Source organism: Melopsittacus undulatus, chromosome 15 (genome assembly GCF_012275295.1).
Source record: "Melopsittacus undulatus isolate bMelUnd1 chromosome 15, bMelUnd1.mat.Z, whole genome shotgun sequence".
NCBI classification, from domain to species: Eukaryota; Metazoa; Chordata; class Aves; order Psittaciformes; family Psittaculidae; genus Melopsittacus; species Melopsittacus undulatus.
In genome coordinates this window covers 5,672,510-5,957,409 of record NC_047541.1, presented here as the reverse complement: position 1 = coordinate 5,957,409, position 284,900 = coordinate 5,672,510, and the positions used below count along the sequence as shown (strand labels likewise).

The following is a 284,900-nucleotide window of genomic DNA, read 5'->3' as shown; positions in this document are numbered from 1 at the left end:
TCCCAGAGCGGGTGCTGCCTGTCAAGGTTGCATCTGCATTTTAGATTCTCTGCTTGATACCAAAAATGCCCCCAACAACCCTAAATATCCCAGGAAAGTGCCACCAGCTCAATACCTATTTATAGAGCTGGGGTTTTGGCAATGTGGGGGCCAGAATGTGTGCTGGATTTGGGTTATGGCCATTGCCAGGTGGGAACTGAAAGGTACATGGGAGAATTAAGGAATTAAGGTTTCGGTTTGAGATTTGCCCAAATAGAGCTTTTCTAACCTCTTTCTTCTGAGCCCATCGAACATCTCAGTTAATGAGAAATGATTCCTTAAGGATAACAATGTTCCTTTTTGTCTTGGGTGGATTCAGAGCTTCCTGGGGTGGGTTTCGGAGCACAAGCTGTAGTGGATGGTCCCAGGACAGGCATCCCTGTCATGAGCTGCCCATAGAGGATGCAGCCCTGGGATACCCCAAATGCCTCCTTGCAGCTGGTTTCCCAAAGCACTTGTGAAGCAAAGGGTGAATTTGCTTCATGTTGGCTGTTTGGGTATCGATTACAAGGAAATGCAGGCCAGGAATCTTGCCTTCCTCATAGAATCAACCAGGTTGGAAAAGACCTTGGAGATCAAGGTGAACCTTTATCCCAAGTCCAACCATGTCCTCATCTGGAGCAAAGTGATGCTTTGGCTCTTTCAGAGGTCAAAGTTATTGTGAACAGTGTAAATTTACTCCTATTAAAAGAAGACCCTTCCTGGGCATGTTTCCTTCCTAAAGCTGCAGGAGGTGGGATACTTTCAGCAGGATAATGTGGGAATATGGCTGAGTTAAAAGCTCTGAAAAACTTGTGGCTTATCCATGCAGGGAAGCAAAGGAATGAAGATTAATGGCTAAAAGCCACAGAAAGTTTGTCCTTGTGGCTCCCATCCCTCTCCTGGTAAAAGAACCCCCTTAGGAGCATGATGGATATAGCTTTGTGCATGGAAAATGTCATTCCAGCTCCTTGGTGTTGCTTTTTATGGCGTTAATGTGAGATAAGAGGTGTGTGGAAAGGGATGTTCTTCCCATCTCTGAGTAGTCTGCACCTGACTGCAACAAGTGATGGGAGAAACCTGGTGAAGAAGAACAACAGGGGAGGAGATGCTGGGGTTTGGGGCTGGGTTTGGATGTGAGGAGTGTGGTGAGGCTGAATCCTGTGTTCAGCTCTGGGACAAGAGAGACATTGAGGTGCTGGGTGCTCTTCCATCCTGGTTGATGCCATGATTCCATGTGTGCAGGTGGGTGTTTGTGGCTGCATCCTCCATCCAGGAATCGTGTCTGGATGTGAAGTGTCTCTTTTCCAACCATTCCCTGAGATGATGAGTTTAATGCAAAAGGGAATCTTGAGGGAAGGGAATTGATGTGTCCTGGGGGACTGGGGATAGCAAGAGGATGCCCAGACTGATGAGCACTAAGGCGAGGAGCAGGGTGAAGCCCTGCAATGGGAGATGAAGGATGAAGGAGTTTGTGACCGTGGGATCCAAAAGGTTTTGGTGGGTTAATAGCTGGGAGTCCAAAGTATTGGCCTAAAAGTATTCTTGGAACACAAAAGAAGGGACTTTTATCACTGATTTAGTGGGGAAAGAGAGAGTTTGGAGCAAAATGAAGCATTTGAGTCTGTCTTGAAACATTAAAATACCGCTTCTGATTTATTTTTAACAAAGCTGCAGTGAATGCAAAATAAGAAATGTCTTTTTTTTAATTTAGAAAACATCAAAAATAAGTGCTGTTTCTTTTTGGAAACTTCTTCTTTGCAACCCTTGTTCTTTTGGCACTGCAGCAAACTGGAGCCCTTGCTGGAAAATGCTGTGATTTTGGGGGTGGCTGTGGGAAGGGGAGACGTGGCAGAGAGGTGGGAAGCAGCGTCTGATGCTCTGTGTGGGGATGCTTGGGGCTTGGGAACGTGACAAAGGGGGAAACCAGGGATTGGAGGGGAACTGTGACAGCCTGGAAGGGGAGGGTTGTGCTACAGAGCCTGAGGAAGAACTTTCTGGCCTTGGGAATGGGATGGTATCAGGCAGGGGGTCTGCAGGAGCAGTGCTCAGCATCCTTTTGGGCTCGGTGGGCCTGACGAAGGGAATCAAATCCAGCTCTGGTTGGGATGCACAGAGAAGATGCTGCTTGGTTTCAGAGATTTGGTGTGAAAACCACCCACTCTTGCTAAAACCCTTCCTTCGCTCCCTGCTTTGCCTCTCTTGGCAGTAGGCAAAGCTGCTGGTTGCTTCTGGGAAGGGGAGCAGAGCCCACAGAGGGGCAGGGGTGAGCCAAGGAGCTGAAACTGCCCCAACAGCCAGCTTGAAGCTGGGGACAGATTTCCAAGTCCCTCCATCCCTCATACCTGCCCCCTACATCCCTGGTACCTGCTCCCTCCATCACTGGGTACCTGCTGCCTCCGTCCCTGGCACCTTCTGCCTCCAACCCTGGCACGTGCTTCCTCCAACCCTGGTATCTGCTGCCTCCATCCCTGGTACCTGCTGCTTCCATCCCTGGGTACCTGCTGCCTGCATCCCTGGGTACCTGCTGCCTGCATCCCTGGGTACCTGCTCCCTCCATCCCTGGTACCTGCTGCCTCCATCCCTGGTACCTGCTCCCTCCATCCCTGGGTACCTGCTGCCTCCATCCCTGGTACCTGATTCCTGCATCCCTGGGTACCTGCTGCCTCCAACCCTGGTACCTGCTGCCTCCATCCCTGGGTACCTGCTGCCTCCATCCCTGGTACCTGATTCCTGCATCCCTGGGTACCTGCTGCCTCCATCCCTGGGTACCTGCTGCCTCCATCCCTGATACCTGCTGCCTGCATCCCTGGGTACCTGCTCCATCCATCCCTAGTACCTGCTGCCTGCATCTCTGGGTACCTGCTGCCTGCATCCCTGGGTACCTGCTGCTGCCATCCCTGGGTACCTGCTGCCTCCATCCCTGGTACCTGCTCCCTCCATCCCTGGGTACCTGCTCCCTCCATCCCAGCTACCACTGGGAGGGATGCTCAGGGGGTCGATGCCTACATTTAACTCCCTGGTTGCAGAGTGAGCCCTGCAGAAGAGCAAGTGAGCGTGTGTCACTCAGCATCTTGAACCAATGGGTGCCTGGTAGGAGGTCTGCTTCCCCCAGTGCACGCACGGAGCCTGGTGCTCCTTCTGCTAGTTGTGTGTGTGTGTGTGTGTATGTGTGCAAGGAAAAATCCAAGCCACTGACTGCCTGCTCCCGTCTGTCTCTCTCCAGCTCACTAACTCAGTCTCCCTCCCTCTGCAAACATTGGATTTAAACCTGCTCAGAATTCAGCGCAGACGAAAGCAGCAGCGGCAGCCGCAAGCAGCAAGCAAATCCTTTAGCCTAACCGCAGCTCCAAGATGTACCATCCTGCCTGCTGGATCGTCTTCACGGCCACAACTGCCCTCCTCTTCATCCCAGGTAGTGCATAGAGCTTTGTCTCCAGGGGATGGGAAGGTTTCGGCTCGCAGGGTGGGAATACAGAGCGCGTGGGGGACCCGGACTTCATGCCCATTGCGCACGAACGCACACATGCAGGCAGGCAGCGAGTTGCTCTGCAGCAGGGGAATTGCCAAGTGCTTGCAGGGAGTGGGGCTTGTGCCTGTGCCCCATGGCAAGGCTGTCCCCATAGGCACGCACCCGAGTGGTGCTGGTGTCTGCAGTGGGGGCTGGCTGGGATCTGGCAGCCCCCAGCATGAGCATCATCCATCCATCCCCTCGGGCAACCTCCTGCTGTAAATGATGGGCTCAGGGAGCTTTCCCCCTTCAAAGTTGTGCCCCTCCTATGCCTTCCCTCTTGCTGTGCTATTCCCTGCGCTCCCCCCTCATCCCTGCTTCCAAACTCGAGTGCCTGCCCCTCGCTCCCTTTGCCAAGTGAAAATGAACCCCTCAATCTGGTACCCGAGGGGGGACCACGTTGGGCTGCAGCGAAGGTGCCGCAACCTCCGTGAGCTGCAGGTTGCTCCCGAAATGGGCTTCAGCCTCATCCCCGTGGCGTGAGGGGGGGATGCTGAGGTTGGTGGGGCAGCGAGCACATCCCTGTGCTGCATCCATGGGGAAGGAGCTGGGGGTGGACCATGGAGCTGAAAAGTCCCTGGCATTTTTTGGCTGCTGCTGATGATGTGTGCACTTTTAGCAGCTGAAAAGATTCCGGAGCACAGATGGAGTCTGGGGGTTGAGGCTCAGAGCAGATTTTAACCCAATGTAGGGGATTTTTGTGACTGTCAGTGGGAATTGTGTTGGGCTCCGGAGGGCACGGCTGTAATTCCAGCAGCTTTCCATGGTTTGGTTACAGCGCTCTGCTGGGCAGGGCTGGTGTGTGTGGGAAGAAGGATGAGGTTGGTGCAGGAGGGTTAGCTGTGTTAGCTGGCTCTTTCCACAGATGTGATGAGCATGAGGGGACTCAGGCTATATCTTGCTTATGGAGCCCCATGCCATGGGATCATCCACATCCCATGGCAGCAAAGAGCCCTGGAATGGGGCTGGGTACCACTGATGCTCTGTGGGATATGATGTGTGTTATCCTGAGGTGTGTTGGCTGGTTAAGGACCTCCAACAACAGTGTCTCCAGCTCTTCAGCAGTGCCTTCAACCAAAATGGTGCATGTCTGGTTGAGCACATGAGTATCATAAGGATGATGGAGCTGTGTGAGCACCCTGACGTTCCCAAATGCAATGGGGTTTATTGGGAATGTTATCCTGAGCTTCACCAAAGCTGTGCTGAGCAGTGTTGGCTCCTTCACCCTCTCACTGGACAGGGTTCCTCTGGGTTGAGATTGCAAAGAACTGGATGCGAGGGCGAATGAGAGCATGTGTGACACTTGATTTGCTGTCATCAGGATGCCCTTAAGCTGCAGGAGCTGGCAGCGATGTAGCACGGAGCATTTGTGGGTTGCTGGTGCCCAGCTGCAGTTCCTTTGGGATGTGGCTGGGCTAGCTCTGACATCCGTGTGTGCCAGAGATGGAAAAGGTCCATGTGCTTAAGCCCCCAGTAACTTGGGAGAGGTTTCTTGATCCACACTTAAGCAGTTGTAGCTTTCCCCTCTTATTTCTATTAAGCAGCAATATCTGCTTTGGCTTTTGAACGTCCCCTGAGCCAAACCAGCCCAGGACTTTGCCCAGCCGGGCTCAGCCTTTAATCCACCAAGCTGAAAGCTGCTGCCTGCATTAGAGGAAGGGAGATATTCCAACGTGCCGAAGGCTGCTTGGTGCTTTGCCTTCCTGCTCCCACACCAACCCTTTTCTGCCTTAAAGGATGGGATCTGAACACCTCCTGTGCTGTTATTTGGGCTTGCAGAGGTGGGATGTTTCCCTATCGCATCTGGCCACAGCACTGATTTTGGTCAGGGCTTCACTCTTGAGTCACATTGGCTGTGACTGGTGGGAGCTGGTGCAGAGGGAATTGGAATGGTCCCTGCCAACCCCCTGATCCCACACCTTACAACAGTGGGGTTTCCTGGGAGGCTGTTTGGTAGTTACAAGTGTATTCCCACGTGTTTGATGCAGGTGACGCTCCCCTGGGATACACAGAGGCTGTTTGTGAAGCCTGAACTCTTCCCCTCTCCGTTTTTATCCCAATCCTGCGGGATTTTCACAGGGGGTTAGAGTGAGAAGGGAACCTGCTTTTAGAAGGTGTAATTAGAGTGAAGGGAAACATCACAACTTGAAGGCTCCTGCAGAAAATAACATCGCAAAGTTATTATTAGCTGTAATAGCTTATTTGCCAGGGTTTTTTTTCCCCTCTTTCTCTTGCTCCCACCTCTGTTCTTCCCCCCTCCCTTTTACTTTTGTTAGGAAAGATGCGTTTTTCCCATTGGGGCTTGTGTCCTCTCATTACCGAATTACTCCAGTGGAATCTTAAAGACACACAAGGTTAATGCAATAATGAAACCCTGACCCTTCTGGTCAGAGGCAGTGTCTTACTCTGCAGCTTTTTCTTCCTTTGCAAGACAAGTTTGCATGGAAAAGGATTGTGAAGGCTTTTAATGCTGTTGTCATCTGGTGCCTTGGGGGAGGCGGGTTCCTGGACATCACTTGCTCTCTGAGGTGGGTTTTTCCTGATGGGAAGGATGCTGAGGGGTTTTAATGAGGCCAGCGCTGCAGGATGGAGACGTGGGATGGGGAATTGAATTGTCAAGGTGTTGGGAAATGCTTTGAACTGCTGGGCATTTTGGTGCTGCTGCATTGGGATGTATTGGGGTGGGCTGGGATGCACTTGGAGAATGAATTTTGGGGTGGGAGGGAGTCTCTTAGGCTAATGTGTGGTTGTGGTGTGACAGGATGGCTCTACAGGTGGTGAAAATCAATGCACATCAGCTTCCTCAGACATTTAGATTGCTGCCTTGGGGAAATGACTTGTCATGGCAGCAGCTTCTTTCTCTTAGGCTGAGATAGATGGTCCCAGTTTCCACTGCTCCTGGGCATCTGGGTCAAGGTAGAGCTTCATAGAGTTGCCCCAGTGCTCTTCTATGGAAGACTGCTTTTTGCATCCCCCATAGATTGGCTTTGCATCCCTTCCATATCCATATCCATATCCATATCCATATCCATATCCAGCTATTGCAGGAGTTAAAACCCCTCATGTTGCTGCAGGAGCACAGTTCTCCTGCTGCCACCACTGCCTGCGACATGGCCATCGCCTCTCTCCGGCAGGGAATGTCGGACTGGGAGAAGAAGGCTGCTGATCCCTGTGACCAAGCCCAAGAATAAGTACCTGGAGCACATTAACTCTGCTTTAGTGTCATTTCAATATGAGCAAGAGGGATTCAAAAGGGTTTTCTGTGCTCTTCCAAAGGCTGGGGATAGTAGTAGGTAAGATGTTGCAAGCATAGATCCTCCATCAGTCAGAGATGCTGGGGGAGAGGTCCCAGCAGGATGGGGAGCTACCTGGGAATCTGCTTGGTCTTCCTCTGCCTAAGGCTTGGGCTCTGGTTTCCCTTTTGGAGGTTGATTCCTTCATCCCTGGAGCACGGAAGAAGCTGGTGTTGGCTGCTTAGAAGGGGGCTTTATTTCTGCTGGGGAGAAGCAGCACTTGCTCTCATTTCCAGATGATGTAGGGAGGGAATGTGATGGGAGAACGGGCACACACAGCTTTTGCTCCGTGCAAATCCTAAGTTTTCCCTCTTAGGATACCCAGGAGAATCCTTTTGCTGCAGTCAGGTGGGGATAGAGGAAAACCGATAGGTTCTTTGTAACCCTGTGGTCATCCTGAGCTCTGCAGCCTTATCCTTTTACCCTTCCCAGTTAGGCAAAGCCGGACACTGGTCCCTCTCCCTCCTTGCCTTGTGCTCCGAGCATCCCTTGAGATGCTCCCAGCTGCAGGATGGGGAATGATCTCAGCTGTCACACTTCTTCTTTGTTTAAACTTAAAACTAATAACAGCTCTGCTGTGAATCTCTGCACCTCCCAGTCATCTCTCCCAAATCCCTAATGAAGGCATGGTACTTATAATTACCAGTGCTGCAACAGCACAGAGGTGGCTTTGACACTTGCTGCTCAGTGGGTGGGTTTTTCCAGGGAACTCCTCTTCGTTTCATGCTTAGAGGAAAGAAACACGAAACACTTTCTTGCCTGCTGCTTAAAAGCTCTGGGGCTGTATTATCACCCTCAAAGGGTGACCAAGCAAGGTGGCTTGCTAGGGATAAAGAGGTGGGAATGGCATGGGATGCGTTGCCCTTGTGAGCTGATGGTACCATGAGCCTGGTGGGGAGGACCTCGGAGCTGATGGCTCTTCCTCTAGTCCTGGCTTAGGGTTAGAGAGCTTGGGGTGGTTTGGGGCATTGGTTTGAGCTGTATGGAGGTTGTGTGCTGCTGGCAGGGCCAGAGAAGAGTGTTTTGCAATGGAGGTGTCAGTTCATCTGAAGCAGGGCCATTGCTCCTCACCCTGTCCTTGGGGCACCACTGAGTCTGGCTCCATCCTCCTGGCACCTACCTTTGAGATCTCGTGTGCTGGAGCTGTCTCCATGGGCTGAGCTTCCCAGATGGACACAGCCTTGGGTGAGCTGCAGAGACCCTTCGGTGCATCTGTGTTGAGAGCAGCCTCCTTGGGAGGCTTTGGGGAAGTTGGCCCCGTTGCCTGTGCAGCAGAGTCATGTGCAATCCGAACACGTGTGAGAGGAGGCAGGGAAGGGGGAAAAGGGTTATTTTTGGATTTCCTTTTCTGTGGATTCAGCGCTAGGGAAAAGTGCTGGATTGACAGCTCTGGAGGCTGAAGTGGGCTGGGAAGTGTGGGGAAAGGGTAGCCCAGCAACCCTTCCCTTCAAGTGAGCTCCATGTTTCGGCATGGGATGCTGCCAATGGACAACAAAGTCATGGGGGGTGTGTGTTGTGATGACCAGAACTGTGCACTGATGGGGTTTTATACATGGGATACAAGTTTCCCAGAGGGAAACTGGAGTTACCTGTGCTTGATGTGGCTTCATCCTTTATGGATGCAGTGTTCAAGGCCAGGTTGGACAGGGCTTGGAGCAACCTGGTCTAGTGTGAGATGTCCCTGTCCATGGCAGGGGGTTGGAACTGGATGAGCTTCAGGTCCTTTCCAAACCAAACCATTCTATGATTCTGTGATCCTTTATGGCTCACCCCATAGTCATGGCTTCTTGTTTGAGGACCAGTTGAAGCTGTAGCAGGAGGGCTTGGGCTTCCTTCTGGTGCAACAGGACCATTGCTATTTCCCCTAACTAAATAGCCCAGGCACATTTCTCCCCATGCTCCTTGCAGAACACGGAAGAAGAGGTCTTCACATGGGACTTTGGTCCCTTAGAGCATCTCCACACTGGTGAGACCGGGGGGAACCAGGCTTGCTTCACCCCACAGTGTGCTCTCCAAGCATCCTCCTGCTGTGTGCCTGCCAGCCCATCACCTCCTCTCACCCAACTGTTTACTTCTGGCTTTTGTTCCCTGGACTTGTTGCTATGCACGAGGCGTGTGGAAGGAGCTCTGGTGAATATAGGCCACACTTTGATTGTTCAGCAAGCTGGAAAATGATGCTGATAATTTTTGACAGAAGGGAAGGAGGGGGATGGAGATCTCTGGGCTTTCAAATCTGCTCTGTCATAAGCAGGATCTTGCAAGGGCCTTCTGATGACTTCTCTGTCCCAAAGGAAACGGCGTTTGCATAGCAAGAAGAGGTTAGAGGGAACGTTTCTCTCTTTGCAAGGACAAAGCAGCACTTCTGTCACCAAGCACCTTGTGCAGAGCTCCTGTCACAGTGCATAAGCAAAACACACTTGGTGCTGGCCAGTAATTGAATGGGAAGCATCCAAAAACCTGGATGCTGCTAAAAAAGCCCCATCCCTGGTAAAAAACACAACCAGGATGTGTCTTTCACTGTGCAGCTGCTGGCATTGGTTCTGGCAATGCGTTGCCTGCAGCTCAGGGAACATGGGCATTAAAGCCACCTTGTGCAGAGTGTCCTGAAACTGGCTGGAAATGAGTCCCCATAGGCTTATCCCAAACAGATGGCTACACTTGGGGCCATATACAGTCATAGAATCCCAGCCTGGTTTGGGTTGGAAGGGACCTTAAAGCTCATCCATTCCCAGTTCCTTGCCATGGAGACCTTGGATGCTCCCACCATGCCAGGTCAGTGATGCAGATGATCTCTGCTGGCATCAGCTGTAGGGTCCCCACTGGATCCACCCATTTCTTTATTGTATTTCATGGCATTGGCTAATTTCCACTGTGATTTTTGGTGTTTATTTTCATGCCATCACTCCTAATGAGCCTAATGACATTTAGTCTCCATGGCGGCGCATCTTAATGTGGTCACTGAAATGTCAGTGCGAGGCAGCCACCTCCTATCTACCCATGACAAGAGGTACCACACACAAAGGGGCTCTGTCCCTGCTTGTCCCTCTTCCTCCTTATCTCCAGCCTTCCAGGGACAGGCCAGGACGTTTGGCAAAGCCACCCTCCTGCCATCCCCTCCTCTGCTGGCACCAGAGGAGTGAAACGCAACCAGCCAGTGCGATATCATTAGTCAGATGTCAAAACCTCTCAGCAAAGTTAGCTTTGACTGGCAGGAACCTGTCAGATGGGTCCTGCTGTCCATAGAATCATGGAATGGTTTGGGTTGGAAGGGACCTTTAATGCTCATCCAGTTCCATGGCCACGGGCAGGGACACCTTCCATAGAGCATCTTGCTCCAAGCCCCTGTGTCCAGCACTGCCAGGGATGGGGCAGCCACAGCTTCTCTGGGCACCCTGTGCCAGTGCTCAGCACCCTCACAGGGAAGAACTTCCTTGTATCCATCCTGAATTTCCCCTGTTTCAGTCTGAACCCATCACCCCTTGTCCTATTGCTACAGTCCCTGATGAAGAGTCCTTCTCCAGCATCCTTGTCTACTTTGCTACCTCTCCTTTCCATGGTTCCAACCTCCTATAGCCAGGTGGGAGAAGTCTGTGGAGTCTTCCAGCTTGCAAAGCATGGCACAACATCTCCTCACCCTCACTGGAACCAGGTTAATGCCACAGGGCAAAGCAGTGTGGCCATTCATGAGTCCCTTTGCTGAAATGCCGTGGGCATCCCAGGGCTGGAAATGGGACAATGGACTTGGTAATGGGATAGAAGGTCCATGAGCTGAAGGAGGACATAGGCAGTAGTTGAGGTGGTCAAATGCTGCAGTGTGAATTGGAGAGGGCTCTGGTGTGAAGCTGGGGTTGTCAGGAGCAGCCTGAAAACCTATGGAGCAATGCTTGGGCTTGGATGTGATCTCTGGGGAGATGACAATTCCTCTGCGTTGTGTTGCATTGAGTTCTCACAAGATGTTGAACCTTAGAAGCCTGAGCCGTTTTGCTTAAGAATGAGTGCTTTTTTCTGCAATCTGGGCCCAAAATGCAGTTGAATTTGATCTGTTCTCCTTTGATCTGTTCCTCCCTCTCCATTCTGTGTACCAGGAATGGATGAAGATTAAAGTGTGCAGCTTCTGAGCAAACTAGGTTGCTCATCACTGCATGATACCCAATTACCTGCTGATACCTCAGGAGTGAGAAGGTATTGATCCTGCTTGGATTTGAACTTGGTGAACCAAAGAGTCAGGTTGTTTCAAATCCATTGCTTAGGACATGCCATTTCCTTCAGGAATCAAAGCATGCTGCAGGTTGTGCTTCTGTGCCCCATGGGCCTCAGAGCTGATGGGAGGTGGGTCTGTTGTCTCTGCCATAGGAAATGACCACTAAGTGATAAATAACAGCATCTGTACTCTCCACAGTGCAGAAGGGATGTAGATGTAACGTTCTTTGTGATGTACAGGAGGGATAGATCTCCATTTACCTGCAAATGAGTCCCCACAAGCTGATTTTCCCTTTATGTGGGGGGTTTTCTGTGCCCTCCCTGCACATCATCTCTTTGTGAGCACTCAGAAGTGCCTTTGATAGCATCCCCCATGTGCCTGCCTCCTATCCAGTGCTGCCTGTCATGTTCCCAACCCGAAACAGCCCCTCAGTTCAAAACAATCCCAAAACCTCTTCCAAGATTACCTGGTGAGACGAGGCCTGAGGGACTGGATTGAAACGTTTATTACTGAAGCTTGGTGGTATCAGGTGTTACTCTTGTCTTGTGGCTGTTTCTAGTAGATCTTAACACAGAGAAGAGAAATGTTGTCCCTGTTTTTGCAGACAGGGAAGCCAAGGAATGAAGAGGGAAAATGACTTGCCCGAGGTATGTGCAGAGACACGTGTTAAAAGACGTGTCCTTGTTGTAGCTCCGTATCTGAAGTGGAGGATTCTGCACTTGTTATCATGTGAAACACGAGTTTTGGCTTCCTCCTTTGAGAAACACAGGAGAAAGACTGGCAGATCAATACATGGGCTCCTAAAAGGCTGGATGGGGCTTGGAGCAGCCTGCTCTAGGGGAAGGTGTCCCTGCCTGTGACAGGGGATTGGAGCTGCATGAGCTTTAAGGTCCCTTCCAACCCAAACCAGGATGGGATTCTAAGATCCCTGTACTGGGCTGACATAGAGCTGGAGCATCACAATGCTCTGAGGGTTGTGCTTATGTGACCACTGGAGCAACTGATGCTGTGGTTAGCATCGTCACCAGGAGAGGCTGTACCATGATTCAGGCAGTGATGTCTGGAGGTAGGAAGATGGGAAGTCGTGATTAGCAAGGGAATTAGTCTGGCTCTGTGAGTCGAGGGGCATCCTCTGCTCATCTTGAAGCTGTCAGGAGTGCAGTGTGTGCTTGATCCCCTTGTCTTTCTCTGCCTGGCTTCACCCAAGGCCTGAGAGATGACCTCTGAGTGGAAACCAGGAGATGAGCAGAAAGGAAATTCTCAAGCACGCTCTTCACTCAAGCCTTGGGCTCCAAATGGAAATGCTCTTTGTAATCTAATGGAGAGCACATGAGAAACCCGGAGAAGGCCTTTAGACGAGGGATATAGGGACAGGACAAGGGGGAATAGCTTTAACCTGCCAGAGGGGAGATTGAGATGAGCTCCTAGGCAGTTTGAACTGGATGAGCTTTAAGATCCCTTCCAACCCAAACCATTCCATGGTTCTATGCCTCTGCTCTGTGCACCACAGTATCCAAGAGCTGCTCTGAGGTTGTGAGTCGATGCCTTTGCCAGGATTCTTTATCTTTATAAAGTAGCAATGAGTGGACAGTATAATATATTTCACTTTTAATAAGGTATTGCCAGTAGCACACACTCCACAGAGCAATTAGTGTCAGAAGCAGCTAAGCAATGGTGGGGAGCTATAATTTGGCTGTTTACTGGGTTGGAGGATTTATGGGCAGGCATTGGGGAAAGCTGCGGTAGCGTCTTGGCTTGGAGGTACAAGAAGTGCTGTGCACTGGCTATTAAGAGTCCTCCTCAGTTGTGACATTCATGAGAGGCCCAAACAAACCACTATGTTGTTTTGGTGGCCCTCCAGCACTAAGGTTTGGGAGGATGCTTCCAAAGTGTGATGCTGAACCTGCTCAGGTGGGTGATTACCCAAAATTCAGGCAGGGAGGACCCTGAATTGCTCTTTTTGGCCTGGAAGGCAGAGCTTTGTGGAAGCTGTGGTCTGAGGTGATCAAGATGCACTTTAAGCATCAGATACTGCAAGTCACAAGTATAGAAAGGAGAACCAAGTCCAGCAGTCTGTGGTGCTCTAAATTCAGTGGTTAGCAGCTGAGAAGAGAATTTATATGGATTCTCCTCCAAATACACGCTTTTGACCTTTATCAGGCTTCATATTCCGTATTTGAGCAACCTGGTCTCCTAGAAGGTGTCCCTGCTCGTGGCAGGGGATTGGAACTGGATGATCTTTAAGGTCCTTTCCAACCCAAACCATTCTAATGTTGTCCTAATTGGGGAAGAGTCACATCCAGATCGAAGGGCTTGGTTGGTACATGGGCATTGTGCTGATGGGGATGGTCAGACAGGACTGGAGGGGGACGTTTTCAAGTGTGGGGAGGCTTTCCTGCATCATTCCAGCCTGTGAAATACCTGGAATATCCAGAGCCAATAAGGGAACATAATGACTGTCATTACTACATGCGAGAGTAATGCTGGTTTCTATCATAGGACTTCTTGCTTTAGTTTTAGGGGGTTTTTAGCATTGCAGCGTGTTGGACAAAGAGCTTCAGTGAGCTCAGCCCGGGGAGGTGCTTGTCTCTGCTTCCTTCCCATGAACTGAACAATCCCCTGCTTTTGTCTGGGACTCTCTGATCATCACAGGTTGTACTGTGCAGTAGGAAGGCAGCTTTTATAAAGCCCATCTGCGTGTTGATCTCTCTGCTGAGGCAGTCAGCTCAAGTGATCCTGCCAGAGCCCTCCTACCCAGATCTATCCAGGCTCCTGCTGCTGTTCCAGAGGCTTGGCCCACAGTCTTTGGCTGGGAATAGCTTTGTGGGTGGACAAAAAGCAGTCTTAGTTTAAAGCCGTGGTGTGGATGGAGATGCTGCTGTGCCTATGGGCACGGATCATGCCACAGGTGCTGCAGCCTGAATCCAACCTGGATCCATAGAGGAAAAGCAAACTTGGTTTGTGTCACATCTGATTTAGGGGGCTCTGAAATCAGCCCATTGGGGGATTGCTAACAAGCAGGAGTGATGCCAGGGATGCAGGTGGGTTTTACATCCCTGGTCCCCTGATACCATCGTCCCTGTGCACCTGAACCTGTCTCTCAGCACCCCAGCCCCTGTGTCAGCCAAACACTGTAGTTTCTAGAGTGAGCACAGGCAGTATTCCTGAGCCTGTGGCCCTGTCTGCTCCCCCTTTCCCACCCCCTGTTTCTCAGTTCAATAAAGTCCCAGTTCCTTGGGTTTGTTCTCCGAATTGAAAGCCTTCCACTTTCACACCTCTGTAATTGGTGCTATCTGTTGAGAGAAACTCTGCAACTCCAGCCCGCCAAGGTCAGGAGGAGCTGAATTGAATTAAAAGGAGCAGAAATTGGTTCAAGGTGGGCAGAGGACCACAGGGAGAACGATGCAATTTCTCTCCTCAAGGCTTCTGATGAGCAGAGTGAGCGGCAGCTTCTCATCTCAACCCATGGGGGGCTGACATCAGCTCACCCACACCTTAATGCGCACACCGAGGTGGGCACCTCTCGATTGAAAACAAGGAAATGAAAGCCAGCATCTCCTCCTTTTATCTGGACAGCGGGACAGGGCTCTGCTCCTCTGGTGCCTTGTCTTGGATGCTGACAACTGTCACTGGAATGACCTTGCAGTGATTAAATGCAGCAAGGAATGGTGTTTTTAATAAAAACCTAAAGCTGCGATACAAGCTGATGGCCACGAGATTGGAGATGCTGGGAGTTTAATCCTCCCTCTAACTCAAAGCCATGTGGAAAACCCCACATGCTGTAGGACTGAGCGGAGGGAGAGCATCCTGGTGTTTGGATCATGGCTCCTTAGCTCAATCTCTGCTGGTTTAAGCTGGTGTAAAACCAGAGTAACTTAAGCCAGGATGGATTTATAGCCCTGTGGTTGAGCTATGGCTGGAGAGTGTGCTGGGAAGCGGCGTGGCAATAGATGTGATGCTTATAGCTCTTGCAGAGCCACTTGGAAATTTTCCCTTTTCTTTTTTTGGCCTTCCCATTGAGAAATGTCTATTTCTGCACTCAGAGAATCTATGAACACTCTTTCCTTAGCTCTGGAAAGTTTGCTTGTCTCGAGGATGCTGTTTCTAGGAGCAGGAGGAGATCCAGCCTAGGAAGGGAGTGCTGTGACCTCCATTCCCTGCTCTGCCCTTATCCTTCAGCCCACACACAGTGCTTCTTGCCATGGCTGGGCTTGGCTTTCTCTTTTAGAGCTCTTCTGCTGGATATATAATTTAGAAGGGATTTGGCCCCAGGTCTTCCCCAGCCCAGCTTAAATGTCCTTGGCTCTTCAGCAGTAGAGCAGTGATGGCTTGGGGAGCACTCAGAGCAGAGTGGCTCCAACAGGATAGCACAGAAAGGGGGAGATGTTTCAAATGGTGACATTTCAAGCAACAAGGGGACAATTTTCCACCCACTTCTGAGCTGGAGCAAAGCCCTCCCAGTCTCTCTTTCACTCCCCAGCTGGGCTGGCACCAGGGATGTGCCATTTATTAGCAGCAGCAAGAAGGCACATGGCCAAGGTAGCCTTGGAGGATGCCCAGCATGGTACCCCAGCTGTTTGGAGGTTGTCCTCAACCCCATTTTCCTCCCTGGGGAACTCAGTGCTTGTGGTCTTGCTCTCGCCTGTTCCCATCCTTGGGCAGGAAAGGAGCCACTGGCACGGATGCAGCCAGCGGCGTGCCCTGTGACATCCCTGGGCCCCAGCTCTTCCTCTCTTGTAATATATACAAGCACAAGCTGATGTTCCCTTTTAAATTGACAAAGGCAGGGAATGGAGCTTGGGAAGCCCTCTGACCCCGGAGCCCTGGTCCATGAAAATTACAGCGCGTTTCCTCTTGATGTACTTGCAATGGGGAGATGCTGGTTAATTTGCCAGGACTCAGAGGTGACCTGGGTTTAATAAAGAGGATTAATGGATTTGAGCTAAAGGTCTCGTCTGTTTGGAGCTGATAGCCTTCTCCTTCGAAGACACCAGCCTCTTGCAGGGGGATGTGGAGGCAGCTCACTTCAAGGGACGTGCTGCTGTGTCTGCAGGTGATGTCCTCATGGCTTGATGAGCAAAACCAGGTACCAGACCCTATCTCCCTGGGCATGGGCAGTGCTGCTGGGATGCTGCTGACCTGCCCTGTCTCCTGCCTGTCACTGCTGCTTCTGGACATGCTGATGCTGCCTGTTCCTTCCCTTTCTACCTTTGTGACACGTGTGCCATCCCTTGTGCTCAGGCTTGCACTCTAGCTTTGGGGTTTGATGCTGACTTTGGGTTTAGCTAGCTGCATGTTGTTTCTGGTTTAGGGTAGGTGACGGCAGGAGTGCCATCAACCAGGGCATCCCTATGGCAGTGCTGATCTTACCAAGGAGGGTTTGTGTGTCATCCTGCATCTGGCACTGCTTCCCACAGGGATTTTCACTCATCCCTGACCTCTCAGGGAGGAGAGGCAGGAATTTAGGGATGGGTACACCATGATGCTCTACAGTGGCAGAGAGATGGTTTAGCTCAGGGGATGGATGCCTGAGCATTGTCACAACTGGATGTAGGGATTTAGGAAGGATGAAGGGGGAGTTTGTTGCTTGGGGAGGAAGAGGAGGATGTGAGGGGGTGGCTGGAGGGTGGCAGGAGCTGCACCAAGGCAGTTTGTCCCAGGAGATCCTTGTGGGGAAGTACCATGTGCTGTTCTCATAAGGGTTAAAGTCAGCCCTGCAAGGATGATCCCACGCGCTGTCAAACCCCGTAGCAGGAGTGATAGGCTGCCAGTGGCCGTGATGGGGAACAGCCTGAGCTGCTGCAAACCCCTTTCCTCTGCCTTCTCTCTTAATGTTCCTGGTGCTCAGAGAGCAATCAACTTGCCCTTCAGGTCCTTTTTGGGTTGGATGGGAAAGATGCTCTGACTGAAACCTATTTATTGAGGAGAGAATGTGCAATGAAATTACAAGCTGTAGCTTTTACCAGCTCCTGGCTTCTGCCTTGTCTTTTTCTTATCCAGCAGCATCCCTCGTCTTAGGAAGCATTATTCTCTTTAAAATCCCTTTTCTCTCCTTTCAGAGGGACTAGGTAAGCAAACAGCAGTTCATCCTTTGCCAAGCACAGGTAGAAGTGTTCAACAAGAGATCCCAGAGTGGAGCTGGGTCATCTCTAAGCTGTTATTTCTCTCTCTTGGGCTGGATTGTGCCCTCTGTTACCTCTGGTGCTCACCAGGGAAAGCCAAACGGAGGATTCCCATGCAGAGCTGAGCATGAGGTCAAAGCTGAAGGCATTTGCACCCTCCTCCTAATGAATCCCACTGCCCTTTAGGACAGGAAGGGAAAGTATCCAATATATTGTGGAGCAATTAAGTACAGGAGCCTGAATGAATGATTCAGCAAATGCACTTGAATGTGATGATCTGTTATAATGGATCCTGATGTGCTGCTGGATCACTGCTCCAGGAGGGAGTTTGAAGGGATGTGTGTGGCCACACAAACCCCAAGGAATGAAATCAGGTTTGGTCCATCCAAGCATGTGCTTTGGTTACTTCAGGCTGATGTTGGATGCTTGATTTTTGCCTGAACACTGTGTCGCTCCTGAGGAATTTCTCCCTTTTTAAACAAGCCAATTTTGGAGGTGCTGATGAAATGAAGGAAATCTAATAAAAAGAAGGGAATTGTGAGTTTGCTGTCATTAAATCTCTTGTGCTGCTTCTCCTAAGCAGCCCCCACAGAGCTCAGTGCAATAGCCTGTCTGGCAAATCATCTTTAATGCTCACAAGTGGCCAGGACGTGGGTTTTGTCTCACGCCTGCTTCCTCCCGCAGCCTGGCAGAAAGCAGCATCACCTCCATCCTCATCCTCAGGAGGAGTGAGGGCTGTGTCCCTGCCTGCTGTGCTGAGGCTTTGCTGATGTGACATTAAGGATCTGGCTAATGGCCTTTTGCTCCCTTCCTTTATCCGCAGGGCTGGGGACCAGATTTAGCTGTGCAGCAGTGAGGTGAAGCAGCTATTTTGGTCACCAACAGCATGCAAAGAGGAGTGCTTCAGCCTCACAGCCGCTTCCCAAGGCTGCTTCCCGGGAATGCTATGGTTTGGGATGCAAAAAGCCACTTTACAGTCAGGTCAGGCTCTTTCCTTGGAGCTGAGCAATGCGCTGAGCCCTCCTCACCCCATCATGACCTGGGGACCCCCCTGTGTGCAGCAGGGTCTTGCCAATGAATCAGGCTGCAGCAGAGCTGCTGCTTTAATGCATTCAACCCACATTGTCTCCTGCCTGTAATTTATACCTGAGGTTGTCATGTATTATTTAGCTCAGTGCTGGAGATTAGAACTGCAGTTGGTGGGAAGGAGCTGGGCAGAGCATCCCCGGCTTGTATGGGAAGTGAATGGAGCAGCTCCATAGTTTGTCCCTTTATCCATGGCTTTTCCCAGGAGAACTCTGATCCTGGGCATCGAGCCTGGTGGAAAGCTGCTGTTCACCCCTGCAGGAGGAGATCCAGCTGCAATATATTGATGTTGTTTTGTCCTTGTGTTTGAATTCTTTGCCTTTTACAAAACCTTTGCTATCCTAAGAAGTTTTGGGCTGCTTTAGCACTGTGTGACCACAAAGAGGGGAGAAAAGGCTGATATCCAGAAGAACAATCTGTGGGCATGGAGAAGAATGCTCAAGTCCCATTCCCAGGGTTTCAGCAGGTTTTGGTGTTGATTTTATAGGCAGTGGGGATAGAAATCAGAAGCATTCAAAAATCCCCATTTTCTAGCAAGAAAAGCAGGTTGGGAGCAAGAGTCAGGTTTGTGGTGAGTGTGGGAAGAAAGGGAGAGATCCCCAAGGAATTCCCTCTGTGGTTTTCCCAGATTTCTGAGTTTCTCTTTCAAGACTCCAGCTGCCCATGCACAAAACCAGCCCAATGTCTCCATGGAACCGCTGCCTTTTAACCAAAGTTGGTTTCCACCACACACATCCCCCAGAACATCCCTTTTCACCCCAAATTGGGTTTTCCTCACCACTTTTGCTCTGAAATCCAAGGCAAGGCTTCATCCTTTGGTCCGTATCCCTGGTGCTGTGACCTTTTCCCATAGCTTTTCCCATCCCTCGCAGCCTCTTTCCCCCCAATGCCAATAAAGGCAAACAAAAATTAAATCTATAATTATCATTACTAATTCCACTTAATTAGTCACAAGCCAGCAGCCAAATTGGCTTTCTCATAATTATCAGATAAGCAGTAAGCACATCTCATAGATTATAATTAACACTGCTTAATTAAAACCTAATATACAGACACCCTTTCCTCAACATATGCCTAATGGGGTTCATAGAGGGTGTGTGAAGTCTCCATCCCCATTGCTCCTTCTAAAGTTGCCTTGGATGCCGCTTTGGCGTTGAGTTTGGGATGCTCTTCCTTGCTTTCAGACACTTGAGCTTGGAGAAAGGCATCTTGCTGCTGCATTCACACGAGATACTTCCCCAACTTTACTGTTGTAGAGCCTTATTATTGTTATTGCTCCAGCTGTGACCTCGCCATAAACCCTGTCTGCACTGGGCTCTGCAATAATAAAGCAGCTTGAATAAATTACACTTTCCAAGGCAAAGGCTGGATTTTGGTCCTGAGCTCTGGATATTGATGGCTCCCTGATTTCCTCCTCCTTTTCCTGACTGGGGTTGGGAGAGGGTCTGGGGTTGCAGAGAAGCTTTATGCATAAGGGGAAGGAACTCACCCCTTGCTTGTACCCTCCTTGGTCATTTCTAGCCTTGTAAAAGGCTCTCACTGGCCTCATTTCCCTGGGTGTCGCAGCACCCACATGCAAGGAGGACCTTGGTCCCCTCCAGGGCTTGGTTGGGGGTTGAGCATCACCCAATGTACTGGGGGAGCTTTTAGCTCCTCTTTCCCTGTGTTTGATGGATGCAAATGCCTGTGGATGGAGAAGCAGGGGCTGAGCTGTGGAGCCAGAGCATCATAAGGGCTACCAAGGCTTTGGTGTCTCTTTGTGGATGGCATGATGAGGTGAACTGGGAGCAGTGCTGCTGTTGCCTGACCTTGGGGAGATAACTCCATCTTGTTCCCGGTTTGCTGCCTATTTGGCTGACTGGGAAAAGCGGAAACTCCTGATAGTGCTGATTATTAATGAGATCATTTGCCTGCCAGTTTTTTGCTGAGCTAATATCTGACTGGTGAGTTGATTCACTGTGGGAGATTTAGGAAATGTGATTTCCATCTCAGAGATGCTGAGCTGAGCTCCTTGAAGCCGGGAGGGAGGGAGGGAAGCTCCTTCTCCAGGACGTAGTGCCCGCAAGGGCTCTTGGTTGTGATGGCAGGGATGGAGACCCCTTCTCTATGCAGGGAAAGAGATGGAGCATCACCATTGCAAACACTGGTCCTTGCGGATGGGGGACATCCAGGTTTGGAGCACCAAGGCTGTGGGTGATGGAAGGGCATCCCAGTGCCTGTGATGTGAGCTCATCTGGAAAGGCGGTAGCAAGTAAAGGCTTGGCACGTGTTGTGGTGTCAGGGGAGGATTTGCGGATTAGAGATGTGTAATTGTATGTAGTGCGTGACAAAACAAAATAAGTGGTAAAAGGAACTCAGTTGTATTAAGAATTCAAAGCAAGTGTTAAGCTTTTTTACATGAAGGGGAAGAAAACAGGCCTGCAAAATCCCTTTTCCCTCCTGCAGCCTTGGCTCCATGTGCTCCTGCTGTGTGGAGGTGCAGCCTGGCTGCGTGTGATGGAGGATGCGGGATGCTCGTTGTCCATAGGAGACAGAAGAAGGACTGACCACTCCTGAAAGCTTTCCCTGCCCAGGTTCTAGACCTGAATGGATTTGCTGGTGGGGTCCAAAGGCAGTTACAAGACCATCTGGTCCATCCCATCCCTGCCATGCAGTTGAGCATCTTGCTTGTGAGCTCTGCACTAGACCGTGCGAGGCAGCTGTATGCTTTTTTTCCCATAGGGATTTCTTGCCATCATAAGATCTTCCCAGATTAAGTAAATAATTTCACATTAGCTTAATTAAGTCTAATAGACTCATTAGTTCACTCTTTGCGCATGTTCCCAAGGGGAGATGGCCGGGAACCGTGAAGAGCTGCTGCAGAGAAATCCATCTTGAAGGCAGGAACCAGCAGCAGGGAGCTGGGCTCCTGGTTGAAGAGGGGCTCCAGAAGGTTCAGGAGTTAAAAGCTGACATCCTTGTGCTGTAGCTTGAATCATGGGCAGGTTTTTCCTGCCCCACATGGGCTGGCTGGTGGTTTGAGTGTGGCCATCCGTGTTCCAGACCATCCCCGCATGTCACAATAGCCTCTGTGTGCCTGGGGATACCTTGACCTGCATTGAGCATGGTAGCACCAAGAGTCCAGTTTAGCAGTCCCATGAGGTCTGTGGAGTGATGCTTTTCCAGCCATTTAGTTATTTCTCCTCGATGCTGGCTCCTGGAAACCAAGAGGCTCACCATGATCAGAAGCATGAGGTACTGATCTGATGGGCTGAATGATCCTTCTGCCTGCTGCATGGGAGGGCAGGAGCGGATTCTGGATGGAGTGACTGGTAAGGACAGGTGTTGAGCAGATGTTTGGGGAAAACAGATGGTGATGGGGAAGGAAAAGAGCTGATGGAGGCTAAAATAGACGTGTGTGTGCAGGTGCTTGCCAGGGGAGAGGTGGGAGCATTGGAAGCAGGGGAGGAATTTGGCTTTTCCGTTCCCTGCCTTCCTGGTGGCGCATGGTAGTGAATTCCACTGCAATGCACAGGACATTTTTGTCTGCATTTTAAAGTTACATCAAGGGCATTGAGAGCATATGGATAGATGACCTCTTCTGCCATTTGCATAAATCTAAATAAAACCAAATAAGATTGAGAGAGGAAGGCAGGGACCTGCAAATCTCTTCATTCTAGTGGCGTGTTCCTATCTCCTGCACACAATGCTGAGGAGCAGGAAGCACAGAAGAGGGACGTAGACATCTGGTTTCCCTTTCAGAAGTGATGCCTGTTCTTTATTTATAAAGAAACGATTGTATTTAAAGCCAATACTCAATCTCTTGTAGCAGCAGAAGAGCAGAGATGGTTGAAGAGATTAGAGGGAAGTGGCTTGTGCATATAAATGGAAGTTAATTTTCTTGACTCTTCGGAGAAGTGAAACTTTGCTGCAAGCTCTGTGGTTCCTGGGGGTATTTTGCCTTCAAAAGCAGTGTGACAAATACTTGTCCTGGCCAGAGGGATGCTGTGTTGTGGTGTGATAGGGACCATCATCTCTCCTGCATGGCAGAGGGGCAGGATGTAGCCCAGAGTCCAACAGAAAGCCATAGGAGGAGGGAAATGCTGTTACACCCATGGTTTTGAGGCTTGTTCCTCCAGATCTCACCCCCTGAGCATGTCTCCTTACCCCATAGAACAGCATCACCTCCAGCAGGGCTGCGAATGGGAAGAGAATAGATTGAAATGCTAAATACACCCAGCTGGAGCCGGTGGAAACCTAGAGAAGAACAACACAATGTTTCTTTTGTTTTCTCTTATTGTACAAGCAAAAAAATCTTCCCAGCCCAAACTGTCACTTTGGAAATAATTTGTGGCTGAGGATTTCAACACCCACTCCAATGATATTTTATTCTGACCCTAAACAAAATCAATAGCTTTTTTTTGCCTCCTCCTTTTTCTTCTTCCTCGAGAAAACAGTATTTTTCAGCTCAGTGGAAGAAGAAAATAGATTCTGCCCAGTGTTGTTAAAAAAGATGGTATAACCACAGTCTCTGGAAGTGTAAAAAGTACATGATCTAATATGTCTGAAGCAATTTTGAAAGGCTGCTTTATTTAAGGTAATGGAGAAGCAGCAGTAAACCTCATAATCTTCCTGGATAAAGAGTGCAGCAGGAGGGTTCAGAGCTGCACAGTTCTGCCCTGCTTGCTGCTGTTCACCTTGCAGAGCTGGGGTTTGGTGGTGGATGGTACCCACCTGAGTATGGTCACGTTGGAGGGGTTGGATGCTTTGGGGTCTGTAAAGCTCTTATAGAAGGACTCTGGGATGCAGGAGCATCTCAGGGGGGTTTAAGGGAGCTGGGATGGGTGTCCCTGGAACATCTTTTCCAATTCCCAAGCTCTGGAAGCAGAAGCCTTCAGCAGTGTTGTTGCATTTCTTGGGAATTACAGCAAAACTTGTTTGTCAGAGGAGGCTGATGAATTTCCAGCTAAATTATAAATTATTTTCTGCTAAATTATGGATGCATTTTCTCTGTTAGGAGTTGAGGCTCTGATCAAAAAGTTTCCAAGTGTGCTCTCTCCCTGCTTCCTCAAACGCAGATCTGTGCGTTTTGGTCCTGATTTGCTTTGATTTTGATGAATTTTTTACTCCCCCACTAGAAACAAATCCTTTGTTTGTTCTTGACGGGCACTAAGGGAGAAAACTTCTGAAACCCAGCTCAAACACTTCACTTGCAATCAGGGTGAGCACTAAGAGGGTGCTCTGTGTTGGCCCTTGGAGAGGGAGGAAGAGGAGGAAAAGGGAGGAAGGATGGAGCTGGTGCTAGGTGGGCTTGACATGTACCACTCCCTATTCTGAGGTTGAAAGCAGCTTCTTGAAGGTCTTCCCAAAGGGCTGAGGTTGAGATGCATTGAAGAAACAAGATCCAGCAAGTGATGCCACCCTCGGGGTGTTTGCATCCTCTTGTCTCTATGCCCAAGCTTCCAGTGTTCGTGTCCTGCTCAGGTGTAGGTAAGGACTCAGTTCCTTACAGACACCCAAGACTGGTGCCCAGCAGCACGTCACTGGACTGGATAAAAGGGACTCTATTAGCCTTCCCTTACACAGATGACAGGGGCAATCACTCTTGTAGATGTTTAATTAAAATGTTTAATTAAGCACACTTCGAGCAGGCAGCAAAGTTAACAGTGATCCTGGCTGAGTCCCCAGACTTGGAGGTAGGGAAGGTGGTGGGGGGAGATGAGCACAGAGGAGATGCATTAAGCTACTCCTCGGTAATGTTACAGGTCTCCTGCTAAGAGCAGGAAGGAAAGAAGACAACGGTGACGTGTGTGTGTGCTGGTTATTGATTCCTCTCTGGTGTATAGAGGCGAGTGAGGGCTTCCTTGCATCTCCCGCTGGTTCTTTGCCTTTTTATTGGCAGTGGCTCATGGCTGAGGTGCACTCCCAGGTCCTTGTGGTTTGGACTCTTTTTACCCATTGCCTTGGAAGCACAAGTCTTCCATGTGAGTACATCCATAGCTTTAAAAAAAGCCTCAGAAACTCGTTCCTGAAATAGCCTATGGGGAAGGAAGGAGGGAAGGAAAAATCAGTGCAATGTACAGCCTTTCTCCAGGGAGCAATTACCAGGCTGAGAAAAAGCTATCGGTGCTCCACTCCCTTAAGCCGCCTTTCCATGTGTGTGCATCCTCAGCACCTACCCTTCCTGCTGCTCCCCCAGCAGCAGGTACAGGAGCAGCCCTTCCAGAAACATCCCCTGAGAGCATGGAGCCTAAATGAACACTACAGGGTTCAAATGGGGAAGTTCAGGTTAGATATAAGGGAAAAGCTTTTCCCTATGAGGGTGCTGAGGCGCTGGCACAGGGTGCCCAGAGAAGCTGTGGCTGCCCCATCCCTGGCATGACTGGATGGGGCCTGGGGCAATCTGGTCCAATGGAAGATGTCTCTGCCCATGGCAGGGGGTTGGGACTGGAGGAGCTTTAAGGTCCCTTCAACCCAAACCAGTCTATGGGAAGCTGAGACTGCAGGGAAACAGGAGGACCAAGAGGACCAGAGTTACCAGCTGGAGAGCGATATGGTCTTGTTATCCAATTAACACCCTGTGGAGCTGAGGAATATTTAGCTCTGGCTACCAGGAGCCCCAGGGTGAGTAGCTGAGGGTTTGAAGAGCCAGGGCTGAGCATCCCAACCACTGTCCCCAGTTCCCTGGTTAACATCGGTGCCGAGGTCAGCCTTCTCCATCTCCGAGTCGGGCTCCTCTGCTTCCCCTCTCTGCTGACGTGTTTATTTCTCTGATTAATGAACTCTGCAAATTAACCTCCACGCTGCTCTATAATTGCCATTAAAGCTTCAAAAATCACTTAAGCGTTCCCAACGCTGGCGAGCCCATGCTGGTTGGTTGGGGGTGCCAGGGTGCTGCACTGATTGCGGGGAGATAGAACCCATCTCCTGACCTCCACGCTGACAATTAATTATGGCGTTCAGCACCCAAATTACCCCCGGTGTCCACGTGCTCAGCTTTATCTCTCTGCACACACAAGCTTGGCTTTTAATTAAAGGGCCTTCAAATTAAATGAAAACAAATTCAATTATTGCCTCTTCTTGGAACAGCTCGCTGCAGACTCCTGACGAGCCTCCGATGGAGAACCTGGGGAGCGCTGGTCTCCCATAATCCAGTCGAGCTGAATTTGTGTGCTCTGCTGTTTTCCTTATCATCAGTTGAGCTGTTCTCTTGCCACAGGGTCAGACGTGGGTTTGATTTGCAGAGGAGGCTGAGTTTTAAAGGTTATTGCCTTCTGCATCTTCGTAGTTCGCTTCAAGGAGAAGATGCTCTTGCATGCAGTGGAAGGGTGGGACTGTCATCATTAGTCTTCATTTGCGCTGCAGTGGAATATAGAAGACCCCAACATGAGGGTTGGTGCTGGATACCTGACTGCCAGGCAGCCTGTCCCTCACCCAAGGGGACTGTAGTGTTCAGAGCTGTATGTTCAAGTGTGGACTCCTCCAAACTCATAAAGGTCTTCTCAAAGGGGAAAGTGTCTTATAGAAACAATGGCAAAAATCTTCCAGGAGCATCACTGTGACTTGCATTACTGTAGTTGTGAAAGCATCACGAGTCACTGTTATTGCTGATGGCCAAAAATAAGTGGCTGAGAAGGTTTCACAGCAGGTGGACACACTGGGAGGGTTTGGCTCAAACAGGAGCTCTTGTCTGGAGGTGAGCTTAGGTTAACCCAAATAGTGCCTTCTAACTCCAAACTGCCTTTTCAAGTGATGTTCTTGCCTCCCACCTTCATCTGCAGCCATCCCGGCAGGATTTCTTAACTAGAAAAGCATCTCATCTGTCCCACATGCTAGTGATCCCCTAAAAAGTCCTTGTTCATCTCCCTTGGGAAGGAGAGGAAGAAAATGTGGCTCTGGCACTGCTCTTCCAAGTCATTTTGGTCCTGGTTATTATTTTCCCCTCTTTGTGGAGTCTGTGCTATCATCTGCACTGGCAGGAGCTGGCAGGAGGGACTTGCTGATGCAGAGGGAGAAACCAAAGTCATCAAACCCCAGAATGACAATGAAGGTCTGGGGTAAGACTCTCTGGTCTTGTCCATGAGCAAAAGTTCCCCAGCGTTGTGCCAAGCAGCATCGATGGATGATCAGCCTCATTAGCTTCACCTATGGAAAACCATTCCCTAGGTGGCAGGGAAGGACACAGAGGGATGCTCTGCCAACACGGCTCAAAAAGCTTTCCAGAGCAGCCAAACTCCTCCTAAGCCCTCCTGCTGTGCCGAGCCTCTCTGTCTGCTGCTCTGGATGGTAATAACACGAGATGATATTGCTCTTTAAAAGGCCGCAGTGATCTCTCTTTATTCTGCTTGCAGCCAAGCACCACTGCCTTGCAGTGATTGAAGGTTAGGCTGCCGTGACCGCCTGCTCCCGCCTCCAGGGCAGCCTGCCTGCTCCCAGTACCAGCTTTCCTCTTCATCTGGTCTCCACTAGGAGCTTTCCCTGCCTCTGTTGCTCACGGCTATGCTATCTGCTCGCTCATCATCACGGTGACATCTCTTTCCCCAGGTCTGTGCAGGATGCAGCCTCTCCTTCCCATCCCAATTGGGCTGCATGCTGGGAAGTGGCTGCTTCCCGGAATCCAGCCTCAGCTTGGGGTAGGGAGCATCCTGCAGCACCTCCTTAGAGGAAAAGCAAGTTTTGCTTTTCTCACCCAGCTCTCTTGCCTCTGACCAGTGTGCATGAGATGGCTTTGTACTTGGAGGCAGGCTCTGGCTGGCTTCCCCCCCTCTGGAATGCTGATAGCGAGCTGCAGAGAAGGGGGAAATGCCTGTAAATAACCTTGAACCATACACAGGATCTGTGTGGCCACGGCAAGGGGAGGAGAGGGGAGCAGAGCATGGGGAAAGGGGAGATCCAAAAGCACGGAGAAAGGAAAGGTTAGTAGGGATGGGAGGAACAGTGATGCAGATGGCTGCACTGCAGGGAGCAAGCACTGGAGACTGGAGCAAGCTCATCTCACTTGCCCGTGGGGTGTCTGGGCTGCTTGAACTGGCTCTGGTGGCATTTCATTTATGGCTGGACACTGTGTCCTGTGGCTTGGTCACCTCCTTGGCACGGCAGCAGAGCTGGTGCCTCTGGGTCAAGGAGCAGAGCGGGTTTCAAAGCCAGGCATTGCTCTGTGGTTTCATTTTGTGTTTCCCTATTGCTAGCAGCCGGTGTTTGGGCAATTATTAGTTTAGAGCAGTCATGGAGGATTTTCTGCTTCAGTTCCCGAGTTCCCCTTCTGCTGCACAAACACTCTGGTGGGAATCTGATTTTCCCTGCGATGTTCCTGCAGATGCTGAGATGTCAGCTGGGGTATCACAACGGATGTCTCTTCCCCATCAAAACCATCTGGAGTGCTTTAATAACAAGGGGTGAGATCCCAAAGTAATGCTCCTGTTGCAGCCCAGGATTAAGACAGGACGTCAGGGCTTGTGGCCAGGAGAATCGGCATCTTTCCATCGGTGGACCTCAAGGCACATTAATCCTCTCTGCTCGCCTGTGAGGCACAGCAGCATTAGAATCCTCAGGATGCAGCTTGGGGACAATAGGAACAAGGGGAAAAATCGTTTGTCTGAAGCTGAGTGGTCAGAGAGGAGCCGACTCCCATCAGCTCCATGCCAGCCCTTTGCTGTTCATTAAATGCATGTAAAGCAAACACTGTGCTGAGCATTGAAGGGCTGTGTGGTGGGAAGCCCACAAGGGTTGGTGCAGTCTGGGATGCGGCAGAGGGGTTTTACCAGCCTTTTTGTACCTGGAGGTTTGCAGTGCATGGAGGAAGCACCAAAGCCTGAGTCCAGGTTTGACTGCAGAAGGAGTTATGAGGCATTTTGGAAAGGGTTTGTTTTGGGCATGTGTTTGCCTTGAGAGGGTCATTACCGAGAGTGAGCCCGTACTTTGCAGTGCGGTGATGGCAAAGTATGGTTTATAGGCCTAATGGAGCAAATTTATCACTGGAGCAAGGAGGTGTGACTCTACTCAAGCCACAGAATTGTCCCCCTGTTTCTGCAGCCTGTTGGTTTTCCTTTCCTTTTCCCCTCTTTCCTTCCCCATCCATCACCATTCAGCGCTTGCCGCAGTGATTTCCCCATAGTCATCTACCCCGAGGCTGTGCCATTAATGCACAGGCTTTGGTTTGTTTGTTCTTGGAAAGCTATAAATACTGCTGAAATAATGGCTTAGAGGATGAAACTGGGCCTTTTTTGGGTGTCTGAGTTCTAAGAGGGTGAAAACTGCTTAAAGAATTAAATATTTAGCAGAGCTGACTTCATGGTGTGGAAGGAATGAAGGTGTTGGGCAGGCTTGCCTTGCTCTCCATCACACACCTCACCCCTCCAGCTCCAGCTTGTTTTGCTCTGCTGCAGCATCCTAGCTGGTGTCTGCATCTCATCTTGCATCCTGAGCATCCCCTACCCCAGCAAAGCAGGTTAGGGATGGGAGTATCCTAAGGAGAAAGTTTTAGTGGTTCCAATATGTAATTTGGTTACCATTTGGTATTCTACCAGAAGAGAGTCTCTTGTTGGTTTATTGGGGTTTTATTGGGTTTTTTTTTGTTCTGTGTGTGTTTACATCTATGAAAAGTGTTATTTGGGATGAGGGCACAGCTTGTTTGAAGCCATCTCTGCTTCTGTGACTGTAATATACACCTACTTTTGTTAATTAAATCACTACAACATGAACCATTAATCTCTGGGGCAAGAACACTGGTGGTTGACTGGCATTCATGTGGTGCAATGTGGTTATGTGCAGGGTATCTCAGGAGCTTTCTGGCCTTTAGAAGTGGTGGGTCAAAAGATTAAACAAGGGTTTCTATTGAAAATGAACCAGTATTGGTCTGTGGGTGCAAAGAAAAGCTGTAGATGGGAGATGCTGGAGGGTAGCCTGCCTTTAGTCTGGATATCCTTATCCCAGCAGTAACAAACACCCTCTTTCTATTAAAGATACCCTGTCAGAGATTAGAAGCAGAGATCACTTGGTTTATCTCCTCAAGCCTGCACTGCAGGTAGAGCAGATACCTCATGGGAGCTGGCTGTGTGGGATGCTTTGGCTGGACTCTGCTGTGAATGCTGATGGTGGAGGCATGAAAAAGGGAAAATGAAGATGAGGTTATGGCCAGGTTTCAAATGGAAAAGAGCCTGAATTCCCTGGGTATTCATGATGGAATATCTGATGGGCTCAGGAAGGGTTTTGCTGCTCATGCCATGGGTTTTCCAAGAGATCTGGAGGATCTGCAAACCCTCAGGTCAGGTAAAGATACGTGTTGGTGTACTTGTGAAGCACTGCTCTAGGCCTCCTCTTGCCACCTAATGGCTCTTTCTGCTGAGGCCAGAACAGCTTGCTAGGGAGTGAGAAATAATTTGTGAACCCATAGGATGACACACGAAAATGTGGGTGGAAAAAGCTGATTTTTGGCTTCTTTCTGCCTAATGGTTCTTTTCCCCATCCAGAAAGCAGAGGCTAATTGTGACTTGCAGCCATCTACATCCCTTGCTTTATTAGCCCAAGTGGACTCAAGATGGACACGTCAGTGGCGTGCCTTTGCCTTGGTTGGAGCAGCACAGCTCTGAAGGCATTTTTGCTGTCAGAGACAGTGATTACACAAGGAATTCTGCTTTTCCCATCCTCCCAAGAAGCTGGCACTATAGACTGCAGCTGTGTAGTGAAGCAGGGAAGAAAGAGAGATAAGATGAAGCGAGAGTGGCAGCCGGGATTGGGTTAGACCCGTAATAGAGCATCTTCCTTGAAAGAGGCTGTTACTGAAAATCGTTGGCTATTATAATGCACCCAGAGGAGAAATGAGGCAGTGGGTATGGCATAACTTTGCATGGGGAAGCTTCCACGGAGGAAAGCTTTTAGGGGCTTCTAACACAGCTAATTTGCATGGAAAGCCAGGAATGTTTTGCCTGATTTTACGTGTTTCACACAGTTCATCTGCCTGGTGAGTCCTGGCGATGACTTTGAGCACGAGTTCTTGTGTGAGGGATGCATATGCACAAGTTTCCATCCCACTAAGTGAAAGCAAAGCCAAGACTAGCTTGCAGTGAGCTCAGACTCTGTTTGTTCTGCCCAACCCGAATGCTGCCCAAGGCATTGCTGAGGTTAAATCTTTCATTTTCATCCCTGTCTTCAGTGAAGACTGGACGACTTGGCTAAGTGTGATTGGAGCAGTTTGTTTTTAAGCTCCACATAAGCACTATGCTGGATTTATAGCGTTTTCATTCTTTCTGAATCGACCCACTGGGAGCTATTAAACTTTTATTGCTCTCAGCAGTTGCCTGGCCGGAGCGGGATAGAGCAGCCCTGCTGCTGGAAACTCTCCATCTTCAGCTGCTGGGGTTGTGTTGGAGAACAGGGACTCTGGAAAGAGGTATTCCCACATGTAGGGCCACCAAGGGCTTTGCTTCTCAGTACAGGATGCTTGGGGTGCAATGGTCTTCCAGTCCTCTGCAATGCAGAGGAAGATGTATGAGAAGATCCTCATTTAGATCTTACTCTTTCCCACCTGTATAGACCGATAATATTGCTGCTTTTAAAGCTGGGAATGCAGGAGATCTGAGACTATTATTCTTAGAACCATGGAATCTCAGAGTGGTTTGTGTTGGAAGGGACCTTAAAGCTCATCCAGTTCCAATCCGCAGCCATGGACAATGGACACCTTCCACTGGAGCAGCTGCTCCAAGCCCCTGTGTCCAACCTGGCCTTGAGCACTGCCAGGGATGGGGCAGCCACAGCTGCTCTGGGCACCCTGTGCCAGCGCCTCAGCACCCTCACAGGGAAGAGCTTCTGCCTTATATCCAACCTGAACTCTTCCTGTTTCAGTCTGAACCCATCACCCCTTGTCCTATCACTACAGTCCCTGATGCAGAGCCCCTCTCCAGCATCCTTGTAGCCCCCTTCAGACACCAGAAGCTGCTTTGAGGTCTCCACTCAGCTTCTCTTCTCCAGGCTGAACAACCCCAATGTTCTCAGCCTGTATCCATATGGAAGATGTTCCAGCCCCTGAGCATCCTCATGGCCTCTCCTGGACTTGCTCCAACAGCTCCATGTCCTTCTGATGTTGAGGACACCAGAACTGCACCCAGTGCTGCACATGGCATGTCACCAGAGCAGAATAGAGAAGTAAGATCACCTCTTTTTGTGGCATCCTCCCAAGGATGCCCAGAACCAGTGCTGGGGTCCTTGGGTGGGTGTTGCATCGTGCTGCCTGTCTTACCTCTGTCATCCGCAAGCCTTGTATGTAAATGCTAACAAAAGACCTTACTTTTTTGGGAGTGGGAAAAGTTTGTCATGTTTATAGTGTGGGGAAAGCAAAACATGATTGCTGTAGCCTGGGCTACCTGCCTTGATGCTTTTGACACAAGAGAAGAGCCTCCCAAGGAGGGCATTAGGGTAGATGAGATGAATTCCTTGTTCAGGTGCTGGTTGTGAAGCTGGATGCCCAGCTTGTAGGAGGCTAAAGCTGGGGGAGATGTTTCCTACCCAGGAGAGAGGGACCAGGCATGGGGCAGAGCCAGATCAAACCAAGAGTATCATTCTCTTGTGTCTTAGCTCTTCTCCTGAAGGAAACTTCAGGAGCAGCTGAGGAAGTTTCTGGTAGGGATTTATCTTGGCTTTGCAGCCTGTGGTTCCTCTCCCCCTCTTCCCCACTGCACCCAGACCTTCATCACCGTTGGCTTTCTCTCCAGCAAGGCTCTTCTATGAGCGAAAGCACCATTTGTGGGGTTTTCTCTTTGGCTGAACTTCCTACAGCCCTTTCCTGAGTGCGTCGGGTGAGGGCTCAAACCCTGTGGGGCTCCAGTATTGAACCCGAGCCTGAAGTTGTGCAAACAACAGTTGAAGAGACCCAGTGTGGCCACTTTTCCTGCTGGAGGAAGCTTTCCATTATCCTCTTGTAGCTCCAGGAGGCCAGACTGGGGTACTTCTGTCGGCATGTTTTCTAATTTAATTACTTCTCCTTGTCTCCAATTGTTTATGGTACACTGGGCTATTAAATGTGCCATAAGCAAATGGCTCTTGAAAGAGGAAGAGGATTTATTTGTTTTAGCAAGCACTCCAACAAAAGTCGATTTCCTCAGCTAATTAAGATTCCATTCGCTAATTTAAATGTTATGCTAATTAAAGCATAATTCTGAAACTGTAAAAAGGAACTTAAAAAAAGGGGAGGGGGGGGAGGAAGAGGGAGAAAAGAAGCAGCAAGTACGAAAGAAATCGGGTTGGCCTTTAGGAATTACATGGAATTTATTGTGGTGGTGTAACAATGGTGAGCAGAGTCATTATTCCATTTGCCTCTCATGTGCTATTCATGCTGGTGCTTTTATTCATTTCCCCCCTCCTTCTCACGCTTCATCTCATTAACACCCCTCCTCTCCCCTCTAATGGGCATCATCTTGCAGTGGTTTAAGATGAATTGCGAGTGGGAGCCTTGCCTTCCTCGGTGAAGGGCCACATGGAGAGTATTGGAGCTTGTTTATCTTCCAAGCCAAGCTGAGACAATGCTCCATGGCCAAACTCACTTCTGGAGTTCCATTGTGCTCGCTTTAATTAAAGTATAAATAACCTAGTTTTGGAAAGGGGGAAAAAGAGAGAAGAAAGGAGCGAGGTCTGGTTTGTTTTATGTTTCCTTTATTATGTCTCACTATCCAGGCGGAAACCTATTCTCAATTAAGCCACGTAACTTAGCAAATGGTATCGCTGAGCACTTAAAAAGAAGTTTTAATTCTCTGGAGACTTTGGTAAAATCATTGACTTGAAGCTTAAATACTTGGGGGAAACATCATTTCAAGGAGGGAAACTGGATTTGCTGTTGTAGTTGAAGGCTGAGTGCAAGAGGTCCATTGCCCACCTTCAGTCTGCTTGATCCCACTGTGGTTCATCACCCCCTGTGGGCTGGGGCTTGAGTTGTGCATGAGAACCAGTGCCTGAGCATCATCTCCTTGCTTTGATTTTTGCCTTGCTGGTGTTGCCTGGTCCAGAGTAGCCACAGGCAAGACTGATGTTTGTTCAAGCCCCTGGAGGCCCTGATGAAAGGGCAAGAGCTGTCTACAAAGTGGAGAGAAACTGAGTTCTTGAGAGCGAGGTTGTGCCTGGCAAGAGGATAATAAAAGGAAAAGGGTGAGATGAAAGAGGAGCGTGAGGAGGCCTCTTTGGGAGGAGCAAGCAGTGAGCACCAGCACCAGCAATATGGAGGTGGTAGCAGACCTGGTTTTATCCCTTCTTGCAGTCAGGCTTCCCACCTTCCTCTATGTCCTTCCTTCCCCCAGTCCTGCTGGGGTATGGAGCTGGGGGCTGTTGCCTGCATCAGCTTGTGCGGCTGTGGGTGCTCCCAGCTGGATGTGAGCATCTTTGGGATGTAGCACTATATCTGTGGAAGGATGGCAATTGAGGAATACAGCAGCTAGATTGACCCCATCCCCAAACACCTGTCCCTTTGTCCATCTCCATGCAGCTATGCTCCAGCTGTGAAGCATCCCTTCATCCCAGCTCAACCCTGTTGTGCTGCTGAGCCAGGTCCCTTGGTCCGGACCCACGAGCAGCACCTGCTGTTCCTGTCCTAATCCACAGATCTATTTAAACTTTGATCTTGATGGGAAGTGACTGGTGATACATTAAAGCCATATGTTTTAGATGGAACGACGAGGACGTTTAAGATCAGTGATATTCACATCTAGAGAGAGCTGGGAACTCGTAGTGCCACCCACGCTTGGTATTTCTGCTCGCTCTGACACAGCTGTGGAAGGCAGAGTGGGAGCGAGATCTTCTGCTGAAGGGATTGTATAGAGAGAGATGGATGCGATGGATTTGATGGGAACTGATAGTTTATGAAAATGAATTCACCTGCATCTCAGGAAAAAAGGAGAAGGGAAGAAAAAAGGCAAAAAGGGGAGAGGAAAAACAACCCCAAATGAATTGAAATGAGATTTTCCTGGGCTGTGCTGGCCCGTTTCCTTTTGAACTGGGATCTCTCCATGTCAGCTTGTCAGCGAGGAGTAAGCAAAGCGACGTGGATGCTCAGGATGTTTTCTGATCTCCTTTGACTGCCTAATCGGCAGCTTAGGAGAATGAAGTGGGACTGTGTCAGGAGAAGTGAGGAGAACCGTATTGGCCATGGGTACTTGGCAGCATGAAGAACAGAATTGCTTCTGTTGGCTGCGTTAATCTCCGCGGCTATCGGAAGTATCCTGCCAGGAGTGGAATGTAGTGCTGCTAATTCAGCACCCAGGCTGCCATCTCCGCTGCCTGTCATGTTTGGCCACTGAAAGCTTTAGGGGGGGGAGAAAGATGTTGGATAGGAAGGGAAAAATAACCCTATTCCAACTTCACTGAGTCACCAGGAAAATGGGAAAGCAAATCATGGGGGTTTGTGTTGGAGCAGGGTGGTCAGGGAGGGTTGCAGGGGGGTTGTGTATGGGGATAGGATTGTCTCCACTTTGAAGTGCACAAGAAGGATCACAACCTGGTTTTCAAAGGCTTCACATAGGCAGGGGTCCCCCCTTGCCTTTGGTGTGGCATCAGACAGGCAAGAAACTACAGTCAGTGCATTTGGAGGGAGGATTCAAGGCCAGGTTGAAAGGGGCTTGGAGCAACCTGCCTTAGTGGAAGGTGTCCCTGGCCATGGCAGGGGGATGGAGCTGGATGAGCTTTAATGTCCCTTCCAACCCAGACTGTTCTATGATTCAGGTGTCTGTTAGACCTTGGTCTGTGTGTTTCTACATGGTGGGGCTGTTGGGACACCCACACTGGAACCAGTGGGAGATCAGGCTTTTCCCTTCATCTAAAACCCCATGAGCAGCCTCTCATCCCAGGTCACTTGTATACCTCTGTGATGAATCCTGTTTTCAGGACAACGAGGGCTAGGTAGATGCCTGGAATATCATCAGAGTAGCAAGATACAGGAGCTGAACCATGTTCTTTATTGTCATCTATCAATACTCTTATTGCTAAATAACTATTGTCGTGGATAGGCACAAGCAGTTCCTCAAACTCTGCATGACCTTAGGCAAATCACTTCATCTCTGTGCTTCGGTTCCTCCATCTAGACAACAGGAATAATAATCCTTCTTTTCCCTCAGCCTGTGTCGCTCTTTCCATATAAATAGGAATCCTTTGGGCAGCAAGCATCCCAGGGAACATGGGAGGAATAGAGGATGCTTGGAGGTGGTGGTGTGTGTATGAGCAGGACATTTATAGAGGGACTGTGTGCAGCTCCAGAGAGGGTTTCTCAAAGGAGGATGGGAGGAAAGAAGCCACTTTGGTTTGAAACAAAGATGTAGGTAACTTGAAGCATGTAAGTCTTGCCTTGGAGTGCAAGGGAAGCATCTCTGCCTGCTTAGTTTATCAAAGGGAGGTTAAGAGGTGATTTGGTTGTGGTCTGCATATTTGTCTGTGGGGGAGAAGTGCCTGCAAATAGACAGGTCTTTAATCTAGCAGCAAAGAGTCTATCAGGACTCAGTGTTGGAAGGTGAAGTTGGAGTCATTTACAACAGAAGTGGCATCCAGTTTTTGAAGAAAGGGTAATTAATCATTGCAACAACTTACTCTGAACCACAGCGGGGCTGTAACGACATTACTTTAAGCTTCCTTAAGCTTTAAGCTTAAGGAAGAAGGCTTCAGAGGGACTTTCAGGAGCTGCAAGGGAAGTTAGGAGCTTGTGCAGGACCCTGGTGACTATGGGGATGCGGGTGGTGTGGTCCCATGCTGGCTTTTTTTGCCTTCAGAAAGCGGGGGCTTGCTCGGGTAAGGGGGTTCAACCCAGTTTCACCCAGTTTGGATGTCTGCATGGTGCCTGCGTGTCCCCAGCTGCACGAGCAATAGCAGACGCATTAAGCACTAATCACTGTCTGGCCCCCAGGGATCAGGAGAGTCATTGTGCACTTTGGTTCCCCCTTTAGAAAGAGTTTTAAAAATCAATATAAATAAATAAAGAGGCCATAAATCTCAGAATGGCACCGGCAGCTCCCTCCGGAGCCCTCTGCTTTGTGGGGATGGGTAGGAAGGGTGACAGAGCATTGACCTGCCTGAGATAGATGGGATGATGATGAGTTGATGCTGGAGCAGCTGTGTGCCCTCTGAGACTGCAGTAAATGGGGCTTAAAGGTGGCAGGGTTGCAGCATTGAAGGGGTTCAGCATGGATGTTTTGCATCTGATTTAAGATACAGGATTCATCCCCAGGGGAAAAGCCTGGCTTTAGGAGTGTTACACTAATTCGGAGGAATTACTTGGAAACCAAGACCAAGGCAGATGTGAATAGTAGCCCCATGTCTTTGCTCCCCCTTAACTCATGTGGTTGGATTTGCTTCCGCAGTGCCTGAGCTCGCAGCTTCGGGGGCACACGTTGCTCCAATCTAATTTGTTTGTGCTGAACCACATCGCCTGCCTCCAGCATAGGGAGGGACCCATAGGGGGACCCATTCAAGCTGTCTGTCATTTCTGCTCGGCAGGAATGGGGTTTTCATGGGAATGGGTATGGGTTCGTCCTCCGTGTCTCTGGGAACTTGGGGTTAACAGCGAAGTGCCTTGTCCTGCTGTTGAAAGCTAACTAGGAAATCATAGATTAACTGTGAAATTCACTGCAGCAGGTCATTCCCAGTGCTCCTTCCTCCACGGTTGATGGTGCAAGCTAGTTAAAGCTCTTCCCAAGGGGCAATATATCCTTATAAAACAGAAGATGCTGCATGTGCCCTCTCTTGCCCTGGCCAAACAAATACTACCTTGGGCAAATAAAGCATCTGAGCTAGCTGACATATGCAGCAATACCCTTTACCTGAGCAATGTGCCCCTTGGCATGCAGTAGAGAAGCAGCTCTGCCTTGGCAAGAGGGGGAAATAGCTAAGCAGGAGAGCTCTGAATTGGGTGCCGGGGGTCCGTGGGAGGAGGATTCATCAGGATCTCAGCATGTCGCATGGCTCTTTCTCCCCTCTACTCCCCTCTTTCCCTGCGGGAGGCTGGCAGTGTCTCTGGCACGAAGCATCTTGGTTGTGCTGCCTGCTTTTGCAGCAAGCGCTGCGCTACTTGGTAATCACAGGCTGTTAGCAGCCTGCGGAGGGTTGTCCAGCTCAACACCAACACTGCAAGGAGAGATAATGGTAAATAACCAGCAGCTGTTGGGGAAGGTTGGAGTAAAATAAATGGATCCAATTTTCAGTCTTTTTGATCTTCTTTGCTTTGCCTTGCTCTGTCCTTTCTCCCGGTGTGACAGGAGAGCAGCCTCAGCAGGGCTGCAGAGCCCTGCATCCAAACCTCTTTGACTTGGGTCTCCCCCCAGGTTTCAAGTGTTGAGGTGTTGAGGGGGAGGCAAAAAAAGCAATCTGAGCTCTTGTCAGAGGATACGCTGCGAGGGAAAACGCCTGATTGCTGCAAAGTGGATGGAGGAGGGGGAGAAAAAGGGGCTCAAAACGTCTCCTGACATCTGAAATAAATCTTTTCCCTTAGTCTTGCTGCCCACACGTAAACAAAATGTGTTTTCAACCTGTTCTTCCTCTATCCCTGACATGGCAGAGGCAGTTTGTGTGTGAAGTCCTCGTGGGCTGCTAGTGGAAACAGTGGTGGGAAGCGAAGGGTCCCCGTGCCCCACGGGGGCTGTGGGAATCACTCCAGGCGCTGCTGCTCACTGATGGATGCTCGAGGCTTTGAAATCAACGTGATGGAAACATAATAGTTCCCCACCTTGCACCATCCTCCTTGTCAAAACCAAATCGTTTCTTGCAGGACCACCTCCAGGACTTACATATTCACTTTGCTGCTTTATATCCAGCAGCTCTGCTTTCCTTCCTTCTCAGCATCTCTTTCTCATTCCTGCCCCACTGGCCTTGAGGAGATGGGAAGGACACAATCCTGATTGCCCTGATGATGCTTTCTGTCAAGGCTTGGGGCTGCATGTTCCCAGAAGGGAAGAGGAGGTGCAATAACTGTCTCTCTTTGCCCTCTGCAAAGTAATTTGGGGCCATGGTGAGGTGCTGCAAATGATTTGGGTGCAGCCTCTGCCATCTGGATTGCTGGGTCTCCTTCCTTGCTGCGTGGTGCTGCATGTGCCAAACAGGAATGTGAAGGCACCCCAGGTCCCTCTCCCCATCCTTGCTCCATACTCAGCTGTTCAGACAAGAAATCTGCCTCTGCAGGCACTTTAAGCCCTTATTGCAAACAATGTGCTCCCTGCTTTAAGTTCTCCTACAAAAGCGTGTCAGGTTTCCTTGGAAGCACCTGAAACTTCCTGTCCTTGGCATGAATCCTCAGTGGTGCTGGGGACATCAGGTGCTGCAGGGCAGGATTGTTGCCACTGAGTCACGATGTTGCTCAGTCTGTATCTGGGTGTTGATTGGGAGGGCTTTTGGCAGAGATGCTGCATGTGTGGTGCCTGCTGGAGAGTGGCCTGAGTGAGGGCATCATCCCCATTGTAAGATGTGTCATCATCCCCATTGCAAGAGATGTTCATCCCCATTGCAAGGGGTGTCATCCCCATTGCAAAAGGTGTTGACCCCATTGCAAGAGGCGTCATTCACATTGCAAGAGGTGTAATCTCCATTGCAAGAGGTGTTGGCCCCATTGCAAAAGGTGTCATCCCCATTGCAAGAGGTGTTGGCCCCATTGCAAAAGGTGTCATCCCCATTGCAAGAGGTGTTGACCCCATTGCGAGAGGTGTCATCCCCATTGCAAGAGGCGTCATCTCCAATGCAGGAGGCATTGACCCCATTGCAAAAGGTTTCGATTCCATTGCAAGGGGCTTACTTGGGTGTGGGGCTCTGCCAAGGCTGCAGATATCTGCTTTGCAGCCCTTCAGGAAGAGAAGGGGAGCTGGCAAATCAAATAGGATGGGGAAAATCGCTCAAACAGCAAGGTCACCTCCAAGCACAGGCAAGATGAAGAAGCTCTTGGCTTCTTTTTACAGCTAAAGGGTTCCTTAGCTTAGGCAAGGCAGCCTTGCCACGTGCCCACTGTTAGAGGGGAGAAGCCCATGGCACAGCTCTCATGACCCGAACTCTCTTCTCACCCTTTTAATACTTCAGGTTTCCATGCACGTCTGCTGAAGGGCAGCTTCTATAGAACAGGCATAGGGAGGTGAGAAGAAAAGGGTCTCCTCTCTCTTCTATAAGGCCCTTTTCTTGCCTTTTCGTGAGTGAAATTCCATAAGGGCTCAGTAGATGAGCACTAGCCCAGAACTCTCATTTCAGGTGTGAATATGGAGACGTTTTTCATTAGGCAACATATGGCGTTAGGGTGGAAGAAAAGAAGAGATGAAGTTTGACAGCCAGGAACAAAGCAATGAAATCAGAACTACAGGTGGGCAAAGCCTCCAGCAGAGTTTGCAAACAACAAAACCAAGCCAGGGGCTGTTCAGATCCAAGTGTTATTGTTGCTTACTTGAGTTGGTGGGGAATTTTTACAGGGAAATGGTGTTTTTTTTTGACAGAAACTTGGGTTTTCATCCAAAAGTGCAATTTCCATGGGAAAAATTCACCTTCTGTGGGAAATCTGGGCAGCTGGGGGGGGACAAAGGAAGAAAGGAAGGGAAAAGGCAGAACAAGTTAGAAAGGAGCTGATGGATTTCTATGCTGAGTGGTGGATGAAGTCCCCTCCCTGTCACTAGTGCAGTGTGTGAGCAGATACAGACTGGACATGTAACTTGTGTGAAACTGAGTGGTTGGTTGCTCAATCTGTGCTGAGGAAGAGCTGATCTGAGCCCATGGGATGCAGGTAGCTGGCTCCATCACAGGTGTCAAGCATTGGTCTGATCTCCCTGCTAAAGCAGCTTCATCTTGAGTTAAAAATGGTGATTTCCCCATCTAGAAGAGGATGTTTCCTTGCTGCTTCCTTTGGGACTTTGTGGAAGTCTTCTGCATCCTCATCTAGTCAGAGAATCCCGAACTGGTTTGGGTTGGAAGGGCCTTTAAAGCTCATCCAGTTCCAATCCCCTGCCATGGGGCAGGTTCCACTACACCACCTTGCATTTCACTTTTTGCTTAGTAAAATGGGGTTGAAGATATTGATATTCTTGGTGAAACACTGTGGGAGATGCTGGTTCTAAGAGCAGGATGGGAGGTAGATCCTTGCTGCTGGAGGGTTGTGCTGGCCTCTCATCTCTCCTTGGGGCTCTGGCAGTAAGTTGTGGTCGGGAGCCAAATGTCATTGCTGAGGCTCTGCTTTCTCCTCCTCACTTTGGATGCTGGGTCCCGAGTGACACTGCAATTGATGGTGAATATTTTATCCTTCCAAAGGCTGTTCTGTGGAATTCCGCTGTCTCGCCTGCTGTGCTCCCATCACTCTTGCAGGACAGCTGCCTTTGTTGTACGTGTCAAGCTTGACGAAGCGGCGTTTTTCCAAATGGATAATTCTGGTTCCTTCACCCTCGAGGAAATTGTTTCCTTCCTGGAAAGGCTCCTCTGCTGCTTAAACGAGGAGAAAATCTGTCAAATGCCTGCAGGTGACCTTGAGAAAAGGCACGGATGGGTGGGTTGAGGGCTTGGCTTCCTTCTATTCCTTTCACAGTTCCCTTTGCAGCTTGTTTGAACTGGGAAGAGCTTCAGTACAGATGGCAAGAAGGCACAGAGAAGGTTATCAACCCCCCATGTATATCCCTTCCCATAGGCAAGGTAGCATGGGGAAGGAAGTTTCTCTCCAAAAGGGGGAAATCTCAGGGACTTTGAAACAGCAAACTTGAAAAGCAGCGTGGATTTAAATAGGCAGAGAAGTGGCATGAGAAGCAAGTCACTAGAAAAAGACAAATCAGACTTCATAGAATAGTTTAGGTTGGAAGGACCTTCAAAGGTCCAACTCCAACCATCTAGGTGTGGAGTATGCTGCTCATCTTCCAATTTAGAATCACAGCCTGGTTTGGGTGGGAAAAGACCTTGAAGCTCATCCAGCTCCAACCCCTGCCACAGGCAGGGACCCCTTCCACTGGAGCAGCTGCTCCACGCCCCTGTGTCCAACCTGGCCTTGAGCACTGCCAGGGATGGGGCAGCCACAGCTGCTCTGGGCACCCTGTGCCAGCGCCTCAGCACCCTCACAGGGAAGAGCTTCTTCCTTAGATCTGGCCTGAACTTCCCCTGTTTCAGTTTGAGCCCATCACCCCTTATCCTATCCCTACAGTTACTGATGCAGAGCCCCTCTCCAGGATCCTTGTAGCCCCCTTCATATATTGGAAGGTGGAATTTCACCTTCTGCCCTGTAGATAAAACAGGCTCGATGCTGTGTGTGTCAGCCTGGTGGCACTGGAACCAGTCCTGCCTTGTACCCCTGCAATGCAGGAGGAGGATGGAGCCCAGCCAGCATTCCTTGCTGCTTTAAGGCTGGAGCATCACACTCCTCTGCAGGTGGCTGCATCCCAGTGCCCTCAGCGTGCACGCTCCCACCCCATCTGCAAAGGGCTTTGACTTCAGGGACCTGTGGGATGAAAGGTGCCATAGAAACACGAGTTGTATTTATACTGTGGAATGTTGCCAGTCATAATGAAAGCCGTGAGAAGCTTGGCGGTTCCACTTCATGGAGCCTGCTACAAATCTCTCTGTTGGGTTTGATCCATGCTGCTTCGTAGCCACTTGGTTTCACCTTGCGCTGCTGAGCTGCTTGAGGTCTACTTGAAGACCTTGGTGAGCCCTTGCTGAGGTGCAGCAGGGCGAGATTAACGTGATTTGAAGGCTGACAAGCCGGCCAAGTTTGCTCTCAGTGGGGCATGGCTTGCTTTCGAAGTTAGGAGGAATTGGATGGGAAGGAAGAAACTTGGAGAAGTCAGTCAAGTAGCGCCTTGTGTGGGATTTCACCAGCATATTTCCCTCTGTCTTGGCGAGGAGGAGTGTGGGGAAGGAGCAGACTAAGAAGAGGAGGCAACCTTTGGGAGCTGCGTGGAGATCTCTCTCCTCCTTCCCCACTCTTGCAATAAGCCATCTGCTGCAGCTCAGCAGGCTTTAGCCCAGTCAGGCTGGTCTCCCCCCCTCCTTGTAAATCACTGCTTGCAAATTGAGGCAGGTCATAGTATCAGTTATAAGCACACTGGTTTGGAGGGCCTCATTGCACATGTGGTTGGTTTGAGGATCTGGGTTAGCTTTGTGATACCTGATGCTTTTAGGTCCCTAAAAGTCCAGTCCATGTGAAGCCCTCAGTGACATTGGTTAGTGGTGGACTTGGCAGTGCTGGGGTAAAGGTTGGACTTGATCTTAAAGCTCCTTCCCAACCTAGTTGATTCTATGATTCTGTGTTAGGTATCCAGGTTCCTCCATGCCAATGGTAGGGGAATTGGAGCTTTAAGGTCCCTTCCAACCCAAACCAGTCTGTGATTGTATGATTTGTTCAACTGGGAACCTAACATTCAGAAGATGGGGTTTTAGGAGGGGATGATCTTCCTATTTGAGCAGTATCCAAATGGAGGGAGCAATTGAGAGCTATCTTACCCTTAAACTTTGAAGCTGGTTTTAATCAGTTCCTAAGGACTTTTCCCATCCTTGCTGAAGTCCAGGGAATGGAGATGATGGCTTAACCTCAGTATGGCAGAACTACTTGGTTCAGCATATAGTAACAATGATACCATCCCAGCGGCAACAGCTGGCTCACCCCCAAGATGATGTGCGCCTTCCCTAAATTCCTGAAAGGCCTGTTGAGATCCAGCTTGGATCCAACCTACAGGCACAGCCACACTGTTCATTCCCTCTGTTCTGCAAGTTAAAGCTCTCCTCGAGCACTGCAACGCTGCTTGGAAGGTGGGTTTCTTGAAAGCACCTCCTTCTTCCTCAACAGCAGCTTCCCAGCCGCGTGCAGCGGGGTTGAAACTGGAGACAGAGATGAAGAGCTCCTTCCATCTGTTGCCCACCTCTCCTTGCGGATCAGATGGGAAGGAGGCACCAAAGGGGGCACAGCTGAACGCACGCCTGTGGGAGTCTCGACGCTGAGGCTGCGGCATGTGGGCTATTTATAACACTGTGTGCAGCCAGAGCTGGCAGAAAGTGCCGGATTGCCAGCCCAGCCAGGAATTCTGGGCTCGTGAATTGCTGGGGAGGGAGCTGAGGTGTGAATTCAGCGTGCCACGCTTTGTTCCCACAGGAAAATGAGGTCCCCGTGCCGTGCGGGGACCTCCTGCCTGCATGGAGAGAGCTGGAGCATCCCTCCATAGGAGAGCCATGTAGAAGACACCCCGGCTTGCTTCAGGCATGGGTTTTGGGGCAGGCTTCCCCTCTGAAATGTCCCACTCTGCAAATACCCTCTCCTTTGTGGCCATGGAGTGTGGTGGGACCCGTGTCCTCAGCCCATCTCAGATCCCTGAGGATGGTGAATGGGATGAAGCAGTGCCAGCCTCTGTGGGTTTTGCTGTTTGTCCCCTAGAAGGGGGCAGCTGAACACTGCTTCCTCCTCAGAAACAGGGCTTCAGCTTGTTCCTGACCTGGAAATCAGACCAGCCACCTCGAGGTGAAAAACTCTGCCTCCTATTCCCCATCCCTGGAGCCTTTTAATCTTGTGAGCTGAAGATCTTTTGATGTGAGCAGCTCTGTAGTGCAGCCCAGTCTGGCTGGGTGGTGTTGAATCTTTAAAACCCTCATCTGCTCTCCCTGCAGGGGAGCAACACAGGATAAAACCAGGTCCATGGTTCTTCCTGTGGCTGGATTGTGTGCTGGGAAAAGGGGAAGGATCATGGCACTTGACAAATGCCTTGGGTACCACTTGGCAGCCTAATGCCTAACGGTTGGTCCCATGCAGGTGTTTTGGGCTACAGCAGCATCCATGGGGCTTGGGGATGCTCTCCAGCAATGGGACAGGAGCCAGGAGCACATCCATCCCTGCAGAGCCTTTAGTTTGCTTAGGAAACCCCTATATGGTTCTTAAGCTGGCACCTGAGTAGCTCCAGAATGTGGGGATAAAGGCTTGGGAAAACCACTGAGGATTGGGAACTGCAGTGCTGGATGGGCTGTTTTGCTGAGGCCCCCTTTGGCTGCACCCTCCAGTTGTGCTGCCTGTTCCATAGCTCCCCCAGAGCAGAAAGCTGATGGGGAAGAGAGTCTGGGAACTGATGCCATGTCCCTAGAGCCAACACAAGAACCTTTCATTGCCTCTGAAGCTGCACATCAGATCTACCTCTTTATTGTCAAGGGGTATATTCTGGAGAGCTGTTACCTGTATGTTGGTTTAGTGCATAAAGCACTTTCCTTGCTGCAAATAGGTGCTATTTAGCAGCTTGGAGTGGTTTTAGGGGATGCTTATGAAGAGGGAGGTACAGCCTGGCAGGGCACAACCTTGGACTCTGACCTTACAGCGCCTTTGCACGATGCTGGCTGCCTAATGAGGCTTATGGGGAAGATCAGCTATTATTGGAGTTAGTGCAGATGATTGCAGTAATGATTTGCTTCTCTCTCAAAATACAATTAGTCCCTTCCACCAGCACAAGGAGGGTGAGGAGGGCCTGAACTATTTGTGGCTTCGTGCTGAGGAAGCTGAAGTCTGAGTCCTCTTCTGGATATGGATGACTCAGGATGAGATTTGCCTTCTGGTGGCTTTTATTGCTGATGCTCCAATCATGTTCTGTGTCACATCACTGCATCCTTAAGCATCCTTAGGTCTGCAGTCATGTCCTGGGTGTTGGGTGAGGTGGTGGAGGCAGATGATGAGTGTTGATGGAGCCAGGCAATGGGTGTTGATGGAGCCAGACTATTGGTGTTGATGGAGCCAGACCATGGGCATTGATGGAGCCAACTGGGTCCATCAGTGATACAGCAGCAGTACGGAATGGGAAAAAAGAAACCACTTGCCAGAATCCACCATGGAGGGGCTGTTATTTAGTGATTCCCTAGATTGAAAAAGGCTGCATGCAGTTGTATTTCTTCCCTCTGGCTGGTGGGGAGGTTTGGGCTCATCCCTGCCCTCTCTGCCATTGCCAGCTCTGCCCTTGGGATCATTTCTCTCCTCGGTGGGAGCTAAGGAGCATCCTTGTCTGCTGGCAGGCTGCCTCCTCGCTTCGCAGAGCTGCTGGCTGCAGCTTTGCTCATTTGTAGGTGAGCTGTGGCTCGGCTGGAGCCTTGTGGAGTGATGCTCAGTGCCAAGAAGTTGCTCGGGTGAGATTCTTCCTGCTTCGGTACCCAATGCTGGGTGGCTTTAAAGGCGCCTTCTTCTCTCTGTGCTGCACTTCACCTTTAAACGCGCCTGGTTGGCAGCTCCTGGGAGTCTGAAAGTGCCTCAAGTCAATTGGTGTTTCTGAAAACCTTAATTAAATGCTTTTTGCTTCTATTGAGCCCCTGCCCTTAAAAACCAGCCTTGAAATTGCAGTACATTACCGGCATCTTAAGGTTTCTTTATCATCTTAACTTTCTGCTTACAGGTTCTTTCTTGCTGTAGCAATTACTTCTCCCCTTTAGTTCCCTCCTCCATGCCTGCCAGCCACTGCTCCCCTTGGAATCTCCCTGGATCTCCCAAGGAGGGTTGCAGTCATCCCTGTTGAAACCTTTCTATGCCTGAACCCTGCCAATTTGGCTGTAAAAATGCAGGGTCAAGGTGATGTTCTTATTCTACTAAGGTGCATTTAGGTCTGGGGGCTCCTGGGACATGGGGGTGTGCAGCATCTTTAGGCTGCTTTTGGGATACAGGTGAGATTTGCAGGGTTTCTACTTAGCTTCAGCCTCCCTTTCCTTGGCATGGGTATCCCGATGCTGTGATGCACACCCTGTCACCAGCATCCCTGCCCTGGTTTGCTCTGGTTATCTTTATTCTCCCCTCCTTCTCCTCCTCGCTTCTTATTATAACAATTGTATTGTTTTAAGCTGTAACCACGGTGCATTGTGAATGTTCATGAAGGACGTGTTGTGGAAGGGAATTGTGTTGTGGAAGGGAATTGTATTGTATATCCTGGCTGTGTGCTTCCTTTGAAACTACACCCCTGTCACCAGGCAGCTTTCTACAGGTTGGTTGCTGAGTGGAACAGCTGAGAACCTGTGGGAAGACCCAAATGGCACTTAAATTATATTTGCTCTTTGATTTCGAAGACATTTAGTACCATTTAATAGAATCAGAACGCAATTTAACTCTGCCAAGTGGGGGAGGCTGCCTCGGGAGAAGTGCCACTGCCAGAGCTGGGGAAACAGGGAGCAAACCAGCAGGGTCACGTTTACTATCCACATAATGAGCATTAAATAAAGAGCAGAGTGGGACTGTGTCTATTGGCTTCTCCATGCACTTGAAATGGCATTAACCACTTCAGCGCTGTGGGATGCTCTAGCTGAGATGCACTGGGGGGACACTCATGGATGTGGCATCTTGAGGCTGTTGTGGTGGTGCGTTGATCATCAGAATGAGCCCAGGAGCTTTCAACTCAGCCTGATTTTAGTGTTTTAGAGTCTTGCTATATCAGCATCTCTCCTAATGCTCCCATTACCCTGGCTGGGCTCTCTTCCCGAAGCATGCACGAGGGCTTTAATATACTCTTTTCCATCAGTTATTAAAAGAATAGCAAAGGAAAGGGATGCTTCTCCAAGCCACAGGCTGTGCTGACCAGGTTCTCTAGCACAACACTGTGGGAAGGTCTGTCTTTCCTGCCTCCCTCCTTTCTGGCTTAAAATATGGTCCCCGTGAGGTGCTTGGGGAGGATAAGTCTATTAAAGGTTGTGAGGTGCTAAAGATGCTTTATTTACTGACTGGGGACATCCAAGTAGCTGAGGTATCTAGTTCAGGCAAAGCTTTACAGTTGAGGAATAGGAAGAGTGTCTGTTTTTATTGCCTGCCAGCTCTGGCTGGCACCTGGAACTCAAATTGAGTTGTTAACATTTGTATTTGCCTCAGATGTGATATGTGTGGTGATGAGATATTGCATTCCTCAAGCATGTTTTGGTAATAGCCCCAAAGCTTCTCACGCAGCAGGGAAACACATCAAGCTGCAGGTGTGGAAACTGAAGCACTGACAGCTGAGGTGATGGTATTCACCTACCTATGGAGACATAGAATCATGGACTGGTTTGGACTGGAAAGGACCTTAAAGCTCATCCAGTTCCATGGGCAGGGACACCTTCCACTAGAGCAGGTTGGTCCGAGCCCTGTCCAAGCTGGCCTTGAGCACTGCCAGGGATGGAGCATCCTCATCTTCTCTGGGTGTTCTGGTGCCTCATCACCCTCACAGTGAGTAATCAGTTCCTAAGATCTAATCTAAATCTAAGTCTTGCTGTTAGCCCTTAGCATCCACCAGACCCAACTACCCAGGAGAGCAGCAGTTCAATGCACCCCAGGATGCATTGAGTAAAGGAGAGCTGGTGGGAAGCCAAGTTCTCCCTCAGAATAGTCAGGAGTCATCTTCTGCTTTGATCAAGCACTCCAAAACTCTCTGCTCACTGCTGAGAGAGCTGCTGGGTGTCAGTATGGACACGTAGGCAAGGGCTGCTTGATGCTCTGGAGTCTTTGGTTGCTCCAAGATGAGTTTTCCCTGGAAAACAATGAGTTTGTATGGAGCAGCCATACCAGGCGCAGGCATCCCTCTGCCAATAATAGGTGTACGTTTCTGTCTGCATCTCTAAAATAGCTCGATATGGCCAATCCTCCTGGATAAAGATGAGGGATTGAATTATTACAAAAGGACAATATTTCATTTCCTATAAGTGCCTTAATCTCGTGGGTAAATATTACAGCTTTGTGCTCTAATCCGTAAGCTGGTATATCTTTTCCCTTCCCAGTTACCTTTTGTGTTGATTTACTTTTAATATGTTGCCATTAAATCTCTTTCTCTCCCCGAGGCCTATTCTAAGTGCAGTATTTATTCTGTTGAGTCTTTTTTAGTCACATTTGTATTGTATTCTAATGTGCTCGCACAAAAGGCTGCTGGGCACATTCCTGAGATATTTGCATCTTTTTCTTCCCTACTTTTGTCTGTGCTGCTGCAAACACACGCTGCTTTGGCCCTGCATCTGAAGGAGTGTGCCTCATACTGATGAGATGCCTGCAGGAAAGCCTGGCTGATAACTCTAGGGCTTGCTTAGGCTGCCGGTCCTCCTGGTAGATCGGAGCATCCTGCTGCATTGAAACATAACTGAATCACCCCTGGAGACCTCCATGTCCTCCTCCATCCTTGGGAGCAGGGTTTGCATGAACCTGGTTGATTCATGAGCTTGGTATGGGGGAGTTTGTCAGAGGTTTGCTCTCACCACCTGGGAGAAGGTTTGATTGTGTTCCATGAGGATTTCTCCAGCTGCATGGGATTGACTAAGTGCTGGCAAATGGGAGGGACTGGTTTCAGTGGTGGCTGCTGGGTATTTAATGGGTGCAGCTCAAAGCAGGGCACTTAGTAATGTGAGGGACCTGTGTTAAAGCAATGTTGGGTTAGCATGTGGGGTTTGGGGCTCCTTGCTGCCCAGCTATCTCTATAGCCAGTTGGCACTTTGTGGAGGGCATGATAAAGAGTAATTGTAAGGTTTGACTGAGCTGGTTGGCTATGGAATCTTTCTACTGGTGGCGGAGGTGAAGGCTGAGCTGGAGGTGGTGGAAAGGGATGCTCTGTGTCCTAGGGGATGTGTAATTGGGGTTACCATTGCTTCCTTTTCCTCCCTGGAAGAGGAGAGTGCACATGGCCTTGAAAGCAGCATTCTTACTGCCTTGGGGAGCCTTTTACCTGTTTACTGAAGCCCCTTTCCCTGCCCTCAGCCTCTGCTTTCCATGGACACTGCTCCAACTCACTTGTCTCTGTAGCCTGGCTGCTCTTTGGTTGCTATACCTTTGATTTCCAGGCTGATTCCCAGTCTTTGGAGGCAGGTTTGAGAGATGAGGGTGTGCATGTTGCCTGCATTGCTGATTTCCTCGTGTAAATCCCTAGACTTTTGTATGTCCTTGTTCTTTTCCCCTCCATCCCCTCAATATAATAGCTTTGGTCCTTTCTAAAGTGTTTGGATCTCTACAGATTAAGGGTGCTCAGGAAGAGATGTTATTATTGTGATGTTTTTATTGCATGGAGAGACTGAGATATTAAAGGACTCCTTCAGTTTAGGCTGTTAGAGGAAGAGAAGATTGGCAAGAACAGATTTGGGTGGAAGCATCTACCCCAAGAGACAACCTGAAGCAGTGAAAAGCTGAGATCATCTGCCTGGGTTGGAGGAGAGGCTCATGCTCAGACTGCAGATTGCCACCAGCAGCCTGAACGCCAGCTCTTTGGAGCACTGCTAAGCTTCCCCCTTTGCAGAGGGTTTTGTTGTAAAGCACGAGGTCCCACGGACTCAGCTCGCTGTGGGGGAGCTGGGAATACAGCCCGTCCCACATGGCTCAAAATAAACCCTATGCAATATGTTGACTAATGGTCTTAATCACATTAAAAGGATGCTCTTGGGTTCCCTTGTCACACACCGACACCATCACATCTGCTAGGATCTTTTGGCAAAGTCAATGTCAGTTTGTCTGCTGGGGTCACTGTCCATTAGCATGGACTAAGCATCACAGTCGAGCAGGCCTTTCCCTATGAGACTTGAGGCTGGGATTAAGGTCCTGCAGGATGTGAAAAGAAAACGAGCACATCCCAATATCCAGGTGTAGCTGGTTCTGAGCTGTGCCAATGAGGCATGGAGCAAAGGAAGGAAAACCCCACTGCTGGCAGTCAGGGGACACATGGAAAGGAGGCTTTTATCTCTTTTAAAATCAACCTCTTCTATTTGCTTTTAAATCTTCCATCCTCACCAGAGCCATTCTGCTGCTCAGAGCTGCCGGGGGAGTTGGGGGGGTGAAGGAGAGAAATTAATTGAATCCTTACGTTTGAGTGATGGCTACTCCAAGAGCTTGTCAACCTGATGGTGGAGCTTGGGGGTGTTAATTGCTTTGAAATCCCTTTCTTCTTGTCAGCAGTTCCCCACCTTCCACTCAGACCCCATCTCCCTTGTGCGCCGCCTGTGGCATCAGAGGGAAGGCTTGGGGTGAAAGGGAGAGAAACCTTTTCCTCCTTCTGTTTCAAGCGGCTCCTGTTTGCTGAGGAGGTGAATTGATTTCTTGGGCTTTAATTAAGGAAATCCAATTCCCACTTAATGAGAAAGATTTTTGGTGTGACACGTGTAAATGGCAAAGTGCCGAGTGCCCGATGAGGACAGAAGGAAAGGAGGTGGGGGTCCCCCACCTCGGGCATCCTCCTCATCCCCCCAGATGCAAGATGCAGCCCACTGCTCCATCTTCTGTGGTACCCATGTACATTCGCATCAGCCACCATATTCAGTGGGGCTCTGATGTCCTTCAAGGATTGCACCCTCCCTGTTTGGCAGAGAATTGACCCTGGGATGGGCAATACACTTTGCTGCTGCTTTTATTGAATCATTGTGGTGAGATTGGCAGGGCTGATGTGTGATGGATGGTGTGAGGGTAGCTCTGGATTATGGATGGGGATAACTCTATTGGTTTAAAGCATGGTGGGACCCACCTGGACCAATGCATCACTGTGTTCTTTGTGCCAATAAGGTGAGAGCTGTGTGTTGCCTGAACCAGCATCACCCATCAGAGAGGTTTTGCCAGTGGGCTCTGGAAGACGTTTCCATGGGAGAAGTGATGCCTTAAGGCAAGGTGCTGGGTACCAGCATCATCTCAGCCCCACATCCCCTGTGCTCCCCAGTTAGCACCAAGTTGTCTCTTTTCCCAGCCCTCAGCTGCCTTGTTTGCATCGAAACTGGTATCAACAGGAGGTGTGGGGGGGGAAGGAGGCTGGCAGACAGAGTCACTTCTCATCAAGTTGATCAATCTTTCTGCTGTTGAAGCCTCTCAATGAGTTGAATGTGATTTTCTCTGCTTTCCGCGCGAGGTGCAAGTCGATCACTTTCAATTTTCAGCATGCAGAACCCTCACTCTATCAAGCTGTTGCCTTGCATAACCATGATTGCTGCTGCCGAGGGCTTCCAGCACGCCTGGAGCCGTGCTGGAGGGAGGGAGGGCTGGATGCAAGCACTGCTTCAGTGATGGGGGCTCTTGCTTGTTTGCTGCCTGCCAGGGTGACAACCAGCCCCAGTGGCCGGGAATGACAGGCTTATGGGAGGAAGAGGGAGAGATCTTTGCATGGGGCTGGGTAAGATGCTGTGAGGTGGTATTTGCAGCAGTGGCATCTCTTAGTGTCACCTTCAGCACCCCAGGACTGCAAACACAGAGCCCTGTTAAACTCATTGTACATAAGCAGGGAATGGGGAAGTGTTGAGTGGCATTAACCTGCCTGGGAATGCAGAGATGCTCTTGGCTGCCCTGAAATTTCCTATCTCCTAGAAATGCATCCCAAAGATGCTGCACAAGCGCCAGCAGCGCTACTGGGACGGCACGTTGCTGTCAGCAGCCCAAGGGGGGTGCGAGTGGTTGGGGAGCCTCCTGCCTGCCGCACACAGGCCAGAGGCTGCAGATAAGAGAAAATGATTTCGGGTTTTAATTAACTGAGCTTTCATTTAAGAATAAACAAAGGCCATGTTTGTGTGCTGACAGCTGGCTGTCCTTCTGGGTCAGATAAGAAGGCAAGTTATTGCCTCCAAGCTGTGAGAGGGACCAGGAGAGAGTCCAAGAAGCAGGGAAACGTGAACAAATGCCGAGTGAACCTACATGCTGGCAGCCGGGATGCTTTATTGTGCGTGTTAAATAGCGAGCCTTGTGCCTATTCATCTGCCTGCCCCTGGGTAGGAGCTGCCATCCTGCCATTGTCCAAGCAAATCCCTAAACCAGTGGCATGTTGGGGTGGGCAGCCTGCAAAGCCAGGCTGGTACTAGGGGATTTGGGAAGGTGTTTGCCCATCCCTGCATAAGCATTGCTCTTTCTGAGGCTTGCTGGTACCCTGAGGATGCAGATGTCCCCAGATGTGCTGCAGCAAGAGGCAGGGCACTGATTTGCTTTGGCTTGCTTTGCAGCAAAGGCTTCTTCAGGAGGAGCTGGTAGTACCAATTGCCAGCCTTGTTTCTGTATCGCCTCCAAGAGGAATTCAGTGTTTGGAGACCTGAGACATTGCAGCATTCCCAGCTTTGTCATCTGAACAATTGCATTCAGTGAGTGTTCCTGGGTCATGGGGAGCCACGTTCTGGTAGGTAGCAGTTAAACTGATGGAGGAGTGAAAACGCCTCTTGGCAGCTGATGATTCAGAAACTCAGTCAACCTACATGGCACCTTTCACCAGTGCTGCAAGGAGAGGGTGTTCTCAGCCTTTGCCACCACCAGTGGTGGTGTTCCAGCTCAGTGGCAGCTGAGGGGAGCTGGATTTTGGCCAGAGTGAAGGACATCGCTCCCTATAGGTCCCATACTGACCGTACAGGCTTCTAAGTGCACTTCAGGTGGATCAAAGCACCAGGAGAGTCACCTCCAGGTGACATGGCATGCTCAGCAGATGTGCTGCTCTGCACATCTGGAGGAGATGGGGAGCAGAGACCCCACAGCAGCACATGGGAGCCCTGCAGCTGAGTTCAGCTCCCTTCATATGCTTATTCCCTAAGCTAGAAATGGTCTTTACGCTCTATTTCCCCACTGCCAGAAGGTCTTTTTTGTGTCCACAGTGAAGATATTTGCTGGAAGTTTTTGGTAGGCCAAGGTTTTCATTTGTCTTGTGAGAAGGGAGAAGGCAACTCCTTTTGTTCCTCATGCTGTGGCTTGTGTTTGCTGTCCCTTTGAAACTAAATTAAACCAGGGATCTCTTCATTCCTTAGCTAATTCTCACTGGATTCTGTTGCCTGTTCTTTTTCATGGGAGAGAGGCAAAAAAACTTCAATGATTTTATGGAGATGGAGGAAAAAAGTTGGGTTTTCCTCTAATCTTCAGTAAAACAAGTTGGCAGGTTTGGTCCAGTTCTAGTCTTGGCACATTTTCTCCTTGTGCCTAATTTAAGGTGACCGCTGTAAGATCTGCTCTAGTTTCACATTCCTCAGCCTCGTGTTTCTACACTTCCAAGCCTGTGTGATGGATCTTAAGGAGCCTGCATTATGCAGCCCTGTATCCATCTGTTGTCCTTACAAGTTAAACAGCGTGGAGAAAAAAAAGGGATTAGAGCCACAGCTCCTCTAATGAAGCAGCAATTTGTCTCCAGATCCTGATCCAGGTGTAGGAAAACTAACGAGCCGGCTGGCCCTGAGCCTCAGGGAATGTTAAATATGTGCTTTTGATGGAGAAAAAGCTGGAGAGAGGAAGAGAAAGTGTTGGGAAGAGGGAGGGAGGGAGGGAAGAAGAGCAAAGGCAGGAGGAATGGGGAAGGGGAATGGGGTCATCTGCGCTGAGCATCAGCCATGGAGCAAAGGGAGATGTGCAGACCATGCCAGGATTCCACTCCAAGCTGTCTTTGAAGGCAGTTCCAAGCAGTTGTTGTCAATCCAGTGGTGCTACATGTTACAGGGAGCGTGGAGGGGAGGAGACAGTCTCACTAACACCATCTGGTTGCTACAAGGGGACATCAAGGCTTGCATGAGCTGAGTCTCTTGGTGACTCTCACAGGGTTTAATGGAATGGGTCCCCCCACATCCATTCCTGCTGTTTTCTGGGAGAGAAAGCAGGTGGATTTAAGGCAGAGAAAACCAGTGGTGAGAATATAAACAGGAGAGAAGGTCTCATTCCATTATGTGGGAGAAAATGCTTCCCAATTAAAAAGAATGAGCTGAAAGTGGTATTTGTGGGGAGTGAGGAGGGGATTGTGCAGGGAACTGTTGCTATCAGTGGGGGTGATTTACCTGCAGCAGAGTAGCAAGATGTGAGGATGAGGAGGATGGTTGGTAGGGCGGTTCTGTACGTGGGGAGGAAGGTTTGGTGATGAAAGCGAGAAGAGAGGTTGATGGAGCTCACGTTTCCATTCAATGTGGAGAAAAGGAGCGTGAGAGAAAAGATGAGCCTGAAATGAGGCTTAATCTTAATGAAGAAAAATTCTCCTCTAAGTAAGAGTTGAAAGGGAGGGGAGAGGAGGGTTTGAGAATGATAGGAGCCTGACATGCTATTGTGGTGGAGAGATTTCCTTTCCTTTCTTTTCCTTTTGGTTGGGAAGAAAAAGCAAGATAATAAAGACAGTAGAAGGTGGGGGAGAAAAGAGAGATGTAATAAATGAGTTGCAGCACCTGAGAGGAGGTGGCTTCGTGGGAACTCTGGAGTCCTGCTTAGGACTCTGTGTGTGGGATGCAGATGGCTTTTCTTGCCTATTCCTTGATGTGCTGTGGGGCTCAGCCCAAGCCTTGTCATTGATTCGCACTTGGAACTGAGTTTCTTAATGGGTACCAGGAAGCTTGAAGTGCCCCAGGGGCCACCTGATGGATGGGGCCATGAAGAATGATGAGTATAAGGCCCTTGCTGCTGCCTGGGGCATTATGGCCATGCTGGGGTGGGATATGGGGACAGCAACATGCTGTCCAGTGGGAAGGATGGATCTGGTGCTAACCCATTAAATGAAGTGGTTCCCTTACTGGTACACAGGGTGAATTTCTGGCCCCTTGAGAGTTGACTGCACTTAGTCTCCATGCTCCTGCTCCTTCCCAGCTCCTGATTTCCATTAGAACAAGTTAAAAATACATGAATGATTCCCTTAGCTTTACATTCTTTGTCCTTTGGGAATGGTAATTGCACACAACTGTGGCAGTCACTATGGAGGAGAGGTCCAAGCACGGTCTGGTTGCAGAGTGATGTTCCTTGGGGGCAGTTGGCAGTGCCAAACCCATGAAACCCTTTTTGCAGTGGTATTTATTACTCTGGGTGCTGATGGAAATGCACCAGGATCCTTTACTAAGTTCAGATATGCTTGAGATGTTGCCGGGAACCTGTTGCTGTTGTTGTTCTGGCTGCCTTTGGTTTTATGGGAATTACTGGGTATTCCATAGATTTAGTTTCCATCTGTTTCACAGATTTCTGCTCCTGCCTCACATCTCCTGCTTGGCGTCTAGCTGGTGGGTACCCAGACTGAGAGCACAGAGGGAACCACAGTTAAAAGCCCATCTCATCTGCACTGCAGAACTTGGTTGGTTTAATGCTGATTAAAAGAACAGCAGCACATCCTCTAGGAACAAAGAAATCCATCTTGCTTCCAAATGCTTTTGTGTTTATGGGTACAAATTCAACTGCTTGGCAATAGTTAGCCCAGGTGAAGCCTGTTGTCCACTGATGTATTCCTTGCTCAGGTGATTTTGGGTTCATGCAAGCTTCATGTTCTTGATGAATAACGTTTAGTAGGTGTTGAAGTAGGATTTGTGTCAAACCAACTGAGGAAAAAGGAGGCAAAATGAACCCATTTGCTGGTTGCTAATCAACAAGCAAACAAGGAACTCCTGGGCAATAGGGAATTGCTTCCTCCCCTTTCCAGGCTTTTCCTCTTCACTGAAGTGTTGAAGATGCCTCAAAGGGAGTGAAATGATGTTTTCACTTCCCATGCTCCATTGTTTTTCCCCTGGCCAGGAGATAGCTGTGTGGTGAGTGCCAGCCTGTTTCTGGAGCAGTTTCTTAAGGGATATGGGGAGGTTGGGAGGCTCTGGCAATCTCTGGGTTTGTTCTGCCAGGTAAAATGCTTGCTTCCCTCTGATGGGGTCTGAGAATTTGTTAGGAGAGCGTCCAACCTGTGACCTGTGGGGGGTGGCTTTGAAATGGGATATGTAATCACAGACTTTGGACCTTTTTTCTCTCTAATCCAAGGCTTAGATCCTTGATTTGGTGTGGATGATTCCCTCTCCTTTCCCAAATCCTTTCCCTTTGAAATAACACCTGCTCACATCCTTGTGTCTGTCATGGGGAGGCAGAGAGATCTTCTCTCATCACGAGGAAGCACAGTCCTCTTCATCCCCCCTACCGCCACACATCCTCTTCCAGAATACTGCATAATGTCAGCCTAAATCCTTATCAGAAATTTTAATGAACAAAATAAAACCTGAAATCTGTGTGATTAAAATCAAATCTTCCCTCTTCTGCTCTGCTGGAGCTGGCTGCCAAAGCAAAGGCACAATGCTGACAGTGGGAGGCCCCTTGGATTTAATTACCTCCAGCTTCAGTGTGTGCTTTAGATAGATGTCCTCTCTGGTCCCTGCTGGGGCCATGGACAACCTCCTAGGACATGCAAAGGGTAGTTAAAGTAGCCTCCACTTAGGGCAATGTTTGCTGCTCTGTCCTGGTGGAGATGGCCCATTTCTGGCACCAAGTAGAGCCCAGTATCTCCAGGGGTCTCTTGAGTTGGCCAACCTTGACCCCAGATGTTGCTTCCCATCCAGTTGTCTTTTCCTGCCTCAGAGAGATCCTCTTTTCCCTGCATTGGCTACCTGTAGGCCCTTTAAGATATGTCATAGACCCTTGCAGTTGCCATGATACGAGTGGACATAGTGCTAACAGCTGCCACAATCCAAAGTGGAGGCTCACAAAAGGGAGAAGAAGGGGTAAGTTCTGATGCTCTTGCTATTGTCCACCATGTCAGTGTCCTGTTCCAATTCCCCATCCCCACTGTGTGGATGGCAAATCCACTTTTTAGCCTTTTTACTTGAAAATGGGGTGTCCCCCTGCTCCATAGTGGCTTCAAGCCTGCCCTGGGCACTCCTTGCAGCAGACTTCCAGTTCCAGGTCCATGCTTCAGTGAATTAATGGACTTCTTTCCCTGTTACTTCTGTTCCTGGATGAATTCCTTGGTTACCTTCAGAATCACCAGCTGACTTTCCCAAAGTCTCTTGAGTTACGTCTTCACCCGTATCCTCCATCATTTGTCTCCTTCCAAGAGGTTGTTTCATTTCATTTGTCCTTTGAAGGGAGCGGGAGCATATTTCATGAGCCATGGAATTGAATCAAATGGAAGAGAGCAGGGAGCGCTCACCTGAGCTCAGACCTTTCCCCATTAGAAAGAGATAATGAAGAGATATGCAGAAGGTGCAGCCAACCCATGTTTCTGGCAGGCATCCTGACTAGGGATCTCTATCTGCTTTTCCCAGGATGCTTAAATTATCATCATTTAATGGTGATAATATAAGGATCTCAATAGAAATAAGCTAGGGCTTGGGTAGCAATGACCTTGCTGCGTCTTAAAACCTGATAAGGCATGGTGACTTGAGCTGGTGAGACAGTAATGAGGTGAATATATGCAGATGGCAGCGTCCTCTTCAGTTCCTTGTGACATTGTTCACAAGCAGTTGGACAGGACTGCTGTCATGCCTTGTCTTGTAGGCAGCTGGCTCTGAAATGGTGGCGTGATGGTGGGATACTGACTCCTTATGGTTCTTCCCCTCTCTCTATTCATTTTGGGTGTGAATTGGGAGGTAGGAGTGCCAAGCCTACTGCTAATCATCCCTTGCAAATGGGGGAGTCATTTCTGAAGCAGCAATCATAGATTGGATTGACTGACAGTGCAAAGCTGAGAGGAGCCACCCAACTGTTGTCCTTCAAGCATACGTCTCCTTGACCTCGTGAGTCTGATGTTGCTCATGTGTGGGCAACAGCGGGTCATAAATCTGTAAATCAGCAGAGAAATCTTGTCTTGATTCATGGCCAGACAGTCTCCCTTTGTCCATATCTAATCATTCAGCTTGCTCAGTGTGCTGGGAGAGAAATGCTTGGCTTATGAAACAGCTTCTTGTGTGCTTCACTTGATGTTCTCCAAGCCACGACCCAGGAAGGTTGGGCTGGAATAAAGTGCTTCATGAAAAGCCTCATGAAACTGGATAGGAGAAGAAGAGGCTGCAATGTTTAGTACACAGTGCAATGTTTGCAGTCCCTTGGCTCTGTGGGGTTTTTGCAGCAAACCTTTATATTGTAAAGGAGCAGAGACATCTCTTATGGAAACTTGTTGCCTATTTGTCCTCTCCCCTAAGTAAAAGCCCTGTGGGGCAGGAAATGTAGATGCTCCCTGGAGGAGCAGAAATCCCTTCCTCCTATTCCTCTTAATTTCATTTCATTGGACAATAATAAAATAGAAACCCACAATTAAATCCCTATTAATAGCTACAGTTGCACACTGTCATGGGTGCTGTTGAATTAAGGTCCAATCCTGCTCAGTTCTGAGTGGCTTTCCTTACTGCTTGACAGCAGTGGGGACTTGAGAGCTCAAGGCTCTCATGTGGGGTACTCAGCATCTTGCAGGGTTGGGGCTTTTAATTTTGCAGCTCAGCAAAGGCAAACCAATTCTTCCATTATCAACACTTGAGCTTGCTGTTGAGTAAATGAGTATTACCGTGTATCAATTAGTAGCATCAGATGCCCTGAGATGGGAACAGAAGAGCCTTCTATTGGGATGCGCCTGGCATCTGTGCTTCCAGTCTTCAAACTGAGGCAGCAGGTGCTCAGATATGTCCAAAAGTGGCTGTGTGATTTGGCTGGGTGCTTGAGAGTTTGACTTCATAGAATCATAGAAGGCATTGGGTTGGAAAGGACCTGAAGATCATCCAGTTCCAGCACACTGGCAGGGACACCTTCCACTAGAGCAGCTTGCTCCAAGCCCCGTCCAAACTGGCCTTGAACTCTGGAAGGGATCAGTGGGTTCAATGCAGGAAGTGTTTCGGGATAACCAACCTTTTAGAGAAAGAAGTTTGATGGTTTAGGTTTCTTTTCCCCCTAGTTAATCAAATGGGTCTTTCAGCTTTTCATGATATGGGGATGGAGGGATGCTGACATCTTAGGCTGACATTGCTGCTGCAGGGAGCTGTGCAATGTAATCAAGGTTAATGGGATTATAAGTGATGATGAAGATGTTAATTCAGCAGCTGATATCAACACCTCAGATGCATTTTGCAAACAATTCCCCCTTGAATTCCTCTTTTAGCATCCCCATTTTTTGCCATGAGGAAACTGAGTCAGTTTGTTTGGGATAAGGTGCCGCATACGTGCTGTGGTTTGCATCCAGCTGTTTGCAGGGGAAGGGATGTGCTGAAGCCACCCTGGGTTTATGTTTTGGGACTTTGATGGTGACTTGTGCTGGGGTGGCAGAAGCTGATCTTTCCTCATCTGTGTCCTGGGGAATGTGGCAGCATCTCTGCCTGTCCTAGCTTTGCTGCCTTAAATGTTCCTGGCAAGTTACATGTTTAAGGAGTGCTCATATAGCAGCTCCAGCAGTGTATCTGAGGGATTAGAACTGATCTTTGTCACAAGTGTTTAGTGCTTGATACACATTTATTATATATTTCAGCTAATTGGCGTAAATAAACTCTCTACATAAATATATATGAACAAAACACATCCCCTTCCCAAATAGGCTATTTCCTATGCAGGAGCTCTAAAGAGTTGCAGGGATGTCTGATTCTTACTTCTGTTGTAATTGGCATTAAAATATAATACCCTCCCTTGAAAGAGAGGCTCCCATACTGTGAAAATGCCTTTTCTGGCCAGGCAGGGGCCAAATAATAGCAAATTATAAGCATGGAAAATACTTAGAACAAAAAAGAGGACTCTCAATTATCAGAGCTGATCCATAGCTTGCAGTCTCGTCCAATTTGTCTTTTGAGTGCACCATATGAACCAGCTATGACTAAAATCAGTCAATTTAACCCCAAATCAATGTTCTTTTGTAGAAGTGCTTAAAATCTAAGTGGAAAGGAAAGCTTTGAAGCTGCCTATCCCTTGGTAAATGCAGCACTTGAACTCCATGTTTGATTTGAGCACAAACTCCACTCCCCTGGTCTCCCGGTGCCCAACACAGCACCTTCATTAGAAAAAAGGGGTGGAAAAAGACTAAATTGATATAACTTTAATAAAGGAAAACAATGTTTTCCCTTTCCATGTGCTTTGCTGCAATGAGGTTGTGTACCAGCTCCCTTGGGGTCTTGTGCCAAGACAAGGAATTGCTTGGGACACGCATCCCCTGGCAAGGGCCATGCATGTCTTGTAGGAAGCACGGAGCTGCCTTTATCTGCCTTGTGCCTCCAGGGAAAGCCCATTGCTTCTCCACCTTGGGAATGCTGCCAAGGCTGGGAGCGCTGGCAGCCGCTTGCTTCTCAGCAGGTTGGCAAGCCTGCATCTTCCTAAGGGATACAGGCAAGCCAGGTTGGCTCTTGCTGCTGGATTGGAGTCTGTGGCGTGATAAAGACATGCAAAGTGGTTCCCTTGTCTCCCTTTGGGAAGGAAGCTTGTGGTCTCACAGGCACTGGGGTAACTGCACTGCTGAAGGTGGTGTTTGGGATGGTGTGGCTCTCCTGGCTTTAAGCCGTTGTCCCCTTGGCTTCTCTTGTTGGCTAGTAGCAGTTTTATCCAAGCCAGCTTTGCAGCTTGGACAACATACTGGTCCCTGTGCAGTGCAGATGGTTGAAACCCCATTGAATGAGAGGTTTGGAAATGGATGGGCTGTTTCAGCCAAGGAACTGAGGCTGACAGGTCACTGCGGAGGTGCCCAGTGACCCCAAACTCTCTCTGTTTGAGTCCAAGTCAGGAGCTGCTGTGATTCAGCAGCTGTGATCTGGCAGAGCTGGGAGGTTTACGGGTTGCTGGGGTCATGCTGGAACTTCTGCTGTCATATCTTGGCATCTCACACTGGCAAATGTGCTTTCTCTAAAGCATTCCTGAAGGAGATCCTAACCCTGCTGAGAGATGGGACCAAGGAGGTTGTGTGATGCTCTCAGGGTCTCACTGGGAGGTTGTAGCAGAGAGGAGAGTGATCCCTTTTATCTCGAGTCCCTGACCCCACTTCCATCAATAACACCTCTGATCTTCCAGCTTTACCTATGAACCTGTTATAGTGAGTTGAACAAGGGTTTTCCTAAGAGAATTACAGAGTTATGGTCCATAAGTTGGTTTTACTCCTTCTGTGGTGAGAGGTTGCTTTAATGGGGCAAAGTCTTGGACATCAACTGAACAATCTGCAGTCTTGAGGAGGAGGAGGAGGTTGGTGGTCCTGGCCTTGGGAGTCCTTAGGTATCAATTACTGAAGTGAAAGGTTTTGTTCTCCCTCTTTGTTGCGATCAATTGTTGATGAATAGCTCAGTGCTTGTGATGGATGTTGTGATCAGAAGTTTGAACTTAGCCTGGGCCTGTCGCATTTGATGTATATCAGATGCCTGCACTAATTTATACAAATGCTTTGCAGTGCTGGAAGAAAACAAAACCTTAGATTTGGACCAAAAAGGACCACCTTTTCTCTCTTGTCCCCAAAGACCTTGTTCAGTGGTGGACAGTGTGATGATCATGGTGTTGAACCTCATATGCTGGTAGGTGTTATGTTAATGATCAGAGACCCCAGCCAGAGTCAAGAGTCCTGCAGTGTAGCTGCTGCATCCACGTATAGGAAGACACAATCTATCTTCCAGAAAGCTGATTTCAAATTAAACACAGCCCTTATAGGGGAAGAGAAGGGAAGGAACAGCAGGGCATGACTTGCAGGAGGGCGTGCAGGTGGTTGGTAGCATGGCTGTGAATATAACCTGGTCTCCTGCAGCTTTGTCTTTGCTAGATCTGCCTCTTTCATTTCCCAAGCTGGCATTTCAAGCAGGTTAAGCACAGAAATCAAAAAGCAACTCAGACTTAGTTCTCTAAATAAACACATTTTGTGGCTTAGCCTATTTATAGCCAGATGAGTGCAGGCAGCGCTCGGTCCGAGAGACATTGGGAGGTTAATATGTATACAGCTGGTTTGGCCAAGCGATTCCTCTGACCATTAAATTCCCCTCCTAAAAGCCTTGCATGCCCATTTCAGTTGATGCATCTTGGATGGCAGCGCTCGAAGCTTTGCTTTGTCTCCTTTCAAGGCAATAAGATGGTGCTGGTGAAAGGTGCTGGAGCTAAACACTGTGGGGTTTGTTTTGTTGTTTCTTGTTGGGTTTGTGTTTTAATTGGCTGGCAACTCTCAGCATCCCTCCCTCCCTTAAACCCTGATTTAGTTGCGTGTGTAATTCCATACACAATACGCGCACGCTGAGGTGTGGTTTCAAGGTCTTAGCGTGTTTAGCAAATATTTCAGCCGAAACGATCTGTTCAGCTGTTACATTGATTGCCAAGATTACAGCACGACAACAAACAGTATTTGGGGGATCGGAGACGAAATTACAGCCCACTCTCGCCGGCGTCTGCAGCGAGGAGCAGATGCACCGTTAATTTTGTGCTGCAATGGCCATTACTCGGCGCGGCGGTACGGCCAGGCATTAGCATTGCAGCCAGCCGTGCCTGATGGCTCCTCGCTGGAAGGAGCCAGGCTATTCCAGGGTGGTTGTTGGCTACCAAGGGCTGTAGTGGCCAAGGCCAGAGCAAGGGAAGCAGAACAGGTGGTAGAGGTTGGCAAAGTCCTGGTGCATGGCTGGGATGCAAAAAGGGCTCTTGAAATGGGGACAGAGCCGCGGTGCTGGTGTGGAGGGAGGGATGCTGAGGAGAGCAGCACTCTGGCCATGGTGAAGGTTGGGTTTTTCCATAAGCATAGCTGATGTTGGACCACAGAATCCCAGAATCCCAGACTGGTTTGGGTTGGAAGGGACCCTTAAGCTCATCCAGTCCCAACCCCCTGCCATAGGCATAGACACCTCACACTGGAGCAGCTGCTCCAAGCTCCATCCAACCTGTCCTTGAACACTGCCAGGGATGGGGCAGCCACAGCTTCTCTGGGCACCCTGTGCCAGCGCCTCAGCATCCTCCCAGGGAAGAGCTTCTGCCTGAGATCTAACCTGAACTTGCCCTGTTTCAGTCTGAACCCATCACCCCTTGTCCTGTTGCTACAGTCCCTGATGCAGAGCCCCTCTCCAGCATCCTTGTAGCCCCCTTCGGATACTGGAAGCTGCTCTGAGGTCTCCATGCAGTTTCTCTTCTCCAGGCAGAACAGTCCCTGTTTTCTCAGCCTGTCCAATTGAACCAGTTGTACAACTGTGTGATGATAAACCTATTTGCTTTGGAAGGAGTAGTGATGGGCAAATGGGGTGTCCTGTCGTGGTGAGCTGGCATAGTGCTGGGGACAATGCATCAGGGCACAGTTGTGTTAGCTTAGGACTCGAGCTTCTGCTTGAATCCAAATCCATTGGCTCGCAGACTGTGTGTGACTGAAGTGGTGGAGCTGCAGAGGGTGGAGGTGTTGGGCTTTGGCTCCATCCCTGCAGGATGTGTGAATGCTGCTGACGCACATGATCTGACCTTGAGAGCTGAGCTGGAAACAAAGCACAGTGACCAAAACTCAGCAGAAACCTGGCCAATGCGAGCCAGACTGCCTCAGTTTCCCCATCCATAGAGCAGGGAGTGCCCTTCTGCGAGCATGCAAGGGAGCCATGTGCAGTGCTAGCACATTGTGACCTGTGATGCTTGCACAACATGATGCATGATGTTAGAGCATAGTGATATGCCTTGGCATGGGGTTGGACTAGACTGTCTCTGAAGGTCCCTTACAACCTGAATGATTCTGTGATTCTATGTGCTGACACTCAGGGTGCCAGAGGAGGACCATTTGCAAGGGAGAGAGGGAAGCAGGGTTCTTGTTTCCTCCTCCCTGTGCAGGGGAGCAGGTTGTGGAGAAGGAAGATTCCATCCTTCCCAATGGAATTCACTGCTGTGCCTCTCCTAAATACAGGCTTTTCACCTCTCATCTTGAAAGAATAAAGTGTCTCCTACACCACATGAAGCTGGTGCATGCAGAATGAGGTCACTGCGCTCAATCTCTTTATGAACTGTCTTTTTTTAATGGTTAGAAGTGGAATATCAACTGTGTAGTTAAAGAGGAGATAAAAGGAATACGGAGCCTGATGCACATTAGTGCCTTGAAGTTTGGGGTAGGGACTTTGCAGTCCCAAGGATGAGGCTGGGTTCTCTGACCTTGAGCGTGCTGCTCTTATCCTGTCTGATGCTCTCCTGAGGTTTCTGGCAGGGAGAAGCAGCCCAGTTTGAAGAGTTCATTGGATGAGAGATTTCTGCTTCTGATGCTAGCAACGGGGTCACCCTCCTTATTAAAGTTACATTTATTGATAGCTCTTCAGGAGGCTGTATAGAGTTAATAAGTGGTTAGCAGATGTTAGAAACATATTGCAGATATTAGGAGTAGATTGGTATAAATCCATCAGTAGATGCTATTGGTGGTTACACACTACGGGTGTAAGCTGAGCACTGACTCATTGGCTGAGTATTTGGCAGCCCATTAACTATTTGCCTCTGTTATGCCTGGTTTAACTCCCTGTTAACCAGCTGAAAGTCCCTCTCTGGGAAGTGTGCCTTGAAATATCATCATGGCCCCTGATCTCTCAGCATCTCTGCCAAAAGCTTGAGGAGGAAGTAATTTGTAAATCTGATTCACGCCTTTACCTTGGATCCTGCTTGGAGCTTCTTCCTCAGCCCATATCTCCCGTTTATGAAGCATCTTTGTCCTAAGAGTGATAGAGGCACAAAAAAGAGGTGATCAAAGGGAAGGAGGAGGCTGGAAAGAGATCAAATATGCAGTTTCTGACTGTTTTCTGCTAAGTGACAGCCAGGGAGCAGGAATGAATTGAGTGTCCAATATTGCTGCTTTCAACAGCTTTCTCTTCCAAATGTCACCGCGCAAAACTACAAGCGAAGGGAAAAGGGAGAAGCCAAACAGCGAGAGGGACACATCACGGCCCTGTTTCTTGCTAAATGACACTAGGAGGGTTTCAGTACCTTTTATGGGAGCTGCTCCCATCTCAGCAAAGTTAATGAGTATCCAGTTTTCATTGCCTGCTGGGTAATGTCAAGGCTAAAATACAGCAAAGCCTGTCTGAGGCAGCCACTCAAGGGAGCAACAACTACAGGTTGCTGGCAGAGATGGCTCAGAATTGCTCTCAATGGCCCCAGTCTTCTGCTGTGCCCAAGGAGCTCATCTGCCAGTGGCAAATGAGGAAAGCTGACAAAAGTGGCATGGAGCTGCAGCCTTCTGCCTCCCTCTGCTTGTCTCTTCCTCTTTGGTGGCCCTTTTCCTCCACCCCAGCTGGAGGTTGGTGTAGCAGTGTCCTTCTGTGCTGTGGAAGGGCTTTAAGCAATCAAACATTGCAGTTTAGACTTGCCTTGGTGATTGCAACAGGGTAAGAAGCCAGGGGAAAAAACCCTACATAATTATGTTATTATTATTACTATTGTTATTACCTATGAAACTATTAATTGGATGGCTCACAAATGAATAGACCTTGTCCTGACATCTCTGTTGTTCTCTACCTCCTACTAAGCTTGCATGGCCCAGTCACTCTGGGAGTCTTGCACCTTGTGCACATCACAGGATCATTAGGGTTAGAAGGGGCCTTTGGGGTTCATCTAGTCCAGCACATGCTCTCTTCCACCTCCATACAGGGCTTTTGGGTCCTAGCAGAGGAGGAGGCCTGGAGGACAGCTCACATATGGTGTTCAGTGATGTGTTCTGGTGGGGTGGCATGGGCTGGGGAATTGTCACAGGGGAGAAATGCCCAGGAAGTGACTCCTGACACACCAAGACTCGTAAGAGGGCATTGGGAGGAGAGCTGAGGTTTGCCAAGGGCTGTTAGAATCATAGAATCCCAGGTTGGTTTGTTTTGGAAGGGACCTTAAAGCTCATTCAGTTCCAAGCCCCTGCCACAGGCAGGGACACCTTCCATTGGAGCAGCTGCTACAAGACCCATCCAGTCTGGTCTTGAACACTGCCAGGGATGGGGCAGCCACAGCTTCTCTGGGCACCCTGTGCCAGCGCCTCAGCACCCTCACAGGGAAGAACTTCTGCCTTATCTCCAACCTGAACTTCCCTTGTTTCAGTTTGAGCCCATCACGCCTTGTCCTATCACTACAGTCCCTGATGCAGAGCCCCTCTCCAGCATCCTTGTAGCCCCCTTCAGACACTGGAAGCTGCTCTGAGGTCTCCACTCAGCTTCTCTTCTCCAGGCTGAACAGCCCCAATGTTCTCAGCCTGGCTCCATACAGGAGATGCTCCAGTCCTTGAGCATCCTCATGGCCTCCTCTGGCCTTGCTCCAACAGCTCCATGTCCTTCTGATGTTGACAACACCAGAACTGCACCCAGTGCTGCAAGCAGGGTCTCATGAGAGCAGAAGTGTCATGTCACGAGAGACGGTGCCCGTCGTTCATCTGGTGTTTGAGAGGAGGTTTGCTCTGAGATCTGTCTGTGTTTCTGCTGAATAACAGAGGCATGGGGGAGTGTGGGTGGGTGTAATGTCTCCTGTTTCCATGGCATCTAAGTGCTTCTGCACCGCTCATGTCTCCATGAAATGGGTCGGTGTTATTATTCCCATTAGACAGATGGGAAACCGAGGTGTGGAGAACTCAGGAACCAACTTGGGCTTAGTGATATTGTCACTATATTAGAGTGGTAGCCGAGCTGGGACATGCTCTTCCCACCTGAAATAGCACTCTTCAAATAGGAACTATTGCTCTCCTTGGGAAGAATCACTGTGGCCTTCTTGTGTTGTGCCTCTTGCCTTTGCTTGGAGTTGTTTATTCAGTTACTTGGGTAAGTCCCCACTCTACAGAAGGGAGCTGCAGCTAAGGAATTAGTGGCCTGTCAAGGCAATTTCTCACCCTCTTCATCCAGGGCATCTGGATAGCTGACATTAGGGAGCCCATAACTCGTGTGTTCTTTACTTCAAACCAGTCATGTCTGACTTTGCCTCTTTGGAGTTCTCCTGACTCTGAGGCAGTTGACATTTGCTGCAATTATTTTATCCCTAATTACCTCCATTTTTGATGCAACAGAATTAAGGCGTAATCAACATCCCCAAAGTATCTGAGGCAGACAATTGCAGCCTGAGTTCATTCCCAGCAATGCTATATATCACTGGGACAGCTTCTTCTTCTTTTAATCTTCTTGTCTCTTCATTGCTTATTTATACAAAGCTCATCGTATCTATTTCTGTAGCATTTTGTATCTCTCGCCTCTGTTTTTCAACCACTGGTGTCTGGGGTGAGTGGGGATGTTTATACTGAATTTCATGCTCACTTATACCCAGGCCTAGTTTGTGCTTAGCTGACTGACATTGCTTTAAAGAACCATGGATGGTTGCCTGTCGTGTTTCCTGTTTCAGTTGGGTTTTGTTCCTTCTATGGAGCCGTTTTCAGGCACTGTAGCACGCCACCAGTTTATTGCACAGGCACTTAAAATGCCCCTGTCTTGTTAAAAATAATAAAGGTTTAAAGTGTTATTCTTGGAGTATCTTTAGCTGGTAATGACCTTTCTACACGTGCCGAGCACTCAGGTGAAGGAAAGACGCAGTTGTTCTTTATTACTGAAGGAGCTTAACTAAGCTGCTTTTGCCAATGTCAAATTGCTCGGGGGCTGGTTGACCTCCTATTTACTTCTAATTCCTGCAAGCTGTTAGTGAGAGCTACACTAAATCAACCTGTCATTTGGTTTTGCCTTCTGTGACCATCACTGGAAGATTTTTATACTTATGAGCATCAGAGAGGAACTGCATAAAACTCCTTAAGAGCATATTAGGGTTTACAAAGTGTGTAGGAAGTTGTTCGGGGCTATAAATGGTACAAATTACAGTGGGAGAGGAGAAAAGCTGGTGTCTAGCCTGTGCTCCTCTCGCAGGGGAAATGTAAGGAGCAGCAAGGGGAAACACAGACTTTGAAGCAAGATTTCACCTGGTGGGATTCCACCTTTATTCTTTACTCCATGGTTTCAACACCGATTATGGGTTTATAAGATTTATTCTTTCCCCTAACTGCTGGAGCTGCAAAATCAAGCTGCATTCACCCTGCTTCTTAGCTCATCACTACTAATAAAGATCTTTCAATGGGAGTCGAGTTGACAGTTGTGCTGAGGACAGTCATCGTGGGAGATGGCACCAAGAGCGAGAGCAACGTTATTGTTTGGTGTGAACCATTGTACCCACATCACACAGCTCATTCAAAGGCTCTTAAAACGCTGCTCAGTTGTTAAGCTTCTCAGTATCTCTGTTAGGGAGCTGGTGCTGGAGATTCCCTGTGGTGAGGGAAATGGAGGCAAAGGGAGGATGAAAAGGGAGATGCAAAACTAAACATCGATCCTCCTATATCTGCATCTGAGTGGGGCATGGGAGGTGTGGTCCACAGGAGTTGTGGTCCATGGGAATCATAGTCCATAGTTCTGGCATTTAAAGTGCCTTAATTTCTATCCTTTGAAGAACTCCTGTAGAAATATTAGTCTGGGAAGTGCTTGTGCATCATGGAATATGGGTGCTGTGATGGAAGCAGGATGGAGATGGTGTTTTTCATGCTGGCCAAGCTTGCTCTGCTGTTCTTCATCTGTTGGAAAGCAGCCTTTGACCAGCAACCAACTTTTATTCAGAGTGTTTTTAAAAGCCTGATATTATAGTGATGTATCTGTGCTTGCAAAGTAGTGGGTAAAAGGTGTTGTAAAGAAAACTCACTCTATTAAAGTATTTACTGATATATTTATACATAAAACCAGAAGACAAAGCCATAACAGGGCCTTTCCTCGGTATTTATGACCAGGTTCTGCTGTGTCATTGCTTCCACTCCTCTTTCTGTCCTTGCAGGAACAACCTGGGGAGCAGAATGTTTCATCTTATCATAGAATCCCAGACTGGTTTGGGTTAGAAGGGACCTTAAGGCTCATCCAGTTCCAACCCCTGCCACGGACAGGGACACCTTCTACTAGAGCAGCTTGTTCCAAGCCACTGTGTCCAACCTGCCAGGGATGGGGCCCTGTGCCAACACCTCAGCACCCTCACAGGGAAGAGATTCTGCCTAAAAGCTTATCTCCCCTCTGCTAGATTAAAGCCATTCCCCCTTGTCTTATCCCTACGTGGCCTTGTAAAAATCATGGCAATTGATGCCACTTAGCTGGGCATCAGGTGCAGGGATGCTCATGATGGGTTTGTCTGAGACCAGTGCTTGCCTGCTTACCTGGGAGAAAAAGAAATGCTTTTGAAGGCCTGTAGACCCCTGTGGGCCACTTGTTTTGCAGTGTCAAGAGAAGGGGACCAGTAAAAGACAGAGTTGTAAGCCAAAATAAGGCTGGGAAGGAAAAATCCTGACCTATTCCATTGTGGAGATAAGTGAGGTATAAAATTGCGTCCATATTGAAGTCCAGGGGAGAATTGCTTTCCATGGATAAGGGCATGCTCTGGCCAGCACCTAGTGAAGTGCTGCTCAGTCTCCTAATTGGGCTGTTACAGCATTAGGGGACAAAAATGTGGTAATAACCTTCCTTGAAACAAAGCTTGAGAGGAGAGAAAAGATGTGGAAGTGTCTTAGCAATCTGTGCCCGAGTGCTTAGCACCAGGTGCTTGGATATGGGGAAGATGAGGGTGATATCTGTCTCCAAAGAGATAGCGGCGTTGTGAAAACACAGCAAAGTAAATCACTGCTCGCGAAGCAGAGCCGGCCCCTATAAATCAACAATAATATCTCAGTCCTTGCTGAGTGCACGTCTGAGGCACTGTACACAGCTCTAGTCACCGTGTTACCAAGAAGGAAATTACAGCATAAGAGAAGGTGAGAATTAGGGCAACAGGACCAGAGCTCTGTGAATATCATAGAGGAGGGGGGAATTTTCATAGCACTTCTGAACAATTGGGGTCAGGTTGGTTTTGATTTCTCCTATAGAATCAACATAACACCCAAAATGAAATATCAGACAGTGGAAAAAAATACTCCAGAATGTATTGAAAGACATCACGTCCTTCTCTGGGCATGGACTTTATTACTATGGAAGCCAAAAAGCATCATTCACTGGGACTGGCATAACTGTAGTTGGAGTTTCAGCAGAGCCAGGTGTGAACTCCTGGTGGAGCCAGCTCTCCAGACTCCAAAATCCATTGGGAAAAGGGTGATGGATGGAGGATCAAAGCAACCTAAACTTTATCTAAAGACCAAAGAGAGTAGACTTGCTGGATGCTGGGCAGAGGAGAGCAGGGCTGGTTGCAGTGTTGGTGGGAGCAAGGGAAAAGCTGGTCTGTGCTCTAAGGGGCTCAGATAAGGCAAGGGGAAGGAGAATATTAGAAGCTGGTTTGATGTGCGTAGCTGGTCAAGGCTTTTAAGTGAGATTAGTGTATCTTAGGAACACTAGCTTGCCCCTGGGGTTTTGCATTGAGCTAGCCTAGCCTTATTTAGCCTGGTTGGCTGCAGCAGCAAAATCCAAACCCTGTAGGTCTGGGATGCAAGCGACTACCGCTTTGATCCTCTCTCAACAGCAAAGGTGTGAAATGCAGTATTGCTGAGTGGTATGTTCATAATAGGACTCCTTTATTAATGCTCTGCAGTGACCTTGCTGGGGCACAGTTGAGTTCCTTGTCATCTGTTGGTGGGATGCAGTGTGGGGCCTGTGAGTTCCTCTCTATCTTGGTTGTCATCAATACTGCGTGTTGGCATCACGTAGTCATGATGGGCTTGTTCCCAAGGGCCTGGAATATGTCTAAAACCCTCTTCGTGACTTGCTATTTTTAGAGTTGCATTTATAAAACAGAAAAAACCCAGTCACAGCAGACCAACAGTGTCTTTCCTATCAACAGCAGATACATCAGAGAGAAAGTCTCCTTTCTCTTTCCATTTGCTGGTGCCACACGAGGGAAGAAATCCTGTTGATTCATGGGCTGGGGGAGGCTCGTGTCTCCAAAGCCTACTAATCACTGGTATTAATGAAGCCAACTGGAGAAGTGGGTCAGGGCTTGGCCTGAGTTAGCAGGAGTGGGTGTCACTGGAAAGAAAAATAGGTGGAAAGCTGAGAGATGATGTTGGCAAACGGGTTTCTGCTGGGAGAGAACCGAGAGCAGAAAGGCTCTGATATCTCCATGAGAAAACATCTTGTGCTGTTGTGAAATTGAGTTGCTTGCTTGTAAATGTTAAAAGATAATACGTTTCTATCAATAACTAGAGGCTTAAATAATAGTCTTTGGTCTAGCTACCCATCTCCTTTCCCCATTGAGGGAGAAAGTCTCTTAGAGCAGCAGGGAAAGTCTCCATGCAACAGCTTGTCACTCGCTCTATCACACACCGTATCAGTGAGTGTAGTACAAGTTCTCATACTGAGTCATCATCTTTTTCTTTGTCTCGTCATTCTCTTCTGTGCTTTTATTGGTGTTTTTTCTAATGCTCCTTACAGGCACATAACTGATGGCTTAGGTTGAATCTGTTCCTTGGATTCAGCCACTGCAGAGGAGATGGAAGCTGAGTTACAGAAACCATGTAGACAAGGCCCTCAGTGCCATGGGCTAGTGGTGGCCCTGGCAGTGCTGAGGTAAAGGTTGGACTTGATGATCCTAATGGTCTTTTCCAACCCAGCTGTTTCTATGGTTCTATGATCCTAAGCAAGGCATGAGTGTTTGTGCATGTGGAGAATGAAGGGGATACATGCCCGTGTGCATCCCAGCATGGCTATAGGAGTTTTGGGGGTCTAGAAAGAGCCAAATTCTCCTCTTTTTAGACATCCCTGTGTCTGAAAGTGTTCAGTAGCATCCCTGTTCTTTTACAAGGCTGAATGTTTCATGTCCCATCATGTTTCGTTGGCTTTTTCCCTGCTTTTCTGGGAGACTAAAATTGCAGTGCAAGAAACCCATGTGGTTGCTTGCAAAATGAAATTCCAACTGGGAACCTTTGTACACAGTTCTGGTGTCCTCAACATCAGAAGGACATGCAGCTGCTGGAGCAAGTTCAGGAGAGGCCAGGAGAATGAGCAGGGGCTGGAGCATCTCTCATATGGATACAGGCTGAGAACACAGGGGCTGTTCAGCCTGGAGAAGAGAAGCTGCGTGGGGACCTCAGAGCAGCTTCCAGTGTCTGAAGGGGGCTACAAGGATGCTGGAGAGGGGCTCTGCATCAGGGACTGTAGCAACAGGACAAGGGGTGATGGGTTCAAACTGAAACAGGGGAAGTTCAGCTTGGAGATAAGGCAGAAGTTCCCTGTGAGGGTGCTGAGGCGCTGGCACAGGGTGCCCAGAGCAGCTGTGGCTGCCCCATCCCTGGCAGTGCTCAAGGCCAGGTTGGACAAAGGGGCTTGGAGCAAGCTGCTCTAGTGAAAGGCATCCATGCCCATGGCAAGGGGTTGGAACTGGATGGTCTTTAATGTCCCTTCCACCCCTAACAATTCTATGATTCCTGTTGCCTGTGTTGTGCCCCTCCGCTCCCCTATTCAAATAAGCATGACTCGTGAATCAGTGCAGCGCAGTGGAAGGGACAAGGCAAAGCAAGTCCGAGGCTCCAAACAACAACTTCTTCTTGAATCAAGCATCTCATTAATGGCTGCAGTGTCGCTGCTCTGCTCTGCATAATTAAGTTTCATGGGGCGTTACAATTAACAGTTGTGCCGCAACGTAGGTAGGAACAATCTCCCGTTTATTTACCCTGGCTCTATCTGAAAGTGCTGTGTGGTGAATAAGATGCATTTACAACTAGATTAGGGTGCATTCTGGGTCATAAATTGAGTAAGGCTGTAATTGCTTCCCAACAAAGGAGAGCTGCAAATAAGACAGGCTGCCTCTTTTTTTTCCTTGCTTTCCTTTCCCCTCCTGAAACCCCTTTTTTCCTGTTGATGTGTGTCTGAAAATTCTCATCCCCAGCTAAATAACACAGTTACGGCATTGAAAACCTTGTAGAAGCTTTTTCAACTTGACAGCTCCTACTCTGTAATATTTCAAGACATATTTTCCCCCTTCTTCTTCTTCTTCTTCCTTCTTCTTGAGACTCTGCTGCAGAGACTTGTTTTAAACCCCCATATTAGGGCTTTTTGTATAATATCAGTCAAATATCCGCATGTGCATCCATGAAGAGGAGGGGGAGCTGGGTTTCAGGCACTTGGAATTAACTGGGAAAGAAGCCAAAATGTCATTAGAAGCACTCGGATACAGCAGAATGCAAACCACCTCCAGTCTATATTCAGCTACGAAGGCAGGCCCAGGAATTAAACATTTATCAAGGCAGGGGGATTAAAGCCTGACCACAAATACTCTTCTTCATGAAGGGCTTTCCCTGTGAGGAAGGAAGGATCTGGAGAGTTAGCACTACCGCTTGCATGCTGTTGAAGAGCACGAGAAGCTCTTTCTGCCTGGAAACTCTCTAGGCCAAATGAGCTTTTCTTGCTTCAAATATTTCTTAATCGGAGTTTCTTATAGGATTATGAAGAGGCTGGTGGAGAATGTTAAAAAAAATGGGTTTTTTCCATCCTCATGAGTAGTTCTCGGGTGGTTGGTAAGACTTGGAGCCGGAGTAGCTCGAAAAGGGGGAGATTCAGCTCTCGTCCAATTCTCCTCCTTGTTATACACTTAAAGAAAAGCTGCCATTTCCTGCTAAAGCCCCATTTGTCTTGCAAATTTCTCTAATGAGCAGATTTTGGAATAAATACCATGTAATCTGCAGTGACAGTTCTCTCATTTCTTTTTTATTAGCTCAATCTTCTCAGCATCTGAAACACGGAGCGGTGGAGTCTCGCAAGAGGCTTCGGCAGCTCTGTGGGAGTTGTTTTAACACCTTGGCACACAACTCTGCCACTCGCTTTCCCATTGCATCCCTCCCCTCCCTGCTACCTTCCATTTATTTATTCAATTGTATGTTTTAGCAGCATCTGGCCGTAGCCCCAGGCACCCTTTAAGTAATTTAGAGTACACACAGTCACTCATTAGCAAGACGTGCCCTGTCACGTCATCTTCGATTCCTACAACAGCCCATGGAGCAACAGCCAGATGGGTACAGGCACTGGCTTGCTGTTTTCCACATTCCCACATGCCTGGGGGGTGGAAATGGAAGGGCTTCTTATGGATCTCAAAGGGTTGTCTTAAGATTTATCATATTTAGGAGGTGGATTTTGTGATGGGGGATTTCTCTTTGTCCTAGAGAAGGTCAAACTGGTCTTTCTACCAGCAAAGGGTGAATAGCTTGTTGGGGTTGTCCCATGGCTGTGGTGTTGGCTGTTGGGCTGGAGCTTGGGTGTAGGACATCCTATGTGGAAGGGTGAATTGCTGCAGCTTGGGTTGGACATCCCCATGTGGAAGGATGAATTGCTGCAGCTTGGGTCAGACATCCCCATGTGGAAGGATGAATTGCTGCAGCTTGAGTAGAACATCCCATGTGGAAGGATGAATTGCTGCAGCTTGGGTCAGACATCCCCATCTGGAAGGATGAATTGCTGCAGCTCGAGAAGGAGCGAGTCTCTGTTTTGATATAAGATTTGGGGTGAGAAGGGGCAGCTTTTGCCTCTGAAGCTGCATCCGCCTGTTGTGCAAGCCTGGATCAGAAGGGGTGGAAAAAGCAACTAAATGAGACTGTGAGAAATAAATAAGAAAACAAACAGCCTGCAGGATGGCCTCTGTAACCGTGTGCCATTCAAGCTGACCTTTACCAAAGTGTATTTAAAACTGGAGTTTTTCCCTTGTGTTTCCTCCAGTCTCCAAGTGAATCACAAATCCCATTGCTTTTAAAATACATAGTGTTGTAATGCTTGGTGAACTTTAACTTTAATTTCTTCTTTTTTCTTTTCTCCTAGGTAAGTGGCATTCACTTCATGTTGAAGTACTTGAGGGTCCAGAGTGGGGATATAAAACATTCCTGCCTGGTTGGAGGTTCTGTGGTAGGTGAAAACCAACTCCTTTTATTTCTTCTCTTTCCCCTGTGTCCCCCCAAAGCTGTTTTCTCTCTCTTCTGACAGTACTGAAGTGCTGATACTGCAGGGGAAGGGTGTGAGGCTGTGTAAGCTTCATTCACAGCTCACTGCTATGAGGAGTTGAGTTGCAATTTGGATTGGCAGCGCTGTCCGTCTTCCGTGTGGGGTTGAGCATTGCGGTGTGGGAAAGCAGAGGTTCCAAATCCCATGGAATGGCGATGCTGAGACACACTGTGTTTGCCCCAGCTGGTTTTAGCCATGCTGCAGTGGCATGGAGTGTGTTTGCTTCTTATAAACGGAGGGGATTTGCCCACATAGTGCAGTGATTTACACAGGCAATAGCGCTTTGAGGCAGTTTTCTCCCTCGAGCCCTTTTAGCCCCAAACCCCACACGAGCAGCTGTTTTCTTTGCTTGGAGTGCACCCCATGGTTGTGTGCAGAGCCCTAAAAAGCCTGGGTGAGATACCCACATCCCAGGGCTGGGAGTGATGTGCTGAGCAAGCTTTCACCCTGCCACATAACTCCGGGTGGCTCATTCCCAGCATGTCACTTGTCTCTCCGGTTGGTGTATTATCTCTCCCTGGCACACGCAGCGAGGTAGAAATACAAAGCTATTTGCAATGCAGTTTATTAAGACTGTGGTTTAGAGGTGGTTTGAGGGAGCACGGGCTGGAAATGTTAATCAGCATCTCTGACAATGTATTGACCTGCCTTCTGCCTTACCTCAGTGCCTTGGGGAGCTGGAGCGGGATGCCAGGTAGGATATCAGTGGTAGAAGGAGGGGAATCTTCTTGCCTGCGGAAAAGCAGCTTGTGGGTGGGGAATGCAGAAGGAAAGAAGTTTTTGGTTTAGTTTAGATGGTTTTAAAGGGGTTTTCTGGGGAGTTGTTTTGGTGTGAGAAGGGAGCAAAGGACCCGCATGGAAACAAGTGATCCCACACAACTACAGCGCTGCCTTCTCCTGCTCCATCTGCAAAGGTGTCATTAGTTTTCCCCTTTTGTTTTAGACTTCTGTGAACCAAAAGGGCTTGAGGATTTTAATGGTCTATCTCAAAGATTGAGAGGCCCTTTATATGTCAAGCCACAATCCCATCCTAGGCTGTACTGGCCTCTGTTTGATTTTATGAAGCTTATTTTGGATAGATGGTATTTTTATGGCTCTTGCCTTGCTTCACCGATGGCCATATTGATGTAGTGCTACAGGACAGGGCTAATAAATAGTTTATAAAACTGTAGGTTCATTCTCCCAAGTGATCTACAGCTGCTTCTGAGCTGACTACAAATCATCCCAGTGATACTGAGCCCCCGTACCAGCATAGCCCTGGGCAGACCCATGGCACACCATGGGGAGAGAGGAATGAAAGCAAAGCAAAGCTTCCTCTTGATGAAACTCATGCTTGTGTCCCTTACAGTGACATTTTGCACCAGCAGCAGAGCATGGAGCAGCCAAGTTGGTGTTGGGTTAGAGCAGGATGTCTTGGTCATCACGGGAGCAAGCCTGTGTTGGGATGTCATTGCTTTGGAAAGCTACCTTATGCTACCTAAAGCCTGTCATGATATTACCAAAGCCAAATTGACCCAGGTACAGACATTCCCAAGCTGTAAAGATGGAGTCATAATGAGCTTGTTATTTGAGGACCTGTGACATGACCAGATTTTGGGGTGTAAGGACATGGGAAGTGGAGGACAGATGACAGCTTGGATGTCATGAACTCTAGAGCAGGAGTTAATGGGCACCTGTCCCTCTCACCATTGCTCCTGCTTTTCCTGAGCTGCACTGGTGCCTGTGCCATCCACCTACACTTGACTATGCTATTGTAATAGTAGTGATAATTTTTATGGCCTTTATTTTACACCAGGAGATTTTAGGCATGGCTGCCTGATTTTATGCATGGTTGGAAGGAGGTCAGTAGGCTGGAAGGGGAGGTCTGTGGGCTAAACCTGGCTGTCTGGCAGGAAATAAGCATGTCCTTTAGTGTAATCATCCGTTTCCTTTAACCTTGGATAACTCATGTCCTGGGACATGAATTACCATGTCCATGTACCTTTCAGAGTATTTCTTCCATGCTTTGCATGAGTGGATTACTTCCAACCTCTTCTTTAGGAGAGATGCGACCAGGGTGTCTGGTCCAGCCTGACCACAAGGATGTGGCTTCCATCCTTCTCTAGAGGCCATCTCCCTGGTGTATGTACATACCCATGGGTAGACGTATCTATCATTTAGCTCTAAAAGCATCTTAGCTGCTCGGTGCAGGTAGTGTTTGTGTGTAGATTTGGGTTTAGGGGCTGTATGACCTCATAGGACCTCCAGAAGGGCTTCTTGGTGACCTGTCTCTGACCATAGTGTATGAGGTTGTCCCTTTGGGAACTGAATAAGCCCTTTTGGAGATTTGATTTGCTTCTAAATGCTTGTTCATAGAGTTGCCTTTGAGTCTGTTTTAAGTGCTGAGGTCTGATACCTGCTTGGCTTGTTCTTCATTCTCCATAGTTGTCTTTTTACTTCTCCCCTTGAGCCCTGTGTGTGTCAAAACCCACAGCTGTCTGCTTGGATCAAAGGCTTTAACATGTTGCTTCCTTTCGGGTAGTAGAAATAGTTAGCCTGCTCCATTCTTCCATTTTGCAATCATAAAATGCTTGAGGTTGAAGAGTCAATGAGGCTTTCTCCTCGTGGATGGTGGCGTACTCTGTAATGTCATCCTGCAAGGGGTATGAGGCATCTTTCTTAGTCTGTGTGTTGAAGTAGGGTTTGGTTCAGACCCCAGAGCAGCCTTCCAGTATATAAAGGGGGCTACAAGGATGCTGGAGAGGGACTCTTCATCAGGGACTATAGTGATAGGACAAGGGGTGATGGGTTCAAACTGAAACAGGGGAAGTTCAAGTTAGATACAAGGAAGAAGTTTTTTATTGTGAGGGCAGTGAGGTGCTGGCACAGGGTGCCCAGAGCAGCTGTGGCTGCCCCATCCCTGGCAGTGTTCAAGGCCAGGTTGGACACAGGGGCTTGGAGCAGCTGCTCCAGTGGAAGGTGTCTCTGCCTGTGGCAGGGGGTTGGGATTGGATGAGCTTTAAGGTCCCTTCCAACCCAAACCATGCTGGGATTCTGGAAACATAGGGCTTGATTAAAGGGCATGTTTGAAGAGGCAAGGGCAGTGTTGTCGGGGTGAGATGTACCCAGGCACACATATATATATATTGACTTTTATCATGCTAGAAGTGCCATGCATTCCCTTTATGATCACTGTTCACTTTGGAGAGGCAGCAAAAAGAGTTCTCCTGGCATGATTAAGGGCTTTATTCCTTTGCAGATAGCTCAGAAGAAGGAATAAAGCAAACACATCCCATTGGCTTCCCTGCACCCACCGTCCTCTCCCCACTGGCATTTGGCAAATGATAAAATATTAAAGCCATATTTTTCTTTTACTGCTGTGCTCAGTTACCACGTTGTCCTTTTCTTTGGAAAGGAAATGCAGTTGGGGAGACATATGGAGGTGCTTGTTCTTCTTGTTGCCATGGGTATGTCTGCAGTGTCCTCAAATGCGCGGCTCTGGGTGCCTAGCTTTGGCTTGGGCTCCTCAGCTCCACCACTGCTGCATGCTTACCTGGGGTCTTAGGTCTCTGTTGCTGGTGCATTCCCTATCTAAAAGGCTTCTTATCCTGTATTAAGGTATGTTTCTGTCAGCTATATAATCCAAAGGTTAATTTGGCTATTACTACACTATTGCTATAGTGTTATTACAAGGGCTTACTACAGACGCTGCAGCGATTGATATTTTTTAGGTACATTTTGTCATGGCTTGGCTTAGGGACAAGTAAGCTCTGTTTTATCCAAATGGAGCTTGAAGCATCCACAACCTCCAAAAGGCTCCATGGGGTGTGTGGGAATGTTTAATGAGGAACCAGAACAACTCTGATGCATCCAAAAGTGGGATGTCTGAAGGACTTCTTGAAGTGAGTCTTGGGCCCTTCAGGAATAGCTGGCTATAAGGGATGGGTGGGTGATACTTATAGAGTTGTGTTGCAAGCATCCATCGTGTTTGATGCCTGCTTGCACAAGGAAAGGTGGGAAAAGACCCATGGGGGCTGTTGTGTCTTTTACTTTGTTACCTGAACCAGCCTAGGACAAATTGGCCTGTTGGTGTAGGAAACCTTAGGCTGTCCCTGCTTGTTTTGTTCCTTGTTGTAACTACCTTACAGTGGAATTTCAGAGACTTTGAGTCTCCAAATAGCTCAGGTGAATGGTTTTCTCTTTAGTGCTGTGCATAAAAGAGAAGTGCAGCCCTTCTTCCAGCTCCGCAGTGGAGTTCAATGAGAGGGATTTGGAGTTGCTGCATTTATTAGTAACATTAGGGCAGAGGAATGTGCACAGATCCATCACCAGCTCCATGCTTTAAACTGGCATTTTTCCCCTTGATTTCGATTGCTCTCACTCTTTTCTGTGCTGATACAGGAAAGCCCCAGCATGGGATGATGAGATCAAGTGCACATTGGTGGCAAATGCAATTTGTAAAGCACTGGTTGGATAAATGACATTGTGTAGAAAAGAAATGTTGCAACACAACGGTACTAATGCAGCCATGTGACACCAATTTAATGCATTTTCCCCATTAAGCTGCTTGTTCAAGACATCTTTCGACCATTTTGAGTACAGCAGTGGTGTGTAAGGCCTCTATTTTCTGAGTATTACTCATTTTGCAGCTAACAGATGTCAGGGTCTATTTGTCCCTTATGGAAAAGTCCCCGTAAAGTTCAATAGGGATTAAATTTGTCAAGCTCTATAGAAACATAACAGGATTCTATGGAAATTACTCTGCAATCCTATAGAATGTAATGGATAATCTCGTCTCGGGAGGAATTTTAACTCTTGCATAATTGTGGACCAGAATAGAAAATCTCCATTAAATTCCAACGCGATGGTTCAAAAAATCCTATAGGAAAATTATTGTTCCATGTTAAAATCAGGACTTTTTCATCAGTAGGAGGTTTTATTCATTTGCCAATTCTCCTAAAAAGTGTTTTGTCAGGAGGCTTTGTTCTAGGGAACAGTGATTTGTACATAAATGATGCTTATGTCCAATGCTCGTATAATTTATGGCGAGGCACTAAATTCCCTTTTGGAATAACTGGAGCAGGAGGAGACTTTAAACCCTGCAGGGGGAGTTAAAATTGGGATTTTGGAGAAGGGTTCTGCCTGTGAAAACACCTCGGAGCGCTGTTGTGATGTTATAGGGGTCGTCAGCAGCCCAGCAGCAGAGGACAGGCAGGGTGTTGTGTGCAGGCACGGATGTGCCGCAGACACAAGCTTTTCCCTGTCATCTCTCTGGCTCCGGCGCTGCTTATCTGAAGTGTTCAGCCCAGGATGCTGCAAATTAATGTTGGATTGAAGCTCTGTTTCTGTTAAACTGCCCGTGGCTGGTTTTGAATGGCTCTGCTGCCTCTTTCTGCCTGTTTTTGATGGGGTGGCCTAGGTGATTTGGGGCATGGGATGTGCCGAAATCAGGGCTTTGCTCTTGGAGGTGGTTGTTGGTGGAGCTCAGCCAACACATGGGCTGGAGCAGTTAATTATGGAGAGGAAGCTCTGTGTGTGTGTGTGTGTGTGTGCGAAAAGCCACCCCTGAAAGGATCATCTTCCTTTTCCTCCAGCCTTGGAAGGTGCTGCTGTGCATTTTGATGAAGGCAAAGCACCCAAGTCATGGCATGATCACCACCGTGGTCCGGGTGGCATCAGGGCACTGCTTGAGCCCTCGTGCTGTACAAAGGGGCAACCTCCTGAGGGAGCTTGCAGAAGAGTGGGGACACGAGCAGGGTGGGCATGGGCACGGTGGGTGGATGATGCTGGGGGGGAGCAGGTAGAGCTGTGCCCATAACTGATTCAGAGAGGGGAACGGTTGTCTCTGCGGCAGACTGACACGGCAGCGTGATTGCTCTTTTCATGGTCCATTGTGTAGGAGGATGAGTCATTTTGGAGAAAGGAATTGCTAACTCCTCGGGGGTATTTACTAAGGATGATTTCAGCGAGGAAGGTTACTTTATTTTGGCAGGGAGAAGGACTTTCTTCAAAGGATGGCAAATCAACTTGTCAGCAGAACGCCGGCTGCGCTGGTGCTGTTGCAGGGGAAGGGGGACATCATCCTGCACTCTGGTTGTGCTGGCATCTGTCCTCAGCCCGTATAGCCCTGTGTTAAGAAGTTTCATTCTGATGTGACCCAAATTGTGCCTCAGCAAAGGATTGCACCCAGTATACACATAGGGAAAGTTTGGGGCAGATTCTGTACATGGAACACAGGGCACAGATGGTTTTTGGTTTGCCCATGGAATACAGGACTCTGATGCATGGGGAACAGGTCATGGAGAAAGGTTTGCATAGCAGAGATGGGATCAGCTGATAAAGTTGAGAAGGTCCAATGCCAGGAGAAATGTAATGCCACAAGAGAAAGGTTAGGATGTGCCTCTTGATAGGGTGAAGCATAGAGAACAGGAGCCAGGTCCAATCTTAAGTGCCTGAATTCCTTTGCACTTCCCAAAGCGAAGAGTCTGAAAATCAATTGACACAACATATGTAACGGGCTCATTTACTGGCGAATAGAAATGTGTGTAAATCTGGCATTAAACATGAGTTTACACTGCTCCCCTTCTTGGGAGAGCAGTGATTGACGGCGCTGTGTAAATGACATGAAGATGCTGGTAGAAGCTAGGAAACATTTACCCTTCCGAGATACATGTGTACATTGGAGAATTGCCTCACCTCACTGTGAGCTTTAAAGCATCTGGAGGGATATCTTCTTGCACAGGTCTTTGCTGTTGCTTACAATGAATACCTTTGTGTGTAAGAATGAGTACACAGAGAAGCAGCCCTGTCTTGAAGAATTTATAACGGGTGTTTTCTTTCCCTCCTATAAGGTGATGGAGAAAAAGCTCCTGCAAAGCCATCAGCTTCCCAAGCTCCAGAAGCTGGGAGACTGCGCAGGTACAGAGGGCTGGCTCCTCTTGCTGTGCCTGTCAGGCAGCTAGTCCGTGTGAAAATCCAATAACAGCCATTTGAGATTAAATTCTGAGCACTTGAGTAATCTAAAGCCAGCGAGGAGTCTGTGTCTCAGCAGTCAGTCGAATGGTCGGGGCTGTCATCTTATTATAGCGGGAGAGAGAAACTTTGATTTAACCCAAGACCCTTAATTTTCCATCACATTTCCTGACTCCCACTGGCTGTTGATGTTTCACAAAATCTTTTGGCTTCTCAGATTTGTGACTGTCTTCAGGGCTCCCACTTCTCAGGCAATTTCCTTTGGCAAGGGGATCCATCCAGATCAGTTAATGGAAGCAATAGGCTGCATGGGTGTTTGAAGGAGGGGAAAGTGCTAGAGCAAACACCCTGGGCTTAAAGACAGAGGAGCTGCCATTAGCAATGTAGGTGTATAACAGCATAGGAAGGGGGAAAATAAAGCCCTGAACTGTATAGAAAACCCTGCTGAAGCTCCTCCCAGCCCTGGTGACCTGGGTTTCAGAGCTCTCTGCAGAGGTCTGGGTTTAACTCCATGTTCTGGGTGCATCTCGGTCCCTGCCTGGTCCTCAAGGCCCATGTTGTGTTAAATCACTGCCATCCAAATGTTAACTGATCACAGCTTCTGAAATGACTGGGAATTAATTGCAAGCTTAAATATTGCCTTGGCCTTTAACTCTGCTCCGTACTGAGTGAAGTAAAGGTTTTGTCTCATCAGAAAGACATCTTTCTGAAGAAGAAGATGTTCTTTTTTTCCCTGCTGGAATTCATTTTCTTTTTAATTGCTTTGTGCAATGCCAACCATGGGAATCAGCCCTGGGCCTTTTATTTATTTAACTATACATGATTTCATTGCAAATTCCCATTTTCTGGCTGAGGAGGATTTCTTTCACCCACAGAGGTGCTCTTTAACAATAAGCCCCGTGTCCTTTCCGTGTTTCTTCCCAGTGCTCATGAACCAGGAGGGCAGGCAGCAAAAAGGTGTGAATTAGATTTCAGTGTTGCAGCACAGAAGCTTCAGCTCAATCCTTCCAGAGCCGCTCGCTAGAGCATCTCTCCACCTTCACTGCTATTCTTCTTGTGTGTGTTACCTTCATTTCCATAGCACATCCAGCACCCCGGCTGCATTCTCATACACAGCTCTCCCCTGTAATGAGTGACCTAGATAGAGCTTTCTTTTTGGACAAAGCAATAAACAATAGCTTCACTAACAATGTGCTTGGCTGCCACTTCACGCTGAGTAGGGCTTGGACTTAGCATTAGAGAAATAGTCCCTTGGAGCCAGATTATCTAAGGTACTCGGATGCCCCCTATTACCATAGTGTGTGAGCGCCTTGCAGCTTTTGAAGATGCTTATTTTTGTGTTAACCCTGTGATGTTAGCCTTCTTCTTTATTTAAAGACTGGGGACTGAAGCATCAGGAGTGCATCTGTGCACAAAGTGGCTTTTTTTGGGGAGGAAGAGCATTGCATTTCCTTCCAAATAGGCTGTGCTGAATGAGATGCCGTGGGGTATTAATGTCAGGACTATTTTGTGCTGTGCCCCTACCATTCAGACCCTGTCTGAATGATTTTCCCTTCACTGGGAAAAGCTGATGTCCCCCTTTTCCAGCCAGCATAAATCAATGGAGCCCAGCTCCATTGCCATCAATGCGATCACCCCGTGGTCTCTGAGAGGTTTCAAAAGGCTCCAGGGTCTCTTAAGCCACATCCTCCTTCCTGATGTGAAGCAACCAGCTTGTCGTCAGTCCCATCCACCTGGAGATGTGCTTCCCTCTCCTATGCCACATTGCAGGGACGATAATTTACTGTACCACGCTGCTTCCTTTATCTCCATTTATACTCTCTTAATGTGGTTGGGAATCCACAAATTCCCTTTTACGCTGTTCTGAATGTAACCTCCTAAACCTTAATCATGGTTTGGGGAGTAGTAATTCTTTCTGTTATATGACTCTCTTTTTCTTCTTTTCTTCTATAATTTTTCCTTTAAGAAAAGATCATTAATCCATGTTTCTGAGCCTTCCCATCAATCTATAATTGAATCGTATAAGAAAGGCTTGGTTTTACATCCCTATAAGAAAGAATCCAATTCTCCCTAATGCCTGCAGATTTATAAGCTTTAAATATCCTGATTTCCCTTATTGTTTTTAATTTCCCTAATAACCCAGATTGTGTGGAGTTCTCATCATGAATCGTGAACCTGAATATACTGTGATCTGTGGAGATCAGTTGTCTTTTTCCGTGGAGGAGATGCCAACAGCTTAACAGGCCCATCTCACAGGGAAAACAAAACCACTTCTAATAGCTCCCTAACCTTGGTGTGTTGGGAAACACCCCTCGCAGGCATCTTCAAAAGATGCTCACTTCATTATCACATATTGCACTGCAGGGCTTTCCCCCTCTTTAAGTCGCAGCTCTGCTGTCACCTCCTCCTTTCAAAGTACAAAGGGAGCACATCCTGCCTTGCTAGCTTGGTGGCCTGGGAGGGGAAGCTGCCTTTCCAGCCCCAGCTCTGCCACCAGACTTGCTTTTAAGCCTAAACTCAGTTATTGCTGTCGCCTGGTTCAAGGCATCTTCTCTTACTAATAGCAGCAACCCGCTGTGGAGAGCAGAACTCATACTTTGGCTTGTGTTGTATGGGTTATACCTGCTGGGGTGGATAGCAAGCACTGCTCTGAGCCCTGATTTTGAATCCTGGAGTGGATTGGGTTGGAAGGGACCTTAAAGCTCAACCCCGAGCCCCAGTGTTCTCAGCCTGTCTTCCTATGGGAGGTGCTCCAGGCCATTTTTGGATGAATACAGCTTTAGCACACCCTATTAGGGGGGTTTGCCATGAGGCTGTGTAATGGGAAAAGGAGACACTGACCAACACTTGCAGTTGAGTCTATTGGGAGCTGGAGTATCTGCATGTGTAAGACATGCAGGGAGACAAATTGCTTTGTTAACCCCTTAAAAGTAGGGGGTTTGGAGTGATGGGGAACTTCCAGCACTGCCAAGCTCGTGTATCCCATGATTTGGGTGGTCCATGTTTTCAAGCGGAACAGCATTGGCTAAAGCACAGCATCTCCTTCCTCCTCCTCCCTGCAGCAGGGAGGAAGAGAACAGCAGGTAATTGTGCTGTCTCCTGAGACATGAATCGCAGCCAAGGTGGCTGTTTTAAGCTGTTTGGAGCCTTGGCAATGGCATGTGAGTGGGAAATTGCTCTGAATTCCTGCTGTAGCCTCATCTATGCTGAACTCCTGGGCAAGGTGTTGAGAAAAGCAATGCATCCAGGAGTGGTTCTAAGCTTCCTGTGCTGGAAGGAGAGTGAAAGGCAAGGTTATGCTCTAGGTGCATTTACCAGCTTCCATCCCTGTCTTCTCCTGTAGCCTCATGCTCCCAGTTGATAGAGACGTTCTTTTACCCTATTTTCATGCCACGTCTGCACTGCAGATTCATCCTCTTTAAATGAGATGCAGGGATCTGTTAGCAGGGCACCTTCCCAACACATCCTTTCCCTTTTCCCCCCTTTCCCTTTTCCCTTCCTCCCCAGTAAGAGAGGGCTGGATTACAAGCAGGTCTGTTGGAGCACTGGGGGTACAACTGTCACTTGGAATGGCTGCAGGCAGATCTGTGCTCCTTGTGATTCATTCCTTTCCCTCCCTGCATCCATTTTCCTAGTTGCTTTCCGAGTTTCAGATGGATTCTCCAGATTGCACAGCTCAAACCCTCTCCTGCCTGCCAGGTCCTTCTGTTCCCTTCCAGTTCATTCCTTAAAGCATTCCTTGCAGCCTTCTTTTCTCATGGAGCATGGCTTGCATAGGTGCAGGAACAGCTCTGTGCACCCAGGTAATGTGGGTGTCAGGTCACCTTGAGGACACCCAATCGTCCCACCAAGGTCTCTGCTGGTAGGCAGAGAGAGGCCAGGGCTTTGCTGGGGTGGCTTTTTGCCTTGCTTCCTTCCCAGGAGGGATGCTTTGTGCTTCCATAAGCACAAGCCTTCTCCACAAGGCATGCTCACCATTCATCCCAAATAAGGAAGGATAATTCCTTGCCTTCCCCAGGTTTACTTTCCCTATGCCCACACTCTCTTTGGAAAGCTTTAAGAAACAAACCCGCGTTTGTAAAGGTGGAAAGGGAAGGGATGAAGGAGCAAAGGGATCTCCAAGTTGCTTTATGTCCCCTTGTCCATATGGGTGATGAGTTGCCCCTACCCTGGCACATGAGGGTCCTGTCACTCCATTAGTGATTCCTCCTGGATGCTATGTGGGATATTGCAGGCTGGGAGACTGGAAGTGCTGCTGCAGTGAGAGAAAAAAGGGGAGAAAACAGGATTTTCATCCCTTTCTCCTTTATTTTGGAGGTAGACTCAGGAATTTGGAATTTCCCTTGAGGAGTTCACTCTCCAGGTCATTCCTTTGCTGCGGCAGACAAGGGGATGTTTTCCTCTCAGGGAAAAGAAGACGTGACCGTCTTCTTTCTCTATTGATTACACACAACAGACATTCTCAAGTGCTCCTGGGCTCCATGAAGGGGAGGGAGAGAACAAAACCCAGCTCTGGCTTTGCTCACCAGCACCATGAGGCTTTGCTCCATGGAAGAGCCCCAATGGGGTACACCATAGAGGGTCTCTGCTATTAAAACATCCCATAATGGACCTCTTGGCTAGGGTTAGAGAGGGGAAAAAGCAGCTTAATCTACCTACAAGGTGCCCATTTTGTGGCTAAAGACACAAAGGGCTTTGCTCTTAGCCAGCCTCGGTTTCCCCATCAGCAAAGATTGCTGTGTTCCTTATGGTGTGTGTAATGCTTTGTACCTGAGGAGGAATCTATGTGTAGAAAAGCACCTGAAGTGCATGCCAGGTACATAGATGTGAGTGAGAGAATAACATCTCTGCCTATTAAATACAGGGGGATGTCCCTGGTGGCATTACCACGCAATGAGGCAGATTGGGGGGCCCCAAAACTGCCATTTAGGATGCTGCAGAGGTGTGAACCCAGATGTTAAATGCTTACTTGTGATGACACAGCCCTGCCTTGCTGGTGTTTTCAGTGGATGACGGATGACTGCAGAACAGCTGAGATGCTTTGAAGTGTTCTGCTTGCTGTCAAGCTCTGTCTTTCTGCCTGTCTATCCATCTTCTCAGCATAGCTGTGTGCTGCAGTCCTCTTGCACACATATTCAGCTCCATGGGGAGATCCTGGGGTGGGATAACTGAGGCACTGCAAGGATTAAATTATTCAAAGCAGCATTTGTGATGCTCTTCCCTCCTGAGGGTCTCAGAGCAATTTGCTGAGGTCTCTTATACACATGGGGGAAGCAAGGCAGGGCCTGGAATCATGCGCTGAGTCGAGTGCAGTTTGGAAATGGAGCTCAACAGTTCTCCATCTAGGACTGACAAGAGCAAAGTGTGCTTCAGAGTAGGTAACAGAGGTGTGTGGTGGGCCCTGGAGGGAGGCTGCGAGATGGCAAAGTCAGATGTGTGCAAGCAGTGATGCTGGCTCCATCCTCCTCCTCTTGTTGCTTTTCTCTTCTTTGTGCTACCCCTCTGGGAGTCCAGTTAAGGAGGGAAGAAATTGCCTGGAAAAGCCATCAGCCCACATCTAATTCCCTTTGGAATTGCTGTTTCAGGCTCTGAGAGTTTGCATTAATCTGGCAACTTTGGAATAACAACTCTGTTTTTCATCAGGAGTTGGTTCTTCCAGCTCCAAAGGCTCTTGAGGCACCAACCCCCCAGGTTTGGGCTTGGTTTCCCACTCAGGTTACCTGGAGAAGCATAAACCAGGTGAGAGAGAAGCAATGCTCCTCAGCTCTGCTACACAGGAGCTGCTCAAGGCATTGAGATGCCCTGCAATTAGGTATCCAATCAAGTGGAAATGTTAATATTAAAATAGCAGGAGGAAAGTACCAACCTTGGCTTCGCAGACCAAACACTCTTGGTGCTTCGGTTTAGTGGGGTTTTGTCTGTATGAAGTTGATTTAAGGAACTTTGCATGAGTAAAGATGTGCAAGAAAGTGTCTGTGTGCTCTGGCTTGTTTATCCCAGGTTGTAAATACTTGGAGAAATCATTCTTCTCCCTTAGAAAGCCTGTTTTCAAGCAAGTAGGAAGAGCTGGGGTTACAGCTAGGGACAGAGCTGGGTACCTGCAGCTTGCTCCATCACTCTCCCCCTTCTTTGCTCTTTTAACTGGAGGCATTGAGCCTCACCTCCCTTGCTAAGGATGATGTCTGCTGTTTAGCACCATGGAGTCAGGTTGGAAAAGACCTTTAAGCTCATCAAGTCCAACCATTCCCCAGCACTGCCAAGGCCACCACTGACCCATGGCACTGAGGCCACCTGCAGGGATGGTGACTGCAGCCCTGCCCTGGGCAGCCTGTTCCAATGCCTGAGCACCCTGTGGGGCAGGAATTGTTCCTCAGCTCCATCTAAACCTGCCCTGGTGCAGCTTGAGGCCGGTTCCTCTTGTCCCATCCCTTGTTCCTTGGGAGCAGAGCCCAGCCCCTCCTGGCTCCATCCTCCCAGGTCCCTCAACCGTTCCTCATCACACTTGTGCTCCAGGCCCTGCACCAGCTCCATTGCCCTCCTCTGGTCCTGCTCCAACACCTCAATGTCTCTCTTGTAGTGATGGGCCCAGAGCTGAACACAGGATCCTTAAGCACAGTTTAATTAGCAACTGCCACTTCCCTTTGCAGGAGAGTCCTGGAGAGTTCCATGGCAATGCTGCTAATGAACGTCTGTGGAAATCACTGCTGCAACATATGGTGATGAATATTTCTGTTGGGTTGGGTGCTGCTGTGACAGGAGCTGCTTCCCCGTTTTGCTTTGAAAGTCAAACGTTTGCACGGCTCTAATGTGGCTCTAGGATTTTTCCATTGAGATGAAAGGGGTGAGAGAAAAGAAGGATTGTTGATCCTTAATTACGAGCTTGCTTTAATGACAAGAAGCCTTGGTACCAAAGAACAAAGTCGTTGCCTCCTGCTCCCCTCCCTACCCCTAAATACATGAAGTTGGGCTCCTCTGTTATTTTCCCTCATCCTGGATTATCCAAGGTATGGTTTTGGCCTGATTTTTGGCATGGATCATTCCTATTTCCCTCTTCCCCTCCAAACCCCATCGCACCGGCACAGTGGGGTTTGCTCTGTTGTGCTGCTGTATCACAGGGAAAGCTGTTTCCATGCAAACGGCCACCACCTCCTGTCATTGCAATCATGTTTTGGGGGTTTGATGGTCCAGAAGTTAAGCTGCAGAGTTTTGCTGCACCATAATCAGGATCTGATCTGAACCTTTGGGAAGCGGAGGTATCCTTCGAAGGCAAGAAGCAGTGACAGCAGGAAGCTGCCTGCCTTTGATATAGTGCTCCTTCTTTGTTATCCTGTTGGGAACTGTACTTGGACCTGTTGAGAGAGGGATGCACAGGAACAAGGGCATGTCTCATGTTCTGCGCTATCCCAGGTCTTAATGTAGGTAGAGCAGCATCCCTGGTGATGCCAAAGCTTGGGATTGCAAAGGAAAGGATTTCCTGTATCTTTTTGGGCTGGGAAGCTTGTTCCAGATGCTTGAGTTTCTGAGCACCAAGCTGCTGGCTGCTATAATGCAGGTGTTCAGCTGTTCAACAGCCCCTATGACTTCCTTACAAGTCAAAACCTCCACCTACTTGGGTTAAAGGTCCATCATCCATTGGCTGATGATCCCTATGTGGATCAGGGAGTATGGTGGGCATGGTTGGACCTATAATTGCAGCTGAAGGGGGGCATCCTTTCTTTCTCTGGATCTCTCTGTTGAAGTGCCAGGCTTCCATAGCAGTGCTTTGCAGAGCAAAAGCTCTTCCCTGTGTGCCAAGCCCACTTCTGAAAGATGTTGTGTAAGCTTCTTGGCGAGCAAGTAACTTTTGTACTTAGGCTGTAATTGGCTTTAAATTCCAAAGGTCCATTGCTAATGATAATTCAGAGCAGTTTAATTAAAGGGGCACTGTCAAGTGCTTCCTTTATAGTTTGTCTTTCGCATGCTTGTAATACCCTTTTTATTTTGGTACGAGCTTGAAGGTAATAATTAAAGTAATTCTCAGCTGATTTTGTCCTTTTCTCTTTGGCAAACTTTGATCCGTGCTTATTTTTCAATGGAGATGAGATTAATGTGGCCACTTTTGTTCCAACACATTTCGGTTCAATGCAGCACCTTATTGCGCTGGGATCTCGCTGTTCCCATGCTGGTGGCATCACTTGGAGATGACATTGATGCAGCTTTGGGGAGGGTTGCTAAGGCAGCCACAGGGCTCATGCTCTACCTAAAGAGTCTCTGAGCTGCCTTGTACAGAAAAAGAACCTGGAGCTTTAGTGAAAGGCGAGGTTTTAATTTCTTAAAGTGGGATGAAGGCAAGCCTCTCCTTTCCCTTACTAGGAAAGCCCATCTTTGTAGATGTAATAGTGTTTTCCAGGGAAAAAATGTATTTGAAAGGTGTCAGCTCATAAAAGAAGCAATCTCATGATCTAAGTTATGAAACCATTCTGTTCAATCTGTCCCCTTGGAGTTTTCCACTCCAGACTTAAACTGGGGACAAATAATTCATCTAGGACTTCAAAACTCCATGTATTCCCTGCTTATTAAAGGGGAATAAACCTGGCTGGAGGATCCCAGCTGATTGTCCTACAGCCAGAGCCTTTTGCAGCAGCTCAGCTTGCTCTGTGCAATTCCCTTCCCATGTATCTGTTCCGCAGGAATTGCTGAGGGATGCTTGTCCCATCCGTCGCCTTTTCCCTGAAAGCACTGCCTGAAGGAAAGCTGTGCTGTGTAATGAACCCACTAAGGGAGTGGGTGGGATGGAGCAGGAATGTTTTGCTTTGGCAACCCATGAGGTGGGTCAGAAGGGGAATAGCAACCAGCCAAAACTCCTCTGTGCTCATCAGCCCCTGCTCAAAGCTGCTCTGTCTTCCTTAGAGCAGCCAGGTGTGGAAAGCGCTGTTTAGATCCGAGAGGATAAGGCAATAACCATGGAAAGAAAGATACAGTGGGTCAGGTTTGAAACAATGAGAGTGTTTCCACATGGCAGCCTCTGCCAAGAATTCCTTGTAATTCCTTTCCCTTCAGTGCTGCCTTTGCCTTCCCTCCTTTACAGGAGATGCTGTCCCCCAGCCACCCCTCTCGCCTTTGTCCCCACCTCGTGCTGAGCAGGAGCTTGTTTGCAGTGGGCTTTTTCACTGCAGACACTGTAAACAGCTCGATTGCATCCAGAGGGATAAAGGGTTCCTGCTTCCCGTCTCCTGCATCAGATTGTTTGGCAGCTGGTTATTGCAGCATCACTGAAGGCACGCAAGGTTCGTGTTGAGGTGGAGCTCAGGACTGGAACCAGCAGCTTTTCTTCTCCAGGCAGTGAAGGAAGGTGCTAAGTGATGTGTCTGAGGGGAGGGAAGAGCTTCCTGGGCTAACCTGGGCAGTGGCACGCAGAGGTTGCATCCATAGGGAAGGGTTCTGTGTGTTCCTGCATTGCAGTGGAGCACACACTTCGTAGCTGTGGCTCATGGATGGGGAGTATTTATGTGCAGACAAGGAGACCACGAATACCTAAGCTTGGCATCTGGCTGCAAATCCCCACTCCACGCCTGGCGTGCAGCAGCCTGTCTGAATCCAGCACTGAGCAATTTTGGGAATGCTTTAGGTTGCTGCTGTGCTCCATGGGCCACAGCTTGGGAAATCACAGAATCCCACACTGGTTTGGGTTGGAAGGGACCTTAAAGCTCACCCATTCCCAACACCCAGCCATGGGCAGAGACACCTCCACTAGAGCAGGTTGCCCCAACCTGGCCTTGAACCAGGGGTAATCCCAGTGGATGCAGGTAGCAGGCTTGGTGGCTCCCTGGACATGTCCTCTGCTGAGCCACCCAGACCTTTAAGCCATGCTCTCCTTTAGCCCATGCAGGTTGGCTTCCCTTTTCCCTGGTGAATCAATTTCTCAGCCTAATGGTACCTTCCTTGTGCTGTAATCATACAATAGGACTCCTAATGAATGTCTCAATTATTTAATGGTTGAATCGAGTAATTATTTTCTTGAGGTAGCAAATTGAGGTTTTCAGGAGGAAAAATACCATCTCCCCCTTCCCCCCCCTCATTCTTTTGCTGCTACATAATTAAGTAATTGTATAGCCAGTGATTTAATAGCTACAAGATCAGGAGTGACATATTTTATTCATTTGAAGCAGGAGCGTTTCTCATTTCTCCTCTTTCTCACTAGGAGAAACCCTGGCCACCCTCTGGGAAGGCAGGGAAAGCACCTGCAAAGCCTTCCCATTGCCTCTGTGGTGTTTCTATAAGCACATAAAGAGAAAGAACAGGGAAGAGCTTCTCCCTAAGAGCTCATCTCCATCTCCCCTCTGGCAGGTTAAAGCCATTCCCCTTGTCCTGTCCCTACAGGCCCCTATCCAAAGCCCCGCTCCAGGTTTCTTATAGGCTCTTCCACTTTTTGCTGTGTATTTGGAAGGAGGGGAAGAGCCCGGTCACTGACTGGGAGCTGGATCTGCAGTCAGACACCACCGATGAGGAGATAGATCCCTCCCTTTGGAGGAGACACCCACTGCTGGTGCAGAGCATGTGTCACACATCATCCCCGTCTCGCTGCCGGTGAGACATGCAAAGTGACAGTTGTTCTGGTGGAAACCTCTCCACTCCTATTTAAATAAATAAGGAAGTTAATCACTAGGGAATTACCGTGCTCGGATGTTGAGACATCCTGGGGATGAAATGAAATGTCTAAGGAACAAGCACACTTAGTGTTGACTGAGTGTACGTCTGGATTACCTTTGTTCCCTTGTCTGTTAGCTGCATGTGGGTGAGAACACGAGAGAGCTTGGGTGGTCTTCAGTCCAAATAATTCATCTTCCCTTCTTGTTTTCCTTTTGCTCGTGCATGGAATGTGGTTTCTTTGGAGCTGGGGACTCAATCTGTAGCACTTGGTTCCCTGTCGTTGCTGTGTGTGATGGAGCTGCTGTCTCCTGTGACAGGGTTAAACTGCTGTGATGCTGAGTGATTGCTCACCAGATGACAAATGAGAAGAGGTTTTGGTGGCATTGCAGCTAGTTCTTCAAGGGCTTGCTCTGCTGATAAAGAAATAGTGACTTGCTTGTAATTCTTTAGTTAAAACTTGGTGCTCTAGTGGAAGGTGTCCCTGCCCGTGGCAGGGAATTGGAACTGAATGAGCTTGAAGGTCCCTCCAACCCAGCCTATTCTATGATGACCAGACACAGTGTGTATTAGATACAGCCCATGTGCATGCAAGAAAGATGTGGGCATTTCCAGCCACACCTTTGATTTTCCCACTGGTTTTGAAGCCTGCTCAGAGGGGCATCGTGGTGGCTTTGCCTTTTGAGCCCTGGGGATTCCGTAGCCCTTAGTTGTGGTGGTTCCCTGTAACATGAGCAGCGGTGATGTCTGCACAACCTTTCCCAGGTACTTCCAAATGCTGCTTTCTGGTGTCCTTATTTAACACACACGTTGTAATTAAGAAGAATTTCCTGTACTCCTCTGGGGCTCCAGAGGAATTGGAGAGCTGGAGGGTTTTGTATGTTATGTTAACACGCTTGTTAAAAAGAATAGGCCTTGGCAGAGCTAAACAGGGCCCAGACATCAGCTGGGACATGTAAAACGATGGAGGAACTTTGGGAAGCACAAACAGGAGATGGATTTGGGCCTGCAGGAGGGATTGCAGGTATTTGCCTTAAAGCTCATCCAGTTCCAAGCCCTGCTCCTGGTCCACTAGAGCAGGTTGCTCCAAGTCCCATCCACCCTGGCCTTGAACGCTGCCAGGGATGGGGCATCTTGCATGGTGACCCACCTTCACTGCTGCCACTGAGTTGGAGGGGAGCTAATGGATGCTCCCTATTTCTGCTTATCCCATGTGTACAGCAAACCCTCCCATCTCATCAGATGATCTGAGTCATTCTTCAGCCTGGCCATGGCTCTGTGTTCCTCTACCCAGATGAATGTAGCTGTTAGGTTTGGTGGCTCTAATGCCCACTGCTGAGAACCTTTGGGCTGCACCAGGGATAGGAGCCACTCAGGTCCTCCTGGCAGAACCTCCCTGCATTGGCATTATGGTGGTGAGAAAGCTTGGATTTATGTGTTGTGACTTCCCATGCCCCCTTCTGCAGCTGGTAAACAGCCTTGCCTCTAAGCTATGTCATACCATGGCCTCAACACATCCCCGAGCATCTCTGCCGCTGTCAGCGCCGGGTGAGTTCCTGGGTGTCCCTATGGATCACTGTTACCAGATGTCTACACGCCTTGAGATGTCATCACCAGGGCTCTATTTTTATGCTTCATTTCATAAGGAGCATTTGTATTTTGCAAAGTGAACTTCTCTCCCTAAATCCAGCTGTTCCCTGGGGCCTTGCTGTGCCATGTACTCGTGTATTCCAGCAGCTGCTTTCTGTGGTGGGGCATTGGGATGTGCAAGGAGCATCCAGCTGTGCAAGGAGCATCCAGCCATCCTGGATCTAGCTCTGTGACCCTTTTGGGCACCTGAGTGTGTTGGTTTAGGACTGAGAATGTCAAAGGGAGGTGTATTGTGGGGTTGTTTAGTCAGGAGAAGACAAGGCTCAGAGGGGACCTTATCACTTTCTATAGCTACCTGAAATGAGGATGGAGCCAGGATGGGGCTGAGCTCTGCTCCCAAGGAACAAGGGATGGGACAAGAGGAAACAGCCTCAAGCTGCACCAGGGCAGGTTTAGATGGAGCTGAGGAACAATTCCTTCCCCAAAGGGTGCTCAGGCACTAGAACAGGCTGCCCAAGGCAGTGTTGGAGCTGCAATTATCCCTGCAAGTGTTCACACACAGTGTAGTGCTGGCCTTGGCAGTGCTGGGGTAAAGGTTGGACTTGATGATCCTAAAGCTCTTTTCCAACCAGGTTGATTCTATGATTCCCATCCTCTCCAGTGGCTTTCCCCGTGGATGAGCTCCGTAGGGAAGCTTATCTCAAAGTGACAGCACTGGGCATAATGTGCAGCATCTATGTGGAGAGAGGTGGCTTTGCAGGGCAAGGACAGCTTGGAAATCATCCACTTTGGTGTGCAAGACCAAAGCAAGACATTGTGGTTTTGAATGGAAGGCTTTGCTTGCAGTGGTGCCAGTTTAAATCTGAGATAGATCTGAGTTACATAACGCTTTGGAGTTGTCATTGAAGGCCCCCTTCTTGGGTTTGTTTCTGTCTCTTCTTGAAGGTGAAAGCTTCACCTTGAGTAGTTTTTGGCTGAAAATTGTGGGGTTTGGTTCTGGAGAGATGATAAAAGTCTAAGATTTCACTTCTGAAGGCTTAACTGGGCTGAAAGTCCCTGTTGGATGGGGAATGTGGGATCAGACCCCTCATAGAGATCAATGGTTCATGGGGAAAAAAGGGAGACAGAGATGAACTCTGAGCCTGTGAAGAAAATGTGGTCGAGGGATAAGGGAGGGAGGGGGAGCAGTGAGTTAATGAGAGAGAGCTATCTCCAGCCTGGAAGTGGATGAAGGGAAAGGGAACGTATCACACCTCGTCCTCCTGGGATTAATTTTGAATATCAAACACTCGATCTCGAGCTGTTCCTCAGGTCGTGTCTCTCTGAAAACTCTATTTTGTCAAGGCTTTTTCTGCTGCTTTAAAACAGGGGGAAAGCAAAGCCAGTGACCTTATCCTGCTTTGCATTATGTCACGCTCGATGATATTCTTCTGCGGTACTTGCAGCTAGCTTGACACATCAAGGCAGACAGCCCCTTATTATTAAATCTGTTTGCAAATGGGCTCAGATCGCCCTTCACATCCACCCCTGGTTGGGAGCGGTGGCAGACCATGGCTGCAAATCACAGGGCCCCATAAGCAAGCATTGAGCTGCCTCCCCTTCTCCCCACCTCCAGACAGAGATTGTCAACAGTGTAGGGATGAATTGAGTGTCTTACTGGAAAAAGAACGTCCTTTCTTCCCCCTGCATGGTATATAAGTAAAGGGATGGATGGGTGCGTTCTCCTCATGCCCTCTTCCCATGGGTCCTCCTTTGCAGCTGAAATCTAGACCTTAGGAATTTGCCAGTGCAGCCATCCTATAAATGGCAGTGAATAGCTCAGTCCCTTTTAAGCTGTGTCATATCTCCCTGCGGGTCAGATCAGGCCACCGGTGCTTTCTTTTCTTGTCTGTCAAAGCTGGATCAATAGTGCCTCATGCTGCTGAGCTTTGCTATTGCTGCTGCTGTGAGGAGCTTCCCTCAGAAAGGCCACGTTGTTCACTCTGATTTCCATCCTTTGCTGAGTAAATCCACCCTGCAAAGTGCCTCTGTCATTGTCAGCATCCCTTGATTTGCCTCCAGCAGCTGTCCTTGCAGGGATGTCTCTGATGCCTGGCATCCTGAAGGGGAAAAGTCTCCCCTAAAAGGCAGCAAAGGGAATATCCTCTTTCCTAAAAACAAGCAGCATCTCTTTCCAGAGGAGCATCTCTCCATAGAAGACAGGCTGGGCTGGTTGAGCGTGCAGAAGAGAAGGCTCCTTAAGGGGAGACCTTAGAGCAGCTCCAGTGCCTAAAGGGGCTACAGGAAACCTGGAGAGGGACTTGGGACAAGGGCCTGTAGGGACAGGCCAAGGGGAATGGCTTGAACCTGCCCGAGGGGAGACTGAGCTGAGCTCTGAGGCAGAAGCTGTTCCCTGTGAGGGTACTGAGGCGCTGGCACAGGGTGCCCAGAGAAGCTGTGGCTGCCCCATCCCTGGCAGTGCTCAAGGCCAGGTTGGACACAGGGTCTTGGAGCAGCTGCTCCAGTGGAAGGTGTCCCTGTCCATGGCAGGGGTTGGAACCGGATGAGCCTTAAGGTCCCTTCCAAGCCATTATAGGATTCTGGGATTCTAACTCCAGGCTTGTAATTGGCTTTGGACCTCTCCGAGGAGCTGCTGTTAAATAAATAATCAGGCTGCCCAAAACCACACACAGGGGAGACTCCCAAGAGTCTTTTTGCTTTGGGCTCCGTTTGGATCCTAATAGATTTTCATTCTGCAAGCAGGTCGTTGGGCTTCAATATTCATGCTTTTGTCTGACACGACTGCAGAACCCGATAATCTCCGTGCATCACTGGTAGCTTGTGGCAAAGGCTCCCCAAGTGGTTTGGGTTTTTCTGCTGAGACGTTGTCTACTGCTTCCAAATCTGTTGCCTTTCAGAGCCAGTGAATATGCACTTTTCATTACAGGAGGGTGAATCAAAGGCACCACTTAACCTTGTTTTTGTTCTGCAATCTCTTTTCTCCTTCCTTCTCCTCCTGTGGAATGATACACCCCCATTTTGTTTGCAGTCCGTATGGAAATGGTGTAGGATCAGAGTTTCTGGTTGTTTCTCCCAATCCCTTTTCCATAGATCTGGAGCAGGCACTGACAATAGATAATGCTGTTTTGTTCCATGCCAGCACCACAATATTTTCAGTTATTGTTCAATCTCACTTGTCTTGTTTTCTTGGCTACTGATGTCTGTTGATCAGATGTTTCTGTTAAGGTGTCCAGAGTGATGTGTAGTGGTTTTTTCCTTCCCCTGAGTGCTTACAATGAAGTTAGGAGCCATCGATGTGTACACGAGTTGTTGGAAATGGTGCATTTGATAGGCATTCCCTTGTACTTGTCTGTATTAAATTTCAGCTGTCATTGTTTTCTTAATTGCCTGTGTTAGATAATGCTGAATTTCCCACAGCCCTCTCCTCCTGCCTGAAATGAATAGCATTTGTATCACAAATGCTTCAAACTTGACACCTTTTTTCCCCCATGCCATTGAAAACTTCACCTCAGATTGGCTGATTTAATCTGCTATCAACTTCTTATCTCTTGAAGTCATTGCTTGCTTGCCTTTCTGTCTCTGCCCGTTTACTGCTCTGCTGTCCGTGCTACCCACCTCAGGGTATGTTTTTGCTATGGGAGGTGTTCCACACACCTTGGATTTATCCAGGAAGGGTAAGGAAAGCTCCACTTTGCACAAGGTGCAGGAGCTCTGGGATGTGGCTTTGGGTTGTTAAACCCTGTATTCTCAGCTTGAATCCAGCTAATGTGCATGTCATCATCTCTACTCCTTGACACATCAATGTCATGCTTGGGGTCTGCCTGATCCAGGGGTGGCAGAACCATGGCTCAGGATGGGTAAAGAAAGCTCAGCTTTGCAAAAGGTGCAGGGGTGAAGATGCAGGAGCTCTAGGACATGGCTTTGGGTTGTTAAACCATTGTTCCCAGCTTGAATCCAGCTAACGTGCATGTCATCATCTCTCCTCCTTGGCACATCAACGTCGTGCTTGGGATCTGCCTGATCCAGGGGTGGCAGAGCCATGGCTCAGGAGACGTGGCTTTTCTTTTCCCCTCTCCTGCGTCCCTGCTTTGTACGGCTTTCGACAAGCTGCTGCTCTTCTCCAGCTGCTGTCTGCTTCATGTACTTTACGCTCCAGATGCCTTGTTCAAATGACATCCCTTCACAAGGCATCTGCAGGAAGAGGGTTTTCATCTTCTGAGCCTGCTGCTTCTTTAGGGGAACTGGGAAGTATTAATTAAGACAGTTTTGAAGGTCCAGTAAATTATACCTGCTTCTCTTGAAGGTATTGTTGCCTTCCTCAAAGAACCCAAAGAGATCACAGAGGTGGGACTCGATCTGCTACAAGCCATGCTGTTTGCCATGTCGTGTTCTTCTAGGTAGCTTCTTATAACTTTCAAGCCCCTAATTTAGCAAGTTTACATCATGCTGAAGGAAGCCTTTGAAGTCTGAAATTATCTGTTCGCTACCAAAGCAAGGAGTGATCTTTTGCATGCCAGCAACAATTACAGGGGGAAATTGGGTGGTAATTTTAGTCTTAATTTAGCTTTCAATCTCTGCAAGTTTCTTGGGGTTTTGAAGTGACATGGAAGGATCTGTTCTGTGGTGCCGAGAAATCCTTTACCTTTTGGTTCTTGAGGAGCTTTTCTCCCTTTGTTAACACCTATGAACACCTTTTTGATGAGGAACTGGATGGCTGGATGGCAGCCCAGCCCTTCAGAAGGGGCTGAAGGACCATAAAGAGGTGGAGAGACCTCGGGCATTGCTCTTGAGGCAGATGAAAGAGTTTATGGAGAGAGTTTATGGACCCATCTGCATGAGGAAGGTGCAAGCTTGTCGGTTCAGCGAAGCTCGGTTGAATCCTGCCTAGTCAGGGTAGACCCAAAGCTAATTGCTAGGAGGTATGTTGGTATTTTTATCACTGCATTTATATTTTATGGAACCATCTGGTGCCATTAAAGCTTTTAACGTCAGTTGAAGTTGTATTGAGTTGCCCAGGAACTGAGAAGAAAAGGAGCAGGAGTAGGTGAGGTGTGGGAATGAAGCGTGTCTCATTGCAAACCAAGTGCTGATACTCAACAGATCATGGGGTGAGAGGAATGGTACAGATTTAGAGTGCAACATTTAAATCCTGAATAGTGGTGGGGCTTTGTCTCCCCTGAAGGTAACTGACTTTCTAGATGGAGTGGTGCTGTCACTACACCATCAGCATCTTCTCCTCTGGGGTTACTCAGAGAGAAGACAGCCTTGGTAACTCTGTCCCAACGATGGCCCCATGCCCATAGGGTACAACTATCTCATTTTCCACCTTTCCTCTCTCATCAGCTTTTCCAAAGCTGACTGAATAGCCAGGAGAGGAGCTGCAGCCCTGGCTCGGGTCCTTGCTCTTGTGCTTGGTGATGCTGGTGGTGCCAGTGGAGCAGCTGCAGAGTTATGGAAACTTGGAGCTTTCCCGTTTTCATTGCAGTGTTTGCTGGCTTGGGGGAAGGCTCTAGGAGCCTGATGGTCCCTTCCCCATCCTGCACGTTGCCTTTCCAAGGGATATGGCCTGGAAAAACGAGAGCAGAGGAGCATACACGGACTGAATTGCCTTCTGGTCGACAGCACTGGTGGCTTTCCCAGAGCTGGCCTGAGCTTTGGTGGTGATCCCAGTGCTCCCACATGAAGACCTTAAAACATCAGGGTATTATAGATCCTCCAAAGAGCTGGGAGTGAGTGTCTGAGGAGCCCCATGAGGTGCAGGTGAAGGTGCCTGCAAGGGAGCCCTGGGATCCTTGATAGAGGAAAACCAAGGGCACCTCTTAATATTTCATGGGAATAACTTGGACTGTCTTATCTTGGTCCCAGTCTCTCCTCTTGCCCCTGAATACCTCAGAGCTGCTAATGCTGTAGCTTTGGGGCAGCTGCTCTGGAGCAGATAGGAGTGAATTATTAATGTAAGTGACTTACTAATTGAATTCATCAGTCTCAAGCCTGGGCTGTGGCTGCTGGGCAAGTTGCTGTTTCCTTCAGTTTAAGAGTGGAGTAAGATGCTAATATCCATTGGAAGTTATGTAGTAGGAATTGTGTAATCCAGAAAGCTGGGCTGGTGGCAAGCTTGGGATGGCAAATGTGGGCTGGTGTCCTTCCCCTGCTAGTGCTGCCTTGAGTTTGGGGGGAAGCATCATTTGGATAGATGCGCACTGGCTGTCTGCAGGCTTTGTGATTGCAGGAGGTGTTGGAAATGAAAGGGATACTCATTGCTGATCACTCCTGCTCTCTGTGGAGACCAGGGGCTCTGGGCTTTGGAAGGAAGAGAGGCACAAGCTGTTAATAGCCTTAAAATAGTGCCTGCAAAGGGATTTTCATCCACCTCTACTCCTCAAAGGCCAAGGAATTGGAGCTCCTGTTATTATTGAAGTGTCTTTGGAGCTGCTCCTCATCCTGTCATCTCACTGCCTGCCTGTGATTAAGGACCAGCCTGTACGTTCCACTGCTTCCCTCTCTTCACTTAATTCCCGTCTTCTCCCCTCCTTTTCCCCCCTCACACAAACTGCTGATCTAAATGTTCAAAGTAATTTCTGCTGAATAATGGATGGAGATGCATAATTTATAGTGCTACGGGGTGAGGCAAAGCCATGAGCGCTCTTCCTCTGCTTCATGCCCCCTTGTGCCATCCCATGCCCTTTCTCCAAGCAAACCAAGGAGCTAAGACACCGGGTTTGCTGGTGGTCACTCCTTAGATCCTGTAGTAACTAAGAGAAGGGATTTAACGTCACAGGGCTGTTGAAGGTGCAAGATACTGGTGTTCATCAAAGATAACAAGGTTTAATGAGTTGTTCCCATGATGTTCTCCTCTTGCCTCACCAGAAGGATGGTGCTGCTGGAAGAGGCTTGAAAACCTCTGTGTTTCTTGGGTTTGGGGTCTTACTTTGCATGAGGAAGACTTTGAGGCTCCTGCTCTGAGTTATGTGGTTCCTTTTGGCGAGCTGAGGCAATTCTTGCCTGACTCTTATCTCCTCTTCCCAATCTGGCTTCCGAAGGGTCGCGTCTCTAATTATAATCTATTGAAATGAAGTGCTTCAACCTTATCAAAAGGCACATTTTGATAATTTTCTGCTGAAAATGTCAACACAATCAATAGGTTCTGGCAAATGTTTTGATTTCCTTCCCTTCAGCAGATTGTTCTGCTGGCGTGTGTTAACCCCCCCTCAATAGCCTTTTTTCCATATCGGGATGAACTTTGATAATAAGGTTGCCTTTAACACAGCCACATGGTGCTGAAATAAAGATGTTTCTAAGCACCAGCCCTCTGTGTTCTTTAGTAAAAGGATGAAAGAGTGGCAGAGATGACTGAGACAGGGAAAGGAAAAAGGAGAGATGGAGAGACATCATTTTTCTCTATCCAAGTTTATTATCCCATCCATTTGCCTCTGTCTTTTTCTGATGGCTTGTCCGTCAGCCGGTAAAACTTAATTCTGTGAGGAATAACTACAACTTGAGTAAATTAAGTGAAAAGGCTGCACAGAACCCAATTACTCTCTGTCCCCTGGACACTTGGGAACAGAGTTCATTTCCCTGTAATGAACAACGTGGTGAGTGACAGCCTGGCAAAAGGAGCTGCGGCTCAGAGCTGGTTCCATCAGGGTAAATGGGGAGATATGGAGTGGTTTGGAAGGATTATGTCTGTGTGGATGGAGATGTGGGGATGCAGGAGCATTCATCTGGGAGACTCCAGCCCCGTCTGGCTTCCCAGGATCGTCTTTATTATGGAAAGCACATGTTAATAAAAAGCAAAGCAGCAGTGAAAGGTGCCCAAGTGTTTCCCTTCAGATTATCCTGCTTCTATTTGCTTGAAGGCCTGAGCTGCCAGGCAAGGGCTGTGCAGGCAGAGCCATTCTCTGTGATGAGGGAGATAAGGGAGGACTGCTCCAGGCAAGGAGCTGCCTCACAGCTTGCAGGGAGGAATACAGAAAGATGGAAACCCAAATGTATATGGGAGCTAGAAAGTGGTGTGGCAAAGGAATTGACCTGCACTGTCACAGTGCTGACTGGGTGACCTGCAGCAAATGGTTTCAGGCTGTTTCTCTCATGCCCAGCAGCACGTCATTTTGCTCACTCCTCTCCTCTGATTGCAGCAGGTTTGGGAGAAGATGATGTGCTTCGGTGTGTGTATTGAACTCTGCACAGAAACCTCTCATTCCAGCTGGTGCTGTAATTCATGGAGCGTGCTTTGTAAGGAATAGGAGCGTGCTGGAATAAGGCAGGAGGGAACCCACGGTGAAACCCTCTGCTTGGGTTTTGTTCTGTGTGTTTAAAGTGCAAAGCCAAGAGCTTGCTTATGTTTAATGGACATTTAAGAGTTTCCTGGGTTTTGGGAGCAGATGGGGTGCCACATGTAACAGGAGTCAATTTGGTTGCTGTGATGCTGGTGAATGCAGTGTTGATAGTGTATGTTGTTCCCATAAGAGTGGAGGATCTTGCCCATTCCCTTTACCATTTTGGCTTTCATGAAGCTTCCTGCGTGCTCCTCCAGTTCCAGAAGGGTTATCCAGGATGCTGGACTTAATGGGCTATCACCCTATGAGTCCCTGCAGCCCATACCCTGTCCCTTGCTTGAAGTTAGGGATGCCTGCAGCAGGTTTGAGCCAGCACAGCTTGTCTGCAGGAGTCATTGTGGTGCATCAAGTAATAACTGCATGAGAAAGAACTTGCAGAGCTTTATTATGCATAATATCCAGCCCATGAAAGACAGCTGCTGCTGCTCTATGGAGTATTATATCCCCATAATCAATATCAGGGAGGAGGAACTGTTGGGCAACCTGTTTCCTATTATTGGCACTTACGCAATGCTTGGGTTGACAAAGAACCTTGTACCAACTGCAGGCAGCACATGTTCGACATGCTCCTCATATATCATGGAGCAAGCCAGCCAAATACCCAGATGCTCTTTACAACTAACTTTGGAGAGGAGCAAATGACAGTGCAGCAGTTTCCCCTGGGTGAAACTCCTTTTGCTTTGAGTCCTCTGTGATCCCCTTTGCTCAACTCTCTTGATCCAGGGCAGGAAAATGATGGTCCTATACAATGAAGCCCATAAATACCAACTGTGTAGGCGAGTGGAGTGGTGTGATCTGATGTCAGGTGTGAAGGACCAGGAGCCAGCACTGCTGGGCTGTTTTTCTGCTGCTGCCACTGATTCATTTTGACTTGGAGCAAGTCATTTAATCACTCAGTAATTAATCCTATTCATACAGCTAAATTGAGTAGTGCCAGGTACATGAGCTCTCACTGCAGGCGCACTGTGGCCATTCAAACAAATCACAGCAACACCTAGAATAGAAGAGAAGGCATTTGATTTCAAAGCCTCCTGCCCTGCCACTTGAATTCTTCCCATCACATCCCTAAAAAGGTCCTGTAGCAGGTCTCTGAACAGCTCTGCTTCCTTCATGTGGGAAGGAGTGATGCCCACTGGACAGAGCTGGGATATCCATCAGCTACCTCCACAAATACGTGTTAATGATGTTTGTGGGGAGCCTGGGAGGGCTGGAATTAGGGAACAGCAGATAGTTTGTGCTGTCTTAGACCTGATCATCACCCTGGCGCTTTGGTTTGCCAGCCTGAGGACCTCAGCCCCTCTTGCTTTCCTAATCCTTACACTGTTTAACCACAGAGCCACTGAAGTCGATCAGAGCCAAGTGTTAGCAAGCAGGGCTGGCGCCTTCTGCCCAGTGTTTTTATTAGCTCAATACAAACTGCAGCAGAGCACTTATTGATTCCAGTGATCCATTGCCATCAGGAGCATCATTTGTAAACTTTTGGGGAAGCAGGAGTGATAACAAAGCCTGCTCTATGATCCGAGTCCCTTGGGCATCCAAAATACCTTTACTGAGTGGAGCATTTACTAGCTAAGACTTGACTCCAAGCTTTGCTGGTGGGTTAGGGAAAGCAAGCAGATACGAAGAGCTGCAAAGCCTATTGCTACCCACAGCCGCAGCTGTGTCAGGCTGGAGGCCATTGCCCATACTGCTTAACCTCCATGGTACATGGGAAGATGCAAGACCTCTTCCATTGAATTAATGCAGTCTTGAGATGCTTTCTTGTGCTCACAGTGAGTAAAATTCAACATCTGTGGACCTTTAGCTGCAGTACAGAGCTTTGCTTAAATTCCTCTGTCCTTATTCTTGCTCCTGGCAGACCCCTGTGATTGCTCTGTGTTTCTCCCTATAATTATGCATGTTATTGTATCTCAGTCTGCTACCGAGTGGCCAAATTCATTGAATAAAGCTGCTATTTGGTCGTGCATTAAGCATGTTTTGCTGGACAGATGTGGCACTACTGCTCCATCAGGGAATAGTTTCCCTTCTTTGGCTGTTGTAGATGTATGTGAGGGATGTGTTTAGGGCTTTTCATAGGTGGAGCATGCACACAGAAAAATGGGATGCTGGGATAAGCAGATTAGCATCTCCTTCCTTTAGCTTTGCTAAATGACAGATCTTTATCACTTGGAGGAGTTTCTCAGCTAAATAGTGGCAGTAGATCCACTGGGGAAGCAAACACCTTAATCCAAAGTTGGGAGAGTTTAAGTGGGATTTACAAACCTACCCAGTGTGGGTGAGGGCTTTGGATGGGAATTAAGTACTCCAGTTCCCTCAGATGGCTTAGAAAGTTTTGTTATTCTCCCCAAAAATAACCCCTGGAAAGCCACCAGCAAATGTGTTTTGCAGGAAGAAGAGGGAATTTGGGCTGCCTGGCTTTTAACTTATTAGTAACTATGGGAGGTTGTGGCTAAACAGAGGATGCAACTGTGAAATAAAGCTCTTGCTATTCCCTTCAGTGCAACTTTTACCTGCAATTGAGATGTCAGTTTGTCCAGTGCAATTGAAGAGCACATAAATCCATGTGTATTTTCTATTTTCCTTGCTATATCTATATAGGTGGTGGACCCATATGGTCTTTTAGAGACATTAAACTGTATTTAGGAGGAGAAAATGAAAGGGAAAGACACAATGCTGCAGGAGGTACAGCATGTGGATTAGCTTTGCTGGAGCAAACAATCTGGGCTACTGACTTACCCTTATTACATAGACATCATCTTTCCTTCCTTTCCAGGTCCCCAGGACCACAATTCCAGGTTATTTCCATAGTCTTTTCCTCAACTATACTTTCCTCTGCCTCCTTCCTTAAGCCCTTGGTTAGAGATGGTGGTGTCTGGTGGAGTAATTGCTCTGGGGATAGTACCAGACTCGAGATGGATTGGGAGCCATCCGACAATATCTTGCCTCTGGTCCTGGCCTCCATGGGGGAATTTTAAGCGTGTTGAAGTGATGGCTGTGCACGAATTCCCAGCTGCTGGGATGTGTGTTTGGGCTGGTTGGTCAGGAATTCATGAGGAACTCTTGTGTTTGCAGCTGTCTCTCGGATTATATCTGTATCGATCCTGCCTGTCCACGGCCAATGGGAAATATGTGGAAATGATGAAGCTCTTCTAAAGGGGAGTTCATAATCTTGCTCAAACAAAGCCAAGCCCCCAGAGGGCAGGATGAATGGTCTGTGTATAGCCAATTTTGAGGAGATATGGCTATCACATCTTGTTCCCCTTGTTTTACTGGGATAACATTCAATTACCCCTGCCAACAGCAGCTTCCCGTAAGGGTTGTTGAGACAGCTAATCACCTGCCCCAGTTACTCCAGATGAGAAATACACGTAGTCTGCAAGTCTGCCTGGGGCTGAGAGGATCAGATTTAGGACTCTGCAGTGGTATTCTAAAGACCTGGTGTCTGCAAGAGGTCATGGAGCTGGAGGTCAGCTTTGGTCCTAGCTCTGCTGTGGCTTTGCTGCTTGACCCACATCAAGTGGCTTCATTTCGAACCATAGAATCACAGACTGATTTGGGGTGGAAAGGACCTTAAAGCTCAGCCAGTTCCAAGCCCCTACCACAGGCAATGACACCTTCCACTGGAGCAGCTGGTTCAAGCCCCTGTGTCCAACCTGGCCTTGAGCACTGCCAGGGATGGGGCAGCCACAGCTTCTCTGGGCACCCTGTGCCTCAGCACCTCAGCATCCTCACAGGGAAGAGCTTCTGCCTTAGATCCAACCTGAACTTCCCCTGTTTCAGTTTGAAACCATCACCCCTTGTCCTATTGCTACCATCTCTGATGTAGAGCCCCTCTCCAGCATCCTTGTAGCCCCCCTCAGACACTGGAAGCTGCTCTGAGGTCTCCATGCAGCTTCTCTTCTCCAGGCTGAACAGCCCCAATGTTCTCAGCCTGGCTCCATACAGGAGCTGCTCCAGCCCCTGAGCATCCTCATGACCTCATTTTGTGGCAGGGTTTGAGCAAAAGGCTGTGGATGATGGTTTAGGGGGTTAAGTTAAGTCAGAATTCCTGCTCCTTTGCCATTCATCAGCTGAGAAGCAGCAGCATCTTCTGCAGGGAGCATCTCTTTATCCCACGCTGTGTGTGCAAGACCTCAGCAGAGCTGTCAGCAGGTAACAGCCTTCACTTGCTGTTAAGCTGGGCTGGATTTGTGTGGGCATCCCAGGGCTTTACCTCTCTAACAGCCCTGTATCAATGCCTGACAGCACCTTCCTGTTTGTATACCCAAGCAAGGAGACAACTTGTGAGACACCCGCACTTAGCCCCTGCCAATGCCAAGAGCTTGAGAAGTCCCTAATGTATTTAGAGAAACACACTGTCTTGCCATGTCTGCTTTGGAGAAACCATGCTAATCCTTCCTGAAAAGCCCAAAGGGGGATCCAAAGCAGCTTTTCATTAGCCAGACAAGCCCTACAAAAGACATACAACAGGAGGGATGCTGCCCTGCAGGCTGAGCGATGGGGGATGGTGTGTGGAGGGAAGGAGAGAGATGCAGCCCTTGTGCTGGGAGTGGGGAGAGGACTGTGGGTACCAGCATCACTTTGGGAAGGTGCTGGGAGCTTTGCCTTGCACTGATGGGTGGGAAAAAGCAGAATTCATCCCTCAGATTGTGCTGTCTTTAGGGGCTGCAACCCCTGGAAATAGGTACGTGCTCTTTTCCCATAGGAGCCTGTCCAGGCTCATTCCTGGACAGCCTATTGATGGATAGCCCTGGCTGCTGCCTGCAGGCGGGCAGGGCTGCCTGATGTGTTTCTTTATGCATGTGCAAACAAGTTATCCCTGATGCAGCGACTTTATGGCAAAATAACTATATCCAATGGATTGGGCTGTGCTGTTTCTTGCTGAGCCAGTACAGGAACTGAGCATAAACAAGTCCAAACTGCGTGGAAAGCACTTATTTAGGCTTCCTGCTGCATTTAGGGAAGGGTTGGGAATTCATTTCTCAATGAGGCTAGCTGAGCTCTTGTTGATAGCCTATATCCTCAGGACACTGCAAGCTGCAAGGTCATTAACAAGGCTGTGCACATGTAAATACTCTGCTGCTTGCTTTCCTTTGGACCTGCTGTGCATCAGACCCCAAGCTGCTGCCTCTGCTTCCCCCTCATCTCTGCAGGCTGATAGAGCCTTGAGCTGCAGGAGGTTCCATTGCAGCCAGCTCGGGATCGGGCTAATGGGTGATGCTAACAGGTTGTGGTTGGAAAAGGATGTGTTTTCCCAGGCTGGAGTAGCTAAATCCGGCTGGACGTGACTTGCATGGCCACAATCCCCCTCTTGCAGTAGCTGGGAGGGGGGCTCTGGTGCTATCTTGCAGGCATGGCATAAAACCATTTCCAATGGTGGGAAGTGACTTTGCTGGATGGATAAGATCTTGTGAAATGACTCGGGGGGGAAGAACAATTTGTTTCAGTCTCCTTCTGCCGAGATACTGATGCTGGAAACATCCTGATGTGCCAGACCTGCTCTCTCTGTACCCGTTTAAATGCTGGTTTGAGGCTTTTCTGTTGTTGTTATGCATGGGTGTGATTGTGGCCTTGGGGACAAGGGTTGCACTAAAGCAGATAAAAGGCTTTTGAATCTCTAGGCTTGCTCTGTGGATGGGTAAGCACCTTCTAAGGTGTTCTGTGACTAAAAAGGGGTAAATCCAACCCAGGCTAGGAGAACTGGGTGAAATTAACCCACTGCTGAAGAGCTGGGTATATATATATACCTGCATGCATTAACTTATGACTGGATATCTGCTAATATATATATAGGGATATATATAGGGATAGGTATTTAGGTATGACATGGTGCGGGGGTGACAAGGCTCTCCTGCTGACATGGGAAGATGAGGTCAAGTGAGTCTTAATTGAAATGGGTTTTCCTTCCCATTCCAGGGCTGTTGATGTGTTATGAAACATCCAAGGGACATTTTATGAGGGAAGAACATAATCTCACACAAGCATGAATGGATCTGGCCTGTGATTATCCTAATGGAATTGGGGATTCAGCTCTGCCTCTGTGCAGCTCATCTCCTTCTTTTAAGGTGTTTCCCCCCCACTCTGTAGCTTGACAGGTTGACACCCAAGTGCCTTTGTTCAGGAGCTAGAAAGGCTGTGTGTAAGGGAAAGCAAAGTGATTTTTCCTAGGATAAGAGAACTCCAGCTTTCCTTTCCCCCTTTTCCACCAGCACTGCCTGTCAGTGGTCCTTGGTCCAAGCAGCAGGAGTGCTGCTGATGCTCTGAGTGCCTTAGATGTGCTGGTAGCCCCAGGCATCAGGTCCAGTTGGTTGTACCTGATGGGAATGATGCCCAGAACCTAGTATCATTTCCTTGGGAAGGATTTTCTCCCCCCATCTCAGTAATTGACTTCAGAGCAGAAGGGTTTACATCTTGGATGTGTTTTGATCTCTTCTAACATAACAATGAGCTTCCTTATGCATCTTCTCCAGCTCTTAGTTTCTGTGGAGCGCTGTTTCTGCTCCTCCATCATCCCAGGCTTGTCAGAGACAAGTGGGATAAAGAGCCACAGACCACTCCTGTTAGGGACATGCTTCTGTGGCTTTCCTGAGGGCTCAGGGATTGCGCTACGAGCACTCTCAGAGAAGCAAATGCACTTTGTACAACATGTTTAACCTCTCTGGGCCTCTCTTTCCCCTTTATAAAGGTGTAATACTCACAGAGATGCTGTGAGGATCAATTACTGCTTCTGTGTTGATATCCCTGGATAAAAAGGGTAGAGAATTATCCTGCCAGTCTGCCTCAAATCTTGTTTTCATTAAGATTAACACTCTTCAGTAAACAGACCCGTTAAAGCCGTATTAGGTGTTTAATAAGTAATATGTAGTTGATATCTCTCACAGTGTCTTTCTGTCGTGGGGAAAGCACAGTAACAAGCCTGTTGAAGTGAAGCATCCTGCTCTAATTGCTCTTCTCTCTGTATTGGATTAGTGATACTTGGGGTTACATGAGGGTGATTGGGTGGACCTCATCACAATTCCTCATCTCAAGGGCATGGAGGTAACAGGAGACACAGGAACAACAGAACTCTGCAGGTTGGTGAGGCCAAGATATATAAACCTTGCTATTAGCCTCCGAAATCTGGAGGGAGGCAGCTCAGGGCAAAGAGGGCAATTGGAGAATAGGCAGTGTTATCAAATCCTGCTGCATTTGGCATCTGTTCCAAAGAGAATCATCAGGTGCTGTGTTTTCCTCTTGCCTGCAGGCAGTATCTGCACATACATGCCATGTAGTTATGAAATAAGGCTGCTTTAAATGGGGTGCTTACCACAGGTGGAGAGTCTTGTAGAGCTGCATTCCCACCCATTGTTGAACTCGGGGGGGGGGGGGGGCAAAGTCCACAAGAGGAAGAATTCCTGGTTTATTGCATCACCTACTCTTTCAGTTTACCTTCTTTGTTGCTGTTCCATTTGCACCCAGACCCTTCCAGGCCAGGACCTCTCAAATCCTCCTCCTTCTCACTCATTGAGACTGTCCTACAGCCTTGACCATGCAAACAGCTCTTTGTTTCTCCCTGCATCTGGGGTTTTCTTGCCCAGACTCGGCTGACAAAAGCTATGGAGCTGAAGAAAAATAGAGTTTTAAAAGCCAACAGCCAGAACTGGGTCCTCAGCTGGGTCAAGCATAGAGCTGCAGTGATTTACACTTGGCTGAGGTTCTGGCCCATAATCTTTTGCGATCCATCATAAATATTATGTTGATTTAAAATGAAGAGATCTGTCTCAAACCTGGCTGAGCTTTCAGTACATAGCACAGCCTTTGGGAACCTGCTTCCATTTTATTCTTGCTGCCTGTGCAGACACATCTCCAGCTGTTGTAGTGAGGGGCCCAGAGCTGAACACAGGATTCAAGGTGTGGACTCACCAGGGGACAGTCCCTGCCCTGGCCCTGCTGCCGCACTGATGCTGATACAGGTCAGGATGCTGGTGGCTTCTTGGCTATCTGGGCACAAGCTGCTCATGTTCAGCTCCATCAATCAGCACCCACAGGTCCTGTTCCATGAGCAGCTTCCCAGTTACTCTTCCCCAAGCCTGGAGCATTGCAGAGGATTGCTGTGGATGCCCTGACCTTGTGTGAGTGCAGACCCATCTCTGTCTTGAATACTGGGTGGCATTCCCAGTCTGTACAGCGGAGATGCAGAGAGCATCTCTGCTGCACTTCAAGACAGGCATGAAATGACTGTAAGGCTTTGGCTGCAGGTTCCCTTGCTGGGGAGGTCTGTACTGAGCTATCACTGCCTCAGAGTACTGCTCTCTGCTAAGTCCCAAGGAAATCCCATTCTGCCCACCAGCCTGGAAAGGAGTCTGCAGGATTTCTCCCAGCCTGGAAATAATGGGAGAGTAACAGCAATTAAGAGGACAGTCTCAGCCCGTCTCCCGCTGCTCGGCAGAGAAGATCAAGGCAGGTTTGTCACTGTTTGAAGACCAGCCTTTGAGGAAATAGCCAGTGAGGATGTTCTGAAGTCACTCCAAACCTTGTAAGTCGTTGCTGCTGTGAATACATAGGGGTTGAATGGAGTTTTATCTGGAGAGGAGCCCACAGGGGGTCTTCCCTGCTGCCTGGTGAAGGGAGATAGAGCCAGTGGGAGCCAAGTCCCAGGGTGATGTGCTGGGAGGAGAGGCATAAACTGGTGGTATAGATGTGTCTGTGTTTCGTCCTGCTCGGATAGTCTAATATAGAGTCAGTGTTAGCTGGGAATTGTGTGGCAAAGGCTGTCTGAGAGAGGAGAAGGAGAGATGTAGGAAAGACCTTAGCACTGGCACAGGGTGCCCATGGAGGCTGTGGCTGCCCCATCCCTGGCAGTGTTCAAGGCCAGGTTGGACAAAGGGGCTTGGAGCATCCTGCTCCAGTGGAAAGTGTCCCTGCCCATGGCAGGGGTTGGAGCTGGATGAGCTTTAAGGTCCCTTCCAACCCAAACCAGTCTGGGATTCTCTCTCCATCATGTCAGTGCCCCTTTAGCAAAGGTCTGTGAGTAGGTTTTGGGCTGACAGCAGTGTCCCTAGCTGCATTTCTTTATGGGATGGAGCATGTGTGCGAAACCCCAGGTTTTTACCTAAACCCCAAGACCCAGCAGGCACAGCTGCCCCTGGGCCACCAAGCCATCCATCTCCCCACCTTCTCCATCACACAAGGAGCCAGCAAGAAGCTGTGTGGGCAGCGTGTCAGCCTGCAGCCCCTGTAGTTTGCAGCCTTCTGGCACTTGGATGGAGCTGCCCAGAGCTCCTCAGGTTGAGCAGGCACATTTTTAACTCTGCTGCTGTGGTGTCAGGGCAGCTTGATCTTTCATTGCCCCAGCAAAGTCCTGCCAGTCCCCAGGCAGCAATAAATCCTCCAGTGTGGGACCTGGCACTGCTCTTTGCCAGGTTCTGGCTGCTCTGAACCAAGGCATTGCATCTCGAGAGCAGCTTTATTTGAGCTCCCTTTGATGCTCACCAAGCTGTACCAGGTTAAGCCATCTGAGTGCCTGTGTTAAGTCCTGGCCCCAGGCTTTGGCAGAGGGGAATGCTAGCAGAGAGCATTCAGTGTCCAACACTTGCTTGTGCATCAGTGCTTGGGCTGTCTGCACCTCTGACCCCATTGAAACCCTCCATAAGCCAAGCTCAAGAGATGGCTCCAGCAATATGCAGGGCTGAATTAGACACATGTGGTTGCTTCTTGCAGGCTCTGGCTGGTTTTGGGGCAGGGAGGGTGCAATTTACTCCCACATTCTTTCCAAGCAAGGCTGAGATGTTGAAGGCTGCTGGGTTGGTGTGGTTATGACTTTTATCCCCTCTTGTCTTGAGATACCTGTTAATACATACAGCTCTTGGTCAGGCTCTCATTATGGGGACATTCAGCTAACATGGGTTTTGTTTCTTTTCCTTGCTCCATGTTCATTTAGTTCAGTAGTTTCTTTCCCTCTGGAAACTCAGATGCAGCATCTGGGTTTTCAATGAGGTCCCTCTAGGTTTTATGGCTGCAACAGGCATTTGGTTTTCCAGCTGTGAATAAAACCAACCCCCCATTAGAAAGGACAGGTTTTCTTTGTGTAGTGGTGCTGGGTGCTGTCAGGAAGAGCAATACATGAGAAAAGGATGGAAAGGTACTAGGAAAAGTTCCTTCTATTAAAGATATCCATATCCCAAGGAGGTTGCTGGACCAGTGACAGCCTTGGGGATGGTGGATGGATGCAGCCACCATAACCATGGTCTGAGATGCCTTGTTGACCATCTTTCCCATGTGGATTGCGTGGCTTGTGTGGTGCAGGGCTGTGGAGGAGGACGGGAGGCAGAGGTGCTGCAGGGAGGGACAGCAGCCGCTGATGGAAGGGAAAATGCTGCCATAAATTAATCAAACGAGGCATCTCACAAGATTGAATTAGCTCCTGATTTATGACTGCAGTGCTGCTGCTCCTGCAGTGCCTCTGCTACTCGCTTATCCCTCACCCCCTGATTTATGGGGAAGAGCCTGCTGAGAAAGGGGCTCCTATGGGAAGAGTGGATGGCTGATACCAGCCGTCACATCATGTTGTTCCTTAGGACTTCACCTGTATGAGTGCTGCAAGAGCTTGGTTTCTAGGTGTATGGTACAGCTCTACGACAGGAGTTGCCTTTAATCCTGCCTCTTGTTCATCCTCTGCCTCAGTGCCACCAAGAAAGCCCCTACGAGCATCTTCCTGCAACCAGCTTCCTCTTGGTCTGCTGCAGAAAGGTCTTTCCAGCCCCTTCAGACTGGAGTTCTCTTCCAAGAGATGTTTCTCCTGTGTAGGATTCAACTCCCTTCTGAGAGCTCCTGTGTCTTCCTTACTGTGCCTGTAGAGAAGAGGATGATTTGTTTGGACGTGCCCAATACGTTCACACACTATTCAAGGCAGCAGCAGGTTGTCAGAGCATGAAGAGGGCTGAGCATGAGTGGCTCAGCCCACTTCATGTGGGAAATAGGAAGGTGTAGTTTGGGATGAGTTAGAAGAGGAGAAATGCCGAGCATCCATGGAGAGGACGGGGACTGGGAGAGAAATGGGGTGCTGCCTACCTGCAGGCTGTCTTGTTCACATACTGCATAGGATTCATTCAGCTGCCTTCATTCCACATAGGAAACACACTTCCCAAAGAGCCAGCCCCTTCCCTGACAGTCAGTGTCCCTCTGGGGTGGGAGCAGGAGGGCAGTAGCCTTGTTTGCAGCGATGTTCCCTGGGTACCCAGCATCAGAGATGAGGAATAGAAGCAGCTCTTCTGTCTTCCTGCAGCGTATTGATTTTTGCTCCCTGCTCCGGCCTTTTGCTCATCCTGGCACAGTGGAATGAAATATAAGGTTTGAAAAACTAAAAATACAGAAAGTGACAGCTTCATTGCTCCGAGTGATGGGATTTCAATGGGAAACGTGACCTGAAAAACTGGAGATGATGCCATCCTGGCCTGTCTGCGCTCACCTGGAGAAGAAGGGAGCGGTGAAAGGAAGAGGGCTCAGGGCTTAGACACAGAACTGTGGCACTGCCGTGCCTGGGGAGTGACACTGCTCCTTCCATAGAGCCAGCTCCAGGCTGCTTTGGAGGTTTGGGAATGGAAGGGATGTCTGTAGTCATAGATCAGACTGGTTTTGGTCATGGTAAAGAGCTCCTTCCTTATATCCAACCTGAACTCTTCCTGTTTCAGTTTGAGCCCATCACCCCTTGTCCTATTGCTACAGTCCCTAATGAAGAGTCCCTCTCCAGCATCCTTGTACCCCCTTCAGACACTGGAAGCTGCTCCGAGGTCTCCATGCAGCTCCTCCAGGCTGAACAGCCCCAGTGTTCACAGCCCCAGTGTTCACAGACTGCCTTTGCATAGATTTGAAGTCCCAGGATATGGAACATGCTCTTGTCCTGGCCACACATTAGCATGTGATCCATCAACTTGCTATGTCCTTGTGTCCCCACCTGGGAAGTGAAGGTGGGTCTGGGACCTGTAAGTGATGGAGCAGGGATAACCCTGATGCGCTGTTGCTCTATGCCTTGTGCTGCTGTACCTGGTACTGTGATTTTAAAGCTATTTGCAGGCTTCTGAGAGGTTAATTAGCAACTGCTGCAGCTCTCTGCAATGAAGCAGCCTGGCTTTGGTCAGAGAGTGCCCAGCAGGGTTGAAATTACTTGTCATTTGCCTTGTTTTCCTTGGCCATTTGAATGGTTGAATCTCTCCTAATTGGCATCGTAACCACTGGGGTGATACACTCAGAGGTTCTGGATTGAATTCCTTATATTTGGAGAGGGGGGAAGCTGGGCAGATGCTGCAGAAATGAAGCAATGGGGTTTAATTCCTTTGTGTTGTTTGAGCGGCGATGCAGAAACAAGAAATCCTTTGGGTTTTCTGTGTTAGGCTGGACTTATTGTGGGATTCGGACTGTGCGGGTAGAGGTTAGGTGGGATCTTCATCCTTTTTCTCCTCCCTGGTGCTGTGAGAAGGCAGGTTGCAGGTACCAGCAGAGACAGGCTATTTTGGATGGTGTTTCAGGGTGGGAGACGGGTTGATTCACGCATTCCTAGCTAGGAAAACCTAAAGCAAGCATAAGACCTGTATCACAAGGACTGTATGGATGTGATGGGTGTCTACCAGCTTCCTAATTTCGCTCATTGCCACCAGGCTCCCAAAACCAAGGGGTTTAGGATCCATGTGAGCCCTTGGGAGTTTCTGTACCCCACTGCAGAGCTGAGCTGAGCTTGTTCTGATGCAATCTGATGGCGATGAATGGGACATGACACCTGCGACTGTGATTTAACTTGAGTCATCCCATGCCACGCTGTAAATCAATAAACAAAACGAAGCTGCTGACAGCATTTACAGTTCCCCCTATTACTGCCAAGCAGCCCATTTTCCGCGCATGAAAGAGGCATTTACACCCCATTTAGCTGTGCTTTGAGGCGGGATCCTGTTCCCAGCAAGAGTGGAGGCTTTGACAGGTGACATTAGGAGAAGGGGAGATCTACAGCGCTCATTTGCAAGAGACCTGAGCCAGGCGTTGGGAAATATCTTGTCCATCACTGTGATGTGCAGGAAATAGAGGGTGGGCAGGAAGGGATGCAGCTACACTGGTGTTTCCCTATGGATCACATTCCTAGGAGAGAGGGAAATATGTTTTCCCTTCTATCCCGGCTGGGGAAAGGTGTTGAGCTGAGTGACAGGGAGAGAAAGGACGAGGGAAAAGCAGGGACATGCACCAAGAGACATCTTGGAACACCTCAACTGTCCAACTTGATTTTATTTAATGGGCTTTGCAATCTGGTGATTAATCTGGTAATCAGAGCAAATGGTACAGCAAGGGCTGGCAATGAGAAATAGAACCTCCAGTAGATACAAACCCTCTTTTTCTTCTCCTTGCCGAGAAATTGGCATGCTGACATCTCTCCCCTTTATGAAAGGCGGCAGGATGGGGAGGGAGAAGCATGGGAAAGGAAAAGCAGGTCCCTGTGATAGGAAAACCATCTCAGAACACTTCCCAGCTCCTCTTTGAGGCAGGGAGCAGCTCCTCCACCCTGAATGTAGGCAATGAGCATCAATTGGTGCAAGTATTGTTGGGGAGGAGGCATGGACAGGGATCAGATCAGCTGCTCCTGGAACTGAAAATGGAAAGTTTTGTCTTATTTCCTGGAATTCCACCAAATTCCTGAATTATTCCTCCAAGAAAGGCCTCAATTTCTCTCTGCCTCCCTTTATTGCTTGGTTTTGTTGGCATTTTGCTGCTGCACTTGGTTGAAAAGGGCACTTTATGACTGAGAGGGCAAGCCACTGTTAGGAAACAGCAAATGGGAGCAGGGAGATTGCGAAATGTGCTGCTCGAGCATCATTTTGGCAGGGGAGGGACATAAATCCAGGCACGTTTCTCACATCCCCCATCACATTTTGCTGCAGACTTCCACCAAAACAAGTCCCCATAGCCACAAACGCAGCTTGGCGAGAGACGGAGCTGCTGTTGATGCTGGAGGAACAGTATTCCCATATGCTTTGCTTAGTCCAGATCTGCTTCCAGTAAATACCCTCAGCAGCCAGTACTGAAGTTCGACTGTCTGCCAGTCATCCTCAGCTAAGTCTTGCAAGTATTTATCCATTGCAGCTCCCCTGGTGAATATATGGGGCTGTTCTTTCCCCACCTCCTTGAGCTTTTAGTGCAGCCCTCATGGGACCAGTGAGGAAGCTCCAGTCCTCTGGTGCTAAGGGATGCAGGGATGGGGATGGTGTTTCCACACTGATTCAATGCCAGACCCAAATGTGCAGGATGGAGCAAGCTGTCAAATGGGAAACAGCACTGAAGATCATGCAAGAAGTGGGAAAGAGAATGCTTAAGTGCAATTTCCCTTTATGAAGGTTAAATATATCAAAATGGGTTGCTTCTTCTTATATGAAAGGTTGGTTTGGATGCTTGCTTTCAGATGAGAAACTAGTCGTGGAAGGTTTTGGAGTCATGGAATGGTTTGGGTTGGAAGGAACCTTAAAGCTCATCAATTTCCAACCTCCTGCCACAGGCAGGGACCCCTTCCACTGGAGCAGCTGCTCCAAGCCCCTGTGTCCAACCTGGCCTTGAGCACTGCCAGGGATGGGGCAGCCACAGCTTCTCTGGGCACCCTGTGCCAGCGCCTCAGCACCCTCACAGGGAACAGCTTCTGCCTAAGAGCTCAGCTCAGTCTCCCCTCAGGCAGGTTCAAGCCATTCCCCTTGGCCTGTCCCTACATCCCTTGTCCCAAGCCCCTCTCCAGGTTTCCTGCAGCCCCTTTAGGCACTGGAGCTGCTCTCAGGTCTCCCCTTCAGGAGCCTTCTCTTGTCCAGGCTGCCCCAGCCCAGCTCTCTCAGCCTGGCTCCAGAGCAGAGCTGCTCCAGCCCTCACAGCATCTCCATGGCCTCCTCTGGACTCGCTCCACATCCGTATCCTCTTATGTACTTCTCAGTTTCAACCCCAAAAACCTTAATATCAGCAACACATCATCCACAAACTCATTAAAGCCCCTGGAAGGTGCTTTCTCACCCTCTGACACCCAGCACCTTCATTAGCGTTGCCTGATTTCACTTTACCTCCTTGGCAAAGATGTCCTGTGTGCCCTCCCCTGCCCTTCTCCGGGTTGCTGAGCACCGTGCTTTAACTTTGACGGAGATACACCCATCTTTCCGCATCTTTCCCGTCTTTCCTTGGCTGTCTGTCACCTTTTGCTGCCAAATTTCCTGGACTGTGAAATGAAGCTTTTATTATCCTCCAAAATGGGGGGGGTTGGGAGACAGAAATTAAATTAGTGAAATTAAAAAGCTGATGATGATGACGATGACTGTAACCCAACTCGCACCCTTTTCATTACGCCTCACGGAGCGAGACAGCAGGCGCTGAGCTGGGGCTTCTGCTTGGATTGCTGTAAGGAACCCAACTTTTGCTTTCAAATTAACCTGTCAAATCCTATATTTCTAAAGGAATTGAAGGCAGGAGAATGAGGGTCCCGGATATTCCCACGCATCAATTAAAAGGGGGAAAATTAATTACAATTTACTGGCATTACCACATTAGAGCTCTCTTGATAAAGAGCACAGAGCTCTGTGCTCTGGAAGAAGTTAAAAGAGGGGGTGTGAAGGGATGGAGGGAGGCCCTGGTGCTGGCAGCCCCCTCCAGGGCACTGCTTGGGGTTGGTGTTTCCTCCAAAGAGCTGCTTTGGGGCATGAGGGCTATGGATGCTCTTAAAATCATTCTTTAGACCTTGACAGAGCCCATGGCTTGGGGCAGGGAAAAGCTGGTTCTTCTGGTTGGTTGTGTTTTGGGGGAGGTTTAACATTCCTGGTATCAACCATGAGCAAAGGTGAAGTTCAATCTCAGGCAGCTATGTGAAATACTATGGTGCTGAATCCACACTGTGAATGGAGTTATGTATTGCTGGAGATCACCCTAAGACCCAGAGTTAGCATCACTTGGAGTTAAGGCCTGTCTTATGTCCATATACAAGACTGCCCTGTGTGACAGTGCCTGTTTCCAGGCAGCTGGGTCATGGATGTATAGGATTTACCTTGGGGAGGTGGGATGAGGTGCTTGGAGCGATGATCCTGGGACTGGTCCCAGACAGCTCATTTTTCCCTCTCTTGCAGAACAAGGGCTGCTTTATGGCTGGGGTGTGCCACCTCTTATCAAGGATACTGCAGATGTGGCACAAGGTGCCAGGGATGCTGTGGGATGGGAGGCAGAGCCCAGGGCTGCCTGGGCAAGAGCCAGCCTCTGAGCTGCTGCTGTGATTGGAGCTGTGCAGGATGGGGAGGTGGGAGCTGCTGGGATGGATGCACTGGGAAAGAGGCTGCTTTTCCCATGCAATCCACCTATGGCATCTACTGCTTCCCCAGTAAGAGCTTAAATCCTGTTTCTTGAAGGACAGCCCTGTCCTAGGGTGAGCAAAATACCCAGTGAACCTTCGTCCATGGGGTACCACTGCAGGAAAGGGCTGTTTAAATCCCATGCCTTTCCTCCCCTATTCCTAATCCCTCATTTCCCTGTTTTCACATGGGTTACACATGATCTGTTCCAGTTCCTGCAGGAGGTTGCTAAATGCTTTATGTGTTCCATCCCTTGGTGTCCTTGCCTTAATACAAGCAGCAGCTCTATGGGTGCATCTCCTTCTTGTATGTCCCCTCCAGTGTATGCTAATGGGTTCCTGGGGTGGAGGGTGCTGTGCCCTCTCCTGGGAGCTGTCTTGGCCAAACTGGATGCTTGGGGCTTGCCCCTCTGTGCATGTCCCCCTATTCCCCTTTAGCACATGTGAAACCAGCCATGAGGCTGCGTGAGCAGTGAGCAGAGCTCTTCCTCCAAGCTGATTTACACCAGTGAAGGATCTGGTTCTCCAGGGGAGCCAAGGATGGGAGAAGCACTGGGGTTAGAGACCCCGAAAGCACAAACATCCCTCTGACAAGCTGTTTGAAGCCGAGTTGATCAGAGCAGGTGACAGCCCTGCCACATGTGGGAACGGTCTCGCTGTCCTCCTCGCTGACAGGAGGACTTTGATTCCTTTAATATATGATGTGTTCTGTCTTTTGCAATATTTGTTTTCACCATCGTGGGGTTTATTCTATTTCATTTTTAGGGTATTTTTTTGCCTAACCTCTGCTGCTGTTTCTCAGCAGCAGCCTACTTACAATCTGGATGGGAGCTCTCTGGAGATGCCAAGGGATGGGGAAGCAGGAGGATAGCAAAGGTGATGCTTGGCTACCTAAGAACTTTGCCTGACCTATGAGGCTTCTGCTGCTTCTCCCCATCCTCCTCCATCCATGTTTCCTGCTGGAATTAGGTGGTTGCATCCTTCCCATGGGGAGGATGAGGGCAAGGGACCGCATGTGCCCATGTGAGCCTTGTCTGCCTGTGTCTGTGGGGCTCCCAACCCTTGGAAACACAGGGGCCAAGCAAGTTCTGGTGCTGGGAAATGGTCCACAAGTCCCCTTGGATCTGTCCTCAGTAGTGCATGGGTGGTTTGCTGTTGTTTGAGGAGCTTCTGGCTGGGTGACAGCTCATGATGTGACATTGACTGGTGAGGATGCACCTCAAATCCTGTGCTCGGTTCTGGGCCCCTCACTACAAGAGAGACCTTGAGGTGCTGGACGGGGCCAGAGAAGGGCAATGGAGCTGGTGCAGGGCCTGGAGTCCAGGTGTGATGGGGAATGGCTGAGGGACCTGGGGGGGTCAGTCTGGAGAAGAGAAGGCTCAAGGGGGACCTTATTGCTCCCTACAAGTGCCTGACAGGAGGATGGAGCCAGGTCTGCTCCCAAGGAACAAGGGATGGGACAAGAGGAAATAGCCTCAGGCTGGTTTAGATGGAGCTGAAGAATAATTCCTTCCCCAGAGGGTGCTCAGGCATTGGAACAGGCTGCCCAGGGCAGGACTGCAGTCACTGTCCCTGCAAGTGTTCACATACCATGTAGCCAAGGCCCTCAGTGCCATGGGTTAGTGGTAGCCTTGGCAGTGCTGAGAATGGTTGGACTTGATGAGCTTAAAGGGCTTTTCCATCCTGGTTGATCCCATAATTGTGAAGTCTTTGGTGGCTCCTGGGAACTGGGGATGTTGCCACTTGGAGACTGACTGCAAAGCCTCTGGTGTATTGGGATGCTAATAAGGCTTTTCCTCCTCCTCCTGTGCGTGGTCCCCTCCTGTGTCACTCAGCTTGAAGGAGGGGAAGCACCCTCCTGGGAAACTCTTGGACCATCAGGTTTCAGAGCACTTCTTCCCAGCCCAGCTCCAGCTCCTGCAGGATAACAAGATGCCAGCAGCTCCACTGAAGCATTTCCAGCAGCTGGGTGCCCTTGGGCTCAGCACAGCAGCTGTACCGATGCAGAATTCCCACTTGCAGGATGCTGCGCTCTGCACCCAGCCCTTGCTATACCCATGGCTGCTGTGGATGGGCAAAGCTCCTGCCTGGAGAGACAGATTTCCTGCAGGTCCTTCTCCTGGCACATCCCTGTGGATGCAAACGTTCATGCAGGTTGGAATGTGGAGCTGAGGCTCTGAGAGAGCAGAGAGCAAGGGATGCATGTGCTGAAGGATGGGAAGAGTTTGGGAATCTGTGTGTGGAGCAAGCATCTCATGCAGGGTCTGGAGAACCTCTGCAGGCAGCAGGACAGGGTGGCCAGGGCTGTGCTTTTCCAATGGGCTCCTGGAGCAGGATCAAGCTGGGGAACAAGATCAAGTGTGAAGGCAGGAACAAGACCCCAGAGGGGATGAGGGAACGCTCAGCGCTGGCAGGGTGAGCTCCCTCCCATGCAAAGCCTGACATAAATTCAAGTGGGTGCTGCAATTACCGCAGGCTCTGACATCTGAAATGAGCAGAGCCACCCTTGCTGTAACTCATTGCCACTCTGATTACAAAGCAGAGCAGGGAAAAGTCAAATTAGCCAACAAAGCAAGAAGAGAAAGGGAAAAAGTCGTGCCTTGCTCTGGAGGTCGGGTTGTCTGCTGGGGCAGGACGGGAAGCAGCTCTGATGCCCTTGCAGAGCTCAAGTGATGTTGTCCGGGCTCAGCTTTGAAGGTCTTCCACGTTGGGCATGGTGGGATGGAGAGGTTCTTCCCTGGGGGATGTGGAGGTACTGGTGTGAGGCAGGCGAGAGCAGAACAAATCAAGGACGAGCACTTGAGGGCATTTGCTTGAGCAAATAAATTCTAAGGGTGCTGAGGCTCTGGCACAGGGTGCCCAGAGAAGCTGTGGCTGCCCCATCCCTGGCAGTGTTCAAGGCCAGGTTGGATACAGGGGCTTGGAGCTCTAGTGGAAGGTGTCCCTGCCCATGGCAGGGGTTGGAACTGGATGTGCTTTAAGATCCCTTCATCCCAAACCATCCCATGATTCTAAGCTTTCTGGAGAAGTGGGACTGACAGGGGAGTTGGATGTGATGGAGGTTGCTGCCTTCAGGTCAGTGATACAAATCATGCTCTCTGCTTGCTTACTGAAAGCCAGGCATGATGTGCGTGACAGCAAAGCTGTGCTTTGAGCCTCTTAAAGCTCAAGAGCATGAATTTCCTCACTCCCTGCTCCCAAGTGCCTGGCTGAAGGATGCTGGACAACCAAACTGCAGCTTCTCCTCACTGTCAGTGTGCTGACACTCTCTTGCCTGCATTTCCTAAGGGATTTTGCTCCTTCCCACCAGCTGGGAGGAGGAGGGAGGAGGAAGGCACTGCTGCACCACTGTCTCCTTCACACCCACTGCATCTCCTGCATCCCATGCACACGGGCAGGGAGCAGCAGAGAGCCCTGGGTAGCTGTCACTCCTCTTCTGCTCTTCTCTCCTTTCTCCTTTCCCTCCTCCTTTTCCCTTCCCTTTCCCTCCTCCTTTTCCTCCTCCCAAGGTGCATTTCTACATCTGTTGGACTCGGCAATGTGCCAGCTTGGTTAATTACAGTCTGCTTACCTGAATTCCCATGGGCAGTTCCAGCTGGATAATGGTACCTATCCCTGCCTGCCCTTAAAGGAACAACAAGCAGCAGGACCCTGCTGCTTTGGGTTGTTAATGTGGGTTTCCTGATGCTCTGAGCACCATCAAGGCAGCAGGAAGATGGTTGTGGTAGATTCCCTGAAGGCTTCAGACCTGGTCTGCTGCCTGTTTGTTCATCCTGTGGCTCTGGGATGGATCCAGCATCCATCTGCCCAGGCAAGGAGCCATCAGGATGGTGGCAAATGTACTTGGGAGCAGAGCTGGAAGCCACGAGCGTTGTAGGAGGTGAATGAATGCACTTTGTGAGCTCTCTAATGGTTAAGTGGACAAGATAATGCGATACTTATTTTTCCTTATTGGCCCAACAGCTCAGTTATTAATGCAGGCGCTCACGAGCGGTGCCTCTGATTTGCATGGATACAATAGAACAAGATTGCCATTATTTGGCTCCATCAAGGGCTGTGGAAGGGAACTCGGGGCTGATGTTGTGCACTATTTAGTGTTCTTCATTACTAGGCGCCTTGTCCTGCCTCAGCTCAGCGCCTCTCCAGCAGATCAGCAGCAGAAGAGAAGCATTTCCCATGTGTCTTGTTGGATGATGAAGTTATGAACATCTGCAGTTGCTTTGCTTTAGTTTTGGGCCCTGGTTCAGGCTTTGTTGAAGGCAACATACGTGATTTGTGTTCACCAAAGCACTCGCCTACTGCACACAAGGTGAGATCTCTTATCTCGAGCTTAGGTGTTGGCATGGCAGGTCCTCTCCCCATCACCCGATCCTCATCATCCCTGGCCCCTTTAAAGGCAGAGGAAGGGGGTGTCCTGAACCCCCCATATCTCTCATTCATCCCATGCTTGGTGATCCCCATGGAATTCCATCCATGGAATCCCATCCTGGTGGTTACTCATACTCCAAATCAGCTTTTGTTTGTTCTGAGTCTTTTGCATTCTGGAAGCCAATGCAATCTCTTTCCTTATTGGCACCATGGATCTTTATTGAGGATACGGTCCAGGGGTGATGCTGGGAGCCAGGCCTTCAGTTTACTGCAGCCCCTTTATTATATCCTATTGCAATTGCTGCCTGCTCACAAGCTGGCTGAGAGCAGTGTCTGCGGTAGGACCACAGCAGGAATCCTCAGTGATGGACATGGATTGGGAATGGTGTTTTCCTTGCTCTGGCAAAACTGGGAGAAGTGAGACTTAGGAGGCAAAGCAAGGCTTTTCCTAGGGAGATGAAACTGTACTTCCAGGCAGGGCTTTAACTGTACTTGTAGGCAGATGGCTTTCTTCTGTGCCACCAAGCTTGTCTATAAGATGCTCTGAGCCAAGCGCTTTAAGCTCATCAAGTCCAACCTTATCCCAGCACAGCCAAGGCCACCATTAAACCCATGGCACTGAGGGCCTCATGTGAACACTTCCAGGGTTGGTGGAAGCTCAGGGTGATGGAGAGAGGCTTGTGTGACAGCTCTTGGAGCAGGCCAGCGCTTTGGCATATGGAGTCATTGTGGTTGAGTGCTTTGTTTTAAGGAGTTATCAAAGAACTCATCCATCTGGGGCCCCTCCACACCACTGCCACTGCAGCAGGATCCCAGCAGATGGTTTGCAAACACAACAGCTCTGGCTGACAAAGGGAAGGAGACCTGTCCAAAGAGGTTGGAGCTCATTTCACAGCACCACAAGCATGGAGTCATTGCAGGAGCATCTTCCCTGTGATGATGAGAAGCTGCATGGAGACCTCAGAGCAGCTTCCAGTGTCTGAAGGGGGCTACAAGGATGCTGGAGAGGGGCTCTGCATCAGGGACTGTAGTGATAGGGCAAGGGGTGATGGGTTCAAACTGAAACAGTGAAGTTCAGGTTGGATCTAAGGCAGAAGCTCTTCCCTGTGAGGGTGCTGAGGCGCTGGCACAGGGTGCCCAGAGCAGCTGTGGCTGCCCCATCCCTGGCAGTGCTCAAGGCCAGGTTGGACACAGGGGCTTGGAGCAAGCTGCTCTATGGAAAGGGTCCCTGCCCATGGAACTAGCTGAGCTTTAAGGTCCTTTCCAACCCAAACCAGTCCATGGATCTATGTGCTGGTGTGTGTTTGTGCCCCTACAAACCTCCTCACAACTGCATTCAGAGGGCCTTAGTGGCAAACATTGCTCCAGAGAACTGGCTTTGCTTCCTTCTCTGTGCTGCTCCACATGGGCTCATCCCTCCTGGGGCTTGTGAACATGGGATTGCTTTGTGAAGGCTGGTGCTGAGCAGTTTAGGGAAGGGCTGATTCGCTGCTTGCATTCCCTGCATAGCCTTCATGCAGTGGCCGACCCTGAGATGTGACAAGCTCACAGCTCTTGCCAATAAAAGCAGTGACTTGGTTTGAATAATAGCTGACAATTACGTGCTGAGCCCCAGCATTATGCAATATTTATGCATGTGTCTGGACTGCAAAGCAGTGATTAGCTGAAAGGAGTAATTGTTTGCAGTCTTCCGCTGAATTTCTTTCCTCCCTTGGCCTCAGAGAGCCACACTGTTAATCAGTGCCACTTGTTAAACCCTTGCACTAAGACCAGAGCCACCATTAACACCACAGAGCTCTGTGGAGTGTCTTAGAATCACAGAGTAGTTTGGGTTGGAAGGGGCTTTCAAAGCTCATCTCATTCCAAGCCCTCTCAAATGAGCTTCAACTACATTAGGTTGCCCAGAACCACATCCAGCCTGGCCTTGATGCTGTGGCACAGTGCTTTGTGTGGGGCTGGGTTGGAGCTGGTAGCACAAAGGTTGGTTTTACTGCCTAATGTTGTCTCATTGCTCCTACTTGGGAAGCAGGGGGAAGTAAAGAGGGAAGTAAAGGGGCACCCACCCCCTGCCAGATGAGCTTGGGTGGGAAAAGGGGCATTGATGTGATGAAGGGCAAACACATGTCATCAGGCACCTTGTTCCAGGGCAGTGGCCAAGCTCTCCTGCCTTTTCCACCTTCCTTTCCTTCCTGGACACATTGGGCAGCTCTATCATGAAGGGTCTGGAGCACAAGTGTGATAAGGAATGGCTGAGGGACCTGGAGGGGTTTAGATCTTGAAGGTCTTTTCCAACCTGGTTGATTCTATGATGCTGCCATTGCCCTTGCAGCAGAGCAGTGACTGAGATCCCTTCCTCGCCCTCTCCACCACAGCAGCTGCCCTGTGCCTGCCTTTGGTTTCACTTTATTCCCCCCTTTTCTCCTCTTCTTTTTCCAGGCATTGTTTCCTGTCAGCCTGGGCTAGGAGGGACTCAGAAAAGCCCAATGTGGGCTGTCAGAGAGGTGGGAAGGAGAAGGCAATGAGAGGAGGTGCTGTATGGCACATGGAGCCCCATTGCTCTGGGGCCACAGGGGTGATGCTCATTTCTGCAGCACAGCAAGAGAGCAGCAAAGTCTCTATTTTGGGGGAGGACGCAAGCTTTGATGTTCATTTGGAGCTCTGCAGAGGTGGCAGTGGGGCAGAGTGGAGCCTGTACTCCAACAGCAGCAGCATGGGAGATAGATCCCAGTGTAATCCTACAGGGATGCTCGGATTTGAGGTGGAGGAAGGCTCAGGGGAAGAGGAATTGGCACTCAGGTGGTAGCTCTGAGGCAGCAATGTGCCTGGTCAGCAAAAGTGGTGGTGGAGCTGGAGAGGTCAGGATTACTGCTGCCACATCTTGTTAACATAAGCTAAGGCTGCTGCCTTGGATGCAGAGAGATAGGAGGGAGAAAAAATGGGAAGCGTGTGCAGGAATAAGGGCCTGGATAATGAACCTGGCAATTGAGAATGCAAAGCAAAGCAAAACCAAACAGGAAGGAATGCTTTTTGTTGTGGGCTCTATCTATTCCAGCTTCTCGCTGACATTCATTGTGCTGGGATTGCTGCTGGGGTCTCCTCTCTTCCCTCACAGTTGTGGAAAGAGGGAAATATCCTGTTTGGAGTGGTGAAATGGCTTTAGGCTCCTGCAGCCAAGAGCAAAGCAAGGTCTGTCCTTCTTCCAAAGACATTTGGGGTGAAGCGGGTCCTCACACATCCTGGCATGGGATGGGTGGATGTAACATGGGATGCAAGAGGGCAAATGATCTCCAGCCTCTCTTGTTTTCAGTATGAAAAGCAAGCTTAGAGCATTTGGGACCAGGCTGAAAGGCAACACCAGTTAGATGAAGTGTTCCTGCTTGCCTGAAGGGTTCTGGCTTCTCACAGGTCTCTCAGCCATGGCCAATTCATCTGGTTTTATGGTGATGATGGAAGAATCCAATCTGGCCAGTTCAAAGCCACGCAAGGCTGGTCAGGGAGAAGAGCAGGGTTTATTGATGATGGCCTGGGATACTGCAGGTTGTGTGAGAGGAATCTTGTTAATGGGTCCATTGGGCCACTGCTTCCTGACTCTGTCCTGTGCCCTTATTCACCTACCTCAGCTCATCTGGCTTCTGGTTTTCTTATTCCTGCTCTTTTCTGCTGTTGTGAGGGCTTTGGAAATGCAGAAGGGAAGGACCCAGGCACTTTTCCTTTGCAGAATGATAGAGCCAACCAGGTTGGGAAAGACATGAAAGCCCAGTCATTCACCAGCACTGCCAAGGCCACCACTAACCCATGGCACTGAGGGCCTTATCTCCATGGTGTGTGAACACCTGCAGGGACGGTGACTGCAGCCCTGCCCTGGGCAGCCTGTTCCAATGCCTGAGCATCCTTTGGGAAAGGAATTGTTCTTCATCTCCATCTAAACCTGCCCTGGTGCAGCTTGAGGCCGTTTTCTCTTGTCCCATCCCTTGTTCCTTAGGAGCAGACCTGGCTCCATCCTCCTGTCAGGTAGTAGAGAGTGAGCCACCCCATCTCTAACAGTGTGTCCTTTGGTGTCAGAGACCACTGCAAAAAGTTGTCTCAGGCTTCATGATGCATTCTGTCATTCCAGAGCAATGGCCTGACCTCCAAGGTGACCAGAGAGCTGTTGGGCTGTGCTTCCACACTGCAGAATTAGACCTTGAGGAAAGCATCCCATGGCCTGGTGCTTGGTGAGGAAATGGTGATTGTCAGTGATGGCTGTGCTCTGCATCCCGAATTGTGCAGCCTTGTCATGACAACCTGGTGTAGTTGAAGATGTCCCTGCTCATTGCAAGGGGGTTGGAACTAGATGAGCTTTGAAAGTCCCTTCCAAGCCCAGCCATTCTGTGATTCAATGACTAGTGGTTCTCCCTTGAGGCAATCTGATTGGCATCGCGGGGTTTTCGGAGCAGGCTCCAGCTTTGCAGTGTGGTTTTGATAATGAATTGCTGGTTGGAAACGTTTGACAAACAAACAGCCACCAGGAATCAAACCCCCTCACGTGGGCATTAACATTTCATGTCTCCTTTCTTGTTTGCTTGCTTTTAAATCACAAAACACTCTGATACATTTTTAATCGACAGCGCTATTGGCTCTTTCCATCACTAGTCCAATAACTTTCTCGATGACAGGGAAGTTCAATACAGCAATGTAATGGGATCCTTTAGGAGGTGGGTGATGGCTTTTTGACAACCATTTTCATTTCTACAAAGGCCCTTTTTGTCAGGGAGGAATAGATTCTAAAACATGCTTATTTGGAAAAGCAAACCAACCTTCCGAGCTCTCAGGATGCTCTTTGATGGCGGCGCGTGATGGGATGGCGATGCCTGCGTGTATTTAGTATTTAGCTTGTATTTAGTGCTGATGTCTTTTGTCCTCAGCCCCTCGAGGGGCTGTTTCTTTGCAATCACATTCCAAGCCTTCCTTAAGGTGCTCACGGATGAAAATCCTCCCACCAGGCTAAAACCCAGCGACTTGCACATGACTTGCTTATCTTGAAAGCTTAACTCAGGTTGTTTCCCCTCTCCTCTCCTTTCAAGGCAGGAGATGAAAGACATGTTTGTGGGTAGCTGTGTGTGTGCAAGCACAGTAAATGGTGGGTGGGGAATATTAATACAGGGTAAACCCATCCCTGGCATGAAGCACAGGCAAGACATATGTTGCTACAACTTTCCTAAGGGGGTTCTGGCCAAGGTAGATACCAAGTGCTCCCTGGAGGGAAGAAATGGGGAATGACAGCTCTTTTCTTTCCAAGACTGATGTAATTAAAGAGTTAGAATGTCCTTCCACTTCCCTGCCCTTGGCACTGTTGTGCACTGGTGTATTTATTTATTATGATGGTTTTAGCACTGGTGAGTGCCTAATAGGCTTTATGGGGAGAGGCAGGAGGCTCAGAAATACAGTTCAGCATTGCAAAGAGAGAATATTGTTGTGTTTCCCTGAAAGTCAGCATCCATCCATCCATCTTCCCTGTGTGGCTGAACACGATGTTACCCCCCCCCCCCCCCTTCCAGCTGATGGTTAACATTAAACTCCATAAATGAAGCTTAATTTAATGGAAAAATACATTCTACATAATCCTCACCATAAATTTCCCTCCCATCTGAAGGAGAATCTACTCATCTAATGCGTCCTCCCAACCCAGCCCAGCTACCTGCAGATTTGTGGCTCTGTGGCTTAAATAATAACAATAACAATAGCAGGAGCAATAATATCCTCTGCTGCTGCCCTTGAGTGACAAAGATGATGGAAAATGAAGTTGTAGATAGCTGGAGATGACAATGTGAGTATCCTCTATTCATCTTCCAGGTTATTAGCAGGTGTCAGTCACTGGAAGGAATCGAATCAGTCCCAGATGCAGCAATGTCTCCCAGCATCAGTGCTGGTGCTGGGGCTGCAGAAAGTAGATGGGGTTTATGGGATGGATTCCCCTTTCTGCTCAGACCTGACACTACAGGCAGTAAGGTGCAGGTGTCTGTGGCCACATCTCATCCCAGAGGGGGGCAGACACCCTGCTCCTGGGTGTAATACGTGTAGCACCAATGTGGAGTTGCACCACGGGTCCTTTCATGCCTTGCTCTACCCGCCTTACACTCTTCTTCATCCTTCATCCTCAGTGTATCTGAGACACATGGTGATGGTGAGGATGTTCAGCCTGGAGAAGAGAAGCTGAGTGGAGACCTCAGAGCAGCTTCCAGTGTCTGAAGGAGGCTACAAGGATGCTGGAGAGGGGCTCTGCATCAGGGACTGTAGCAACAGGACAAGGGGTGATGGGTTCAGACTGAAACAGGGGAAGTTCAGGTTGGATCTAAGGCAGAAGCTGTTCCCTGTGAGGGTGCTGAGGCGCTGGCACAGGGTACCCAGAGCAGCTGTGGCTGCCCCATCCCTGGCAGTGCTCAAGGCCAGGTTGGACACAGGGGCTCGGAGCAGCTGCTCCAGTGGAAGGTGTCCCTGCCCATGGCAGGGGTTGGAACTGAATGCGCCTTAAGGTGCTTTCCAACCCAAGCCAGTCTGGGATTCTATAAGTTATAGATGCAAAAATTGCATTGCTCCCTTTGAATTAACATCCTTGATGGCTGGCTGTATAAACAGGCAAGAATAAGTGGTTTTGGAAAGGACATATGGGTGGCAAGGCTTGCTGATGTGGGGAGTCTTGCTCCCACATCCTTTTCCCAGAAGGTCCAGCTAGTCCAGACAAGCTGGAAAACCACAGGAATTCATTGTTCCCAAGCAGGTGGTGCTTTGCAGGCTGAAAGTGAGCACCAGATGGGCAGAGATGATGAAAGAGGCATGGGCGTGAAAGGCTTCCCTCTAGGGTGTTAAATATTACATCTACTCAGCCCGCTGCACTGTTGAAACCAATAGAACTAATTAGAGAGACGATGCTGGGAAGGACCTGCCTTGGCTAAAGGCTGAAAGAGATGCCAGATCATACAAACCCCTCCTTTTGTCTGCCCCAGCATCTCCTATGAATGTGGCAAAGAGGGTATGCCACTTGCAGCACTGGGTGCAGTTCTGGTGTCCTCAGCATCAGGAGGACGTGGAGCTGTTGCAGCAAGGCCAGAGGAGGCCATGAGGATGCTCAGGGATTGGAGCAGCTCCTGTATGGAGCCAGTCTGAGAACATTGGGGCTGTTCAGGCTGGAGAAGAGAAGCTGCGTGGGGACCTCAGAGCAGCTCCCAGTGTCTGAGGGGGCTACAAGGATGCTGGAGAGGGGCTCTGCATCAGGGACTGTAGCAACAGGACAAGGGGTGATGGGTTCAGACTGAAACAGGGGAAGTTCAGGTTGGATCTAAGGCAGAAGCTGTTCCCTGTGAGGGTGCTGAGGCACTGGCACAGGGTACCCAGAGCAGCTGTGGCTGCCCCATCCCTGGCAGTGTTCAAGGCCAGGTTGGACACTGGGGCTTGGAGCAGCTGCTCCAGTGGAAAGGGCCCATTGTCCATGGCTGGGGATTGGAGCTGGATGATCTTAAGGTCCTTTCCAACCCAAACCATTCTGTGCTTCTGTGATTTGATGTCATCCTTTGTGGTGGATGTGTGGTGCTGGAAAGGGAACATGTCCCGTTGTTCCAGGTCCCATCCTCCAGCGTGGATGAAGGCTGGAAAGTGAAGAGTGTACTGGCTCCTTTGCAGCGAGGGTTAGGGTAAGCAAATACCCCCTCCCCTTCTCATGGGGGTATTTGCATGCCTTTGGAAAGCTGTGTAGTGTCCTGTGCTCATGTATTAAGCCTGTGAGGAGTTTCCAGGGGGTAGAACAGGGTTTGCTGTGGGGTCACAGAGGCTCTGAAGAGCATGTTAAAGTCACCATCACATGGTTGTCACCCTAATGACAGCACAATGAGTGGCTGCTCCTCTTTTTGGGTGACAGATCGGGCTTTGTAAGCAGAAAGACCTGCTGAACCCATCAGCCAAGGCTCAGCGCAGCATCCGTGTGGGTTTTGCTGGATTTAAGTTGTTATCCCCAAGGCTACATCCCAGCAGAGCCCTCAATGGGAGGCAAGTGGGCACCACCACACACCTTGGCCCCCACAGATGAGTGTACCCCCAGGTTCTGTCTGTGCTGTGGAAGCTCCTGCCATGGTAGGAGCAGGAATAAATCCATGTCTGTGCCCTTGTCAAGCTGGGGTCTTATTCTCTTAATGGGTTTGTCAAGAGCGTGTGTGCCAAGAGCTGCCCTGAAAGAGGGTCAGAATTAGCTGAGCCAGCCCATACCATCTGTGGCCTCAATTGGAGCTGCTTCATGTCCCGTGCTCTGCCACTCCCTCCCTGGCAGCCCTTACAACAGGAATAATAATACTCATAATAGTAATAATAAAAGGAATTAAGACAAGTAGGCAAACAGAAAGATGAGTTGGTGCATGGCGTCAGTGCTGATTCTGATCTCAATGTCAAGGGAGCATCATTCCAGCCTAATGGCATCTTGCCGTGCAAGCCCTTTGTAGCAGTCATAAATAAACATGCCAGCTGAAAGGCAGGAGAACAAAAACCTGGAAACTGAGGCACCCGGGATCTGTAGTATTGAGCGGACAAAGCATCTGTGGTTAGGAAGAACAGGGGAGAAGGGAGGCTGCAAATAAAAGGCATCCGATTGTGTTGCTGCCTTGTCCGTGTCAAGAGAGGATCTAGCTGTGGTAGGTTGACAGGTTGTCTGGATAAGTACTTTGGGGGCAGAACATAACATTTCGGATGGAACTTTCTCTTTTACAGCCAAGATCAGGAGCTCCAGAGGTACTGTCAAGGACGGGCGATGCTCTATAAATCAGGACAGGCTTTTTTGTCTGTCTGAAAAGTCTTATCTCGGAGTTCGTCCAGGCAATTTTTTGAGGTCTCTCTAGCTTCCTCCCTTTTCCCTTATCAGAGCTCCACAGCTTTAAATGCAGATAGATACCCTCTAATGGAAGCACAAGCCAGAGCCCTCACTCCTTGTAAGAGCCAGCTCGTAATTTAGTTGTGCGCCCTTTGGCACTGGCGCATCCGTCATGGAAAGCAGAGGCAGCATCACCTCCTTGCAGTTCCACCAGTGGCCGTGGCGAAGGGGACCCAGCTTTGTGTCCTCTGTGCTCAGTGTGGGATGAGATAGCAGTAAAATGGGCTGATACTGGTGGTATTGGGTTTGGGGAATGCTGAATCCTTGCTGGTGCCTGAGGCAGGAGAGTGGGGATGTGCAAAGCTGTTTCCTAAGCCTTTTCCCTGCGTCTTGTGGACTTTTTCTCTTGTTGGGTCTATTTTTCCCTCCACTGTTGGTATTTAGGTGGAATTACTGTGGAGGAAGGGATGATTTGGCTAGCTGAAGTTCATAGGGATGACATGAACCCCAAACCAGAGCTCACCAGCATGAAGACCATACTGGACTGGGGTTCTCTGAGCGCTTTCATAGGGGAAGGTGTCCAGTAAGCCCTTAATCCTCTTCTGCCCTTGTAAAAACCATCTTTCCTAATGACTTATGGCAACATGTCACCATTCCAGACAGCTCCAGATTGTAATCCCCCCTGTTCCCCTCCCTCTTTGAGCAGCGTTTCTCCTTCTGGCTAACACAGCGTGGTTGCATCAGCCCATGAGCTCCTCACCTATGGCCATGCGAAGGGGGTTTAATGGGTTTCTTCTCTTTGCCCCACTGGCTGTGACTGGGAGGGGAGACAGAGCCACGTGAACTGCTAATTGCTTTGGCCCTGCAACTCCCAAATGATGGCAAAGATTAAAAGGGAAGGAAAACAACTATTCTATCTCTTTCTTGCAAAAAACTTGCAGGATGAAAGGCTCATTAACATCATTAATGTTTCATTAACCTTTAGCCAGACAAATAAGCTGGAGGTAATTTAACAGCAGAGGGGAAAAAAGCAAGGAAATTAAGAATTACCCAGGTGGAGGTGACATTCTTCAGCTTCCCTTTGGGGGAGGTTTGGGCTCTGCTGCCTGCCTGCTGCTTGCCTGTGGCTTGGAGGTAATGAAGAGCAGGGAAAGTCATTGATTGTGACAAAATGGGATTCGTTGGAACACGGCGACATCTGCAAGCTGGCAAAGGAACGCGGCTCCCCACAATGGTGACTTAAAATAAAGAGAATTAAAAATAGAGGGAAGTGGGGGGGAAATAAAGCATTGGCTGCAAAAGGAGTTTCTTTGGTGGAGTAAAACCCGTTCTCCCCTTGTTTAAACTGTGGTGGGGGTTTAGTTGCTTTTTTTCTCTCTCTAAGTCTGTGTTTCACCCTCATCCTGCTCATCCCAAGTCCATGTGTGTGTATGTACATGTATATATGCATGTGCACTGACTGCTGCTTTGTGCCCCTTGTAACTTATCCCTTCTTCCTCAACTGCCTTCTCTTCAGCAAGACCTGGTGCCAAAGGGATGCTGTCAGTTCCCCCTTGAAATCCAAAGATAGATTGAAAATGTCAAGGAATTGCAGTTCCTTTTGTTGTAGTGTGTGCTGGTAGCTTCTGGAATTGCTTAAGCGATCTGGGTTGTCCATGAGCAAGTGATAAGAGGTGGTTTCTGCTTCCAAGAGAGTGGAGAATAAGGGAAAATAGCCAAAGGGAGATGTTTCTCCCCACCCATCCCATCCCCATTTGCAGAGGGATGAAGGCGACTTGCCTAGGGTTACCCTGAGGAGACCACATTGAAGCTGGGAACTGAACGTGCTCCTCATGGATCCCAATCCCACGTTTTCCCCCTATTCTCCTGTCCCATAGTCCGGACCATGCACAACTTCCCTTCTCCCCAGTGAGGTTTGCCTGCTTCTGGGTTATCTTTGCTTTGTGGCTGTAGAACCAGCAGGTTTCCTGCTGTTATCCATAAGGATGGGAGGAGGAGAGCTCCACTGCTTCGTTAGCTCTCATCGTGGCTCTTATGTTTGCTCTGTGGCTTTGATTAAGGTGCTTAACTTCCATGGCTCTGTAGTCCCTACCCATGAAATGCTATAATAACTCACATTGTTATTAGAATTAGGCTTTATAGAGAGCTTTAAGTGTGAAATATCATGTTAGTGTCCATTTTCCTGTCTTTACCCACTCTTAACTGAGACCAGAAATCTCAGCAAAGTAAATGGGTGTTTGCTTGAGAGGATGTTGCCATCAGGCTGTTGTCCAGCATAAGGAAAGGATGGGAGATGCTGAATGGCATTGCACCACTAGCTCTATAAACTTGGCTTCTGCTTGTTCCTGTCATGCCTATGAGGATGGAATGGTAGATAGAGCAGGTAAAATATCCTGGTGGAAAAGGCTCTCTCTCATGGACTGCAAAGGGAAAACTGCAGCCCAAACTAGGATGGGAGCAGAGGGATGGATGTTTCTGTGCCTTATGTCAGGTACAGCTTGCAAATCAGTGTCTGCAATGGCAAGGACTGCATCAGCAGTTGGATCCTTCCAGGCAGTGCTGGGGAATGATGGTTGATGTGGTGATGGAGGATGCAGCCTCCAGCCTTGGTTAGATAGCCAAGCATAGCACCGTCTGCAGCTGCAGCTACAGATGTGACCCCTGCTTAGCCAGATATAGTGGCAAGTCTGATTCTCTCTTTAGGCAGGTCAGGCAAGGCAGGAAAGCTCAGAGGAATGCCTTGAAGCATCGCCAAGTTAACCTGTGTGATACAAAACTCAGCCACATTTCCCGTGTGACTCCACATTGAGGAGCTGAGCTGAGATTCCTTACAAAGAAGGGGTTATTTGGGGTGCTTGTCCAAGCAGGAACCTGCTTAGGAGCAGTCCCGAAGAGCCTTGTGGCAATCTGGGGCCCTTTTTTGCCGGATGATCCCTTCAAAAGCGACTGTGATGAAAATCAGATGGAGAAATCTTGCTCTAATTTTGCCATCGCAAAACAGCATCGCCTGAAACACTATAAAGATCATTTTTATTGCCACCTATCAGTGTTTCTATCTGTGTTTCCATCCCATCCTTTTGACAACAGTGTATAAGCAGCCACGATTTATCCTTCTGAGCGAAATCTCTTTCAACCCATGCAAGGAGCCCAGGAAATGAGTTGACATAAATATACAGTTCACCAAAATGATTCAACCCTCAAGCGTTCAGGTTTAGGTCAGTGTAAATTTGGAATAAATATTTGTTCTGGTTCTTATCTCAGCCAAGCTGATTTACCCAGCAGGAGCTGATAACTCCTTTTAAATTCATTGCAGAATCAGCTTCCAAATGCTTATTCCATCTTTCCCCCCTGTTCCTGCCTGGCTTCATCATTATTGTAGGGTGGCACAAATGGGCACCAGACCCTCAGCTCCCTGATTTTCCTTTTGGAAAAAGCAGGAAGGAAAAAGGTCCTTTTTAATAGAATCTCACCCCCAAAAAATTAGGAATAGCTTTTCCAACTTCCCTTTAAAAACCCAATTGGGGAGAGATGTCTGATTCGCGAATATTAGTGTTTAGCTGCTTTCACTTGTTCAGCTTTAAAGCAGTTGGTTGGCTTCTCCTCTGAACCTCAGTATTTCCTTCTTCAACTCGTCTTGCAGTGGAGAGGGCTTTGGAATAACGTTATTTACCCATATCTGTTTCTATGATAAGACTTTAGAAGAGCTGAAAACCAGGAGCTGCATTTGTGCCAGCTCTTGGGCTGAGCCCTCTGCCTTTCCCACATTTGCCCTTTGCTTTATACAGTGCAAGAGGATGAGGGACTGCAAAGGAAAGTGGTCTTGGAGTGTTTCTGCTCTGCATCATCCCTGCCTGCTTGCACCCCTGCCTGCATCCCTGCCAGCATCCCTGCCCGGCAGTATCCCTGCCTAGTATCATCCCTGCTTGCCTGTATCCCTCCTGCATCCCTGCCCGCATCCCGCCGTGCCTGGGGAAGCAGCACCATCTCGTGTCTGTCTGCAGCCAGCACATACTGGGCACATCCCTCCTGGGAAACCCAGGGAAATGCTGGCAGTCCCCAACACCGATCCTTCCCAATTGCCTCATTCTGCTCCTTCAGGACCTGGACCACATTTTCCCCCTTTTCCTCCTCTCCTGTTTTTCCAGGGCAGGGATTTCTGGAATCTTCTGCTAACTGAGATGATGCTGAACTGCTCAGAAATGCTTCTTATTTCCCAGGGAGGGTCTGGTTTAGGACATGAAGAGGTCCTTTAGCTGCCCTGCTCTACAGCAGAAGAGAAACCAAAAGGCTACGTGAAAATCATGGTTCTAATCAAAAGCACAGTTTAGGGCAAAGAATTCCTTATTTTATACCTCTATGAACTGATCTTTGGCTTATTTTATAGCAACCAAATATGAATTTTAAGGAAGTTCTTAGGATAAATCCAAAGGAGAGAAGGAACAGAGGGGAAAAGACACTAAATCAATTTAAGAATTAGGCATTGAAAGGATATTTCTGGACTTTCTAAGGAGAAAATGCCCTTTAATGAAACAACCCCCACCAAGCACCTCATTTACAGTCACTTGCAGACACCGGTAGATGAACTTGTGTGCAGATTTATTTGCTGTTGCTCAGACTCCTTTTACACCAGCTTATTTTATACCTGTCTGAAATAATAACTACATATAATAGAATTAGGAGGCCTGTTCCTTTGGAGCTATGGTTTTCAAGGGTATGTAGGACACTAAAGGAGGTACCACATCCCCTGAGGAAGTTTTATCCTCTAGGATGTGATGCCTGACACTGGGAAATGGTGGGTTAAAAGGGGTTCTGATGAAACCAGGACTGGCTCCAACACAAGGTCCAAAGCAGCTTGCTTGTATCAGCTTAAGAGGATTTCTGGTGCTGTGAGATGCTGAGTGGAGAATCCAGTGTGTAATAGCCAGGAGTTGGATGTATTGCAGTTGCAAAGAACAGGACTTGCAGCTGAAGGCCTGGAGATGGCAGGTCTGAGCTTTAACTACGGGATGCTTCTCTTTTTAAAGCTGATGGAGGTTGTTACTGTGTTTGAAGCAGCGGAGTTCAAGCTGACACTGAGATGCTCGTGTCTGGAAGTGGTCCCTGCTTGGGAATAGCATGCTTTGAGGGGAAACTGAGGCACGTTTAAGTCAGCTTTGTAAAGCAGCTCTGGGCTATGTGAGAGTGAGCTTCAAGGGATTTCTGCTGGGAAACCTTGCACCCCATCTCTGGGAACCCTGTGGATCATGCCAAGGGGTTAGGTAGGAGCTTCCTGTGCTCTCCTATGAGGAAGCAAAGGGCTGGAGTAGCGGCACACAGAGCAGTTAATGCTCCACGCTAAGAGGCTCCCTGCAGAAATCCTCTTCAGCATCCTCTTTAACCCAGGGGTGCATCCAGGCTGCTCCCAGAAGTTCTTGGAGCAAAAAGGTTGGAGCACGCAAGGTCAGGGATGCTGCCAGTGCCATAAGGGAATGGTTTTTCCAGGCTGAAAAGGTGTGGAAAACCCAATCACAGAAAACATGCAGAGAAACAACATGCTACAACCTCCTTCCCACCAGTGTGGGGTTACTTTGTCTGTTTCAGACTGAGATCTTGGCACTTGAATTGCACCACAAATATATACATATACATATATATATTTACAGATAGAGCCCTGGAAGATGAAAGCTGTAGTTTCAGCAAGACTGAAATAGCCTCATGTTTTTTGCCTTTAGTTTCCCATTCTAGTGAAGAGTCTGTTATTGGCACAAGGAAAACACCAGGCTGGAGAGGTGGAAATGGTCCAGTATCATATACATGGAGAATAAATACCATTCCCTCTCTTATCACCCTTCTTCTTCATCGTGGTGGTGTTTGGTAGCAAATACCCTTCTGCTGTGTCTTTAGATTGATGTGCATCATGTTCTCTAAAGGCTTAGTTGGCAGTGGTGGTGCTGAGGAGGTCGATCTAGTGTTATGAGGGAGATGAAGAGCAGCTTTGGGTACCACAGTGCTTTGAATGGGAACCTTGGAGACACTTTGTGGCCAACTCTGCTAATGCACCAGTGCAAGAAACTCCTCATGGAATGGAACAACTCCTCATGCAATGAAGTTTGCTTGTCCAAGGCCCTCCCCAGGACCTCTCCTGCAACCCAAAACCCGCTCAAGGGATGATGTAAGACCTCATGGTCCCCAATGCAAGTGACAACATGAGGGAGATGGCATTGCCTGCAGCTGAGTTTTGCTGCCCGAGGGTGGGAGGTGAATGGGGGCTGGCTATTGACATTGAAAGTTGGCTTTTTGAAAGGCATTAGAACCTTTGCTTGCTGCAGAGCTAATTATTATGCAGATTCATGCTAATGAACCCTGCCTTGCATGTTGTTGAGAAGCTGCCTTTCCCGGTTAACACACCAGTAATGAGAGGTCGATTTGTAATTCAGATGCCGGCAGTAATATCCAAAATGACTCTGTGCTATAATGGACTTTATTTCTTGCTCCCCCCAGCATCCCCCCTAGTCCGAATGTCAACGCAAATCACTTACAACCTCCCATATTCACTGCAGGTGTATTTGTTGGTGATACAGGGATGGAGACCCTCAGCTAAACCAGCTCCCCTCAGCACTGCTCCCATGCTTGGAGGGCATTGGGATGCTTTGCATCCCTGCAGCTCTTCCTTGCTCCAGCTCTCACACTGCTTTGGGTAATGGAAGTTTGGGACTCTTGTTTCAAAGACCTTTGGTCCCCTTTGTGCTGGCTGAGGGGAGGGCTGACCCTGACTTAGCATAGCCAGTTGCATGGGGTGGACCAGGAGGTGATTGTGCCCCATAGGACAAGGCAGCATCATCTTCCTCTGGACCAGCATCTCCGCTCCGTGGTCTATTTTGTTCCCAGGAACAGCTCTGAAGTGAGGAGAGCATCTGGTATTTTTGTATTCATTAATTCCTCCAGTGTGTGGTTTTACATCACTGCTTATTCCCTGCTTTGGTTGAGATAACTGAGAAAGAACGGATCATTTCCAGACTAAGGTGGGATTTAGGCCTGAAGCTAGTGAACTGAGGCTTAGATTAGATGGCATCAGCCCTCCGTAATCTGTCTCTGGAAGATTTTGGCCCAACTTTGTCATCTTAATCAACGGAAAATCATGCAAGTCAGCTGTGCTTGACGTTCCAGCTACCACTGGGCTGCTTCTGAGCCAGAAATACCCTTCTGTTACTCAGTGTCCCATGTAGCAACGACCTAAACATAGATTTCTTTCTGCAACCATGAGCCTGTGTATAGCAAATCCTGATTTGAGGCCATCTGACAGGGAAGGGAAAGCAATCTCATTCCACATTGTGCTTAAGGTAACCAGGGGTAAGCAACTGTCTCTGTCTGGGGTGAATGGAAAGGTCCTGCTCCTTGCTGGTGTTGGGCTTTGAGCAATGGAGGAGCAGTGCTGCAAGAAAAGAACCCATTCGTTTTACTTCAGAGTTTTGTGGGATTTGGTTCCCCAGCTTCAGAGTTTTCCCTAGGATAACCTTGCTAGAGGAGCAGGGTTTTGTTCAGGGCATTGCATCAAATCCCAAAGCGTTTCCTTCCCTGGGTTTGCTCCATGGTGTTCATCCCTATTTAAATAGCCCAAGGTGCTCCGGGTTGAGACCCTGTGGGAGTGGATGCAGAAGCAGAGAAGCCTCTAGGCTTTCCCAAACCAAACACAGAGGGGTTTGAAGCTTTTGAACATGTTAACTTTGCTTCCATTTGCATTCTGGCTCCTGCACTGTGAGAACCCAGCTGAGCTGAGCAGAGAGGGAGAGCCTTTTGAAAGGAACTAAGAAATGCTCCTCTTCCTCCCCATGCTCTCCCAGGCATGCAAAGGGATGAACACTACACACCCAGTGCTTGCTCTGAGTCCGTGCTTGCATTGTTTGCCAAGGCTCTCCCAAAGTTGTCAGAACCGGCCCTTCCAGCCTCAAATTATCCCTGAGGATCAAAGGGCTGCAGAGCCAGAACATGGGTAGACAGAGAGTAGCCTTAAGTGTGTTATTCCCAGCCCCTAATTTGCTTGTGTGGCCCCTCTGCCATGTCTCAGCTTCCTACCTGTGCCTTGCAGGCAGCTGGGCATCCTTGGCTGCATCCTTATGCATCTTTGTGCAGCCTCATGCATCCTTGGGCATCCTTGGGCATCCTCATGCAACCCTGTGCATTCTGGCATCTTGTGGTGGGGATGCCTAAGCAGGGACCAAAGTGTGTACCGTGCTGAGATGCTTAAGGAGCACGGGACTATGTGATGGTGAAGGGCTGGGAGCAATGTGCAATGCTGGAGCTCTGCCACACGGTGCTGATAAAACTCCACAGTAGACAGAGAAGCCTTTAGCTTATCATTGGTTTCCCCTCCGTAATGCTGCTGTAGTTTCCCCCATCCCATCCAAGGGTGACAGTGCTCCCTGGGGAGGGATTAAACTTGACCCCAGGGATGCAGGAAAGAGGAATGTTCAGCTGGTTAGGCTGTAGCTCTCAGCTCCCTTGATGACTGCAGGGTCTGGAGACCCTAAACGATGCCCTACTCCTGTTGTACCAGCTCTCCAAGCCATAAGGTCAGGGTGGACAAGGCAAAAGGTGTTTCCTCCCATTCTCACGTCAGCTGAAGGGCACATCCATGCTCTAAGGCACAGCCCAAGGACTCCTTATCCAAGCTTGTGGGGGACTTGAAGACAGTGATTTCTTGGCTTCATGGGGTGGCAGAAGAAGGGATGAAGCCTCCTCTTGTGACTCTGTGTTCAGCAAGTGTCTGTAGCAGGTTCTTAATTGCTTCCTTAACATTGTTACTCCTTGTGTGTTGGCAGTGCCTCAGAGGAAGGAATCCCTCTGGTGTAGTCACTCTTGCTTGCCCAAATTAGCTGGGTTTTGTTTAATATGAGAGAAATGGGGGTTCCTTTGAGGGCCTCTCAGCATCTGGGGTCGTGCGCTTCATTCTGTGGGTGCTCCTCTTGAGAGGAATGGGTGTTATTCAGCCCCGTGAAAGCTGTTAATGTTCCTTGCTCCTGCACTCTGTGACCCTGAGCAAGTCAGGCTCTGTGCCTACAAAACAAGGGTATGAACACTTTATCTGTCCTGACATATGTCTGTCTAAACTGGTTAGAGCTGACACTCTTCAGGGTAGGGGTACATACTGCTGTTGTGCAGAGCTCTGAGTGGGGTTTAGAGGGCTTGGAGCCCTGCCTGTGCTTAGGCTGAGCCTCAGGGTTGGGTTGACCTGGGGCATCAAGGTGGCCGGATACCCCTTCTCTGCCACCCATTCCTCATACGAGAGGGGAAAGTCACTTAGGACACCCATCCCTCAGCTTCTTGCTGTTTGGGATCATGATGGGATGACATGGGGATGGTAACAGGAGGAGTCCAGCATGGAAAAGTCAGGGAAGTGAGACATCAAAATGACCAGAGAACCCTTTTCTGCCACTCATTCCCCACATGGCATGGGAAAGTGGCTTAGGATGCCAATCCCTCAGTTCAGATCGGTGTTTGGGATCACAATGGGGTAACATTGAGATGATAACTGGAGTAGTCCAGCATGGAGAAGGGAGGAAAGGGTCTCAGATGAGTGGGAGCAGGAGGGAGAAGGGCTGGAGGATCTCAGTTCTTGCAGACTTTGCTGACTACAATGTGCACGTGTGTGTTTTACATAGAGCCCTCAAATAATTTATGGAGAGCTTCTCCCTTTCAGCAGAGGAGGTGGTCAAGAAGAGCAAATAAATCTTTAAAAGAATAATGTTTTCAAAATCAGGCTCCTTGTCCTCGAAGCCTTTGATGTATGAGAGCAATAGTAGGTAGGACACGTAGTAAAATATACATGAGATCTCCCTGGAAGAGAATAGCGGAAGGGAGAAAATATTAGTGTTTACATCAAAACTCAATTGGAGCACTTGTTTTGAGATGATAGTATATTAGACCCAACGCAATTTAGTCCCACAAGGATGTTTCTGCTGCAGGTGACAACAGGATTTGCCTCCTCCTCCTTGCCAGACCTGGACTCTCTGTCTCTGCTGTGTGATTCACGCTCTCCTCCTTGCTGCAATCTCGGGATGATTGGGAAGGGAAAGGGAGGAAATCATCAGCTTTTGTTTGTTGGAGGCCTGTGGATGGTGATAGCCCAGGGTGTCTTGACCCCAGGTTGAGAGAGGTGGGTTAAGGGGTGAGAGGATGCAGAGGGAACAAATCTCTGTGGAGAGCTGGTTTTCAGGCCATGAGTCATAGGATCATGGCATTATTAGGATTGGAAGGGATCCTAAAGCTCATCTATTCTATGATCCACCTCCAACCCCCTGCCATGGGCAGGGACACCTTCCACTAGAGCAGGTTTCTCCCAGCCCCATCCAACCTGGCTTTGAACACTGCCAGAGTGCTTTCAAATCCAAGCCAGCAGCTGTATGGCCATGGTTAATGGATGGGAGAGCTTTACTCCTGCTCTCAGCTCTGCTGGGAGCTTCACAGCTCTTTGCTAAGCTTGGGCATGAATAGATCATCACTGGGCTATGCTTGCCAGTCTCCAGGTAGCTTAACATTGCCCTGTGAGAAGAGGAGGGTTGGGGAGAAGGAAGGTGTGTGAGCCTCAGCATCCTCCAGGAGTCCTGATGGATGGGGATGGAGAGGGAGGTGACCCAAAGAGATTGGCTTCTTCTGCTCCAGGTGCATTTAATACTCTTCTGTTTGCAGTGGGATGCTTGATGCACAGTTCCATGTGGCAGGGAGCTTTGGGCAGAGCATCTGAGAGGGCTTGCCTCAATCATGCAGGTACCCATCACAGCTTAGGTGACATGGGGCAGTCTGGTGTCACCCCACAGCTGTATGTGAAGCCCTGAGCAGAACAGCTTAGCCAAGGTGGAGTATATTTGAGTGCCTCTGGGGCACCTGGTACAGCAGAAGTGCATCATTTTGTTTGCTCTCCTTCTTTGCAATGCATTTACCTCCTGGTTATGAAGAGCCGTGTCAGAACTCCCTCCTGCCTAGTGCATTTATTAGCAGTATATTAGCTGGTCTGGATGGTGGGGATCTAGCTCACTCTTGGCTGTAATCTGTGCACATTTCCTGGGCTTTCAGTTGATGTGATTCCCCAGGGCTGGGGCTGTCAGGACTGGAGAGTGTGATTTGCTTTCAGGCAGAGGATGAATGCCCTTAGCAGAGTTATTACTTCCGTGGATGCTTTGCAGAAGAGGCTGCCTTGGAGATGGGTACCCAATCCTACCTGCGCACCCCCTAATTACATGAGATCTGAGCTCTCCTCTCTCCTCCCCTTCTTTGTTTGCTAATGTGCAATTAGCTCTATGTATGTAAATGACAGGAGCGAGGGAGATGAGCGTGAGATTTAGTTAAAAATACCTCAAAATATTCATTTATTCCAGTGCAAATGTTGTTTTTTGTGACCCTGTTTCCCTCAGCACCCTGGGGTGGGAAGAGGGAGGTGGTGATGGAAGCACTGAGCAGCAAATGGGAAGCAAAGATGGGATTTCAAAGTCACCTGGGAGGCTGGGCTGCTCAGTTCCCATTAATTTTAATAAGCAGAGGACATCTGTCTCGTAGCTGAGTTTGAAAATACCAGCCCAAACTTTGTCTAACCCTTAGCTCTTCCTCCACCTGATGCTATCTGCTAACAAAGCTTTGATGGCATTTAGCAATCAAAGCGGCTTTTAAACATGCAGGTGCTTCCTCACCAGCTGCTGGGATGGGTTTAGAGGGACCTTGTTAAAGGGAGAACGTAGGTTTTTCATGGTTGCAGACCTGCTGTAAGGCAACAGAGAGAACATGGCTTGTTTTTCCCAGTGATCAAGGGATCATGTCACTAATATTGGGTCAGGAATATCTAGGAGGGGCTACAAGAAGCCTGGAGAGGGGCTTTGGACAGGCCAAAGACCTGCCAGAGGGGAGACTGAGATGAGCTCTTAGGCAGAAGCTCTTCCCTGTGAGGGTGCTGAGGCGCTGGCACAGGGTGCCCAGAGCAGCTGTGGCTGCCCCATCCCTGGCAGTGCTCAAGGCCAGGTTGGACACAGGGTCTTGGAGCAGCTGCTCCAGTGGAAGGTGTCCCTGCCCGTGGCAGGGGTTGGAACTGGATGAGCTTTAAGGTTCCTTTCAACCCAAACTGCTCTATGGATCTATGATCTTTAATTTAGTTCATAATCTCCAAAAGAAGAATAATCCACATTCTCCCAAGGCACCTTATTCCTGCTGGAGAAACTGTCTTCCTTGGGAACCAGCATCCCAAACTAGACCCTCCTTTGCAGCCAAGCCATAGTCAATGTGTATTTGCCTGCTGATTGAGTGTCTATTTGCGCACCCTGCACCGCAGTACCACTGTCTATCCAGCATTTGATTTCCTCATCCTAAGTGTATTACTTTGCAGTTGTCTTTATTGAATTTCATCTCACTGATTCTTTTCCAGCTGTTTGTCTAATTTATCATGAGCAGTTTGAAGCCTCATCCTTGCTTCTGGAGCGTTTGAGGGCTCTCTCTGCAAGATCTCAGATGCTTTCTGCTTTATTATCCCCATCACTGCTGAAATAGAAAGCAAACAGACTCAAACCCATGGGAGACAAGGGGAAGACATTTGAAATGCCCTCCATGGTGATGGGGAAAAGCTTGGCAGCTATTCCCTACATTGGTTCAGTCAATAACATTCCCACCCTTGGTGCTGCCTGAGCTTTCTTCCCAGCATCACTCATAGGGAATTTCACATGGGACGATGTCAGGCACTATAATGAAGTCAAGGTATATCACATCTGCTGCCTTCCCCCCTCCCCCCCACCTCCTTTCTGCTCCATGACACCAATTACACCATCAAAAAAGGAAATTAAGTTGGTTTGACATGATTTGCTATTGACAAATCCGCAGTGGCTGTTTCTTATCACTCCATTATCTCCTCAGTGCTCCCAAAATTGATTGCTGTGTAATTGGGCCTTGTGGCTCGCGGAGGATAGGGCAAAATGTGCACAACCCCTTGGGCAGCAGGAAGGAGGGGGCAAAAAGGGGAGGTTTCCTCCTTGGCTTTCATCTTTCCATCTCCGTGTGTGCTCACATGTTGCTGCTGATGGGGACGGTGATGGATGCACCCAGACAGGGTCCTCCTGCCCTTGAACAATGGGTAACTCTGGTAGTTGTCTTGGTCATTGCCATTTTGACAGTGTTAAAGAAGAGCTGTGTGCTTGTTTCTTTAGGGATCTCAGGACAAGTGCTGATCCCATTTACCCCGTTGATTCCCAAGCCTCTGGAGACCATAAGCAGATATGAAGTCATCAAACCCCGCTGTGGTCTCCCTCCACGTTTACTCTTCTTAGAAGCACCATGATTCAGGCTTATGACCTAGAGATCAATTCTCCATCAGGAGCTCTGGAAAAGCTACTGATGTGTTTTGGATAACTGGTACATCGAGGAAAATATCTCTGATCCCATCCTATCGTTGTCTTATTTCCTTCTGCGCCACACCAGCCTTTTGCAAACATATATGGGAGGCAGGAACAGGGATTCCTTGTTCGTTTGAGGCATTAGGAGTGAGGGGGTATTGATTCCTTGGGGACAGGAGGAGTGGTGGCAAAGGAAATTCATACAAGAGTCACTGGTGAGGCTGTTGGTTGCTTGCAGAAACAGGGAGCTCGCGCCAAGCACGCCATAGGTTTGTGAAGAGCAATTGCACTGAAGTTACAAATGAAATGAGTGTCAGGGAAAATAACTGGAGGCTGATGTTAATGATTAAGCTTTCTAATGAGAGCATTAGTTTTATTCCTGTTGATGGATTCAGCCGTTCCTATCCTGGCATTGTTGCACATAAACCAAACTCAGTTTTCCATCTGCTTTGCTGCTCAGGATGAAACTCGGCACAGGCAGCGATTCCTCCTCCTGCCTTCTGTGATGGGCAGGCCAGAAGAGGATGGGACCAATTACATTTAATGTGAGGAGTAATGGGTTTAAACTGAAACAAGGGAAGTTCAGGTTGGACCTAAGAAAGAAGTTCTTCCCTGTGAGGGTGGTGGGACACAGACACAGCTTGCCCCATCCCTGGCAGTGTTTAAGGCCAGGTTGGACAGGGCTTGGAGAAACCTGCTCTAGTGGAAAGTGTCCCTTGGCAGGGGGTTGGAGCTGGATAAGCTTTTATTTACCCTAATAATTCCATGATTCCATGATGATGGGAGCAATCCAGCTCCATGGAAGTTGAGTGCAGCCCCTGCAATCTTCCGTTTTCCTTGACTGTGAAATGGGCTTTAAAGATCCTGGAGCTGGGTAGGTTTTATGGAAAGAAGTCTTTTCCAAAAGCAATCCGGGTTCCACTGAGATTTACATTTGTGATGGTAGGAAAGGGCTGGAAGCGGGATCATTATGCTGCACTATTTTTTCCTTTCCTGGGGAAAATCCAAACTAAGACATGTTGTTTGAAACTTGCACATCAAACCAGTGCAAACGTGCCGTGGTACAACGCACAGGTTTGATGGAACTAAGCAAAAAGTCCCCATTTCTGAATTTCAGCCTTGTGGAACTGATGATTCCAGGAAAAAAAAACAACCCTTTCAACTTCTCACCCTATCTCAAGATGAAAATAAATGTTGAACTACTGAGATTTCCCAGAGGAAGGAAATTCTGCTTTCCTAACACCTCTAACACTTTCTTTTTGTTGTAAATCATTTTGAGCTCTACAGATGAAAAGCTCATGGTAGATGCAAAATATTGCTGCTTTTTATTTTATTTATTATTCATCATGATACTTCGTGCCCAAAGAGGAATTCATAGGCTCGCTTCCTTTCTTAGCTGCTGGGACCTATGAACATCACCCAGCTACAGAGCCCAAATGCTTGCGGTTGGGAAAGAAATGGGGAATTCAGTAAGATTTCATCATTTCTGGCTTAAAGTGTTTACTTTATCTGACCAGCTCTGTTGGGGGTTGTCTTCTGGCTTCCAAAGACCCAATGGGATTTGCTTTCTCAGCTCTGACCGTATCGTACGTGCTCTTGCCATGTTATGGGAGGGAGCGCTGGAAAAAGAGGGGGGACCCATGGGAACTGGGGTGCTTGGGGTAGATGGAGGAGAAGGAAGAGGCAGCTGATGAGCTTTGCTAATTACCAAGGTTTGCAGGCAGCTAAACCCATGTGGCTGTGGAAGGACCATGTCTTTTCCAGCACTGTTCCAATTGGATTTGCTTTGGCATAAGGCAGGCGCAGCAGCTGGTTCCCACCAGTCCCATAGGCACAGGTAGCTGGGAAGGGGGGATATTAAAAGGCAGCCTCACAAAACACCCCTATAGATGAGGAGGGAGGGAGCCTTTGATGAATTTTCACCCCCCAAAATGCAATTAATTGTGACTTAATAAGACATTTATTGTATAATAACAACAACTGATTCATGCAAAAATATTTATTGAGGATTTATGGCTGAGTAATGAATTTGTAGCTCAGTTTGCCTCCACTAGATTTATTTACATAGCAGTTAAACCCCAATCAATAATATGCTTTTAATAATCACTATATTTGAGTAGTAGTTCAACAATACACTATAATTAGGCTGTGAATTCCACTGTAATTCTTTAGATTTAGGAGACTTTGGGGTTCAAAGTCTCTCCTTGATCACGATGCAAGAGCTCCATTAACGTTAATTAAGTGCATGTCAATCAAGCAGAGAATAAACCTCACTCTGTGTGTGATCTGTTGGTGCATAGCAATAGAGAAGTGAGAGAGAAGGAGCTCAGGCTTCCTGGGATAGATAGCAGCATCCTTTGCTGGCTCATAGATCTTCGACTCAGACATCAGTAGGTAGGAGGAGTTTCAGGGCAGAGACCAGCACTGATGGGCACATTTCCATCCACTTACACCAACAAGGCTCTGTCTCACTTTGAGATTAAGTTGCTGGTTTATACCCATAGGTTACAGCACAGGTCAGGGGAAAAATGTCCCCAGAAGCTGGGTTTGCTGAATGGATTTGCTCTGTCTCCAGGAAAACAGGTCCTGAGCTGGGTGGTGTGTCACAGGGGATGCAGGATGCTCATCCCGTTCCCAGTGCGGACTGGACATAGGTTTGTGTTGGGTGCATGGAATGGGTCCTGCTATTTGTAGCTATTTAGATGCAAGGCACATGGCTACAGGGAGGTCTGGTACTTCACTTCCCTTTACCCAAGTCACTTTGAGCTGGGCTTTATAGTCAGGTTTAGTATTCTGCTGGGCACGCTGATAAACGTGAGCATGGAGTGTGTGCACTTCATAGCACGATTCTGCAAAGTTTAGCTCTATTTGCAAGGCACTTGGAAGTCTTTCTAGATGAATTACACTTTAAATCCACATTTTTCTCCTGCTCTCGGCCGCTGTGTCTAATCTCTCTTTGTCTCAGCAATTGTACCTCCTGTCTCGGTCTGATACCGCTCCTGAGAAAGATATGGGCGCGTATGTTTAGGAGTTATCTCCTGCCTTCCTCTCCCACAAGGGACACTGGAAATGGCTTTGGGGAAGAAAAAAAAGCACCAAAAATATAGCCCTTCACTTTCTTCCTTCTGCCTTATTAGAACAGGGCTCTGGGCAGGAGTGATGCCGCAGAGCAGTGCATGATGGCAGGGCTGGCAGTGATGCTCTGATGAATACGTACTGCACCTGGAGAGAAGCTTCAGCACTAGAAAGGACTTTTCTTCTCTTTTTTGATACTGTAAATCATCTCATGCTGCATTTAAAGTGTCACTGCCAGATGGGGCAAAAACCTCAGTGGGGTTAAAAGCTCCATGTGGGAAGCTCCATGAGAGCTTTCCTGGACAGGAGCTGCATAGTTGGGAAATGAAGGCAGGCAGCAGACAGGGAAGAAGGATGTGCTGTGTTATGGTAATCACTCTTCTTAATTGCTTTGACTCCAATGACCAGTCATTTCTTATTCTAACAAAGATATCACGGCCATCCGGTCCCGATTGCAAAGTAAATCCCAATGGGAGCTCCAGTTCTTGCTCCATCACAGACCTGAGCTGCCCAGTGTAGCCCCATGGTGTAGCTGTTGTTGGGACATAGCAGTGGCTGGTCTGGGGGTCATGGTATTGGAACCATGGAATTGGAATCACCATCCCTGGAAATGTTCAGCAGACATGTATGTGAGGCCCATGGTTTCTTGGTGGCCTTGGCAATGTTTGGGCTTGCTCTTAAAGGACTTTTCCAACATACTTATTTCTATGATTCTAACATATAAAGAAGCAAGGCATGGCCACTTCCACTGGTATGTTACTAAACCTCTGTGAGCTAAGTGAGATTCTGATGCTCAGCTATACAATTTGCACTGATTCCTCAGTAAACTCATGGTCTAAACAGAACGAGAGCAGGTGGAGAGATGCCTGCTGCTTTTCAGCTGAGCTTGATCCAGCACAGAATAATTGCCTTGACTGTTTCACTCTGTGCCTACCAGGTCAGGCCTTAGAAATCCCCCCCCCAAAGAGACCTGCATATAGAAACATGACTCAGAGTCCAAAGCAAAGCTGCAACTGGCAGAAGTGCAGATCTTCAGACTCAATCAGATGCAGGAAGATGGACAGGCAAAGCTGGGCTGGGAATATGGTGCTTCAGCTGTGCTGACGTTTTCCATATCAGAGAGTTGCTGTACAAAAACGGATGGTCTGGCTTGGGGTTTGCAGGGAGTGAAAACAACAGCGATGATGAGGACAGCAACAAAAAGCTCCCCTTGCTTTCTACACTGGTGGGAATTGTCTGTTTATTCCTTCCCAGAGCCAGCTTTCTCCATGTATGAATCCAAAGCATCTGCCCTTGGTGTGTCGCAAGCTCTAACAGCGAGTGTGTTTGCCACCAGTGTCACTGGCCAGTGAAGCCGTGCATCCGGCCTGGCTGTATCACTGGTGTAAGAGCCAGCCTGGGAATGTGCACTCAGAGATGCCTGGATTGTGGAAAGCGGCTGGCAGAAGCAGTTGTGGGTATTGATTTATTGATTTGATGCAGAATGGTGATTTGATGCATTTCTCCTCATTGCCATCAGTGTGCCTCTGGGTGATGAAAGGAGCAGTGGGAAAGTACTGGCCATGCTCTGAATTGTGCTGGAGCTCATCAGGATGAATGTGAGGAGGGTAAGGATGCACACTGCTGCTCTGCAGGAGATTTGAAACCACTCTTAGATATTCAGTCTGAGCCTGAGAGGTCATATTTTACAAGGGGAAAACTTTGCTGCTACCAGCACTAGTAAAGAACAACTTACCCAGCCTGGGTGAGCAGTTGGGAAGCCAGCAATGGCCACAAGAGGACTTTGGCCTCCCTGTTCCCATTAAAATTCCCCCAGCATTTCAGTGGCGATGGACACTCGGACATCAGTTGCATTAAACATTGCGTCAGTCATTTCCTTGCCTTCATTCTTTGTCTGTAATTCTGCATCTAATGGCAGCAATTAGTCACTGTCCAAGAAGGGATGAGCAAGCTCCTGGCTCATCCCTGCTTTCTGATGGATCTGCTCCTCCAGAGGGATGGAAAGGTCATTAGCAGAGGGTTAGTTATTGATCGGTTTGGGGAGGAGAGAGGGTCCGGGGGTGAAGCTCAGCATCTAAGTGATGGGCCAGAGAAATGAGAAGACATATAGGCTGGCAGCAGCCCCTGGAGCCCACAGCCACCGTGCCACAGATGCAAAGGACAAATGCCTATTGATTGGAGAGGTGTTTTTGGAGAGAGGTTATTTCTTTTTCCTCCCTAAAGCAGGGAGCAATTATAGCTTTGGGCTGGCAGAGACAAATGCCAGAAGTACCAAGCCTAGATTTCCTAGTGCTTCTCCATATGGTGGGGCTGCAAACCTGCTGGGCTGAAACAAACACCCCTCTTTTACTGCATGGAACATAGGAATGATGTCCCAAGACACCATTGTTTCCTGTTACTTTTCCATCATGTCCTGTTTGGCCTGGAGAAACAAAGCTGTGTGGAGACCTCGTAGCAGTCTTCCAGTATCTGAAAGGGAGCTATGAGGATGCTGGAGAGGGACTCTGCATCAGGGACTGTAGCAATAGGACAAGGGGTGATGGGTTCAAACTGAAACAGGAGAGATTTAGGTTGGATGTATGGAAGATGTTCTTCCTTGTGAGAATGATGAGGCTCTGGCACAGGTTACTCAAGGATGTAGTAAATGCTCCTGGCAGTGTTCAAGGTCAAGTTGAACAGGGCTTGGAGCAACCTGGTCTAGTGTCCATGGCAGGGAGGTGAAAGTAGGTGATCTTAAGGCCCTTTCGAACCCAAATAAGTCTGGGAATCTATGAGGAGGGGAATGGGGCTGCTTGTTGCATGCACTCCTCTGCTAGCTGTGCAGGAGCTGCTCTGTGCTGTGGTTTGCAAAATGGCCTGGAAAGAAGCAGGTAAGGAAGAAGTCAGTCTTGTCTAGGAGAAACATGAAGCAAAGGAAACCTGGAACACTGGGCTGGGGAAGGAGGGGGATGCCTGGGGCAGAGGCTGTGCTAGAGAGAGGAGAGAAGGATCCAGGGCAGATTCAATGATTCAATCACCTCATTTCTGTCACTGGCTTTAATTAAGTTGTGTGGTAGATATGAGGCCATTGCCAAGTTCCTAGGAGGGATGCAGGAAGGAGCTTTATGGTGGATGAGGGCCAGGCTTACACTGGGATGGGGAGTCTGGGGCTGTCCAATTGGTTGATGGGCTCTTCTCCCTCTTGACCACTAGTCATGCTTCAGGGCCGGAACACCCTATGACCTCCTCGTCCATCATGGCCACGTCAAAAAGAGGGATGAGGTTACTGACTGTGTCAACAGGGCTGATAAATCACAGCCTCTGAGCCCACTGTCACAGCACATCACGGCTTGGGTTGGGTTGGGTTGCATCTTCTCTGCCCAGCTGCAATGGCCCATCCAAGGGTATGGAGACAGTGGTCTTAAAGAGACATCAGTAGTGATGCTCCATGCTGCCAAACCTCTTCCTTAGGATCTCAGAAGAGTTTCTTCTCATGCCTTACCCATCCTCTCCTTTGCCTGGACAGTGGTGGCTTTGCTCCCTTCTCTTAAAGAGAGGCATGAAACCATTCCTGCTCCCCCAGGTCAAGGGCTGCATATGAAGACAGGGCACAATGGAGATCAGGAGAGCTGACAAGCCCACCCAACCCTTGCCAATAGACTTTTGATGCCCAGACCCTTCAGGATGGTTGTCAGGCAAGGTGGAATCAGAGATGGCTTCATCTTCGGGTGGGAAGAAGGCGGGCTACTGCATCCTTTCCATGGCTTGTGTTGTCTCCATGTTGCAAGTGATGGAGTGCAACCCTCTCCTGTGTAGTGATTATCCTGTCCTCAGAGACTTCTTTGACCTTCAGCACCAGATGGATAATGCTGTGGGCAGGCAGGAAGAAGGCTCAGGGAGCGCTGCCTTCAGTACGGCTTCACCCTCCTGATTTATACAGGGAAGAGAGCAGTGCTGATGCACGCTGCTGCTCATAGATTATCTTCATTCCAGCAGCAGGCAGGCAGACAGGAGAGGTAAACGGAGAGCTATCCGCCACCCTATCTGTCACCTTCCCTCTGGCAGTGGCTGCTGCGGAGCTGTCTCTTCTAGGGGAAACTTTCCCTCTCCATCAAACACCACAACAAAAAGTCGTATTCTGCAAGCAGGTCCATGCATCTCTAAAGAGCTTGTCATGGCTGTGTCTGTCCCAAGTCTCCCTGAAGGGCAGGGAAAGGGGGAACAACAGGAAAATGCTAGAGAGGAGTCGATAACTGTGGTCTCAGTGGAGCAGGACTCAGGGTTGAGGTCTGTGTTTAACCCAGCGCAACACAGTGGCTGCATCTCAAGGTTTGCTTATGGTAGTTGAACCAGAGGAAGGTAAATCGAAGGCGCTGGGGACCCAATGTGATTTCTTGTGTTGCTATTGAGGTTTCTTTCCCCCTCTCCTCACCTCACAGGCTTTAGTTTTCTGAACTGGGATTAATCTTAATCTTACTTACCCTCCTCCTAGGGGAGCAGGGAGGGTTGTTCTGTTCATGTCAGGAAAACACCCTGAAATCCTCCCATGAAAGGTGTTGACAGAGCACCAAGGGTTTCCTGATAGATCATGGGATAAGGAGGCTGTGCCACCACACTGCATCCTGCTCTGATAGAGCTTTTTGTACTGGGTTGGTCCCTGTGAGACCTCTGGTACAAAGGACACCAAGAAACCCATTTTAGAGCAGAAAATAGGAAGTCTTGCACTGGTGCCAAGCAGGAGCATCTCGGGAGGGAAGGGGTGGGAAGCCCGAAGGCAAGTTACACCTTCCTTCTGTCACTGCCTCTGAAAACACATGAATTTTCCAGCCTTTGCCACCTAGAGACTAGGATCAAACCCAGATGTGCAGAGCTTTGCTGCTGAGGTTGGGATGCACTACAAGCATGGTGTAGGGTATGCAGGCAGGAAACCCAGTGCTCCCTCTTGGAAAGCATCATGTGCTTTAATTCCCCCTTTTCTTCTTTTTTCCTCATCATTGTTTTAATACTCATGCTTTGGATCATGGTAGTGTTTTTACTGTCATCTGTATGCAAAATGTAGCCCAGTAGCCCCAAACATAATGAGTTCACACAGCATGGAGCTGAAGTGGTGTATATGTAGAGAGTGCAAAGCCCAGCTATGTAAGTGCCATGTGTTTGTTTGGTGCCTCCAAACAAAATCCTTCCACCTAAACTCTGCAGGCTTCAGGGAAGATAGAAAACTCTGTATTCCAGCCCTCCTTATCCTCGGGAGGCCCCTGTTTCTAGCTCAAATCTGATCAGCATCCCACGGCCAAGCATGCTGGGCTTGGTGCATTCAAAATTGCCCTGCAGCATAAGATGAGTAGAATTTGAATGCCTGGTGAGCAGCAATCCATAGAGTAGGAGGATCTATTACTCCAAATGGAAATAATTCCTATTGCTGGGGAAGAGAGTGGCTTGTTCTGAGCTATTGCACTGGGCTGCTTGGTAATTCGTGTGGTGCAGATGGAGGGACAGCGAAAGCTCGAGTCAAGTTGTTAAGGAAGAAACATAGAAAGAGGCAGGAAGCAGAAAGATCAAAGTTGAAAATCATTTACATTTCATCAAGAACTTGTGGGAAAAGGACAAGAAGAAATCCCTGTCGGTGGTGTTGGCTTTTCAGCAAGGGGAGGACGACTGAAATGAGGAGGAAAACACAGAGAATTGACGTTTCCCTGTATTTTCCAAGTGCGAATTGACTGCTGAGCCGCAAGTGTGACTTGAAGTGACATTTGTGGGCGCGCTGTGAAAATCCTCAGGCAGCAGAAAGCCTTGTTCAGCACAAGGCAAATGTCACCCTGAAGCTCTTGCGAGTGTTGTGATGGCAGAAACTCACCCTGGGATCCAGGGGCTTGGAGTGGGTGGTGTTGGGGCTATAGAATAGTACAATGGGTTGAGTTGAAAGGGATGTTAAAACTCATCCAGTTCCAAGGACAGGGACCCCTTCCACTAGAGCAGGTTGCTCCAAGCCCAGTCCAACCTGGCCTTGAGCCATGGATGGGGCAGCCACAGCTTCTCTGGGCACCCTTGCAGGGAAGAATAACATCTCCTCTAAATCTCCCCTCTTTCATCTTAAAGCCCCTTTTTTGATCCCCTCCCAGCCTTTCCCCTCTGGTTTCAGGGTGGGGAGAGCCCTAGCACCATCCTGAATCTGGTGTGCAGAGGGAGAAGCAAGCACACCAGCATGATGCAATTTGTCCTCTCGCTCAGCTCCTTTGAAGGTCCACGTATCATTCCTCTATCTGTAGCATTTTAATGCCACTATAAAATGTTTCCTAACGACAGAAAGATAATTTAGCTAATGCAGTGCTGCACAATTAGGTTCCCTAGTTAACATCATGTTCCTGTGTCAGATGCCCTTTCATCTCCCAGCCTATTTTTCATCCCCTCTGTAAATATGGTTAATAATCAATTGGCATATTATTAAGGCACAATAACGATCTTGCTAAATCAAAGCTGGGTCTTTACTTGAGACACTTACAGTAAATATTGACTGTTGTGCAGAATTATGGCAGAGCCCTGAGCACTCTGTTCCAATGGGAACTGGATCCATTTTTAATACTAGTTATTGATTTTCAGCAAACAAACTGCCTGGAGGCATCTGTGGTTTTCCTCTTCCTCTGTGAACTCTTGAGAGGTGATGGACACACACCAAGTAGACAATTTCCCTCTGCTTCATCAATAGTGTCATTGCCAGAGGTAGGCAGAGTCTCGTGGGGTTTCTCCATCTCCCTTTGGAGGTTTCTTTAAGAGCAAGGTCTCTGCCATGCCCATGGTGCTAAAAGGGGCCTGGTATTTCCTGGTGTGCTCGGTGCCATTAACCAGTGTGGTGGAGCTGAATGAAGAGCGTGCTGCCACCCACCGAGGTGACAACTACTTGCTGGAAGATGCTGCTTAAATCTTCTGCCCTTAATTGCTGCTAAGGAACAAAAATAGGCTCCTAAAAATGGTCATTTGATGAAGATTCCTGCCAGCTCCCGTTTTCCTGCTGCCCCGTGACCTTCTTTGCATGCTAATTCAGATGCACATCCCCATGAGTGAGCCCGTTCTCATGCTCTAATTTGATGCTGGTCCCACCAGCTCCATGTGGTTGCTTTCCCCAAGGAATGGGTTTTAACTTTCCCCCGGTGCTTACAAAAGCCAAGGGAATAGCTCTGATGGGAGAGGAGGGAGATGGAAATGAACCACATCCCATGCAAGATCTGTTAGGCAATGCCTCAGAGGGAGCAGGCAGGGTGGGTTTTCCCTCTTGTTTTGCAAGAAGAAGCTCTGTGCTCTTCCGTGGGGAGAGGTTTGAAGGGAAGATTGTCTTTTAGGGCTGTGATTTACCGTGTGGATGTATTATACACATGGAGTTCTTTGGGAATGTCATCCTTACGATGGGCCCATGCATCTCTTGAAGCTAGCAAAGGACAAGGAGCATGTGAGTGTGTGTGAATGCAGAGTTAGCTGTCCATGCCCCGAATCCACAGCATCTTCCAGTTGTGTACAAGCCCTTATAGACAGCCCCTTGCGAAGATGAGGGCTAATTCCCAGGCTGTGGGCTTGTCCCTATGCTGGCAGCTGGGGAAGAGCTTCACCTTGGCCATAACTCATTGAGATGTGAAGCCCATTGGCATGCCTGACTGTCTATGTATATTTATGTAGAAGACTTTGGGGCCCTGGAAGGTGCTGTTGCTTGTTATTTTGACTGATTGCAGGAGAGTGACTGTACTACAATAGCAGGAACCACTCATTAGCTTTGGAGTAGCAAGAGAGAAATCGGATACTCGTTCCAGCCATATCCACCCCTGGAGGTGAATATTAAACAGGAATTGATCCTGGATAATGAGAACACAGCCCGGAATGCTGTGATTAGCACTGCTTGAATTGTAAATAGTTAATTATTACAACAGGCCAAAGGAGCTTGATGAGGGTGGGTGAATGTGTTGCCTTCGGGGTGGATGTTAAGGAGGAGAATTGGTGTGGTTGTAATGAGTTTGGGGGGGGATATGGATGGGTTATGATCAGGATCTGTATATAGCAGAATACACCAGGGGTGCTGCCTGGAGAGCACTGGAAGGGCTTTTACCTGGGTGAGGAGGCAAGTGGGCAGCCTTTGGGCAAGTTGCAGGCATGATCTTGGTGCAAACAAGTTTTGGGCAAGGGTTCAAGGAGCTGCAGGAGATAAGGGTGAGTATGTGTCCATTTCCATCCTCTCTGGCCTCAGGTTGGTTCAAACCCAAAGGACTCAGAGCAGGCAACAGGTCTGGGAAGCTGCATTGGGAATATATCGAAGTGAGTTTTAATTGTGCTTCCCATCTCTGCTGGCTTCCTTCCTGTAGAGCACTGCACAGGGACAAAGGGAAGGCAGGAGGCGGTGGTGGGTACCCAGGGGAAGGCATGTGATCTGCCTGGAGATAGGGGAATTAGGCAGCTCGAATAAACAGCTTTCAAAAAGAGAGGAAGAAAGAGAATTTCACCCTTCTCCTCACCCCCTGCCTCCCAAAATACCAAATCACCATGATTAAAAATTGACTCCAATGGACATGCAGGCACAGTAATTGATTGTGGCCTTTCATTCTTGCAGCCACACTTCATTAACCTTTAGACTCAAATACCAAGCACTGGTTAGACAGAAAGGTGTAGGCAGGGAGGAAGGCGACAGTGCCTGTTGGGAGGATCTTGGGCTGTCAGAAGTCCTATGGGGTAAAGCTGCCTGGATGATGCTGGGATGCTCTGCGGAAGAGCAGGCTATCCGATAACGCAAGGCTTATGGGGGCTGGAGGTTTGTTTCCCTTTGCAGACAGCAGAAGGCAGAATAACCCTTTTCCAGATTGAATTTCCCCTCCCAGGGTGTTCCAGCTCCGCTCTGTTTCATGTTGCTACTGATATTTCTGGCTGTTGTCATGTTTAGGACTATAGGCAGGAGACAAGTTGCCGTCGAGCTGACAAACTGAGCACCAGTGGGTTTGTCTTGGTGCTGGGGACATTAACTTGCAGTGGTGGGGAAAAAACACCCCAAAGGAGTGTGACAAATGGACTTCTAGGGAGCAAAAAGCTGTCATTTGAAGGGTGCTCTTTTTGCAGTGGTGTGGCAGGGTTAGAGAGATCGGTGCTGAATTTGATGGTTAAGATGCTGCAGGATTGCTTTGCTTGTGGTGACCACCACTGACCACTGCAGTACCCCAGAGCATCTCCCATTAAATCCCGAATTGAGTGGCAAGCAGAGGTTACTGTGACATTTCCCTTGGAAGAGGATTGAGGATGAGAATCTGAAAGCATCAAGACAATGTCCTCACACGAGGCTGTGTGGAGCTTGGGTTTCCCACAGGATCATCCCCTTGGCAGACATTCCCAGGCTCTTCCCCTGAGGATCTGTAGGTGCAAAATGGGTTTTCTTGTCTCTTTGAAGACCTGCCTGCTCCCACACATCACCCTTTCAGCCATGGCCCCTGTGGTTTATGCTCATGATCATCAATGCAGAGAGGCTCTGGCCTCCTTACAACAAGAGTTGTCTCCACTCCGCAGTGAAAATGTGCTTTGACCTGGAAAACCATTGCCAGGAGCAGATGGAGCAGCCCTGCAGGCCAGCTGGTCCGTGCCCTGCCAGGTGCTGTGGTTGCTTTGGGTTTCAATGCTTTTGGTTTAAAGAAACTTTGCGGCTGGAACTGGGGATATATCAGGAGACTTGGGGTGAGGCATCAAAAGGAGGTTCCTCTTTCAGAGGAGGCAGGGATGAATGCTGAGGAGGCTCCAGGTGGATGTACTGAAGGCGATGCGCCTTTGAAACCCTTGTGTAGTGTTGGGTCTGCTTTTCAGATCAAACCCTGGTTCTGTTTAAACCCAGGATGATTTGGAGAGCATGGCTGAAACCCAGCGATGTGAATACAAATACCTTGTGTTGCTTGGCATGATAAACAGGACGGATTCCTCCAGGAGCAGCGGCAGCTCTTGAATATCTGCTGGAAATCGCTTGCTTCCAGATGTCTGAGCATTAAGGAAGCCTGGTCCCGCATTTTTGGACAGGGCTGTGATGAGATGGAGCAATGCCTGGGCTCAGCTCCTACTCCTAATCCTTGCGGTGAGCTGGGTCCTACCTGCAGCTCTTTTTGTATGCATCCCCTTGCTTTGGGACAAATTGCATTTGCGCGTATCAGATGGAGACTTAGGGGGCTTTGGAGCAGGATTTCTCTGCCTTTTGTCTTTTATCATTAGGAGTCAGGGATGGAGGCGACAACAGAGCCATGTCTGAATGCAGGGTAAACAAAGCTGTGTGTGGGTTTGATGACATGTTTCTTTTGTCCATAATCTATTCATCCTCTGAGTGCTCCAGGGTTATGCATTTAATTTGGTGTGCAATTGGCAGCTTGAGGAGTACTTCAGCATCCAGCTCTCCTAAAAATAACTGAAAAGCAAGTGGGCTTCTTTGTTTTTCATTCAGGCTAAAGCAAAGAGAGGTGGACCAAGGAGACAAATGTATTCTGCAAGCCAAGAATACAGCAAATACAAAGAGAGGAAGAGTAGGCTGGAGGTTAGAGCCCCAACCCAGGATTTAGAAGCTTTGGGGCTGAATCTCTCATTTTGCTTCTGTCTTTCTGTGTCATCCCAGTGGTAATAACACTGCATCTGCACAGGGGTGTTGCAAGAGTCAATATATTAAAGATTGGGAAGCATTAAGGTAGTGTGGGAAGGCTCCTGCAGAGCAGGACAGTGTGCGCTCGCAAATCTCAGTGGCTCAGGGGGGTGATGAAAACAACCTCGACTTGATTATATTTAATATCTCATTATTTCAGAGTCAGTTGGAAGATTCTGAGCTGACCTTGGCAGGGAGAAAGACACCTGCCTTGTCAGGTCTATGGCAGACTTCACTCCTTCTGTGCCACTGGCTCTGTCTTGCATTAGAAATAGGACCCATAGGAGTATCTCCAGCCCAAGGTGGATCCCATACCCATGGTGCTGGCAGTGTGGGCTCTCTCTTGCACTGTGAATGGTTTGGGTTGGAAGGGGCCTTAAAGCTCATGCAGTTCCAACCCCTCGCCATGGGCAGGGACAACTTCCACTAGAGCAGGTTGCTTCAAGGAAGGCATTTGGGATGCATTTCTTCTGCCTAAGATCTCATCTTAATCTCCCCTGTTTCAGTTTGAACCCATCACCCCTTGTCCTATCCCTACAGTCCCTCATGATAAGTCCCTCTCCAGCATCCTTGTACCCCTTCAGAGACTGGAATGTAAGGTAGGGCTTTGCATTCGTTTGGATGCTCATTGCCCCTTGAAGCCTGCCCCACATGGCTCACGGTGCGAGTGGTACCCACCATCATCTCAAAGTGATGTGCAGTGTGTGGCTGCAGAGCTGTGGACCCGGTGCTGCAGCAAATTGTGCCTTGATGTGTGCTCCCAGCTCTGCTCTCTGGCTGTATCTACCAGCAGCACCGTGTAGAAGCAGTTTTTGAAGCCTTTGCAGCCGTGTTTTGGCAGCTGATAATGGGGATGAACTTTTGTTTCATAGCCTACAGAAGTTTGGAGCTGAAAAACCTCCGGAGCCCAGGGCCTGAACCCCCAGGAAGATGAAAATTCCCTACTCCTACTTTACAAAGTGTGTCTGGCAAGACAGGTTCATTAACAAATTAATAGAATAATCAGCAGGGCTTTGTGTGTGTTTTGCAGATAAAGAACTGGTAACAGCATTCTTTGGCTCTTTAATGGGCTGATAAGAGCCAACTATCTGCTCCATGGCGGGGCTAATCACAGAGATAACAGAGGTTAAATCAACTGCGGGGGTCTGGTGAGGGCAATCGCAGAGGGAGCTGGATGGAGGAGGGAGGGCAGGGGTTTAAACATGATGAAAGGGAATAGGCAGGAAAGGAAGGAAAAGGAGAGAAACAAGCACCAGCTCCATGAGCATTTTTAGGAGCATTGTGCAAAGCCCACAAGTCCCAAAGTAGCTGCTTAGGCTCTAGGGAGTTCCATCTGCTCTCAGGTGGTTTGGACACAGAACAAAGTGGTTGTCAGCAGCTTCCCTTTCCGGTAAGGACAGCAGGGATGTGTTCCTTACAGGTCTGGAAGGGAGGAAACAGGCTGGGCTACAGTCCCTCTCCAGCGTCCAAAGATGTCCCTCTCTGGCACCTCCAAGCTGCAAGTTCGATCCTTGGCCTTGCCTCAGGAAAGCAGAGGGGGAGAGGAATCAGGATTCAACTCTTGTTCTACTTTTGAAGCCTCTTCCATGGAGGTTTTGGGGCGCATCCGGTGATCAGGGTCCTCTGCTTGTGCATCGTGGTCGCAGTGGAAGGTTTGTCCTCGTGTCACCTCCAGTGGTTTGCTCTTGGAAGAGGAAAGAGGCTGTTGGGGCTGTGATGGGGAGCGCTTGCCTCTGTCTTTCCCAGAAGGGCTATTAATTTATACAGTATTTGCTTTGTTAAAGAAAGGACATTGTCAGGCAGCTTTCAAGTGATGTGTGAAAGTGACTCTAATAAGATATTCCAGGGAAGCCTGCAGGCAGCACCGCCTCTCCTCCAAACCTCTCCAGGTCTTCTTTGAAAGGAGCATCAGCAACCTTGATCCTCCTCCTCCACTAACACAGGCACTCGTTGCACTCACCGCAAACTTCTCCGGAGTGGGGAGCCGGAGGCGGAGGCGCTGGGAAGAGCGGGAGGGCCGGGAAGCCGGGATCAGCAGATAATTGCACACGTCTGGCTGCCAGGGAAGAGAAATGAGGAGGAGATGGCACGGAGGGGTGGGAGTTTGCTTTGGAGGAGCAGCTGCAGCTCAGGGCTGGTGCTTGGCTAATCAGTGCAGCATGGAGAAGACTGCAGATGAGACCTGGCTCTTGTGCTATCACAGGGTTACAGGGTCGTGGTAATGGGATATGCCCACAGAAAGGGTCTCCCCTCTTCCCGCATCCTTTGGGTGGAAACACCCAGTGTGCTATCACCACCCCTGGTGCCAGGCTCTGTCTGTCTTTGAGGGGGTTTGGTGCTCCCTGCTGTCCTTGCTGCAAGTTAACTGCTATTGCTAGTACACCACCTTGGTGGGATGGTGTGTAGGGTGGTTGGTTATCCCCTTACTTATAGAATCATAGAATGGTTTGGTTTGGAAAGGACCTTAAGATGATCCAGTTCTAACCCTGCTGCCATGGGCAGAGACACCTCGCACTAACCCATGTTACCCAAGACTCCATCCAACCTGGCCTTGAGCACTGCCAGGGATGGAGCATTCATAACTTCCTTGGGTATCCCACCTTTCATCCCAGAGCCTCCAATCCCATTACAGATATTAATGAAGCTTGTAAGCAGCGGGATATGTGTGGCAAAGGGGTAAACTGAGGCATCAGGCCAAGCTCTGCTCACTCCACTCTTCTACTGTCAATCCCAAAGAGGTCTCCAACTGCCTCAAACTGAGCAGGATGGTTAATAAAACATCAGAGCCATTAGAACCTAAGGGTTTTGGGAGATAAAAAGCCTCTGCTTCCTGGGTCCCTGAAGAGATGCTTGTACCTTGGGGGGATGTTAACTTGTGGAAGGGACTTTGAGGAGGTGGAGGAAACTAAGGAATAAATAAGTACCAATAAAAGGCCCAAGGATGTAGGTGAGAAGCCTAATTCTGCATGGGGAGGTGGTGTGAAGGTGCCGTCTGCTAGCCCAGAGCAATTTAATTCAGAGGTAAGGAGCCTTAGCTGGCAGCAACAAAAACCCCTTGTTTTTCCCCCTTTTCTTCTCTTTTCATAAGGGCTCTGGTGCTGTTGGGAGATTTAGTCAATTAGTTAAGATGTTTGCCACTGTTATTGTGCCTCCCTCAAAGGCTTCTGACAGTAAATTCTCATCAAGTGGAAGATCTATTAAGTACCACTTATTGAAGTTTGCTAATTGCCAGCTAATAATAATAATGATAACAACAATAATAATAATGCTGATTAAGAACGCTTTTAACCCCACAGCTGATTTCAAAGGGGGGGGGGGAGAACATACACTGATTTCAGTTGGCATTTCTACTGCTTTGTGGCTGACTGGGGTAAAAAGCAGGTTGGTGGCATTTGACTTTCTTATTCTGGTGCAAAGAGCAGCTTGGTTTAAGGCCCATCTACAAAAGCCTAAGTTCAGAAGCAAGAGATTAAAGAAGGAATAGAGGATTGCAGGAGGAGAAGGCAACGTGGAAAAGGATTGCATTAATTTCCTTGACAAGTGTAATTTAATTTTAATTATTTATGACTCCTCATAGCCTACTAGTAAACGTTGTGTAGTATATTCTGTAAAACTAATGAAGTCTTAGTAATAGGAGACCTTACTTAAGCCCTGCATGGAGTAGTGGGAAGACTGTAGCTTGTCTCTTATTCCATCCCGGTGATGTGTTGTGGGCAATTATCCTTTATAGATCCCACCCAGGCTGGAATGCTGCTGCTCCAAATGTGCTCAATGTGTAGGAAGTGGATCCCGAAGCTTTTTGTGTGGGTTTACTGTACAACTTTGTGCTTTTTGAGCTGCAGTGATGGGACAGAGGGACCCTTTGTGGGCAGTTAGAGCATCCCCATGAAGTTAGAATGAAGTTGTTTATCCCCCTATGTTATTCCATTTGGATTTGTGCTGCTAAGAGGGTAAGGAAACATGGAGCAAAGAAGGAAGGCTTGCTTAGGAATTCATCAAAAGGGAAGAAAAAACTTGTTCCTCCACCAGCATCATGGCTGGGGTTTGGGATAGGAGTGGGATGCCGGTATTCCCGAGCACTGGAGTTTTGGTGGATGGATCCTTGGGTTGGGCATGCCCAGAACAGCATTGGGGGGGTGTTGAATGGCAACCTAAATTTGAATGTTAAAAAGCTTTTGTTCATTATTGGTGGCATATCCTCCCCCTCCCCATTTGTCACTTGGAGCGGAGCTGTCACTCTTTTAATATCAAACAAATAATAAGCTCCCTCTAAAGTGATTTTTCTGACAAGGAGCTCAATATATTAAACTTTATCTATATTTTAATAGCCAATTTCACACCAAACTGCCTTCTTAATAATGTATTTACCACCTGGGGATATTATTCCAACCCATCTGGAAAGAATTGGAAATTAACTGTCCCTAAACTGAGTCTGTGTGTGCTTTAGATGCAGCGGAGATAACAGCGGTGTCATTCCTAGGGGAAGTGGGGGAGGAAGCTCATCATGCACTGAGCAAAATGTCAGCAGCAAAGGCAATAGCTGGCGGGGAAATGAGTGCTCTCCTCTTTGCAACTGAGAGCCCAGCCCACCTCAGGAGTGTTCAGCTGCTTGGGAAGCAGCCGACAGCACCTCAAGGGCTTCTTCTGTGCTTGTAAGAGAGGAGGATTTGGGTTTCCAAGGATGCGGCATGGATACGGGGCTGAGGGGAATGCCAGCATCATCATATCATAGAATCATGGAATGGTTTGGTAAGGAAGGGACTTCAAAGCTCACCCATTTCCATGGGCAGGGCCACCTTCCACTAGACCAGGTTGCTCTAAGCCTCATCCAACCTGGCCTCGAACACTGCCACATATGGGGCAGCCACAGCTTCTCTGGGTATTCCAGTGCCTCAGCACCTTCATAAGGAAGAACTTCTCCCTAAAAAAGGCACCCAAAAGAGGGGGAAAAGTTGTGTGTTGCTAATGGGAATGAATCGAGTCAGGCAGCACTTTTGTCTTGCTCCAGTTTGGAATGCTCCTTACTGGTTTGTGCTGATCCCATCTGAATCCATGCTGTCTGACGCAGCCCAGGCAGACTGCAGCATCCACTCTCCATGTGTACAAGCAAGTGTGTGTGTTTGGAAAGCATCATTTTGTTTAGTCTAAGTCATATATCTACATGGTTACTGTTGCTATTTGTTTACCTCCTACAGTTTCAAGGGGTCGATCAGCTCCTGGGTGCTCAGTTGTATGTGATGGTGCCAAACCTACATCTCTGATGTCCCCTCCAGACAGAAAGCCACGAGAGAGAAAATACATCTTGTGGCTCCTTTCTCCTCTAAATAGGAGAGTGATAGTCCACAGAGCAGTGTCATCCTAACCACAGCTTGCCAGGCTGGGCTTAAATCACATTTTGACTGTATTTCTTATCACATAGAAGCCTATCAAGGTCTATCTAGGTGACATTACTCATTCCTGGCTGTGCAGAGCATCCTTTGCCTCTGTTCCATGGCAGTGAAGGCACAACAGGGATGGCAGTGCCAGGGACATCAAGTCCCAGCAAAAACCCCTTCCTGAGCCTCCTGGGTGCATTGACAGGGAAAAACATCCCCATGGCATGGTGGGACAGCACAGACCTCCCTTGCACTGCTCTTCTTGGCAGGAAAACCCCAAAGGATGGCAAGTTTGAGAGTTTTCCTTGAACGTGACACCATTTGGAGGTTTGGTTGTATTATTTCTACATGTTGAGATGAAGCCTTGCAATGTTTCCTTTGGGGTTTCAAATAATTAAGGGCAGCTACTACTTCAAGTCGACTAAAACATCTTAGTTTAGAGATAAAAGTGCCTCGTGTTTGTTGTTGTAATGAGTAGTTTGACATTGAGATGAAAAGCTGCTGCTGTTTGTGTTGTAAACCCCGGGTTTGACGCTGTTCTTGAACAATATCAAACTGTTTCCTTCCATTTGGAACAAGACGCACTTTGATCTAACCCCCCCCAAGATGTTTCAGTCAGAATGGAGAAGCAGCAGCCCTAATGATTTGAAAATAGGATCAAATTGTAAAGTGTTTCCATCATGATGTTATGTCACTTAATAACACGCTTGGAGCGGTGCTGGGTGATGCTCGGCATCGCGTTTAGCATGGTGAAATGTGGGAGAAATCATTCCAAAGCATCTAAAATGCAGAAATACAAGAGGGAAATTGCAAAGTGAGCCCTTAAAGTCCTTAAAAATCTCATTTTTGGCATTTTGGGGTGTTGCTGAGCTCAAGGGAAGAAAGGATGTGGGTGCTTTTGTGTTGTTTCAGTCTGAAATGGAGCTGAAAGCAAAGTGTTGAGAAGTTGGAAGCTCCTTGTGAAATGGAACTTAGAATCCTAGAAGCGATTCCATGAGAGAATTCTCCAAATCCACCTATTTTAGCCATGATCCCAACATGAGGGGAAGTGCTAGGGAGGAGTGGGACCCTCTAGACTGTGTCTGTGGATTTGGCCTCAGTTGTCTTTAGAGAGGGGTGAATTTGTGCATCTTTTCTCCTAAGGAACAAGTGATGGGACAAGAGGAAATGGCCTCAAGCTGCACCAGGGCAGGTTTAGATGGAGCTGAGGAGCAATTCCTTCCTCAAAGGGTGCTCAGGCATTGGAACAGGCTGCCCAGGGCAGTGATGGAGTCACTGTCCTTGGAAGTGTTCAATATACGTGTAGATGAGGCTCTCCATGACATGGGTCAGGAGTGGCCTTGGCAGTGCTGTGGAACACTTGGACTGGATGAGCTTAAAGGTCTTTTCCAACCTGATTGATTCTATGATCCCTGTGTTAAACTACCATTTTGGGTACCTTTGCTCTTGTGTTGCTTTGGCATTTTCCCATCGGAGATGCCAGGAAGGGGGAGGGATGGAGGCAACAGGGTTTGGGGTTGCATCCGGCAGGCTCCAAAGGGCTTGGTGCTGTGGTTCTGTGGATTTCTTAGTGTTGCTGCCTATCTGGAAGCAGGGGGTGATGGCCATCTCTGCAGTGCCCAAACCATCACCTAAGCACAGAGACAACGTGTGACAGTCAGGTCAAGGAGGAGAGGTGCAGAAAGGCTGCTTTAATCCTGCAAGGGAAGGATATGAGCGCTGACAGTTACCTGGGGACCCTGAGATACCACATTCCCTAACTTAATCAGACAGATAACGGGAGCAGCTAGAGCTGATGCAGGAGCAGGAACTGCTGAACAATAGGAGCAGGCCCCCCTGGGCCCCCATGCTGAGCTGGAGATAATCAACTCTCTCCAAATCTGTCACCGTGTGATAAGTGATGAATTAGAATCAATTATATGTTTAAAATAATAGACCTCCCCATGGTGTTACTCTCCACAACGGTGACAGCTTCAGCCTGGCCGCTGATGGCAGCCGTGCTGGCATTGGCACCAGCAGGGTTGGGACACCTCGTGTGCCACCAGAGAGCTCAATGTGGTCCTTTCCAACCCAACCTATTCCATAGCAGCCTTCCAGTATGTGCAAGGATGCTGGAGAGGGGGCTCTTCATCAGGGTCTGTAGCGGTAGGACAAGGGGTGATGGGTTCAAACTGATACAGGGCAAGTTTAGATTGGATCTAAGGCAGAAGCTCTTCCCTGTGAGGGTGCTGAGGCGCTGGCACAGGGTGCCCAGAGCAGCTGTGGCTGCCCCATCCCTGGCAGTGCTCAAGACCAGGTTGGACACAGGGGCTTGGAGCAGCTGCTCCAGTGGAAGGTGTCCCTGCCTGTGGCAGGGGTTGGGACTGGATGAGCTTTAAGGTCCTTTCCAACCCAAACCATTCCATGTTCTATGATCCTATTTTAGCTTATAGGGATTTACCCTTTTTGTTGCACTACTGGCCGCTTCACATGCTTGGCCTCGCTGCTGCTCCCTGTGTGGAGCAGCTATTTCTGAGCTGCTGAGTGCTGCTCTGCTAAATAACACCATTTTGAGTGTGTTTTTCCTCTCCTTCAAATGCCAGGAGGACACCTGAAGGTGTGAAAATGCAAGATTAACCTCGTGAATCATCCATCAAATGGTGCACAGTTGGTTTGCGAGTGCTGGGCTGGCAGGAGAGGGGGGAAGTATCCAGACTTTGAGTGGCCTGGTGCTGGTTGGCAAATGCTCTTGTAGGGTGGTGGGAAGAGTGTGTCTGTCTATCCCAGTACTTAATCTGGATTGAAAACAGAGATGTGGGGCTTGGATAAAGAGGAATGGCTTTAACCTGGCAGAAGGGAGACTGAGATGAGCTCTTAGGCAGAAGCTCTTCCCTGTGAGGGTGCTGAGGCGCTGGCACAGGGTGCCCAGAGAAGCTGTGGCTGCCCCATCCCTGGCAGTGCTCAAGGCCAGGTTGGACACAGGGGCTTGGAGCAGCTGCTCCAGTGGAAGATGTCCCTGCCCATGGAACTGGATGGGCATTAAGGTCCCTTCCAACTCAAATGACAGTCAATGCTTTTTGGTCTTTTGGCCATGCTGCTTGCAAAGGGTCTTAGGAAGAAAACTGGGGCCTGGGTGAACATCTCACCTGGAGGCTGTGGTTGTGTTTAAGAGCTGGTCTGGCTGTTTTGGTGACGATCAGACTGATGTGCTCACTTTCCCTTCAGAAACTACAGTGCTGTAGGTTGTCATGGTCTTGATGCAAAGGGTTTTGAGACCCCTGGGCTCAATCTGTGTCCTTCCCAGGCACATTTCCGTATGCAGCTGTTTCAAACCACCATGTAACCCTGCTCAGGTGTTCTCAGATGGTTGGCATAGAATCAACTTTCCAGGGACAATGACTCCACCACTGTCCTGGGCAGCCTGTTCCAATGCCCATCACCCTTTCCATTAAGGAGTTGTTCCTAATCTTCATCCTAAACCTTCCCTGGTGCAGCTTGAGGCTTTTTCCTCTTGTCCTGTCATTTGTTCCTTGGGAGCAGGGACCAGCCCCCTCCTGCCTCCATTCTCCTGTCAGGCAGTTGTAGAGACCAATAAGGTCCAATTGAACTGGATGTTCCCCAGCTCCCTGCACTTCCAGGAGGGAAAACATTCCTTGTCCATCCCAAGTTGGATTGGAAACCTGTTCCTAGCCTGGCTTGCCTTATTACTGTGTTAAACAGCACAAGTTGCAGCCATAAAGCCCTTGGAATCATGTGCTAAACAGGGGCGCTGGGACCAGTTCTAATGGATTGAAGCAAGCAGCTCACCAGCCACAGGGGTGCCCTGGGAATTCCCTTTTGAATCTTATTTACATTCAGCCCTAACAATAGCTCCCAAGCTTGGATATAAATAATTTCTAGGCAAGAGCTGTCTAATTAAACGTACAGCAGCAAAGAAAGTACTTTTAACCACAAGGCTGGTGCCCTAATGAACGTAATCACTGCATGGGGACAGCTTAGGAAACAGAACTTGACATCTCCCAGCGGAGGCAGAGAGATGGAGGGGAACCATACTTGGGGAGAATTCCCTATCAATATTTAATTGCGTGGCGTGTAACGTGCCGTCGTGTTGTGAAACATCAAATGGAGGCCCCACAGAAACTGGAGAACCTTTAAAGCAGATTTGAGGAGGGGGAGCCTCTGCTTTTACAGCTGTCTAGGGAGGGACCAACATCCAAGTGCCCCTGTGGGCATGCAAATGGTTCTGTAGCTGGGAAAACAGCCTGAATTTGCAGCCTTCCCTCATCCACCACAGTCTTCTTCCTCTCCTGGTGCCTCAGTTGTGCTGTCTCTAAGGGGGGAATACAGGAATTCCCCCGGCCCTCATAGAGGCCCATCAGGAATGAGTCTTGAGAATCATGTTATCCATAAGCAGCCCTGTACACTAGAACACAACGGGAGCTGGTGGGATTTGGTGATGGGGAGGAGCTCTGTGCTGCAAATAGGTAGATTCAGCTGGAGCTTGGGATAGCAGAGAGGATATTGGGCAGGGCCTGATACTGACCTGGGAGGTTTGGAGTCATAGGATCATGGAATACCACCCTGGAAGGGACCTCAACAGTTATCTGATCCAGCTTTTCTTGGTAAAGACAGATGTCCCAGCACCCTGTCTGGCCAAATCTTCAAATGTCCAGTGTTGAGGATGGAGGTTATTGTCCATGTAGTTTAGGGGTGACGGAAAAAACACCTTTGGCTGGTTCCCATTGGCTTTATAATGGACTCAATGCCTGTGTCTGTGGGTGAAACACAGCAGTGCAGCCTATGTATACTGGTGTTCACCCTGCAAAGCATTTGGGCTTCTCAAAAGACTCAGGCACAAGAATGATGGGGCCAGCAAACACGGAGCAGAGGTGCAGATTGATGCCAGTAGGTCCATAGTGCTTTCCATCGGGATCTGGGAATAACACAGCTCTGAAACGCATATCCCTTTGTTTATGGTGGTGGCCCTGGCAAGAGATGCTGGGGTCTGTCTGCCTGTTGCAGCTCTGTCTGCCAGCCCTTAGTGAAGGCTGGCTTCATCCCTAGAGAATATACCTCAGCTCTGCTGCGATTAATCTAATCGGCCACTGGATGTCAATGTTGCCTCATCCAATTCCAAGTGGGAAAGGCCTGGATCAGAAAGGGGAGAAAACGCTGCTGTCAGGTTGGATGTTGTTTTCTTCTGCGAAGTCGACTATTAAGCACCGTTGTACGAAGGTACTGGGGAGGAAAGAGTCGTTGCCCTTGTTTTGCTCAGCCAGGGTGGGATTTGAGCCAGTCTAAACCCTGATTTAAGACAAAAAGCCTCAGCAGAAGGAAAAGCTGGATGCAAAAGCATATCCCACCCTTTGAGGCACAGCGAGTTGGTGGTGGTTAACATCGGGCTTTTACATTGGTGTTCAGGAGGATGGTGATGGTGCAAGGGAGGTTTGAGGATGTCTAGTGGGAAAATCCAGCTCTACAAGGGGAGGTTTCTCAGCAGCATGTCAAAGCAGAGCTGGATTTAAGCATTGCAGCTCAGTCCCTTCTCTGTTATCCATCTTCTCATCCCAGGGAAGCACAGGCAGCAGCTGCATCCTGCCAAGATTCATGAGCAAGAACGCCTCTCCCCCACCTCCTCCCTTCCTTGGAGAAGTAGTTTAAATCCTGGTTGGGATGCAGGTGCAGCAGTTGGCTTCTCCAGGCTATTTGCACACCCAGATGGGACATCCTGAGGGGGAGCTTGGGGAGCATTGAGTTTTAATGTAGGTGTAAAGGTATGGCCCCAATGGGATGAGCAAGGATGGGGTGAGGTGCATCTTGGTCCTCTATGTGCTCTAATATAGACCTTCCCACCAGGAATATCTGAGGCTGGAGAAGCTGTTCATGCCCTTTGCTTGGGCAGCACATCCCTGGCAGTGAGACCTGAGGGCTGGTGAGGGCTCCTTGCCCTCGCTGGCACCTCTGCAGCAGTTAAAGGCAGGACATTCCTCTGCTGAGCTGTCAGCTTGCTCCTAAAAAGGGAGGAAAATGGATTTGTGGTTTCCATCCCTTTGGAATTGCTTCATTCCCCCTCCCCCCTTCACGTTGGGTTCATTTGAGCGTGTTAATAGCTCAAATTTAATGATAAGTCTAAGGGAATTCATTTATAAGATAAATAAGATGTTATTAGTACATTAGTGGCAAAAAATGCACAAGGACACTGCTAATCTAAGGTGAAAATGCCTTCCTGCGTGAAATTTAATTAGCAGATTGTGTTCTATTAGTGACTTTTATGGGGAGTTCATGAAAATGAATACAAATATGATGCACACAGGCTCTCGAGTGCAGTGAGAGCCTGGCTAATCGAGCCTCCCTCTCCCTGCCACACTGCTGCTAGCATGGAAAACACCAGTGTGTGTCCTACCTCTTTGCCAGAAGAGGACTTTCTGGAGGCAGAAGGATAGCCAAGGAATGGGGCAGCCACAGCTGCTCTGGGCACCCTGTGCCAGTGCCCCAGCACCCTCACAGGGAACAGCTTGTGCCTAAGAGCTCAGCTCAGTCTCCTCTTGGGCAGGTTAAAGCCATTCCCCTTGTCCTGTCCCTATAAGCCCTTGTCCAAAGCTCCTCTCCAGGTTTCATGTAGGCCCCCATAAAGCATTGGAAGGCTGCTCTCAGGTCTCCTCTGAGCTTTATCTTGTCCGTGCTGAAACCTGTCCCATAAGTTGAGTGAAATGGAATGGGGGAATCAAGAACATCCTGTCTTTTCCCTCTGCCTGCACAAGCAGCTTGTTGGAGCAGTGCCTCCGTGATAAGAGCAGTGATGGTTATAGAGATCTCTTTCATGCTTTGAGTTCTCTCCCCAGCCAGATGTCTTACAGCACCCAGGACTGGTAGCAGAGGATGCCAGGTCCTGCAAAGGGTCCACCATAGAGCTTCAGCCTCACGCTGCCATGTGCTGGTGTTCGTGCAGGGCTGTTGGCGTGCAGTAGCTGCGGGGGAATGGATCCCATCCAAGAACATCATGCATCTTTTAAAGACTTGTGGTCCCTTAGCAAGCCTGAGGGTGTTGTGCAGCTGCTAGTGCCAGGTTGTGCTGGAATCATGCTGTAGACGTGTCACTTTTGGTGTCCCTTTTCCTTCTGGCTCACCTTGCAGAGCCGGTGCAGCATGGACTCCCATGATGGATGATGGATTGGACTTGGAGAATCCCAGGCTGGTTTGGGTGCAAAGAGACCTTAAAGCTCATCCAATTCCAACCCCCTGCCATGGGCAGGGACACCTTCCACTAGAGCAGGTTGCTTCAAGCCCCATCCAATGTGGCCTTGAACACTGCCAGGGATGAGGCATTCACCACTTCTTTGGGCAGCCTGTTCCAGTGCCTCACCGTCTTCACAGGGAAGAGCTGAGTCTCCCTTGGTTTTGTGCTTGGGATGTTCCCAGAGCTGGAAAACATTCCTGTGCTGGATGTTGTTTTGAGACCTTACAGATGACCTATGAAGGGAAAACATTGCATTAACAACAAAAAGAGAATGAAATGAAAGGGATTTCTGTTCTCAGTCTTTCCTGGGAAGACTCTTCATACCTTTGGGGGTCCATTCAGTCCATTTCAGCCCATCCAGACCTTCTGGTCCTTCAGTGATGCTGCTAGCCAAAATCCAGGTGAGACTCCAACTGGTGGTGCCTCTGGGGTGGGCATCATGCAGCAGGCTGCACATGAAGGTGCTAGTGAGGATGTTTGGCCTCCAGAGGAGCAGAGAGAGCTTTGAGCACTGGGAAATAGCCTAAGAGCACTCACCTTCCCCATGGAAGACCTGTCCCATCCCTTGTATTGATGCAGAATGAACTTGATGAGGCTTTTGAGGCTGGGGGAGAGTCCATCGGTTGCTGTTGCTGACGTAGGAGGCATCTGGTGGTGGTTTGAAGGATGCTTCCCTCCCATCTGCGGGTGCAGGATCCAGCTTTTGCTGCTTTCCTTGCCGAGCAGAGGCAGAGCAGCGAAGCAAATGCACGGGGAGTCATTACTCATGCAGATGATCCTCACAATTCAATAGAGGTAATTAGGAGAATGATGGAGGAAATTAGCACTTTCAGTGGCTTTATTAATATTAATAAAATGATTCCACGGTTAAAAATAATAACAATAATATTAATAAAACAAACAGCAAACTGCACAAGAGCTCTGCCCAGCTACCGAGGCTGCTCAGGCAGTGCTCAACCAGTAGCTTGAATCAGCCTTCAGGGACAGGTTGCCCTCTCTAAACACACTGTTGTAGATGGCAGGATGGGTTGAGGTCTATTTGAGGGTGATTCCTTGTTGATCTTCCACATTAGGGAGAAGAGCTGAAGCTCAACACATCCTTAAGGCATTAGGAATTGAGTGACTTGTCTTTAATGTGCCAGTGGTCTTGACAACAGGGTGTTCTGATGCCTCTTGTCTTCTTGCATCTTCACCTGCTTGTCTCTAGTGGTCCTGGCTGGAGAAACTTTCCCATGTCTCCACTTGCCACAGGTTTGGTGTAATGTGGTTCCTGCCTCTTCCATGAAGACCCATTCCCAGGTCGTGCTCCCAGTTGTGTTACCCATTCTGTCTTGTATTGATGGCAGTAGAAGACTGTGGAGCACTGTCACCAAAGAGCCTTGGAACAGTTCTTGAGCTCCCTGTGCCAGCAGCACACCAGATATGCGAGAGTATTTGGAGGCGGTTATTTGCAGAGGGTAAGGAGCTGATCACATTAAAGACATCATTATTAATGAAAAGAGATGACAAATGTATTTAGACATGTAAAGATTTAATTAGGCTTTTTATTATTAAAACATTGCTGAAAGTGCTTATTGAAGCCCTCTGCTTTCTTCTGAGATCAAGGATTCTTGCATCCTAAGAGGAGGATTTGGCGTAAGGAAGGGAATAATTGGTACCAAGTGGATTTGCAGAAGGCAATAAGCTTTCGCTTTGGATCTTGGACACAGGATTCAGCCTGTTGTACCAATGGGGATACCTGCCTACACTTGACTCTTTTGGGAATGCATTTTTGCAGTCATTGGAGCACTTTGCTTGCTATGAGGGACATCTGGAGAGGTTCAGTGTTGGGCTGGGGACTGTGCTTTATGTGGAGGATGGCAGCCGAAGAGACCTTGGATGGGCTGTTGGACTCGTGGCTCCTTCTCCATCCATGTGTATGCCTAAAAACCTTCCTGATGGAGCAAAGAGAAGATGCTCAGAGACCCACTGAGGTCTAAGCTGTGTGCCTGGGGCAGTGGGGAGCAGCTCTGTTTGTTGTCACTCCATAGGGAGCTGTGACTATGCCAGGAATGGATCTCTCCAGCCTGTCCTGATTGCGCTGGTGCTCCTGAGTTACAGATGCCTGTCTGGTGGGTGGTGCCAATTCCCAGAGCTTTCTCCATCCATCTTTATTTAAATGGGAAAAGATCAGAGCAGCTGAACCCATTGCTTTAATGATAGATTCCATTATATCAGACTGTAATTGCAAAAAATCGGTTGCTGTGATTAAAACCTCACAGATATGGTGGCTTTCTGCTGGTGCTTTATGTGGGATAGAATCACTTAATCCCAGACTGATTTGGGTTGGAAGGGACCTTAAAGCTCATCCAGCCCCAACCTCCTGCCACAGGCAGGGACACCTTCCACTGGAGCAGCTGCTCCAAGCCCCTGTGTCCAACCTGGCCTTGAGCACTGCCAGGGATGGAGCAGCCACAGCTTCTCTGGGCACCCTGTGCCAGCGCCTCAGCACCCTCACAGGGAAGAGCTTCTGCCTTATCTCCAACCTGAACTTCCCCTGTTTCAGTCTGAACCCATCACCCCTTGTCCTGTCACTACAGTCCCTGATGCAGAGCTCCACTCCAGCATCCTTGTAGCCCCCTTCAGACACTGGAAGCTGCTCTGAGGTCTCCACTCAGCTTCTCTTCTCCAGCTGAACAACCTCAATGTTCTCAGCCTGTATCCATACAGGAGCTGCTCCAGTCCTTGAGCATCCTTGTGGCCTCCTCTGGCCTTGCTCCGACAGCTCCACGTCCTTCTGATGTTGACAACACCAGAACTGCACCCAGTGCTGCAAGTGGGTTCTCATGAGAGCAGAGGAGCAGGATCACCTCTGACCTGCTGTTCACACTGCTGGGGGTGCAGCCCAGCACATAGGGCTGTAGCACACACAGATGCAGCTCATGTTCAGTTTCATATGGACCAACACCCCTAAGTCCTTCTCCAAGCATCTCCAAAGACCTCCATCCTCTCTACTCCTTATTGCTGGGGATCCTCATGGAGCCCAGTGCTTCACCTCCAGTGAGCTCCAGAATCAGGAGCCAGATGAGTTTCCCTCTCCATCCATGGAACCATGCCTAGGGCCGTGTATCCTGCACTGAGGTGACAGAACCAGTGAGGGGGGGCAAGTATTCCCATTCCTGAGGAATTTGCAAGGCTGGCAGTGTGGAGGGAGGAGGGGGGAAGCAACCCTATCTCCCAAATTGTAAATTAAGCAGATCTGGTCAGGAACTGTCACGGCAGCAGAAGAAATATGGAACCTCTGGGGTCGGGTATGCAGAGTAATTTTTCTGACTGTAACTCTACTTAAAAGCAAAGATATGATGAAAACGCCGAGAGCATTTTAAATGGACCCAGCAGAGATCGGATTCAGCTTCAGGGGAGCCTGTATTGGCTGTTGGCTGATGCTAAACTCCCTGACACCAGAGTTTCATGTGTGGCTGAGAGATAAATCACTTAAAATAGTCTGTTTTCAGTGGTTTTAGTCGATTGTGGTGGGTTGAAATGCAAGAGGGTGGTAGTGTTGAGGTGAGACGTTGCTGCTTGCTCCCCACCTTGATCCAGGATGCAGATAGGCTCCGGATGGGTCAGGTTCCCGAGTGATGGAGACTCTGATGAGGTGAAGCTGACTTGGCAAGGTCTCTGTGTGCATCAGACTCCCTGGAGAGCACAGAGCAGCCATGTGAGAGATGATGGGATAAGGCTCATTTTAAGGAGCTATAAGAGGAAAAGGGATGAGAACTTCACAAAACATAACCCAACGTGAACCTCCTTTGGGAGTAAATCAATCTCCAGTCTCGGTTCTGCTCCTTGGTCTTTGCCTTTGGCTAGAAGCAGTGAACAAGGTGCCTGGCTTTTCCCCTGTGCTGTGCAAAGCAAGCCTGGTTGAAACCTTGCTTTATGCCCTTTGAAATAAGCTGGGACCCTGAAGCTGTCAATCTGTGGTGTGTTATATTCCAGGACATGCTGGGTACAGGGAGTTTAGGGGGAGGGAAGCAGGAAAGATGCATCATCACCTCTCCTTGGCATGCATGAATAGGGAAGGGGTGTATTTTCCTCCCCATTCTCTGTCAAGGCAGAGGCAGGATCTTGGGCTCACTGGGGTGATGAACAGAGTGAAGAGTGTGTTACTCCTTGGTGCATCTCTTGTGAGGTTTGTGGAGCCATTTCGGACATTGCAAGACCTGAGGAAGGGAGAAGGAAAGGTTTGGAGCTCATGCCTGTCTCTGTGTGAGATGCTCTCTGTGGTGGTGCTCCTGCCTCCCTGGCCCATCCTCTCCACAAAAGGCAGGATGTCTGGACCAGGCACATCATTCTGGGAAGCAAATAAGAAGCCAAAGCTGTGTGGAGACCTCAGAACAGCTTCCAATATCTGAAGGGGGCTACAAGGATGCTGGGGAGGGACCTGCATCAAAGACTTGTTGGTCCTTTCCAACCCAGACTAGCCTGGGATTCTGGGATTCCATTCCCTTGGGTGTATTTGGAGGGACACAGGCCAAGCTGTGCTCCATCATGGTGTGGTTCATAAAGATGGGACAGCCAGACCCATGAGCCCATCCTTCTGTTCTTGCCTCAGGCATCCCATTTCAGGGGAGGTTTCTAAGTGCCTGGCTTGCAGCCACAATAGGTAGATCCTCCTTTTAGGAGCATGGGAATGCCTCAAATCATTGCCCCAGAAGATATTAATAAAGGTGGGTTTGGTGGCTGGGAAGTGGTGTGTATGCCCCCAGGAAATGCAGCATCTAGATATTCAGGATAATGGTGTGACAGGAGGAAATTGGGATGGGGAGAAGAGTGACAACCACCCCAGCTTTGCCCTCTCTTCCCTCCATCTCCCTCCCTGCATCCCTTGGATTTCAGTGGTGCCAGATTTTCATCCCATGTGTTGGAAACAATATCTTGGAGCCATTCATTTCCTATTTAATTGGCTATCGGGGAGAAAATAACCAAGGGAAGTCATGCAGGGGAAGTTCTCCTCGGTGCTTTTTTTGGCAACAGAGTCACAACAGCCTTAAATTTATTTATTTAATTGCATTATTAAAAGCATAAATAAAAATAAATCCAGGAGAGCAGGCGGATCTCTGCTTTGCAGCTCTAAAATAGAACTATAAATGCCATGGAGCACTGGGGGAATGATTTATTAGCCTGTTATTGTGAGTGACTGGGATGCTTTCGATGGAGTCCTTGCTAATTTCTAACAGCTGCATTAAATCACAGCTGCTATCAAGCTGTTATAATATAATCACCCAATGGTCTGCAACCCAGGGTCAGTGCTGGAGCCCTTCATTTGCTTCCCATCTCAGCCCTTCCGAGGGGGGGAAACAAATAGGACTCATTGCAGTGGCCTCATTTTATCATCCAGGAGTTGATAATAAATAAAACCTCTATAAAACTTTTCCTAAAAGGAGGTTGGATCAGAATGTGCAACGAGGAGAAACCTTGTTTTGTGCTTAGATATGGTCAGGACTCATGGGTCCTATTTCTAGTGCTGAAAAGCAGCTTGTCGTTGCTGATTTATTGGGAAGATGGAGGAATTTGGCTGCAGATGGGGCTGGAAGGATGGGAGAAGGACCTGGAGCAGGTAGGAACGTCTGTCTTGGCTCCTTTGCCTTCGCTGTTTCAGACAAGTCACTTAAATTTCCCTGCAGCTCGCCTGCTTTCCCCTCCTTTGACAAATAACGTGTGTGTTTATGTGGCTGGGCTCCGGAGGGGGTTAATACTTGGCCTGGAAATCTCTTTAGAAGTGCCAATTTGTAGCAACAGAGAAAACAACAATGAATAAGAGAGCCTGGGAGGTCCACAAGTGAGCAAGCGGCTGCTTATCAGGCCGGTGGCTTGCAGAGCCAGCCGCAATAGCAGGGATGGGTTTAAAGGGTGAAGGAGATAGGAGGGGGAGAAATAAAACCCCCAAGTAAATAAAACCAAAGCAGTTAGGAAGGAAATGCCACCCATCTGCAAGGCTCCTATTTATCTTGATGGGTTTGGTTAATGTTTGAGCAGCTGCTTAACATGACAATAGAGTCGTGAGGAGATGCAGGATGGGTAAGGAAAGGATGGAGCTTTCCAGCTCATCCCACTCACTGTGGCTCTGACTTGGGGATGAGTATCCCTGGACTAGGGGATGCCACCCAGCCTGGAAAGTGTTTTGGAATGCTGCTGTTGCAGTGATCTGTCCTTGTTTGAATTGGAGGGGGGTAAAGGGGCTTTGCTCCCTCAGGGCTACTTGATGGTGAAGGAACCAGCTCCTGGCGGCTGCTCCAAAGCCATGTGCCCATTGGGAATGGTGCACAGAGCAATGCTTTGGAGAGACCTTTGACTTCCAGGGTGGCTTGAGGCAGGTCTCTCATTCCTCCACAGGAATTTGGCTTCCTTTGTCTTTTCCCACCTCGTTATTCTCTCTGCAGAATGGGATAACAAGCTCTTGCCGCTTGCAGGCTGTTTCCTTGCTGCGGTATCGGAGGTTGTCGGGTTGTCAGCAACCTGGAGATAGCAGGGATTGCTGACAGCAAGCAGAACTGTGTACAGAAACCTTGCTCAGCCTTTGAAACCGCAGGCAAACCTCCCCCAAGGTTACTCTTCCTCATAAAACCTGCTTAGTTTTGTTTGCTGCAAACCTAGATTTTAATCCCAGCATCCATTCTCTTTGAAGAGAATTGGGTTGGAGTCACCAGTAAATGGCTCAGACCAGGCTGACTCGAAGAGATGAATTAAAACTGACCTAGGAAGATGGAGATGTTCCCATCCCCACCTCGGCTTTGCCACTTGCATATTTATCTCTTTGTGCCCAATACCGCTGGGAATAAATCAGCAGTGAGATGTGCATGGAGCAGATCCGCTGGTTCAGATAGTGAGGTGCCTGTGCTGGCATTTACCCACAGCTCAAATCAGACTCCCAGTGAACTCATCCAAAGCCCACAGGAGCCAAGATCCTTCCTTCGCCCAATGTTCCCCCCCTTCCTTTCAGCCCTTAGAAACAAGTATTTCAAAGGAGGAAAAAAACATCATCTGCAGTGGGCATGGTGAGGAAAGACTGCAAACACTGAGGATTCTGATTTCCCTTGGGGTCTGCAGTCTGGGAAGTTCAGACAAGCAAAGAGTAAGTGTTTTAGACCTTTACCTGCTTAACACAACAGCCCAAGCTACCCGCTGCAGGGGTGAGAGGAGGTAAAGAGACCCTGCTCTGCTGCCATCCCTCCAGCAGATAGCACAGGCAGGAGATGGATGCTCCTGGAAGCCAGCTTGTCCCATCAGTGAGATGTTCCAAAGGCTCATGTGTGTTGGCCCATTGCCTCGGGAAGGAGAGCGGGTGAGAAATGAGTGTGTCAAGGCAGAGGCAGGATTCTGGGCTTGCTGGTGGTAGACAGGCTGTGCTGCTCTATGGTGAGAGCCATGGGGCTGCTGGGGACCATCCTGGGAGGAGAGGGCCATGTTGGATGGGTACATGATGGGCAGGTTGAGCACTGTGCAGTGCTTCAGCTCTCTGCAGCACAAGCTGTTGCTTGCAGGGGAATCCAGGTTTTCAGTCTATGGAATTAGGCATATATTCCTCTTGCTTTCGCTCTTTAGCTTTACATCTTGTTGTCTTAGCCACTCTGCTGATACAGAGGCAGAGCTGAGGGTAGGGTTGAGCTGCAAGCCTTGTATTTCTACAGTCAGACATGCCTGCATGGCATGGGGATAGGTTTGATGCTCAACACAGAGCTGGGGAATGCTGGTCCTCCTACCCCCCAGCATGGGATATGATGTTATCCCAACCAGCTCTGTGATGAGTGGCTCTTGTGTCACCCAGGGGTGAAAAATAGCAATACCCACTGAGCAGAACAGGTGGATACAGTTTTCCTTCCTGTCACCTTCTCAATGGGTGCCAGGGATACTGCTTCCAAGCCTCCCAGGACAGCCAAGAACGTGGTTTCCCTCTTGCAGCATCTCGTGTAGGTGGCAAAAGTGTGCTCTGATCGTTTCCACGTCTCTGTATTTTGTAAATAAGCCCAGAGGCTACACGATGGCTTCGTGTTTGGAAATAGCATCAACAGGGCTCTGCGCTATCTATTTATTTGTTCTTTTATTAGTTCAGTTAAGAGCTCGCAAAACACTTTGCAAGCAGCGATGAAATGAGCCTTGTAATGTTGGCAGGAGAGGGAAGAAATGTTCCTGCTCTGCTTGGCAGTGCCTGTGCTTGCTATAGGGATAGGGGGGGCTTTTTGAGGTGGCTTTTGGGGAAAATAGGGTCATTGTGTTGCCCCATGCTTGGTCATGCCAATGGGCGCGTGCAGTGAGCTAGAAACAAGAGCAGCTTGTCTGCCCCTGCTACTCGTAACCTGAATTGCTTCTAAATAGGACTTCAGGCCATAAGGGGATGGAACTGAGGGTTCAGAGCAAGAAGGGGCATTTCACAACCTCAAACCTGCTCTTGTCTTGGGGTGGGACATGGGCTCTGTCACCCCTGAGCTGCAGCATAACATGTTCCCATTCCCCTGAGCATCCCCACTATAGAAATGCCATATCCTTTGAGCTGGTATTGAAGCTGGTATATCTCTGTAATCGCCTGCCCTGCACTTTCTTTCTCTTCCCTACTCATAGAACAGTTTGGGTTGGAAAAGGCCTTAAGATCATCCAATTCCAACCCCTCCAATTCCCTCCTCTTTGCCCTGCTCTGATTTTCCCCTCTGCTTCCCAGTGATGCAGGCTTGCTGGAAGCATCTCTTTGACAGATGCCTGCAAGGACTATCAATGCAGTGGGGTTTTGTTGTGCTGTTTTGGTGGAGCAGCCTGAACTTTGGCGTGTTTTGATATGGAAATGTTTTGGCACCGAAGCAAAATGTCACATGGCTGTGATCCCCCCCCCCCCCCCCCCCCACCAGCCTCTTCCCTGGAAAGTTGGGTTTGAAGGGAAAGACCGCATGAGAGCTGAACACATGCCCAAAAGCACGAAATACCAATAGGAATGGCAACAACAACAAGAAAATCTTGGCATCGTGAATGAAATCTTCACATTTCGCTTGCCTTAGAATAAAAAAAAGATCTTGGATGGTTGTCAGAAATCCTGCTGGAAAATGAAATCATGGGATCATGGAATGGTTTGGGTTGGAAGGGACCTTAAGCCTCATCCAGCTCCAAACCCTTGCCATGGGTAGGGATGCCTTCCATTAGACCAAGTTGCTTCAAGCTCCGTCCAACCTGGCCTTGGGGATGCATACACCTCTGCTTCAAGTGGGATTACATGTTCCTGGAAGGGTTTTATGGAAGATGGGAGCCTTTATCCATGCATTTATGTTGCAATGATGGTGTTGGAGGGGTGTTCATTCCTAAACCAGCCCCATGGTTGGATGTTAGTGAAGAGAATGGGTCTTGAGTTTGCATTTTCTGCTCAGGAGAGCTCACGACCATGATCAGGTTGAGGAATAAGCTGTTTTTTGTCACAATTACCTCAGTGTGTTTTTCTGTTTGCTAAATTCCTGCGATAAAATGCATTAAATGTAACAGCAGAGAAAATAAAAGTTCCCTTTGTACAGAGAGCCTGATTGAGTGTGAAGATAAACCAAGATAAAACAACTGGGAAAATTAAGTGGGAGAAATAAATCCTGCTGGAGAGAGGCAGGGGGATGGAGGGGGAGAGCTGTGTGTGTGCCATTGTCTGGGCAGCGGCCAGTGCAGCTCTGAGCAGCATTCCCAAAGCTTTATCTGGGGAATGGGGGGATGCTTTGCTGCACCCCAGTTCCAATGTGCTGGAGGATGCTCGGCTTGTGGCTCTTCAGCCTGGAGAAGAGAAGCTGAGTGGAGACTTCAGAGCAGCTTCCAGTATCTGAAGGGGGCTGCAAGGATGCTGGAGAGGGGCTCTGCATCAGGGACTGTAGTGATAGGACAAGGGGTGATGGGTTCAAATTGAAACAGGGGATTCAGGTTGGATATAAGGAAGAAGCTCTTCCCTGGGAGGGTGCTGAGATGCTGGCACAGGGTGCCCAGAGCAGCTGTGGCTGCCCCATCCCTGGCAGTGCTCAAGGCCAGGTTGGACACAGGGGCTTGGAGCAGCTGCTCCAGTGGAAGGGGTCCCTGCCTGTGGCAGGGGTTGGAACTGGATGAGTGTTAAGGTCTCTTCAACACAAACCACTCTGAGTTTCTATGCCTCCCTGCAGTGCCGGTGTGTGTGTGTGCACAGGGTAAAGGAATGGAGACTGTTTGGCAGCAACTGGGAAAGGAAGAAGCAGGGCTGTGGGGGAAGAGGTGTCTGGAGGCAGTGCCAGATACGCTGGGGAAAAATTAGCAGCTGCAAGTGTGCAAGAGAAAAGGTGGGGAAGAGAAGGGATGGGGACAGATGGAGAGAGAGGGGAGGTGGAAAGGAGGAGGAGGTGGGAGAAAAGGGAGGAGGGGATAGTAGTGCAGAAAGATATTAGTTAACAATCTCATAGCCCCGAGCCCAGTTGCCATCTGCACGTAGCAGGATACCAACAAGATACGGCGCTCTCTATTCACCATGGAGTTGTTATGTATATCTTGGCCAGATAGCGTAGCCAGGATGTTCAGGAATAGAGATCTCACATGCCCCAGGAGACAGATGCCTTGAAAGACCCTGGTTTTCGGGAAGCACCAGCAGCCCTCTGCAGACAGGGGCTGGGAAGGAGCTTTGAAACAGCTCCTTTGGGCTTTCCAGAGGGAGATCTGGGAACTTCCACCAGTGCTGGAGGGTGAAGGATTAGCTCTTTGATTAAACAAGGCCAGGTCCTCCAAGGACTGCTTTCCCCTCCAGCTCTGCTGGGTTTTTTGCTTCGATGGGTTCAGCATTAACCCCTTTAGTTGTGAATGGCTCAAAGTTCATTTTTGGGAGAAAAAATGACAAAAAAGCAAAGAAAACTGTATTTCATTCTATTTTCCTTAAGAATTGGTTGTCTTTGCTTGCTGAGGACTGCACTTCCCACTTCCCACAAGAACATAGTGGTTGGTTGTGCTCACCATGGGAGAAGCTGCTGTCCTGGTATGAAGAATGGCTGTGCTTCATAGTGTTCCTCTCCCTAGGCAGGGTGCTTGGGGGAAGGTCCTAAGATGTGAGTTTCTGTTTCTGGTTTAAAAGGAGTTAGAAGAAAGCTGGAGAGGGGCTTTGGACAAGGGATGTAGGGACCGGACAAGGGGAATGGCTTTAACCTGCCAGAGGGGAGAATCAGTATCCTTTAGGAAGAGGCAGTGTCCCAGAGGGTGCTGGTGAGCAGTTAACGTTACCCAAGTGCATGGGGTCCTGATGTTGTTGCAGTCTCCATCCCTCACTGCATCCATCTTAAGGGAGATGGACTGAGAGCATCCCAGCATGCCCAGAGGTGTGTGGAGAAGGGGAAAATAAACCTGGAGCAGTGGGGAAGCTACAGAATAAAGCCCAGTGTTGCTGTACATTGGTCCCAGCATGATGCTGGAGCAGCGCTGCCACCAACCTGCTTCCCAGTGGGCTCTGGTCCCTCACTAATTACTTCCAAGCCTGGACTCTTGGCATTTGCAAGCTCCTGATTAGAGCAATGAGGGAGAAATCTCGGAGGGAGATGGAGACCAAACCTCACCACTAATAAAAGCAGAGATTGGCAATGGGCTGGGAGGTGGAGGGACTTGTCCTTGCAATCTCAGTTCCTTTCTGAGCCTCTGGGATGATGAGAGAAGGTCAGGGCTTGTTAACGTCACTCTGAGGAGCAGGATCAGCCACTGCCATATGCCTGATGCCCCCAGGGCCTGTGCCAGCCTCTGAGTCCCTCTCAGCTAGCTGGTATTTTTAGACATGGACCTGATCTGAAGCCACCCCATGCAACCTCTGGTCTGCAAACTGTCTGGGTATGGAAGTGGCTCTGCTTTCATGTCTGCTGCATCCGCGGTTTGTACCCTCCTGGATTCCGAGTTCTTTTTCCCTTTGCTCTTTTCTCTCCCGTGTCCCAGCTTGTTCCATTCATTTGGTGGCAGCGTGCTCCCTTAGAAGGTAGCTTTAACCAGGGCTGTGATGTGGGGGGGCAGAAGACCAAGGCAGGAAAGGGTGCTCTTTGACTGCCTGCACCCGCTATTGAATACCCTAAGTGGCTTCACTGAGGTATCTCAGGTTGTTGTGTCCTACCCTGTTAGGTTTCTGTTCCATAAATATGGACAACATTCCCTTTCCTCTCTTTCCCCTTCTGGATGCACCATATATGCCAGTTCAACTCCCTGTCTGTCAGTTTATACCTTGCCTTTACATGTATCTGCATCTCTGCAGCCTCCTCAGAGGCTCGTTTGAGGCAGACAGACTCTTTTTCCCCTTTAAATCTCCCCTTTCCTAAATTACACCCCTCTGGCAGGCTTCCTGCTACATGCTCTCTATGCCTACAGCTTCCTATCTCAAGGGGTGAACACTATTGTACCCAGCACAGCTTCTGGTCACTGCAGCATCCTCCCCCTCGGAGCTCATCCTGCTGCTGGAGGAGGATCAGGCTGTCTCACTGTGGGGAGCTGCAATGGGTTTGTGCTCACTCCTTGCTGCTCCTTCCCTGCTAGCAGACATGGCTCCTCTGTGCCAGGGTGGGAGCACATTGGGAAGGAGATGGGGTGCTCTTCTTCTTCATCCTTTCCCCCCGAAAGGATGCTTGGCATTGAAGCTGCTGACTTGTGTATTCAGGGTTAAGGCAACTTCCTATCAGAAGAGCCAGAAAACTCATCCCTGTGCTTTTCCCTGCGCTTCCCTTGGCTCCTGGGCTGTCCTATTTATCCAGGCTGCAGTCAGCATCCCTCTCATGCCTGCAGCCATAAGCTGGTGCCAGGAGTCAGCACGCATCTCTGCAGTGCTAGCCTGTGGCTAGCAGTGTATTTAGGGTCTCTGCATCCCACTGCCATATAGAGAGGATCTTTTATGCTGACAATTTGGCTTGAGATCACTGAAAACCCCTTGCAAATACCTCTTGGTCAGTTGTAGAAGCTGTGTTTGGGTCTCTGGAGGTGCTTGGGGCTCCAAAATAGCTTAAACTCTTTCACTGGTTGTCATATTCCTCCCGGAAGGGGCATGTTACATTGAGCAGGAATGCACCCAGCTGAGGACCATTCCTATCTTGGCTTAGGGATGAGGAACTGTACAGCACAATGCAAGGAGGTAGCAATGTGAGGTTGGTTTCCTTTTGTAGGCACAGAGATGGAAGTGTGTGGATGATCACTGAGGTCTTGGTGCCCTCAGTTGCTGTTTGAGGAGGTAAATGATGGTCTCTGCCTGTCTCCAAGACCACCACTTGTGCATAATGGGGCTACAGGGGGACCAGGGAAGGGGTTGTTGCACTTTGATGTCAAGCACTACCCTGTTTGGAGTGATGGGGTGGAAAACCATCCTAGTGCAAGGGTGTCTGTCAGGAGATGAGGACAGCAGGGATATGGAGTAGGGAGATCCCCTGGAGCACCCTGATCTGGTGGGGCAAATAGGTCACCACAGGATGTTGTTTCTCAGTGCCCTGCCTGCAGACAGGCCCCCAGCCACAGGGGAGCCATCCCTGAATCCAACTGTGCATTGCCAAGTGGATGGAGGTGTGATGAGCAATGGCTGAGGGACCTGTGGGGGGTTTAGTCAGGAGAAGAGAAGGGTCAGGGGGGACTTTATCGCTCCCTACAACTGCCTGACAGGAGGATGGAGCTAAGAAGGGGCTGGTCACTGCTTCCAAGGAACAAGGGATGGGACAAGAGGAAATGGCCTCAAGCTGCACCAGGGCAGGTTTAGATGGAGCTGAGGAGCAATTCCTTGCCCAAAGGGTGCATTGGAACAGGCTGCCCAGGGCAGGGCTGCAGTCACCATCCCTGCAAGTGTTCACACACCATGTATTCGAGGCCCTCAAGTGCCATGGGTCAGTGGTGGCCTTGGCAGTGCTGGGGAAGGGTTGGACTTGATCTTAAAGGTCTTTTCAACCTGATTGATTCTACGGATGTGGGGAAAGATGCAACAAGGGCACTGGGGTGGCGGAGGGGATCAGCATCCTGGTGCTGAGCTGTGCAAGGCATCCGGGCTTGAAGCAGTTAACGGGACAGGGGGGCTGTCCCTTGGGCTGGTGGGAGCCTCTCGGTGCCGGTGCTCTGCGGGAGCGCGGTGCAGTGGGGGTTAAAGGCTGTCGGGTGAAGCGCGCTCCGCCCGCCTGGCTCTGCCTGTGTGTGTGTGTGTTCGTGCGGGTGTTACCGGGCTGTGCGGGAGCCCGATCGCCGGTCAGGGATGCAGCCGCTGCCATGACAACCGCGGGCAGTCCGCCTGCGCGCCCGGGGATGCTGCCGCCCGCCCGGGCCGGGATGCTGCTGCCTCCGCCGCCGCGACCCCGACACCCTTCTTCCTCCTCTTCCTCCTCACTGCTCAGCTGAGGGGGGGACACCTCTGGAGACCCACTTGTGGGAGCCGAGGAGCATCCCGTGCCCGGCCGGGGGAACATCGCCGACAGCTCCGCGGGGAAGTTTCGATCTTGCGACAGAGCCGGCATTTTGGGGAGCTTTCGGGTGTTTTGGGGGCTTTGTTTTCCTTTTGCCGTTATCATTTCAAAGAGCAGCAGCCGGCAAACAAGCAAACTCCCCTGTTTTTGACTGGGTTTATGGCCGCCCTCCCTTTCGTGCCAGAGCCACGTTTCCTCCTTGGGTTATAAACTTTTGATGCCAGATCTGCGCAGAGCGTGCCCAACTGAATCTTAAAGTAGCGTCTGGAGCAGGCACACATCTGTGACCTTCATCTCTTGCACTGCATCTTCTCTCCTCCTCCTCTTCCTCCTCCCCTCCGGCCCTCCCGTCCTCCTCCCTCACCCAAGGATACTGGGGACTCCCTCCGGATGCCGCTCGGCAGGCTCAGCGCTCGCATCCTGCCTTGCCGGGGGCTCTCCTGATCTCCGTGGAGCTCCTCATCGCTCAGCCCCGGTGGTTTTGCTCCCCTCCTTCCCCACACACACGCACCCCATCCCTCCTCTCTCTGTCCCCCCTTCTCTTTTCGCTCCCGGTGGCCTTGTCGGGTGTGTTTTTTGCCTGTTGGAAAAGTCCCTGCTGCCCAGGATGGGGGTCGGTGGGTGCTTAGCCCTGCCCTGGAGGTGCCTAGTCGTCCTCTGTCTCAGGCTGCTCTTCCTTGTGCCCGCAGGAGTGCCCGTGCGCAGCGGAGATGCCACCTTCCCCAAAGCCATGGACAACGTGACAGTGCGGCAAGGGGAGAGCGCCACGCTCAGGTAGGAGCACCTGCAATGATGCCTTGGGGGGGGGGGGGGGGGTCTGGATAAGGCTCATGGGGGATGCTGTGCGCCGTGAAGGGCTCCTGGAGTGTTCTGGGACCTTGTGGAGACTTCATGTGTGTCCCATTGTGCTGGGGGATGCTCCGTGTTAGTGGTTTTGGGGCGAGCGATGCGCTGGTGCTGCGTGGCAATGGGGCACGGGCTGCAGCGTGGGGCTGGCAGGCTCCCGTCGGGGCTGCGGGTGCCAGACGAGGAGCTGACACAGGGGGTTAGGTGGCAGACAGCGAGTTAGTGCCGCCTGACGCTCCCAAAGTTGTCTCTGGGTGCGTGTGGCTGTGTGGGAAGGGAGGGAAGGGGGGGTCTGTGCTGCTTGCACCGATGCCAGCCTGCATTGCCAGTGGGTTTCCAGGGCTGCGATGCCTCCGAGGTGTCAGTGTTCTGCCTTGATCACTTTATAGTCTCTGCACGAATCTGTTAATATCAAATCAATCTTTTACTCCAGGGGTGCATCTTATGAATTCTGATGGATGCTTTTACCTTAGGTTGTTTGCTGGGGGAGAAAGGCAGGCGGCTTCTATGCAGATGGGCCACTTCTCTGCTGCACAATAGAGCAGAGCATCCTTTTCTTATTCCCTGAATGAGTTACAGGTGTACATGGTGCATTAGCCTGTGTCGGATAGCAGCTCTCAATAGGCATCACGGAAGCGTGGTCAGATGAGCAGATAGCAGCCCAGCCTTTTCTCAAAGCGTGATGGGCACTCAGGTCGTGTCTGGGGCTTTGGGTTGTGCTGTGTGTGCTTCAGGAGGACCAGAGCTGGTTAATCCATGTGGAAAAGTGAGCCTGTGACTTGGGAATGGAGCACTGAGGGGTGTGAGCTTGGAGCGAGGGAGTCTGGAGAAGTTAATCTGCTGCTTTCACTGCATTAGGGAGCAGTGTGTAACCCCAACACGAGCTCAGACCTGGAGGAATAGGGCTGCAGCAGAAAGCAGCTCTTCCCAAAGCCAGGCACGGGGATGAGGCGCATGCTGTGCAATCTGTGAGCAAGGATGAGCCTGGAGCAGAGGATGCTCCATTCACCTGGATATGGAGGATGCACAGGGAGGGCTGGGTGAGCTTCCCCTTGTTGGGGGGGGAATGGTAGTGCACAATGTGATGATGGGAAACAGGCTCTATGAGTTCCATGTGGGAGAGGTGTTGGTCTCCCAGCATGGCGCCTTCCACACTTTGGGATGTTGCCTGTGCCCAGCACATCCTTGTTCCTCACTCCCAGCCAGGGCCCTGCTTGTCATCACCCCATGTAACTGGGGTCCATGGCACTGCAGAGGGCACGTGTCCTCTTCATAACTGACTGCAGGGATGGTTAACCTGAGCAGCAGTGAGCAAGGCAGGGTAAGGAAGGGAGCACAACCCCCTGAGAGATGCATTTGGCTTTGGTGCTCTTTTCCCTGCCATCTGAGCAAGGGGATGCTCACTGGGGTTTGAGCAGGATGGGTGCTGAGCCCCTTCCTGGGGCAGCTCCTGCAGCTCCAGCTGATCCTATTGCCAGCAGAGGGCTGACTTGGATCTCCTTTATGTAGATTTTAAAGCTTCTGGCCTCTTTTCCGTGCTGTTTGCAAGGGGGGATGTTTGTGAAGCAGCCAGCTCCGGAGCACTGAGCTATTTTAGCCTCCCCATAAGAAACTGCATCTTTTGGTGTGACTTACAGGAAGCTGTGCCCCAAAAGCGCTCGTTTTCTACCCATTTCCCCGCTTGGCATCTGATTTTTCCACTCTCACCCCATCCCTTTCCCCCTCAAGTTTAGCTTTTGCCTACTGCAGTCAGGTTTCTGGCCTCCAGTTCCCGTTTGCCCACAGTCTGTTCTTGCATTGCTGTTTCCCAATGGTCCAGCTCCTCTCTCCCACTCTTATCCCCTGCTCTGGGGATGCAGCAGCCCAAAGGTGGAGTTCTCAAGGATGCGGTTGGTATTTATCATCATGTTGAAACACCTCACAGAGAGCTGGGAATGGGAAACTGCCCCAGACAGGCTTCCCATGTGGATGATGCTTGGATAGGTGTCTAGTGTGGGGCCCTCAATAAGGTTTTCACCCAGCAAATGGTCTGCACACCCATAGTAGAAGTGGATGCGGTGTCCTCTGCTGTCCTCATTGCAAAATGGCACTTGTGGGGCTCAAACCAAGCAGAAAAGCTCCTATAACTCTGTCACACTTGTGGAATTAGCTGCAATCCGGCAGGGATTGGATTTGCCAGGTCCTCTCCCACCCTGCTGATACCTGGTCATAGGGAGGGCTGAGCTGTGTAAACCCCTTGGATTCAGCAGGGCTGATGGAAGCTCTTTGCTTTCCAAGCTGAGCTCTTTAAGCACACACATGGCACTGCAGAAAGATGTGAGGGAGAGCAGAACCGCATGATGGAGGAGGAAACCTGAAGGCTGTTTGTGGGTTTCCTGTATTGGATTTTGGGCACTTCCACTTCCATCTCTCCACCCGTTTTCCGAGGGAGGCTCAATGGAATCCTTGTAGAAGCTAAGGCTACATTTACCAATGACTTTGAGGTCATCTTAGATCAGCAGCAAATGATTCCCCTGTTTTAAGCAGAGATTGTTGGTAATTCACTGCTTCCTATCGTAAGAACAAACTATTCCCATAGTAATCCTGCACCTTTCCTCTCCCGGGAACTTGAAGCAGTTTGCAAATTCTCTGTATAGTATTAAAGAGAAAATTCATCTGCCTCCTACCTGCCTCTGAAACACAAAACCTGCTGTAAAGAAGGGCAGATGTTTAGGTGGCAGCAGTAACCCACATTAGCCACCAGTTTGGGACATGGGACGGAACAAGGAGCACACTGGAGGTTGAAGAAGGTCATTTTTCCATTTCCCAGCTGGGATTTGATGTGGAAACAAGGATGAAGTTTCTGCTTGTGGGAAGAGTGCCACTGATCTCAGCTTGCTATGCACGATGCTTCTTGGATGCGTGCCCTGCAGCTCGCAGGGCCACAGGCATCTGGCCCCTGGGATGCTGCAGGGGCATCGCTGGCAGGTCCCAGCATGGTCACTAATTCCCAATGGGTTGATCCTAGCTAGAAACCTTGGATTATGTTTTCTTCCCAACTGCTTTGCAGTGCTGGAAGCACCAGCATTGCTGCTGTCATTGCTAAGGGCGATGCAGGCAATGGCTGAGCCACGGGTACCACATCTTGATGCTGAAATGGGGGATGTGGAGTAAATGGGATCGTATTCCTTGTGCCGCCAGCAAGCCGACCTTTTATAACAGGCATCAGTGCAGTTCATAAAGACATAAACCAGCAGCTGCTCCAAATTTCAAGGCTTTATAGTTTTATCTGTGTTTAAGAAATATTGGAGCTTTATTTTTAAGGCAAAGAGAGCAATGCAGTGGTTGGAGGGAGTAGCTGGGTGATGGGATGTGCTGGGTTTGCTCCTTGGTTATCAATGTGGGGACACAAGGACTTAAGAATGCCTTTCTTGCTCTCTGCCTCAGTTTCCCCATGTGTAAAATGGAGCCAACAGCTCTGGTTTGATTAGAGGAGGGTGATGAGAAGAAATGAGCTTTCACAGGTGGTGCAACTAGGGCTTGAATAACTAAGCTTTTATCTAGGATAAATAATGCAGACAGGCTTTTACCCTGCATTTAAGGGCTGATTTTCAAGTCAAATCACCCTCTTCCTTTACATTCACTTCTGGCCTCCCCTTTGCTTGTCCAAGGAGACCAGACAAGCAGGGTGGCTTTGCTCATTTGCATCCAAGACTTTGCTCCTGGCTCTGTTTTGTCAATTAGTGACTATGAGAACAATTCCAATTAAAACTAAGAAGCTGGAATAAAGATGCCACTCTGCCATTTATTTTTGCAATTATGGTTTTAATTATTTCTGACAATTCTGCTCAGGTTTTCTTGGGATGGGGGGAGGAGGTGTAATAATCTACTGCACTTTGATTTCCCAGCACACAATGAGGCCTGAGTAAACTAGAACCAGCAGGAGCAGGACCACAGGCTCTAGCCATAGGTTTGGGAAGCTGGGAAAAGGGGTTTCCCCCTTTCTTGCTCAGTCAAAACACCAGCCCTCGAGTTTTTCTACCTGTTAAATAGGGGTTGTGACACTCACCAGTGCAACCAGCATAGAAAAGATGCAGTAACACAGCCCCGTCTCTCCGCTGTTAAATCCATGCTGGGAAGTGGGAAGAGAGTGTCTGCTTTTTGTGTGCAGATGCTAAAAGTATGGGGATTAGTGAGGAGCAGATTAAGGAGGACTTGCTCCGTCACTGGCCTTTCCTCCTTCTCCTTCCCCCCAAAAGTTTTCTGGAGCAGCTAAATATATACCTGCTGTTTCCAAGGTAGAACTCGCTGCGTGGTGGAGCTGTAATTGGCGACTCAGGGAAATTACAGCCACGGATTCTGGCATTTGGATCCTCCTGGCTGGCATAATAATTTCTCCCTGGGTAGCTGGTATTTAACTTGTCTTATCTGCTCCTGATAGTTATAATTACAATGCCCACTAATTTCACTGTAACGGTGCTGCCGTTGGATGGGTGGTTGGAGAGAAAAGGTTGAGGGGGTTGTGGAAATGTTCCCTCCACCCCAACCCGGTGAATGAAGGTGAGTGGTGATGCTGAGACCATGCAGTTGGTGTCCATCCTCCCCAGGCTGTGGTCCCTTCCCACCCTGGTGGGGTTGGAGCAGCCTTGTGCCATGATGTTGGCCTGGCTGGCATCAGGAGAGATGCTGGTGGATGTGAATGAAGAGAAGGCTCCTGAAGGGGAGACCTTAGAGCAGGTTCCAGGCTACATAAAACCTGGAGAGGGGCTTTGGACAAGGGCCTGTAGGGACAGGACAATGGGAATGGCTTTAACCTGCCAGAGGGGAGACTGGGATGAGCTCTTAGGCAGAAGCTCTTCCCTGTGAGGGTGCTGAGGTGCTGGCACAGGGTGCCCAGAGAAGCTGTGGCTGCCCCATCCCTGGCAGTGCTCAAGGCCAGGTTGGACACAGGCCCTTGGAGCAGCTGCTCCAGTGGAAGGGGTCCCTGCCCATGTGGAACTGGATGAGCTTTAAGGTCCTTTTGAACCCAGACAGTCTGGGATGCTGTGTTTAAGCTCCTGTTGTCCTTGCCTATGGGTTGAATCTGAGTCTCCATCTGGGGCTTGCTGGTCTGTGTAGGATTGCATAGGGACAGGTTGCTTGTCCCTGCTCAGGAGCGCAGTCGTGTTGTGCAAGGAGGAACTATGGGGCTGACTTCGGGGCATTCACCTTGTGCTGCTGGTCCTTTTGCCCAGCACAAAGCCAACCCCCATGCTAAGTTTCTGAGCTCCACTCGCCAGAAATAGCTCCAAGTGGTGATGCTCAGCTCCAGGGGATGAGACTGAACTGTGAGTAATCCTTTCTCTATAGGGTACACGAGATCTTTTTGCAGGCATAATAAACTCCCTGGGATTGCAGGCAGTAATAGCTGTCCTTCCCTGGGATCACACGCACTTCTCTAGGAGCTCAGGGTCTTTGTTTCTAGAAAAGGATTAGGTGTTAACGCTGCAGAATGAATCCGGGGCACAGCGGCTGTCGTTCACATTCCTGGTTCCCAAAGACTTCCTCTGTTCCCTTGACTGCTCTCACAGTTTGCCTCCTCCCTGTGTTTCTCAGCCCGAAACCGTGGATGCTTTTTACATCAGCTGGACATATTGTTTTAAGTGATAATCTTTAGATACTGCAGCCGAGCAGGCAGTTCATAAGGGATATCTCATTCACTGACTATCATTTCGTGTGTCCTTGTGAGCAGCTTTTAAGGGTGAGGATGTGCTGGGTGGATTTCTTCTTTTTCAATGAGCAAAATAATTCCCCCACAGCCCTGCCAACAGTTTTTAGCCTGGAATGGGTTGTTTACTACAGGTTTGATTTGCTGCGTAGGTCTTGTCTTCCCTGACAGACAGAAACCCTTCGAGATTGGTTCTTCAGTGCAAAATACTCACTTCTGTTTTCCGATGACTGTATCTATCCCAAGGTTTGCTTCAAACGAGTTGTTTCCATGACTATACTCTCTTGATGCACTTGTTCCTCGGGATACAAATGGGTCTCCAAGTCTGCTACTCCGTGGATGGGGGAGGATAATGAGAACAACAACTGTTGTGGTGGAGGATCAGATGAATAAATTGTGCTGATGCTGAGCTTTGTGCCATCTCCAGTGCAGCGGAGTTCAGGGTGGGGAAAGCCAAGGAGCCATCTCATAGAGCATCTTACTGCTGCTTCTTGTGAATGGTGTCACCTCCTAGCTGGAGCTGAGAGAAGAGGGATGGGAGGGCAGGAGGGAGAAAGAGGGAGAAGGGAGAGGGAGGAAAAAGAAGAGGATGAGTAAAGAGAAAAAGAGAATGTTGGAAGGAAGAACCAAAGCAAACCCCATGACTGGTTAATTCCCATCATGTGGAGTTCAGTGCTGTGGGATGAGTTCCTAAATCAAAGCGCAGCAGTCAGCATGGGGTTGAGATGCAGGGATGCTGGGCTTCATCCAGCTGGTACCCAAGCCCCAGGGCTGGTCCCGCTGGGGCAGTGCATCCCCCTGCCTCCTATTTGGGATGTTTTTTCCTGTATTTGTGCCTGTTTGTGTGTGTATATATATAAAAATCTAACAAATTCCTAACCCATATAAATCCAATTACCCATGTTTTCCCTGCAGGGAGCAAGGGAGATTAATGTTTGGTATTTTGGCAGGAATGTAAAAAGAAATAGGTGGTAATAACAATGAAGGCTCATAAAAAGGAACCGATAGCCGTGTCTGTGCCCAGGAACCCGGCTGTAATTCTCATGGGCGTTTGCCAGCAGGCTGCCCTGCTCCCATGGAGAGGCAAGAAAAGCTTCCTGGGCACCTAAGCAGGGATAACAGTGATGTGATAATAATGAAGGCTGATAACAAGAAATGGTGTCTGCTCCCAGGGCACCTCCTTGTAACACATCCCACTTGTAAGAGCCATGGGAGCATCCTGCTGTGAACCCCCTTTTACAGAGAGTCCCTAGGAAGGAGGATGAGTGGGATTTGTGGAAGGAGGATGAGTCTGTGGTTGTGTTGGTTCTTGCAGATCTGTCTCAGAGTGACATGTCTGGAGGTTTTCAGGCTGTGGGCAGGAGCTGAGAGTACCGGAGTGGAGAAAACAACATCTCCCTGCATCTTTTCCTCTGCTCTAAGCCCTTTTGTGCCATGTCTCTGTGTGCTGAGTTTTCCCCAACTCTTGAACAGGAACCCAGGTGCAGGAGATGACTTTTTCCTGCAGCTTTTGGTCAGGGGATGGTAATCTTGGTGCAGGGCCTGGAGCCCAAGTGTGATGGGGAATGGCTGAGGGACCTGAGGGGGTTTAGTCCGGAGAAGAGAAGGCTCAAGGGGGACATTATTGCTCCCTACAACTCCCTAACAGGAGGATGGATTCAGGTCTGCTCCTAAGGAACAAGGGATGGGACAAGAGGAAATGACCTCAAGCAGGTTTAGATGGAGCTGAGGAACAATTCCTTCCCCACAGGGTGCTCAGGCATTGGAACAGGCTGCCCAGGGCAGGGCTGGAGTCACCATCCCTGCAAGTGTTCCCATACCATGTAGATGAGGCCCTCAGTGCCATAGGTTAGTAGTGGCCTTGGCAGTGCTGGGAAGCAGTTGGTCTTGATGATCTTAAAGCTCCTTTCCAACCTGGTTGATCCTATGGTTCCATGATTCTGTATGGTACCAGGCACCTCTCCTCCCTCAGCTTCCACACTGGAGGACCAACTACTCATCATCCCTCATCAACACCTTCCCCTCTGCCCAGGTGAGGTCCCCTCTGCTTCCCATTTCCCCCCACGTCACTGGTTCAGTGGCACCCTGCGCTGCTCTCTCCCTGTCACCCATGGTCATGTATTAATCACAGTTCAGCTATTGCATCCCCATAGTGGTTTCTGCCTTCTCTGCTGGCTTTGCATCAGCTCCTTGCTCTCCATTTATTACCACCATGGGTTTTATAACCCACTTTATCAGATGACTTCTTTCCCTCTTTCTTAAAGAGCATAACCCATGCACAACTCATCACTGCAGAAAGAGGATGAGTGCCGGTAGAAGAGAAAGCCTCCATGCTTATACCTTAAATGAAGAGCCTGCTTCACAGTGGCATTGCATTTAATTCAATCAAGACAGTTAAAGCTGAGATCTCAAGGCTTTTGTGTGATCACAGGAGTTGCTGTGATATAGCAGCAGGTAGATTGAGCCCATTTCTGAGGAGACTTGGGGTAACTGGTGGAAGCAGCCAGGCCTGGGGCTTATTGCAGCTATGGTGGAAAGCTCTTAGCATTCACTTTGCATCCCGTCTCTTTCTCTCTGTCAACCTCCCTCCTCTTGCTCCCTATCCCTACATATTCCTTTATGTGGAATTGATTTGTTTGGCTTTTTCCTATTTTTAAACTGGGGGGAGGTCTGGTTTTAATTAATATTTGTAACTGGAGGATAATTCCACCGCTGGTCCCATTGCTGCCTGAGTCACCCTCTCCTCCCTTCTCCTTGGGTTAAGTCTGCTTGGACTTAATTAAAGTCAAGGATTAGGGCTAGTGGGAACAGTGGGAGTCCTGCAGGGCTCTGGATGAAGTGATTGCTGTGGGGGAAGCAGGTAATTTCTTCTCAGAGCTGTAGACTGTGATGCCGAGGCACTGTTAAACCCATCTGGTTTGACAACCTGCATTACTCAGGCTGTTGCATCATGTCCTGCATTTCCCATCCTGCACCCACAAACTTCTCCGAGTGCTCCTGCTCCTGATCATCCTCATGGCCTCCTCTGGACTTGCTCCAGCAGCTTTGTGTCCTTCTGATGTTGAGGACAACCTGAGCTCCCCATGCCCATTGCCACTGGGGTGTTACAGGTCATGGTGAGGGATGCTGGAGGGATAACGGTGAAGCTGTATGTACCCGGTGCATGTCTCAGTGCTTGTGCCTGCAGACAGCACTGCCACCAGAGCTCAAATGCAGCCCAAGCAAGAGCTTAACAAGCTCTGAGAGCTGTCCAGAAAGTTATCTTGACACCAAGTGACAGACTCTCAATTGAGATCCTCTGGAGACTTTGAAGTCACTTCCGCGAGGTTTCCAAAGCTGGTTTTTCTCATACCTGAAGAATCCTTTATCTGCTGCGACGCCTCCCCTGCCTCGTCTCATTGCTTTTGACGTTTCTCTTTGTTGCCTGCTGCAGCATAGGTAAACTCCACTGCAGAACACTTGAAGAGGGGGGTTTTCTTGCTCTCTGCTCCTCCTCCAGTCTGCTCCACTCTCTTGCTGCTGTTCCCATAGAAATTGCCTGGGATGATGCTTGGATCTGTAGAGAACTGGCTGGAGTGATGGCAGGACTGCTTCAGCTCATCCGAGAGGGCAGGGGATGCTCCAGACCGCTGGGGAAGGACAAATATAGTGTCTAGTGTGGAAAAGGGAGGAGGAACTCCTAGACTGCTCACCTTCCATCCTGAGAAAGCCCTGGAGCAAGGGAAGGACAAAGCTGTACCACAGCCAGCAGAGGAATTGTGTCAGATTACTCCAATATCCTCTGTGTGACAGTGGGACAAGCCTCGTGGGTAGGGAGGAAGCAGAAGGTGCCTGTGTCAGTGATGCAGGCAAGGCTGTAGTGAACTGATGAGAAACCTAATGTGGGAACCACTGTTTGGGAGCAGGCTGGAAGGAAATGGACTGGTCCTTGTAAGGTGCTTCCCTGCTTTTGAGACCCAGCCCAATATGAACTGTGTGCCCAGCAGGTAGGAAAAGCTGCCTTTGCAGTAGTTTGAGGCTGCAGCTGGCTGATGATGTCCTTCTGGATAGTACCAAGGGCTGGGGTGACATCCTTTATGTCCTAAATCTCACATAGGATTCCTGGTGGGTGGGTTCATAGCAGCATCATGCTGCAGGGCTGGTGTTTTGGGATGGCATCGAGGACTTAGAAGGTTTCTGAAGTAGCAATGTGCTTCATGATGTCTCATTATGTGCCCCATCCCTGGCAGTGCTCAAGGCCAGGTTGGACACAGGGGCTTGTAGCAAGCTCCTCTAGTGGAAGGTATCCCTGCCCATGACAGGGGGCTGGAACTAGAGGAGGTTTAAGGTCCCTTTAAGGTTTTTCCCCTTAAGGTCCCATAGAATCAACCCATTTATGATATTCTCTGCTCTGTAAGATTGGGTTGGTTTTCCTTCCAGGCAACGGGTGGCCACTGGCCTCATCCTACTGCCTTCTTCTGCCTTTTGGTACGGTTGTTGGCAGCTTTCTTCCCCTTCTTGCAGAGAATATCATGCTCCAGCCCCCCAGCAGAGTGCACCAACCCCTTCCCTGGTCTCGGGTAGTCCTGGTATGCACAAGAGAAGGTGTTAAGAGGCAGCTGGGGCCATCCAGACTCACTGACCGAGGCTGCAGACTCTCAGAGGAGCTCTTGGAGCATTTGCCTTGCTTTTGCTTTTATTGCCTAATAAATCAGTGCTGGGCACAGCCCATCAGAGGGAATTAGCTCCCTTTACTAAAGGTGCTGGCTCTTCCTATTGTAGCTACACCCTTCTCACCTTCACCAGCTTTTCAGCAGCCACTTGTGTTACCATGAGCAGGGATTGAGCTGCAGCCACATCCCTCTGGGCAATGCCCTGATGCCAGGTCCGTGATGCTGACTCCCAGCTGAATCCCTTTGTCATCCCTCTCTGAGGTCACTGCCCCAAGCCAGGAGCACTGAGGGTGGCCAGGACCCCATGGTCCTGGCTGTGGGCTCTTTCTGGGAAGCATCTGCTTGGCCTCACTCTCTGAAACTCATGCTTTGTGCTGTGGTTGCTGAGCTTGCAGCTGGTTTTCAAGTTTCATCTGCACTTAGCAGGGTGCTGCCAAACCCACTGAGTCCAGCAGGTTATTTCCCTTCAGAAGCCATTTATCTTTTCCCTTTCAGACACAGGGCTTCGCTCTCTCATCTTTCTTTTTCCTCCCACAGGGGAAAGAGCCTGGTCTTCCCAACCTTCCTAAATCACTGGTGCTGGGCATGGGCTCGGGCCCCATCTGTGGAGCATGGGGATGTCCTGGGGGGCAGAGGCAGCTATAGGGAGTGGACGCCATGATCGAGATGGGCTGCTTGATACCTATTGATTCCTTTCCAGTTAGAGGGAGATCACTTCAGACTTCAATGTCTTGTGTGTGTCTTTTCCAGTCGGGATTTTGGATGAGGCTGCCCTGCCTGGTGTGATGCCAGGAGGTGCCAGGCTTGGGTTGGAAAGCTTCTTTTCTGGCAGGGAATTAGCAATTTGTCTCTGTTTCTGGGTAGTTGCACTACTGAGAGGGAAGCAAAGTGTCAGATGGGAAGTTTAGGAGCACCTTGGGTTCTGCCACCGCCTCTTGCTATGGCCATGGGCACATCCCTTAGTTCAGAGCTTGGATTGCTTCTGTTAAAAAGCAGGAACTCCAAATTTCCTGGCTTTTGGTCCAAATCCCCACACTTTGGCCTCTGATCCTCGGCTAGGGGCTTACACATTGGAAAACCCCATCTCAAAGTTACCTTCAGGAGCATCACTTTCATTCATGGTACAGGAGTATGCTGTGTGATGGTTACTAAAGTTTAACAACTGTGTCTATCTATTACCTAGCTGCTAAATCTTTATATGCCTTAAATAATCAATTGCTATTCAATTAGCATACAGTACTGTTACTGCCTTCCTAAATCTATAATGATAAACCAAGTTACAAGTTCTTGGATGTTAATTACTATCTGATGATTAGGAACAGCAAGACATTTACCAGCCTCATCCCAGCTATAATACAGCGTGTCCGTGCACACTGCAGAGCTAAACCACACTTACTGTCTCTTAATAATCAATGGGTGTTTAACATGCAATATTTGCCTAATTAGCACTAAATGAAATCCTCATTGACAACACTTCAGGGGAAGAGATCTGCCTCGAATATGATGGATTAGACACAGAAGGGCTGTTATTGTAAGCAGGAGATGTGTGTGTCGTTTGCTTTGCTTGTCATGGCTCACACATGCTTCCCTGTGACTGGCAGCCTGGTCCAGGGGGGATGGAGTGATGTCTTGGTGGTGGATTGACAGGCCCAGAGACCCCAGGTCTCTCTTTACTCAAGCAGCTCTTTCCAATACCCTTCCCTGCTTCCAATCCCCCTTTCACCCATGTATATACTTGTTCCTCTGCCTCAGAGGATGCTCTCTGGGGAAGCTTCCTGCATTTGGTGCTTTATCTGCAAGCAGAACTCTGCCCACAGCTGTCATAGAATGCTTTGGGTTGGAAAGAACCTTAAGATCAATTAGTTCCATGGTGTCCCATAGGCAGGGGCTCCTCACACTAGACCAGGTTGCAAACGTTCCTTTTGCATTTTGAGCTATAAACTAACCTTTGGAGAATCTCTATTTGGGCAATGAGGGTCATAGAGATGCTTGCGGCCATCTGTTTGACCTCAAATTAGGGATGCTGGGTGGAGATAGGAGGGATGTGGGGCTCAGAGCAGCCCCGAAGCCTGGTGCTGAGTGGAAAAGCTCCCTTGGGAAGTGCTGTGCTGCAGTTTGTCAGCAAAGGTGGAAGCTGCTGTGAGAGAGCAGCGGGATGGATTGCACAGCCTCCGGCTCTTTGCAAGCATCAGCCTGTCCTTCACACTCAGAGTGGATGTAATTAACTGTGCTGATGGGATGTTGTGCCAACAGCAAAGCAGAGAACACCGCGAAAGGTGGAGGAAGCAATACCAGGGCTGTTTGGCACATGCTGCACAGCTCACCTCCTGCCATAGGAGCATCATCTGGGATGGAGGGCAGGGTCCGTGCTATGGAGAGTTACACAACCACCGAGTCTGCAATAGCGAAAGGATGCTCCATGGGAGGTGTTTCTCTCCCTGGGTGCATGATGGTTATGCAACTTCCAGCTCCTTCAGTCCTTTGCAGGCAATCTCTATCCTTGTTATGCCAGGGCAGGTTTCTCACCACCAACTTCAGGGTTTTACCAAAGGCCTCTTGAAGCCTGAGCAGCTCTTTGGTTCTTTAGGGGTCTTTCTCTGCCCCCGAGAAACCCCATCCCTGCAAAGGGCAGAGCTGGGATGGATGCTTCCCACACTTGGAGCTGGGATGGGAAAGAATGAAGGGAAAAATAATTAATAATAATAAAGAAAAAAGACTTTCCATTAGCAATTGAAATGGTTCTTAAAAGAATTTGCCTATTCTGCAAGGAATGTTTAGTAACTGATAGCAATTTCTAGCAATTAAATACAAATTAATCCGTGCTACCGAGTAGTGCTTTATTTATGGCTCTGTATTTATGGGCACTCCCTCTCCTTAAAACATCATCGTTGCTTTTGATAAGTAATTAGAGTTTCCTGAATAATCTCCCAATGTAGGTATGAATTTTAAGTAAGTTTTAGTAGCAAGCAAGTGTTCCATTGTGATGCTGAGGGAGGGATTATCATTATTTATACTCTAGTAGGGCTGGGAGGCTGGGACAGGCACTAGCAAAGAGATAGTCCCAGCTCAGTGGAGTTTATGGTGATTTTTATGTCTTGTCTCTCCATAGCAGGCTCCTGAACATGGTTTCCCAAGGAATAAAGGTCATTTGTCGTTATTTGCACCAGGGCAAGTTAGGGAAGCTGTGCATCCCAAATGCCTTCCTTGGAGTAACCTGCTCCAGTGGAAGGTGTCCCTACCTGTGGCATGGGGTTGGAACTGGGTGAGCTTTAAGGTCTCTTCCAACCCAAACCATTCTATGATCCATTGGGCTGTGCTGGTGAGTGTGTGATCCCTCTCATTTGAAGGCTGCGGTTATCCTGCCTGTGGCTGCACAGCCTGTTCTGGCTCCTTTCTGGCTTCATTACTGAGCTTGATTAAATGGTACTTGTGCAGCTAAGGGTTGGGAAAACACACAAAGGGGCTTTTCTAGTCATCCAAGTCACTTGGATACTGTGGAGATGGATGCTGAAGGCACAGAGACAGTGTTTGACATGTAATGAGATGTAACCCATGAAGGCAGTGTCCTCCTGGGGTCCAGATGTCTCCAAGGAAGGGGAAGGATTGAGACAGAGCCTCAGGACCTGGAAAAGGCTCCCTCTGAAGAGGAAGAGTGGAGAGTTGCCCTGTCCCTGAAAGTTGCTGTGGACACATTGCTTTTGCAGAGGATGGGGTTGGGAGCAAGTGAAGGTGAGATGGTTTTGGCCTCAGGATCTTCTGTATCTTGTTTTATAGTGACTATGTGTGCAGCCAATGGTGTTACTCATTCTGTTAGAGCACACAGAGCTACCTTCAGCCATGGGATGTAACATCATGAGCTGTGCATCACCTCTCCATGAAGTGAGGAGCAGTCTCCTAAAGCCATTAGGTCAAACTTGTCCATGAAGGTGGCAAGAAGGGGTGAGTTTGGCCAAGCTTGAAGTTACTGGGTCTGGGGCAGACCATAGGGTCACTCCAGGTGACAACATGAGGCAGTTGTCTTGGCAAAGACCAGTGTGGGAGTGACTTTGGAGGGTGAGAAACAGCTTCAAAGCTGCTGAACTCTCTTGGTCTAGCAGTTTTCCCTTAGATTTCACAGTGCCATTAGTTTCATGCCATCCTTCCCATACTGGAGGAGTGGAGACCTTTGCAAACCTCATCTCTTCAAGGTTTTCCTTTGCCCATCTCTTGCTGTATTGAGGGTCTGGGGCATGATGATAGCTTTCATCTCCTCTCCTTTCTCGTGCTGAATCAGAGCTGGTGGCTTTTGGCCTCTGCACTACAGCTTTATTAGAAGCTGTTGCGAGATGCTTTGTGGTACATGGAGGAGGGATGCTGAGGACTCTTTGGGGTTAATCAACTGATTGGGGGGAGGGAATGAACCCCAGTGAGCCAGCAGGTCCCCTCTCAGGGCATCCTAAGAGCCCCCTGCTCTCACCCTGTGATTTAAGCGCGGTGGCACCGCGCTCATATCTGGACATGGAGATCTTACATGGTTCAGACTTTGAAGTGCAGTCTCTGATGGCCGCCGCTCTCCCTTCCAGCAACACAGATGCTCACTTGTGTGATTAACTTCACATCCCAAAAGTCACTGCCTCTGTAAAGCTTCAGGTCCTGCCTGGTGCTTCTGACTGCTTGAGTGCCCTGTGAGTCTCTAGACAAGGGTCAGCGGCTGTCAGAGGAGCTCAAAGGCTTTGGGTTTGAAAGGCAGGAATGAGTTCTTGGCTCTTTGAGTTCAGACTGAAGTGTCTGCAGACTGCAAGGGGCATAAACTGGGAGTTTGGGCTCTTGTCGTCACACAGGTTTGTGCTTGCGTGCAGAGGGATGCTGGCGGTGACAGAACCATCCCAGAGCTGTGTCCTTGGGGAAGTGGGCGAGGAGAAGGAGCTGAGCCATCCAAATCCCTTTTGGAATGATCGCAGCTCCCTCGGGTGTCTCATTGCTCACCCCGTGATTCATCCTAGAACTAGGGCTGTTCTCCTTGGCTCTCGGCTGAGATAACGCTTGGGGACAAGGGAAGGAGGACTTGTCATCCTTCAGGGAGCCTTTGGTGGCTCTGAAGCGCCACCATGTGGGTAACCCACCAGTGCTGGGGGGTGAGAAGAGGAAAACTGAAGGGCAGAGGTGGGCTTGCTGCTGGCAACGGTGTCTCATTGACTATGAGACCCATGACAACTACCCATGGCCAAGGGATGCTCCTCAGCTGGGTAGCGGTGGGTGGACACTGATTTGGGGTGCAGAGGTGTCTGTTGGTGGCTGAAATGGGATTTTGCCTTGGCTTTTTGCATTGTGAAGCACAGAGAATCATAGAAATGGTAAATGCTTCATCCCTGACAGTGTTTAAGACCAGGCTAGATAGAGCCTTGGGCAACATGACCTAGTGTGAGGTGTCCCTGCCCATGGCAGGGTGTTGGAACTGGATGAGCTTAAAGTCCTTTCCAGCCCACACCATTCTATGATTCTGTATTAGAACCAGGTTGGAAAAGACCTTTAAGATCATCAGATCCCAGGACTGCCAGGACATGGGTTGAACCTTCTCCATTGCTTGGCTCTAGGGAGATCCTGGTTGAAGCCTTCCTGCCTTCCTTGCTGCCTTCCCTCCACCAGTTCACCATTCCATGCACGGAGCCGGTGCAAAACACCAATTAGCTCTAAAACAATTATTATTTCTTTTGAAATGCCATTTTATATATGCAATAACCCACCACAGTAATCCCGGGTTATTTAACAGAGCATTTACCATGAAAACAGTCATTACTCTTTAAACGCCGCTGCCTGTACAAGCCTCTTAACATGAAATGGCAAGTGAAGCAGAAGTCTCGCTGTCACAAATGCTACGTTCCCCTGAATACATTAGAGACACGGCCACCAGGAAGCCTCCTGAGTGGGTTTAGGCATGTTTGGAGAGGGTCCTTTCCATTTGGATACTGGAGAGGGGCTCTTCATCAGGGACTGTACCAATAGGATAAGGGGTGATGGGTTTAAACTGAAACAGGGGAAGTTCAGGTTTGAGATAAGGGAAAAGCTCTTCCCTGTGAGGGTGCTGAGGCGCTGGCACAGGGTGTCCAGAGCAGCTGTGGCTGCCCCATCCCTGGCAGTGCTCAAGGCCAGGTTGGACACAGGGGCTTGGAGCATCCTGCTCTAGTGGAAGGGGTCCCTGCCTGTGGCAGGGGTTGGAATTGGATGAGCTTTAAGGTCCCTTCCAACACAAACCAGTCTGGGATTGTATGTGTCTATGTTCAGATGGGTTCAATCCAACTTTGTGATGGCCCCATAGCTTCCCTTTGCCCCCATCCCTCTCTTCTGCACCCCTTCTGATCTCCAAGGGTAGGAGCTGTATCCGTTATCCAGCCTAAACCCAGTGGATTTAACTATTTTAATGTTGTTGATAGGACCTCTCATACTGCACAGATAAAGACATTCTTGCTGCTAAGTCAATAATGAATTTAGGAGCAAATGCTGCCTTTCTCCCCCCTCTTTTTGTACTTCTAGGGAATTGTGCAGGATGACTATTATTTACTTTGTAGACCTCTCTGAGATACCTGGCACGAACCCGGGGGACCAGATGGAAATACCAGTCTGAGGCTTTGGTTTAAACAAAATAGTTGTGTTTAAAGATTAATTGAAGATGCTTTAAAAATTGAGCAGCCCATCCATTTTTAATATTGATTGATATCATTATGAAAGATTCAGCTGCAGTTCTTCTCACCAGGACCTCTCTTGGCGCCTCTCGCTCAGTGCCTTTGTCTGCGAGGGACATGGAGTAGCTCTTTTTCATCTTTGATCCTCACTCTTGTGAAATTTATGGGAAGCGTTGGCTCATGTCTGGCACAGCAGAGCATCCCTGGGATGTGCTGGAAGGACGTGATGGTGGGTGGTTGGAGCCCCTGTCTCTGCTGGAGGAAGGAAAGGGGAAGGTACATCTGAACGTGGTGATGATATTCAGGTTGGATATAAGGAAGAAGGTCTTCCATGTGAGGGTGGTGAGGTGCTGGAATAGGTTGCCCAAAGAAGTGATAAATGCCCCATCCCTGGCATTGTTCAAGGCCAGGCTGGATGGGACTTGGAACAACCTACTCTAGTGGAAGGTGAAGGAAAGGGGATGGTACATCTATCTGAATGTGGTGATGATGAGCTGCTGTTGGTTGAAGACCAAATCTCTGCTGGATTGTACATCTTACTGCAGTAGCATCACAGAGCTGGGAGCAAAGCTTCTTCCATTAAACTGGAAGAAGCCTCAGTGCAATGAACACTGAGGATGTGAATAGGAAGAGGATAAAATCATCCCAAACAGCAAGAACATTTGTTTGTTCTTCCTTCAAACCTCCCATATGTTATTTTCTGTATTTAGCACTTTTGAACATGGAAGTGGAAAAGAAATATCAGCAGAGCACCCAGGCCTGGTGCCTCCTTTGCAGAGGCCTCTTGTGAGAGGGTGGTGTTGGCAAGTGGAAACACCAAGCAGCCACCCCATAGCCCTGGAGGGGCTCAGTTTGCTGCTGAGGACTAAGCCTCCAAATGGCATCTATTTCACAGGCAAGAAAGGTCAGGAAGTGAAGGGAAACAAGCACTGGATTCAATTAGACAACTCCATCCAAATAAATCTGTCAAGATGGCATTCCTGCTGAGGAATCAATTGACTTGCAAAAGGGAAGCTGGTGGTGGTATTATTGTTGTTGTTATTATTATTATTAGTTGAAATTAGCTCCAGTACCTGACATGAGTACCTGAGTTGAAGTGCCCGAGCAGGTTCACATCATCTATCACTCTTATTAGATATTAATACAGCCTCCTCCACCTCACATTTAGTGGCCTGTTAATGGTCAAGTGGCCCCAGAGTGCTTCCTGGGAGGTTGATAGGAATGATTAGTGATGAGAAGGGATGGTGAGGCTTTTTCCGGGCAGAAAGTTAAGGGGAGGAAAAAGAAGGAAAGAGGGAGAACAAGCAAGTGTGCTTCCAGCCAGTGTGCTTGGTCAGATGGGTGTCTTGGTGGGTCTTAACCTGAGTAATATCTTGATGTGTTCCCTGTTTTTGGTGTGAGAAGGTACCCAAGTAATTTACCTTGTGGCTGGGCATTGAGAGGAGCAATTCCTTCCCCAAAGGGTGCTCAGGCCATTGGAACAGGCTGCCCAGGGCAGTGCTGGGGTCACATCCCTGGAAGTGTTCACACACCGTGTTGATGAGGCCCTCACTGCCATGGGTTAGGGGTGGCCTGGGCAGTGCTGGGCAGTGGTTGGACTGGATGAGCTTAAACCAACCTGGTTGATTCTATCAGTCCATGAAAGAGTCTGATCTCCCCATGTCACTGCTGCTCCTGCCTCCCTGGGTCTCCTGGCTCAGGTTCGCTTGGTGTTTGCCAAAGGGTGCTATAGAAGGATGGGGGTAAAGGAATACGGTCCATTAGGCTGGAAGGTGAGGAGAGGTGGAAGTGGGCAAAAGCTGAGATGTTCCATTAGGGAGTAAATGATTTTGCATTTACTGTTGGAGAGATCTTGAAGCTTACGCAGTCCACTCCATCATCTGAGCTATTTAAAACTTGACTTGAGAGAGCACTGGAGAATACAGCAAAGGAACAGACCTGTCCCAGCTGGATGAGAGCCTGGATAACTCTGACAGATCTGATCCAGCTCTGGCACTTCCCACTTTGCTGCTGTCAGCCCTTGGCGGCTGAGCCAGCATTGCCTCCCTGTGCTCCCAGGGATGTCCCCTCTTTGAACCGGCAGTATGGGGACATCAAATGTGAAGGTTTCCCAGGGCAGAATTTGCTATGAGTGTGATGGCAAAGGTGATGAGAGAAGTTTCCTTCATCTTTTACCAACTGTGGGGTTTTCCTTTGTATTGGGCAGCCTTAAAAGAAACCCACACAGGAAAGAAAGAAAAGCTACCAACCTCCTTTGAAGACAGACTTTATCATAGCTCTGCTTTCCAAGTGCCTTCAGCTTGGTGCATCTCATCAAAGAAGCTCTTCCCACACTGTAGGATTTGCCCCAGGGTGGTTGGTCCACCTAATACAGCATCAGATCCTCCTCTCCTCCGTGTCTCAGGGTGGTTGAAGTTAGGTGGCAGGAAGGATGTCCTTACTGGATATCACGTAGGTGCTGATGCCATGTCCCAGCTGGTATTTGTGGGTGTGATTCCAACCGTCTCCCCTAAATGCACCCTAAAATCCATTATGTAGTTCCTAGACCGCTGCTCCATGTATTGAGATGAGTGTGGCTATGCTCACCTTGAGACTTTGGGGCAGGGAACGTGTATTCAGAGCAAGGATGAAGATGCGCCCCTCGGGTGCAGTGTGGAAGGCAAGGGACACTGACTGTCATCACCACCTCCTGTTACTTGTGTTTTATTGACTGGTGCTGACAAACTGGTTTATGGCCAGATCTTTCCTCCCAGCCAGGACTCAGCAGTTATTTTTGAGATGATGCTTTGCCTCGGAATCTTCCTTCCTTCATCCTTCATAAATCTTGAGCGAGGCTGCTGCATTCAGACCAAGCTTAATATTCTTCTTGCAGATCTCTGCACCAAAATGGCTGCATCTGAGCAGGGAGGTGTAGACTCATTCTCCTCCACCCCTTTGCTTTGCCCAGTGGTGTTAGGGTCTCTCAGAAGGTGTGGGGTACTTGATGGGGCAGGATGGTGCTACCTTGGGGGTGTTTTGGGTGAGGATGCAGTGTGTGGATGCAAGCATCCTCTTCCCATTGTGAATAATGGTTTGGAGTATGGAGGTGGTGTTAATGAGGGAAGACTGAAGGAGAGCAACGAGTAGTGGGAGTAAGAGCAAAGAATAAGGAGGAGGTAGCAAAAGAGACTTGGTTTGTAGCTGTTTGTTGCTGCTGTTGGCTTTTGTTCAAGTAAAAAGCAGAGCAAGAGTCCAGCCCCTTCACTTCACCTCTCCTCCATTAATGCATTCGGTTGCAAAGGACAAATCCCATTCACTTGCCCTTTCTCCTCTCCTCATTAACTCCCATAACCCCGAAGCCGTTGCTGGAGCAAAGCGTTTATCCCAACAAAAGGATTAGCCAAATAAAGACCCAGTTTTCAAGGAGGTCACATCCCTCAAGGCCAGGGGGAGGCAAAACCTCTGCCCTCAGCTGAGCTGGGTCCGGCTTTTCCTCCCCATGTGCCAAGTGATCAATCCCACTTGCTCTCACCTCACCCATGAGCATCCCCTCTCCTTTGCTGTCCTCATAGAAGAGTGTTTTCCCAGCTCTGTTCCCTGGGGATGCTATCATCACTGTTCCCGATCCGAGGGCATCCCAAGGATCTCCCAGTGGGATGTGCCCAGCAAAACAAGCCCCCAGACTTATTTTAAGTTATTGTTAAGCCCTGTTAGTAGGTCACTGGAGAAGTTCTCGTGTAGACAGGCTCCATGAGATGAAATAGCAGGAGCTCATGGAATAAAAAGCTGGAGAAGATGTGCAAGAGAAGGAACTCCAAGCTTTCAACAAACCCTTAGCAGCATCAAGCCAGGGTGGGAAAAAGCCACATCTCATTGGTCTTTGATAGGAGTTAAAGGTATGCCATGGGATGGGAAAACAAGGTGCATGTGTCCTGGGAAGGGTGAGAGAGGGGTTCTACAGCCGTGCACATGGAAGTGTGCAGACATAGATGGTTCCCAGCTAAGCCACAACATTGTAACTCCAGATCTTGGGAGTTAGTAATAATAATCCTTTTGCTTTTCATGTCCTTTGGGATTTCTCACGCTCTGGTTTGGTTCAAGCTGGGCTCAAGAGGGAAGGTTTTGCCTTGAGCACCTTCTTTAGCAGATGGTCTTTTTCATCACATTTCCAACAGCAAACAAACATGTCTCTTGGATGCTCTGACTGCATCCTGAAAAAACACGCAATAAAATCCACCTTTGCCTGCTGGGAATGAAGCTGGCTGCTCACAACCCTTCCCTTTGGAGGCTGTCAGCAGAAGCCAGGCATCGTGCACCCAAGATTTGAAACCCAAGTGATGAGCTGCTGTGAGTGTTATACCTGTCAGGTGGAAGGACAGAGCTGCTGGAGGCTTTCTCACATTACAGGGTGAGATCCTGGTTGGGAGCTGAGCTTGACTCCTCCGCAATTCCCTTCTGCTCCTCTTCACTCCATGCAGCTGGAATAGGGGGATAAGAGCACCTGCCTTTGCTGCCACTGCCTGAGTGAAGCATTATCAGGCCTTATTCTCCCTCCTGTCTCTCTTTTTCCTGACCCATGTATCACAAAGTGTCTCTTCTCATCACACATCCCATGAAAACTCTCCCAGAGCGTTTATCTCGTTGAGAAATAGCATGTGATAGGATGTGATCTGGGAGGCTCCGTCCTCCCTCCATCTTTCATCCCTTCTCTTTGACGTGATGGAGCATCTCCCAAGTTGGAAGAGCATCTCTTTGTGCTGCTGCACCTGCTCCATGTGCGTGCAGGTGGGTGGTGGTGAAACTGGTGAATAATTTACCAAAAGGACCCATAAAGCATTGAATTATTAACATCAGTCTCAGCTGGGAGGAGAGATGGTGGAGATGTTTGCTTTGGCTGCGGGCTCCGACTCTGAGTCAGGGTAGTAGAAGCAGGAGAGCGGTTCTGGAAGGGCTCTGCTGCTCCAGATGGGTTTGTGGTGATGTATGGGCGGGTGGGAGCAGGAGCCAGTGAAATAAATACACAAAAAGATCCAGAAAAGCACAAGAACAAACCTGACAGCTTAAATTATTTAAACGGGAGATGCCTTTTCCTGAGAAAGAGGGAAAATGATGACCTTGTGTTGCATTGCTGGAGAAAAGACATTTTCTTTCACCATCACCCTTTATTCATTCAAAGGGAACTGAGCTGGTGATCCCTCTCCTGGAGCCAACACGGGGCAGCCCCTTCCCAACCCACAGATGGATGCAGGGACCAGGAGGCTTTACCCACCACCACCACAACCAGGGATGTGTCCCTGTACTTTGTTTGTTCTCCTTTGCATGTATTTTTGTGCTGCTGTAGGATTCCCCTTGTATGAGGTGCCTGGAGTGTATACCCAGCCTTGAACCTGGACCTGGATGCTCCCCAGACATGGAAAATCCCCACTGCTTTCTGCAGTAGCTTGTGAAGGAGATGTGGGCAGGTTGGAAGCTGTAACCAAGCTGGTCTGCATTCACCATTAGGGTTGGAAGTGAACTCTGGAAACCATCTAGTCCAGATGGCCAAGGCAGGGCCACCCGAAACAGGTTACACAGGAACATGTCCATGTTGGCTTTGGGACTTCTCCAGGGAGAGAGACTCCACAGCCCTCCTGGACAGCCTGTTCCAGTGCTCTGCCACCCTCAGTGTCAAGAAGTGTTATTCATGTTGAGGTGAAACGTGTTGTGTGTATGTTTATGGCCACTGCTCCTCATCCTGCCGCTGGGCACCACTGAAAAGAATCTGTCCCCATCCTCCTGGCACCTGCCTTTGAGCTATTGATCTGCACTGATGAGATCTCCTCTCAGCCTGCGCTTCTCCAGGCTAAATAGGCCCAGCTCCCCCATCAGATAGATGCTCCAGATCCTTAAGCATCCTCGTGGCATCCACTGGACCCTCTCCAGTAGCTCCTTGTCTTTCATATAGGGTCACAGCTTGACCTCCCCAACTGCAGGAAGGCTGCAAAGTCAACTGCAAAGCAGAAACATCCCTCTGGAGGTGGGAAATGGGGAGCATTTGGTTACTGTCTTGTATTGGATAACAACAGCATCGCATGAGCCTGTACTGATCACAACATAGTGCTGCACTGAAGGGGCTTAGTGCACTTCTCTCCTGGTTTTCTTTCTTTCCAAGCATGCCAAGAGCTGGGAGTTAATTCTGGAAGCATCACTTGTGTGAGGATGTTCCTGGCAGGCTCGGGGTTGCTAAGTGTAGCTACGTGCCTCGAGCATCTGTAACTGTTCTGCTCTTGGTTTATTTCTTCCCCTTTCCCAAAGAGAAACTTTCTGAAGGAAAAATCAGTCGTCATGCTGGTGCATGGATGGGTCAGGGTTAGGATGTGCAAGGGTAGCAGCTTCAGAGGGCAGCGGCACCAAAGAGATGTACGCTCACCCCCTCTCTGTTATTCCACATGAACTGGGATATTGGGTGTGCATTAAATCATAGGACCCCAGACTGGTTTGGGTTAGAAGGGCCCTTAAAACTCACTCAGCTCCAACCCCTGCCACAGGCAGGGACCCCTTCCACTGGAGCAGCTGCTCCAAGCCCCTGTGTCCAACCTGGCCTTGAGCACTGCCAGGGATGGGGCAGCCACAGCTGCTCTGGGCACCCTGTGCCAGCGCCTCAGCACCCTCACAGGGAACGGCTTCTGCCTAAGAGCTCAGCTCAGTCTCCCCTCTGGCAGGTTAAAGCCATTCCCCTTGGCCTGTCCCTATAGGCCCTTTTCCAAAGCCTCTCTTCAGGTTTCCTATAGCCCCTTTGGCACTGGAAGGTGATGGAGGGGTGAGCTGAGCCTTGTTCCTTCTCTAGCACAATGAGGGGGTTGGTACTGCTGAAAACTCTGGATGAAGGAGCTCATTTCAGGCATGATGTGATTTGCCTCTGGTGTTTTAAGGAAGGATTTTCAGAACTGTTTAAATCTGGTAAATTGCTGATTATTTAACAGTGTGTTTCTGAGCGAGGGATAAAGAGAAGGCTCCAAACCTTCGAAGTGAGTTTGAACAAATACATATTTCATTTGCTATTAGCATCTTGGAATTGCTCTGTGAGGTGTTAAACACTGCTCTTTGTAGTTGTTCCAGCTCCTGGTTCTATAAGTCTAGGAGCCAGCCCTGTGTAATGCACCTAAACCCCAGGGCTGATTGGGTTTGATGGCTGCTCTTAGTCTCATGGTACCTGAGTGGGTTGGGACATGAGCTGGGCTCAAAAGCATCATTCCTGTCCTAAAGCTGTGTGCATTTCCCAGCTAATTCAGCAAAGCAAATCCCCTTTTGCCCCTCTCCTTTTCCACCTTCTAATCCCATTTCCAGGTGACCAAAAGGGAGTGAAAGACCTGAAGGTCCTCTACCTGCCTGCTTCTCAAGCTGTAGAAATTAATAACCAGCTTCAGCTCTTGAGACCTTCCTCCTAGAAGTTTATTTATACCTGTTCTTAGTGTTGATTCAGCTGCAACCATCACTCAAATTCACAAGAGTCCTTATAGAGAGATGAAACCACCCTACCCCTCTCCTGCCCCTATTTCTTCTTGCTTTAATCTCTCCTGCGCATTCAAGGCACTTGATTTTGAGCACTGGGCAAAAAGATGGTGTCCCCATATGTGATTTCAGAGCCCCCAACCTCTTCCCCTGCTTAGGGCTGGCTTCACAAAGCACGGAGCTGAGATTAGCACATCCCTGCCCCTTAGAAAGCCTGGCCCTAGTGCTGCCCACATCAAAGAGGAGAGGAGAAAAGACCCAGCAAGTGCCTCCTCGGCCTTTCCAAATATCCCACTGTCGGCACATTTGTGTTAGCTATTGATTTCTGTTTAATAGAATAAGCCAGGAGGAATCACACTCTTTGTTGGCGTTCAAGGGATAAACCATAAAAGCCATTAAGAAGTACTGTAAGCGGTGGGATGATTAATGAGGCTTCAGGTGCATTCTCCTGACTGCTTCCAGATAATGTCTTTGAAAGATCCCGTTGCTTCTGGCTGCGATTCCAAGCTATTTATTTGCAAGGTGAAGCTCTGAGCAGCTTCCAGCACCAGCCCTGCCTGATGCCCTGATGGAGACGGACTGAATGCTCCCCATTCCACATCTCCGGAGGGATCTTTGTGCTTTGCTGTTTGCTTGGCAGCTTTGCCAAGATACTGGAGAGGTCAAGTGATGAAAGACACTGCGTCTGCCCTCAAATTGCTGCTTTGTGACTGTGCTGAGCTGCTGCCTTAGGGAGGGCCGTGGGGTTTAAGGCTGGGAGGAAAGAAGCCTTTATCAGGAGATATCGATCCTGTTGGAGTTGTTTTTCTTGGTGCTAGTGCGTCTTTCCATAGCTCCATGGCTTTGTCCAATGGAGCTCTTCTGTAGCTGGGGTTGTGCACACAGAAATACCCTCTCAGATCCGGCATGGGCACAGCTCACAGCCATGTACTGCCTCATCCGGTGCTGAAACCCAGCCAAAACCCATCTACTGGGTGTCTGTGTGGTTCAGCATCCCACTGCAAGCCCCAAAGCCATGTGCCCATTGGCACAGCATTCCCCTTCCCTGGCAGCACATCAGGCACCAGAGATCCCAGCAGAGCTGGAAATGGACATTTCCTCCTAACCCCTTCCATGGCATGCCCATGGGGTTTTACTCTCTGGGGTCCATAACTGGGTTTTACAGGAACTGCCTGTTCTCCATGTGCTCTCCAGAGAGACCTGGTTTCTCTTCCCGGATAAAAACAAGGGGGTAAAAGGTGCCTTGGATCTAAGTTCTAATCCATTCTTTCCCCTTTCCCACTTTGCTTTCCCAGCTGCCGAACTTGCAGACCTCAGGGTGGGATGTGTGGAGGGATGGGGTAGCTGGAGGCATGGAGCTGCTCTGCAGAATGGGGATGTATGGCCCCATATCCCAGCTTCCCTCCTGCTTTGCTGGGTCTCTGGTTTTCCTTGGGATGTGGAAGCTATTATCATCACAGCAAACCCTGCTTGTTTCTAACCCAAGGCAAACAACAACCAGAACCCAAGGAAACAGATAAGCAGAGATAAAAAGAAGCTGTACTTGAAATGGTGTGTTATTTTTATCCCTTGGGAATAAAAGATCCTTCCCCGTGGTGGAGCAGGATACGGGAGGCAGGGATTTCCTATTGAGGGAGTGGGAGCTGCCAGTTTGTCATCAGGAATAATAAATACAGCCCAATGATGATTGACAAAACGTTGTTGAGGGGGTAAGGAGGATATAATCCAGAGGAACAGGGAGGGGAGGCAGGCAACATCCTGTCTGTAGTGAGCAATAGCGCTGTTGGTAAGAGGAGAAGGACCCAGTTCTGCTATGGCCTTGGTGGCTGCTGCAGAGGCAGCTGGAGAGAGAAACCCACCTTCCTTAAGCAGGGGATTGGTTTGCCATCCTAAACTCTGCTGCTCAGTTGCAGCCCCTGTTCTAATTCACAACCCTCTCCTCTCCCCACCGCCACCTCCTCCTGCTTGTTTCCTTCATTTTCCTCTCCCTTTTCTCCCTCTCCATGCCTCTCCTCCATCTTTGTTTCACTGTCATTCTCTTCCTCTTTTCTAAAGCATCCTTTCTTTCCTCTGCTCTCCCATCTCCTGTATTCCCTTTAAATCCATTGCTGCTTCTCTCTCCCAAGCCCTTCTCCTCTCTCATCATCCTCTCCCTCCTCACCACAAGGCGCTGCAGTCTCTGCTCCACCAGCCCTTCCATGGCTGATTTATTGGCTCATTTAGAGAAAACTGGGCTGGTTTTGGCTCACCCAAGGTGCTGGTGGTGGCCAGAGGAGCACTAAAAAGGTGCCAGGTTTGTTGTCAGCATCGGGGATAAGTAGGTAACCTCTCCTGCAGGCTGTGTTTGGAGCTTGGATGCTCTTCTGGCTTTCAGCATCCTCTCCCTTTTATACCTGCCTTCCAGCCATGAGCTTTGGAGCGAGGTGCTCCCTGGGCTTTGCTTCTTGCACGTACTCAGCACTTAGTAAGCAATAGTTAGTAAGAAAAACAGCAAGTGGAGGCATGTGTGGGGTTGGGAACCCGGAGGTGGGGGATTTATCATGTTTATGAGTGGCGGGTTTGCCTCCGCCACTGCCTGCTGCTGGGGATTTAGCAAATCCTTTAATCTCTCTCCTTCCTCAGTTTCTCCAGTCGGTTAAGTGAGGATAATGAGCCATAACTAACTTGCAAGCTGTCGAGGGAATGGTTTAATTAGCAGCTGATCTTACTAGGTGCTGTGGGGCTTCGGTTTGCATCATGGTACGGGAGCATGGATTCAGGCATGAGAAGGCTCCAAGGGGCTCAGGACCTGCAAGATATTTGACTGCCTAAACGCTTGGGCTGATCCAAGGCTCAGCTCATCTCCTGCAGCCCTCACTGTTGTTTCCTAGGGGAAAGGGGCTGTGGGGAGCTTGGTTGTGCTTGTCTCTGCTGTGTATTTTGCAGGCAGCCCTTTCTCCTTCCCACTCTGTGTGTGTGGGGGTTAATAGCCTCGTGCATCTGCCAGCCGCAGGGCTTCCCAGCCAGCACTGCTCTTCCAGGAATAGAGGCTCTTGGTATTCAGCTCTCAGTCATAAATCCAAAAAAAAAAGAAGGAGGAGAGAGAAAGAAGAGAGGAAATTATTCCTTCTCGCTGGCTCTGGCTTATGTGGCTCATTCGATGCAGTGGTTTCTTATGGAGTAGGGGGAAGGTGAAGCAAACAGGGTAGAGGAAGACCGGTTACAGGGTCAGCTGTGGACCTTCACTTGTGCATCTTCCATCCTTCCCTTTCTTGTTATCCAGCAAAGATACTTCTTCCTCCTTCCACTGCCGTGATGCTTGAGATGTGGTCGGTTTCTGCTCCCAAGGAACAAGGGATGGGACAAGAGGAAATGGCCTCAAGCTGCACCAGGGCAGGTTTAGATGGAGCTGAGGAACAATTCCTTGCCCAGCAGGTGCTCAGGCATTGGAACAGGCTGCCCAGGGCAGGGCTGGAATCACTGTCCCTGCAAGTGTTCACACACCCTCAGTGCCATGGGTTAGGGGTGGCCTTGGTGGTGCTGGGCAGTGGTTGGACTGGATGGTCTTAAGGCTCTTTTCCAACCTCTTTGGTTCTATGATTCCTTTGGATGCTCTCTAGAGTTTGGCTGCCTTTCTATCACAGGGTGGAGACTGCACTGATTATTGTTATGAGATCTGATCTGGCTTTTATTTGGAGCGTGTTTCTCTTACTATCTCCAGTCGTAACCACACGCTGTGGGTGTATTTACTACCCCTGCTCTCTTTGATGGAGCTACATTGCCTGCATACATCCTCCGTTCCAGAGGATTAGCTGACACCAAAGCAAACCCTATCCTCTGCCTTAGTCCCTTAACAAACTCCGTTATATTTGTCTTGCACCAGCTTTTTACTTGAGATGAGCCCATGCTGACTTGTGTTTTGAGTCCCATTCTCTTTTCCCTCGCCAAGAACACAGGGGAATGGTATTTCACATCAAAGCCTTTGAGAAGCAAAGAAGCTCTTGAAATCTCACCCTGGAAAGACCTTTTTTCCCCTTCCCTTGAGCAGGCAAAGGGCGTCGTGTGACCCGTCCACTCAATCCTGTAAATCGCTTTTTATGGCCATGTAAAATAGTGGTGAGAAATACTTCATCCCTTTAAAGAGAAAAACAAACAGTTTCTCTCATCATTATACAGTTTGCAGGAAGGAAAGCACAGCTGGTATTGACAAAGCTTAAAAAGGGGGCGGGGGGGTGGTGGAAGAAGAAAGCAAACCCAAACCCAAGATGCTGAACTTCTCACAAAACAACCTGCCTTTGATATTTACCCATGTGTCATTTGCTCCTTGTCGGATTTGGTGTGAACTCGTCATCAGCAGGGCTGTGTGGGCACAGGGAGATGAGGTCCCCGCTGTGCATGAGCTCGTGTTTGTCACTACAAAGCCGGTGGGAGGTGTTGAATGTCTTGGTGGTCATTTGGTACCTGGAGAGGGTAATCTATCCCACCCTAACAAGTTGTCTAAAACAAGAGAGCCCATTTAAAAGGTGCTTTAAAGGTCCATTCAACACAAAGTGCTTTCTGATTGGGCTTGGCCATCACCTTGTCAGCCTTGAGCATGAGCCTGACCAGGGGATCCCATTTGGTATACCAGAGAAGGGCTCTTCATCTGGGACTGTAGTGATAGGACAAGGGGTGATGGGGTCAAACTGAAACAGGGGAAGTTCAGGTTAAATCTAAGGCAGAAGCTGTTCCCTGTGAGGGTGCTGAGGCGCTGGCACAGGGTGCCCAGAGAAGCTGTGGCTGCCCCATCCCTGGCAGTGTTCAAGGCCAGGTTGGACACAGGGGCTTGGAGCATCCTGCTGTAGTGGCAGGAGGGTGGAACTGGATGATCTTAAGGCTCTTTCCAGCCCAAACCATTCTATAAGTCTATGATTTGGAAAGGGCTGGAGTTAGCTGAGCTCTGCACTGCCCTCAGTGTCCAACACGAGGTGCTTGCCTGGGATATTTCATAGTTGCAGCTCCATCTGGTAGTGTTTTATCCCCCCGAAAATTCACTTTCCATCACCTGGGATTGATTTCAAGATGTGAACTTGACTTCTCCTGCGACCTGTAGTTGACTGCGTGCTCCATTATGTTTCAAAGTACTCTGAGAGTGGTAGAAATGTCTTTTGCCATTGAAGTATTTTCATTCCCTGCTTCCTGGGTCTATTGCCTTTGAATTGTGTTTGTGCTTTTGAAGTAGGGATGAATTTTAGCCAGGGAGTTTCATCTCAGGGTGTCCATGCTCAAAGAAAGGAAGCATTCGCTATGTTTTCTGTTTCTGTTCAGCCTGTTGCAGAGTTGGAGCCACGCTGTGAGATTCAGATGTAAATTCCCCCTAGACCCAGCCACCACCAGGCATGGTTTGATCACTCAGCTTTTAAGCTGGTGACCACAAATGCCCAGCAAGGAAAAGCTCAGGGATGCCTTACTTAGAGATAGGAGTGACACTGACTGTGTCACTCTGCATCCAGAAAACAAGCTGGGAGTGGGATTGCTATGAAGCCACCATCTTCCCATCTCCACTGTCCCAAAAGGGCTGTTTCTACCTCTAAAGTGAGTCAGTGATGTAAGAGAAATACAAGGTTATATTGAAAGTGATGGGAGGCAACTGAGTCTCTGGTGGGGTGAAACACCCCTTACAGCAATCCATCACCACCCTGAAACCATCTAAAGCATGAGGCTTTTCCTCCACTGCATTCCCTGCTCTGTCCTTTGACTCAGCCCCTATGGATGAGTGGGAATTCCATGTGGCCTTGCCAGCAGAGCCGCCCTCAGCCAGTGGCTAATTGGCCATAGTCACAGCTCCCGGTTCACTCCATTTATATCCTCGAACAGGGATTACTGGGAGCCGACCGGCTTCAATGCCAGCTGCGGAGGAATGGAGGAGGAGAAGGGAGAGCAGCAAATGAGCCATGCACATGTTGGAAAGTGAATTAGCCTTTAAGAGTGTTTTCCGTGACAGAGGCAGTGCAGCAGCTGAGGTAGGAAGGGAGCAGGATGCTGACAGCATCCCTCCAGCAATCCCTCATATTTACCAAGGGATTGAGATGAGTTTGTTCTCTTCCAGCAGATCGAAGGCTATGGGGACTGCAGAGCTTCCTAGGGGTGCATGGCAGGGCTTAATAATAAAGAATGAGTCAGGGTTTCAATATTTTACATGAAGGTATCAGGCTTAAATAATAAATGAAGCAAAATAAATCAAGGTGTAGCTGAAAGGGGCTATGCTGGGAGCTTGGGTTTGGCTGGGCAACCATCAACATGCAACAGGAAGGAAGCTGCTCCTAAACGACTTCAGTCTCTAGATGTTGGTCCTTTAGTATCATTTGTCCTGAGATTTGGTGTTAACGACCCACTGCTTCCCAGGAAGACATCCAGACCAAGAAAGGGCCTCTTCTTGAAGAAGTTGTAGTGCTTCACAGTCCCAGTCTTGTCTGGTGCATGGAAGAGGTGAGGGAATCATAGACATAAGCATGGAACAGAGTTGAGCATCTTGTGTGATGCTGAGTATGTTAAAAATTGAAGCTGGGCTGTGGAAAAGGGGATGTGTCTGAGGTACAGAGTGTCCTCTATATGCTGCCCTTTTTTATCCCTTTCCTACCCTCCAGTACTGCTGTTTCTCCTGCTGATCCCTGCCAGCCTTATACTGCCTTCACATCATGTGTTGCAGGTTAGATATAAGGAAGTTCTTCCCTGTGAGGGTGCTGAGGCACTGGCACAGGGTGCCCAGAACAGCTGTGGCTGCCCCATCCCTGGCAGTGCTCAAGGCCAGGTTGGATACAGGGGCTTGGAGCAGCTGCTCCAGTGGAAGGTGTCCCTGCCCATGGCAGGGAGTTGGAACTGAGTGAGTTTTAAGGGCCCTTCAACCCAAACCAGTCTGGGGTCCTATGATTTAATGCACACCCAATATCCCAGGTTCATGTGGAATAACAGAGAGAGGGGTGAGTGTACATGGCAGGGGATTGGAGCTGGATGATCTTAAGGCCCTTTCCAACCCAAACCATTCTGTGATTCTATGTGTAGGGAAAGAGGAGAGAAACAGGATAGATCCCAGTCACTTCTCCCTCTATGTTTAGTACTCTTTGGAGCAGGCATGAAAGCAACTCACCTTGTTTCCACTTAGATGGTTCAGAACAGCCTTTTGGGCTTAGATGTTCATCGTCCTTTGACTTTCAGCAGACTTTGGGTGCTGACTCTCAGATTCCTTTGCAGATCTCAGCTTTAAGCCTTCCAGCTTTCCTCTCCAACATGAGTTCTATTTAACCTTTCCTCATGTCTGAAGCAAGCACATCACATTAGCCCATGGAAAACTGAAGATCTTTGTCCTTTTCCTTCTAACACAGCGACTCAGGGATCCCCCGTAAGGGCTGGATTTCCCTTACTAAGCACTCGGAGGCAAAAGGCATACAAGGTAATTGGAAAAGTAGCCAGATTTGAGATTCAGGTTGTTCCATCAGCTGAAGACAGTTGTGGAAAGCTTCCCCTCTGGCTGATTTACATAATGCTCCAAACCATTTCAGGAGGAGTGTTGGGAATCCCATAATGCAAATAACCCCTGAGCCTATATAATCAAATGCTTTCACCTGCTCCACGATGAGCGCAGAAGCAAATTTGCCACATGTTTTACCCAGCTCAGCAATGTCTCCTCTGCAGCCGGAATTGCTAACAATATTCCGACCTGTTGGAGCACAACATTGAAACATATAGAAACAAGACCTGCAGCCACGTTCTGCAATTCAATCTCGTCTTTATTGCGGTGGTGGAGGTGTGCTGCATATTAGCGAGGCTTTTTTTTTCCCTCACTAACCTTGGGGAGGTTTCATTACCAATTCCTGCCTCTGCTAGGAGGTCCTTGTCTCAATGGGTCCTTGTCTCAGCAATGGGAAGGTGACTGGTTTTCCATCCTGGCTGGGGATGGGATGATGGAGCAACATCAGTCCTATAAACCTGCAAAATATCTCAGCTCCCACTGGTGGTCCAATGGAACCACGGGTGATGGGTGAGGATATGCTCCTACCTATCTGGGGGGTTGGAACTAGATAATCGTAAGGTCCTTTCCAACCCAAACCATTCCATGATGCTCTGGATGGCAGTGATGCTGCTGTAAACTGATGGTGCTGTATTGACTATAGGGGAGATTCAAGTTGGATGTAAAGAAGCAGCTCTTCCCTGTGAGGGTGCTGAGGCCCAGAGAAGCTGTGGCTGCCCCATCCCTGGCAGTGTTCAAGTCCAGCTTTGAAGGGGGTTGGAGCAACTTGCTCTAGTGTAAGGTGTCCCTGCCTGTGGCAGAGGAGATTGGATCTAGATAAGGTCTTTTCCAACCCAAACTGTTCCAGGACTCAGTGTCCCTACACAGACTTCCCCCTGCTGAGGATCTGTGCTCTAATCTTTTCCTTACTTTTATTCCCAGCACTTTTATCTTCCAGAGAAGAACAATATATCTCTTACCCACTCGGTAGTTTCCTCTCCATTCCTCGATTGAATTATACAGAGGGTGCACTCGAGTGATTTTTAAATCTAAATGAAAATGTAAAGCACCCATTGCTGTAGTACCAACTCCTGCAATAAGGCAAATTGTTTAACTTCTTCACACCCCCATCTGGCTCTAATTGATTCTTGTAACCCAACTGTGATTTCGAACATGTTCAAGGCAGAGAAATCTACCGGCACTAATTCAACACGGTGAGTGTTGGTGCGGTGTTTAATGTGATGATGAGATCGATGTCCTTTGCCCGACCATGGGAAGCAGCAGCTCTTGGGCAGCACATGATGGTAGAAGAGGTTTTTGTCCAAATCTCTGTGTCTTAGGATGAAAAAGAAGCTTTTCTTCATCCTTCTTTTCCCTTTCCTCGCTCATGTACCTGCAGCTCTTTCTTTTCCCATTGAAACCCTACAGGAGGTGGCTGCTCTTTGGGGAGCAAAGATTAAAAGCATTTTAGATGAGCTTGTGTTTGCTGTACCCCTGCTTGTGAACCCCAGGATGTTTTGGCATTTGGATTGTGTGTGTGGTTTGGGTGGAGGTTGAATCCTGTTTCTCTGCAGTGGCTTCCCTGAGCCTCAGCCCTGCTGTGCACACTAGGGATCCAGGGGCTGTCATCCAAGGATGCTTTCACTCAGCATTACAACTTGTATCCTCTTGAGCCATGCTATGAATAAAAAGGTGTCTTTTTACTTGCTTCTTATTTAAACTATGGTAAAAATATTGTCTTTCTGGATATCCTTGTCTACTTAATAAATGGGGTGAAAGTGTAGACCTCTGGGTCTCATCCAGCTTTTGTGTTGTGCTGTTGGGCATAGCAGGAGACCTCAGAATGTATTCAACCAGGTCTTTGGAGTTGTGGAGGAGCTGGCTGTAATTTCTCTATCACTACAGCTTTCTGGAAGTGGTAACATTTATCTCCTTGTTCTAGGCTTTGGATGTCAGTGAATTGGAGTCGTATTTTAAGCAAGAGGAGTAAGTGCTGTGTTGGTGGGGATGCCTACTTTTCCACTTGAGTAGGTAGGTTGGAGTTGTAGGAGAAGCCCTTGCATAGGGCATCTTCATGGAAGGGAGGCGGATGTCCTACTGCTTTCATACAGGTGTGTAAGAAATGCCTTGTGGCATGGTGATGGGAGACAACACTCCCCCACCTGAAGCTTGACATCAGTATGAGGGCATTGCAGTTGTTGTCTTGGTCCCTCATTGCTCCGTCTTCCCACCTCTTTTCCTGCCAGCACTTGGTGAAAACAATGTGGTATTTTAAGGGCTGCCTATTTTCGGGCTGCAGGCAGTGTGACTGGCAAGTGACAGCCTGCTTGATGGCAGTGACTGGCAGGAAGGTGGGCTCCCAGTTGCAGATGACAGGTCCAGCCGACACCATGCCATGCGTGTGGGCTGCTCCTTAGCAATACTGGGAGGAAGGAACAGCATTGCCACTTTGGGTCAGTGCTTTTTGGTTGGCAGCAGTTGCTTTCTCTTCCATGTTGCTCCCCTTGGTTCTCAGTATGCCAGAAGCCCAATCTTCTTTGGCAAGGTGATGGTTGGAGTCTTCCTTTTGACCACAGTGAACCAGTTGAGTTGACATCAGGTCTTTGGCCTTAGAGAGCAGTTGCCTTGTCCAGGCTCTCACTCTCCCATGGATTGGGCACACAGGTTTGTTTCTATGCTGCTATCTGTGTGTGATGGTGGGTATGGCACGGCTGGGGGCAAGATCATCCTCTCCCAAAGCAGATCTTATAGCATCAGCTCCAGGGTTGTTTGCTGTAGTTTCTCTTACAGTAGCTATGCTGAGATTGAAAAGAGTAGGAAAAAAACAGATGCTGGATTTCTGAGATGAGATTTACATATATAGGAGATCCAAAAAGCTTCATTTTTGATTGGGTTTGTTCCTGTTTGTTTGCTTTCTTACTTTTCTGACTGTTTTTCACATTAAAAATTCAAGCTCTGTCTGTCTTCTTTTTTTTCTGGAAGGCTCAGAGGACATCTGGAGAACTTGTTAGGATTATGTTGTTTGAGACATGATTTCTTTAGAGGACGAGGGATAGCTGCCTGTTTGAAGCTGCGCTTTTGGGGGTGGATTTTGTTGTCACCTCCTTTTCTAATGATTTTGGAGGGGGGATAAAACCTTGCGAGTGAAATGTTCTTGTTCAACTCAGCCCTGTGAAATAATGGCTTCGAAAACCTCCGCTTTGGGGGGACCTCTAATGAGGCAGAGCTGTAGATTCTGGTTTTGTCTGAGGGAAATGTGGAAAAAAGAGGGAAGTCAACTATGGAAAAGCTTTTTTCAGTTCAAACCCGAAGAGAACAGGCAACCTCAAGCCCCAGCTTTCTGTATGCGGCACTTGTAAGTCAGGGAAAAAAGGCAGCCCCCCACTTTTTTTTCCATTAAGCCGCTTCTATAATGTATTAATGGGGAATTATCTCCTCGCTATAGGGTTATTAAAAAAGAAGAGAGATAAAAATGATAGAAATGAATCCGTGCGCTATTATGTGGATGACAGTAGATACACTTAAGCCTTGCAGCCCTGACCTTGGCACATGTTTCATCTCAACTCTCTGAGAGTCTGAAATTGATACACTGACACTTAGCATTAATATGAAGAACCATCATCTTCCCCCAAGAGCATGAAAGGATGGGAAGTATTTTGCCAGTGCTTCGAGGGGCAGAGCAGACCTCTGCTTGTCTTAGTGCAAATCCTTATGTCCCCCCTTGGTTTTCCTTTAATTAATTCATTTTTAATTATACTTCCCCCCCAGGTTTTGTGTTGGATTTGTTCCCTTGCTCCCCACTTGATTGTGGAATCACCGTCCCTGGAAGTGGTCAGAAACCTTGTAGATGAGGCCCTCAGTGATGTGGGTTAATGGTGGCCTTGGCTGTGCTGGGGTAATGGTTGGACGTGATGCTCTCCAAGGTCTTTTTCTACCTGGTTGATTCTATGGGTTGGATTGAAAATGTGAAAACCCTTTCAGCTCTCTGTCCCAAAGGCCAGGCTACCTTGGCAATGAGAGGGGACATCCACTGCCCCCAGCTTGTGGCACATGGATGTGTGGCTGATGGGTGTTAGATGAAAGGCTGTTTGGGAGTGAATGAGATGAATACCCCCACATAGTGAGCAACTTGAGTCTCCCCACATCTGGAGGCAGCTGTTACCTTTTCCCCCTGGTGCTGTGCATCCCTTGTAGCAGCACAGCAGAGGTGGTACTCAGAGTCCTCATCCCTTCCTATAGCATCTCTCCCTTGACCACTGGGGTCTCCCCCTGAGCTTGGAGAAGGGAATTTGTTTTCCAGGAGCTGCCTCTGACCTCTGCATTATAGAAGAGGGGCAAGTTGCTGCTATGGGCTTGTGTCCATCATTGATACTGGGCAGCATCCTCCTGACTAGGGCTGGGTCTGAGCCTCTGCCTCCCTGTATCTCAGCCCCACACAGCTTCCCCAGCAAAAGATTTCCACTTCCCCAAACCAACTTTGTTTAGCCCTTAAGCTACAGTGAATATTGAGAGGGAGAAGGAGCTGTGTAATGTAGTGACAGCTCTGCTGTGTTCCCGCTAATGTAGATATCATTTGATCAGTGTGATCCTCTGCAACCTCTTGCGAGGATTAATAATGAAGAAGCTTCTCTGGTGTGAAACCTGAGGAGCAGCAGACTTTGTTAGCAGTGCTTCAGGTGGGAGCTGGCTCCAAGCACTACTTGAGCAATAGTTTGTAACAGCTCCTATCCCACATCACCTCTGAAGTCCAGAAAGGGGGTTGGCTGCAGTGTTTCCCCATCCCTGCGCTTATGGGTGTCACCATGGGATGCTGTTGGTTGTGCATGGAGCTGAAATTGGAGCATCCGATCCACAAAGGGATAAATGTAGAATAACCAGGAGGGAATTCTCTCCAAAGACCTCAGTGTGGCAGCTTAGCCACTGCTACACATGACACGGGCTTCTTTCTTTCTTTGTGTCTCATTTTATTTATAAACTTGGTTGGCTTCTTTTAATTATTACTCTGATAACTCCTGCTGAGCTGTGAAGTCGTTGAGGAAAGAAAGGATAAAACACTAGGACAAATGCACCAGGCAGCTTCAACTGGCTTGTTACAATCAACTGCTGCTCCTGCATCCGTTGCTGTCTACCCATAGTCCCCATGTACATGGAGATGCTCTCCCTCCTCTCAATTTCAGTGTCAAGAACTTTATTGGCATGACAAGATATACTGTGTTGCTGGAGTTAATACAGTCTCAAGTGTGTATGTCTGAGAGAGGTTTTCACACTAGTAATTGGGTTTTATACAGTGTGTCCAGTTCTATATTTGGTGGCTGAGGCGCAGCTATATCGGGAAGCCATTTCTGCCACCTCTGCTTGAATTATGCAGATGATCAGTCCTGTTTTCCTCGCTTTGAAGGGCAAAACCAAGGCGGTTTGTGCTGCCAGTTTACTCCTTGCCCACCCCACTGGACCCCTTTGCTTCATATTTATCCCTCTCCCTTAAGGCTTTCCTTGTCCCCTCATCCCTCTTTCACCCCCAGACCCATTGCAAACACAATGGCATGTGCGCTGTTTGAAGAGCTAAGGCACAGAACAGGACGGAGGTCCATGAGATGAGGAACCTTTGCTCCAAGAGGCAATGGAAGGCGGTAGAGTTGGAAATGATTTGATTTCAATTAGGTTTTAATTAGCTTCTGTTTCCATGCCAAATTATTGCAAAGCAACAATATTTGCATGTAGTGGCTCAAAGAATAGCTGGGTCTGATCCAGGCCAAGGGAGGGTTTGGGGAGATAATTCCCAAGGTCAGCTGGTAGTTCAGTGTGGGCAAGGTTCTTGCTATAACCCTCTGTAGCCTCACACTAATTTTGCAGTAAATTAATGCCAAACTGGCATTTGTATGGATTTAATTAGAAAGTAACACAGTCTTAGGACCCTTTTGCAGTGGCAATTGAAACTTGACAGCAAAGTTATTAAAGGCAGCCATGTGGCTGCTTCCAGGAGTCTACAGGGACTGAGGTGCACTAAGGCTATGCAGTGTGTTGGTGCTGCTGCAGCTCCTCATGGCCAGGGTGAACAGATAAAACCACACTGAACATGGTGAGGGTGGTTTTAGCTGAGCATCTGGTGTGTGCTCCATGACTGGTGCTGGCCATTCATCCTTCTAGGAGGTCATGGAACCAGGCAGGTTTGGGTTGAAGGGACCTTAGAACTCACCCCGTTCCAACCCCTTGCCACAGGCAGCATCTCCATGGCCTCCTCTGGACTCTCTCCAACAGCTCCATGTCCCTCTTGAGCTGTTGCCTCAAAGCTGGACCAGGACTGCAGGGGGGTCTCACAGTGTGCAGCAGAGGGGCAGGATCCCCTCCCTGAGCTGCTGCTCACACTCTCACATACAGCACAGGATGTGGTTGGTTTCTGGGCTGAAATCAGAGATGTTTGCTTTCAAATCTGCCCCGAATTCCTCTTGTGCCCATTTCCAGGTGGCTGCCGCATGGTTTTTACAGTAGCTACAAATAGCTGGGAGGTGGCGTAGCCCATAAAAGCCAGCTCTCTCCTCTCAGCACATGCAGGCAGAGCAGTTTATGAGCAGGTCTGTTGTCTGTGGCAGTAATGTGTTGTGTAGTCCCTGAAGAGAGCTGCTAGAAACCATAAGATTGGGAGTTTCACAATACAGATCTCTAGCTGGTGGCACAAAGAAGCTGGTTAGCAGCCTCGGTTAGATTACAGCTCACATAACTCATGGTGGGCACGGTGTCAGTCTAGCTGTGGCATTAAGAGTGGAAGAAATAGCCCTGCAGCAGGTGGATGAGGCTGGATGGCCACATTAAAAGGATCTATCCACTCTGGAATTATGGGATTCCTTTTTTAAATGCCTGTGGAATGAGGCTAGGTCTCATTCTCCCAATAATTGCATTTAAAATCTACCTATATCTATGTGTGTATATTGAAGGGGAAATGCAATTCCTGACAGAGCAGATTTAATTGTCTTTGTAAGAAAAGGGAAATAGCAGCTTTTAATGACAATGGAGGGGTTTGTGTGGTGAGTCCAGACCACCTCTGCAATCAGCCAGCAAGATTGTGTCCTCCATCCTCCTCTCCTCACATGGTGGGAGGACAATGGCAAGTCATTAACAAACTATAATGGGAAAAGCCATATCTAAGACTTCCATTCTCTTAACCACTGGTGTACCTTTTTCCTCCCCTTTTCTCTTTGCTAATAGCCTTCTTGCTGGAGCCACTCAAAGGCAGCCCAGATGCCGGGCTGCTCACTGCTGTGCTTGGCTTCGGGTGCTGCGTGATTGAGTGCCCAGCCCTGCTTTGCTGTCTGTTGCGCTGTGTCGATCTGGAGTCGCTCCACGGGCTTGCATTTGTCTGACATAAACGGGAGCAAAGCCTGGCCTGCTTCAGCCCCTTCCCTGCGAGCTGGAGGAGAGCTCTGATTAATGATTGATTGCTGGTATTAATTTGCTGCTTGTAAGAGGTGGCCAAGGACAAGTTTGCAATGGCTCTTGTGTATCCGAATGCAGTCAGGAAGTGTTGATGGATTCAAGGGGAGCTAAGTGCTGGCAGACACTTACCCAAGGGTGACTGAGATACAGGAGCCCCTTTGGGGTGGTTTGATGTGGCTGGTTACACCTGTAGAGTTATTCTCTCCTAGGATCCTCCATGTCTGTACCCATCTTAGGTCCCTGAGGACATATCCTGGTTTTCAGAGCTGCTGGGCTAGCGGTTTTCCATGTGGATAGAAACTATTGAGCATCCAGCATCGTGAATGTGGGGCTGAGATATTCAGGGGGAATGTGGTAGTCCAGCTTCCATCCCATGGGTCCAGCACAGGGAATGGCAGGTGCTGGCATCATGGAGGAGCTATTTTTGAGGCCTTGGTCAGAAAAAGACCAGCTTTTAGACACTCTGGTCCCTGAAAAAGTGGCTGCTGCGACTAAGCCCCATCTCATTTCTGCCTTGTTGGTCCTTTCTGCCAACCCGAGCCCGGATCTGGAACAGGGTGAGGTGGGAAAGAGGAGAGAAGAGTGCTAAAACAGTTGGGAATGGAAGAGTAGAAGATCTGAGAGCTATTTCCAGATGGATGTGGGTAGGAAAACGAGCGCAAAGGCTATTTGCATCTTGCAATTAAAATAAATCTGAGCAGGAGAGGAGATGGCAGTGCTGAGTGTGTTGATGTGTGTGATGGAGCCCAGCTGATTCACCTGGAAGTTGACACAGCTGTCTTAATGTGCCTGTAAAAAGCAGCTCCTGCCTGGGATTAAGCTACGGTGGAAGGGCCGGCCTCTCAACTGTGGGCTTACAAAAGCTGGTTCCTCCCCTTCATGGGGAGATGGTTTCTAACTGGGTTCCCACACATGCACTCATCAGCGTCATACATTGAGTCCAGCTCTGCCAGTGGAAAGCAAGGTACCATTAGCTGTGTAAGCACTGCAGTTGCCACCCCCGACTTTGTTTCATGGGCAGAGGGGTGGGAGGAATGCTGGATTGGAATGTTTTGGATTGGAATTACCCCTGTTACTGTTATGAGCACGAGTAAGCTGCTAGGCAGGGGTTTAATGCTGGTGGCATGGAACAGCATCACCATGTTGGAACCCAGTGCTGTATTTAGGGAGGGGGAGAGTAAAATGAAAACCCTCCTTCATGGGGGAGAGGATTCACACGTGCCCCCCCTATGCTCTAAAAATACCCCTTGGTGACGAAGCTCCTGCTGCTCACTATCGCGCTGTCTCCCTTGCTGCTGATGCTCGTCACTCCCTCAGGGTATAAATAGCAGCACTGTGGTTCTTATTGTGGCATCCCTGTCGCTGTGATGGTACTGATGGGTGGCATCCAGCTTGCGCATAGACCCTACTGGGAGCAGGTGGCACCCACATATGGGGCGTCTGATAGGAGAACTGCAAGGGTGGAAAGAGGTGAGGTGTGTGTGCATACAGGGAGCTTAAAAACTGCTTTATGAAGTCTTTACAAAAGCCTGCAAGGACAGGCCAAGGGGAATGGCTTTAACCTGCCAGAGGGGAGACTGAGAGGGGATCTTAGGCAGAAGCTGTTCCCTGTGAGGGTGCTGAGGCACTGGCACAGGGTGCCCAGAGAAGCTGTGGCTGCCCCATCCCTGGCAGTGCTCAAGGCCAGGTTGGACACAGGGGCTTGGAGCAGCTGCTCCAGTGGAAGGGGTCCCTGTCTGTGGCCATGGAACTGGATGGGCTTTAAGGTCTCTTTCAACAGAAACCATTTCATGATTCCTATTGCCCTAGCTAGAAATGTCCATGTAGTCTGTTGGATGTTAGTTCCCACATCCTTTCCACCCTGTATCCTTTCAGCTGAGGGACTTCAGCCCCCCTGATATAACTCTGAAAGCAGCAGAGGAGGGAGGCAGCAGATATGCAGATCAGCCCCTCTCGTTGCTGGGTGCTTCCAGCTCCCTTCAAGTGCTTCTTGAAGTCAAAAGAGGGAGATGCGATCTCGTATGTCACAAATTGTTAGAGAGAACAGACCGATCGATCGCTCTCCGTGTCCACCACAAGACACAACAGGAAGGAATCAGATTAATCTGCTGTGGGGAAGATCAAGGTTAGATATTTGGGAATAGCAGTCTCTGCTAGTAAGCATCAGAAAGTGCTATGGCACCGCAGGCAAACACATGGTGGGGATGGGAATCTGGGAGAGGGGGTTTTGTGAGGTCTTTTCATGAGTGTGAATGTGCCGTGGAGTTGCTAGATGGGCGCGCAGCAAATGAAGCTGCTGTGATGCAATGCTTAGGAAGCAATTACTAAGGGAAGCAGAGGGGGTGTCTTCAAACTGGCTGCTCGGCAGATTTCCTATGGAAAACTGTCTCGCTGACATCCAAATGTCATCAGTCAGCAGCAGCCGAACAGCCTCTGCGAAGCCTCCGAGTGGGACGTATGCGCTGGTTCATTACAGCTGTCATCCTGCTGGTGCTTGGGTTTATTTGTGGTGGTGGTGTTCATGGAGAGCCTCTACTCTGCTTTTTGGCCATGAATGCTTATGATCCGGGGGCTGAAAGAGAGCTTCATCTGCTCTGAAGGCAGATGTTGTTTCAGCGCCCACCCTGGTTTCCCAGCCCCATTGCTTCTTCCTTGCTTGCTCTGCCTTGTTTGCCTTGGAGATGATGAAGACCTTGCAGAAGGGGATGAGAGGACCAGGGTGGCTTTCCAAAGGTGCAGTCCTTATGGTAGCTGTGACTTGGCTTTCTCCTCTGCCTGGTGGTGGTTTGGAGCCAATGGCATCCCAACAGTGTCCCTTAGGGTAGGTGTCCAGCTTACAGCTCCTCCACTTAATTGGAAGTGGTTTTGCATCCAAAAGGGGAATTCTTGAGACCTTCCCATGGAAACATGAATTCATCACCCCCCTGCACATGGACATTTGCTAAACTCTTCCCCCATGGTATGCTGCTGGTTTAAGAGTGTTATTCCCCACTGCAGGGTATAAAATGTGGAGCCAGGCAAGAGGAAACCTAATGGTTAGATAATTAAAGGACGTGCCCAGGGGGTAGATGGATGAATAGAGCAGAGGGAGGATGCAGAGGGGCTATAGAAACACATTAATACATGTATGAAGGAGAGATGGATGAGAAGATGAATTTATGGTTGTTACTGTCTATTATTATTCTGAGTCAGAAGCTCAGCTCACATCTGGAAGGCCTCCAAGCCTGTCCCCGTGCCGTAAGGTTAATACAAGGCCAGTGGTTCCACTGAGATTCCCTGGGTTTGGAGCTGGATTAGCCTAACACCAGCTGAAACCAAAGGTGGATGGATAGGGGAGTGAGAGATACGAGGGTGAGCAGTGGGGTTAGAGGGCTTCATGGCTGCGATTAGTGAGTGATAATATGGGGTGGCACAGGCTTGGGGTCATCCCAGAATAAGGAGTCATCCAGGATGGTGGCAGTGGAGAAGCTCAGGCTTGTTTTAGGATCCTTGCTTCCTATGTTGGCTGTATTTGGCTGCTGCGTCTCAAATCCCTCTCTGTCCCAGAGATGCTTCAGCACTTGGTGGCAAGTAGGGTTTTTGGAAGCTGCTGCTCTTCTATAACAGTCTTGGTTGAGTCTCAGAAGCTGGTGAGCATTGGAGGACCTTGTTGTGTGGGGATCCTGAGTTATGACCAAAGGGTGAGGTTATTCTGCTGTAGCCTGGGGGAATAAGATGCAGATACAGCCCATTCCTGGCACCACTGTCCTGCAGGTTACCTGCCCCAAAATGGCCTTTTCTTGGTGTTGCCATTAAACAACGATGTTATTCCCTTTCCCCTCACACCTCAGCTGAATGCACTCTTGTCATTCCATCTTCTCAGTCTGGATGTCCTGAGCAAGATTTCCCTTTCAAATAACACAGAGAGAGGGGGGGGAAATCCCTCCAATCCAACTGGAGCAAGGTCAGGTTTTGTCTGCTGGAGCCATGACCCAGGCGAGCTCCCCTGGGTCCACAGGCATGGGAATGGGGCAGCACTTTGGGAAGGACAAGGGCAAATTGCTGTTTGTTTATTCCCCACTTTAATAATCAGCTGATTAAGTTGCATTTTCGTCTGGTTTCAATGACAATCTGAGAATTGGAATAGCCACTCACACCTTGTAATTGCCATTAATTCCTTCTCTTTCCTCCAAGCGAAGCAGGGCTGGGGTTGGCAGAGGGTGAATCAGATCATGGCACTTAGCATATTGATGAGCCCGAGGTAGTGCCCAACACAAGCAGAGAGGGAGGAATTGGTGGGGAGGGAGAAGGGGGTGGGAAACAGGGGGAAAATCCACCTTAAATCCCAGACAAAGGCGAAGTGGCAGAGTCAGCACAACAGCTCTGTGAGCCTAATTACCATAACGATGTGAAAGAGCCCAATCAGCAATCTGGGGCTAATCTTTCATGTATTCCAGGTCTCTCTTTTCCGAGCGCTCCACAGCTAAATGCATTTTTAATGAAGATATTCCTAGACTCGCAGATAATTTCCCAGTCTTTACAAGGAGGGGATCAGAGCTCATTAAGTGGGTTGTTCTTCTTTTTATATATATATTTATATATGTATCTGTGTGTGTATATATATATATACATATATGTCTATACCAGTTCTTTGGGAGGTTGGTGCCGCCGGCTGTGCAGGGAAGACATTCCCTGTCGCAGGAAGAGAGGGATGCTACTGGCTCTTTCTGGGGTGGTTTGCTGCCTTCATCTCCCATGGGTTTAGATGCTCCTGGTGCAGCAGCATATAATACAATATAATCAAACTATAGCAAGAATGGGGATGCTGAGGGTATCAGGCAATGTGGGGATGGAGGTCACTCAGAGGAGGATGGGTTGTGAGGAGGCCAAAGCCAGAGGGGTAGCGGTGGGTACAGTTATTGCATCCTCAGCTATGGCTGTTGAGGGACTGTGATCACCTTATTGCTCCGATAGTGCTTTCTCATCCTGCTTTCTAAAGTGCTGTCAGATGAAATCTGGCTGGGAATGAAGGGAAAGCTGAGGTTGAGCTATCTGGGAAGGGAGAGGGGCTGTTTCATCCCACTCCCTTTAGCGCTCGTCTCGCCAGCATCTCGGAAGCTTTCGTGGGGAGGGAAGCAGGGAAGATTGTGTTTAAAGCATCAGACAGCTGGCTCCTGACAGGAGGAGGATGCTGAGGGTGTGTTTCCAATTATCTCTGTAGATGGGGCTAAATCCCAAGGGGGGCTGAGGAACTGCAAGTCAAAATGAGACCGAGGAATTGCTGGAGAGAACCGGGAGCGATGATGGGTCTCGTCCGGCGCCGCGTCTCCGAGAGCTGCTGATGTGGGGAACGTCACGGTGCTCAATTATAACCTGCCCAAAGGGAAGAGGCTTTGAACTTGAGGGAAGAAGCACTTGCTGTGTGCCTGCAAGCAGGAGGGTGTCTGAAGTGCGTATCTGATGCCGTCGCAACACTGGGTTTTCTCCTGGGCTGTGCATTGCTGAGTCTTTGAGCATCGGTAGTGCTGGGGGCTCATTCCCTCTTGGGATTGAGCTTGTAAACCTAAAGATGGAAAGACCTCTGGAGTTTAGGGCTCTTTGAATGTGCTCTGGAGATGTGATGTGTTGAGTCTGATAGCTCACTTTTGGGTATGAGCCTTGCAGGAGGTCGTTTTGGCCCATGGCTGGGCCAGATTTGGTGGCCAAATTCCCTGCTCCTCCAGCATCTCTTTCCAGCTTGCAGGGAAGTTTGGTTTCTGCTCGGATTCATTTCTGGCCTTGTCCCTCCTTGGTTTTGGGATTGCAACCAGCCTGTGGTCAGGGGTTATAAGGGCAAGAGGCTTCTGTTGAAGGCAGGACCTTTATGGGTTAAATGTGTCAGTGAGGGTGCTGGGAGCCGTCATTTGTGTGTCCTGGGGGACTTGCTTCCCATCCTGAAAAGAACCAGCAGGAGACTGTAGGCAGCAAGGGGTTAAAGAGGTAGAGGAGTGAGAGGACAGCAGGAGTTTGCAGGGATGATAAACCCCACCGAGGAGGATGATTTCCTCTCCGTAGAGTGAGCCATTGATCTGTGATTAGAGTAGCTGAAGCTTTTACAATCAATCAGGTAGGAAATCACACTCTTGTGGGTTCAGGGGTCAGAAATTGGGGAAAGCAAGAGAGGAAAATGCTGCTTTGGAAAGGCAAAGAGGAGTTATGTGCGGGTGCTAAGCTCAGGCATAGTCATCTCTCTTGTGTGTGTCCACTTTGAGGGTCCTCAAGTCCATTTGTTCATTGGGGCTGTGCTGTCTGGCCCCAGTAGCACCTCCAAGCTATCCTTTACTCGGGAGATGCTCCTTGAGCTGAAGTCCTTCAAGCACTCGAGTTTAACCAGGGCCGGGTTAAAAACACCTCATGGAGCTGGTGCTTGCAATGCTGAGCTTTAATACAGTGAATAGATTATGCATGTGCTTCTGTGACTGCTGTAAATAACTAGCTACTGTAGCCAGGTAGGTGTTATGGATTAATTCAGTAATTGGTCCATCTGGAGCATCTGCTTACAATAGCAATTTATCTACATACCTTGTAATATCTTGAAAGAGGCTTTAGAAAAATGCCCCTAACTAGGTGGGAAGGGAAACCAGAGGAGAGCTTGTTTAGCAAGCAGATGGAGAGGAAGGTCACAAGATGAGCTGGCAGGTTGGTAAAGGGTTACTCCCGAGCAGATCCATCACATGTAATCTGGCCTTGCACTGGGGAAAGAAAAGAGATAACAAAGGTAGGGCAGATTAACTAGAAGACAAAGGCAAAGTGTGTGATTCCAGCCTCTCCTGTCCTGCTTCCCCCTGTGACAGCAGCCACACCTCTCATTTTCTGCCTGTTATTCTGTGCCTGGCCTCAGCCCTGTGGCTTCTCAGCGGGGTGTTTTTAAGTTATGATATGATTCTGTTGCCGTCTGTGTTTGGAGACCCATAGCAGGCACTGACCTTTCAAGTCTCTTCGTGATTAAAGCTCTTATTAATTTCCTGTGGGGCTGCAGACACTGTTAAGTGTTGGGAGTTCATTAACATGTGGGGCTTTAATTAGCCAGCGAGAAATCCCTCTCTGTCCTGATTTGACCAAGGAAAAAAGAGGAAGCGTGGGTAAAAAGAAGTGAGAAAACGATGTTAAAAGAGTCACAGCAACTGTCTTTTGCAGTAGGAACAGATTTTAATGCTCCCGATCTATTTACCAGGCACTCTAGACCTGGGTTTGTGTTCCCTTTACAAACCATCAGTGACAGCCCTTTATATAGGGATGCTGACAAGCAGGAGAACAATCCCGCTGGTACCCAGAGTAGTAAATACCAGCATCAGGAAGGAAATTGGTTTGAAAAACAAGGAAAGGGAGTCCATGCAGCAGCCTCTGTGTAGCCGGATGCTAGGGTGCAATGAGCATCGGTGCATTGGGCTTGATCCTTCCCCCATGTGCCTTCTTCAGAGCATGGGGCATCCCTGTTAGAGTAGGTTTCGATAGAGTGTGAAGCAGCCCAGGAGGTTTACTAGCCATGGGAACGCGGCATCAACATGTGGCCCTGTTATTTATTTAGACCTCGGGTGGGATAATATATGTTTGATTGCCCAGTTGATCTATTTGTGACAAGTGTTCAAACACATGTGCATTGATTTTCTTGGAGGAGCGTATTTCTAAGGGTAATTTAATAGTGGTATATTGAGCATAGCTCTTACTGGCCATGGAAAAGGCAGAGGGAGGGGATGGGGGATTAGATGAAGAAGAGAGAGCCGCTAATGGCGTTTTCACAATGCAATTGCTTAGGTCAGTGAAAAGCTGTCACAGTTTAATGCACTCGCTTGTTGGGGATGTTATCATAGACAGGATTAAGCCATTCCACAACATGAAAACAAGAGCAGCTTGTTAGTGGGGGAAGCTGTTAAAGAGCTGCTGTTGCAATAGTTATGATCACTGTGCAGAGGGAGGTACGTTGTGCTTCTCAGCTGCTGGGAGTTGTGAGAGACTGCAGGGATGCTCTTGTATTCTGGGACAGGCTAGTCTTCATCTCCCTTCTTCCTGGAGGTCCTTGGCATTTGCATGGAGATTTTGGATTGGAAAAGGTCATTAGGTGTTAGGTGCAGAAATGCTTTAGCCTTGGCTGGGTAAATGCATGTACATCACTTGGCTTCAGGCTGAGACCTGATGTGCTGACGTGCTGTCTTGTAATGACGTTGGTAGCAGCTGAATCTCGGGTTCTTTCGGCATGTTCCCCATCTGCCAGGGAAACCGAGTCCAATATTCACACACCCAGAGCCTTAGCAGGTTTGCATTTTGGCTCTGGATGAGGCAAATAAGATCTGCTGCCAGCCCAGGCTGGGATCTGAAAGTCAAGCTGGTTTCTTCCAGCTGAAATATGGTCCTTATCCATAGCTTGTCTCCTGGGGGATTGCAGAGCCGGTGCTCCTGATGGCGATACCATTGTTCATCCTGCAGCAGTCAGGTGGCTCCAGCTCCCTTCTTCCTGCCTGCATTGACTGGGCTGACAGGAGCAGAAAGCATTACAAACTTGTCTGTGTCACCCAAAATCAGCAGATCCGGCTCAGAATATGTACAGGGAGCTGTTTGTGGAATAGGATGGAAAGGCTGTGTCATCTTCCCGTCGGCACTTTGTGCTTTAGTCGATCCCCTTGCTAGCGTGCGAGCTCCTCTCTACCATATGTAATATTTAATCCTCCATCCAGTCTAGTTTGAGATGTTAAAAACAATGGAGCATCTCTTCTTTCCTCCCAGGAGATGGTTGCACAGCCCTGTAGAACTTGGCATCAAGAACCTTTTCTACATTTATACTTGACCTAAATTCTCTCTCTTTCTCTCAGATAGCCCCAGTTTTAGCCCTCTGGCACCTATACCTCTTCTTTAGAGTTTTCACACTTGAAATGCTTACAGGCTGCAATAACACAGGTACCTTTATATGTATCTTAACCAGGCTATAAATCCTACTAGCTGACAAGGTTATTGTTATCTGGCTTCTGCCATGACCCACTGTTCAAATACATGACATAAATTACACAGAACATATCATACAAGCCATTTTTCCTCATATGAAGCCTGATAAATATTAATAGCCCATTGCTGTAGCTTTGTACCGTGGTAGTATTGGAGTCAATGAGGTTGATCCGAGGCATGATAATTGCTGGTGGACATGGACCCTGGGCAGCTGCTGAATTAACTCTCCTTCCAAGCACAATGCACTTCTGCAGCTCTGAATTGGGTCTTGAGGGCTGTTATTTATGGCCTCTGCTGTTTGGAACTCAGTATCATAGATGGGAGACCTAGGTTGGATGAGACAAGAGTCTACCCAAGACTCTTTCAATGTCTTTGCTGCTTATTTGTCATCCTCAGTAAGGCTGTGTGTGGTATTACACGTGAGCATCCCTGCCCACGTGGTGAGGCAGCAGCATGGATGTCCCCTGTGCCCCCAGGCCCTCATGCCCTTGGGACTCGTTGTCCTGCACCTCCCTTTATCTCCCTAATCTCAATTCACGGCGCCTGCATCCTGTAAATGCCACTTTATCCAGTGGAAATGTGAATCCGGTCGGTAGCGCCGGCTCCGTCATGCTTATCACAAATACATTATCAGGAGGGGATTAGACAGAACCTCACACTCCTGTTGCTGTCCACACTGGGTGAATAATGAATAATGAACATTCCAGGGACCAGAGACAAATGCACTTGACAGGCAGGGAAGCGCCTGCTTCCTACTCGCATTAATGTGACAAACATGGCTCGTTGGAATACTTTTCACTCCATTTCCCATAATGTGGATTTTACCTTGCATTTCCCTTCCTTCCTCCCAGTCCTGCAGCCCTTGAGCCCCTGTGCCATGGGGACCGAAAGGGTGAGGATGGACTGAGGGAACCACAGCCCCCCCATTGCCAATCCAGTCTGCTGGAGACCACTTTGTGGTCAGCTCATATAGGGACACCAAGTGATGTGGGTCCTTACCTGCTGTGAAATTAAGTTGCATTGTGATTGTTGTCAGCTAATAGAGCATGGTCAGACATTGGAACAGGCTGCCCAGGGCAGTGCTGGAGTCACCGTGCCTGGAAGTGTTCACATACTGTGTAGACAAGGCCCTCTGAGACCTGGGTTAGTGGTGACCTTGGCAGTGCTGTGGAATGGTTGGATTTGATGATTTAAAGCTCTTTTCCCACCTGCTTGGTTCTATGATTCCATGAGTCTATAATAAGCTTGCAGGAGAGGACAGAGTGTAGCAGAGGTGTCACTCTGCTCACATGGCCCTTGCTTCTGTCAAGGTGAGTTTGGTGCAGATGACAGGGAAGGATCTGTGTCTCCCAGTGCATTAGTCCTGTGTTCTTCAGTGCTGACCTTCCACATGCCCTTATAGTTTTGCTCCCTCCTCTAGACCTGTCTGTGCCTCGTCCTGCACAGCAGATATCTTGGTTATCTCAAGTCCTCACCCTTTGGTTAGGGTTGGTGGATGCTCTGTTTCGTTCTGTCTTGTATCATCAGCAGCATCTCTCTTGCCTTCCCTTCCTTGATCCCGAAGAGAGCAAACACTTTGCCTGGCACTGACAATCCAGCTCCTTTTCATGGTCAATTAGAAAAGGTACCAGCAGGTTCTAGTGCAGCATTCCTGGGATTAGAGAGTTTTCCTGCCATCACTGTTCTCCATCTGCCTCATGATTCACACATACAGATGGGTGGACATGGGCTAAGTAGCAATGTACACCCTGGTGCAAGCGGCTGTGAGCAAGCTCCAGTCCTCCAAAGCCTCTGGACATACTGGAGCTGACCTGTGGAGTAGGGCACTTGTCACAAAGAAGCCAGCACGATGGAGCATGGAGAGGAAGGGGTTCTTCCCAGCCAGGTATGAGATTTTTCCCAGCACACAGGTCTGGGCTGCTCTTGTCTCCTGTAAATCAGCCGTGGCGATGCCATCTGTAAAGGCTGTCTACAAGCGACGTGACTCCAGCATCGGGGTGTTTTGTCCTGCCAGTTGTCATCGAGAAGCATGCAATAAATTTTATGGACCAGGGTTTATCGAGCACAGAGGATGAGGAATTGAGCTTCCTGGCTTGAATCTGAAGCGGGTGTTCTGGAGGGAACCGGCGCTTTCAGACAAGTGCTTCGATCGCTCACTACCCACTGCGTGGAGGAAGTCAAATGGCCACATCCCATGCTGGCATTTCCCATGGGAAGAGGAGAGCCCTGGTGCCAGCCACCCCCTGCCTTGTCTATCATGGGTGACATCTGCCTCTTTCCCAGCCTGTCTCTTTTAGAATGCATCCAGCCTGCTGCTGGGGGGTTGGCTCCGCTTGGCACCGATGCTGACAGTCCCTCTTGACGCAGTCTTCCTGGATGCATTGCACTAACTCCATGACTCCAGCTCTTCCTTCCATCCAGGAGGCAGGGAGGGAAGGAGCTGGGAGCCCACAGCACATCTGCTGCACAGTGTGAGCCTTTGCCAGTGAGATTCCTGCTAATTAATGTCAAAGTGATTTTAGCAAATAATGCACATTAGCTCGTCCTACGGAAGGGGTTGGTGCCAGCAGTGATCCCAGCAGCTCTGGAGGAGATGTGCCTCTGGAATATTGGGGTTTAGGCATGAAGCAAGGCAGAGAGTGCTCCATTCGTCTTGCAAATGCTCCTGGGATTCTTGGCCAGTTCCTTCATACACGTGAACCCAGTTTGTGGCACTGGCTGGAGCAAGGACAACCTCTGGAGTCCTCTCAGAAGGTGTACTCCCTTGCTCTTCATCTGTAGCAACAGGTTTCTTGGCTTTCCTCTTTCAGCATATGGTGCTCCTCCTATAAGGAAGCCTGAGGGAGAGGCAGAGCAAGCCCCAGTCCACTCCTCCCTCTCCCAGTGCTGCAGTATTCAGTAGTTGATGCTTGAGGAGGGATTTGCTAGCTGACCACTACTCTGACTCCCTGACTATCACAGAGCAGGAACGAGCTGGTGATTTATTGTTAAGGGCAGAAAAACAGAACTCATGCTCAGGAAATGGCAGCAGGGTCGCTTCTGTAAGCTGAGACAGCTCACCTGCTTGAGCAGAGCTAATATTTCTGAGACTGCCACTGTTAGATGGCTATTATCATCCCCATTTTTCACATGAATCAATTGAGGCCCAGGGAGAAAACAAGCACGGGGAGCCAATAAAGAGCCACATATCCTAGTGCTGAGTCCTGGGCTTGTGCTGTTTTGACTGGGATGCCTCTTTGATGTGATGGCTGAAGGTACCTCCTTTCTCCTTGCCCTGTGTCCAGGCCCTAATGGTCTGCAGCCCCTAGCACTTAAGGTTTTGTGCCTTCAGTAGAGTCTACATATAGTTTGCCTATAGTGTTTTAGCAGAGTTACATCCTCTTCTAGGTACAACACCACATTTTGGCTCTAATTGTTTGGTCCTTCAACCACATGGGACATTGACTTGTGAAGTTCCTGCAAGTTATTTCCTCCTGTTAATGGCAATTCCCATTCTTGTGCCATTGTTGTAGTTGTATGAGGTTGGGTGACCACTCGAGGCAGACTGGTGTGCTGGGATAGCCTGGAGGACACGCTCTCTCTTGTGCTCTAGCACAGGAAGAGCTGTAGGAAATGTGAATGCATCTGGGATTAGAGCTCGGAGGAAGATTTGCTTCCTGGCACTTTTTCCCCAACAGAAAAAGGCTGCTTTTGTCAAGAGACCCTGATGTGTGACACATCAGTGCAGTGCTAAAACAAGGGGGGGAAAGCGCATGGAAGTAAAGCCTTCAGATTTATTCCCTCCATTTCCCTCTGCCTATTAACCAGCAAAATGGGAATCTATAGAATATGAGCATATGGGTGAAAAATAATAAAAAGGTGAATAAAATGAAACGATTTTCTGGCTGGGCAGCTGGTTTCTTGGCGTTGGTTTCATTTGTGGATGGCAGAATTGGGATGGTGGGGGAATAACGTAACGTCTGGACTGGTATAACGGCAGTAAAACAGGCAAAGATGGACCAGTTAGATGGAATTAATCGCAACTCCATAGGCTGGATATGGAAATAATGCCATGTTCAAGAGAGTACATAAGAGAGTAGTGGCACTGCTTGATGTGCCAGGTCTGTGCAACCCCAAATCAACCCCTTTGTGCTAAGTGGGCCTCGATTTACCCCTCACTCACCATACCCCGCATGTGAACCCATTACAGTCCCCAGAGCAGCTCTGGTTGGGATGGTGGCAGGGCATGAAGCAACCCACAGTTAGAGCAATCTAGTATAGCAATGAGCACTAGACATGGAGTACTCTTAGCAGATGCTGTGGCTGAACTTTCTGCTTCACTTGAAGTGAGCAGTGATGTTTCTCTGCCATCCTAGAGGAGGGGAAGGAGTGGAAGCAAGAGCAGAAGCTGTGATCTTGTGTAAGTGATAGCACGTCAGGTGGAAATTAAATGCCTCTTCATCTCCTCTTTGCTTGCTGCTTGAGCAGGGAGGGGGGATCATCTCCCCGTCATTCTGCTGAGCTTGTTGTTCCCCAGGGTTGATGCTACATCGTGTGTATGGGCTGTGTGGTGGTTGCAAGGAGTGAGGGTGAGACATGTTTCTCTGATACAGGGCTTGACACGAGCCCTTCGCTCTCACTGGTGGTGCTAATGCACCTCTTTGTCATTGTCCCTTCTCTTCCTGACAAACTGGTCCTTATGTTTCAGCCAGAGGAGGAATCTGTCTTCATAACTTGAGAGGAGAGAGGGAAGCAGATCAAAGCTTGCAGAAGACAAGTAGGATGTGATACCCCCCCCCCCCCCACCCCAACCCTGAATCTCAGTGATAGCCATTAGAGATGGCCTTTGCCAGCTGGTAGCTGAACCTCCGTTATGTCTGGACTGTGTGCTGCTCTTGGAAACCATCTCCTTGGTCACAATGTGTGTCCACAGCTCATGTGGGTCATTCTGCAGGTCTCCTTGGAGGAGTAGAAAGCACCAGGGGCATTAGTGCAGCTGAGGGCAGCAGAACCTTAGTGTCTGTAGGAGCCATAGCATCCTGGCTGTGCTGCCCTGTGTGTGGTGGCCCAAGGACCACGTGTGCAAGCATAGCTGCTCTACAGTGCCCATGAAGATGAGGCACAGGGCACTGCTCACACCCCTTGCTCTTTAATCCAGGTCTCCAAAACCTTAGGAGCAATATCCCAGCTTCTCCTCATGCTTTACCACCCCTGCAGCAGGAGATCTCTCCTTTCCGTAACCTCTATGCTCAAAGTCCCAACCCCATTCCTGCCTCTGCGAGGCATCTTGCTGGGAATCACAGGGTTGGGGTCCTTTGCTTCCCTGCAGGCTGGAAACTTGCCTGTGGCCCCTGTTGAGCTCACCTTTGGAGTTGCAGCTTCTGCTGCTCATTAGCTCATGAGTAATATGGATCAGCAGCGTTCAGAGCTAATTAATGTTGTGAACTGAACCAGGGTGAATGGGGTAATTGCCCATGGCGCGTGTGGGCCTTCAGGTGAGGCCTCCTGCTTTTACCCTCCTTGTTTACCAGCTCCTCTGCTTATCTGAAGCAGCGTTTTGGTCCCCTCTCCACGTGAGGAAGAGAAGCCGCATGATCCAACCCAGAGAGAACGCAGCAGGCGCTGACTATGAAATGAAAACACATCCTCACTTATAGGCATAAAAAACCCCCTCCAAGCTGGAAAGGTTAAGAGCTAAGAGAGATGCTCAGAACAGTCCCTGTCTGTTTGGAATGCATTAATCAGACCATTAAACGAATCTTTTAATCTGAAGTATCCCTTTCATTTTGGTACTCTGTAAAACAAAGTGACTGGAGTAGTGAGGGAAGTAGTTTACCATCACTGGGCTGTACTTGTAATGCAGAGCTGGGTTGGTGCTAGGACTTTTCCTCCCTTTTCTCCTCTTTTAAAGAGAAAAGTGGGGTTAGATAAAGCACCTGAGTGGGGCAAAGTGGGCATGGAGGAGAAAGGAGCTCCCATGGCTCATGAGGCTCATGTACACTGCTTGCAGAGAGTGCTTTTGTCTCAGGGAGCAGAAAAAGCTCAGGAAGAGGCAACATCTCAACTGGAAATGAATAATACTAGGGAAGGAGCATCGGGTAGTCTTGGGACAGGAAGGTTTGGGATGGTGAGGCTGCAGCAGGGTGGACAGGAGCTTTGCACATCAGAGCTGGGGAAACGAGAGACTGGGAGATGCTCAGTTGGAGTGTTGTCTTTGAGATCTCAGTGTGCCACAGGCTTTCTTCAGGCAGAAGACTTAGCATCCTTCCATCTAAGGAAGGGTCTGTGAGGATGTGTATGGGGCAAAGTGCTTAGAAACTCTGTGTGCTACCTTAGACAACTCTTGTGTTTCCAGACTGTTACCTTCCAATGCACAGAGCTGCACTGGGGCCTCTTGAATTGTGCTTTTAAAGACATTTGCAAAGCTGGTGGTGCTTTGAGCTTCCCATTTCTATAGGTTTAGCTGGTATCTGTAACCTTAAACCTAGCTTGGTCTTGGAGCACCGAAAGCAGCTGCTGAACTCAGTAGGGATGCACTTTTCTGCCCTTCCTTTCCCTTTAGATGGATTTTTAAAGCCCTTTCTGGCCTTTTTTGCCTTCTGAATCCATGCAGGGCTACTGGGAAGACTTAACCTAGCAAAGGTCCCACCACACAGGCCCATGCTTTGGACCTCACTTTGCCTGGGGAGGGAAACCTTGTACTCTGGTTGCCTTTCATCACCTTTCCCATACCCAACAAGAGTTGAGCCAACATTCTGACCTGCAGGAGGAGAAAGTGAAGGGAAGAGGCAGAGATAAAGGGAGGGGAAACTCAGGGAAAAGCAGGGAATCCTGTTGCAAAATCAACTGTATCTTCTCTCTTTTGTTGTTGTGATTATCTGTTTTCTCCCTTTTTAATGCACTCTTCAAAGCTTGCAGAGATTAAGTGCGCGATTTATCTTCCCTGAGTTGGAATGTTAAAAGGAACAGCCGACTGTGTGATCCTATTATTAATATTTATACCTCGTCAGAGAATGTTGACAGATTAATTATGCAAGATGGTATAAAAATCAGCAGGCAGTGTGGGAGGGCAGTGCCAAAGTTCATGTATTAATAACACAGCGGGGTGGCTCACGCGCTCCCTGTGTGGCTCCTTGTTACCAGCACCACATCCGTTGAAAGCACCTTCATCCCATGAGGACTCGTGGGGATGAGGATGCTGCAACACAAGCAGGAAAGGTTGGGAAGTCCCAGCCCCTTTTTGCACTGCTCCAGGAGCTTTCTTAGGGCTCTGAGGAGCTTTGTGACCCTTCTTGGTGTGGATTTGGCCCAAAGAGCATCAAGAGGGGACTCTGTACAGTGGAGAATCCGGGTCTGGAGTAAGGGGTTTGCTCTGAAGCTATGGTTCTTCTCCTTATCTCCTCACTTTGCCCTTCTCTTGGCAAGCCCCTGTTGCCCAAATCACTTCTTCCCTATGTGTATGTGGTGGAGGATGCAGTGTCCTCTTCTGAGGTCTTGTCTGGCATGAGGCACTTTGGAGGAAGGCTTAAATCTCCTTTAGTGGACAAATATGAGATGGATGGTTGTAGAGGGAGAGGCTTTTTCTTCCCCTAGAAGCCAGCTCGAGTTGTCAGACAACGTCTGATGGATTTATATAGGGCAAGACAGGAAATCATCAGCGTGTGAGCCCTAGGGGTGGGAGCAAAGTCATCTGACAGCACCTTCATCTTATTGGGTCTGAGCCTGGCTGGGGAATTGAAGAGTTTGTAGATGCTTTGAGGAGCATCTGGGATCTTCTCTGAGCCTGCTGGCTTTCTCTTCGAGATGTGTGGACCTGTCTGTGCCTCTTGGTTTGGTTCGACTCTTTTAATGAATCAGAGCGTCTCAGGGGGGATGTTCCATATGAAACCATTTGCATGATCCTTTGTGGATGATTTGAAGCAGTGTCTGGGGGGATGTACTTAGGCTTGGTAGAGATTTCTTTGTCAGCAAAGCCTGGCTTTTTGTGAGGCAGTGGAAAGGATCAGAGATGCTCTTGTTCCACCCTGGCACAAGCTCTCTGCTAAGAGAACCACTTCTGTACAGCCATGCTATGGGGAAGGACCATACGGGATCTCTGCAGAGGCATTTCAAGGCACGTGTCTCTGCTCTGATGAGGTGTTTCACTCACCACCAACAAAGAAAATCATTTATGGTTGGCTTTTGAAAGCCTTGGTGAGGATTTGGCTTCTCAGTTTCCATTCAAATGAATTTTTCCCCTTCCTAAACTTCCCAATGCCTCTTTTTTGTTCGTCGTTAAAACTTGGAAAAAACAAAGACGCAATTGAGTAAAGCACTTGAACAAATGGTTAAAGTTACAGGTTTTCCAAGGCTTTCAGCACAGACTTTGAGGTGCTTTAGGGCTTTGCTCCATGCAATTGGGGTCCTAAAGCCAGTGGCACAAATCCCTCTCGTGTTGCCCCCAGAAGCAAGAGCACATTGATGGGAACTGTTTGGATCCACCCAGAGCAGGCTCTTGTCTCAGAAGCTTGTGTTTTATGTGAAGATTTTGTCCATTTTAATGGTTTTCTTCCTTAAGTGGGATGGAAACAAAGGCAGAAGCCTCAGAGTTGTTTGGGAAGTGAGTTTCCTGCTAATGGCAAAGTTTATCTCCTTTGGGATGCAGGGGAAAGATGTTGTCAGAATGTCCATTAGATGCACAGAGAGCCCTTAAATAGATGGGAATATGGAAATGAGAAGGATTAGCTATTAACAAATGGAATTTGGGAGCAAGAGGTGGAGGGAAAGGCAAGGAATGCCCAAAATGCCAGTGGATAGAGCCATCCCTGCAGCTTCCACATTGGAGCTGGCTCTTCCTCCAAGCTCCCTCCTGCCTTTCCGGATGAGAAACAGTGGATAATTGATTTATTCCTGTCTGCTCCCTGCTTCCCCTGAGTGCCTGCAGGCACTTTCCTGGCCCTGCTCGAGCACTTTCCCACCATGTGAGGACATGGTGGCTTGGCAGGGAGCAGATGGACAACCCGTCCTGTAGACATCAAGCGTGGGAGGCTTAGTTCTGAGCTCTTTGGAGGTTGACAGCTCCCAAGACATGGAATGTTGCAGGGAGTGTTGGAGACAGGGTTGGTTGTCGGTGGGAAGGCGGTTTTGCTGGCTGAAGGTCTTTTTCCAAGTAGCCCTCAAGGTTAAAGTTGGATGCTCCTTCCAGATGGTATCCATCTGATGCATCTCATTACGGGGTTGAGCTGCCTCGCAATCCTGGCCTCCCAGTGCCAAGAATAACAAGGAATGGGAGCCAGCAACAGCGATCACTGCTGTTAGAAGGGCATAAGAAGATTTAAGGGTCAAGACAAGACCATATGGCCCATCAGGGCACCATCCCAGAGGAATATAAAACAACTTACATTAGCGATCATCCTTGCTGCTTCCTACCAAGGATGTTTGCTGTAACCTTTGCAAGATCACTTCCCCAGCTCCTTCTTGCTCTGATTTATGCCCTGAGCTGCTTTCCAGCTCCTTATGGATCCCCTTATGTGGTGTCATCCCTGGAGGGCAGTCAGAAGGAGCAGAGGCTTAGGTTTGTGGCTATGGGCTCAGTCCTCCTGTCACCAAATCTGGTGACATGGTCTAGTGTGAGGTGTCCCTGCCCATGGCAAGGGGTTGGAACTGGGTGATCTTAAGGTCCTTTCCAACCCAAACCAATCCGGGATTCTATGATTCCATGATCACATGGGTAGCCACCCCTTGGGGTCATGGCTCCTCACCCCAGTGCCATGCCTGGGTCCTGTTTTGGTGACAGGAGAGCTGCTGTTCTCCACTCCCCACTTGTCCTGAGCTGGTTTTGCCCAAGGGAGCACTTAAAGCGTTGACCTTAAAGAGCAATTTCGGGTGAGTATAGAGCAGCTCAATTGTTCATAAAGCTGACATTTATCTCTCGGAGATTCTTCCTCTGCAGGATGCACTGCTCTTTATGATTTTATCAAATCAAATGTCCCTTCACCCCCCAACCACCCTCTTTTCTATCCCTGATGTTTTTGTAAGGCAATCACTGCGAACAGAGAGCTTGAAGGCATTTGCAGTTTCCTTAATATTGTGGTGCATAGAGGGATAGGGAAGTGGTTGTGTATGCATTAGCTACTGTGCTCTGCTCCTCTAATGTTGGTAATTACTGAGCAGGGATTAGGAGCTTGCACTTGGCACACGGAGAGAAATGGTGTATTAAATGTAAACAGATCAAACTACCTGATGGACCTGCAAAGTTTATTCCTGTGATGTTCTCTGCTCCGCCTAAATGCTTCCTTGTGCTTTCACATCGTTCCCTGCTCTTCCTGGGGATGGAGCTCTGGCCTCATGGTGGGTTTCAGAAGTGTGTGAACCAACATACCACTAGTGTCATCCCCGAATAGCTGTGAACCAGGAGGCAGGATAACTAGTGGGATGCAGGGAGCACATCTTACTTCCCTTCATGTTTCAGTCTCGCAAAGGCAACAGCCACAGCCAGTGGTACCCATATGAGGGCAGCCTGTGGAGTGATGCTGCGTCCTGTCCTGGCCCTGTGGAGACAGTGGGGATCTGTGATGTGGTGCAACACTGCTACCTGTCATTTCCCATCCCTCCGTGCTCAACCTGTATCCTGTTTCCTTCCCGCTTGCCACACAGGGGTGAACAAACCCCACTTACTCTGCTGAGCAGGGCACCTTCTATCTAGGCTGTTTGTATCAGCTCCACATGGAGAACTGGCTGCCCTGGAAGTGTTAATTAGCTTTCCCCCTCCTCCTTCCCATTATTTTTCCGCCTGGTTCTTTAGAAGATCTCTGAACCAGGAGATCAATGCCTCCTACTAATCTGCTCTTCAGCAGCTTAGACAGGCATCGCAGAATACTCTGTTTAATTCTCCTCTAACACCTTTGCTAATCATCCTTCCCAACCCCAGAGCCCCAGGCAGGCAGCGAGAGGAGAGGCTGGATGGGGAGCACTGCAACACGCTCATTTACACCCAGCTTGGAGTTGTGGTGGTACCCAGATGCTGTGGTGGGAAGAGCAGGATGGAAGGGGACAAAAGAAGATCCCTCCAATGGGCCTCTGTAACACAGCATCGTGATGCTGCCTTTCCTCAGGTGTTTGGGTGGGGGCTGTGTGCATTGGGAGCTGTGCCCATCACCTTCAAAGCCACTTGGGTCCCTGTGCTGTGAGCATCTTCCTCCCCATGGGAGCAGCACTTCCCCAGGGTCACTCAGCTTTGATCCATGTGTCCAGGGATGTACAAACCACAGAGGGACATAAGTAGCCCAGAGGCAGTCCAAGGGTTGGACATAGCCCCTATAGGTGACAGTCACGATGCTTTGACTCTTTGACGTGGTGTTTTGGCTGGTGCTGGGCAGGTTTCCCAGTGGCTGCATCTCTCTCATTGAGAAGACAGCGGCCTGGATTTAGCCCTGAGGACCTCACTAAGCCTTTCCATCTCCAAGTGCTGTGCTCCAGCTAAATGGCTGCAAGCAAAAGCCCACGTGGAAAGGAGAACACAAGGACTTGTGTTGCCAAAACCAGAAGGAACCGACTCTACAGGGAGTTTCTACTTTGTTTTTTTTTCCTCCCTGCTACCCAAGTTCAATAGCAGTGAATTGCATATTTCTCAGAGGCTTCTCAACAAACAATTTACAGTGTAAATATATTTGTTGGCATGCAAATCACTCTGCATTATGAGGCTTGATTAATAGTATAATGTGTTGATGAAAGCCTGTAAGTGCTTCTTAGAAATAAGGTTCCTGACAAAGAGCGGCTGTTTGGGTGCCCAGTGTGTGTGGAACATTACATTAGGGTGGATATTCCCTCTTGGGTTTGGGTTTTCTCTGTTGTTTAATGACTTATTTCCTTCCCCCCTCCCTCTGGTTAAGATGTGCTTCAAACCATGCACTTAATGAATGCAATTGAGCTCTTACCCGCTCCACTACAACATCTTTCTCCTCCTCTAGCCCTGTGTGATGGGGATGCTGCTGCGCTCCACCTCACTGTGGTGTGGTCCTCAACCCCTGCTGCTGGTTTTGGGGCTGGTTGGGGTTGTGTCTGCAGGTGATCATGGTGGTGACTGTGATGCTGAGGAGGGACACGCTGTGATGCAGAGGGGATGCAGAGCTGTTAGCAGTTCCCGGTTGTGTAAAGCAAGCTGATGGGCAAGCTGCAGAGCTAATGAAGCTTGATTGCCTATGGACATGTCCCCTGGGGCTGTGTTCTTATAGGACTCTCCTCCTTCCCCTTTAAAGACTCCCAAGCGCTTTCCAAGACCAAACAGCTTTGAGCTGTGCCTTCCCCATGGGGGCAGTGCCACAAAGCATCAAGAGGTGCTGGGTGCTCCCGTCCCACAGAAAAGCCTTCTCTCTTCTTCCACTTCATCCTCCTTGCCCAAAGTGGGCTGCTCCGGGTGCTGGCTCACCTCTGGGAAAGAGGATGTGTTTCCAGCTCTTCCCTAGTATTTGCTTGTGGAGATGGGTGACAGGCTTTGGGAGCCATCCTCCCTCCTCTGGCTCTTATGACAGCTCCTTTCATTGCCATTGCCAAAGGCATCAGGATAAATGCCACTCGTTGGTACTGATGTGCTGGGAGATGATGCCCAGACAGGCAGGAGCAGGGAGAAAAGGCAAGGTGGGGAATGAAAAGCCTCTTTAGCAGGCAGCGGGTGAGGGTTTAGTGGCAGCCTCAAGTTGTGATCGTTGTTAACTGCTGTTTTGCTCAGAGGGTGACAGGGAGCACCATGAAATACCTGGTTTTATGCTTGTATCTCTGGAGAGCGGTGCAGGTTGTGCATGGCTCTGCTGCCTGTAGGAACAGGGCATTTGGGAGCAGCATCTCCCCTTTCAGCAGCTTATTACACTCTAACTGGTTCTTTGGTTTGCTCTCCTCCATCCCTCCATAGTCCTGAGTGTTTTCCTTCAACGGATCAAGGATCATCTGCCCATGGGAATAGGGGGTGACATGGCCATTGTCACCCTGCTTGTTGCCCTCCAAGGAGCCAAGCAGGGCAAACACCCAAAGGTACCTTAAGGAGAGACCAGGAGAAGGAGGGGGAAAGAGGGAACGAGCACACACACCTTAAAAGAACATATTGCTTCTCTCCCCCCCTCCACTCCTTTTCCTTTTCTTTCTTTCTGAAAGCAGCTGTGCCTTTTTCCAGCACTTTTAAATGGTTGCCAGGGAAACAGAGCAAGGGAGAGTGGAAAGGTTAGATGGATATTGGACAAGGCTAATGCACTTGTTTCAACCAAGAATTGACAGGTGCTTAGGACACTGAAGGTCCTGATAACTCCTCATTTGCACGGCTCCTTTGCAGAGCCTCCAGTACCTCCCTCCCACCGTTAATTGGGTTTTAATCATTTGCAAATGAGAATCCATCTCCATCAGGGGATCGCTAATGGTGGGTTTATGGAGCGCGGCCGCATGTTCCTTAGCCCTTCAGGGATACTGGGGATGAAATATTGGGTACCTTGGGCCCTGCCGGGATGACTTGGTCTGGCTTGAAGGGACTTGGATGTCAATGGAGGTCCCAATGGAAAAGGTGGGAATTGCATGCCAAAGGGGCTGTTGTGGGAGAGGTGGTGATGTGCGCATCCAGTTAGAGCATCCTCTCAGCCCTGTCTCAGGTCCCTGCAGCTCCCGGCACACTGGCAGCTCCCACCCAGCCCCTGGGCTACTGGGACCTGTGGTCACCAAGCACTTGAAGCCCCACTTGGCTTTTTGACCTTCCTGCTGGTTAAAAGCCAAAGAGAAATGTCTCAGTATGGTTTTTTGTCACCAAAGGGCTTTCCCCCCGCCCTGTTTCTTTAGGTTTTGTTGTTGTTTCCTGTCTGTCTTGTCTAAAATAGCAGCTCCATCTATGGAATAACCAAGAGGCTTTAAACTCAGGCTGCTCAGGATGAGCCTCACATCTGGTATGTGCAAAGTAGTGAGCGATAAATAGTGCCAGTGTTGTAAACCTCAGTCTCTGGAGAGACAAGGGTGGCTGCTGAGGCTGTTATTGCTCATTGGTTTGTTAGTGTTTTCCTAGGGAGGGCAGAAGGGTATTGATGGAAAAACCCACCACAAACCCCACTTGTGTCTGTGGGTGTGAAGATGGAGGTGGAGAGTGATGCTGCCCCATGATACCCTGAGTCCCATCCTGCATCCCTGTGTGCATCTGAGCACTGATGGGTGATGGGGCTCCCTCCTGCCTTCCAGGGTGACTTCAGGTGACTCTTCCCTCATCCCGCCTCCCCCTCTAAAGTGCCTGGATGAGACCCCCCATGCCAGCTCAGGGCCAAGCTGTGGCCACCTCTTTCTGATGTGTTGTGAGCCAAGGAGAGAATGGGGTTTAATCTTAGCTTCTTGTTGACCCTTCTTGTCAGTAGCTTCCCAAGCCTGGAAGGCCCTTTGAATATAGGGTTTAAGCCCTATTCAGTTTTCAGCTTTGGGGCTTTTAGGGAAAAGTGTGATTTTAGTTGTGGTGCAAGGAGCCAGCTGACAGCATCATTCCTGATGTGAGCCTGATTCTTCCAGAAGCCATTGATGAGCCATGACTCAGGAGAATGTGATGTACCCTTAAGAGGGACTCTGGAGGAAAGGCAGCAGAGCAACAAGTGCTGAGCTACCCGCTGGCACTTGGAGTGGGATGTGAGCTGGAGCAATGCCTGGCCCCAGCTCCTTGGCTCCATGTTTGGAGCTTTAGGTGAGTTCCAAACCTGGTTGTGGGAAGAAAGGGACCTTGTTAGCAACCCGAGTGCTTCCTTTTTGGTGCCATCCATCTCTCCCAGTCTTGTCCCCTTGGCAGCAGGTTGTGCCTTGTGGTGCCAGGGTAACGGGCTTCATGAGCATTATACAGCTTGAAAGAGAGATCAAGAGCAGGAAAGGGGGTGGGAGCAAAGGAATGATTTATGAGGCTTTGCTTGGCCAAGCAGGGCATTCTCAGCATATTCCAAAATAATTCAGCATCATCTATTCCGCCTGCAGTGGGAGCTTGGTGCGGAAAAAGAAAGGAAAGGCACAAAAAAAAGGCCAAAACCACATAAAACCCACAGAAAACCCCTGGATGTGATGGTTTGAGCTTGAAGTTTCTTTTGTCCTGAGGGTGGTTCTCTCCTCTCCCAAGTCCTCTCTGTAAATCAATCGCTGATGTTGGATCAGTGGCTCTGTCTTTCCTGCAGCCGCTTCCCCTAGGCCTCCCCATGCACTGAAGGGATGTAATCACCACCTCCAACAGCTTGAAGGACACAAGCTCCAGAGCTGGGAGGACGATTCATAGTGAATAATTTAGTGGATGAATTTAAAGCTTTTGTTCTCGTCACAAATTACCTGCAAAGTGTATGGGAAGGCTTTGATCATACAAATTCATTTTACAGCATCTCTGGCTGCCAACAGACCCACCTACCTCCTTAGCTGTGTGTTAACCAGTGTATTTTTCCCCTGCACATCAGTGTATTTTGGGGGTGGGCTGTACCCTGCCTGTGCCTCTAATTAATAATTCATTTAGGCTTTAATTCCCAACATAGGATTGTGCCTTGTCTGGGTTGAGCTGGAGTTTGGAGTGTGGGATGAATCGGTGGTGAAATAGGGATGTTTGAAAATGTAGGGATGAATTCTTTTGGTATCCCCTGAATATCACAGGGTGTTTGCCAGCTGGAAGAGGATGAGACGGGCACAGGATTGGGATGCAGGCAGCGATGAGTGTTGGTGTGGGCAGTGACGCACTGCTTGGATGCAGTTGATGTTGCCTTCCCCCTCCTCACCCCATCAGCTCTCCCCTCGCTCCATCAAAAGGCTTTTCCCTGCATCCCCTTTGTGCTCAATGCAGATGGTCAGATCTGAGGCTCTCATCGAAACGAGTTTATTTAGGGCTGGGGAATTCAGCAGAGTGCATGTGAAGGAGGCTGCAGGCACAGGAAATGCAGTTGCAGCGCGCTCCGAGATCAAATCATCCTGCTTGGTTTTCGGGAGCGGAGCTGCCTCCTCCTCCTCGGCTCCGCTTATATCCCGGTCCCTTGGCAGAGCTGCAAATGCTCCCTCATCAGGGCTTGCTCTCTGTGCTAATGGCCCTCTATAAATAAGCCCCAGGAACAGTGATAGAGAACGATCATAAAAGGCAGGCGCATAAATTAAAGCCGATGTTATAATAAACTAGACAGGCCCTTCATCGAGGGGGTTATGTTTCTCCTTGAGTCGGCAGCTTTGCCAGGAGGAGATGATTCCCGCATGCCTTGTGCCTGGCTCCCTGCTCCATAGGTGTAGCAGAAAGAGTTGGCATCATCATCCTCTTATTTCAGTGTTCCGGGTAAAAAAGCCTTGGGAATTTCCCAGAACAGCTCTCAGCTCCCCTTACTGAGGTCCTTAGTGTGTGACAGCACCACAGATTGACTGTCCAGGGAGGCTTTGGCCACTCTTTGAAGCTATAAATGAAATGGGATGTCCCTGAGTGGCTGAGATTGCCCTGAACCTCCAGGGAGAATGGAAGTTGTTTCGTTCAGCTTAGTGATTGTGGGCAAACTTCTGATGTTTGACCTCCAACCCTGAAGGGAGATGGTGGAGTATGAAATAGCAGCATCTTAGTGTGGATGGAGAAGCATGTGTGGTACCTCTGAAAGGCTGCTACTTCCCTTCTACCCTGAAGCATCTCAGTGCCTGGAAAAGCATGCACCAGTGGCTGGCACGCAGGCTTTATTCCGTGCCTCGGGAATGCTATTGATACTGTGCTGAAACTCCTGCCTCTCCCAGTGAGTTCATAGCTGTCTCTTTGCATCATGTCCTAGATGGCTGGAACTTGGCAGAGCGAGTGGAAGCATCAGGAGGAGCCACCCGCTCCCAAAGTGCAACTTGCCTGTGTTTAAGTTGTCTGAGAGATGCAGGGACTAGTGCTATGGGCATGGGGTTGTTCAGGGCTCTGGTTTGTGACCCACTGAGAGCAGGAACTGGTCTGGCAGTGAGGATGCAAACTCCTGCTCCAGGCTCTGAGCTGGTTTCCAGCTCTATCCACCCATCCTTTTCAGTCCTTGAAGTGAAATGCAGGTGGCATGCTGAGGATGGGGAAGCATCAGCAGGCTCCTGGGGGCAACAGGCTCTTGTGCTCTGAATGTGCTGCATTTTGGCTTTACATAGGCATGGAAGGGAAGGAAGGGGGTGAGGGAGGAAAGGAGGGAGACAGATGGAGTCAGAAAGGGAGGGTGAGCAGGTAGGCTCTACTTTCTGCTCCATGCTCCCTGCTTGCTCTGTGTTCAGCTGCACATTACTTCTCTGTTGCTCTCTGACAGTCCTCTCCGGGATGCAGGGATGCTCAATCTCTCCTACCACATTTGTGCTGTAGAAGCTGGACCCTGCTGGCTGCAGGCTTGCTTTTCTCCATCACCAGAGCATCCCCCCTTGTCCCTAGCGCAACTACAGCATTGAAGGCACCTCCAGCCTTTCCAGTTATTCCCGGATGGTCAGAGGAGCTCTGGTGAGATCCAGACATCCATAGTGTTGATCGTGCAAGGAGATGCAGGTGTGGGATGTTGGGCTGGGATGCTGTGCTATGCCATGCCACTGCAGTATCAGTTCCCTCCAAATGTTTCCTGTCCTCTCTCTTCCACCCATTAGCCCCTCATGGATTGTTTTCAGTTCCATTTCCTCACCATTCCTTTAGATCCCCCCCTGAGCTCTCCTTGCTGCTTCATCATCCCGGCCGGGATAGAATCTGACTGCAGGATCCCGGCTCCCCTTGGGTTCTACTTGCCCACATCACCCATGTTGGATCAGGAGCTGCCTGCCCTTGGCACAATATGTATTTCTGGCCACTGGGGTGCTAATTTGCAAGGGCCATTACTCAAAGGAAACATTCAAATGGCTGTCCATAAAGCAGAGCCTTTATCCGTGCCTCCGACTCGGTCTGAATTCTCTGCTTCAGGTATAGGCTTCCTGTCAAGCCCAAGAGCCAAAAGCAAAGATTTATTGATAGGTACCTTCGCTCTGGCCTGTATTTAAATGATGTTGCCCTCAGCCTGTGCTGAGAATAAACTCAGGGCTATTATAGAACCATAGAATCATGGAATGGTTTGGGTTGGAAGGGACCTTAAAACCCATCCAGTTCCAATGCCCTGCTGCAGGCAGGGACACCTTCCACTAGGGCAGGATGCTCCAAGCCCAGGTTAGACAGAGCTTTGGGTGACACGGTCTAGTGAGATGTGTCCCTGCCCATGGCAGTGGGTTGGAACTGGATGATCCCGAGGTCCTTTCCAACCCAAACCATTCCATGATGGTTTGCATCCCCATCTCTCACTGCCTTAGCTTCCCTTCATGTGGTTGCTCCGTCTCAGCCTCTCCCAACCCGCTGTGCTTGTGGGAGGGCAAGTTTCACCCTGTGGTGGCCACCTCAATTCGCTGGAGGTGGGAAGCAGAAATCCGGGCTCAGCGATGCTCTGGATCCTAAACTGCTATTTGAAGGGCTGGGTTTCACGCTGGGAGCAGAGCCGTGGCAGCAGGAGGAATTGAGAAGCCACACTTGTCACTGGGGAGGAGATGAGATGAACTTGGGGCTTTGCTTGTTTATTTCCCATAGATATTTGTGTGTATAAATATTCCCTGTGTGTGCCAGACGTCGCTGGTGTGTCGCTTAATGCTGGTGCCTGGTTTGACCTGGTGCTTTCCCGGTGGGTGTGATGCATAGTTATTAGCAAGGCAATGGGTAGGAAGGAATTCCTCGCTCCTGCAGTGTGGCAAAAGCTCCCTCAGCATCACTTGGGCTAATAGGAACATAGAACCCAAGCAGCAGGGCTGTGGCCACATCTCCCTGTGCTGATCTGGACAGGAACTGCTTTTCCCTGGGTTGGGATGCAGAGGAGATGCTCTTGGGATGGTTCCAGCAGGCTCCTTGCTGGTTCCCTGCCTCAGTTTCCCCATTGGTAGTGATGCTGTATAGAAGTGATGTACATCTCAGACCTCAGCCCAGGGAGGGGAATGCCAATTCCCTTCATTAATAAGCCCAAAGTGCTTTGATATTTTTAGATGGAAGTGCCACGTATTGATATAATATTACTGTACCTCATTTGACTTCTTTCTCACTTGCGAGCCCCCTCTTGATCCCGTTACCTGCAGGAACAGCTCGCTGGCTATATTTTATCATCTGAATACTTCAATTAAATGACTTTAAGGGAAAGGGAAAGGCAAAAAAGCCTCCGCTGAAGTTGGAAATGATCACTGTAGCACTCCAACTTCCCTCCATTCCCAGAAGGTTAATTGAAAGGCAGCCATCTTGGTGACGTTTAGACAAATGAGGATAATTATGTGTTCTCCAGCTCTTTGAGAGGTTAATTGCTTAGATGTACGAAGACTTGAAGAACAAAGAAGGAATAAATCAGCAGCAGGACTATGATCTGATAATGTAATTTGGGATCTTCGTGGACAACTCAAACAAATAAACCCCCTCATTGAATGGAGTTGGGTAGCTGGGATTGGGGATCCAGCCCTCAGTGATGCTCAGGAAGGGAGTTGTTATCTCTGTATCAGTACCAGTGTGGCAGCAGGGCCTGGGCAGTGATTGTGCCTCTGTGCTGAGCACTAGGGAGGCAGCACCTTGAATCCTGTGTTCAGTTTTGGGCCCCTCAGTGCAAGAGAGACATTGAGGTGCTGGATGGGGCCAGAGAAGGGCAATGGAGCTGGTGCTGGGCCTGGACCACAAGAGAGATGGGGAACGGCTGAGGGGCCTGGGGGGCTCAGTCTGGAGAAGAGAAGGCTCAGGGGGGACCTTATCCCTGACAGGAGGATAGAGCCAGGTCTGCTGCCAAGGAACAAAGGATGGGTCAGGAGGAAACAGCCTCAAACTGCACCAGGGCAGGTTCAGATGGAGCTGAGGAACAATTCCTTCCCCAAAGGGTGCTCAGGCATTGGAAGTGGTGGAGTCCCCATCCCTGGAACAATTCACACACCATGGGGCTGAGGCCCTCAGTGCTATGGGTTAGTGGTGACCTTGGCAATGCTGGGGAATGGTAAGACTGGATGAGCATAAAGGTCTTTTCCAGTCCGGTTGGTTCTATGATTCCTGGTGATGACTTCTTTATCTGGTGGTGCCGTGCAGCTATTGCCCAGCTCCATAGCAGAAAGCATGCAGCCTTCATCCTAATAGATGGAAAGGAGAGGGTTTATTCAAGGCTTAGGGGCAGTGAGCAGAGGATTTCCTCTGGTGGCTTATTAAACTTTGCTTAATTGCTGGTGAAATCTCTGCAAACTGGCAATTCTAATCTTGGCCTGATGGCTTACCCAGGTCACTCACAGCACTCCTGTTTGGCAGGAGCGCTGCTCGGTGTTCTCCATGAAATATGGCTTCACCTTCCATCAGCAGAATTCCCTCTTTTGAGTGGTTATTAGTTCTGCCTGTGAGGATTCCACACCTAAATCTGCAGCACCAGCCTGAAGGCACTGGGTTTTTTTTCTTCCCCTCTCATTTCCTTTAGTGATTGGGGTGAAGATGCTCATGTCCAGGTCAGTTGTTTGGGATTCAGTTTGTCTGTCTGTCAGCAGCATCCCACAGGGATGGGGTACATAATGTGCTGGAAGTGATGCCCAGGTATGAGTGGTATGGATGGAGGGATCTGATTTTCCTCTCCTCCTTCCCTGCACATCTGCCCACTGGCATTGCAGCATGGAGCCGAGAGCTTGGAAGGTTTGGGCTTTTATAGAAAGCTCAGGGCACTGTGAAACACCAAGTTTTCCAACTGGGATCAAACACCACTTAATTTTTCAGCTGGAAGGGTCAGCAAAACGGTGCTTTTTTCCTTCCATTGTGCTCGGGGGTAAAACATCTTCATCAGGCATCTCCTTTCCCCCTCTGCTCTGTCCCTGTAGGAAGGTTGAATCGATTTCAACTGAGAAAATGCCTCCTCACCCCTAATGCATGAGAAGCCCCGCGCCTCGGTGTCTGAAACACCACCGAGTGGTTTTCCCACCTATCTGTCAGGCCTGTCTGCAGTTGCAGTTGGATTCGCTGTATTTGCTCTTGTACTGTGCATTAAGATGCAGTGAGTTTATCCAGCAGTCCAGCTGTTTTGAAGATAATTACTACAGAACTCAACCTGATGTAAAATAATCCTCCCGGGCAAGCAGCCAAGAGCCTGAGACTTATCCTCCAAAGACTGAAACCTCTCCATTACCCTTAAGAGCTGCAGCGATAGAACTGGGTGTCTCATGACAAATATATTTTAGGTGGAATTACTGGGGGGTCTGGAGAAGAGTTTTCCTTCCTCCTGTCTTCAATTGGACACAGTGACCAAGAGCATGAGGACCACATGTAATGGAGACGTGGGCAGGTTTCCATCCAGACCCCAAAGTGTCATCATTTCCCTAAAGGACCCATTGTGGGGTTGTCACTATGATCCCTTCTGCCACCCCTCTTGCTGCATTGTCACCCTGGTATGGCTTTAGGTCAAGCCAGGGGCAGATGTAAAGTTGCTTTACCCAGGGTATATGTGAGCTCCTTCTGTCACAGATGCCCTTGGCTTGTGTTTTAATCATCATCCTTTCTTCTTTTGTGGCTGTGGTATGCTGCTGGAGCTGCAGCTACCTTCTCCTAGGATCAAAGCAGCCCCCTTGCCCAGCTGAGATGTAGATGGTCACCAGTCCCATCAGAATGCGTGAATCATAGCGGTTGGAGCCTTGTATTGCCATGTGTTAATTACTAGTAGTTAACTACATGCCTAAGTGTGACAGAGGAGTGGCTATTTTTGTCTCTTCTTGCTTGGGAAGTCAAAGAAAAACTAGGGAAAAACAATAGCAAGGGAAAATCCAACTTTGAACCCCACCAGAGCTGTAGAGGGCTCCAGGTTCGGCTTATGCGGGCATGGTAAGGGCTAAACTCCACTGTTCTTCTCCTTTTGATTGAAGAACACTAGAAATCAGCCAGGGCACAGGTGCTGCATTGTGTTAGATTAGCACTGATTGAATCCGTACATGGGCACTGATTGAGGCATGGGGCTGTGCTGGTGCTGGAAGGGGGGAATGTTGCTGGATTGTGGCCTTAATCAGCATTTTTCAATGGGGTTGGTGGGTGTCTCAGTCTTTTTTGGGATGTAGTTCAGAGCCCCAGTGTAGGGAGAGGGGAATGTGGCAGTGAGAAGAGGGTTCTCTGGGCTGTTTCCTGGGGCAGGTAACAATCCTTTGGTGTTAAATGCTGGTGGGCATCAGTCATCTCTTTGGAGAGGAGCTGGGTATGTTCCAGCCTTCTTCAAACCACAGTAGCCATGAGCCAGGTGGAAATCAGTGCAAGGAAAGATGCCTCACTGCACCTTTTCCCATGTCCACAGTTTTCCTGGACTGGCTGCTCCTGCTCAGTGCCTTCATTTTCATCTCTATTTGGTAGATCAGGTGTTGCCACCACCATTGACCAGCTCAGATGTTAGCATTTAAGTGCCACCTGCTTTATAAACACCTCCATTGATTTGCTCTATCCAAAGTTCTCTTTATTTCTCTTGCTGCCATCTCCTATTTCCTTAGGAAGATGTCTCTCAAGCTGGTAATTGCTGTCAGCTATCAGGGCTTAAGCAAATGCCTTCCAACCTCCCTTGGGGCTGCAGAGGGCTCCTGAGGAGACCCTGAGTTGTCAGGGTATGGATGAGTTGTATCCCAAACAAGGGACTTAGAATGGGAAGATCAAATGGGAGATGAGAGCAGAGCATGCCCAAGCATCCCACCCCATCACACCACTCCTCCCATTGCCAATGATGCTGCCAGGGCCGCGTGTGTCCCCACAAGGTGGAAGGAAAAGCAATAAAGAGAGAAAGAAGGGCTTTAGGAAAGAAACAAAAAGCTTAGCTTGCTTTAACAGAGCTAACTGGGCTTTCTGGATTTGCTCCATGGGGAACATTGATTCAGAATATCCCACAAATGGCTTTGGGGAGAAGACGTGGTACCTGGGTCCAAAACGGGGTGCAGGGCCTTCAACGCCAAGGGGGTGCAGACCCCTCCCCATATTGATGTCACCTTCAGCTCAGCCACAGCCCAGCATCAGGCCATGCTTTGCATTCCTCAGGTCATCACACTGAAATCCTATGGATATCGGGTCTGCACGGAGAGTGTTAAGTCTGGACTTGGGATGCTGAGCGCAGACAGCTCCCGCCCTCCTCATCATCTTGTTATCAGTCTAATGTCTGGGAGCTGCAGTCATGGACCAAAACACCATTAAACTATCTGAAATGGAGCAACTCGACAGCCCCTGCCCTCGCAGGCTTATTATCTTTGCAGATGGATATTTTATATTTAGCAACCTCTAATGTATCAGTTGGGGCTTGGATTTGTCACGGGGAGCAGCTTCTATTCTAGCGCTTGGGAGCATCAGGCAAACTGCTACCAGAGGGGAGCCTTAGAGCAGCTTCCAGTGCTGAAAGGGGCCAACAAAGATGCTGGAGAGGGGCTTTTGACAAGGGCCTGTAGTGATAGCAGAAGGAGTAATGGGTTCAAACTGAAACAGGGGAGATTTAGGTTAGATGGAAGGAGAAATTCTTCCCTGTGAGGGTGCTGAGGCGCTGGCACAGGGTGCCCAGAGAAGCTGTGGCTGCCCCATCCCTGGCAGTGCTCAAGGCCAGGTTGGACACAGGGGCTTGGAGCAGCTGCTCCAGTGGAAGGGGTCCCTGCCCGTGGCAGGGAGTTGGAACTGGATGAGCTCAAGGTCCTTTCCCACTGTAATCATTCTATGCTTCTATGTTAACAGGGTAGAGAAAAAGAGTTTAGGGTAACCAGGCTTCCTGAGCATCCCACACTCTTCTGTTTTCCCATGGGAGACATGGGTGCAGTGGCAGGTTGGGAATCACCAAGCAGTGAGGACTGGGTGGGAGGTGGTCATACTGGGTGAAGCCAAGGCACTGGGATGGTGTGGGAATGTTGTGAGGTATCCCATATCCAAGCACTGGAATGGATGGGAGAGGCAGGAGAACAGATACTGCGGGTGCCTTCGAGAGGGTGCCAGTGGAAAGGATTGGGAATAAAGACAAAGTGCCTCCCGCCCTCTGCATGGAGAATAAATATCAGGGATGACAGTGAGGGAAAGGCGGGCGGCACAGGCCTGCCCTTGGGGAGCTGTTGTTCAAGACCCGCCGTCACACGCTGCAGATGCCATTGTCCCCGCAGCTAATGTGACGCGTCGCATTGTTGGGAGAGGATTAGCAGAGCCGGCGCATGTTGATGGCCTGCTTCTAATTTGCATCTTTAACGAAGTGGGAGCCCAGCCAGGTTCTGTTCTTTTGTGTTTACTTCCAATGATTACAAATAAATCTCCGCTGCCTTTGCTCCAGCTTCCTGGAATAAAAGGCGTTTGGAGCCTGTTAACTCCGTAGCTGGGGCAAATAGCAGAAGGAAAGGAGAAATCCCATTAGGATTAGGCAACTGTAATTAACAGTTTCTTCTCAAAGACAAGGGTGCTGAGGTGTTCCCTCTGCCCCTGTGACAGGTTCTTTTGGGTGGTAACTTCCCAGGATGAAGCAACACCCTGTCACTGCTGAGGGGCTTTGCTCCCGATGCGGGTGAGCTAATTTAGCCGCTGAAAAGTGGGTCATCCAGCCAGTTTGGGACTGGTTTTGGCATCTCCATTTGTCATGTTGGCAGGAAGTGTTGCCTCCCGGGCAGAAAAGCAGTTTGAGGTTGAAGGGCTGTAGAAGTATTTACAAGTAGAACGTTGTTGGTTTGCATAAGGAAGCAGGAGGGTTTGGGGTTGATCCAAACACGAGCATCATGCTGAAGGCTTCACACTTGGTGTGAGAAGCAGTCTCCTGTACTGCTTGGGTTGTGCATCGACATTTTGGGGTCACCAGCATTCCATCCTTTGGGATATCTTGCAAGAGAGGGGTTTGCAAGACTTGTTTTATGCCTCCAGCTCTTCACCTGCCATTTATCCTTCCAAACCAGTGCCAGAATACTTGTGCTGACATTGGACACAATATTTCCTTCACCATGGGGCAGATGCTGAGGGCAGCCACAGCCTTTGCCCTCATAACTCTGCTGAAGCAGCAGTGATAGAAAGGTCTGTGATGGGGACAGGGAAAAGCAGGGAATGAAAGTGGCACATCCAACACGTGGAAGTACTGTCAGTGTCATTGATGGGGCTAGGCAGGACCCTGCTGTGGGAACAACACAGGGGTCTCTCCTAATAGATCCAGGAGGAGGGAGCCGATCACTTTGTGCTGCAGAACACAAAGAACGCATCAGTGGAGTTATTTGTATTGTTGACACTAAGTGAAAGAATTCCTTGGCAAACTTCACAATTAGCATTTAAGGATGAGGAATTGGGGCAATTAAAGAGGAAGCAGTGCTGCGCTGGTGCCCCCAGCTCCCTCCCCTGCGCATCTTCTTGTTCTGCTGTGTTCAGGTTCATTGCCCTCATCTCTCCAGCAGGTCTTGTCCCCCCTGAGCAAGGGGATCAAGATGTGTCTTGGGATGTGGCATCTCCGGGAGGCCACATGTATCACTGTGTGCATTGCCAGCATCTGAGGCACCCCAACAAGATGCTGTAGCAGAGAGAGGTCATGGTGGAAGGCAGCCTAAGGGCTGCATGTGGTGAAAACTCTGCTTAAGGTCAGAGCACCTTAGGCAGAAGCTCTTCCCTGTGAGGGTGCTGAGGCGCTGGCACAGGGTGCCCAGAGCAGCTGTGGCTGCCCCATCCCTGGCAGTGCTCAAGGCCAGGTTGGACACAGGGGCTTGGAGCAGCTGCTCCAATGGAAGGGGTCCCTGCCTGTAGCAAGGGGTTGGAACTGGATGAGCTTTAAGGTCCCTTCCAACCCAGACCAGTCTGGGATTCTGTGATCTCAAACTGGGTACACTGGGGAGGCATTTGTAAGAGAAAGGGCAGAGAGGGTCTGAGTGTGACAGAGATGGAGGAGCAGATGTGTTGGAAGATATCACATGAAGAAGACCTGTAGAAGAGAACTGGCGTGAGGTGGGTGTCGGGGTTTGGGCTGACAATATCAGTCCCAAGATCTTCCCCTGCCTTGCTGATGGTTTTACTCCAGGTGAATGGCAGAGCCAGGATAGGTTTATTTCCTTCCCATCTGACAGGCACTTTATTACCTTTGGTCCCTTCTGGACTCATGTGGCAGGGTTTCTTCTGGAGATGGATGTGGTGCCTTAAGGAGACTGTTAATGGGAGTTTGTCTTTGTTCTTAATTAGAGCCCTTCAAGGGAAAACCTCCTGGCCCGCTTTATTCTCCAGCTTTGTCAGAGCTTGTCTGCTTTATCTAAACACTTTGCAGGAGTCTCTTTACCTGTTTGCTTACCGGAGACATTATCATAATCCTGGTCAATTGGAAAGAGGTAGCAGGCGAGGGAGCTTAGCAGCTAATGGGGATCATTCTCCAAGCCAGCTAAAGAAGGTAGAGGGGTGCTGCTCACCTTGGGGTGTTGTGTATTTGCCTTTGAATCCTTTCTGTGCCAGCTGATGGATGATGGCTCTGCTCTGACACCTTGCCAGGAGGTGCAGGAGGGCTGGTTGTGAAGCAGGGTGGTTTGTCTGGTTCCTCATCACCTGTAGCTGCAGGGCATAACCCAAGCTCTGGTGGAGAGGAGCGGGATGCTCAGCAAGCAGAACCGGGGGATTCAGACCCATGTTAGTTATTGGGTGACAGTAAGTGAAGAGTGAGATTGAGGGAATGAATCCATAGGTGTCTCCATTTGCTCCTGCCCATTTACTCTGAGTGATTTTGAGGCTGGTAGCAGTCACTGGGAGCTATGGGTAAGGGTGGCTGATGTTGTCCTTGCCCTTTCTTGTGTGTGTCCTCCCATATTATGGGCATCCCTGTGCACTTGGGATCTGAGCTGAAAGTGGGAGCTGGGAATGCAAAACGGGTGAGTCCAGTCCTCAGGGGTCCCCAAACACCCACATGTCCCTGGGAAGCTCACCCAAAATGTGTTGACATAGGGATGTGTTTGGTTACAGCATGAGCTCCTCATCCCTCTCGCTTTAAACCCTAGTCAATGTGCTTCACCCCTAATGAGGGAACCCAAGAGCCCCTCCCAGGGCTGTAGCCTGCCTATTTATGTGAGCACAGACATGCAAGTTGTCTGTTTTACATATTGCTGCCCTGATTTTTCGGTGCACGCGATGAATAATTTACAGAAGCCGTGTGTAAGTATCTCTTTATTATTCATTATAATGAAGTGAGACAGCAGTAATAGTCCACTAGACTGGAATCCCCCAGGGCCGAACTTAACTTGGCTCTGCTTAGCTCTCCCCCAGTTAAATTGAACAAAGGGAGGGCTCTGCTTCCCGACAAGGATGCTGCTCGCTCTGGCAGAGCAGAGCCAGCGCCGCCACGGGAACCGGAGCACGTCTGCTGCCCAGGCAGGCTCCCGGCATTCCAGGCGTGGAAAGCCATCCTTCTTTCCCACCATCCCTACGTGATGCGGCTGGCGGAGATGTACAGCTCCAGCAAAGGGAGCATTATTCCTTTGCAGGAGGATATATGGCTCGTGGCTCTGAAGCCAGCACCCGGAGGGACCCTGAAACATGCCAAGTGTCGCCCCTTCCCTTCACCTGATTTATACTGTCGATCGAGGTGACGCTTTCCCGTCCCAGCAAGGGAGGCATATAACACCCTGAAACCTCTGCAGGAGAGGTGCTGCGGTGGGGATGGGACAAGGACAACCCACCAGCCCATCCCTGAATTTACAGGTGTGTGGAAAGGGACTTGTGTGAGGTTTTGATTGACTGTAGGTGCCTTTTCCTAGCACCTTGGCTGCACAAAGCTGCAGCAGCGATGCTGCTGCTGCCACAAGCTCACATCAAGCTTGATTTTCATGGTTTGCTAGGGGAAAGTTTCCTTTCTGTGATCCTTGCTTGGGAAAGATGAAGCTCCTGAGAGGTGCTGGGCTCTTCATTTAACCAAATCCTTGGTGGTTTTGCTGCTGTGGCAGCAGCAGAGAGGCCACAAGTAACAAGATGGAGAAAAATCTATCAGACGAAATGAAAAAGCAGTGTTCTGCAGGAACATTTTAATTCCCTCTTCCCCCCTTCCCTTCCCTCTCTTCTTTGCCAAGCATAAGTCAGCACCACGGGCCGGAGCTGCCGTGTCTCAGAGCGGGGACAGTGGGAGCCAGGCAGGAAATAAATCGCAGCAACAACCGCGTTGTGTTTTCAAGGCACTTGTAGGATTTACAGCTGCTTGTCCAAATGTTCCCTTCTCTTCCCTGTGCGCTGGCTCCAGCTGTTTCTCTTCTTCCCCTCTTCCTGTGTGTACTGTGGCCCCTATGCCCTGGCAGTGGGTGTATCTGTCACCCTGGGGATGGCTCCAGGGCCGTGCTGACAAGCTGAACTGTCAGCACATTGACAGCTTCATCTGGCAGTCTTGGTATGGAGCAAGGGTAGTTCGAAGAGAGGAGATGGACATGGCTGAGATGAGATCCTTCCCCTCTGCTAAAGCTTATTGAGGCCACATCTGGAGTGCTGTGTCCAGTCTGGGGCTTCTCAGTGTAAGAAAGACAAGGAGCTACTGGACAGGGTCCAGTGAGGCCACAAGGATGCTCAGGGGTCTGGAGCATCTCTCTGATGAGGTGAGACTGTGAGAGCTGGGCCTGGTTAGTCTGGAGAAGAGCAGATTTAGAGTGGCAGAGCATGGGAACAGGCTTCCAAGGGGGTTGTGGAGCTTCCTAATGTGGAGACATTCAAACCCACCATGGACACGTTCCTGTGTAACCTGCTCTGGGTGGTCCTGCCTTGGCAGGGGGTTGGGCTGGATGAGCTTCAGAGGTCCCTTCCAATCCTAATGATTCTGGGACTGTATGGGTATGGAAAGTCTGTGTAGGTTGTGGAAGTCAAGCAAAAAGGATTTTGGGCTCTGGTTCTCCAGCTCTGTGTGAAAGAAAAAGATGTTTTTTTGGTGGACCTGCCGTTTCTGTGGTGATGTGGGACATGGGGACAGGGTAGCATGGCCATGGTGTGTGCCATCTCCATGCCTGCACGTGATGGGGAGCTCCTGTTGCGCTCGTGTCTGCTTTTTGGGAATGTGGGTGCTCAATGTGTGATCTCTTCCAGGTTTGTGACCATCTTGTCTCTTCCTTTGCAGATGTACTGTTGATGACCGAGTCACACGGGTAGCGTGGTTGAACCGCAGCACCATCCTGTATGCCGGCAATGACAAGTGGTCTATAGACAACCGTGTGGTCATCCTCTCCAACACCAAGACTCAGTACAGCATCAAGATACACAATGTGGATGTCTATGATGAAGGCCCCTACACCTGCTCCGTGCAGACAGACAATCACCCCAAGACTTCACGCGTCCATCTCATCGTGCAAGGTAGGTCTTTGTGTGACTCATGCTGTTGTTGCATTGACTGTTGGATATGGGAAGCTGTCTGGACTTGGCAAGGGTTTGGAAGTGCTGTCTTGGTGATGGAGATGTAGGAATCAAACCAATATACATGCTTCAGGGATCGAGTGATGTAGGAATGGGGATGCAGAACAGTGCTGGCCATGCCAGGAAATGGACTTGTGTCATCTCAGCCTCACTGTGTTGTATGGACATTACATGTAGTAGAGCTCACCTAAGGACTGAAATAGGGTCTGATGTGTCCTGCTGGGAATTTGACCCATTTCTGTTGCCTGGGACCATGTTGCTTGGCTTGGCACATTGGGAAGCAATCAGCAAGGCTCCTGGGCATGCATCTGAAGATGCTTCAGGAGAGCAGAAAGTGAAGCACAAGGTCCTAAGTTTGGGAGAGGGGCAGATTGTGTGAGAGGCTCAAAGTCACTGCAGGGCCATGAAGGGCTTTTGCAAAGGGCTTTGGAGATTGGTGTAGCAGATCCTGTTGGGTTACAAAGCAGAGTTTCTCTGCTGGGGAGAATCTGGGTACCAGCAGCCGTGTAGTACTGTGGTGAATTCCACTCTGTATCCTTGTGGTTTTACACCAGCTCCCGGCTTTTGTCCGGCCTCTAGATTAATTTTTCAGAGTTAGTGTTAGTTCAGGTTAGATAAAGATAATGAAAGTTTCCTAATCCTCTTAAAGAAGATTTATCTGGCTGAGTAGAAAGCTCTCGGAATACAATAAAGCGTGTATAAAACCAGGACCTAATCTTGCCTTTAATTTCAAACAGCTGATGGATATTGATTTAGCAATGAGCAAATCTGAAACATTTCTCAGCCTCGACATGTCTCTGAGAAGCTTCCCCCCCTCCCCGCATATGTATGTATTTATATATCCTTCTCATTTGGAAGAGGCAGGGTTTGATTTAGGCCACCCAACCAAGGGGTTTTCCTGCTTGGTCTCAGCAGGAATGGGTTGGAGAGCCCTAAGAGAGGGAACGTTTGCTTTAGGAAGAAGTCTGCATCAGGGACGGTAGCAATAGGACAAGGGGTGATGGGTTCAGACTGAAACAGGGGAACTGCAGGCTGGAGATAAGGAAGCTCTTCCCTGTGAGGGTGCTGAGGCGCTGGCACAGGGTGCCCAGAGAAGCTGTGGCTGCCCCATCCCTGGCAGTGCTCAAGGCCAGGTTGCACACAAGGGCTTGGAGGAAGCTGCTCCAGTGGAAGGTGTCCCTGCCCATGGCAGGGGTTGGAGCTGGATGAGCTTTAAGGTCCCTTCCAACCCAAACCAGTCTGGGATTGTATGATTCTAAGAGCAGAGCTCAGCTCTGCTGGGAGCATCCCCTTTCATTGGGCCTTTTCCTCCTTTTTGAGCTGCATGTGAGCTGTGTCTGTGAAGTTTAATCTGTTTATCCTGTCTGCTCTCTAAGCATGCTAATCCATCCTGTCAACACAGGGAAGTATCCGAGTGCTTTGCACCTCATGGAATCAGGTGAACTGGCAGCTCCCGCTCCCATTGTCCGGTTTTCAGAGCTTGCAATGCAGGCACATCCCAGGCTTGGATGAGTGAAGGTGAGGGGTACTTTACATCCAGAGCATCTGTCTGGTGTTGAGACACTCCTAACTGTTCCTGGAAAGGTTCTTCCCTGCTGTGGGCATGTGGCACATCCTATTGAGCAGCTTCTGTGCAGCAATGACCGTGGTTCTCAGCTATGCTGCAGAGAGGAGCTGGGGTTCTGGGGTGATGCAGGTACAGGTCAAGTGCTCCACGCTGAGAAGCTTCTCTATTCCTCTTTTGATGCATTAAGATCAAGCCACAGGTTTTACTTAAGTAGGGCTGATGTGATAGTCCATCTGTAGGTGCCACCTTGCTGTCCTGTAGATGGTGGTGGTGGCCCAAGCAGCGAATCCTTCCCTTCTCTATCTCTGCTTCAGCTCCAGTGCAGTTCCTTGGTGACTAAAACATGCCTTCTGACCAGTCAGCCACCGTGTTCAGGGCAGTTCATTTCTATTTGTATTGTGCAAAGCTCTAAGTTGGCTGGATGGACTATTGACTCTTTGTGTTCAATTGGGTTTTAATGGTGCTCCTGCCTTCCCCCCCAGCAACCCGGAGCTGCAGTCAACAGTGAATGTGTCTCTTAGTGCTGCTATTAATACACCTCTTGGATTGGATCATAGCAACAGCTGTTAACAAGGGTTTATAAGAGTGTAGGTGGCAGGAAGCCAAAGGGGTTTGTTTTGTCTCCCTTTTCCTCCTTTTTCTCGGGGGCCACCTCGTGACGATGGGATGGAAGCTTTTAGGAACGCATGTGATGTTTGTGGTGTGCCAGTGTGTTTTGGGGAGGTAGGGATACAGAGACAACTGGCATTTAATCTCTTGTAAGTAGAAGATCATAGAAGCATCGTAGAATCCCAGACTGGTTTGGGTTGGAAGGGACCTTAAAGCTCATCCAGTTCCATGGCCACAGGCAGGGACCCCTTCCACTGGAGCAGCTGCTCCAAGCCCCTGTGTCCAACCTGGCCTTGAGCACTGCCAGGGATGGGGCAGCCACAGCTGCTCTGGGCACCCTGTGCCAGCGCCTCAGCACCCTTACAGGGAAGAGCTTCTCCCTAAGAGCTCATCTCAGTCTCCCCTCTGGCAGGTTAAAGCCATTCCCATTGTCTTATCCCTACAGGCCTTTATCCAAAGCCTCTCTCCAGTTTTCTTGTAGCCCCTTCAGGTATTGTAAAGTGAAATGAGTCTCCTCACCCTCCTCTTGTCATAATTTGCTTGAGCAGAGGATGGTGTGGGGCTGGACCTCAGATGAGGCCTCCTGCCTCTGGTATGAACCCTGCCAAGCTTGCAAGGATCAACCAGACCTCACTGCATTGTGTTGCAAAGTGGTTTCAGTGTGTGGAGCACAGTAGACCCATGCCCCCTTGGTTTCAGGACATGGGATGTATTTCAGTCTGAAAAGTGGACTTCATGGTCGATGTTTTGGTTAAAGCTGTGGCTTTTGTAGTCAGTGTCCTCCCTGTAGACACTGTAGAGAGGAGAAAGTATATGCTGAAGCAGCATGATATAGCATAGCATTGCTTTGGGATCCACAATGGGCTCCCTGGATGATGGAGCTTTCTGTGCTGAACACTGCACAAAGTCCATCCCTACCTGACAGTGGTCTTCGGTGTTCTTCAGATGTCCTCTGCTGCTGATTTATGTAGAGAAGCCTCCTTTGTGCAGCCTTAGTCCTACACACCATAGATTCTTCATTATAACCTCTCCTGGCTGTCAGCTTTGTTACTGGGAGCTGCTGGTTGGTACAATCCATTTCCCCATCCCACTGTTTGCTGCTTTCCTGATGCTGAGAGCAAGGATGGGTTTCAATGGACCATGGCCTTCATTTTCAGTAGGGAAGTTGTGGGCATGTGGATGGCTTTCTAAGTGCACCTAGGGATGCTCCTTAGAGCTGTCCTATGTCACTTGTTGTATCCATCACTTCTCAAAGCGTCACGGATCCACGTGTAGGTCCTCACCAAGTGTCTCCAAAGCAAACTGAATCTTTCTTTCTGCCTTCTGATAACAGTCAGCTCCTCAGGTCTCTGAAAGGGCAAATCCCCCACCCTGTGATGGCCCCATTGAGCTCTTCTCTGATGTAGACAGAGCTCCGGGCTCTCCTTCTCACCGCAGATTTCAGGATGGCTGCAGTTAAGCTCGCTTTTATCCCACTGCCTTTGATATCCAGGCAGGAGCTGAGACAGTGACACTTATTAAAACCTTACCAGGAGGCTGATGGGTGTGTGGTGAGCTGAGGAAGCACAGGGAGAGGCTCAGCTGCCTTAGGTTGTAGGAAAGACCCAGTAATAGGCTGTAAGCATAGAAAGTGTTTATTAGAAAACGTATTTTAACTGCTTGGTGTTTAAGACTTGGTGTGAGGAGGGGGTGTGTGGAGTACAGAAACAGCCTGGAGAAAAGGGGAGAGAAGGGAATGCTTGCTAGGTAGGGACCTCCAGAGCAAGCTCAGCTCCTTGCTCATGGGATACCCCATGTGGTGTAGGGTTTTTTGATCTACCTAAGAAATCTCTGTGACAGAGGACAAGGGATGACTGTCTAAGATGACCATATCTAAGTATGATAGAGAGGACAAGAAAGGATGGGCAGTCAATGGGATGCTGTTGGTAGATTCCGGTTGCTTTATGTCGCGTGCTGGGCTGACTGGATGTATGGCTCAACATACATCTTAAGTGGAGGGTTTTATAGAATCATGGGTTGGAAAGGACCTTGAACTCATTCAGTTCTAACCCCCTGCCATTGGCAGGGACCCCTTCCACTGGAGCAGCTGCTCCAAGCCCCTGTGTCCAACCTGGCCTTGAACACTGCCAGGGATGGGGCAGCCACAGCTTCTCTGGGCACCCTGTGCCAGCGCCTCAGCACCCTCACAGGGAAGAACCTAAAGAACTTAATGGACTTAGGACTTAGTAAACTTGAAGAACGTTGCAAAGATGCTTCTTGGAGCAAGGGAACATCTTGGGTTTGCTGGGTGACACATGGTGTCCAAAGCAAAGGGTTCATCACCTGCCCATCCTGTATGTGCTGCTTGTTACGGTATGGTCCCTGTATCTATGATACGGATGGGAGAGCAACTGCCTTCATTCCTGTTGGCTGCAGTGAGAGGGTGTCTCAGGAGGAATGCAGCTCCTTGCACAGGCATTGCCAAGGGTGTAGGGCTCCGGGCAGGTCCTCTTGGCATTTTTGGAACAAGATATTACTGGAAGGTGGCTGAGATCTTCAGCCAGCATGGCAAAGATGAGGGATTTCTCCCCTCTTGGCAATGGAAGTTGTCCTCAGGTGGGGTGGCAAAGTGGCCAGTGATGTTTGGGCATGTGCTGTATCCCTTTGCCTCTGGGTCTAGCCAAGTGACTTGAAGCCACTTGGCTGGAAAGGCATCTTCCCAACAGGAGCGAGAGCCCAAAACATGGCATGTCTGTAGTGTTTAAAGTCATGTTTTATGTCCTTCTCTGGGGGCATCTGAGTGGGTATCATGTCCCTGGACCATGCAGTGGTGCCCTGCAATGTGTCATCACACCAGCAGGTGGTAGGGAAATGCTTTTCCTCCTGAGATGGAAGCAGATGTGGCATCCAGGCCTTGCATGTGTTTGCAGGACCAGAAGCAGAGCTTGCTTCCACCCTGGAGCTGATGGTATCTTGTGAGAGCAGGAGAAAGGAAGCAGTGCTGGAGGCTTACCTGGAGGTTTGGATGCATTTCATCAGCATCCCATTCTGTCTGGTTACTGTGAGCCTGAAAGGGTAAGGACAGGATGCTCGGGAGTATGTAAGGATATAAGTTGTGGTGCTGGACCCAAACCAGGGTGGTACAGATTGAGGTTGTGGCTATTTGATGAGGAACCCCAGAGGTGATGGGTTCATGTCAGGGTTTGGAGAGTGATGCTTGTGTTGCCAAAGGGGGTGGCTGATGGCCACAAGTCTCACCTAGCACAGATGGAAAGGAATCTTTGTGATAAGCAATGTTGTGTCTTAGGATGGGAGAAGGGTCCAAAGGAGCAACCAGTTCCATATGACACCATTCTGCTCTCCCTAAAGCAGCAGAGGATGGCAGGAAAAGAAGGAAGATGCAGCAGTGAATTTATAGCTGAAGGAAGACTAGAGAATATCTGGAAGGAATAGCAAAGATTGAAGGAAGAAGGAACTGGAGGGGGAATAAAGCCAAAGAGGATGAATAGAGAAGCTCAGAGAGTTGGAGAACAAAGGGAAGAGAGAAGCAAATGTGCACACGCACAAAAACACTGAGCATCAAAAAGGGATAAATGAAAGAGTAATGAAGAAGTGAGGGCACGGGGAGCGGGAAGCAATGGAAAGGAAACAGCACGTCCTGCCTAGGTGGGAACAACCTTAAAGAGGACATGGACCTGAAATCCAGATGGGGCTATGGAGGAGGGATGGGATGCGGAACACCCAGTGAGTCCTTGGCCTCCTGTTCTTGAGGCTTCTGAAGGTCAGGGAAAAGGATCTGGTGGGACATGGCATGGGATTGGGGAGCTGCTGGAACAACAGTGGGGTGGTGGCTGGTGAATTACTGCCAAAAGGGAACATGGGGAAGAAGGGGTAGAACTGGAGATGTTGTTTCCCCATTCTCTTGTGCTCTGGCTTCCTAATTGTTCATAAAGATGCCAGCAGGTTGTTACACAGTAGGTAGAACATTGGGAGTTTGGGTTGATGGTTTTCCCTGGCTCCATATAAAACCTGGAGCACAAGGGTGCATGGCAAGGAGTTGGGAGATGACCTAAGATAAGGTGGTCAATGTCCATGTTTCATTTGGCTTGTGAGTGTTTAGTCCCTGACTTGGATGGATTTTGCATCCCCCCTGGCTTTTAAGGTGCCTTTGTGTCGAATTCCAATGTGGGAGAGATGTGGTTGTTGAGGGAATAGCAGCCAGACTGGCAAATCTTGTCTGTACAGCAGAAATGCTGGTCTGAAATCTGTGTGTGATGATCCTGTCCCATCAAAGGAGCACAAAAAGTGGGTTTTGCTGGGGGAAGGCTGTGAAAAGGGAATGGCCTAGAGAAGGGGAAGGAAGATCTTTTAGTGTGGAGAAGGCTCAGGGGGACCTTATCGCTCCCTACAACTGCTTGACAGGAGGATGGAGCCAGGAGGGGCTGGGCTCTGCTCCCAAGGAACAAGGGATGGGACAAGAGGAAACGGCCTCAAGCTGCACCAGGGCAGGTTCAGATGGAGCTGAGGAACAATTCCTGCCCTAGAGGGTGCTCAGGCTTTGTAACAGGCTGCCCAGGGCAGGGCTGGAGTCACCATCCCTGCAAGTGTTCACACATCATATAGATGAGACCCTCAGTGCTGGCCTTGGCAGTGCTGGAGAATAGTTGGAATCAATGCCCTTGAAGGTCATTTCCATCCTGGTTGGTTCTGTGTTTCTAAGCTCTTCCCTTGCAAACGAATCACCCAGACTGTGTGAGGCAGTGTGTGGCACATAGCTTGCTTGCCTGGGACATTTCATATAAGTCATTCTGTTGAATGAGGCCCTTAATCCATTATCTTGATGCATTCCACTCTCAGATTGGGCTGTCATAGGAACAGGTTTGATGGGAGATGGTCATCTTTGCTGCTGAGATGCAGCACTTTGTTCAAACTCCTCATGTCGCCTCCTTGCCCCCAGTCACTTCCCTCCCCAAGGCTAGATGGGATGTGGGGGCACTTTGCATGCCTGCATTTCTTCTTTAAAGGCATCAGTCCAAACAGCAGCTTGCAGCATCATTGACACCCTTGTGCTGGTTTCTGTGAGTCCTTGTGCTATGACTCCTCTGACAGCTCCATCCCTCTTACACCAGGGAGGCTCATGCAGAGCTGGAGGCACTGGGCACTATGATGTCTGTGGAGGCTATCACCTTTGCACTGAGTGCTCAAGATGGGATGTCCCCTTCTGTGGGCAGAGCAAGTCTCTGTGGGGACCTGTCCCTTGAGTACAGGTGCTGTACTCCAGGTGATTGGTTGTCATCTGGTGTTATGCAGAGCCTGTAGTTATCCATGTGTCATCTCACCCTACTAAAGGTGTAGGAAGAGGTCTCATTTAATGGACTAGGAGCCAAGGATGCGGAGGAGGAATACAGGTTGTGTGTGTCAGCTGCAGTGCTCAGCCAGGCTCTGCACTCTGAGGCGTCCATCAGGAATGATCTGGTGGCTAAATATAGTCCAGGGCCGCAGTGAATGGCTCCGGTCGGGATCGATGTAAGGAGCAGCTGGGAGATGACTCAGCTCGCATGTGGCTGTGTGCATCAGCGTCACATGTAATCAGTGGTCACGCAGTGACTCCTGACGTGCTGGCTCTTCCCATGTGGTTTAGCAAGGAAAAGGGATTGCCAGTGGCATGGGCTGGACCTGTGCTCTCTGCTGAGGTGGTGGCTGTCCCTAAGCACGCACCAGGGTGTCTGCTAGAAGCACATAAGGTCCCTAGTTGCTTTTGTCCCCATATGGGGTGGCTGTGGAGCACATGCAGAGCTTGTGCCCAGAGAAAATGCATGGACCGGTTGGTTTTGGGAATGTCACAGGGATGACTTGGCTATTTGCAACCCGTGGTTTAGGAGGCGAGGGCAGGGACACTGTGTGCTTCGATGGAGAGCGAACGGCATCAAGCGGTTCAGGTTTGGCGCGGTAAAGGAAGGGCATAAATCACAGGCTTATTGTTATTGAATTTAGTGGCATCGCTTTCACATTCCATTTCTCTCGCTGGTTTTCCAAGCAAACAAGAAATTACAGCACAAATGTATTCTTTTTGGCCTAGCAAACATTATGCATTAAGTTACTTGTGATTAATATCATGCAGGGTCAAGGAAATCCTCTGTGGGCTGCTCCCCGATTCCTTGGGACTTAATCTGTATTCAGTTTGCTTCTAGTCATAGTCTTTTACAAAGAAGGCAGGAGTATAAATAAAGGGGGATAGGGACCTTGTTAATATCTTCTGGCTGTTTGTTAGTATGTTCACCTGGCTGTTAGTATGTTTGTTTCTTACCTTATATATGTAGTGCGGAGAGTAACAAGTGATGGGACAAGAGGAAACAGCCTCAAGCTGCACCAGGGCAGGTTTAGATGGAGCTGAGGAACAACTCCTGCCCCAAAGGGTGCTCGGGCATTGGAACAGGCTGCCCAGGGCAGGGCTGCAGTCACTGTCCCTGCAAGTATTCACACCCCCTCAGTGCCATGGGGCAGTGGTGGCCTTGGCAGTGCTGAGAATGGTTTGACTTGATGATCTTAAAGGTTGATCCTATGAATCTATCAGTTACTGTCTTAAGTCATGGGTATTTGCTCTGTAGGAGATGTAGGGCAAGTAAATGTAAAGAAACAAAGTGAATCCAAGGAAGGCATGCTGTCAGTAGGGAAATGATAGGAACAGCATCCATAATTATGCTGGCTGGCTGTGAGATATTAGCAGGGCTTTGTGTGGCCTTTGGTGACCAGGAGAGCATTAGGACTGGGCACCCAGCCCTGATCCCAACCGGTCCCCATCTCAAGGCACATCAGCTCTGGCAGGATGCACTTGTCAGGGCTGACGTGTGTGTGCTTTGGCTGTACCCATCTCATGGTGTTTACAGGGCACAGCAGGTTGGTTTTAGCTGCACAGGCATGTTTGGTGCTGGATCCATCCCTCCTGCCAGCGCTTGCATCCTTGCATTTGCCTGGCTCCCATCCGCTCATCCTGTGGGATTAAACCTGCTAAAGGCAAAGCCAGTGTGCCCTTGAGATGCCATTGTCCTCGGCAGCTTGGCTGGTAGGATCTATAGAAATGTAATCAAGGTCTTTAGATGTTCTTCTCCAAGTCTTGGTAACTTCATAGGCAACGATCGCTGTCGTGGCAGGGTATCGAGCCTCATCTGCCCACTGTGTCAGCATCCTTTGCTAAGGGAAGGGGTTAGGGCTGATGAGTGTATTGATAGTGGTATTTTCCAGCATAGGAGCAACAGTATTTCTGTGCCTGGGAGGAGCAGATGCTCACATCTGTGTCCAGAGCACTTGTTTCTTCATGTCACTCTGTACGTGTGGTTTAGGAGTCAGGGAATGGGAAAGAGATGCTGACTGTGAGCTGGGAAAGGGCTGGGAAGCTCTATCTAACCCCACACCCCTGCATATGTGACCCCTTTTCCAGGCTGGGATAGAGTAGCCCTGTCCTAGGGGTGTGCTGCTGGAGGACAGACAGATGGTGATGGTCCTGGGGGACAGCCTCGAGTGGGACAGTCCTGGTTCTGGTCTGAGCAAGTGGCACCTCAAGTGTCTGGAGTTGGTTTCAGCTGTCCTGGCAGCATGTATATCTAGTAAGGGTGTGAGCAGATCATAATGTCTGTGCTGTATTTGGGGTTTTATTCCCTGTCATCCATGGCTGGCACAGCCTTTCAGGTAGTGTGGATACAGGGATACCTAGGAAGAGTGCGATTTTGCTGGTCCTGCATCACCCTCATCCTGCTCTAGAGCTTCTATAGGTAATAGCACACATAAGACAGCCAGGCTGCCTTGTGAAGCAGGGGTAGACATCCTGGGGTGACACCAGATGCTGTCCTTTAGGTCTAGCACTGCTTGTGAGGAGCGCTGGTTTGCAGGATTGTGAGTGAGTGACAAGTGCCCAATGGTGGGAGGGCTTTTCTGGGATGACGTGGTTGGTTTTAGATGTTTCTGGTACCTGCTGAGGTGCTGTTACTGATAGGGCGAGGTGCAGGGAGGCTGGTAATAGGGGATAACGTCATCTCCAAGTCCCAGCGAGGAAGGGCCATCAAAGCTCATCAGAGTCAACTGGCACCGCTCTGAGTGTTAACTACCTTTTCCAGCAGCACACACTTTTCATTTCCAGATTGCTGCTTCCCCACCATGAAGGACTTAAACAATCTTCCTTGCTAGAACAGCCCGTGTACTTCTGTATTCATGTGTCAAGGTGTTGGGCAATTTACTGCCTTGCAGGGCACATCTGGCTGCAGAGACTGGTCTGTGTTCCCACTGTGGCTTCTCCCACTGTGCCAGGGAGGGAGGTGGTTGGGAAAGTAGGTGTAGGGTGTTCTGGTTAAGGTTGGAATAGAGTTAGCTTGCTGGTACAGTGCTGTGCTTTGGATTTAGTCTGAGGATGATGCTGATAACACAGTGAAGTTTTAGTTGTTGCTAAGTAGTGCTTACCCTGATCCGAGGACTTCTCAGGCTCTTGTGCTCTGCCAGTGAGGAGGGGCACAAGAAGCTGGGAGGGAGCATTATCCCCTTTTAGCTTTATATTCTGTCCCCATGTTTACTTCTCTTATCATTATTATTATAGAATACATTATAATGTATTTTATATACATTATCTATTTTATATTGTATATTGTTAAGTTCTGGGCCCCTCACTACAAGAGAGACATCAAGGTGCTGGAGTGGGGCCAGAGAAGGGCAATAGAGCACAAGTGTGATGGGGAAAGGCTGAGGGACCTGGGGGGTTCAGTCTGGAGAAGAGAAGGCTCAGGGGGGACCTGATCGCTCCCTACAACTGCCTGACAGAAGGATGGAGCCAGGTCTGCTCCCAAGGAACAAGGGATGGGACAAGAGGAAACGGCCTCAAGCTGCACCAGGGCAGGTTTAGATGGAGCTGAGGAACAATTTTCCTTTCCAGGCAGTGTCTGTATTGGCTGTGGTAGATTTCTGACTCTTCCCAGTGGGATCACCCTTGTTTCAAGGGTCAGGTATATGATGCTGTGCAACCTGGGGTCTGTTCACCTTGTATGCTTTAGGAATGGGACTGGAACAGTATTCCTGGTGTTGCAGGAGCAGTGTCAGGTCTCAGTCACTCCCACGGAGCTGTGTCTGACTGCCCAAAGAGCTGGGAAGCGGCGTCACGGAATGGGCTTTAATTGCTTTTTGCCAGGGCCGGGGTTATTTATGGATGTGCAGATTGCCAAGTTATTTATTAGATGGAGTATCTGGGGATAGAGTCCTATAAATCACCATGGCTGGTATTGAAGGGAGCAGACGCTCAGTAATTTAAACAGCTTTCTTTAATAAACATGCTAAAAATATGAGGCTCGTTGCAGGATATAACAAGATCTGGATATTGGGATCTTGGATGTGTGTGTCTGGGGAGAAAACCAATGTATCTGGACCCCCCTGGGCTTTGGGGACCCCTCCATGCTGGGCTCCATTCTGATACACTGGGTTGGTGACTGGACAGGGTGATGGGGTGGATGCAGCCAACTGGTGATGGGGCAGGTCTTGCAGATGGGTCTTCCTAGTGTGTTTGACAGTGGGTTTGCTCCTGCTTGTGTCTTGCAGTTCCCCCCCAGATTGTGAACATCTCATCAGACATCACTGTTAATGAGGGCAGCAGTGTCACCCTCATGTGCCTGGCTTTTGGGAGACCGGAGCCCACCGTCACGTGGAGACACCTCTCTGGGAAAGGTGAGACTGTGCTCAGGGATCAGTGGATGAGGGGGTCTGAGGAAGGATCTCACATGGGATGGATGGACCATAGACCTCAGAGCAGCCTTCCAGTATCTGAAGGGGGCCACAGGGATGACAGAGGACTCTTCATCAGGGACTGTAGTGATAGGACGAGGGGTGATAGGTTCAAACTGAAACAGGGAAACTTCAGGCTGGATATAAGGAAGAAACTCTTCCCTGTGAGGATGGTGATGCCCTGGAACAGGTTGCCCAAAGAACTGCTGAATGCTCCATCCCTGGTAGTGTTCAAGGCCAGGCTGGACAGAGCCTTGGGTGACTTGGTCTAGTGTGAGGTGTCCCTGCCCATGGCAGGGGGTTGGAACTGGGTGGTCTTAAGGCCCTTTCCAACCCAAACCGTTCTGTGATTCTATGGTTTTATGTTCCCATAGAGGTGGCCAAAGGTGGCACAAAGATTTCTGTTGCAGAGGGTGGAGATGCTGTGCCTAGGTATGGCTTGAAGATGTCCCAACCTTCCTGGGTGAATGGGAGACCAGAATGGGGGCTGTCAGAGGAGGGCAGATCTATGGATGAGATCCCAGCACTGGTGTCTGTGTGTGACAGTGTGATCTGTTTGGGCCATCTCCCAGGGCAGGGCTTTGTCAGCGAGGATGAGTACCTGGAGATCACAGGCATCACTCGGGAGCAGTCTGGGGAGTATGAATGCAGTGCCGTCAATGACGTGGCTGTTCCCGATGTGCGGAAAGTCAAAGTCACCGTCAACTGTGAGTGCAAGGGCCAGGGGAATGGTGGTGGGTGGTGGGAGCGTGGCACAGGGTGACATGGCATGGGATCTCCACAGACCCACCGTACATCTCCAATGCCAAGAACACGGGCGCCTCGGTGGGCCAGAAGGGCATCCTGCAGTGCGAGGCCTCGGCTGTCCCCGTGGCAGAGTTTCAGTGGTTCAAGGAGGACACTAGGTGAGAGCTATGGTGGTCAAGGGCCTTGTATAGAGGCAGAGTGGGTTTGACACATTGTGCTGGGTCTAAGTGGGTTGTTTCTTCCAGAGACAGTGGTGGTGGCTGATAGGGTTGATGTGGGATGCGTAGGTTATGCGGGGAGATGGGTTAGGGGATGGAGAGCTTGTCAGGGCTTGTCTTGGTGGGATGTGGGGAGTCTGGAGGGGGAATATGTGGGACTTAGCTGGTGGGAAGAGCAGGAAGCATGGCATGTTGCACTCTAGGCATCATCAATGTGGCTCTGAACCCTGCAGGTTAGCCAATGGACTGGAGGGTGTGCGGATCGAGAGCAAGGGCCGCCTGTCCACGCTGACCTTCTTCAATGTCTCAGAGAAGGACTATGGCAACTACACGTGTGTGGCCACAAACAAGCTGGGCAACACCAATGCCAGCATCATCCTGTATGGTAGGTACCCTGGTTTTGTTTGCAGCAAGGTATAGTGAGGAGGAGGAGGAGGAAGAAGAAGAGGAGGAGGAGGATGAAGAGGAGGAGGATGTGTGGCCAGTGATGAAAGGGAGTGGATTTTATGTAGCAATGCCAGCTTATCGAGGTGCCAAATGGTGTGAGCTCTAAGTGTGAGGATACATCAGAGGATGGTGAGGAGACCCCCGTTGGCCCATGCAGGAGGGCACTGCTTAGCTGTGCTTGGTGGTGGTCACAGTGGGTGTTTGGGGATGAGCAGCAGATGGTGAAGAGACAGGACATCGTTGGAACACAGGCCTGCAGAGAAGGCCCAGCAGGTAAGGACACACTGGGGACACAGTGAAGAGTATTTGCAGGTTGTCCCATTGGCAAGGATACAGGCAGTTGTTAAGGGGTGCAGGTAGTGGCAGGTTGGGAAGTGCAGGTGTCAAGTTAGTTATCGTAAGTGGCACTTGAGGTAGTATGGGTGGCACTTTGGCTAGCATAGGCATCAGGTTGGGAAGCATATGTGTTATGTTGTATAACATCAGTGTTAGGTTGGGGATTTAGGTGTCACTTTGGGTACTGTAAGTGTTAGACTGGATACTGTAAGTGGCACTTTGGGTAGCACAGGTGTTAGGTTGGGTAGCACTTCAGGAACCATAAGTGTTAGGCTGGGTATCTAGGTGGCACTTTGGGTACTGTAGGTGTTACATTGGGTAGCGTAGGTGGCACTTTCGGAACCATAGGTGTTAGGTTGGGTAGAGTATGTGGCACTTTAGGTAGTGTAGGTGTTAGGCTGGGTAGCATACTTGGCAATTTAGGTGGTGTTAGGTTGGATATCATAGGTGTTAGGTTGGATACTGCAGTTGGCACTTTGAGAACCACGGTTGTTAGGCAGGGTAGCATAGGTGGCACTTTGGGTAGTATATGTGATAGGTTGGGTAGCAGAGGTGGCACTTTGGGAACCATAGGTGTTAGGATGAGTAGAGTATGTGGCACTTTAGGTAATGTAGGTGTCAGGCTGGGTAGCATACCTGGCACGTTAGGTTGGGTAGTGTTGGCTGCACTTTGGATACTATAGGTGTTAGGTTGGGTGTTGTAAGTGGCACATAGGGTAGTGAAGGCTTGGTAGTATAGGTGGCACTTGAGGTAGCATGGGTGGCACTTTGGGTGTGCTCATGCAGTTGACTCAGGGTTAGCAGAGCTTTATTAGACTGGTTACATCAGAGTAGTGGGTTGTGAATAGAGGCAGGGGAAATAGGGAGGGAGTGGGGTGGAGGGTAGGGAACAGAGGGACCCCTCCATACAAGGGCTTGGGGGGGGACCAGGGAGGTCTTAGTGGAAGGAAGGAGTTAGCTAATGGCTCTAAGCCCCTCCCTGCCCCCCCCCCCCAAGCCCCCCATCTGCTTCCTTCCCCTCTGGAGGGAAGGGTCTATGGGGAGGGAGGGGGTTCCTATACCTGCCCGGAGTCCATCCCGAATGTTGTGTCCCTTCTGGAATGGCAGCTCTCATCGCCGACCATCCCGGTGTGCCTTGCGAAGAAGGACACCCACCGCCACCATCATCTCCTCATGTACTGGCTGTTGGCCACCTTTTTTACCCACCACCAGGCCCATCTGCTTCCTCCAGTCCTGATGGTCTCCTACATCATTACCTACTCCATTGTTGCCTCCAGCACAAAGATGTGATTCTGTGCTGTGGACTGAGAGCTGCTCGCAGGTGATACCCAAAATATCCTAAAAGAGAGAGTCCTACCTATCCAGATAGTCCTAACTCCCTATACAACAACTCACCAGTGCCTGCATCTCAGCCAGAGGATTCACAGTGACTCCTGCTAGGATGTCACCTTTTATCTCCCTTGGTCTTCATTGGATCTCCTCATACTTCCTGATGTTCTGGATCTGGAACTTCCTTCTCTGGCTGTCCATCGATTTCTGTTGACATGGGCCAAGCTTCCTGAGGATTAAACCCTTTACTTGATCTGTCTACCAAGCTTCCTCACCACACTCTTCGGCTTGGTGGCACACCTAGCCCTACACCACGGCCATGCTTGTATCTATCTACAGGCACCCTTGTATCTATCCCTCATCTCCTCCTGCCTCTCCATAGGATGTGGAGCATGGGCAGACCAGTGCCTGGTCTCTCCTCCAGGCCTTTGCTTCCCTGGCTCTTCCTAACTGGCACCCACATGTACCCACCTACCCAAATCCTTTAAAAGTAAGAGCCTTCATCCTATAAGATACAACAAACCTCAATGGCTGCATCCTCTTTGTCCTCCTCTTCCTCCTTGCCTGCTTCTTAAGTACCCCCTCACACCATGACCCCAAAACATTGCCATGCACCTGACAGTCCACATGCCTGGCCAATGCCATCTCCAGCTCATGCTCAGCACTAAAGCTCAATGCCTTTAATGCTGAGAATGAGTTGTCCCACTTCCAAGCACTTCTAAAATGGCATCTGGTTCCTCCTCTTCCTCACTGCTGTTTGTCTATCCTGGCTTCTTCTGGGGTTAAACCATGACATATGCCTGATAGGAGGAAACCCCACATCAACCCCCTGTCATTGCCCTGGCCATGGCAACTGGTCTCCACTCATCTAACTAACTCCCATGTTGTCCCTTTCCATTCCATGCCAAAGCTCAACCAATGGCAAACAGCTTGCAAGTGTTACAGCTCACCAACTAACTGTTGTCCAGGACTAAACCACCTCCAAATACAGCCTGTGAACCCCTTAACACCCCCAGCCACAGGGGGTCCATCCTACCCATCTGGACTCAAGTCCATAATGGCCAAGAGCACTCAAACCAAGAGACAACAGCACACTCCTCACCCTTGTGATAAAGACTTGCCTGCATAACCACACTGCAAATAAACTATGTCCTCTACCACCTTCTCATGCCTATGGGGCCTCACCTCCTCCTCCAACAAAGACACCGCCTCCTCTAAATGTCCCTCAAGCTCTTTGCCTACCTCCTCAACACCACCACCACCAACGCTCTCCAAACAACGGCTACACCAACATCCCTAAGAGTGGGGAATGCAACATCCCAGCAACACCCAGCACGGGGTGTGGGCTATGAAGGACAATGGGGACTCCAGTGGGTCACTCGTGGTCACCTGCACTGCCCTTAATGCTCTCCTTTGTCTTCTTCTCTCCCCTGCACAGGGCCCGGCGCGGTGCACGACGGCGGCAACGCGGCATCCCGGGCGGGCGCCGGGCTCTGCCTTTGGGCCACCCTCCTCGCTCGTCTCCTCCTCGACTTTTGATAAGGGAGCGGAGGGTCCCGGGAGGCCCCCGCTGCCCCCCACGGCACCCGGGGACTCCTCTCCATGGGGCGGGCGATGCGCCCGAGGATGGGCGCTGAGCAGCCGGGGATGGGCCCGTCTCGGTGCCCTTCTCGCCGCCGGTTACGCTGTACAGACCCCACCACGTGCCACCAGACTGTCACCCACCGATGTCACCCCGGGGATGTGGTCCGGCACGGACGGGGCTCCCCACAGGCACGGAGCTGTCGCCAGGGATATCCATCTCGATGTTTCACTAAGCCACCTATGCCCAAAAAGACCCCAAGGGCTGAAGCCCCATGGCTCTGCCTTCAGCCCCTTCGGTCCTGAATGTCACTTCTCGCTGCCAAAGCTCCTCCCTAAGCACCCTCAGTGGCCCTTTCCAAGGGGCTCACCCAACACAACCAGGGTCAAACCCCTCGCATTAGTCCTTCTCCCAGCTATCATCTTCCTTACCCAAAACATCATCACATTCCAGAGGGCAGGAGCCTGGTCACCCAGGAATGTGAGCCCTGAGGACTGCCACCAGCCCTCATGGGGATCTCCTGCTCACCAGATTGGGCAGCCAGGCTGCCATCCCTCTTTGCTCCAGACCCCTGCCCACTCCTCTGCTGCCTTCCCAATGTCAGGGCCTGCCCCATGGCTCTCACCCTGATGTGCTGCCAGCACTTAGAATCATGGAATCAATCAGCTTGGAAAAGACCTTTAAGATCATCAAGTCCAACCTTTATCCCAGCACTGCCAAAGCCACCACTAACCCATGGCACTGAGGGCCTCGGCTACATGGTTTGGGAACAGTTCCAGGGATGGTGACTCCAGCCCTGCGCTGAGCAGCCTGTTCCAATGCCTGAGCACCCTCTGGGGAAGGGATTGTTCCTCAGCTCCATCTAAACCTCTTGAGGCTGTTTCCTCTTGTCCTATCCCTTGTTCCTTGGAAGAAGAGACAAATCCCCACTTGACTAAAACCTCCTTTCAAGTAGTTGGGGAGGTTCCTCCAGTCTTGTTTTCCCAAGCACTTCCCAACCTGCACATCAAAAGCACAACACCACCACACTGGGCAGAGGCGCTAAAGGACACAGCAAAACACGAGGTCCTGACACTGGCATCCAGAGGGCATGGGACCACTCCTGTTCTCCCATAGTGGCCTCTTCTACCATTTGGCCAAGTATCTGTGCTCTTTGAGGGATGGAACACACATGGGAGCACACTTTGAGCTGTAACATCCACATAATGCCTTTTCTCACACACACCACATGCCCCTGCCTGAAGAAAGTCCATCTAATGCACTTGACCCCATGGAGGAGGCTCTGGCTCCATCGCTTGCTGCAGGGACAAAGACAGATCTCATGCCCTGAGCTTGCTACTTGCCAATCCCTGCTGCTGCTACATGCCTTGGACACCAAAATGGATGCAATCAGACTCTACCCCCTGCTTCCCCTCCTGCTACCCATGATGATGGCCCCATAACCTCCCTGCCTATTGAATCACAGCCCCAACAGCATCCTGCACCACTGTCCCATATGTGGTGGCGGCCCTGAGCCTTCCCAATGCTCCATGTCCACCTGGGAATGCACCAGGGACAGACCCTCCTGTCCTGCCCCTGCACAGTCACCTCCAGTGCCAGACCCCATGCCTGGACACAGAGCTTCAACTCTGCGACAACACACTTGAGCAAGCACACAAAGCATCCGAGTCCTGCCCTATGCCTCTACATGCCTTGTCCCTTCCTTCTCCTTCTGTAAGTGACATGGCTTAAGAGCAATGACCATGCACATGCTGCCTTTCCCATGCAAACTTTGCTGCTACCACAACCTCCTTGCTCTGCCATCCTGTTGGAGAAAGCTGGGGCTGATAGTTCTCAACGCACAAGGTGATAGAATCAACCAGGTTGGAAAAGACCTTTAAGATCATCAAGTCCAACCATTACCCCAGGACTGCCAAGACCACCACTAAACCATGTCATTGAGGGCTACCCTTGAGCCAGAAGCCACCATGGGCCACCTCCATCCTCTATGCAGCCCCACAGGGACAGGACCCACACATAAAGCAACAGCTACAACATCTCAATGGATGTTCCTGCCTCCACACCCTGGATGTTCAACATGTACCGTGGCTGACTGCTAAAACCAACACAGCCCGATGCGCTGGCTTACCTGATGGATGAGGATCCAGCACAGTCAATTTCCTGCAGTCTCTATGGTCCTGCTCCTCTTCTCCAGCAGTGATCTGGGTCCTAGCCCATGGCCCTGAGTGGCACCATCTTCCGCCGGCGCGGCGATAAGCACGTCCTTCTCATGTGCCAGCTCCAAAAGTCCCCTTGGGTGCAGGAGATACCTCGCCCCAACACCTTCACTGGTCCACACCACCCTGTGATGGCCCCTCACCACCTCTCCGTGCCCCTTCCCGACCAGCCCCATATGTCCCTGTCCCCATAGCAAACACTGACATAGCCCCAGATGCACAAGGGCAGTGGCATATTGGAGGTGACGATGAGACACCATGATGCACGCTGATGCCAGCGGACCCGGCGCCGGGGCCACCCCATGCCCCATCCTCCTCCTCCTCCCTGGGTTGGGGCTCCCCCATCCTCTGCCTTGGATGGTGGTTGACATTCCCGTGCCGTGTAACGTGCCATTGTGAGGAACGTGTTGGCTGTCGGAGGCCGGCTCTCCCCGTTGGGACGCTCGGGGGGTGGCCGGGCACCCGGGATGGGGGGAATGTGGCTCCCGGGTCTCTCCGGCTGATGGCCGTGATGGCCAGTCTTGAGTTTCCGTCATTGTATTCCAAGGGTGGCTCTACTACCTGAGATTTGTGCATGTTACATTGTAGTTGTAACCTTTTCTAATTCGGCAAGAATAAGAGATGGTTGTGATTGTGCAGTGTATCAATAAAGTTTGACCAACTTTGTACCTTCGGGGCTTTGCTTCATGGACCCCATAAACACTATGATGGATGCTTTGATCTCCCCCATCCCAACCAGGGGTTGTTCAAGTGTCCCTCATCCCATGTGTCTCCCCTGGGGCCCACACGTACCTGTTGATGGAGACCCTGCAGGGTAAAGACCAGCTTTGCTCTTATGGCTCTCCTAAGTTCTGCAGAAGCTGCTCAGTTGGGAGCTTCCTTTGAGCAGTTCCTGGCATCTTCTCCATTGTCTCTTAACAAGACCTGCTCCCACAACTAAACCTACCCACAAAGTCTATGTGGACAACACACTCCTAAGGGTGGTTTGCTCCCATTGGGATCTGACAGTGTGTGACATGGACAAAAAGTCTTCATCAAAGGACTAAGACCAAAAGGACCGGGAGCAGAAGAAGCACAGCTATGATCTCAGCCTAAAAACATGGGGCTGGGATAGTCCCCAGGGGATGCTTCATGTTTCCACCCCATCTACTGGGAGAACACATTCAACAAGCTCCCCTAAAGGGGGACAGGGGAGTTGGGGACCCCATTGAGTGATCCCAGCAGTTAAGGTAAGTGCTTCCTTGGGAAAGGGGTCTGGGAAGGAGTGAGCTGCCCTATACTGTGCATCCTCACGGGTGTCCCAAACACTGCTGTTGCTGTGGTGTATGAGCCTGGCAGAAAGTCTCCCTGCCTTGGATGAGCTACATCCTGACTCTTCCCGAAAGGCTTTCCCAGTGTTACCATGGGAAACCCACTCCAAAACCAAATTCCTATCAGGGAGCTAGGAATGATGTGGCAGAACTACAAGTGCCATGAGGCAACACTTGCCTCATTCACATTAGTCCCTGTGTATCCTACCACTGTCTGGCCTCGCTACTGCTTCCCATCTTACCATGCCAAGTTTGTTGGGTGTCTGGCAATGGATCAGCCTCCACGGGAGATAAACACCTATGGACAGCCTGATATCCCATCTGCCAGCACACCTCACTGACACCATCACCCACCACCAGGGATGCAATGCAGCCCCTTTCCATGTGTCCCTGGCCTTGGGTTATCCATTGGCTCCCTTCCTGGTTTGGATGGTTTCCTCCCTGGCCCTCAACAACACCCAACTTGTTCCTAAGGACAAGGACCTCAGCTGCTAGGTCCAGAGGGATGGAGGCTGTATCTCCATCCCTATCCACCACCAAGAGACACCAGTACATATGTCAGTAAATACATACAGAAATACATCCATGGAGCAGCCTTGCTCTCAATCTTTAACTTGCTCTTTGTCCCTCAGCCTCTGGCATCAGACACTCCTCGATCTCTCACCTAGAGCACCGAAAAGTTGAGTTACAGAGAGCAGTGAAGGAGGCAGCCCGGCCCCCTTACCTTCATCCCCATCCCTGGT

At 49.4% G+C, this 284,900-nt stretch overlaps 1 protein-coding gene across 4 annotated transcripts; it reads left to right on the top strand.

Moving 5' to 3' along the window:
• Positions 1 to 74,415: 74,415 nt before the first annotated feature.
• Positions 74,416 to 283,515, top strand: LOC101870528 (opioid-binding protein/cell adhesion molecule homolog). 4 transcript variants are annotated; one of them, XM_034069551.1, is made up of 8 exons: positions 74,416 to 74,478; positions 186,312 to 186,396; positions 263,769 to 264,001; positions 275,790 to 275,915; positions 276,545 to 276,679; positions 276,757 to 276,877; positions 277,171 to 277,322; positions 280,488 to 283,515. In XM_034069551.1, exons 2-8 carry the CDS (start codon positions 186,353 to 186,355, stop codon positions 280,586 to 280,588), a joined length of 912 nt encoding a protein of 303 aa, XP_033925442.1. In that variant the 5' UTR covers positions 74,416 to 74,478; positions 186,312 to 186,352; the 3' UTR covers positions 280,589 to 283,515. The 4 variants fall into 4 exon arrangements, with proteins under 4 accessions (XP_033925442.1, XP_033925441.1, XP_033925443.1 ...); XM_034069550.1 differs by lacking the exon at positions 74,416 to 74,478 and adding an exon at positions 98,353 to 98,660; XM_034069552.1 differs by lacking the exon at positions 74,416 to 74,478 and adding an exon at positions 117,425 to 117,461.
• Positions 283,516 to 284,900: the final 1,385 nt, after the last annotated feature.

Excerpts from the sequence above, each read along its gene's own strand:
- LOC101870528 (XM_034069549.1), top strand. The coding sequence starts at position 186,230 with ATGGGGGTCGGTGGGTGCTTAGCCCTGCCCTGGAGGTGCCTAGTCGTC. Across the intron at positions 276,878-277,170 it reads TGGTTCAAGGAGGACACTAG|GTTAGCCAATGGACTGGAGG; the intron begins GTGAGAGCTATG and ends TGAACCCTGCAG. Across the intron at positions 277,323-280,487 it reads TGCCAGCATCATCCTGTATG|GGCCCGGCGCGGTGCACGAC; the intron begins GTAGGTACCCTG and ends TCCCCTGCACAG.